Here is a 288,358-nt window from a genome sequence, read left to right as displayed (position 1 = left end):
CATCATAGGCACAGATGATGAAATGCGTCAAAATGTGTGTGCATCGGGAACCAAGGCGTCAGAAATGACACAGTGGCTCTGGTACCTAAACAGAACACACAAAAATCACTTTGGCAAGCTCCACTACGCCATGGAGGTGTTAATTTGTTTTACTTGGAGTTGCGAGGAGACCATGACCATCCCCACAACCACCACCATGTAGGCAGTACAGGAGAAGGGAGCGTGCCTACCGCCAGAGGATTTCCCTCATTGACCCCAGGGAGGATGAGGTTATCATTTATTGTAGACTCAGGAGGCAGTCCATCATACACCTGCTGGACCAGATTGTGCCAAGAATGTAGCAATGTTAAACTCACAAAGTCAAACACAATGCAAGCAAACATGTCATACGTCAGTCATCAACATAGATTAATATCTAACCAAGACATGGCACTACAGTGTACTCAGGATTACAAATCTCAACATTTATCTACAGCAATGTTAAAAGAAATCAAGCTATATAAATACACAATCCCCTACAAATTAGATACACACTCATAAGTGTGAAAAATTATTGTATTGTGTCTACTTTGTAGTACCTTGTAACAATCTCAGTGTGGCCCACATTTCAATACATACGTGTTAATCAAAATGCACAATTACAACTTTTCTGCCAAAAATGATAGTTTAAGTCTTACAATGAACAGCATAACAATCCATGTGACGTGTGAACTGTTCCACATGTATGTCCCTAAATCACATTGACAAGTAAGTGTACAATGAAACGTCTGTGCCAATGTCAACAACAACATCTGTGGTTTACTACAGATATACAGACTGTATGTGTCAGTGGAATACATGATGGCAATGTAGCTAGCTACATAGGGAGGACCAAAGAGTAAAATAGTAGATCACCAATCTGTCACTTCACATATGTAGTGAGTGTACAAAACATAGAGTGGTCAAGGAACATCTCCAAATAGCCATCACAGAACTACTGGATCACCATAAAAGGCAGGATGTAGAACTGTACAATGTATCAGGCCATGCTCAGCATTTGCTATTACACAGAGAAATTGAAGAAACACATATAAACCTATTGCCAACTGCATAAGTACCACATATTGTGAAATACTGTAAAAACGGTGTTATTTCAGTATATATAACACACATGGACAGGAATGTAGCTGTATCAGAGACCAAAGACATTGACAGTTGTCAATTCTTTTTCACTTTCAACTGACCAAGGATATGGTCTCCAGCCATGAGTCATGACCCCATTACCACACCCCCAGGCTGAATCGGAGTTAAGCAACAATCAGGCACTGATCAAACCATGCATCATTGTTGAGAGAACTTTCGGAGTGTTCAAGTCTGGGTTGAGGTGTTTGGACATGTCAGGGGGTATAATCCATTACTATCCCCCTCCTGTCTGCAAGACAATACTTGTCTGTACCATTCTTCACAATATCTGTGTCTGGACAAATGTCATAGGGGACCATGAAGAGCATCACCCAGTGGAGGATGAGGATCGGGACAATGGTAAAATCAAGAATACAGTGGCTGGGAATAGGCAACACACACACATTGTGCAACATTTCTTCTCCTAAAGCACATGTACTGTGATGGAGCATGTCCAGGCATAAGTGGAAGGTTCAACATGCATATACTAGTTTGAATCCTTTATTTGTGTTTGCGTGTATGTTACAGTCCCAGGAAACATCAACTTATGCACATCTCTACTATTAGAAGTAGGTCTCAAAAATTAATAATTATGTCATCAGACCTGTTAAGTAACTTGAGTAACATTTGGCTATGCCTCACATGTATCAATTGCACATATACATAAATTCTATGTGAAGCAGTGTACTGTTTTAAGGGACAGGCCAGCCATGCAACATTACACATTCAAAATTGAATGAATGTCACTCTCACAACTATCAGTCTTGTCTTGCTGAGTTTTGCAGCAGCAAAGTGTACAACAGATGGCACTCAGTGAAGTGTTTAACACAACCCAACAACTTCCATACCAGAGAATAACCTTACAATGCAGTGTCACACAAATGTGTGAGCAAGCAGAATGACAGCCTCTTGCTAATGTTGGTGCAGATACCATCAGAGATAAATAATGACAGTTGTCATGGACTAAGGCCTAGTGTCATGCAAACATGAAAAAGCTGTCACTTGCAACGAACGCATTTATGCATGTGTGGCTTTCCACAAAACACAGTACATCTAACCCTTTTTCTGGCTATATTCTCACATTCACAACATCATGCTACAGTAGATAATGGCCACACTTCTCATACATTGCACAGCAATGCAATGAGGATCTAAGCTATTTAAAAATATAATAATATGAGCAGATCACATTGTGCAGTCAGTAAATGAGGCAGAGCAGTATGACTTTGGATAGCTAACATGCTAACATCTAAACACATAAATAATACTGGGATTACACTTAGATCAAAAGGCAGACAAAACTGTGTGTGCATACCTGGTTAGATGGTTAGATGGAGGGAATTTGATGTGAACTTTGCTTTGCATGGCAAGAGTTGGGCACCTCTGACCTGAGTGAACAAGTGCATAGTAGAGTGGCTCATAAATCTTGTATCCAGCCAAAGGTGAAATGTAAGTTGAGTGTGTCCCATTACATATGCCTGTGTCAGGGATTGCAGTCTCCTTAGACCAGGAGGCACACACAAAGCCCTGCCCTCAGCGTCTGTAGTGTTACTAACATTGACAGGAGTAAGATACAGATCATGTGTTGATGACAGCATCTTGTTAATTGAACATCTCAAGTACAATGTACTATTTAAACATGTCTCTGCAGGGGTGGCTGATGGCTATCTCACCTCTTCTAAAGGTCTGGTCCTGTGTGACACACTCACCACAGATCTAAGTCATGTTTCATGATATATGTTGTTATGAGAACAACATGTGCGACGTATGTGGGCCTGGCCACGACATTCACAATCAAAATATTGCAATCTATAACTGTCTGCACATGCAGAGATTGTGTGTGCTGCTACAGTGTGTACTTTAAAAACCCCTTTCCCACAGTCCAAAGTGAGTGTAGTACCAAATAGTGTGCACTGACCGATTGTGTATCCTGCACTTCATGATGTAAGTAATGCTTACCTAGGTCATTCACAGTATAGCTTACATGTTGTGAGTGTAAACAGAGTGACATATAATGTGCATAGTCTCCTTATGACACATCAATGTTTGCAAGGACATAGCAGGATAAGTACGGTATCTTACCTAACACTTATAAATGTTGACAATGGAGCCGTGTCTGTGCTGGATTGGCTACCTATGCCCAATGCAGCCACACTTAACCCATGGGGCAAGAATGCAACTGTTTCATGTAGGAACGGATGTGACTGTGATGATGTGTCTTACTGTTAATCAAATCCTGTGAGTCCTAGTGCTCCATCTATGTGTGCTGCTGAAAAAAGGACACAAAGGAAATCAAAGTAAAGAAAAAACGTCAAGGTCTAACCACATGGAGTATCACTCCTTCAAGGTATTACTCACTGACGTGTTGCAGGTTTGTGGTGTTATCTGTCAGTAAATGCACATATGACCATGCGGTGTGAATGGCTAGCAACATTCAAAGTTCAAGGAACCCCTCTCTGGTGCAGAATAATGTGATGCAAGGAATTGCGAAACATAGTGGCACTTCATCACACTTGTCTGGCTTACCCAAGCTGGCCTTATGATGATCGAACTATAGGCAAAAAGATTTAGCTAACATTTTTCTCAGGTGTATTGTGCATGTGCCACACATATTGTTCCAGACACAAAGCCAAGACAGCAGCTGTGTCTGTACCAAAACATTCCATGGTGGTTGTCGGCTATTTTAGTCTGGTAAATGAAATCTGCTTCACAATCACAGGCCTAACATTGGCCCAACACAATACCTTTCATATCTAACCAGTCAATTTGTGAGCTGGATGCAACATACACTGTGGACTAGCTGAAGCAGCCAGTGTATGTTCTTCCCTGAGTGTGTATTGCATTCATAACACATCCCAAGGCAGGAGTGCAGACAGATAGAATGAATTTGTGCATATTCCTGTGAAAAATTGTGCAATTCATTTGCATAGCATCAAATGAAAAGATGCCTATCCCGCAGCTACCTATGTTCACCCAAGCATACTACAAACTGTAAGACAGAAAAATATTTTTAATGTCTCTACACATCATAATATGTATGTGTTTTTCACATTTATATATAATCACGGTTAGACCTGGCATTTTTGGCATGTTTCCCCTGTCTTTTTGCCTTCTGACCTCCTGTTTTTTATGGTATGCTGGACTTTGTTTTTGTTGATTTATTGTCTCTGCACATGTTAGCACTGCAGATCTGTGGTAAATTGAAAGTACTCCCTGTGTAAGTTGTATTGGTGATTGGTTTATCCATGGTTGGCATATCTGATTTACTAGTAAGTCCCTAGTAAAGTGCACTATGTGTGCCCAGGGCCTGTAAATCAAATGAAAATCGCTGTAAACATGTTGCAGACCTGCCAGTGCAGTGTCTGTCTGTGCAGTCTGGCACTGTCAATTCGACCTGGCAAGTGTACCCACTTGTCAGGCCCCAAACCTTCCTTTTTGGTACATGTAAGGCACCCCTGAAGGTAGGCCCTAGGTAGCCCCATGGGCAGGGTGAAGTGCATTTAAAAGGTAGGACATGTACTGGAGTGTTTTACAAGCCCTAATAGTGCCAAATTCATTTTTCACTATTGCAAGGCCTATTTCTCTCATAGGTTAACATTGGGGTTGCGGTTAAATTCCTCTTGAGGGTAATTTCCCATTGGGAGTAGATAGAGATATGGAGTTTGAGGTTTCTGAACTCACAACTTAAAAATACATCTTTTGGTAGAGTTGGTTTTTAGATTGTCTGTTTGCAAATTCCACTTTTAGAGAATGGACATTTTCTTGCTTAACCATTCTGTGCCTTTGCCTGCCTGTGGAATCAACGTCTGGGTCAGACTGACAGTTGGGCTCTTTGTGAATTCCCTCTAGACAGTGACTCAAAGGGAGCTGGGGTGTAGCCTGCATATCATGATGATTCTTCTGGGCTAGAGTGGGGAGGGAGGAGCTGACACCTGCACCTGAAAGGTCTGTGCCTGCCCTCACACAATTCATTCTCCAACCCCCTGGTGTGTGTCTGGGGCCAGGCCTGAGCAAGGCAGGATTTTGTGAACAAAAGAGACTTTTTTTAAAGTTTGCATACTTCAAAGGCAATAAGAGGGATAAGTAGTTGACCCAAAACCCCAGATTTTCAGATTACTTCTGGACTCAAGAGAAACTTTGCCAAGGAGAAGAGCTGAAGAGCTGTAGGAGGAGTACTTCCCCTTTGCCCGTGACTGTGCTTTGGTGCTTTGGTGCTTTGTGCTTTGGTAGGTTGGCCTGCAGTTGCTGCTTCTGCCTGAAAGATTACAAAGACTAGACGTTGTGGTATATTCCTGCTTGTGAAGTGTCCCCAAGGCCTTGGACTGAGCTTGTCTCGTGTTTTGAAGTTTGAGGGCCATCAAAGACATTGTCTGCCAGCACCTGGACTCTCTGCTGAAACTCCTACCCTGCCAAGTGCTGCCCATTCCAGTCTCTGGGCCCAAGAAAGGTGAATCTGGTGGAACAAACACTGAAATTATGACACACCACCTGCAATGTGGTTGTAAAAATGCTGCACCACCTGCCTCGTGACTTGGAAATGGATGCACCACCTGCATCGTGGCTGGGAAATAGACGCATCACCTGCTTCGCGGCTGGAGAAATGACGCAACACCCACTTGCAGCTGTTGAAAATTACACAAACCCCATGTAGAACAGTTTTCCATCACCGTGTGGCTGGATTTCACACACATCATCACTAGGCGTCAAGAATCAACGTGAGCCTGCGTGGACCCGAGGTGCCCCGTCCGGAAATCGATGCATCGCTTCCTTGCGGGAGAGAAAATAATGCATTGCTGACTTTTTCGACACGCACTCGCCTGTGTGGCTCTATTTTTGATGGAAACCAGGTACTTTGTATAACAACAACGTTTCCATTGTTTTCTCTGGATTAAGAATCAATTTGTTTAAGAATTCATAACTTTACTTTTGTATGTTGGATATTATTTGTTTTGGTCTTCTTTGATTTAGATACATGTTGGCTATTTGTCAAAACTGGTGTGGTGTCCATTTTGTAATGTTTTCACTGTATTACTGAGTTTTGGTACAAATACTTTACACATTGCCTTTGAGATAAAACCCGAGTGCTTATGCCAAGCTACCAAGGGGGTGAGCAGGGGTTGTCTTAGGGGTGTTACTCCCTTACCCTAACTAGAGTGAGGTTCCCTGCTTAGACAGAGTGCAAACTGACTGCCAGCCAGAGACCCCGTTACTAACAAATATGATAGAGATGTACCAGTGCCAGGCACTGAACAAACCCTCAGTATTTTAATTGTCTCACAACCACGCTGACACAGTGTCTGTAGAAGACAATGGGATCTACAGAAGGTCAGTCAGCACTTATTATTGTCATCATTTCTTACCATGGACGAAACAAATGCAATTTGAGTTGATTGTTGTTTCCCTTAGTTATTTTAAATAATTTAATAGTCTGGTAAGTTTAGAATGCTTTTGTATGCATTGTATCTAGAGCTGAAATAAACGTGTGTTTATGAAAAGATGTAACAGCTTAATAAAATGAGAAAGTATGATCTATGGTCCGAAATACAAAGTAACTGTAGTAGAATGTTTCTACAGGTCAGAGTTATACTGGCATTCCAGTTGACCCGTAATGGTTTCTGGACCAGCGTGAACATATCATTTTTAAAACATGTAGCTAGCACATTTCTGGCAGAAATATTTTGTTTCTCGGTAGACCGGAATGACCAATTTCTCATCTGTTTTAATGTACATCTCTACAGTTACTTTTCTTTTTACAGGGTTTAATCAACTGTTCCCCATTTAGATGTTAGTGTGACATCCTATCTGAACTCTGCATGATTTAATCTGCCAACCTGCTACACTTCTGTGTGCAGACACATGCAGAGTTTGAAATGTACGGCAAGACAGTATGCCATTACTCCAAATGCACCCCAATTAGTTAATTGCAAATACATTAGTGATATATTGGCTCATCTTCATTCCAGATAGAGTACTTGCACCATGCACTGCATTTGATGACTCTAAACAATACCCCAGCAAGAGGAGCACTGCGTACGCTTTCAGTGATTGGCTTTGTGTTTGATTTAGCTTAACCTATTTATGCTATTGTTTCCAGTCCAATACATCCTTTTTGACTGTCGAATGTTGTAGGAGGTGTTTCCATGTACTGCGTAAAAAAGCATTGCACTGTTTTGGCGGAAGGATACTTAAATGTTAGTGGCAGTCTCTTTTCGGGGCAGCATAGGCACTTCTTTAAACTACCTGCCTGCTTTGGTGATAATGAAGAAACACTGAGTTGCCCAATCCAAATATTGATGATTGGGCTTTTCCGGCCTTCGATTTTTCAGTCAAACCCTGTCAGCTGGGCCATACTTGTGGCCATAATTAAACTTTTTTGGCGCCGCATTTGCGTAATTTTTTTACTCAAAAGCGGCATAAACTTACAAAACATAATTGTATTTTGTAAGTTTCCGCCGCTTTTGTGTAAAAAAATTATGCAAATGCAGCACTAAAAAAGTATAAATATGAGCCTTGGGCCCTGATTTATACTTTTTGGTGCAAAACTATACTAACGCAGTTTTGCAACAAAAAGCTTAGCACCGGCTTGCACCATTTCTGTGCACCAGACGGGCACCATATTTATGGGATGGTGCAAACTGGTGCAAAGGGTAGGCTAGTGTAAAAACAAATGACGTTATTCGGGGGGGGGGGCTGGCGGTATGGAAGAATGGGATTTTGCAGCAAAAAATGACATTAGGCAGGTTAGAGTAAAAACAAATGACTCTAACCTGCCTAGAGTCATTTTCTGATGCAAAACCATCCATACCACATGACTCCTGTCTTAGAAAAGACAGGAGTCATGCCCACCACCATAATGGCCAGCACAGGGGATCACGGTCCCCTGGGTATGGCCATTCCACCCAGTGCCATGTAGGGGGGCACATTTCAGGGCCCCAAATGGCACTTTAGAAAATAAGTGAAATACTTACCTGTAATTACCTATACTTACCCGGGATAGGGTCCCCTATCCTCTGCTGTCCCTCTGGTGTGGGTGGGGGTGTCCCTGGTGTCTGGGGAGGGCACCTGTGGGCTTATTCCATGGTGTTCCACTGCAGAAATAGGCCAACAGATCCCCTAACGCCTGCCCTGACCCATGAGTTAAAAAATTGTGCAAAGCAAGCTTTGCACCATTTTTTGACCCCTCCTTTCCCTGTGCATGATTTTTGCATGGGAGGATAAATAAGGTGCGAGGGCCTTAGAGTCATTTTTTGCCCGGGAACGCCTACTTTGCATCTCATTGATACAAGGTAGTTTTCCGCAGGCAAAAAATGACTTTAACTCCAAAATTTTGGTGCTATTCTTTAAAAAATCATATCTTGACTTTTACTTATTGGATTTTTGTTGTTTTGCTCTTATTTTGTTCATTAAATTAATGTCTAATTTCCTACCCATGTATGGTATCTTTCTGTGTGGTGTTTCATTGTTTTACTGTTTTCGTTGTTGAACAAATATTTTACAAATTGACTTTAAGGTTAAGCCTGCCTGCTCTGTGCCATGCTAGCAGAGGGTACGCACAAGTTAATTTAGGGTGTATATCTGACTTACTCTGACTAGGACTGTGGTTCTGCCAACCAGAAACACAATTTTACAGTAAGCAAAATCAGACTCCTTGCCTATTATTGTAGGCTATGATATTCCATGTAATGCAATACCTTTCTAAAAGCTTTAACACAGCAGACTACCAATCGATACCCAAATGCCTACAAGCATTAATGCATGTGTTTTCACAATACTACTTCTACTACTACTTCAAAACTAATTCTAATACCCACACTAATAATTCTAATACTTCAATGCTACTTCTAATACTACTTCAATACTACTTCTACTTCTAACTTTTAATACTACTGTGTTTTCAAAAGTACTTCCTTTGTCATAACCTTTCATAATAAACAAATACGACCTATGGCTTCTGAAATATAACAAAGTATCTTTCCAGCTTTTAACATGACAATTCACACTTTAAAGCATTATGGGGGTCATTATGACCCTGGCGGAAGGCGGAGAACCGGCGGTAAGACCGCCAACAGGCTGGCGGTCTTACTTCATGGAATTATGACCATAGCGGAGACGACGGCCGGGCTGGAGACCTGGGTCTCCAGCCCGGCGGCCGTCACTATACCGCCGGCGGAATTATGACCCGGATTACCGCCGTGGATTTCCAGCGGTTTGAACTGCCATGAAATCCATGGCGGTAAGCACTATCAGTGCCAGGGAATTGCTTCCCTGGCACTGATAGGGGTCTCCCCCACCCCTCAACCCCAACCCGACTCCCTCCCCTAACCCCCCACCACCCCTGCCACCCCCCAAAGGTGGCAGGGCCCCCCACCCCACCCCGACCCGCAACATCACATCACCCATACCCACACGACATGCACGCAGGCACCATCTACACACTTACACGCACACACGCCGACATACATGCCTACATACACACACACAGGCAGACACGCACACCCACATACAAACATACACGCACACATCCATACAGACATACCCACAGACATACACGTACTCATTCCCATACACACAACACCCCAGCAAAGCATACACGCACTCACACACCCCCTCTACATACACACACGCACACCCCCATGCACCCACACAACACCCCCCATGCCCCCCTCCCCTCAGGGACGATCGACTTACCTGGTCCGACGATCCTCCGGGAGGGGACGGGAGCCATGGGGGAAGCTCCGCCGACACCACACTGCCAACAGAACACTGCCACAGTGAATCACAGGACATGATTCGCTGGGCGGTGTTCTGTTGGCGTGGCGGTGGAGGTGGAGCAACCTCCACTTCCCCGCCTCCCGCCAGTATGGCTGTTGGCGGCTCTCCATCCGTAAAAGGACGGAGAGCTGCCAACGGTCCTAATAGGCCGAGCGGCAAACCGCCACCACTGGCGGTCTTCCGCACGGCGGTCCCTCGCCATTGTCTTTACAAACCCATTTCACAAAAAGTTCTTCTAACTTATGATATAACAACTCTTCTCAAAGGGCAAATCTTCTACAGCGAGGGTTTGTTTCAGGAGTTAATCAACACTAAAATGTTTGGCTACTATGGTAATCTGTACAAAAAATCCTGCCTACAAGCTTTCACATAGTGTAATGATAATCCACCCTTAAATTACTATGCAATACATCATATGCTTCTTACAATAACTAGGTCATTCCTATTGCCTTTTCCACAACTTTTCATAATAAGCAGACCAGGCTTGTTGCCTAGACCAATTGCTTTTCACCATACCAACTCAGTCCTGCTGGGCTGAGCATAAGCCTTACAAGAAGTCAAAAAGTGTATTACAAGTGCTCTTTTCATGTCGATAACAGGCCTAAGTGAAATTACCATTATGCAGGCATACACTTGCATAACTTCAATAATTTGCATTGTGTAATTAAGCAGCATTCACAAAAAATTTGGTTAGAGTGCATGAAAACAACACGAATACCCAGAACGTGAGAGACTGCTGTTTGCTATATTTTTAACACTAAAAGAGTCTTTGCATGTGAAAATGGTGACAAAGGTGCTTAAATATAGTACAGTTTTGCATCCCGCACAATTACGTGTAGCAGGTGCTGCATTCATTACGTTTAGCCTTGTGTAATTTTTCTGAAATTTTACATAATGCATATTATATGAATTTCACACACCCTTATTCAATAGCACTCAAGGGGGTAGAGTTGCCACGTGCCATCATGAGAACATGGAGGCCCCTCCCCCAAAACACTCAGGGGTGCTCAGGCCAGGGTGCTGTGCTGAGGGGGCCCCCTGGAGCTCAGAGGCCCCCCTGGCACCACATGGACTGCGGGGGCCCTTTGTTAAGCCACTGCATGTGTGATAAAACTGGGCTGATTGCAGAAGGCCCTTAACTTTTTGCCCCCATTTTTCACTTTTTGCAGGTGTTTTCCTGCCTCTGATGGTGCCCTGGGTACTGCTAACCAGTCCCAGGGCCTGTGTTCTGTGTAAAATGTATATACAAATTAGGCTTATTATAATTGGCTATGTGAACCTACCTAAAATTCCCTAGTCCATGGTAGGGTATGTAGTTTTAGGGATCCCAGCATTGGTGGTGCACCAATAGGTGCACTGCTGAGGTGCCCTTTGTCATTTTAAAGGCAGGCCTGCCTTGCTGGCTGCCTTTAAAAAAAGTTATATGCAAATTCAACTTTGGAATTAAAAGTACTTCCAAAGTCTTAAAACAACCTTATTTTTTACATATGTCAACCCTAAGGTGTGCCCTAGGTGCTTCCAGGGTGGGTGCAGTGTAACTATAAGCAGGGACATTATAAAATATGTTTTATAAGCCATGGTGAGGAAAAATAGCCAAATTCGTTTTTCCCACATTGTAGTGTATAGACTTTATTGGCTAAAATGGGGAGACTTTATTTTAATTAATAAAGTCCCCAAAGGAGCTAGATATGGCAAATGTGGTCTCAAACTGATTGTTATAATATATGAAACACCTTGCCATTGTTGAATTTAATATAACTAGTTCAGGGGAAATGTTTTAGAGCTCTTCTTAAAAGTTACCAGTTTCAGCTCTGTGGTGCCCTTCTATGATTGGCCAGGCTGCCTTGATGAGATGTGAAGTGGCCTGGGCCGAACACAAAGGGGGAGGAGATCTGCCTCAGCAGATGGTGAAACAGGATGGGGGAGAACAGCCAAACAGGTCTTCAAAGGAGAGAAGGACATTTAGAGCAGCTCATGACCTAACCTATTTCCTGCAAACCCAGACAACCAGGTGCCCTATTGATTAGATTGGGAGAGGTCAGGAGAGTGGTGTGTTACAGATTTTTAGCCACACCAGTGGGTGGTCTCAGCCAGACCTAACCTCCAGAATTCAGTTTCTACCATTCTGGATTATTAAAATATGTTGCTCCCTGGGACTGATTTTTCCCACTCTTCCCAGGAAGTGGTCATCCAAGGGGATAGTGGCCTGTTTGTGATTGGACAGTTGTCCTCCCACCCCTGTTTTTCACCCCATGAGCAAGGGTATATTTGGCAGAGCTGCACCCACACCTCAGATCCCTACACAAAACAATGTCAGAACAATAAGGAATGCCCTGCAGGACCCCTGACCCGCACCTGGACACTTCACTCTGAAGGACTGCCCCAGCTGTGCACTTGGGCTTCAGCACTAAAAGGATTCAACAGGTTCAAGAAGGGACTCCCTGCTTGGTACAGGTGAAAAATAGCTAACTAGAGTCCCCTGCATCAAAACCTGAAGGAACTAACCAGGTCATTCTGGGAGTTGGAGTCCTAACCCTAAAGAAGCAACTCAAGCTGCTGGAAACTTGGTGTGAGTTGCGGACTCCTAAAGACCTTCTGGAATAATATCCAGAAGTTTGGAGAACTTTTGGAATAAAGCTCCATTAAGGGACCAACCTGCCTTGGTGAGTCAGGCCGGCTTTCCTGAACCGCGACCCGGCCTGGCTTGCTGGTTCATCCTTATCAAAAGCCCCAGAGCCCCAAACGTCCAGGCTTTCACAGGATGTAAAAGTTGACCGGGACTTCCCGAACAGCGTTTCTGAGGAGGGCTCTAGGGAAGTTAGATCCAGATTCAGCTTTGGCCCGGATGAAGATTTCCATCCCGAAAAATCGTCTAAGTCAAAAGGTAGAATTTTTCACTGAGGTCTCCTGTGATGCATATCCAAAGAGGGCTTCAGGGAGGTCAGGTCGGATTGGTGACTTCGTCATGCTGAAGAAAATCTTCAAGAAAAAGACTAAGGGGCAGATTGAACAGCCCCTATTGCCACTGGAGTGTCACTTTTTGTGATGCTCCGGTGGCGCTAACCACTGCTCCATATTTACAAGGAGGTGTAATGCCACTTTTTGTGGCATTACACCTCAGGCCCCTACAGCACAGTTTTCTGTGTCAGAGGTGCATGCAATTGGTGCTGCAGTGGGAGCTCCACCGCAACACCTATTGCTTTTGACTCTGCCTCAGATTTACGATCTGTCGTAAACCTGACGCAGTGCCAAAACTAACGCCACCCCAGGGGTGGCGTTAGCATGAAAAAATGAGGGGGAATGCTTTCATTTCTCCTTCTTTGTTTGGTTTTTCTATGTGTGCTGCATTTTGCAGCACACATAGAAGAAGCAAAATGCCATGGATGATTGTATATGTGCAGGAAGGTGTCCCTTCCTGCACATAAACAATCTATCCCCTCAACTCAGACAGCCTTGCACTATGGTGCAAGCATACCTGCGTTGGCGCAGGCAGCTTACTTTTGCGCCTGCACAGGGGGAAACTCAAGGTTGCACCATATTCCAAACAATACGGCTAACCCCTGAATTTCAAAAATGGGGTAGCGCTGCGCAATTTTTGGCACAGCACCGTGCTGTGCTACTTTGTCTTAAATCAGGGTCTAAGTCCAAAGGTAAACTTTTGATGGAGGCAGTAGCCGAACAGGGCTCCTTTGCGGTCGGCCTCAACCTTTGACTTTGCCCGGGTATAGTGCGACAGATGACCAGATAGGCGCTTTTAGTTTCTATGCTCTACAAAACATTAATTCTTTAAAAAGTCATGTCTCCAGTCCCCCTTATCCGATTTTAATTGTTTTGGTGCCATTATAAAGATAAAAATATACTCTATTTCTATAAATTGGTGTTGGATTTTTATTGTGTTTTATGTTTACTTATTTACTGTTTTGTGATTCTTAAATGCTTTACACACCTGTCTCCTAAATTAAGCCTTGCCGCTTGTTGCCAAGCTACCAAGGGTTGAGCTGGGATTAATTTATTGAGACCTAACTGCGTGTAATGGGGGTTAGTGGCACATTGCTAAGTGTAGGTACTTACCTGCCCTTACCAACAATCCACTTTCCAACAGCATGGAATTTGTTTCCATATTTCGTGGGTTCCTAAAAAATATGGGTTTTTATGACACTGCATTGTATATAAAGAATACATAACCGGTAACACTTTAATATGGTCTAAAATCAGGGGTTTGTAATACAATATAAATCTGATGGCCAAAGGAAAAGTCATTTGTAAATATGACAAGAACCCTAAATTGGCCAAATAGGACCACATTGCACGTTTTTTCACATTATAGGTTTATGTTGCAGAAGGTATCTAGAAAAATCTATTATCTTTGAGCAGGTAACAAAAAGCACAATTGTAATAAGAATGTGTTTTCTTCATATTTCATGATCACTTTCACCACTAAATTATGTATTCATCATATTTGTGACATAATTTGTCAATAAAAAATAATTTTCAGAACTCACAAGCATTCATTTTTATAGCTTAAACAAATAAAAGTGAATGTTGCTTAATTTTAATTTTTGCAGCGTAATATAGATGACCTTGCCATATAATTTGGTCCTCCATGCTGCATGTTCCTGGTGACGGTGATAAAGTTCTGATCAATGGTTTGGAGGGAGAGAGAGAGTGAGTACATGTGTGAGCACGCAGGTATGTGCGTGCATGCGTGCATGCAAGTGTGTCTATAATATGAGTGGCGAGAAGGGCAATGACTCAAGAGAGTGCAGTCTTGAGTCAGTCCTTATCCCTCTACAGTGGTTATGAATCATTGACAGTAATCTGTGATTGCTCAAGTTGTGGCACTAACATCAAATACGGATGATGTTCTTCACGGCTGCCTGCGTGAATGCATGTGTATTAACACCAGTTGCGGCTCCCTGCGCTAACAAGAGGTGGGGTGGGTGTGGTGCGGGGGGAGAGGGGAGCTGAGGAGGAAGGAGGGAGCAGGGGGTACATTTAATAAATAAGAAAAATAAAAACTTACCTGATCCGCCAACCCGCGCCGCTCCCCTTTCCATCATTGCTACTGGCACAGGCTCCCAGCTAATCCTAACGCTGCTCACAGCAGCTTCAGGATTGGCTGGGAGCACCCAGACAGGGCGCTCCCAGGCATACTGGGAGCCTGTGCATACTCTCTCCAGCATGGCAACTGTGTTGCTGGGCTGGAGAGAGCCTACTGCGCATGTGTGTTTGGCCGGCCGGAGACGGCCCGCCAACCACACATGCGCTCTGAGGGAGAGCGCTGTGCACGCCTCCTCACTGCTCGTCACCCCTGTGGCCCTCCTCTTTCACAACGAAAGCATAATAAACATAGTTTGTTATCCTTTGTTCTGAAAGGTTTCCAGCCTGTGCTGCTGGTGAGGGGGGTGACGCTCCTCTGCCTTAACGGAAGAGCCGCCCCTGATTTACACTCTTCCTCTAAGCAGCAGCTTTTCTTGGCCAACAGTTACTTTCACAGGCATGGAATTACTGTGTGCTGTGTATTTGTGAGCGCTTTTTGCATCAAAGTCAAAGACACGCCGAAGCAAACTTTGAAAAGTACAGCATTCTTTTCAATAAAATAGACAAACTTGTTTTTCTTGGCCTTCTCAAATTATTTTTTGAAGCACTTTATTGCAGACAGCACTGGCTGCGTTTCCTGAAGCTGCATGCCCTTTCATTAGTGAGTGTCACAGATGTACAGGAAGAATCTATTGATTTTGCCCGGGATTAAAATTAAAGGCGAGCATTGAGGACTTATCAAACTGATCAAGTACAAACAGTGTGAGCCCAGCACAGAAGGGCACCTCATAACGAAAGGTCCTTTTGGATAAACCTAGGATATACCTAAGAACAGGGACAAATGAAGTGAGGACAGAGGGGAGTGAAAACCTCCTGATATTTTGAGAGACAACATCCCACCGGGCATTGACATGCTGGGATTTATTTTTCTGTGTTTAAAATATGTTATGTATTCTAAAACAGACACTTTGAGTCCCATTAGGAGTTTACCGGACAGCAGGGTTGGACTGGGACAGAAAACAGTTTTAGGCACCAAAGTAAAAGCCCCGCCAACACACACTTGTGAATTAGATAGCTGAAAAAGTGGGCCATGTTTGCAAATGGGGCCATTTTGAACTTGTAAAGACTCTGTGTAGGTGTTTTGCAAGGTATAGAAGACTCCATGGATTTGTGACATGTTTGTAGTAATGTCAGATAACTCGGCTGTAAAAATAGGCCCAGCAGGATATAAAACAGGTAAACAAACAGCCAAAAGAAGTCCCACACACCTGACGTCAGAATGAGTCAGACGCTGATCTAGATACAGAGGCAAGGTGAGACCTTTGACTCCGAGCGTACACTAAAGACTTCAGGAACCGTGCAGTATGGGCACAATTATTCTGACAGGAGCATACTATTGGTTATTGTATATTTGCATGCTGGTAATTGAATGAATGTTCACTGTTTTCCTGACTAGGAAAATAGAGGTACTGGTCAAGATGAAAGCCAGGAACACCATTCTGGAACCAATTAAAAAGCTGAAACATGCTGACCAATGATATGTTGGGATCATAATCACTTCATACATCCCATATGTTTTTGATGATCTCATTGCCCTTCCTCGAATAAAAGGAAAATACCTTTCAAAGGCAATTGAGATGTTTGTCCTTTCACACTGGATCCCACTCCTCACTCCTTCCCAAAAGTACTCACAGTACATTGCAAGATTTTCTCGTGAAGTAGGCTGGTCAATGATAAAGCATGGTGCCCAGGGTGCTGTGTTCGACCACCACTTAAAATTCTTTGCAATTTCCTGGTCCTGTCTTTATCTGAGACACATATTGACATCAGGGCCCCCTAACATAAGGGTAATTTCCTAGGTGAGAACCCTGTAATATTCTTGAGAGATTGGCCACATTTGCTGCTCTTTGATTAAAAAAGTCAGACAAGCACATTGCTCCTAAAGCATGAAACAACCTGAAGCTACACATAAGAGCCTTCTTGCTCACTTATTGAATTCTGCATGAAACTGGTGACCAGGCTTTTTGAGCAGTCCCACTGGTCCTTAGGTGTGCCAAAGCTCACACCTGCTCAATGCAAGGAAACCATCCTGGGTGATAGTGTGCTGTACAACTCTGTATGTCATAATATAACAATTGGTTCCTGCCAACATCTTAGCAGATTAGGGATGGGCCCATCTCAGCCTATATGCCAGAACAACACATACACACGCCATATACTGTAGTTGGCCATAGCAAAGTCTTGCTTTATGTACAAAATAAATCCAAATACTTGTAGCAAAATGGTAGCAAAAAGTGTGAGAAATTCATATCTTTTTTGCCGTAATCACTCCCATTTGTTTGACTGATACTAGTGGTTACTGACCCTAACTGTGCCCTGGGCTCTGCTAACCAGACGCAAGGCCAGTGCTCTATTTAAAAGGTATAAGGTAATTAGTTGTAATTACAATTGGTTCTTACAACCTACATTTAAATTCCTAGTATATGGTGGGGTGTGGAGGTTTAGAGATCCCAGTGGACTGCATGCACTGGTGTTGCTTCTGCTGTCATTTGAAATCCAGCCCTGCTTTGCTGGCTGTGTTTAAAATTATGCCGTAGAATTAAAAGCACTTCCAAAGCCCTAGACTATCTTTTTATTTCACACAAGGCACCCCTAAGGTCTGTACAAAGAGCCCCTTATATTATAGTATATAGTATATATTATAGTATATTATAAATTGTTTTATATGCTCTGGTGCAGGAAAAACTGTCTTTGTCATTTTTCCCATAGTAGTGTGCTAGCCCCATAGGCTAACATGGGAAGGATTTATTAAACTTTAATGAAGCCTAACTTTTGACAGGAATGGGATAGCAACATTGTTCAAAGTCGCTAATTCCAGTTACAATAAATCCAACAGCTTGCCAAGGTTGCATTTATTATAACTATTGCGGAAATATAGTTTTAAAACATGTTTTCCTAAAGTTGCCTAAAACACACCTGTGGCAGCCTCTTCTGATTGGTTAGCCTTTGTTGCAGCTGAGCTGAGCTACTCTGATGAGGTATGAAGTGGCCTGGGCTGAAACAAAGAGACCATCTGTTGGGAGGAGATCTGCTGCTGCAGATGCCAGGACAGGAAGGGGGCTGGGTAGCCAGACTGGTCTTCAAAGGGAGAAAGACAGATAGTATAGGAACCAGGCCCACCCCCTCGTCGTGCACCCACAGCAAGGTGAGAGACCCTGTAATTGAATTAGGAGATGGGCTGAAAGGAGAGTGTATTGAAACTTTAGCCACATATGTGGGTTGGGTTAGCCAGTCCTGAACTCCCAGGAGAGATTTTCTCCATTTTGATTTGGACTGACATGTGCATTCGTGGACAAACATATGCCACGTTTCAAAGAAAGTGGTCATCACAGAGGGTGGCAACTTGAACGCCATTGATTAGGAGTGCCCTCTCTTGCCAGCCCAGAAAGCTCCAATAAATATATGAGAACTGCACAGCACCTGAGGTCCCGGTTTAAAGAAATCTGAAGAAGTACTGCCCTGCTGAACCCCTGGTCTGCATCAAGAGAGGACTACACTCACAAGGTCTGCACCTGCTACACACTCTGGGCTTCACAAAATAGGATTTTCCTTGCTCCCAAGACAAAGGAGTGTACTCCATAAAAGCAACAGGTAGAAAAGAGCTACAAGAAGTCCTCTGCATCAACGCCTGCAAGGACGAGCCCAGCTGACCATCTCACTTGGACTTTAAAGGGTTTGACCAGGTGCAATGTGAGAATTGTAGTCCCAAACCTTCAAGAGGCAACCCAGAGCTTCTGGACCCTTGGCTCGTGTTGTTGAGCCTCAAAGACTCACAGGAGGTCTTCTGAAAGAAGATCCAAAGGTTTGAGAACATTTGGACAACTTCTGTAAAAAAGCTCCATCATTTCACAGACCTTGACAACGAGAGTCAAGCTGGCCACGTCAAACTGCGACTCTGCCTGACTTCAAGGTTTTCCCCACTGAAAGCTCTGGAGGTCTCAGGTCATCACACTGAAGCAAGCACCATTGTTGACCCAAAAGCCAGATTGTTGAGGATGAATGCTTAATGTCGAGACTAAGGCCCTGATTTATACTTTTTGACGCAAACCTCCGTCAGTGCAGGTTTGCATAAAAAAGTATATCGCGGGCAAGTGCCATTCCTCGACGCCAGCTTGGCATCATATTTAAGCTATGGAGCTAGCTGGCGGTAAGGTCCAGTTAGCGTCAAAATTATTGACGCTAACCGGGTGGTGGAGGTGGAGGGAAAACTGGAGGTTGTGCGTGAAAGAATGGCACTAGTCAGGCTAGAGTAAAAAAAATGACTCTAACCTGATTAACATCATTATTTCCACACACAACCCCCATGGACATGACTCCTGTCTAAGTAAAGACAGAAGTCATGCCCCCAACCCAATGGCTATGCCCAGGGGGCTCTGTGCCATTGGACACAGTGCCATGTTGGGGGCGGGGGAGTTAGGACCCCCTATGGCACTTTGCAAAAAAAAAGAAATACTTTCCTGGACTTACCTGGAATGGGTCCCCCATCCTTAGATGTCCTCCAGGTGTGGGTGCGGGTGAGTGGGGGTGTCCGTGGGGCAGGGAAGGGCACCTATGGGCTGTTTCCATGGTCTCTGACTATGGGAAAAGGTCCACAGGTCCCCTAACGCCTGCCCTGACCCGGGCGTTAAATAATGGTGCTAAGCAGGATTAGCACCATTAGTTAAGGCCCTCCTCCTCCCGTGCGTGATTTTTGCACTGGAGGATAATTAACACCTACCTTGCATCCCATTGACACAAGGTCATTTTCCACAGGCAAAAAATGACTTTCCCTCCAATATTTTGGCGAAAGACAGGTCTAGTGTCAAAATATAAATATGGAGTTAAGTTTGTGCTGGATTTGCATAAAATAAATGACGCAAATCCAGCGCAAACAGTGTATAAATATGCCCCTAAGTGTGAAGGTAAAAACTTGACTGGCCCCAACCCCTGAACATATCTGACCCACACTTCAATGCGGTTGGCCCATAACTTTGACTTGGTCCGGGTCAAGTCGATTAGATAGATGCAGTTGCCGGTTTTCACTTTTTAGAGCTAGACAGCACATTTTTACATTCAATCATTATAAATTCATATCTCTGGTTCCCAACATTGGATTTTTTTTTGTTTTGGTGTCATTTGAAAGAAAAATATTGTCAATTTTTATAAATTGATGTTGGATTTTTCTTGTGTTTAGTGTCTTACTTGTTTAATGTTTTGGTGATATTAAATGTTTTACACACCTGTCTCCTAAATTAAGCCTGACTGCTCATTAGCCAAGTTACCCAGGGTAGAGCAAGGACTCATGTTTTGAGACTTGAATGGACCTTATGTGTCATTGTTGTTTTATTACTGCTATTACTAATTTTAGGTACCACCTTCCAACAAAAATTGGTCATTACATGAATTGCATTTATTCTCTACATTAAGTAGCCATAATTAGTACTAGCTTATGATCTATAATAATGAAAATTGAGAAACCTCAATTATGGCTGAATAATATATATGTATTTTGTATGTATTGATATTTCTAAAGAGTGACCCTAGGTAACTAGCAACAAAGCAATATGCTGAGTGTAAGTGTAATGCATGACAGTGGAAGGGGGCAGAGATAGGATGTCGAACTAGTGGAAGGGTATGAGGTCAGCTTATATGTTCCTTGAAGAGGTGAGCTTTTAGATTATCCAGTGAATATAGAAGGGTTGGTTCTAATTTCAGAGCTGATGTAGTTCCAGAGCCTGGGTGTTATAGTCTAAAAGGCATATATTTGCAGGTTCTCTTCTTCCTGCAGTTATCTGGCAATGTAGGAACTCCTCATCTTGCGTGGACCTCCACATATTGTTAGTAGGGTTGTGAATAACTGATGTACTGCTGTCTAGCGTAATTACTCATAGTTACCCCAAAATTACTTGTAATTATGTAAGAAGCATAATCCAGCCTTTAGTGCTATTTTCTCACATTCAAAATCAGCTAGAGGATGCATTTGGAAAATACCACTAAATGCTACAGGACATGAGCAGCAGTAGCCAGCAGCTGCTCGCTCTCTCTTGTTTCATTGCTCCTGTGCTGTTGGAGTAGGATAATTACTCTTAATTACTCAAGCAGGTGTAATCACGTAAATTCAGTGGCTTCACATCAGAAGAGTAATGCAAAATTACAGAAATTACTCTGATTATTCTGGTGTAATTTAAAATTTGCCTAGGCCTAGTTGTTAGTTTGTAGTTAAGGATTCTTAGTGTAGAGAGTCTTGTAAGTGATGCAGTAGAGCTAGAAGAGTTTTGAGGTGGAACTAGTGTAGATCTTTTAGCACAAGGGTGCCCTTTTATCAGCTGTTTGGGTGCATGAAGTACACTTTTCAGGGAAGCAAGGTTGGTTTATGGAATGTTGTTGAGCAGGATATTGCTCTCATCTATGAAAGAGAGAACTAGAGCTTGAATTGACTTTCTGAATTCTTCTCTTCTGAGAAAAGGGTTCATGTCTTTAAGGAAATAAGAGTTGGAACCAAGCTGTTTTGTTTTGAAATGTGTTCTTCAAGTGAAGGGTTTGAGTCAATGAATGATTTGTGTAGTTTGGGAAAAATATGTGATATTATTTGTAATTATGCAAAATGCAAAACCAGCTGTTGGAATGGTAAAAAATTGGGTTCTCCGTTGTTGTGGGTGTAAACCCTTCTCAAGGAACAACCACAATCCTTGTCAGGGTGAACCACAAAAGTCACTAAGTTAATCTGTCCGTAGCCCTTTACTAGGTAGGCACAAAAGCAGTTAGGCCTAACTTAGGAGGCATTCTTAAGTATTTATGCAACACACAAACTCTAACAAAGTGAAAACACAAGAAAAAACTCACATTGGCTTAGAAAAATAGAGAAAAAATTATAAAGATTTTTGACACTGAAACAAATAATTACATCTGATCAGTAGAACCAACATTATGAATTTCTAAAGTTTTAAGTGAAAAATAGCTTCTAAACAATCAAAGTGGCAACCATTGTCATGTTGTCTTGGTAGAGCAGTTCAGATACACAAGATGGGGTGGGCCTGGTCTCAGCTTACTTTCAGACTTAGAAGAAATCACAAAGAGTTCCTGAGAATGTAAAATCCAGCATGGCAAGGCAGCTGACAGTGTCCATGGAGGAGGTGTCATTGTCAGGTAGTCGCTGGACAAAGTTGCAATGAAGATTTCTATGTTCAGACTTTGCCACTATTTTGGAAGTCAAAAATCTCTGGTGGGGTGAAGCTACAGGATGTAGTGGACAAGAGCTCCAAAAAAACAGATACCTCTTTTAAGAGGTCTCGCTGAACAGGATTTGCAGAGGAGAGCATAGATGAAGCTACCTTGAAGTCAGGCTGACCCGCAATACACCTTGAGCAGATCGGTGAGCAGGTAGGTCCTGATCTTCTGTCAGTTCTCAGGCCACTATTTGGTGAAAATTTTCCCAAGTCCCAAGTTTTATATTTCAGCTGAAGGAAACTCTGAGCATCTCTTCCAAGGATCCAGGACTAGTTAGGTACTACTTGAGTGCTCGGGCTCAGGTACAGAATTCATGGTCTCTGGGCTATGTATGCTTGGTATGTCTATGTAGCTCACACACGAGGTTGGCCAGCCAGCCCTTGGAGTCACTCTGGTAGTCCTGGGATCAAGCAGCAAGGCAAGTCTCAAGTGTCAGGTCAGTCCTCTGAAGTACAAGGTACACTTCAAGCACAAAAACAGTCCTCTGGTAGAAGCAGGGCAGTCCTCTGAGGTCCAAAGCAGGCCTCAAGCAGGAGGGTAGTCCTCTGAGGTACAAGGCAGTCATTCAGGGGCTTTTCTGCAGGTCGAGGAATGTACTGAAAAGTTGGCTTGAGACTCCCATATTTATAACTGGCTCCAGCCTTTGAAGAAAGGAACTGTCTAGACCACCAGCACATCTGGTTCTGGAAATGTCACTCCTTCTCCTGTGTACACTGCAAGTGGTCTAGGTTTACAATAGGCTGGTTGTACGTTCCTTTGTGACTGTGCACGGGGCAGCCATTTGAAAAGCAAGTGGGCAAATAACAGCTCTGCCTCACTCATCCTGGCAGGATGGCCCATCCTGCCTACATCTAGTCCCCCTTTGTCTCACTGTCTGAAAGGAAAACACAAAGGCCAACTACCAACTATTCCCAGACATGTGACCCAGTACACAGGCACCAAATGGTTACAAGAAGAAAATGCCAATGTTCTTAAAGTGGTATTTTCAGAATAGTGATTTCAAATCCAACATTACTATTAAAGAGGATATGAAATTACTTTTCTTGTTGTCCAAACATGACATTTCCACCTGTTCCCAATCAAAGTTAGCAATTATTAAACACAATAAGGTAACCCAATGTTATCTCATGGGAGATATAGGCCTCACAGTGGTGAAAAACACATTTGGGAGTTTTTTTCATTGCCAGGACATGTAAAACTTACATACACCAGCTCTGCCTTTTAAATAGAATGCACCCTACCCTGTGGGGTGTTTGGGGTAACATTAGGGATAACCTATATATATAAAAAAGTGTGAGTGAGGTCTGGTGAGAGTTTTTTTTGCCGGGTCAAACCGCCAGTTTAAAATTGCACACAAGCTGCAATGACAGGCCTGAGACATGTTTTAAAGGGCTACATAAATGGACGGCACAATAAGTGCGGCAGGCCCACAAGTGGCATTTAACTTGCAGGAACTGTCAGGTCTAACATGTGCTATATGTGAGACTGAAATGCATTCTTGCATCCATTGTGGATGCAAGGATGCATTTTGTACAAATATAGCGCAAAAAAACACCCACAAGCAGTGAAAACAGCAACCACTCATGCTCTGGTTGTTCGTGTTGTTTCAATGTGTCTGCACTAAATGTTTCCAGGAACAGTGGTAATTATGCAATGCAGGGTGATATTGTAATTTCAGAAATTTTGCATCACAAATTCACAAACTATATAAACAATGCAAGCTTGCACATGCCTAATTTAAATTTTGCCCTGGTCTACTTGTATCAGCTTTCATGCTTGGTAAAATTAGCAGAATTTGGTTGAACATTTGTCAAATGATAATTGAGTATGAAGCGTGCTTTATGGAAAACATGACAAATCCTCAACCTTTTCTTTCAGTGACTGTCGTTAACAGATATCCTAGTTAAATAATGCACCCTCTACAATTCTATACATGTATTTAGTCATTCTATAGCACAAGCCTAGCCAGACGTCAACTGTATGCCTGAATAATATGCAGTTTCATTTGTTCCGAGAATTATTTCTTGTTTTGCAAAAAAACAAATTAATTCATGAAGAAACTATTTTTACAACTACAAACTGATTGAGGTAAATGTAAGGAAGAACCGAAGATCTGCAAATTTAAATTTTGAGGACAAAAAGTTTTAACATGCTTCCCTATTTGTTGAAAACCACAAACCCTTGCAGTTTTTCAGTTGAATTCATTCATCTCTGCTAATTGACATTGTTTTTTTTTTTTACCAGATCAAAGCGGTTCATTAACACCTTTTAGAAATTTGTTTAAATATCGCTCAAGCAAGCATTTTGGAAGACAATAGGTCTGGTCTAATGTGTTAATGCTTGCAACATACAGTGAGACGCACAGGAGGTAGCCATGAGTGAGGATAGAGAGGGCTATAGTTGGAAAGTACTCCCTCCCATAGTTTGATGAAAGCATTAGTGTTGAGACGGATACACCTAAAGAGCCAATAGCCTTAGCAGAGAGGAGGAGCCCACTGGCCTAAGTCAAGACACAGGGCTGGCTTTAGGGTGGGGCGACTAGTGTAGCTGCACTGGGCGCTGACCTGGATGGAGCACTGACCTTAGGTGGGGCACTCTGTTAAGCATAAAAGAGTTCCTTGTGCATCCAGCTTTCACGCAGCAACACAAATGAGAAATGAGAACTCTTGTGATTAATGTTCCTGCTACAGAGAGAGATATAATTTTGTTAGTGGAAGTTTCACCTCCACATAAAGTAGAGCTGAGGGTTAATAAGCCTACTGCAAAGAACAGATCTGTATTTTATGTGGATAGCTGAGTAGAGATTAGTAAAGCCAGCTTTTACCAGTGTTTTAAAGCAAATGAAATGTATGTGAAAGAAGGGCTATGGAGAGAGGGCTAGATGCTAGTGAGAAACCCCTAGGGGGAGGTCAATGGAGTGTGGGGTGACAGGTGTCAAAAAGATTGCTGCACCAAATGCCACAAGCTTTAAAGCTGGCCCTAAGACGGCATCCACAAAGTTGTTAGCTAAGGGCTGTAAGAAGCTGGTTGAAGGAAGACAAAGGTTGAAAATAGTTCACCCAAATCCCATTCTATGGCCCTGATTGTACAGTGACCGAAATGTAGCCCTGCAAAGAATGAACACAAGTTTGCACAGGGATCGGCATTACGAGATATGTGATAATTAACACACTCTTGCAGTTTTCACCCAATAAATTACAACAGGTCAAACCTGTTGACATTTATCAGAGGGAAAAGACCCGTAGAAGGCAAAACATTCGGAATTTGGTATGATTATGACTTATTCTGTCTATTATGCCTCATTTGCAAGTCAAATAGTCAGAACATAAGGTATTTACCACAGTGGTAAGTACCTCACTCTTGGGTAATTGCATTTACCGCATGTAGTAAATTCTTCATCTATTCCGCGTTAAGTGTAATGAGTGGTTATTTATATTAATAGCAGTAGGATCTGTTGGACTGATTTGCTGTCAAAACCATGTCCTAAAATATATTGTGGATAAATAAGGTGAATGAATACCACTTAATAACAAAAATACTGTTTATTTTACTTTTATTTTAGTGAAAGAAAGTTTTTCTAAAGGTACCATGCTCTTTTTTGTAGGCTGCCATCAGCTTTTTAGAGATGCTATAAATAATATTTTCAAATGCTGGTTGACCACTTATGTTTATGGCATGCTTCACATTGTTCCTGCTGAATGATCTAACTAATACCCCCATACCTGATACTTTATAGGTATTTTTGCTCTTTTCCCTCGATATGGCTCCTCACATCTGTGTTTAATGATTTTGGCATTGCTCGCGCTCCTGGAGAATGCATTTGTTTTTCCAACAGTTTGAATATTATAAGCACCGCAGAACACTGTTCCACACTCGAGACTCATTAAAATAAATAATTCCTTTCACACACCGTGACAGGAACGTGATTAAATGCAACTATGAACTGCCTAATATATCATGCGTGCTGCCAGTGCTAAGTTAGTCCCAGCACTGATGAACAGAGCAAGAGTCTGTTCATATTCATAACAGTGACAGGTTGTGAAGTACAGAACTTTAATGGGTGCAAACCAAGCTGTGCAATGGGTTATAACCCATTGAAGTGTAAGCAAGTTATACTCATGAAAAACTAAAAAGAAAGTTTATTTCAGCGGCGGCTTGTGCCCTTTGAAGGTGGCGGGGCGAGTGAATGCCCCACCATTTGCAAAAAAAATAAACCCCAAAAAAACCTTCCTTCAAAACCCCAAAGTAAGCCACTCCTTCATCCAAAAGCCCAAATAACACTATGAAATAAACACAACCACTACACTTACATGCACTACACACTTACATGCATTACACACACATGCATTACACACACATGGATTACACATTAAAACAAAAGGCACTTACCCAGGGGATGATTGTTCTCCTCCATGTTCTTCTGATCTCCGATAGAGGAAGAGCACCCCTAATCAATCCAGATGCTGCTCTCATGCTGTTCAACAGCATGATAGCAGTGCCTGGATTGGATGGATAGGGCTTCTTCAGGCCCTAGAGGCATGTGCTTGGTCTTCACCCAGCTGTCTTAGGACAGCTGGGCGGAGAGCTTCAAAGTGCACGTCACTTTGGCCTGCACAAAGCAGCCCGCCAAAGTGACACGCGCTCTTTGGAGCGTCCAGTCCAGGCGCTTCTCCAGTCTTCTGCTACCGGAAGCAGAGGCAGCAAAGGACATGCCCAGCATGTCTCTGGGCTGGTGTAAGCTGCACCAGAAAGTGACATGCGCACTTTGGAGCATCCAGTCTGGGCACTTCTCCAGTGTTCTGCTGCCAGAAGCAGAAGCAGCAGAGGACACGCCCAGCATGTCTCTGGGGTGGTGCAGTCTGCGCCGGAAAACTTAAAATGGTAATGAAATCTTTTCATTCCATTTTATTTTTTCCTATGTGACTTTCAGCGGTGGGGGCAGCTCCCCCACCCTCATGAATAAACCGCCCCTGGTTTATTTTCTGATTACAGAGTATCTTACTCATGCCGATGGAGAAAGGCTTAAAACCTTTACGCGTTACCTTCAGTTACATGCCCACAAATTCTCATAATTTTCACAGGTAATTTTCATTACTATGAGCTCTAGAGGTACATTTTCTAAAATCTCATGCATTATAGGAGAAGACTGTCAACCTTTTCCAGCCATGTCAAACAGGACAAAGAGATGATAGGGACGTTACAAGAGTTGATTAACCTAACAGAGGAAGCAGCCCTCACCAGATAAATAGAAAGGCCCCTGTGACATCTAATGTTTGTATTCTTACCTCCTCGGATTAGGAAGAAGGAAAATGCACAGGCTGAACAAAATTCTGAGAGCAGTGACATTTGCAAGGAATTTTTAGAAGAAACCCTGAACCAGGTTGAGAAATAAGTTGTACAGGAAAAACCAAAGGTAGGGCTCACGACAAGCATTGTAACAACCAGCTGAAAAACTAGAGGAAATAGCCACCAAAAAAGTCACCTTGAAAGTAAAAGAATTAAATGTCACCGATTTCAAAGTTTCGTAACGACCGCCTTGGAAACCCTGAAGGACTAGTGGCAAGGCTCAGTAATGAACCATGGAATAAACCAACGGTCTCTGGCTAAAAAATCTTTGAAAATAATGATCTCATCAGCTGAACATCCACCGTCTAACAGTGAGGATGGCTGTTCTTTGACACCACATGATGAACTCAGGAGCCAAACACAAAAGGAAGCAATCTAAAAAAAGTAAATAAAAAATTTAAAAAATGCAGCAAACAGTCCAAGTCCCCTCCCAGAGCCACGGGCTTCAAAGTTTTCTTAATAAAATGCATAAACCCTGTAGGTGGCAAGTTGTATGGACTGTTGGATGCAAAAGGACATCTTTGTAGACCCGATGCCAAAACTTTTCAAGCTTCAGAGCCATACAGGTGGAGGCAAAAGAGGGGAATAACTCCAGGAGTTGGAGAGTCTTCAGTGGTGAGGGGAATCATTGGCAAAAGCCAGGTGGTTGTTTGGAAACACTGTGACAGGAGAAGAGCAAAATATGATCTTTGATCCAGTAGGGAGCTAACACACCGACTTCTAGCCTTTTGTCACTAACCTTACTGAGAACACTGAAACACTCACATATGGAAGTAAGGTATACAGGAGATACACGAACAAGGGGAAAAACAGAACAATGACCCACCCCCCAGACTTTTAATACAGAAGAAGGGAAAATAACTGAAGCAGAGGGGCATCCTGTTCTGAGATAAACAGATCTAAACACAGAGAGCTATACTTTGGTTGATATCGAATAAAAAGGCCTTGAGACCCCATGTTAGCCTTTAGTAGTTGCCATACACATGACCTACCTGTTTGTTGGTCCATTACAGAAATAACGTGACTCCACAGGGAATGTAGGGAATGGCATTAGAGGATGCTGAATTTAAACAAGTTTCCTCCACTAGGATTGCTTTCCTAATTTGCATGGAAACTAAAAAACCTTCAATGGCTGGCTCCCCCACAGTCACACCCAAACCTTTTTGGTAACATTCATCATGAAGCCTATGAAGGAGACAAAGAGAAGGAACCTGCTTTAAGTGCTCTGGATACCCTTCAGCTACCCATCACAGCAATAGTAATCAGGTCTTCTTAGTCCTCCTTAAGAAGGGCACCAGTGTCTCATAAACTAATGGTTCAGAGGAGGAGGTAGAGGTGACCCATGGAACCAACAGGATGGAAGCATCTATTTCACCATGATCTAATACCCACTACTGCACCAAAAGCAGCGATTTGCCCAGGAACCCCAGGTAGGATATCAGCTTCAACTGGCCTTGAAGAGGAAGGAATTCCCATTTCAAGTCAATCAGGAAAACAACTCCAGTGAACCTTTGCTGATGTAATTTCAGATTTTAGAGGAACCCCTGTGACACAGAAGATTTCTGACCTAAAGAAGAATACATTAATTATCGGTCATACAAATATGGAACTACCTGGATACCTTAGCAATGGAAATATTATGGTTGCCCAGACCATGCCAAACAGGTGTATACAAAACTGGTAATGGTGACTTAGAGTACACAGATGGGGAAAACATGAAAGGCTAGATGGATCAGGATTTGTAGATAGGCTTCCATGGTCTCCAGGGACACATGAAGTCTCATGTGTAGACTTTATAATCAGGTTCTGTAGCAGAGAGATGATAAGGTTGGCCCCTGCAAAATGAAAATGAAGCAGCAGATGCTTTCTGGATCTCAGAGCTGTCACTGAAGCACCTGTGTAAATTCTGCATAAATTTCAGGTAATTACAATGGCTGGGACCTGGCACTGCTCTTCATAGGAGCACTGCAGCAGGTCCAATTCTATAGACGAAAACAAATTCCTTGACGTAAAAAGGCACCTAATAAAACTGTGATGTTTTGTTTTTCTGCCCATGGAGCACTGAATCTAGTCCAATTCTATGGGTGGAAAAAAGGATTACATTCTGACATTTTGCATTCCACGTGGGAAATTAAGGTAACTGCATTGTCCGGCTCCTGATGGCACTCTTCAAAGAAACATTCCCAGCAATGGACTTTGAGTGTGGTGACTGCCGACCAGGAGGTCCCTGCAGATAGGTACTGCAAAACAATTGTCTCTGCTGGGATAGTTGCCTTGAAATGCACTTCTAGGGGCCAGGCAATGCATTTTTCTTAATCTAACTAGTATTAAGGTAACTACATTACCCAGAACCTAACCATTTTGAAATATGCTTTCCGTTTGATATGTTTGCCCTGTTTAAAAGCACTACAGTGTCCCACTGCAAGAAAATGTGCTTTACTACATAATAAAACCTACTTTTTTATAATAGCACTGTAACTCATTGCAGATAAATTTAGGTTTGTAAGCTCGGAGTGCCTGGTGTTTCATGTGTTAAAGAGGGACATGCAGGATATTAAAGAAAAATTTGTAGCCCCAGCAAACAGTTGCGGAAAGGTTTTGTCAGCATGTAGGTACAGCCATGTTTTCCATGAGCAGGCCTAGTCATGAATAATACCTATTTTACGTAACTTCAACAAAACAAATCCTAGAACTTTACATCAAAGTTAGGGCCTGATATTGAGCTTTGTGGACGGGGTTACTCCATCACAAACATGACGGATCTCCTGTCCTCCATATTACTATACCATAATATCCTATGGAAATCATAATACGAAGAGCTTGATATCTGTCACATTTGTAACGGAGTGACCCTGCTGCCAAACTCTAAATCAGACCGTTAGTATCCACTTATTAAAAAATGAACTTCAATGGTGAAAGTTAATTTTTAATACATTTAGCAGAAACTTTAAAAATGTGTACTTTTTACTTCTTGAAAGCAAACTTGTTTAGAATTGGGTTGCCCTGTATTTCTGAATATCCATCCCTGGCTTGCTGTTAACTATGCACCTCATGAAAAACAGTGAATTTTTCCCTGGGAGCAAGATGACTGGGTGGTGTCAACAGTGGCGATGAAGCAGGGACCATCCGTCTTGAGAGGGTAGTGTAACAGGGGCCAAACAAGGGCAATTTTCACAACCCTTGCTTTTGGAGGAGAAATCCCAAAGGAGTACCTTAGGATCTGGAATCGTTCATGCCCTGAGTCACACTAGACTTCCTGTCTTAGGAGAGCAAAAAAAAACAGTTCCAGAAGTGTCAAAGGGGAGGACATTCCATCTCCCTATCAGAGTGTCTAGAAGGAGGGACAAGGCTCCTGTAACTGGAGGAATGCTATAGCCATCTTAGATGAGAATCTCTGTGAAGATATTCATTAATCCAAGAGAGGAGGTTCTGTCAAAGGAGTTAGGGTTTGTGTGAGAAAGTTGCCAGGATTGAATACAGGATAATAGTGGCACCTTTTAGAAAAATCTGAAAGAAAGAAGGCTCTGCCGTACTGCTGTGAAAAGGAGAGCAGACGATTTCTGACTCTGCTCACATCTAGAGACTGGAACTGCTCTCCAGGGGTCAAATAGTTGCCCTTCTGTTGCTGCTACATGTACAGAAAGGCAGAAGGCCTGCCTACTCTGAAGAGGGTCCACCTAACCTGCTTTGAGTGGGCCTGGAGAAAGTGTTGACTCGTAACAATGGTGGTCATTGTCTTGAAGTCAAGAGGGCTGTACGAGGGACTTGGAGTGGCTTTCCTTGTTTAAAGACATTTTGGGACTCTTGGTTGTAACAGGAAACAGGAGAAAAGCGATCTGACTCTCCTTTAGGGCTATGACTGGAGTCCTCCAGAATAACACCTAGAAGATTACGGACACTACTTCTGACTTCCCAGCCTCATTGAGGCAGAAGCAGCATGCTGTTAACTTTTCCTTGTTTTTTAATTATGTTACAAGAGACACCTGATGACTGCTTTTTGGGCAAAACACATAGGCCCTCATTCTGACCTTGGCGGGCGGCGGAGGCCGCCCGCCAAAGTCCCGCCGTCAGGTTACCGTTCCGCGGTCGAAAGACCGCGGCGGTAATTCTGACTTTCCCGCTGGGCTGGCGGGCGGTCGCCTTCAGACCGCCAGCCAGCCCAGCGGGAAAGAGGCTTCCACGATGAAGCCGGCTCGGAATCGAGCCGGCGGAGTGGAAGCTGTGCGACGGGTGCAGTTGCACCCGTCGCGTATTTCACTGTCTGCGCAGCAGACAGTGAAATACATGTAGGGGCCCTCTTACGGGGGCCCCTGCAATGCCCATGCCAGTGGCATGGGCACTGCAGGGGCCCCCAGGGGCCCCGCGACCCCCCCTACCGCCATCCGGATCTCGGCGGTCCGACCGCCGGGATCTGGATGGCGGTAGGGGGGGTCGGAATCCCCGCGGCGGTGCAGCAAGCTGCGCCGCCGCGGAGGATTCAATGGGGCCGCGGTACACTGGCGGGACCCCGCCAGTGGTGCCGGTCCGACCGCGGCTTTACCGCCGCGGTCGGAATCCCCATTGGAGCACCGCCGGCCTGTCGGCGGTGCTCCCGCGGTCCTCCGCCCTGGCGGTCAAAGACCGCCAGGGTCAGAATGACCACCATAGACTGAAACTGACCTTTAGATGTGCATCGCTTATATTTTGTTTTTGCATATTTCCCCCATATCCCTCAATCTTAAAAAAAAATGTGTATTTTTGCTTATTACAGATTTCGTGTTTTTTTCTAAATTGGCTTAGGAAAATTATTGAGAAATTCCTTGATTTTCATGTTTCTGTTATTAAATGAAATTAACATGCATTTCTCTGGAGTTGCCTTCTGAATGGACGGCAAATACCAGACGTTAAGCAATGATTCTCTTTTAAATGTGTTCTGACGTAACCAGACAGAGTTTATGAAGTTGGTGGAGGTACCTCTTCCAAAATAACAATCTAATTCATGATTATAGGGGAATAATGTCTGCTGACTGAGACAATCTTCGTTTAGCTTGGATTATTTTAAAGTGTTGAAAGGCAAAGACCTAACTATATTCCCCACTAACATAAACATAAACAGGAAAAACACATACAAATAACATGTTATTTAAATTATATAGCACAGTACAACTATGATACAATATTAGCGGCATAACTCCAACAAAAGAGTGAAGTGTTCACGACTGAGCATTTGCTCGTTCTTGCAAAACAATTAGCCTATGCTAGATTGCAGTAGCAACAATGTCAGTCTTCCTTTCAAGGATGTAAGGTCCTGCTTCAACATAAGGCTTTTTGAGAGTTTGTTCCATAATTGTGTACTCACAACCTTCAACGATGTGTCCTCCATATTTAATTATTTTGGATTTCGGATTGAACACTTTTTGGTGATGTAAAAAACAGGTAACGCAGGTGTTTTGAAAATATAATGTTTAGTGCCTTCCAAACTGGGTCTAATGCTTTGTGTTGGATATGTTGGACTAACAACAGTCTAGGCAGTTTCGGTCATTTTTATTCAGTCATTATTTGTCTGCATAGGTCTGTTTGTGCTTTTCGTACGATCTTACTTTCTACTATAACCTGAATGTCACTACTGCTTGAACCAGGAGTTTACGATGTTCAACAGAGAACAAAGGGGGGAGTTTTGTCCAGGCATACAGAGGAAAAAAGCTTTACCTATAGCCTGGATCTTCTGAGAGTATTACAACTTTCAATAAACTCAAATGTCAACATTTGCCTCTTTCAGTAACAGGAACAGGTGCTGGGTCAAGTAGGAAGGCAATTTTAGTGATGGAACATCTACATAATGTTCTTAGTAAGTAATAGGTCTATTGTCCCAGTATTTAAGAATATGTTGCAGTGAGGAAGTTCGCTAACGTAGCATTGGCATTGTCTTTCATGTTACTTTTGAGATCAGTTAAAAGCTGAGTGTCCTTTGCATTATTTCATAGGTGAGGACTATATCCTTTACCAATTCTGCTTTGAGTAAATGTGCAGGTTGAAAAGAAAGGCTGATAAGGCTGAGCTCTGTAGTACATATTTCTCAAAGGCAGTTATTTGCGGAAAAAGAATCCTGGTTTTACATATTGCAGATGTTCTGGTAAGACTAATTTTGCCAAGCTGTGATGTTGCACCAGCTTCCCATGTGCTGTAGAAGAGTTAGTTGCCACTGTGGAGATACAGCTTACGGCTAGAGTTGCCGACTTTGGAAATTGAGAACCAGGTTAGAGTCTTTGCATCAGCTCAACATCCTGTGAGTCAAGGCAACTCACTTTCTATCTCAGTGCCTTAAAGAAAGACAATATGATCCTGTGCTCATGTAAAGTGCTGTATTGTGCTTGGACCAAGCTTGTGCTACATAAAACATGAACACAAAAATAAAATAAAATAGGTCAGAGTTTCAATGGGCAAAGCCTTTTTTGTCCTGCTAATAACTTTGGTGCAGTTTGATGAATCGTCATGCCACGTTCTGTAAAAAAAAAGATAATCCTTCTCCACTCCTTCATGGAAAGTGTCTTAATGGTTGGTTATGTGGGGGCCCACAAAATGATGGGGGGGGGGCAAACATTGATTTCTCATGTTAATTCCCATAAGAATATTTGCTCTTTGATACATAAACTACTAACCACTGACATCCACATTAAATATGGAACTAGTTCTTTGTGGCGGTCAATCCTTATATTCCGCTCATCATGGCAGTCACAGGCCCCCTCTTCTCTGCACGGACAACACAGAATTTTAGTCTTTTTCTCAATCCTATCTTTTCTGGATTAATACGCTGTTGAATTTACAACTGCCAAACAGCAGTAAGGTACCTGTGCTTCCTTTTATATGTACTATACATTGAAGTTCTCTAACTTGCCTATCTAACTTACATATGGGTCCATTGTAAATGGTGCCTGCTGTACCCAACAGACTCATATCTACTACTTAGGAAGACATCTGTTAAGAACATTTCTCACACACATCAAAAACCCATCTTCTGAATCTGCCACTGAGAAACATCATGTTTTATTAACTAATTAGTGGCATAGAAGTAGCATATGGCAGCTAATAAACCTGCGTTTTGAAGGTTTAACAGAGAAAAAAAACATAGAAATGAAAATATGCAAGTTTAAATTATGACAGACATTTTGTGCCTACTAGTCATATTTCTAACCTCACACTTAACCTGAAAACATTTTGTATTCATAAATGTGTGAATTATTAATAAATATTAACATGAGAGTATTATTTTCAAGTAGAAATAGAAGAAATTAAATGTATTTTTTAGTACTAAATGAATTCGGATTAAATGCATTAATGATGTTTAGAAAATAGAAAAACATTTAAAATTGCTTCCCAAACCTTGAGTAATGTTTAATAAAATAGTTTGCATATATGATTTAAAATGTAAGGTGTGAAAAAGGTCTCATTGATGTATTAATTGTATTAATGAACATTAGGCATTCTTAACATGACTAGGCCTGGAAGGTTTGTTTTGCAAGCAGTCATGGAAAATGTTATTCGTTTTCATTTCTCCCTTTAACCTGAAATCTTTTCTTTAGGCAGCAAATGTGCAGTTGAATGTTCTATTGTATTCCAGTAAAAGAGTATTTTATAAGTTTAGCTAATGTAACAATATTTGTTCTAGCTGTTGAGTTGCATAGGAAGATTCATGAAACTTATGTGAAAGAATATTAGCTTAGTTTATTGTGTGTCCTGGGAAAGGATGCTAGGTGTAAAATATTAGTAAATGTAATATTTTGGTGGAACCCTGTGACAAAGAAAGATGACAACGTACGTTTTCCTAAGAAGATGTTGAGAAGTTGCAACTTGGTGGTGTAATCTAGAACACCAAGAGTGTGGCCACTGGAAGGACCAATGAATACATTTTGGGTATTTTAATTAGTGAAGAACTTTGGAATCATGAGCAGTTTGTCCTAAACCAGCTATTATGTTTGCTTAGTCTGCTCTTCCAAATATCTTTCTCTGAGTCCCCTGATGAGTTTTCTCATCTTAGTGTTAACTGCCCTATTCTGTTATGTGGTTCAGTACTAATAAGGCCAATTAAGTGCTGGTTTGTCCTATGTGCAGCTCGTGTTCTGCACTGTCCAGATGCTGGTGCCAACCGACATTAGAAGATAATGAATGCTTTGCTTCCTGTCTGCTGTCCCAAGAGGAGACGTACAACTAAATGTGGTTTCTTGTTTCCTTTTTAAGCTTAGCCTCTTACAACAGCATAATTTTATAGTTAGCTACTCTAATTAGATTGTGGCGGAGGTTCTCATTATCCTAATGAGGCTACTGGATTTAGGCAGCAGGATCACCTGAATTATGGGGTACTGAGTACAATTCCACACCATGTGACACCTGTTGGCCTAACCCACGTTTTCCGGCTAACTAGAAGCACCTCATCTCTGCCCAAGAGAAGGGATGATTGTCACAATTGAGCTCATGACAGGAGAGACTCCTCAGGGGAATTGTGGTCAAATAGATCTCGTCCCTTTCTCTCATTACATTAGTCTCACACAGGCAAAGACAAACAGAGGCAGAGTATAGTTCAGTAAGGATTTATTGAAGTAACTGCATCTTGGACAAAATTGCATGTATTGCAACAACTAGGATTATAAAACACACTAAAAGTAAAAAGGTAACAAGGAGTGTGAAACACAAAAACAGTTCTATCATACTGTCACTAGAAGTGATATATATTTTTCCTACCTAGGATATATTACAGCATAGCGTGATAAGCCCTAATCCACCCTTCAGGTTCCCCCCTGGGAAGGCATCATTCCCCATACCTGAGCAAGGAAGCCTGTCGTCTATTGAGACCTCGTCTTGATGTAGGCCAGGGATTTGGCAGTCTGAGCAATCAGCTGCAGCAAATGTGTTCTGCAATCAGCATGCAGTTGTGGTCATCTTGCTGGATTCTCCCTCTAATGTGTATGGGACAAAGAGGTGTTTTTATAATAAAACAGTTGGTATTCTAAGAAACGGTACCCATGTAAGAATGTGTATGTATTAGAAATGGGGTCTTTGGTTGGCAGTCAGGTTACCCCCTGTCCAAGCAAGGACCCTCACTCTAGTCAGGGTAAGTCACACACAATCCAAATTATCCTGTGCCCACCCTCTGGTAGCCTGGCACTGAGCAGTCAGGCCTAACTTAGAAAGCAATGAGTAAAGTATTTGTGCAATAAATCATGCAATACCACAGTATAACACACATTAAAATAACACTTTAGAGAATGATAAAAGGAGTCTTTAGTCTTTGAAAAGCAACAAGTGTCTCTTGCAAGCACAAAGTATCTGGTTTGCGTTCAAATTCCCCACAAGGGACCTCAGAGGAGGAGATGCATGAAAAACGGGGAGGTGTGTGTCGGTTTTTCCTGGCGCACACAGACAATGTGCCGATGATTTTCCACGCAGGGAAGGCTTTGCGTCAATTTCCGGTGCGCTGACTTTGATCCTCTTCGGGTTGCGGGGTTTTCCAACGTACCGGGGACAATGAGGAGAAATCTTGGGCATGCAGGATGATGTCACAGGAGCTGTGTCGATCCGGTGGATGATGCAGGGAAATTTCTGTTGCACGACAGGCACTGTGTTGATTCTTCTCGCAGGAAGTCGGGCTGTGTTGCTCCGGCTAAGCATCAATCCTGTGGGCCATGCGTCAAAATTCCGGTCACAAAGCTGGCGCTACGTCGATCTCCTCTCAGGGAGTTGGGTTGCGTTGTTCTGGTTCGGCGTGCAGTGATTTTCTCACCGTGATGCAGGCTGTGCGTCGTTTGTGGCAGGCTGCGCATCAAATCTTCACAGCACGGGGAGTTCTTTGCAGGAGGAAGTCTTTTTGGTCCTGAGAATTAAGGAACAGGAGGCAAGCTCTATCCAAGTTTGTGAAGAGCACTTCTCAGCAGAGCCAGAGGGCAGCAAGGCAGCAGGGCAACAGCAGGGCAGCAGTCCTTTGCAGAAAAGCAGTCAGGGGAGTCCTTCGGGCAGCCAGGCAGTTCCTTTTGGCAAGGTGCAGGGTCTGGTTCAGAGTTTCTTCACCAGTGGTATCTTGTCCAGACGTGTCTGAGTTGGAAGGGTCAGAGGCCCTGTTTAAATACCCAAATGTGCCTTTGAAGTGGGAGAGAATCCAAAGAGTACCTTAGAAGTACACCAAGTCCCCTTTCAGTTCCATCCTTTCTGCCAGGATCCAGGTAGGGGGTAATGCAGTCCATTGTGTCAGGGCAGGACACTGTCATTTCAAATTTAAGTGTCAGGCCCTCCACCCTCCCAGCCCAGGAAGACCCTTTCAGTATGCAGATGTTTGCAAGTGTGACTGAGCATCCTGTGTTTGGTGTTGTCTGAGTGAAATGCACAAGGGAGCTGTCAACTAACCTAGCCAGATGTGGATTGTAAGGATTTAAGTGCAGAGAAATACTCACTTCTAAAAGTGGCATTTCTAAAATATTAATATTAAATCAAACTTCACCTGTAGTGAATCCTAGTTTGTTTTAATGGGATAACAGGAGTTAGCTCAGCCTTTGGCTTGCAGATTCGTGTCCCCGTCACCTAGTAACTTTTAACCTACTTAGCTTGCTCTGTCTTAGCCAATTTATTAAATTAATTCTTCTAAGATGGCTGCCTTGTTTATAATTAGGCCATTTTGTTTAGCTTTATGTTATCAGTGCCCCCGCGCTAAGGCGTCAACTCATGCGACAAAGACAAACAAACTGTAGGTGTTCACATTAGGTACTTTCCCTCTTCACGTTTTTGAGGGAATGTTTATATTAATTAACGTCCCAAGCATGCTGTGTTATCTATAGTTTGGGAACAACCTACGTCAGGGGTCCAATTAGATCTGTAAAAATACATCACACTTTAGACAGATAATCAGAGGGATTCCCACCAGATACTATCACTGCTATCGATGCTGCACGTCACCTTGACGCTGACCCGGATTTTGTGTTCCTCCGGAGTCTGAGCACAAGACCTCATTCCAAGGTAACAGGGTTGAGGGATCCTTCTAGGGACATGGCATTGGCAGATTAGGTTTAACATACCCAGCTTTCCTCTAGGTAGAAGGTTAGGCCTATTATGATAGGGTACTAGGACATATTATACACTTTGGCCCTCATTACAAGCCTAGTGGATGGTGTTAAAGCAGCGGTAATACCGCCACCAGGCCAGCGGAAAAAAAAATGGAATCACGACCAAGGCGAAAACCGCCAACATAGACAGCCACTTTAACACTCTGACCGCCACGGCGGTAGAAACAAACACAGCAGCGGTAACCGCCAACAGACAGGCGGAGAACAAAGTACCGCCCACTGTATTTCAACACGCCTATCCACCACCTTTTCCGCGGCGGAACCAACGCTATCAAAAGCACAGCGGAAACAGTACACAGAAGGGAAACCACTCACCTCTTGACACCCAATGAGGAACCAGGATGCCATGGAGCCCGAGTTACACGTCCTGCCCATGCTGGTCTTCCTCCTGCTGTATCAGGAGCAGGACAGACGCCGTCGACGACCACGGTGAGTACTGCACCTACAACACAGGGGAGGGAAAAGAGAGTGACATACACACGCAACACGCAATACCCCCACCCCCACCCTCACCCACAACACAATACACACAAATATATGCAGCAACATTACATATACACCCCCTCACCCCTGGAAGAACGCAAGGACAAAATTAAATGATTGTAACGAGTGTAATCATGAAAAATCAGATAGTGAAAGTTCAAAAATCAGTATATACAAATATGTACACCAACAACACAAGTTCGGATAGTGTACCAATCATTGTCCGTGGACCAGTGGTCCCAAAATGCATGGGCGAAGCCCACACAAGATACCTGACTCAAAACGGAGAGAACACTGCTGGGGCATCAGATTGAAATTAAACAGGCACCTCAGGGGGAAGGGGAGGGGGGCACCTCAGCCGGATGAACGCACAATGCCACTGCTGCACGAGGGGCTCCATGCCCACTGCTTTATCCTGGGGAGTGCAAAGCCACAGTCTCTCAAGTATTTCCATTGGGTGGTTTGCCCACTCCTCCATCCTGGGGAGTGCAAAGCCACAGTCCCTCAAGTCTTTCCAGTGGGTGGTTTGCCCACTGCTTTATCCTGGGGAGTGCAAAGCCACAGTCTCTCAAGTCTTTCCAGTGGGTGGTTTGCCCACTGCTCCATCCTGGGGAGTGCAAGGCCACAGTCTCTCAAGTCTTTCCAGTGGGTGGTTTGCCCACTGCTCTATCCTGGGGAGTGAAAAGCCACAGTCTCTCAAGTGGATAACAGTCTCCACTGGTTCTGGATGGGGCTTGGTGGCCAGGGTGCTTCATCCTGCCAAGGACAGAGGTAGTGGATGTGATTCACCGCTGGTTCTGGAGGAGGCTTGGTGCCCAGAGTACTTCAGGATGGAGCTTGGTGCCCAGAGTGCTTCATCCTGCCAAGGACAGAGGTAGTGGATGTGATTCTCCACTGGTTCTGGGGGGGTCTTGGTGCCCAGAGTGCTCCACATGGAGTGTGGCTGGTCCCATTACCTCACATAGGTGTGTGTGCCACAAGATTGCCTAAGAACAGGTAGCACTATACGCCATGGAGGCAGACACATACCCCACCCTGCTTCGGCTTCCCCTTCCACCTGCAGGTGCAAACAGTGATGAGAGTCATGCCTCATGGAAGCTGGGCAGGGTCCAGGAAGTCTCCTCCAGCCTCAGACGGCTGCCCACTGGGGATGGTAGCCATGTCAGCTGTGGTGCCACTGTCCGAGCACATTGCGGGGCTGGTGGCAGTGCTTGCGGCGGTGTCTGTGGCGGAGGTGCTGGCGGTGGTGCATGTGTCAGCACCTGTTGAGGGACACAGCAGGACGTCTCCTGCAGCCTTGGATGGCTGCCCACTGGGGAAGATGCTGGGGACTGTTGCTGAGGCTGCAGACATGCAGGTGGCAGTGCAGGTGGCTGTGCAGGTGGCGGTGCTGGTGGCGGTGCAGGTGGTGGTGTTCGCTGCCATACAGGTTGGTGTAGTGGTTGACAAAAGGGGTGACTCTAGCCCCTCAGTCGGAGCCACCGTGCCCTGTCCTGAACTGCTCTTCGGCTTGTGTCCCTTCTCCACCTTTGATGGTGCCGCAGGTGTCTTGACACTTTCCCCTTTTGTTTTGGAGGAGCCCTTGGTGGCTGGTACGTGCAGCTTCTACCTCCGGGATGTGGGGACCTTCTTCACCTTGGCAGGTGGCGGAATGTCCTTGGCCTCGCTAGGTTGCACACTGGCAGCCCTGATGGGTGGCGCACTCGATGACCCCGCTGTTGCTGGCACCACTGTGGCTGAGGTGCTGGGCTGGGACCTGGAAAGCCTGGCCCTAGAGGAAGGATTGGGGGGAGGTGTAGGGAAGAGGTCAATGTTAGCCAGGAAAAGCTTCTTAGACACACTGGGATGGGAAGATGGAGGGGGTTTGGGAGTGGAGGAAGATGTAGTGGTTGTAAGAGGTGTACGTTTGGGTGAATGTGCATGGGCCGGAGGCTGTTGTGAGGTGGATGGGTGTTGGTTGGGTGTGTGCCTGTGTTTGTGTACTTTGGGAGGAGGGCTCACAGACACACTGGGAGAGGACACTGGGGATGTGTGAATGGCAGTGGGGGAGGTGATTGCATGTGATGGGCGTGCTGGTGATGGAGGTAGTGGCTGAGGATGTAGTGCATGCAGGTGTGAATAGAGATGAAACCGGGAGGGAGGAGGAGGACGTGGAGGAGGGGGACACAGTGGAGGCAGTGGATGTTGCAGTGTCTGCATGGGGAGGGTGCTTGTGTGAGTGCTTGTGGGATGTGTGGTGCTTATGTTTGCCATGTCCACTCTTGTGTGTTGAAGAGTGGGCATTCTGGTCATATGGTGTGCTTGGAATGGGCTGAGGTACAGGGGATTGGGTCGGGGTGGAGGAAGTTGGAGGGGGGAGGCCGGAGACAGGGACAATGGCTGCCATCAGTGCTGAGGCCAGAGCCTGAAATGCTCTCTGTTGGGCCGCCTGCCCAGAATGAATGCCCTCCAGGTATGCATTTGTTTGTTGCAAATGCCTCCCAACACCCTGGATGGCATTCGAAATGGTAGATTGCCCAACATTGAGGGATCTGAGGAGGTCAATAGCCTTCTCACTGAGGGCAGCAGGGCTGACTGGGGCAGGGCCTGAGGTGCCTGGGGCGAAGGAGATGCCCACCCTCCTGAGTGAGCGGGCACGGGACACATGCTGAGGGGCTGCTGGTAGGGCGGTGCTGGTAGGGGGGGTGGTGGCTGTACCTGTTGATGCAGTGGGCACAGAGGTGCCCGTCACCGCAAAGGAGCTCCCATCAGAGGAGGAGTTGCTGTCGCTGGTGTATGCTCCTGTCCCCGTTGTGGAGCTCCCCTCGCCCTCCGTCCCACTGGTGGCTTCAGACCCTGTTGCTTCACCCTCCAGGGCCATGTGGGTTGCAGCTCCCTCCTGCTCCGGTGCCACTGCTCCTCCGCCAGATGATGCTAATGCATGCAAGAACAGGGAGGTAAACAGAAAGGGGGGGGAAGACAGAAGAAACTAATGTTCAGTGCATGCAACACCACTACGTTGGCAGACACGACACACAGGGAGCAGCTCTATGCACTAAGCCATGCACTAACAGTTCCTAGCAACCTCACATGCCCATGGGGGACGAGCCCTATGCCCAATTGCTGCACACCTGGAAGCCACAGGAGCCTGACTGGGTGTAGATGGCTATTACCAGTAGTGGGGTTGGTGTGCCACAGAGCCTGCCTAACAAGGGTCCTAGCCTACCAAGCTCGCCCTGGCCTAGGGGAACCCACAGCCCACTTCGACCACCCAGACACCTCGTAAAGCATGCAGAATCAGCTGAATTAGAGTGTACTCACCCCCTTGTGGCTGCTGTGATGCCCTCAAGTGCCCATCCAACTCCTGATAGGCCACCGCAAAGATCTGGTACATCAGGGGGGTCATGGTGCGACGGGCACCCGTTCCACATTGGGAGGTCATCCTCAGTTGGGCCTTCGCCGTCTTCTTGCTCTAGCGGCGCAGGTCCTCCTAGTTTTTACAGCAGTGGGTGCTCCGTCTATGGTAGACCCCCAAGGTCCGGACATCCTTGGCGATGGCACGCCAAATACCCTTCTTCTGGTGGGCGCTGACCTAGAGGAAAAGTGAAGTAAAAATGGATGTTTTTAGCCCGTACATTTCATCTCACGCATTGCCAAACACCTCCCACCCTGGCCCAGACATCCATACACACACAATCCTGACATGCTGGCCTGTTCCCCTCCCCACCCTCTTCCATCCACGACACTCCATACACTCATGTGCCATCCACCATGCTCACAGTGTACTCACCTGTTTGTCTGGAGGACCATACAGTTGCGTGTACTGGGGGAGGACCCCATCCACCAGTTTCTCCAACTCCTCCGAAGTGAAGGCAGGGGCCCTTACCCCAGACACTGTAGCCATCGTCACTTCCAGACACAGGTCACAGCAGCACTTGCAGTGTAGGTCCTCTCCTGTTGAAGGTCAGGTATCAAGTGAGGTAACAGTAAGAAAAGGGCGGCCACGTACGCGGCAGTGCATACCGTCACCACCGGCGTAGATCGTCATTGGCTCCTGGGACCCATGGGCCCAATGTTAACCAATGCTGAATTGCACCGCAGTCTTCGACCGCCCACCGCGACAGTGTACAACGCCAGCGCTGTTACCTCATTTCCCCTTCTCCCACCTTACAGGTCAGGCAGCCACCATTTCAGTGGGCCACATGGCATGGAAAAAAACTGCGTCACACCTATTTAGGCCTGGAATACGGACAGATACAGGCACATTGCGATTTTCCAATGTTTTACCAAATAACACATTGTGATACCTACGTGTTGGATGACCCTCTGCTTGCTGTTCTCCTCCATAGGGCACGTCTGCTGGGACAGGTGATGAGATGGTGGCATCCTCTGGTGTACAGACCCCTGGTGGACCTGTCGACAATGGAAGAGAGACACATCATTATCACATACAGACTTGATGGTGCAACAATCCTGGAACTGTGTGCCCAGTTAGATCCAGCCCTGATTTCAGCTATCCGCCATCCCACAGGAATCCCCCCTTTAGTGCAGGTTCTGTTTGTCCTCTATTTCCTGGCCAGTGGGTCTTTTCAAACAACAGTGGCCATGGCATCAGGGATGTCCCAGCCAATGTTCTCTAACCTGTTGTCCAGAGTGTTATCTGCCCTGATGAAACACATGCGCAGCTAAATCGTTTCCCCTCAGGTGGAGGATTTGCCCACAGTGAAAGGTGACTTTTGTGCCCTGGGACATATCCCCAACATAATTGGTGCCACTGATGGTACAGATGTGGCATTTGTCCCCCACAGCAGGAATGAACAGGTGTACAGAAACCGGAAAAGCTACCATTCACTGAATGTGCAGATGGTGTATTTGGCAAACCAGTACATCTCCCATGTGAATGCCAAGTATCCTGGCTCTGTGCATGATGCTTACATTTTGATGAATAGCAGCATCCTTTATGTGATGGGGCAACTCCTGAGGCACCGTGTGTGGCTAATAGGTGAGCTCAAGGTCCCATCACAGTTGACATAGGTGTCTGGGTGTGGGGTTGTCCCTAAGGGTTAGTGTCTGTCTAACAGTTGTCCCTCGACATTTGCAGGTGACTCTGGTTACCCCAACCTGTCATGGCTACTGACCCCAGTGAGGAATCCCAGGACAAGGACAGAGGAACGCTACAATGAGGCACATGGGCGAACTAGGAGGATTATAGAATGCACCTTCGGCCTCCTGGAGGCCAGATTCTGGTGCCTCCATCTTACAGGTGGCTCCCTATGCTACTCATTGAAGAAGGTGTGCCAGGTAATCGTCGCCTGCTATATGTTGCACAACCTGGCTTTGCGACACCAGGTGCCTTTTCTGCAGGAGGATGGGCCAGATGGTGGTCTAGTGGCAGCTGTGGAGCCTGTGGACAGTGAAGAAGAAGTCAGAAGAAGAAGATGTCGACAACTGAAACAACATCATCATGCAATACTTCCTTTGAAACACAGGTAAGAAGATGTAACTGCTTCCCACATCTCATACTATTGTTGGAGCTAGCCTAAGACTGTCATTTTCATTCATTGTATGGACTCTGACTTGTTACTTTGCCTTTCCATTTCACAGATCTGGGTCCCACTTTGTGCCCTCTGCTATGTTTACTGCTGGCCTACAGCTGTGTTACATTGGTATGTGAACAAGTACATTGACATTGCTATATTCCAGAGGTTTTGCAATTACACATTAGTGAAAGCATAGACAGACTCCAGATTGTTTTGTGATTCAAGTGTATTTATTTCTGTGCAAATAACTGGAGGGGTGTGTGAAATGGGCTGGGGTGATGGTGGAGGAATGTCCATGGCAGAGTCCAGTCTATTTGTTTCACAGGTGCATTGTCCAATGGGGCATAGGAAGTGGAGCAATGGCAGTTTAAGGTGGACAGGATGTCAAAGTGGGACAGAAGGGTGACATTCAGGGGGGTCTTATTTCCTGGCAGGGGTCTTGGCAATGTTCTCTGTCTTGTTCCTGGATCTCAGGGACCGTTTGCAGGGTGGTTCTCCTTCTGCAGGGGGTGGAGTGCTGGTGACCTGTTGTTCCTGTGGTGGTGCCTCCTAGTCCACTAGTGCCGGCGGAGGTGGAGGGCCGTTCATCGTCCAGGCTAGTATCAGGGGCCCGTTGGTGTGCCACTGTGTCCCTCCTGGTGTTGACAAGGTCTGCCAGCACCCCTGCAATGGTGACCACAGTAGTGTTCATGGAGTTCAAGTCCTCCCTGATCCCCAGGTAGTGTTCCTCCTGCAGCCGCTGGGTCTCCTGAAACTTGGCCAGTACCATGCCCATGGTCTCCTGGCAATGGTGGTAAGCTCCCATGATGTTGGAGAGTGCCTCATGGAGAGTGGGTTCCCTGGGCCTGTCCTCCCCTGTCGCACAGCAGTCCTCCCAGCTTCCCTGTTATCCTGTGCCTCTGTCCCCTGAACCATCTGCCCACTGCCACTGCCCCCAGGTCCCTGATCGTCCTGTGTTAGTGGGTTTGCCTGGGTTACCTGCAGTGGTGGACACACTGCTGATTGACATGTCCTGGGGACAGAGGGATGGGCCCGCTGGGTGGGTGCTGTGGCGGTGTTTCCTGAGGGGGGAGGTTCAGTGGTGGTTTGTGACTGTGTCAGGGGAACCGACTGTCCTGAGGTCCCTGATGGGCCGGGCTGGTCATCTTGATCCAGGTGTGCAGAGCTGCTGTCGTCACTGTGGGCCTCTTCTGTGGGGGGACTGGATATGTCTGGCACCTCCTGTCCGGTGACATTGGGTATGGGTCCTGTTGGGGTGTGAATGCACAATCCTAGTATCTGTGTCTGCCATCTTGTGCAATGGGTGAGTTAACCTCTACTCCTGTGCTTTCATTATTGCTGTGGCCTTGTGTGATTGGTGATTTTGGGGCATGGGTGAGTCTCTCTACTGGACATGCTTTGGTGATGGGTGTCCATGCATTGGTGTTACATGCAAGGCTTGATTTTTAGATGTGTGGGTTGTGGTAGTGGGGTATCTGTGGGGTGTTGGGGTGATGGTTGTGAGGGTGAGCGTTGGAGTATGTGATGGCATGCAGGTGGGGTGGGGGGATAAAGTAGTAAAGATTTGACTTACCAGAGTCCAGTCCTCCTGCTACTCCTGCAAGGCCCTCAGGATGCAGTATTGCCAAGACTTGCTCCTCCCATGTTGGGAGGAGGTGGGGGTCCACTGCCAGTCCTTTGTACAGCAACCTGGTGTCTGGGTACCACGGTATATACCTTCCCCCGTAGGTCGTTCCACCTCTTTCTGATGCCATCCCGTCTTCTTGGATGCTTTCCCACTGCGTTGACCCTCTCGACGATTCTCCGCCATAGCTCCATCTTCCTAGCAATGGATGCCTGCTGCACCTGTGATCCGAATAGCTGTGGCTCTGCCCGGATTATTTCCTCCACCATGACCCTGAGCTCCTTCTCCGAAAACCTGGGGTGTCTTTAAGGGGCCATGATGTGGTGTGGGTGATGTGTGAGGTGCTGTCTGTTGTGATGTGTGAGGGGATGTGTAGCTGTGTGTTGTTTGATGTGCGTGGATGTTGTATAAGTGATGGTCTTGTGGGTCTGTGGGTGCTGGTGTGGTGTTCGCTAATCTCTAGCCTTCTTTAAAAAATGTGGTTGTAAGGGTTTGTGGGTGATGTGGGTGTGTGCGTTATATTGGATTGGGTGTGTGGGTGTGGTGCGTGTATGTGTGTCAGGTGTGTGTATTTCAATTTGTCCAATGTGGTTGTGTTTTGTAAATGTGTGTGTATTTTGAGCGCGGCGGTGTGTACCGGCAATGGATTACCGTGGTTGAAAGACCGCCGCGTTGATTCGTGGGTCGTGATACTGTGGACATATTCCTGTTGGCGTGACGGTGTGGGTTTTGGTATCGCCAGTTTATCACTGACCTTTGGTGTGGCGGACTTGTGTGGGTGTCTGTATTGTTGCGGATTCCGAGCTGTGAGTCGTAATACCTGTAGCGGAGTTCCTGCAGCCTATACGGTATGTTGGCAGTCTTCTACACGCCGGAAGGAGGGATTGAAATGAAGGCCTATATGTCTTTCCATGCTATCGTAAGATGGTGGGGGACTCCATAATCATGACTCTTGTCTTAACAATTTTATCTCTTGCACTGTTCATTATCCTAATCATTGTAGCCCATGTGATTTACCGCAGATTGCAGATTGTATTAAATAAAAACTATTGAAACATTACTGCATCTTCATTAGTGCCTGTGTTTGGTTGAGACATATTGGGTCATTACAACATTGACGGGCGGCAAGCGCCGCCCGCCAAGTTGTAACCGCCGTGGCGGCCGCACTCCTGCGGTGCCCATTATGACATCCGGCTGGGCCGGCGGGCGGTCAAAATGGAGCCGGTGGTGTTGCGGCTGTGCAACGGGTGCAGTTGCACCCGTCACGCTTTTCACTGTCTGCTATACAGACAGTGAAAAGCTGCACGGGGCCCTGTCAGGGGGCCCCTGCACTGCCCATGCCAGTGGCATGGGCAGTGCAGGAGCCCCAAGGGGCCCCACGACTCCCCGTACCACCAACCTTTTCCTGGCAGTTCAAACCGCCAGGAAAAGGCTGGCGGTAGGGGGACTCGTAAGCAGCGCTGCCCTGGCGGATTATCACTGCCGGGGCAAATGTGGTGGAAAACCGCCGGCCCCGGCGGTGCAACCGCGGCGCTACCGCCGTAGTCGTAATCCCCTCTGAAGCACCACCAGCCTGTTGGCGGTGCTTCAGCCACAACGGCAGGACCGCCAGGGTTGTAATGAGGGCCATAATGTATCTGGGATAAACTGATAATCTCCATTCAACCACGATCCTCCCTGAGATGTCATTCTTCTGAGTCTATGCATAAAGGCTGCCACAAATCACCTTTAACTGTTCGGGTTATTGGTGAGGTACTGCTAGTGAGCCAGAAGGGTTGGGACTACAGTTGCAACTTGTTGTAGGATAGGCATAGTCACCTACAAACATAAGTATTTGAACCAGCTGTCTTGCCCATAGCAAGAGTCCAAACTACGACACAGCAGTCAACAAGATTTTGTATTACCATTCTGGCATGCTAAATATGACCTTGTTACTCCTTTCAGATCAGAATCTACCACTCCCATAGTATATGAGGGTAGCCCTAATGTTAGCTTTTGAAAGGAGCATGCCTCACAGCAGTGTAAAACAATTGTAGGAGTTCTACACTACCAGGACATATAAACTACACAGGTGTATGTCCTGCCTTTTACTTACATAGAACCCTGCCCTATGGGTTACCTAGGGCCTACCTTAGAGATGGCCTATATGTAGCAGAAAGGGAAGTTTAAGGCTTGGCAAGTACTGTTAAATACCAAGTTGAAGTGGCAGTGAAACTGCACACAGGCCCTGCAATGGCAGGCCTGAGGCATGGTTAAGGGACTACTTATGTGGGTGGCACAAACAGTGCTGCAGGCCCACTAGTAGCATTTAATCTACAGGCCCGGGACACATGTTGAGCACTTTACCTGGGACTTACAAGTAGATTAAATAAGCAGTTGGGTATGAACCAATATCACCGTGTTTTAAGGGAGAGAGCATATGCACTTTAGCACTGTTTAGCAGTTGTAAAGTGTGCAGAGTCCTAAAACCAGCAAAAGTAGTGTCCAAAAAGTGGAAGGAGGCAGGCAAACAGTAGGGGTGACCACCCTAAGGCTGTCAGGTCTAACAGTATGTTTCTGTGAATGTTGAAGACTCAGCGTATCACTTTTGTTGGCAACCCTATCTGACTGCAGCCTTGAAGAAAGCACAGAGTGCAATGCGAAGAACGTAATGCTTCCGTAGGCAAAGGAACAAATAGATAGAGAAAATAAAACAACACGGCAAATGTCGCTAATGCTAGTAAAATAAAGCAATGCTGAGTAAAACGTAACTTAGCTAAAGTGCACAAAGGCAGGCCTAGTTTGCTAAACTAATGTGTCTAAAATATGGCTAAAGTAGCTATACAAAAAGATGTTTTCCAAATTATATTTGCCTTCTTTTGTTTTTGCTTTTGCCTGCATGTGTTACCCCTTCCCCACACATGAAAGTCACAATTCTGGTTAGTGTTAGGTATGGCTCACCCTTGAAATTGTTTGTTAAAACTGTATTTTGATTATTTACTAATGTCACCATCATCTGCTTTGAATTGTAATAATTATGTTCATATTGTATTGTTGCCAATCTACATAATGTTTTTGGAGTGTTGATGTTTAGCAGGTTGAATTTTTGCAGACATCTTGATCAGCCTATGGTTTTCAGGAATGTTTATAACTTAGTTCTGCGCACCATTTGTGTGCTTTTGATTTTGGGATTGTAATGAAGCTTTGAAACGTTATTCAGTTTGGAGTTTTGTTTAATGTTGTGTTATTCCTGGAGTTTAATATTGTTTATTGGGTTGTATGTTATTGATTTGTGGTTGTTTGATCCTAACTACTGACTTCATCATCAAGTCCAAAGGTTCAGTTGACCTCTGAGAGTTAATATTTATAATGATATCTCACATGTGAACTCTCCAACACCACCTTCCCTGAAGACTAGAAACACACAGCAGTCATAGCTAACCTCAAGAAACCTGTAATGTTATACAGGAACATTCTGTAACACCCAGTCTCAGAACCTGGGTACCATATATCAATAAGCAAAAATAATTGTGTGGGTTGTTTTTGTGAATATACACACAACCTAACTCACTCTCTAAGTATAAAAATTATTTTGCTCTATATATATTTTCAGGTTTACATATAAATGTCAGCTAAATCAGTGAAAGTTCAGGCGGTGCAGTTCTCCAAAAGTGCATTAAATTGCAGCACTTATAGTGATGCATATATACAGTGGGATGTCCATAAAATTCCTGGTGAGCAAGGAATAGTCCAAAGTACCTTCGTAAGTTCTCTAATATTACAGACAATCCCACTAAAGTTGTCGACATCTTTACTCTCTTGGTAATTCATAAGGGTCTCCTTGGGACCAACATGCCATTAGGCATTTCACCTACCGAGGCAAATGTGTAGAGAGAGGTTGGTATAATAAACGTATTAGTCTAAATTGTAATAACAGATTCGCTGAATGAGTTATAACGTACCTCCAAGCCGTGTGCATTTCTCCCATGCTGGAGTATTATCATGTACAATTTCTGCTTCAATGCTGGAAAAATATAATAAAATGTGTAAGAGAAGCATCCCAGTCACAGTGTTTATTTTCACATCTCTGCAATCCCTCGAGTGTGCACCTAACCTAGGTGCTCGCATATCGCCAAAGGATACTGTCATGCAACATAACATGTTGGTATGATCCTGCCCTTGAACACTATCGTACTCCACGCCGGAGTCTCCAACCAACTCCTCCACTGACTGCAGAACATCCAAAACACCACACCAAGACTAGACCTACCACACTGTACCCACATCACACCATACCTTATAGAATTACACTGTCTGCTGATACCCATATACTGCCAATTCAAAGTCCTCACACATGCATACGAGCAGGACCACTGCAATTATACAATTGTGCACCTGTCATGCTTTTTCACATAATTATAGATATATGACATTTGCCACATAATCCATCATCTGCTGTATAATCTGCAAATGTTAACCCAAAAAATGATTGTTTCTAGCTCAAATGGTTAAAAAGTTACTAAAGGTTTAGTGACACATGTTGCTGCGCAGTGGAAGGCCCTTTGCGAAAGTTTACTTGTCACCTTTCTGTTGATTATTTCTATCTTTGGATACTACATTGGTACTAATGAGGTGCAGCCAAGTGTAAAAAAGAGAGAGTAATGAGTAATTCTATTACAAAATGTGCCACATTACGCAGCATAAAGTGCTTTTTCGTGCTGCACAATTTGATCAACCATGCCTCATAATTTGTCCCTTCCCTGCTGCATAATTCCAGTGGCCCTGCATGTAGGGCACTGCACATCCTAGGACCAGCGTACTTTAACATCTGCCTTCAGTTCCACCCAATGACCAGACACAAGCGATCAGCCTCACTCTCTCTTCCACACTCCCCTTGTATCCTCAAAAGCTGAACGGGAGCCATAGCCTTCTACTTAGCTTCCAAAACATAGAATGACCTCCCTGTACACATTAGGACCTCCTATTTGCATATTGAATTTATCAAGAGGCTGAAGACCTGGCTCGTTAACTAACCCCTGCACAACTCTTGCATCTACACACATGCTTCAGTGCCTGGATGTCCTATTGGTGTACTCTACAAATCCAGTTAACATATATAACATAACATAGCATAACACAACAGAAGCCACACAGACACTCACTTCACCAACCTATCTCGTACCAATTGCATCAATCACCAACATGCAAAAATCACACTCCAAGGCACAGAAGATGAGCCTCAAAAACCTGATCTCAGTACCAATTATTGCTGACCAAGACAACAAGTCTCATGAGTCTCAGACAACACCAAAGTGTATCTTACACAATTGCAGATCGCCGGCTAATCATGCAACTGAAATAGCTCAATCTACCTTGCTTCATGAGATTTAATGTGATAATCGTAACTGAGACTCGATTAAGTCAGTCGTCCACTCCCTTGAGGATATTCTTGCATCCCTAAGTTTATCATTAAACGCCTCGATTGGCCTGCAACATCAGGTAGGAGGCATTGTAGTAATACACCATACCTCCCTGCATATTAAGCAGGAGTGTGGCTGTGGCAGGGGAAGTGGAGTGGTGCAGAATTAATAAAAAAAAATCACTTACCTGCTTTGCTCCCATGCCGCTCCTCTCCTGTCGCTGCTGCAGGCACAGGCTCACAGCTTGCCCTGCGCCAATCCTGACGCTGCTAAGAAGAGCATGAGGATTGGCTTGGAGCACAATGATATCAAAGAAAAGTGCCATTACCATCTCTACACCCAGGAGATGGTACGTTGACCATTTCATCTGTATGAATATTAAGGAGCATACACTTGTCTATTTTTTTATTTTTTTTATTTGTGTAATGCATATGCGGTCCGCAACTTTCCATGATTTATAATCATTCAGTGCATGGCAATTGCTACATGCCACACCTCACTTTTGTGAGTCACTATGTTCAGTACTGGTATGCTATGCTTTACAGTGACGGTCTGGTAACAGCAAGCCTGTTCCATTCTAAACCATATTCCTGCAAACCATCATATTCAATACTGGTGTGCTGGCTTCTGAAGAATGTGTAGCCTGACAGTGCAGTGGTGTAACAACGGCTCCTACACCCCGGCAGTGCGAGAGGAAGCTGACCTCCAGGGGCCTCCCTCAGCACAGTATCGTGGCCTGAGAGTTTCTGGGTGAGTTCGGAGGGTGCCTGTCTATGTACTTTTCAGGCTTGAAAGTTTTGTTATGCCACTGTGACAGTGTGGTGCTCTGCTGCCACACTGAATTATCTCTGATTGAGAGACTGTATCGTGGGCAGACTGCTGAAGTTACTTGGTCCCCCATTATATTTACCCGGGTAAGAATACAATACATTTATATGTCTGGCTTGAGCTATTGTTTCTCCTCTCTTATAATGGCTCCCTCTTTTCTTCCCAAACCAGTGACACGTACCCACACCTATAAGTAACTGTGTTTCTTTTACACAGTGGTGATTCTTCCATTTATTACATACTGTAAACCACAGCCTTCTCAAGGGTTCCTTCTTTATATGTAGTCCATATTTGTAATGGTTCCCTCCCGAAAAGTTCTGATTCTTACCTTGTGCTCTGCAGTTTATAGATCATCCAGGCATTTGCTAGTCATAATAATACCCTGGGATTATTTTAACCCTGTGGGTGCCCAGGATGAGCGTGTCTCGCCCTCAGCAACGGTTGCCCGGTGCCGAGGACGAGACCAGCTCATCCTGCTATGGGCCCTTGGGAGGAGCGCTAGCGCTTCCCCCGAGAGCCAAGCACCCCCCTCCCCTCGGCAGGGAGAGAAGGGGAATCGCACACTCAGAGGCCTACCCCTCCGCGCTGAAAGCTCAGCTTCTAGCGTGGATTGGAGGAGAAATGCATAAGCATATCTCCTCCGATCACGTGGAGGGGCCGATAGAGGCATCAAGGGAAAGGAAAGGCCCTTTCTTTCCTTTGATGTCTTTCACAGCATATGCGATGCGAATGGCCAGCAGAAATGCCCACTAGACACCAGGGAAATAGTTTTGTTGTTTGTTTATGCATAATGGGAGTGGCCCCTTGGGCAAGAGCCGCTCCCCAGGGGGGCAAATTATTTTACGGCTGATTAAACTCTTAGATGCCAGGGATCTTTTTTTAATTTTATTTATATTTGGGGAGCGACCCCTTCGGCATGGGTCACTCCCCTGGGGGCTAAATTAATTCTAGGCCATGTCTGCCCCCCATGGGGGCCGATCAGCTTATTTTTATTAGGTTAATCTGCCCCCAAGGGGGGCAGAAACCACTAGACACCAGGGATTTTTTTGTTGTTGTCAGTTTCACATGAGAGGAGCGACTCCTTAGGCAAGGGTCGCTCCCCTGAGGGGGGGGGGGCAGATTTGTTTTAGGCCATTTCTCCCCCCTTTGGGCAGATCAGCCTATTGTAATTAGGCTGATCTGCCCCCAGGGGAGCAGAAACCTCTAGGCACCAGGGATTTTTTTTTTGTTTGGTTAAATTTTTTATATGTGGAGAGTAACCCCTTAGGCAAGAGTCGCTCCCCCGGGGGCAAAATTATCTTAAGGCCATTTCTGCCCCCCTTGGGGGCAGATCGGTCTATTTTTATTAGGACAATCTGCCCCCAAGAGTGCAGAAACCACTAGACACCAGGGACTTTTTTTTTTTTTTGTGTCAATTTCACAAGGGGAGCGACCCCTTAGACAAGGGTCACTCCCCCGGGGGAAAAATTATCTTTAGGGTATTTCTCCCCCCCCCCTTGGGGCCGGATCATTCTATTTTTATTAGGCCAATCTGCCCCCAAGGGGACAGAAACCACTAGACACAAGGGATTTTTATTTTTTTTGTGTCAATTTTACGCAAGGGGAGCGATCCTCTAGGCAAGGGTCGTTCCCCTTGGGGGCAAATTTATTTTAGGCCATTTCTGCCCCAGAGACCAGGGAAGATTTTTTTTCAAAATAAGAGGGTGAGGGTATGACTATTATCCCCACCCCAAATAAATAGGGCCAAAGTTGTTCTACCCACCAGTGGGCAGATGGGGCAATTACCCGGATCCACTTTCTGGGGGCGGGAGGCAGAAAGCCTACTAGATTCCAGGGAATTAAAAAAAGAAAAAAAAAAATAGTGTGGTGGTGGCTACCAACCAGTATGGGCATGGTTATGCCCCCACCCCAACTTAAAGGTGTAACAGTATTTCAGCTCTCCACCTGCACACTAAAACATCTTATCCCATGACAAGCAAGAGGACCTTTGATTATTCTGGGTTTTGGTTTTACATTTGGGCCATGAGAGCTTGGCTAACTCAAAATTGTCCAACTTGGAATGGTGAGGGCTGCACTTTTTGGACTTTGGGATGCTACCATGTAATTAAATCCACAAGACCTAGACACATCTGAAAACTAAACATCTGGGGGAGTCCTGGGTGGTGTGCTTCACATACACCCGCACCATTTTCTTACCCGCAAAGCCCTGCAACCCTCCAACTTTGCTGGAAATCATATGTTTTTCCCACGTTTTTGTGATGGAGCCTTCCAAATCTGCAGGAATCCCTACCACCCAGTATTGACTCATCTATACCGATAAAAATTCTACCCCACTTGTCAGCCTAAATTCTTTTTTTTTTCTAACTGCCCTTTTGGACCTGCTTTGGTTCCCCCTCAATTTCGACACGTTTTTTTGGCTCTTCCTTGTCACAGGCACTTAGCCCACCTACACAAGTGAGGTATCATTTTTACCAGGAGACTGAGGGGAATGTTGGTTGGTTGGCAATTTGTCCCGTGGAGTGATCCCACACAGAAATGTGGGAGAACTTGATTTTTTAGCTAAATTTGAGCTTTGCTGAGGATTCTGAGTAAGAAAACACTGGGGGGTCCTGGCAAGTCACACCTCCCTGGACTCCCTTGGGTGTCTGGTTTTCAGAAATGTAGGTTTTCCTGTATGGCTGCTGAGCCCAGGACCAAAAATGCAGGCCCCCCACAAAAACAGGTAGTTTTGTATTTGATAATTGTGATGTGACCAGATAGTGTTTTGGGGCTTTTCCTTTCGCGGGAACTAGGCCTATCCACACAAGTGAGGTACCATTTTTATCGGAAGACTTGGGGGAACGCTGGGTGGAAGGAAATGTGTGGCTCCTCTCATATTCCAGAACTTTCCGTCACCAACATTTGAGGAAAAAGTGTTTTTTGGGCCAAATGCTGAGGTTTGCAAAGGATTCTGGGTAACAGAACCTGCTGAGAGCTCCACAAGTCATCCAATTCTGGGTTCCCCTTGGTGTCTAGCTTTATAAAATGGGAAGGTTTGGTAGGTTTCTTTATGTGCAGGCTGAGCTAGAGGCCAAAAGCCACAGCTTGACACTTTGCAAAAAACAGCTCTGTTTTTTTTTGGGGAGAATGTGATGTGGCCATGTTGTGTTTTGGTGCATTTCCTGTTGAGAATACTAGTCCTACCCAAAAAAGTGAGGTACCATTTTTACCGGAAGACTTGGGGAAATGCTGGGAAGAAGGCGGTTTGTGGCTCCTCTCAGGTTCCAGAACTTTCTGTCACCAAAATGTGAGGAGAAGGTGTTTTTGTGCCCAGATTCTGAGGTTTGCAAAGGATTCTGTGTAACAGAACCTGGTGAGAGCCCCACAATTCACCCCTTCTTGGATTCTTGTAGGGGTCTAGTTTTAAAAAATGCACGGGTTTGGTAGGTTTCCCTAGGTTCCGGCTGATCTAGAGATCAAAAGCCACAGCTAGGCACGTTCCAAAAAACACGTCAGTATTCAATGTAAAAATGTGATGTGTCCATGTTGCTTTTCCTGTTGCGGGTGTTAGGCCTACCCACGCAAGTGAGGTACCATTTTTATCGGGAGACTTGGGTTGGGGGAACACAGAATAGCAGAACAAGTGTTATTTCCCATTGTCTTTCTCTACATTTTCTCCTTCTAAATGTAAGACAGTGTGTAAAAAGGACATCTATTTGAGAAATGCCCTGTAATTTACATGCTAGTATGGGGACCCCAGAATTCAGAGATGTGCGAATAACCACTGCTTTTCAACACCTTATCTTATGCCCATTTTGGAAATACAAAGGTTTTCTTGATACCTATTTTTCAGTCTTTATATTTTACCAAATGAATTGCTGTATACCTGGTGTAGAATGAAAACCCATTGCAAGGTGCAGCTCATTTATTGGCTCTCGGTACCTAGGGTTCTTGATAAACCTACAAGCCCTATATATCTCCGCAACCAGAAGGATCCAGCAGATGTAACAGTATATTTCTTTCATAAATCTGACATCGCAGGAAAAAGTTACAGAGTAAAACATGGAGAAAAATTGCAGTTTTTTTCAGCTCATTTTCAATATTGTTTTATTTCAGCTGTTATTTTCTGTAGGAAAACCTTGGAGGGTCTACACAAATGACTCCATGCTGAATTCAGAATTTTGTCTACTTTCCAGAAATGGTTTGCTTTCTTGGATCCAGCATTGGTTTCACACCCATTTGTGTCACTAACTGGAAGGAGGCTAAAAAGCACAAACAATTGTTAAAATGGGGTATGTCCCAGTAAACTGCCAACATTTTGTTGAAAAATGTGGATTTCTGATTCAAGTCTGCCTGTTCCTGAAAGCTGGGAGATGGTGATTGTAGTACCACAAACCCTTTGTTGATGCCATTTTTAGTGAGAAAACCACAAGCCTTCTTCTGCAGGCCTTTTTTCCATTTTGTTTTAAAGAAAAAGAAATTGTCGCTGCATTTTGGCTAATTTCTTGGTCTCCTTCAGAGAAACCACCAAACTCTGGGTACCACTAGAATCCCTAGGATGTAGGAAAAAAGTATGCACATTTGTCGTTGGTTAGCTTATGTGGACAAAACGTTGAGAGGGCCTAAGCGCGAACTGCCCCAAATAGCCAAAAAAGGGCATGGCATCTGAGGGGGAAAAGGCCTGCAGGAAAGGGGTTAAAGGTCAAAACATCATTGTCACCTGTCACAAACTGTTTGCCATCTCATAGTTTCCATAAATACAGGCAACAGTGGGCTGTTCCAAGGGACTAATGAATTTATTTTAGTAACTTGAGCTTGCTGGACGCAATTTGATTGTTTTTTTTAATATAATTTTTATCAACTACTGTAATCCTGGTGTCGTGTACCCATTACTTTGCTGTGAATTAGATCTGTGTGAATCATTGGGAATCATTCTGGGTTTATTCAAATCACCACGGACTCCATCATCCCAACTGACCGGTCAGACCATCACCAAATCATATTTTGCAATATTACATGCACACAGAAATAAAAGGGTCAAGTGATGCCGAAGACATGAACAGGAATGACTTGGCTTCCCTATGCCAGCAAAACCTTTCACTACCAAGTGAGCTTAGAAGCCTACAAGAACTTACTGAGCACTGCAAACAAAAATCTCAGATAAATTCAAGGTGTTCGACTCATTACTCCTCAAAAGATGCTAAGGCAAATTCTCTCATCCTTTGTGCCACAAACATTTAAATGAAAAAATGATAAAATTGAGAATAGTGGACAGATTATACCATCAGCTATAGGCCCTAAGAAACACTTACAAAAAACGAAATGGAATGGAAATGCATCCTTTTTGAGATCCAACTAAACGAAAAATAGTCCTGGAAAACTCTTCAAACTTGTCAAACAACAAGCAGGGTCCTGCAATCCTACAGTGATCAAGAACCCACACCAGGAAAACTGTGAAACAATCAAGACGCTCTTTGAGGAGAAAAAAACAAAAATTGAAAAAGCGATCTATGTGGCCAATGGAAGATTACGAGGCCAGACCATCAGCTTACTCCTCAATCAACAGGAAATCAGAAACATGGGTGTAAGAAATTGAGTTTTTGGTTGAGGGGTGAAGCACTTCTCAAGCAGCAGCCACAGTTCTTCTCAGGGTGATGTCACAAGCAAACCCTAAATAAACCTGGGCTCAAACCTCAGGTAGCTTGGGGCAGAGCAGTCAGGCTAATCTCAGGGGCAACATGTGTAAAAGATTTGTGCAACACTTCCAATAGTTACACAGTGAAAACACACCACACGTATCCCACACAAGGTTCAGGAAAATAGAATAATTTGTAATAAATGAAACTTAGCCACAGTGGCAAAAATCTAATCAGTAGAATTGGAGAAATGCAGTTTTAAAGATTTTGGTGAAAATAGCTCAAAAAGGTATAAAGCACCTACTGCAGTTATCTGGTCTGCCTGGACCGGGACAAAGTACAGGTCGACCGCCATAGAGCATAGTATGGCTATTGAGACCCAGTAGTTTAAATTCTGGTTTGTGGAGGGTTGCGATCATCCTCATCGAAGCGATGCATCAATTTTGAGATGCAGCAAGGCTGCTGAGAAAGGTCCTGCTTCATTGTTGTGTATCCCATCAATGAGGGCTTGCAATGCAATGTCTAGGATTGAGGATGCGTTCTGCAGTCAGGGTGATGCGTTGGTTCCGGGGAGCTGTGAGGCTCTAAAGAGGAGGCTGGTATCGTCATCAAGGCTGCCTTTTATAAGAGATGTGTGTGCCTGTGTGGAGGATATCTCATGCAACTGTGTTTCCAATGTGACAACAGGCTGCAATGCAATGCACGATTTTGTAGTGGTTCTGATCCACACAGCAGCAAAGTTGCATTGGTTCTGCTTGGGATTGTGCTGTGCAGCAGAGGAAATACATCAGTTCTGCTGGATCCACAGAGGAAGGCAGAGCACCTAATGCCCACTTCCAAGGGTCCAGGACTGTGGTGGCACCACATAAAACGGTAGACTCACAGATGGCAGAGTCCAGATGCTGGGTCTAAGTTGTTGGAGCCTTCTGTCCCTGAGGCTTAATTTAGGAGGCCAGAAAACTAGCCCTTGAAGTCACTCTGAGGACCAGTCCTTCTCACCCAGGTAAAACTGCTGCAGCAGACACAACATTGCAGGTCAGCACAGCAAAGCAGCAGTCCAGCAAGGCAGTACTTTAGCACAGAAGTTATTCTGCCTCGCAGAGTATCCACAGGTTAAGAAGTGTCCTGAAGAGTTGGTTTCTGAAGTCCAGTATTCATACCCAGTTGTGCCTTTGAAGTAGGGGAAGAGCTCCTAGAGGTTTCCCTTCAAAGTCCACCGGCATCCTGCCTTCCCTTTCCTGGCTCTAGACTAATTACAGGGGGTAGGCAGGGGAGGCAGGACACAGCCTGTTCAAGTGGAAGGAGGGTTGTGCTCACCTCTGACCTCCCATCCTGCCAGTAATAGCACAACCAGGCACACCTAAGCTCTCTACTGTGTGTGGCTGTGTTGGAGAAATACACAAAGCCCAAATTTTAGCTACACTAGGTTATGTGACCCAGAGATGGTCTACAGGCTCTAAATGGCTAAGGCAGGAAAATACCCACTATTTAAAAGTGTGATTCTCAAAACTATAATTTAATATCTGACTTAACCTTATTTTTTTTTCATTTTTTGTTACCATTTCAAAGACACCAAACATGAACAACGTACCTTTTCCCATTTATTTGAAAATATAGCCTATTACATGTAATAAGGTAATTCCAGTGTTATCCTATGGGGAGGTAAAACTTGGAGCTCTGAAAAATGAATTTAAGAGTTTTTCACTTCCAGGACATGTCATTGTTTTATATATATTGCATCCTGCCCTCAGGGCTGTCCGATTCTACCCTATGGATGACACAAAGGACTAAAAGGAAGGCTTGGGCCTGGAAAAAGGCTAATATTGCCAGGTCCAAAATGGCAGTTTAGAAACATGCACATACACAGTGCAATGGCAGGCCTGAGATAGGTTTAAAGGACTACTTAAGTGTGTGGCACAATAAGCGTTGCAGGCCCACTTGTATTTAATTTACAGGCCCTGGGTACATATAGTTCTACTTTACTAGGGACTTAAAAGAAAATTAAATATTTCAATTGGGAATAAGCCAATGCTATTGTGTTGAATGGAGTGAGCACATACACTTCAGCACTGGTTAGTGCTGCTAAAGTGTTCAGAGCCCTAAGACTATGAGATCAGGAGGAGAAAGGAAAAATGTTTGGGGGAAGACCATCCTAAGCTGACAGATCTAACACTGGGCAATCCCCAGATCCACATCCAGTCCAGTGCAATGAGACCAAGAATGGAGGCACATGGACCAAGTTCAAAATTCTCACTGGAGGTGAGATCAGTAAGATCCTAGCATACATATATATATATAATTCAAAACCAAGTGTGAAGTAAAATCACCGGATGGCTGCATAGTGTCCCAAGGATCCCATTTAGCTGAGGAATAGATCTTCCAGAGAATCTCAGACAGGAATCATTTGTCCGCTGTTTATTGTAATATGAAAAGATATTCGGAACACAATCACAATCTCGCTGTCCCGACCAAATGTCTCAGAGTTTCAGCAAACGCCTTCAGCTGGACATTGACAGACATTTTTGCACACATCCATTCATCCAACACAGTCCTTCTTTAGTTTCAATGACACCATGTGTATGTTGAACAACGGCGGCCATCTTTAAACATAATAACTTTCTATCACAATAAATAAGTAAATAAATATATATGAGAAAAACATCATCATATTCATACATAGCTGTTGATGGTAAATATGATTCTCAAGTATATGAATTTAGATTATTGGACAGGATATATTAGACACATATAATATATAATAAATATATATAAATATCAATAAATAAATAAATATATAAATAAGAATACAATATTGAGAATACTTCATATCTTGATCTCAACAACAACCCCAGTTTACATTTACAGTTGAAAATCATTAAATGTCCATCATCTGTGGACAGAGACAAATTGTTATATCAAGTGCAAAAGATCACTGTAGTCCATCTAAAATCAAAATCATAGCCTTAATAGGCTCATATAGACTACAGGAGATCAAATCAATAACCTTAGCAAAGTGTCTCTCAAATGTTAAACAATCTGATGAGAATTTTAGTAAATTGGAAGACGAGATAAAATTAACCTCATACATAAATATTATAAATATTGTATAAAAAATATATATAAATATCCATGTAAAAGAAAAAAAAATGGGTAATCAATCCACCTATGTTCATAAAGTGCTCAGTGTCAAAAGTGCAATCATATCTAATCTATAAAGTGATAGACAAAATGTGCAAAAATAGACAATTAAAAATAATATTCTTCAATAATAAATCTGGCTATACTGATGCCAGCCTTAATCGGGAGCAAATTATCATTAAAACGGATCTTCATTTTCAATGCGCATGCCACTATGTCTAAGAGGTCTCCTGAAGATTCATTTAACAGAGGAGGAAAATAGAAAAATCACAGATGGACATAAAGCTCCGCATCTAAATTTTGACCCATGGGTTTTCTGAGCCAAGTTATAATATAATTTTTGATTCCATCTGTCTTAGCTCTGCCATTCTATCTCCTCCTCTCAAATTTGTTTTAATAGTTTTAATCCCATAAAATATTAAAGAACTACAGTCACCATCATGGACTTCCCAGGAAATGTTAGGCTAGTGGATATGATTTATCATGATTTTTTATCGCTCTGAGATGTTGTAGAAATGTAACTTTAAGTTTATGAATAGTGCTGCCAACATACTTTTTGTGGCAGCCACATTCTATAACATAAACAACATATTCAGTCTCACATGTTATGCGATCAGTCATTTCACAGATCTTGCCATCAAAAGTAGTGTAATTATGAGTATTATAAGCAAATTTGCAAGATTTACATCGACCACATTTCCAAAAGCCCAAACTTTTCTTGGATAGATATGACTGATTGTCCTTAGAACAGAACAAACCCCTGGTTAGATGATCTCCCAGCGAGTGTGTTTTGCGATATGTAATCTGGGGATGTAGCCCAATATTATCTTTGATATGAGGATCATGTTGTAAAACATGGCAATTTTTTTGTATAATATTTTTGAGTTCTGTATGTTGTTGATTGAATTAAAAAAATAATCTTGGTGGAGATTTGTGTTCTTGACTTTTCTTCTCTAACTTCAGGTTTAAAGAGTAATTTTTCTCTAGATATATTAATCACTCTATTCTGAGCATCATTTAAAATCTTCAAAGAATATCCTCTGTTCAAAAATCTTTGAGTCATAGTGGCAATTTCTGTTTTAAAACTTACATTATCTGAACATATTCTGCGAACACCCAGAAATTGACTGTAAGGAATGCTCCATTTCAAAGCTTTCGGGTGGCCACCATGTCATATAGAATTACAAGCAGTAGGTTTGCGATAGATGGTTGTTAGACCTGACAGCCTTAGGGTAGTCACCCCTAACTTTTTGCCTGCCTCCCTCCTCGTTTTGGATACTGTTTTGCTGGTTTTTAGACTCTGCGCACTTTACCACTGCTAACCAGTGATAAAGTGTATATGCTCTCTCTCTGTAAACATGGTAACTTTGGATCATACCTGATTGAACTATTTAATCTACTTATAAGTCCCCAGTCATGTGCACTCCAGGTGCCTAGGGCATATAGATTAAATGCTACTAGTGGACCTGCAGCACGGATTGTGCCACCCACTTAAGTAGCCCCTTTTCCTTGTCTCAGGCCTACCATTGCTAGGCCTGGGTGTGCAGTTTCACTGCCACCTCGACTTGGCATTTAAAAGTACTTGCCAAGCCTAGAACTCCCCTTTTTCTGCATATAAGTCACCCTTAATGTGTGCCCTGGGTATCCCCTAGAGCAGGGTGCTGTGGAGGTAAAAGGCAGGACATGTACCTGTGTAGTTATATGTCCTGGTAGTGTAAAACTCCTAAATTCGTTTTTGCACTACTGGGAGACCTGCTCCCTTCATAGGCTAACATTGGGGCTGCCCTCATACACTGTTGAAGTGGCAGCTGCTGATCTGAAAGGAGCAGGGAGGTCATATTTAGTATAGCCAGAATGGTAGTACAAAATCCTACTGACTGGTGAAGTCGGATTTAATATTACTATTCTAGAAATGCCACTTTTAGAAAGTGAGCATTTCTTTGCACTTAAATCCTTCTGTGCCTTACAATCCACGTCTGGCTAGGTTTAGTTGACAGCTCCTTGTGCATTCACTCAGACACACCCCAAACACAGGGTACTCAGCCTCACTTGCATACATCTGCATTTTGAATGGGTCTTCCTGGGCTGGGAGGGTGGAGGGCCTGCCCTCACACAAAGGACTGCCACACCCCCTACTGGGACCCTGGCAGACAGGATTGAACTGAAAGGGGACCTGGTGCACTTCTTAGCCTCTCTTTGAAGTCTCCCCCACTTCAAAGGCACATTTGGGTATAAAACAGGGCCTCTGCCCTACCTCATCAGACACTTGCTGGAGAAGAAACCGGAACCAGAAACTACATCCTGCCAAGAAGAACTGCCTGGCTGCTCAAAGGACTCACCTGTCTGCTTTCTACAAAGGACTGCAGTCTTGCTGTTGCCCTGCTGCCTTGCTGAACTCTTGTCTGGCTGTGAAAGTGCTCTCCAAGGGCTTGGATAGAGCTTGCCTCCTGTTCATTGAAGTCTCAGGACCAAAAAGACTTCTTCCTTTCACTTGGACGCTCCGTGCGCCGAAAATTTCGACGCACAGCTTGTTTCGCGGCGAGAAAAACGCCGCACACCGACGCTGATTGACGCGACGCCCTCGGGACGATCGAGACTTCGACGCACAACCTCGCAAGGACAAAGCCGCTCGACTTTCCAGGAGAAATCGACGCGACGCCCACCGTGAGTGCGAAACTTTGACGCACGGCCTCGCAAGGACAACGCCGCCCGACTTCCAAGGAGAAATCGACGCGACGCCTGCCGTGAGACCAAACTTTCGACGCACGGCCTCGCAAGGACAACGCCGCCCGACTTCCAAGGAGAAATCGACGCGACGCCTACCGTGAGATCGAAACTTCGACGCGCAGCCCCGCAGAACGACGCGCAGCCGGAAAACAAGCAGGAGAATCCACGCACAGACCCGGGACATCTGGTAATCCCCGCGATCCACAAAAAGAGACTGTCTGCGCGCCGGAAAACGACGCCCGACTTCCCCGCGTGGAAAAGACCGACGCAAGTCTATGTGTGCTGAGGAGAAATCGACTCACACACCCCTTTTTCCACGCATCTCTTCTCCTGTGGCCCTCTGAGGAGATTTTCCACCAGAAACCAGGTACTTTGTGCTTGAAAGACACTGTATTGCATTCTAAAGACTTAAGACACTCTATATCACTTCCCTGTGATATTTCTACAATTTTCCATTGCAACTTTATTCTTTTTGACCTACAATTATCCTGATAAATATTATATATTTTTCTAAACACTGTGTGGTGTAGTTTTGTGGTGCTATATGGTGGTATTGTATGATTTATTGCACAAATACTTTACACATTGCCTTCTAAGTTAAGCCTGACTGCTCGTGCCAAGCTACCAGAGGGTGGGCACAGGATAATCTTGGATAGTGTGTGACTTACCCCGACTAGAGTGAGGGCTTTTGCTTGGACAGGAGGTAACCTGACTGCCAACCAAAAACCCAATTTCTAACAATGGTCATCTGCAAAGTCTCATTTTTAACAGTTAAGAAAACATCAAAAATTCAATAGTATGTGTGCTGTATTTCAAATCTAAATGAATGTTAAACTTGTTGTTATTAAGTGCACTGATATATTGCAAAAGGGACTGTTCACCACCATCCCAAATAAGGAAAAGGTCATCGATGTATCTGACCCACAGTATGACTCGTTCCTACATTTATATATAAACCCAACATTTTATTTTAATGACCCAATCCCCTCAACAACCATAAAAAACATCATTCATTTGGACTCCCTTCTCTGGATGAAAATAGTAAACTCATCACTAACTAAAAGAACCACACCCAAATGTTTGGCTATAGGACAAGTGACGCCTCCTGGCAGCCACCAACGACAGCCAATTACTCCTAGACCGTGGCCACACCACAGCACTCATACTTCTCCACCTCTCAGCAGCCTTCGACATAGTCTTCCACAGCACTCTACGCACCAGACTCCACGAAATAGGAACCCGTGAAGACCCCTGGACTAGATCCACTCCTTCCTCTCCAGGCGGACGCAGAGGGTCAGACTCCCACCCTACACATCCGAACCCACATGAGTCAAATGTGGAGTCCCCCAAGGATCCTCACTGAGTCCCACACTGTTCAACGTATACATGGTCCCTCTTGCAGAAATCATCAGAAGCCACTGTATGAACATCTTGCCACATGCCGATGACACATATCTCATCATTTCCCTCACCGAAGACCTGGACATGGCCAAATACAACTTCCCCTCAGGAATGGAAGCTGTTGCCATCTGGATGTGAGAAAGGTCTCTCAAGCTCAACTCCTACAAGATTGAGCTCATCATCTTCGGAAATACCACCTCAGCTTGGTACGACTCCTGATGGACCAAATCCCTCAGCACCCTCCCTTGCACCGACTGAGCTCATCCGCAACCTAGACATCATCCTTGACTCCTCCCTATCCATGACTCCTCAGATAAACTCAGTCACCTCCTCCTGCTGGCACACACTCCACAAACTTCGGAAGATCTTCAGATGGATCCCAGCAGACTGTCGCAGGAAGTCACCCACACCTTAGTCACAAGTAAGCTCAACTATGGCAACGCCCTCTATACCGGCACCTCGACTAGACACATCAAAAAACTACAACACATCCAGAATGCCGCTGCCAGACTCATCTTGGACCTCCCACACCGAGAACACATCTCCCAGCACCTGAGGACCCTCCACTGGCTCCCGGTCGAGAAACAAGTCACCTTCAAGCTACTCATCCACACGTACAAGGCCATACACAACGCAGGATCAGCCTACCTGAACCACCGTGTCTCCTTCCACACCCCACCAGATCCTTCCACTCCACGAAATGGCCCTGGCAACCATCCCTCTCATTCGTAAAACCACTGCTGGAGGATGATCCTTCACCTACATCACAGCAAAGAGCTGGAACAACCTTCCCCTACACCTCAGACAAAACCCATTGCTCACCATTTTCAGGAAGAACCTCAAGATGTGGCTCTTCGGATGAGACTCCTCCCAGCACCTTGAGATCCTCGTGGGTGAGTAGCCACGCTTTACAAAAACTGCTGATGCTGATTGATTGACCTCACCTGAAAATACAAGAAACCCAAACAACAGATCTAAATAATTTCTGTCCATGTTGAACATCTCCTTCCTTGCAAAATTGTTGGAGGAATGTATATATAACCAGCTATGTCAACACATTGAAGCTTTCAATTTATTAGAAAACTTCCAGTCAGGTTTCGGACGGGGTCACAGTACTGAATCATCAATTTTTCACATCATGGATAATGCTTTTAATGTACTGAACCCAGACTACTCCTGAATCCTCATTCTACAAAGCCTATAATCGGAGTTCCACACTGTCAGGCCTGCTCTAAAGTCTCTCAACTGGCTATCAGTCAAAGCAAGTATCCAGATGAAAATAGCGTGCTTGAAGTATAAAGCTCTGCAACATAATATAACAAAGCACCTCAAATGCAAGCTCAGGATATCAGTGGATAGCTGCTCCCTATAATGTCAACTCACTCTTTATGGAACCACTGAGATTCAGACCTACACCCATTCTTTCTCTGGAGTGTTTCCAGAATGTGGAACTCTCTCCCACCGGATGTTCAGTCTAACTCATTGACGAACGATTTCAAAAAAGAGAATCAAAAGATTCTACCAAAAGGATGCTTAACATAACTGTTAGAAATGGGGTCTTTGGTTGACAGTCAGGTTACCCCCTGTTCAAGCAAAGACCCTCACTCTAGTCAGGGTAAAAGAGAATCACCCTCAGCTAACCCCTGCTTACCCCCTTGGTAGCTTGGCAGAGCAGTAGGCTTAACTTCAGAGTGCTAGGTGTAAAGTATTTGTACCAACACACACAGTAACTCAATAAAAACACTACAAAATGACACAACACCAGTTTAGAAAAATAGGAAATATTTATCCAAACAAAACAAGAAAAAAAAAAAAAATCCTACACACACAAGTCAAGTTAAGATTTCTTAAAGATTAAACTCAAAAATAGTGCTTAGAAACAAAAAAATGCTTCGATGAGGTGTTAACACAGCATCGTAACAGAGACGTTCCCACCAATCTGACGCCAGCGGCACCGGACACGGAGTTGCGCAGACCCCCAGGTAAAGCACCTTGGTAAAGAAATTAAAACAAGCCGATGTGTGAAGTCGGAGATCGCGGCATCTGTGCGAAACGATGAATCCGCGCACTTCGAGCAGCGTCGGTCACGACATGGTGCAAGGACTTCCACGGAGTCGCAAACTTCAGAGGGGCTGCAGCGATGTCAGTCCTGCAAAGGTCGTCGCATTCCAGCGAAGATCACGGAGTCGGGTGCAGGCGGCTTCACCGGATTCAGCAGCGGCGTTGGCCCGAAGCCGTCCGAAGTCGATTTCCTTGGATTTTCACCAGCTTTCCTTTCAAGGTGCCAGGGACTGGGCAGGGCACCACTTGTCAGAGCAGGAGTCTCTTCAGAGAATCCAGGTGCTGGTAGAGAGACGTCTTTGCTGTCCCTGAGACTTCAAACAACAGGAAGCAAGCTCTACATCAAGCCCTTGGAGATTTCTTCACAAGATGGAAGGCACACAGCGTCCAGTCTTTGTCCTCTTACTCTGGCTGAAGCAGCAACTGCAGGATAGCTCCACAAAGCACAGTCACAGGCAGGGCAGCTCTTCTTTCTCAGCTCTACAGCTCTCCTCCAGGCAGAGGTTCCTATTGTTTCCAGAAGTGTTCTAAAGTCTGTGGTTTTGGGTGCCCTTCTTATACCCAATTTCTCCTTTGAAGTAGGCCTACTTCAAAGTAAAGTCTCTTTTGAATGTGAAATCCTGCCTTGCCCAGGTCAGGCCCAAGACACTCACCAGGGGGTCAGAGACTGCATTGTGTGAGGACAGGCACAGCCCTTTCAGGTGTGAGTGACCACTCCTCCCCAACCTCCTAGCACATATGGCTCATCAGGATATGCAGGCTACACCCCAGCTCCCTTTTGTGTCACTGTCTAGTGTGAGGTGCAACCAGCCCAACTGTCAAACTGACCCAGACAGGGAATCCACAAACAGGCAGAGTCACAGAAATGGTATAAGAAAGCAAATGCTCCCTTTCTAAAAGTGGCATTTTCAAACACACAATCTTAAAATCAACTTTACTAAAAAATGCATTTTTAAATTGTGAGCTCAGAGACCCCAAACTCCATATGTCCATCCCCTCCCAAAGGGAATCTGCACTTTAATCAGATTTAAAGGTAGTCCCCATGTTAACCTATGAGAGGGACAGGCCTTGCAACAGTGAAAAACAAATATAGCAATATTTCACTGTCAGGACTTATAAAACACATTACTATATGTCCTACCTTAACCATACACTGCACCCTGCCCTTGGGGCTACCTAGGACCTACCTTAGGTGTGTCTGCCATGTAAGAAAAGGGAAGGTTTAGGCCTGGCAAGTAGGCACACTTGCCAAGTCGAATTTACAGTTAAACTGCACACACAGACACTGCAGTGGCAGGTCTGAGACATGATTACAGAGCTACTTATGTGGGTGGCACAACCAGTGCTGCAGGCCCACTAGTAGCATTTGATTTACAGGCCCTGGGCACCTCTAGTGCACTTTACTAGGGACTTACTAGTAAATCAAATATGCCAATCATGGATAAACCAATCAACAATACTATTTACACAGAGAGCAAATGCACTTTAGCAGTGGTTAGTAGTGGTAAAGTGCTCAGAGTTCAAAAGGCAACAGCAACAGGTCAGAAAAAATAGGACTAAGGTAACAAGGGGGGGAGGGACCGGGAGTTTATATGGTCCAGTGTACAGTTTCCCAATAATAGTGAATAAGTAAGAAATACACTGTTCCAATGAGGCTGTCAAAGTAGGAGACCAGTAGTCTCAGGAGCAAGGGCCCTCAAGCGTCACAATGGATGACTAGCATCATCATCGGAAAATGCTCCTCACCAGGCCCCCTCTGCAATGCCTGGTGAGCACCCCGATGTGGGGGCTCTAAACCATACTACTCTGATAGTGACTGGTAGGTTCAACTATACAAACCGTGATGCTTATAATTCGGCACCAGTACACAATAGAGAGGGAAAAAGAGGTTAAAATTGATTATTCATCCAACAAGCACCATCATATTTTTAATTAGTTAAACAGGGATGAAGACAAGGTTAAAAGCAAAAATTGAAAGTGACAGATTGAGATGTAATGCTCAATAACTTAAAAAAAAAAATCTACAGAGGACTCTAAATATTATAGGACCTCTGGGCTAGGGTCGACATTTTACGCGTCTGGTGGTCCGACCGGATCCATTGACACTTCATTAGCACCAAACATAAACAAAAAAAGTTTTTAATCACCTCTTCATCGAAAAGAAAATCTCAAATTAGGGTAAATAACACCGGTCGCTTACATTTAAGTAAACTGGTTAGAACAGGTCACCCATCCCCAAATAGAGAACGGCTTCCTTGGGAAGCACGTTTCAAGGACTCAAAGTGACAATATTAATCACAGGTCCATGGTTTGGACCTACCCTCTGAAACGAGTGACCCAAAATGATTGGACCTGTGATTAATATTGTCACTTTGACTCCTTGAAACGTGCTTCCCAAGGAACCCGTTCTCTAAGTCCCCTTCAAACATGATTAGATTGGCTAATCCGTGATGGACATTTTTAACTTGCCTAAGTATCCTGGGTCTGGAACATAAATTTCATCTATGGACTGCAGCAGCTATTGTGCCATCCACAGTTTGGGCCTGTAAAAAGTGGCCTTAGGTCTACCATGTGTAGCCTGACTAAAGCAGTCTAAACCTGCTATTAAACTTGTCAAACTAACCTTTTTTTGACAGGCCAATATCAATAGATCACCCATAGGTACACCTTTTTGACCAAAAGGTAGGGCATATTTAAATTTGACATTTAAATGCAGTAGATGTATTAAACCTAAGTTGGCATGATCGTCCAGTGACTAGCCTCCGAAAGCTATTTGCACAGACAGGGCTGTAGCTGAATCCTATAAATTCAAATATAGAGATTATAAACTTTAATATGTAACCTTTGACAGGAAATGGCTACAAAAGTCTTTCAAAGATTATTTTAGCATTTATTAAAATCCAAGTGAATGGTAAAGTGTGATTTTTAACCGCTTCTATGCCTTGGACGAGATGACCAAGGCGGGGATGGAAGGGGAAGACCTTCCCCTTCCACCCCCGCCCCCCCCGGCAATCCGATGACGTCAGCGCGCACACAGCGCGCTGACGTCATCTAGTGTTGCCGGGCGCGCTGAAAGCCATTTGCTTCCAGCGTGTCGAGGGGAGAGGACCGAAAAGGTAAGTCCTTTCCGTTTTTGGGGGGCGGGAGTGGTGAAAACAGACACAGGGGGAAAGGAAAGGGTTTTTTCTTTCCCCCTGTGCCTGTTTTCACAAGATTCCTGCTCCACGATCGCGGGCCGAGCAGGAATCTCCACTAGACCACAGGGATTTTTTGTAATAGGTTTATTTTGGGGGCGACCCCTTGGGCAAGGGTGGCCCCCCTGGGGGGCAATTTTTTCAGTATTTCGCCCCCAGGGGGGGGGGGGGGGCGAAAACCACTAGACACCAGGGATTTTATTATTTGTGTGTATTTTGGGGGCGACCCCTTGGCAAGGGTCGCCCCCCCCGGGGGGCAATTTTTTTTTGTATTTCGCCCCCCCTGGGGGCAGATCCGCCGATTTTTCGGTGGATCTGCCCCCGGGGGGGGGGGGGCAAAAACCACTAGACACCAGGGATGTTATTTTTTGTGTGTATTTTGGGGGCGATCCCTTGGGCAAGGGTCGCCCCCCCGGGGGCAATTTTATTTTGCATTTCGCCCCCCCCCTGGGGGCAGATCCGCGGATTTTTCGGCGGATCTGCCCCCAGGGGGTGGGCGAAAACCACTAGACACCAGGGATGTTGTTTTTTGTGTGTATTTTGGGGGCGACCCCTAGGGCAAGGGTCGCCCCCACCCCAGGGGCAATTTTTTTTTGCATTTCACCCCCCACCTGGGGGCAGATCCGCCGATTTTCCGGCAGATCTGCCACCGGGGGGGGCGAAAACCACTAGACACCAGGGATTTTATTTTTGGTGTGTATTTTGGGGGCGACCCCTTGGGCAAGGGTTGCCCCCCCGGGGGGATTTTTTTTTTGTATTTCGCCCCCCCTCCCGAGGGCAGATTGCCAATTTTTTTTTTTTGTATTTCGCCCCCCCTGGGGGCAGATCCGCCGATTTTTCAGCGGATCTGCCCCCGGGGGGGGGGGGGGGCGAAAACCACTAGACACCAGGGATTTATTTTTATTGTAAAGTTTTTTTGGGGGGGCGACCCCTTGAGCAAGGGGAGCCCCACTGGGGTGCTATTTTTTTAGTATTTCTCCCCCCCTCCCGAGGGCAGATTGCCAATTTTTGAGCTGATCTGCCGCCAAGGGGGGGGGGGGGCGAAATCCACTAGACACCAGGGATTTTGTTTTTATTGTTTATTTTGGGGGCAACCCCTTGGGCAAGGGTCGGTCCCCTGGGGAGCTAATTTTTTTTTCTGTTTCGGCCCCCCCGATGGCAGACCAACCATTTTTTGGACGATCTGGCCCCCGGGGGGGGTGGAAGCACACTAGGCGCCAGGGATTGTGTGATGTGTGTGTGTGTGTGGTGTGTGATTGGGGGCACCCCTTGGGCAACGGTCGCCCCCATAAGGTGGGGAAAGTTCGTATTGGCCATCTCTGCCCATATTTTTGTAGGCCCATCTGCCCCCAAGGAGGGCAGAAACCACCAATACGGCAGGGATTTTTTTGTTTTGTTTTGTGTTGTGCTGGGGGTGCCCCCTTTGGGAAGGGTTGCCCCCTAAAAGGGGGCACAGAGGTGTTGCCCATTTCTGCCCCCCAGATTGGCCAATTTTTTTACGCCCATCTACCCCCGAGGGGGTCAGGATCCACTTAGGTACCAGGGACAACTTCTAAGTTCTTGGTGGTGTCTTGGTGGTGGGGTGTTTGTCAACTGGCAAAGTATTTGTATTTGTGATTATAAAAATGTATTTCTTCTTTTTCTTCTAGTTCAACTCTTTTGCTTCCTTTGCTGTGGATCTTTGCGGTTTTGGCAGTAGTTGTCCTGCGGTTTGCATAGTTGCATGTTTTAGGTAAGTGAAAGCAATTTACTCCAAAGGAGTATTGTTGACATGCATGAATGACATGTTTGTAGGTGGTGTACTAAATGCAGTATTGTGTGTTTGACATTGTCCTTAGATTTGAGCACAGTGATGTTTGTGTTGTCATATGTCTAAATTGCTTTTTTCTTTTTTCTTTTTAGTGGGATATCATTGGTGATTGCTGTGTCTGTGCAGAGTAGTTGCTTGGTGAGTAGCTTTTTCAGGCAAGTGAGTGGTATAGTTTTTTGTAGTACATAACTCTTTGTTATAAAGCTACACTTTGTTTATTACTTATTTTAGTGCTAGTTGTTGTTGGCAATCCATTTGTTGTTAGGATCATGGCTAGCCGCAAAGTGACCGCTCAGCAGGTTGTTCGCATGCTCTTTGAGTTGTCTTCAGACCATGATTACAACACTGACTCTGCATCTGAGGCAGAGGAGGAAGCAGGAGATTCTGGAAGTGAGTTTTCTGTCTGAGAGTATTCTTCTGATGAGGAAGCTACTCTCAGTGCAGATGAAGGGCCTGTGTTAGAGGAGGACATTGATGTGCCAAGAGTGCAGCAGCCTGGGGCTGAAGGGTTTCCCATTAGAAGACCTGACACCTGGATTGCCCCAAACATGGAGCAGCCACAGTTACCTGCATTTACTGGTCTCCCAGGGTGTAGAGTTAATACGGAAAACTTTTTGCCTGTCCATTTCTTTCACTTGTTTCTGAACGATGTATTTTTGGAAGAGATTGTGGAGCAGACAAATGTGTATGCAGAGCAATATTTGCGGGACAACGCTGCCAGACTTAAGCCTCAGTCTAGAGCTACTCAGTGGGTTCCCACATATCTCGAAGAGATTAAAAGGTTTTTAGGTTTGTCTTTTTTGATGGGGTTGATCAGGAAGCCGTCACTGGCTTCTTATTGGTCTACTAGTCCCTTGATGGCAACTGCTATATTTCCTGCAACTATGACACGTAATCAGTATTTGCTTCTTCTTCGTATGCTGCATTTTGTAGACAATGCTTTAGCCTTGCCACGAGATCACCCTGATTGTGACTGCCTTTTTAAGATTAGGCCTGTCCTTGATCATTTTGTGGATCGGTTTTCAGAGGTCTATGTTCCAGGCAAAGAGATAAGTGTGGACGAGTCTTTGGTCCTTTTCAAGGGGCATTTAGTTTTTAAGCAGTACATTCCTAGTAAGAGGGCACGGTATGGGATTAAATTGTATCTGCTGTCAGAAAGCAGTACAGGATATGTGTATAATTTCCGGGTCTCCACTGGTAGGGATTCCAGTATTGACCCTCCTGGTTGTCCGGCCACTTTTGGAGTTAGCGAAAAAATTGTGTGGGAACTTGCTAGACGGCTGTTCAACAAAGGTCACCATTTGTACGTAGATAATTTCTACACTGGAGTGCAGTTGTTCAAGGAGTTGTTTAGGGTGGACACTGTTGCTTGTGGCACAATCCGTTCTAACCGGAAAGGCTATCCAAGGGAGCTTGTCTGTATAAAACTTGAGAGAGGACAGTGCAGTGCCATGCGGAATAATGAGCTGCTAGCTCTGAAATTTTCAGACAGGAGGGATGTGTACATGCTATCGACCATCCATGATGAGAGTACTTCCCCTGTGGCTGTTTGGGGTCAGGTTGCGGAAGTGCGCAAACCTGCGTGCATTTTGGACTACAATAGGCACATGGGTGGTGTTGATAGAGTAGATCAGAGGTTGGAACCTTACACTGCTCTTCGTAAGTCTTATGTGTGGTATAAAAAGTTGGCCCTACATTTATTTCATTTGGCAACTTTTAATGCCTTTATTGTATACAAGGATTGTTCACCTGAGTCAAGGATGACATTTGTTAAATTTCAGGAGTCGGTGATAGAAAGCCTTATTGTGGTGGAACCGGCAAGAGTTCCTAGAGTAGAAGTGGGGGAGGATGTGGCTAGATTGAAAGATCGGCACTTTCCAGATCACATTCCTCCCACTCCCAAAAAAGACATGCCCACAAAGAAATGTAGAGTATGTGCCCGGAGATCAATCCGGAGGGAGAGCCGGATGTACTGCCCCGAATGCCCTTCAAAGCCTGGGCTGTGTGTGCCCAGCTGTTTTAGAAGTTACCACACAAGGAAAAACTTTTGGGAAATACCGTGAGCGTAAGCTGTCTGTTTCATATTTTCATATGTTTCACGGTTGGCATCTCTGTTGTGTATTTAGTTAGAGCTTTTGTGTTTGTAGTTTTGTGCTTATTTTCTAATTAGTGGTTTCTTTGTTGTTTATAAATTAAAAAAGTGATTGCGGTGTGCGTGGGGTGGCGCTTGGCTGGCGGTGTGCGTGGGGTGGCGCTTGGCTGGCTGTGTGCTTGGGGTGGCGCTTGGCTGGCTGTGTGCTTGGGGTGGCGCTTGGCTGGCGGTGTGCGTGGGGTGGCGCTTGGCTGGCGGTGTGCTTGGGGTGGCGCTTGGCTGGCGGTGTGCGTGGGGTGGCGTTTGGCTGGCGGTGTGCTTGGGGTGGTGCTTGGCTGGCGGTGTGCGTGGGGTGGCGCTTGGCTGGCGGTGTGCGTGGGGTGGCGCTTGGCTGGCGGTGCCAGCCAAACGGCAGTCCACACTCCCATCAGCTGGTGTGATTCTTGTATCAGGCATGTGGGCGTATGTAAGTGATGGGCCCTTGAGTGGCGCGGTATGTCGATGTGAGTGTTGTAATGTGCTGGGCCCGTGGCTGGCGGTGTGAATGGTCTTGTGCGTGTCATGTATGAAAGGTGTGTAATTGGACTGTAAAGCGGTTGGTGCCTTGTCGCAGCTTTACAGCTCACGAGCTGTGAGTCATTGGTTCACTTTTTGCCTTTCAGTTATTAGCAGTGCATTTCATTTTTGTGAAATCTCTTGTTAATAAAATTTGATCCACTAAACCATCACTCACCCTCGTGCCAAATCCAACCAGTATGTGTGCTAAAAAATGACAAAACCTGCTCCGCTGTAATCAGGCGTCGCAGCACACCTGTGACACGCTAGGTGCCTCGGGTGGGACCCCGATGATGAAGCATGCCACCAACTTGGTTGGTGGATGAGGGATCTTCTTCACATAACCTAAGTGTGTTTCTTTTCACAATTTTAGTGTTTGGCACATCACGGACGTATGTGCACACATCAAAATGATATATTACAAAAATACCTGTGTTTGGGGGGGAGGGCCCACCTATGTTTTTGGTCCTGGGTGCGGCCTTCATCTAGGGAAACCTACAAAACCCAGAAACTTTTTAAAACTAGACACCCCAAGGAGTCCAGGGAGGTGTGGCTTGCGTGGCTCCCCGACATTTTCTTACCCAGAATCCTCTGTAAACCTCAAAATTTGCATAAAAAAGCATATTTTCCTGACTTTTCTTAGTAGGATCACCGCTCCAGCACAAAATTCCTACTCCCCAGTTTTCCCCTCAGTCTCCCAAGTAAAATGACACCTCACTTATGTGGGTCCCCAAAGCAGAGTCCGTCTAAAGATGTATAAAAGAATATGCCCTTATAAACTCGCTGTGCTATCCCTTCTATCTCTTCAAGTTTTGGGCCTTATTCTGTTGCAGGCACCTGGCCCACCCACACAAGTGAGGTATCATTTTTATCGGGAGACTTGGGGGAATGCTGGGTGGAAGGAAATTTGTAGCTCCTCTCAGATTCCAGAACTTTCTGTCACCGAAATGAGAGGAAAGGGTGTTTTTTTACCCACATTTTTAGGTTTGCAAAGGATTCTGGGTAACAGAACCTGGTCCGAGCCCCACAAGTCACCCCATCTTGGATTCCCCAAGGTCTTTAGTTTTCAAAAATGCACAGGGTTGGTAGGTTTCCCTAGGTGCCGACTGAGCTACAGGCCAAAATCCACAGGTAGGCACTGTTTTCTTTCAAAAAATGGGATGTGTCCACGTTGCGCTTTGGGGCGTTTCCTGTCGCGGGCGCTAGGCCTACCCACACAAGTGAGGTATCATTTTTATCGGGAGACTTGGGGGAACGCTGGGTGGAAGGAAATTTGTGGCTCCTCTCAGATTCCAGAACTTTCTGCCACAGAAATGTGAGGAACATGTGTTTTTTTAGCCAAATTTTGAGGTTTGCAAAGGATTCTGGGTAACAGAACCTGGTCCGAGCCCCGCAAGTCACCCCATCTTGGATTCCCCTAGGTCTCTAGTTTTCAGAAATGCACAGGTTTGGTAGGTTTCCCTAGGTGCCGGCTGAGCTATAGGCCAAAATCTACAGGTAGGCACTTCGCAAAAAACACCTCTGTTTTCTTTAAAAAATGTAGATGTGTCCACATTGCGCTTTGGGGCGTTTCCTGTCACGGGCGCTAGGCCTACCCACACAGGTGAGGTATCATTTTTATCGGGAGACTTGGGGGAACGCTGGGTGGAAGGAAATTTGTGGCTCCTCTCAGATTCCAGAACTTTCTGCCACAGAAATGTGAGGAACATGTGTTTTTTAGCCAAATTTTGAGGTTTGCACAGGATTCTGGGTAACAGAACCTGGTCCGAGCCCCGCAAGTCACCCCATCTTGGATTCCCCTAGGTCTCTATTTTTCAGAAATGCACAGGTTTGGTAGGTTTCCCTAGGTGCCGGCTGAGCTAGAGGCCAAAATCCACAGGTAGGCACTTCGCAAAAAACACCTCTGTTTTCTTTCAAAAATTTGGATGTGTCCACGTTGCGCTTTGGGGCATTTCCTGACGCGGGCGCTAGGCCTACCCACACAAGTGAGGTATCATTTTTATCGGGAGACTTGGGGGAACGCTGGGTGGAAGGAAATTTGTGGCTCCTCTCAGATTCCAGAACTTTCTGCCACAGAAATGTGAGGAACATGTGTTTTTTTGGGCAACATTTTGAGGTTTGCAAAGGATTCTGGGTAACAGAACCTGGTCCGAGCCCCGCAAGTCACCCCATCTTGGATTCCCCTAGGTCTCTAGTTTTCAGAAATGCACAGGTTTGGTAGGTTTCCCTAGGTGCCGGCTGAGCTATAGGCCAAAATCTACAGGTAGGCACTTCGCAAAAAACACCTCTGTTTTCTTTCAAAAATTTGGATGTGTCCACGTTGCGCTTTGGGGCGTTTCCTGTCACGGGCGCTAGGCCTACCCACACAAGTGAGGTATCATTTTTATCGGGAGACTTGGGGGAGCGCTGGGTGAATGGAAATTTTTGGCTCCTCTCAGATTCCAGAACTTTCTGCCACAGAAATGTGAGGAACATGTGTTTTTTTAGCCAAATTGTGAGGTTTGCAAAGGATTCTGGGTAACAGAACCTGGTCCGAGCCCCGCAAGTCACCCCATCTTGGATTCCTCTAGGTCTTTAGTTTTCAGAAATGCACAGGTTTGGTAGGTTTCCCTAGGTGCCGGCTGAGCTAGAGGCCAAAATCTACAGGTAGGCACTTCGCAAAAAACACCTCTGTTTTCTTTCAAAAATTTAGATGTGTTAACGTTGCGCTTTGGGGCGTTTCCTGTCGCGGGCGCTAGGCCTACCCACACAAGTGAGGTATAATTTTTATCGGGAGACTTGGGGGAACGCTGGGTGGAAGGAAATTTGTGGCTCCTCTCAGATTCCAGAACTTTCTGCCACAGAAATGTGAGGAACATGTGTTTATTTAGCCAAATTTTGAGGTTTGCAAAGGATTCTGTGTAACAGAACCTGGTCCGAGCCCCGCAAGTCACCCCATCTTGGATTCCCCTAGGTCTCTAGTTTTCAGAAATGCACAGGTTTGGTAGGTTTCCCTAGGTGCCGGCTGAGCTAGAGGCCAAAATCTACAGGTAGGCACTTCGCAAAAAACACCTCTGTTTTCTTTCAAAAATTTAGATGTGTCCACGTTGCGCTTTGGGGCGTTTCCTGTCGCGGGCGCTAGGCCTACCCACACAAGTGAGGTATCATTTTTATCGGGAGACTTGGGGGAACACTGGGTGGAAGGAAATTTGTGGCTCCTCTCAGATTCCAGAACTTTCTGCCACAGAAATGTGAGGAACATGTGTTTTTTTAGCCAAATTTTGAGGTTTGCAAAGGATTCTGGGTAACAGAACCTTGTCCGAGCCCCACAAGTCACCTCATCTTGGATTCCCCTAGGTCTCTAGTTTTCAGAAATGCACAGGTTTAGTAGGTTTCCCTAGGTGCCGGCTGAGCTAGAGGCCAAAATCTACAGGTAGGCACTTCGCAAAAAACACCTCTGTTTTCTTTCAAAAATGTAGATGTGTCCACGTTGCGCTTTGGCGCGATTCCTGTCGCGGGCGCTAGGCCTACCCACACAAGTGAGGTATCATTTTTATCGGGAGACTTGGGGGAACGCTGGGTGGAAGGAAATTTGAGGGTCCTCTCATATTCCAGAACTTTCTGCCACAGAAATGTGAGGAACATGTGTTTTTTTAGTCAAATTTTGAGGTTTGCAAAGGATTCTGGGTAACAGAACCTGGTCCGAGCCCCGCAAGTCACCCCAGCTTGGATTCCACTAGGTCTCTAGTTTTCAGAAATGCACAGGTTTGGTAGGTTTCCCTAGGTGCCGGCTGAGCTAGAGGCCAAAATCTACAGATAGGCACTTCGCAAAAAACACCTCTGTTTTCTTTCAAAAATTTAGATGTGTCCACGTTGCGCTTTGGCGCGTTTCCTGTCGCGGGCGCTAGGCCTACCCACACAAGTGAGGTATCATTTTTATCGGGAGACTTGGGGGAACGCTGGGTGGAAGGAAATTTGTGGCTCCTCTCAGATTCCAGAACTTTCTGCCACAGAAATGTGAGGAACATGTGTTTTTTTAGCCAAATTTTGAGGTTTGCAGAGGATTCTGGGTAACAGAACCTGGTCCGAGCGCCGCAAGTCACCCCATCTTGGATTCCCCTTGGTCTCTAGTTTTCAGAAATGCACAGGCTTGGTAGGTTTCCCTAGGTGCTGGCTGAGCTAGAGGCCAAAATCTACACGTAGGCACTTCGCAAAAAACACCTCTGTTTTCTTTCAAAAATTTAGATGTGTCCACGTTGCGCTTTGGGGCGTTTCCTGTCGCGGGCGCTAGGCCTACCAACACAAGTGAGGTATCATTTTTATCGGGGGACTTGGGGAAACGCTGGGTGGAAGGAAATTTGTGGCTCCTCTCAGATTCCAGAACTTTCTGCCACAGAAATGTGAGGAACATGTGTTTTTTTAGCCAAATTTTGAGGTTTGCACAGGATTCTGGGTAACAGAACCTGGTCCGAGCCCCGCAAGTCACCCCATCTTGGATTCCCCTAGGTCTCTAGTTTTCAGAAATACACAGGTTTGGTAGGTTTCCCTAGGTGCCGGCTGAGCTAGAGGCCAAAATCCACAGGTAGGCACTTCGCAAAAAACACCTCTGTTTTCTTTCAAAAATTTGGATGTGTCCCCGTTGCGCTTTGGGGCGTTTCCTGACGTGGGCGCTAGGCCTACCCACACAAGTGAGGTATCATTTTTATCGGGAGACTTGGGGGAATGCTGGTTGGAAGGAAATTTGTGGCTCCTCTCAGATTGTAGAACTTTCTGCCACAGAAATGTGAGGAACATGTGTTTCTTTGGCAAAATTTTGAGGTTTGCAAAGGATTCTCGGTAACAGAACCTGGTCCGAGCCCCACAAGTCAACCCTCCTTAGATTCCCCTAGGTCTCTAGTTTTCAGAAATGCACAGGTTTGGTAGGTTTCCCTAGGTGCCGGCTGAGCTATAGGCCAAAATCTACAGGTAGGCACTTCGCAAAAAACACCTCTGTTTTCTTTCAAAAATTTGGATGTGTCCACGTTGCGCTTTGGGGCGTTTCCTGTCGCGGGCGCTAGGCCTACCCACACAAGTGAGGTATCATTTTTATCGGGAGACTTGGGGGAGCGCTGGGTGGATGGAAATTTGTGGCTCCTCTCAGATTCCAGAACTTTCTGCCACAGAAATCTGAGGAACATGTGTTTTTTTGGCCAAATTGTGAGGTTTGCAAAGGATTCTGGGTAACAGAACCTGGTCCGAGCCCCGCAAGTCACCCCATCTTGGATTCCCCTAGGTCTCTAGTTTTCAGAAATGCACAGGTTTGGTAGGTTTCCCTAGGTGCCGGCTGAGCTAGAGGCCAAAATCTACAGGTAGGCACTTCGCAAAAAACACCTCTGTTTTCTTTCAAAAATTTAGATGTGTCCACGTTGCGCTTTGGGGCGTTTCCTGTCGCGGGCGCTAGGCCTACCCACACAAGTGAGGTATCATTTTTATCGGGAGACTTGGGGGAGCGCTGGGTGGATGGAAATTTGTGGCTCCTCTCAGATTCCAGAACTTTCTGCCACAGAAATCTGTGGAACATGTGTTTTTTTAGCCAAATTGTGAGGTTTGCAAAGGATTCTGGGTAACAGAATCTGGTCCAAGCCCCGCAAGTCACCCCATCTTGGATTCCCCTAGGTCTCTAGTTTTCAGAAATGCACAGGTTTGGTAGGTTTCCCTAGGTGCCGGCTGAGCTAGAGGCCAAAATCTACAGGTAGGCACTTCGCAAAAAACACCTCTGTTTTCTTTCAAAAATGTTGATGTGTTAACGTTGCGCTTTTGGGCGTTTCCTGTCGCGGGTGCTAGGCCTACCCACACAAGTGAGGTATAATTTTTACCGGGAGACTTGGGGGAACGCTGGGTGGAAGGAAATTTGTGGCTCCTCTCAGATTCCAGAACTTTCTGCCACAGAAATGTGAGGAACATGTGTTTATTTAGCCAAATTTTGAGGTTTGCAAAGGATTCTGGGTAACAGAACCTGGTCCGAGCCCCGCAAGTCACCCCATCTTGGATTCCCCTAGGTCTCTAGTTTTCAGAAATGCACAGGTTTGGTAGGTTTCCCTAGGTGCCGGCTGAGCTAGAGGCCAAAATCTACAGGTAGGCACTTCGCAAAAAACACCCCTTTTTAAAAAAAAAATATTAGATGTGTCCACGTTGCGCTTTGGGGCGTTTCCTGTCACGGGCGCTAGGCCTACCCACACAAGTGAGGTATCATTTTTATCGGGAGACTTGGGGGAACGCTGGGTGGAAGGAAATTTGTGGCTCCTCTCAGATTCCAGAACTTTCTGCCACAGAAATGTGAGGAACATGTGTTTTTTTAGCCAAATTGTGAGGTTTGCAAAGGATTCTGGGTAACAGAACCTGGTCCGAGCCCCGCAAGTCACCTCATCTTGGATTCCCCTAGGTCTCTAGTTTTCAGAAATGCACAGGTTTAATAGGTTTCCCTCGGTGCCGGCTGAGCTAGAGGCCAAAATCTACAGGTAGGCACTTCGCAAAAAACACCTCTGTTTTCTTTCAAAAATTTAGATGTGTCCACGTTGCGCTTTGGCGCGTTTCCTGTCGCGGGCGCTAGGCCTACCCACACAAGTGAGGTATCATTTTTATCGGGAGACTTGGGGGAACGCTGGGTGGAAGGAAATTTGTGGGTCCTCTCATATTCCAGAACTTTCTGCCACAGAAATGTGAGGAACATGTGTTTTTTTAGCCAAATTTTGAGGTTTGCAAAGGATTCTGGGTAACAGAACCTGGTCCGAGCCCCGCAAGTCACCCCAGCTTGGATTCCCCTAGGTCTCTAGTTTTCGGAAATGCACAGGTTTGGTAGGTTTCCCTAGGTGCCGGCTGAGCTAGAGGCCAAAATCTACAGATAGGCACTTCGCAAAAAACACCTCTCTTTTCTTTCAAAAATTTAGATGTGTCCACGTTGCACTTTGGCGCATTTCCTGTCGCGGGCGCTAGGCCTACCCACACAAGTGAGGTATCATTTTTATCGGGAGACTTGGGGGAACGCTGGGTGGAAGGAAATTTGTGGCTCCTCTCAGATTCCAGAACTTTCTGCCACAGAAATGTGAGGAACATGTGTTTTTTTGGCAAAATTTTGAGATTTGCAAAGGATTCTCGGTAACAGAACCTGGTCCGAGCCCCGCAAGTCAACCCTCCTTAGATTCCCCTAGGTCTCTAGTTTTCAGAAATGCACAGGTTTGGTAGGTTTCCCTAGGTGCCGGCTGAGCTATAGGCCAAAATCTACAGGTAGGCACTTCGCAAAAAAACACCTCTGTTTTCTTTCAAAAATTTGGATGTGTCCACGTTGCGCTTTGGGGCGTTTCCTGTCGCGGGTGCTGGGCCTACCCACACAAGTGAGGTATCATTTTTATCGGGAGACTTGGGGGAGCGCTGGGTGGATGGAAATTTGTGGCTCCTCTCAGATTCCAGAACTTTCTGCCACAGAAATCTGAGGAACATGTGTTTTTTTAGCCAAATTGTGAGGTTTGCAAAGGATTCTGGGTAACAGAACCTGGTCCAAGCCCCGCAAGTCACCCCATCTTGGATTCCCCTAGGTCTCTAGTTTTCAGAAATGCACAGGTTTGGTAGGTTTCCCTAGGTGCCGGCTGAGGTAGAGGCCAAAATCTACAGGTAGGCACTTCGCAAAAAACACCTCTGTTTTCTTTCAAAAATTTAGATGTGTTAACGTTGCGCTTTGGGGCGTTTCCTGTCGAGGGCGCTAGGCCTACCCACACAAGTGAGGTATAATTTTTATCGGGAGACTTGGGGGAACGCTGGGTGGAAGGAAATTTGTGGCTCCTCTCAGATTCCAGAACTTTCTGCCACAGAAATGTGAGGAACATGTATTTATTTAGCCACATTTTGAGGTTTGCAAAGGATTCTGGGTAACAGAACCTGGTCCGAGCCCCGCAAGTCACCCCATCTTGGATTCCCCTAGGTCTCTAGTTTTCAGAAATGCACAGGTTTGGTAGGTTTCCCTAGGTGCCGGCTGAGCTAGAGGCCAAAATCTACAGGTAGGCACTTCGCAAAAAACACCTCTGTTTTCTTTCAAAAATTTAGATGTGTCCACGTTGCGCTTTGGGGCGTTTCCTGTCACGGGCGCTAGGCCTACCCACACAAGTGAGGTATCATTTTTATCGGGAGACTTGGGGGAACGCTGGGTGGAAGGAAATTTGTGGCTCCTCTCAGATTCCAGAACTTTCTGCCACAGAAATGTGAGGAACATGTGTTTTTTTAGCCAAATTGTGAGGTTTGCAAAGGATTATGGGTAACAGAACCTGGTCCGAGCCCCGCAAGTCACCTCATCTTGGATTCCCCTAGGTCTCTAGTTTTCAGAAATGCACAGGTTTAGTAGGTTTCCCTCGGTGCCGGCTGAGCTAGAGGCCAAAATCTACAGGTAGGCACTTCGCAAAAAACACCTCTGTTTTCTTTCAAAAATGTATATGTGTCCACGTTGCGCTTTGGCGCGTTTCCTGTCGCGGGGGCTAGGCCTACCCACACAAGTGAGGTATCATTTTTATCGGGAGACTTGGGGGAACGCTGGGTGGAAGGAAATTTGTGGGTCCTCTCATATTCCAGAACTTTCTGCCACAGAAATGTGAGGAACATGTGTTTTTTTAGCCAAATTTTGAGGTTTGCAAAGGATTCTGGGTAACAGAACCTGGTCCGAGCCCCGCAAGTCACCCCAGCTTGGATTCCCCTAGGTCTCTAGTTTTCAGAAATGCACAGGATTGGTAGGTTTCCCTAGGTGCCGGCTGAGCTAGAGGCCAAAATCTACAGATAGGCACTTCGCAAAAAACACCTCTCTTTTCTTTCAAAAATTTAGATGTGTCCACGTTGTGCTTTGGCGCGTTTCCTGTCGCGGGTGCTATGCCTACCCACACAAGTGAGGTATCATTTTTATCGGGAGACTTGGGGGAACGCTGGGTGGAAGGAAATTTGTGGCTCCTCTCAGATTCCAGAACTTTCTGCCACAGAAATGTGAGGGACATGTGTTTTTTTAGCCAAATTTTGAGGTTTGCAGAGGACTCTGGGTAACAGAACCTGGTCCGAGCCCCGCAAATCACCCCAGCTTGGATTCCCCTAGGTCTCTAGTTTTCAGAAATGCACAGGTTTGGTAGGTTTCCCTAGGTGCCGGCTGAGGTAGAGGCCAAAATCTACAGGTAGGCACTTCGCAAAAAATACCTCTGTTTTCTTTCAAAAATGTAGATGTGTCCACGTTGCGCTTTGGGGCGTTTCCTGTCGCGGGCGCTAGGCCTACCCACACAAGTGAGGTATCATTTTTATCGGGGGACTTGGGGGAACGCTGGGTGGAAGGAAATTTGTGGCTCCTCTCAGATTCCAGAACTTTCTGCCACAGAAATGTGAGGAACATGTGTTTTTTTAGCCAAATTTTGAGGTTTGCAAAGGATTCTGGGTAACAGAACCTGGTCCGAGCCCCGCAAGTCACCCCATCTTGGATTCCCCTAGGTCTCTAATTTTCAGAAATGCACAGGTTTGGTAGGTTTCCCTAGGTGCCGGCTGAGCTAGAGGCCAAAATCTACAGGTAGGCACTTTGCAAAAAACACCTCTGTTTTCTTTAACAAAAAATGGGATGTGTCCCCGTTGCGTTTTGGGGCGTTTCCTGACGCGGACGCTAGGCCTACCCACACAAGTGAGGTATCATTTTTATCGGGAGACTTGGGGGAACATAGATTAGCAAAACAAGTGCTATTGCCCTTTGTCTTTCTCTACATTTTTTCCTTACAAATATAGGAGAGTGTGTAAAAAATACATCTATTTGAGAAATGCCCTGTAATTCACATGCTAGTATGGTCCCCCCGGAATTCAGAGATGTGCAAATAACCACTGCTCCTCAACACCTTTTCTTGTGCCCTTTTTGGAAATACAAAGGTTTTCTTGAAAGCAATTTTTTACTCTTTATATTTCAGCAAATGAATTGCTGTATACCCGGCATAGAATGAAAACGCACTGCAGGTTGCAGCTCATTTATTGGCTCTGGGTTCCTCGGGTTCTTGATGAACCTACAAGCCCAATATATCCCCGCAACCAGAGGAGTCCAGCAGACGTAACGGTATATTGCTTTCGATAATCTGACATTGCAGGGAAAAGTTACAGAGTAAAACGTAGAGAAAAATTGATGTTTTTTTCACCTCAATTTCAATATTTTTCTTTTTCAGCTGTTATTTTCTGTAGGAAACCCTTGTAGGATCTACACAAATGACCCCTTGCTGAATTCAGAATTTTGTCTACTTTTCAGAAATGTTTAGCTTTCTGGGATCCAGCATTGGTTTCATGCCCATTTCTGTCACTGACTGGAAGGAGGCTGAAAGCACAAAAAATTGCAAAAATGGGGTATGTCCCAGTAAAATGCCAAAATTGTGTTGAAAAATTGGGTTTTCTGATTCAAGTCTGCCTGTTCCTGAAAGCTGGGAAGCTGCTGAGTCTAGCACCGCAAACCCTTTGTTGATGACATTTTCAGGGGAAAAACCACAAGCCTTCTTCTGCAGCCACTTTTTCAATTTTTTAAAAAAAAAACCGAATTTTCACTCTATTTTGGCCTATTTCTTGGCCTCCTTCAGGGGAACCCACAAAGTCTGGGTACCTCTAGAATCACTTGGATGTTGGAAAAAAAGCACGCAAATTGGCTTGGTTAGCTTATGTGGACAAAAAGTTATGAGCGCCTAAGCGCGAACTGCCCCAAATAGGCAAAAAAAGGCCTGGCACAGGAGGGGGGAAAGGCCTGGCAGCGAAGGGGTTAATATATATTTCTATATAAAGTAAAATTCGAAAGGTATGCTTGACCTGACTGAACCTCTAGTAGGCTTATGAACATTAACCTTCAGACAACTGGTCTGGCAGTGTTTGACCTCAATGAGGTGTGAAAACTGCTACCAGAGCAGAACTACTCATCTGGGATTTGGGAGATGTTTTTTCCCATTGCAGGGAAACCAGTTAAAGTGGACCCAGGATGTACATGACCTTAGTATAAGTATATGTAAGAGGGGACGTGGGAAAAACTAAGGGACGTATTTATACTTTTTTTAGCACCCCATTTGCGCCGCTTTTTGACGCAAAACGGCGCAAACCTACAAAATACAATGGCATTTTGCAAGTTTGCGCCGTTTTTGCGTCAAAAAACAACGCAAATGCGGCGCAAAAAAAGTATAAATACGGGCCTAAACCTTTGTTCAACCAAGTAGGCGTGCTCCAAACCCTTTGGGAGGGAAGCTAACCCTATTACCAGTTTTGAATAACTCTAAAGGAAGCAACTCTGGGTGTGCACATAGGCTCTGCATAAGAGAGAATGGGTTCCCCCATATTGGATTATATGAATAAGGTGCTCTGTGGGGTTGTTTTCAGTAGGACAGACAGAAACAGCTGCGAAAATGCATAGGGTTGCCTCTGGGAACCTTTGTCCCTACGGTTAGGTTGGAGCCAGAGCCCCACTCACCCACTAGCTAATGCCAGCCATAAATATGGCATCCCAAGGCTCCCTCCTCTGAACACTTTCTGGGCCTTCAGAAGATCAGAAGAGGGCTGAACCCTGCTTGCAGTAACTTGTGAGAAGCTCTGGACTCGCTCCCTCCTGTACCCCGGACAAATAGGTAAACTTCAAGGGTCAGTGAGCTGACTTCCTGTGTGTCTGTAGGGACACAGCAAGGTAAAGAACCATTTTTTCTGGATGATCATTTACCCAGTCCCAACATGACATATGCTGGACCATGCGCAATGCCTTTGCTGAACGAAGTCCTGAAGACCTAAGGACCACCCAAAGCCTAGAAGCCTTAGGTCAAGAGCTGATTAAAAAAGGGGCTTAACACTGCAAAGTTTTGGTAGTTGGATAATTTCTTACTTCCAGCTGCTGGAGTACCGGGACCAAACACTAGCACTGATCCAGCAAAGGTGCAAATTCTAAGGGCTGAGGAAACAGGTTTGTCCCACTTAGAACTTTTTTACAGGAGAAAATCTGTTTCAATGGGCCCTCAGCTAGATGGTGTAGTTGGAGCTCCCTATGGATACAACCTGACACCTCATCCTTCTTGAGGAATCAGAGCTCTCTTTTTGAGACTAAGGCCTGATTTCCCTTTTTGAGACTAAGGCATGATTTATGAAAAATTAATGCTGCCTTTGAGTAATTTTTTGATGCAAAATTTGTGTAAACGTATAAATTATAATAATATTTTTTTTAAGTTTACACCGATTTTGCGTAAAAAAATTACCCAAAACTGGCGCTAACTTTTCATAAATCAGACCCTAAGTCCCAAGGTAGAATTTTATTTCTATCTAAATCAACAGCTTCAGAGGGACCTCTCTCAGTGCCTATTAGGGGATGGGCAGAACTCACGGAATTTGACTCCACAAAATTCTGGAGCTACATGAAAGCTCTGCAAAATTCTGCAGAGTCACCAAGGAAAGAAACAGACATGTTGCACTGGGTAGCATTCTGTGCTGCCAAATCAGCATGAACAACAGCACATGGCATGCCAGAGGATGCAGCCATTCAAGTTGATTTTGTTGCCGCTCATGAAGATTTTCTACTTGAGTGGCAACCTTCTGATTGAGAATAGTCTCGACTGCCTGTGAGCACCTGCTTTGGAAAAATTTCATCAAACGTCTCTCTGACCACAAATTGCAATAGAAGACACCAAATTTCAACTTAACATTTTGGAGCGATGCACAAGAATTTTTTTTGGCAAGTGGCAATTAGTGGAATTTAACTGGAACTTTTCATACAAGAGTAACTTGGAGTCGGCAAAATGTTGCCACTTCCTCTGGCAGAACAGAATATTTCACTCAACTCTAACACCAATCTGACTTTTGAGAGATCTTCCTAGATACAGCCTGCTTCTTTGCAATGCTGAGAGATTCGGGCTTCCATTTTTCATACTAGGTAAAATCCTTAATTGGGCCATCCCACTTAGTCTATCAGACCACAGGATTCATCGTGGTCTGTCTCAAAGTGTGTCTACATCCCATTCTTGTGTGAATACAGACTAAAATTAGTGGCTGACCTTTTTTGGCACTAGTTTTACATAAAAGTTGAAAAACTCATATCTGGTGTCATTTTGCTTGCTAAAATGTACTCAATTTTTCTATTTCTGTTTGGTATTTTTACTGGTTTAGTGCTTTGACTGTATTACTATTTTAGTAGTGCATAAATACTTCACACATTGCACAGAGTTATGCCTCTCTGCTCTATTTACAGCCCCTGGGTATTTGTAGTGCTACTTTACTAGGGACTTAAAAGTAATATAAATATGTCAATTGGGTAGAAGCCAATTCTACCTTCATGTTTTAAGATGAGAACACAATCACTTTAGCACTGGTGGGCAGTGGTAAAGTGCAGTGTCCTATCAGCCAACAAAAACAGGGTTAGCAAACAGGAGGCAAAATGTTTTGGAATGACCATGCAGAGAGGGCTAAGTCCAACAGCTTTCCTCTCTTACAGACATAAATATTGTGGGCAGCACTGATGCAAGCTTCTCTACAGTGCACGTTTTTTGTTCCTCACAGAAAAGGTATTACTTCACAGCAACAAACATTCTTCCACTGTAGTAGGAAACATCAGTGTAAGCTCAATCTCCATCTAAAACAGACACAACATTGCAGCTACAGTGAAGCTTTTACTCACCCGTAGAACATGCACAGCCAAGGATGCAGGCTACAAAGAGTTCTTTGGAGCAGGTGCTAAGTCCAAAGAGATGAATGCATGGGTTAAAGAGTGGGTGCTGCTGCCACTCACTCTCAGGTGGCATTTTGACATTACATGTGGAGTTGCACTCTCTTACTTAAGAGGTTGTTAGTGCCTAGTATATGGTACTACATGTAGATTAAGTGTTGCTAGTGGGGCTGCATCACTCATTGTGCAACTCGCGTATGTAGCCCTTTAAAACATGTGTCAGGCCAGCTATTGTAGCCTGTTGTGTAAATTTAAACTGCCAATTTGACTAGGCAATATAAACCTTTTGCCAGGCCTAAACCTTCCTTTTAAAACATATAAGTCACTCTTAAGGTAGGCTTTAACCAGCCCATAGGGTAGAGTGAATTGTATTTGAAATGCTGGACAAGAACATTTAGGTTTTAGATGCCCCTGTAGTGAAAAAAAAATCCTATATTAATTTTTCAATATTGCAAGTCCTATCTCTTCCATTGGATAGCATTGGGCTACCTTATTACCTTTAAAAAGTGCTAACTTGTCATTGTAAACAGATAGGAAGGTCAAGTTTGGGCTCAAATCAATTATAATTTCAAGTCCTCTTTAATAAGATGTCACAATACTAAAACTGCCACTTTTTTTAAAGTTGCCAATTTTCTGGGTCCCGAGTCCTGGGTCACATGATTGTGAATAGCTTTACAGGTTCCTCCTTCCAGACAGTTAGACAAAGATGTAGTAGGTGTTGGCAGGATGGGCCATCCTGCCAGGATGGATGGGGCAGAGGATGGATGGGCCAGAACATTTCAAAGGGCTGCCTACAGGACACACACACACTTACACACACACACAGACACAAAAGGACCTGATACCATTTGCTACCCAGGACTACTCTGAACCTTGGTAGGAGAAGGAAAGAACTTTCCATAATCAAATATGGGGTTTGTCAGGATGTCACCCACACTTCACAGGGTGGCTCCAGTTATAAATATTATACCTGCTTATCACCATTACAGTATACTCCTGGAACGCAGGACTACAGAAGCAGGACCATCTTGTACCCCAGAAGACTGTCCTTCTGTTTGAGGGCTGCCATGTTCTCCAGGGGACTGCCCTGCTACTTGAAACCTGCCCTGCTCTCTGTGAAGGAAAACTGGACCTGCTCCCTTCATCCCAGGCTAACTTTAGTGACTCCAAGGGTCAGTTGGCTGACCTTTTATTATGTGCTACAGGGACACAACAAGCTCACCTCTTTCAACTGGTTCTGCTTTGACCTGTAACTGGACCTGCCTGAGCCCTGCTGGCCTCTGCAAGAGTGAGTACCTGATCCGCAAGAGGTGCCTTCCCAGGTTCTGAACCATTTGTTAGAATCAGAGTGCAGCCCTCTGGAAGAAAAGGAGAAATCCTCAAGCTTTGTGCTGTTTGTGAGCATGAACGGTTTCATTCTCACCGAGTCTCTGCCATCTGTGAAGACCACCAACACAAAGCTAAGATGAAACCTGGCTCTCTGTGCTACAGCAACTACCACCTTTGACAGGCAACTCGAGATCTGCACTTCACACTACAACAATGACAATCAACAGAGACCACCAATGTAAAACTCCAGCAATGACAGTCGTGATGCCGGACCAGATTTTCATGCTTCAGCGACAACCATGCCTGACACTCTTCCCGCTCTTTGCATCCTTCTCCACCATGGGCTGAACTCTTCGAGCTGGACCTTGAGAAGGTAACATTTTCAGCAAAATCAACCTGTTCATGTATTTAGTTCCATCGCTGTCGGCCTGAACTTGTGACTTTTCCACAGTCCAGCACGGCCAGATGATTGGTGTTTTTAGGTGCTACGTATACCTAAAATGTTGAAATTGCATATCTCTGGTACTACTGACTGGATTTGTGTTGTTTTCTAAAGTTGTGTGAGATTTTCTTGCATTGTGTTTTCACTGTATTACTGTTGGTATTCTGCATAAGTACTTTACACAGTGTATCTAAATTAATTTTGACTGTGTTTGTGCCAAGCTACCTAAGAGTTAAGCACAGGTTAACTTAGTGACTTTTATGGTTCATCCTGGCAAGATTGTAGTTGTTCTTTGAGCCAGATATCCATTCCCCACAACCAATAACCAAATTCCTTACACCAGTCATGCTGCTTTTTCAGCCATTACACATATTGCTGTTAATCCCTAGAATGTATAATGGTGTTAATCCCTAGAATGTATAAAGCTCCGTTGCTGCCCAGCTGTGTCCGTGCTATTTAATAAACATAATCACATTTTACATTGTGAATAGGTATCCAGTTTATTCCACTCTGTGAATACATCTACCTTTTGAGCTTTTGGTGAAAACCTCCTCATTTTGTGACAGCCAGATAGATGCCTCAAACAATGTTCTTGATGCCACTAAATATTTCACACTTTTAATGGGGGTTCATATAAGTCTACTTCTTAATGTCTTTGGTAGCACATTCCTTTTGTTCCCTGGAAGCATTTGATTATTAGGTGACTTATGTTGGCTTAAGTACTCTGCTCCTTGTGCCTCCTACTCACACACATCCTATGCACACACAACAAGATGAGAAGGATGAGCATTCTCTTACATCACTCCTAAAGCAAGGAATGAGCTTGCACTCCACATAATAGCCTCTTCCCCTCTTCGTCAAGAAGCAGCAGACCTGTTTTTTTCAATTAACCAAACTGCAATAGGCAGTGCTCCTCACACACCTTCTCAGCGCCAAGGTACCCTTGCAGGTGGTAATGTGATTTACAAATACACATAATAATACGTACTAACAAACATAACATACTAATAAAACTTCTATGATTTATTTTTCTGTATGTCAGACATGCACACTGGGTACAAGACTTGATTGGTACTGACCATCTTGCAGGCATCCAATGCTAGCAGGTGTGGTGGACACTCTTAAGGTTTCACCAATGAATGGAAAGCACTGGCAAAACCAGAATGGATTTAATGTGCTAAATCATGAAAATACAAGCATGCACAAATACTGCTCACATGTTAATCACACATACTGGCTTTGTCAAAGTGTTTTCTCACACTGATACTAAGGATATCTCTGCACCTCTACAGCTTCTTGAAATCCTAGACCCCTGATGTTAGGGTCTTGTTGAGCCCTGGCTCAATTTGTTGATGTTCTGTTAGCTGCTATCACTGAAGCACCAACAGACCAGAGTTTGATTACCCTCCCACCCAATGTGATACTCCACTCCTGTACAAGGAAAACTGCATAAAATGTTGAAGTGTGAAGAGTTTTGTTATGTTGAAAGACATGTAGAGTGTATAGTTGCTCCATCAGCAGGGCTTCCCAACGCTGAACCATATCCACAGGATGTTCGCACAATACTACCCTGGGAGGAGGGGTGTACCTAAAAATATAGACAAAACAGACTGTGAATAACCAGGTTTTAAGTAGTTTTACTAAGCCAAGATGATGTTGAGTTTTCCTTAGATAGAGAGGCAGTTTGTTTCATGGCTCTGAAAGAGCACCCGACTTGTGCTTCCAAAAGTCCCTAGACTGATGTCGACTCAACTGAAACTTTTTCCAGTACACTCTGAAACCTCATCACTAATAAATGTAAAAAAAATCCCACATGTCAGCAGAAACATTGAGGTAGTTCCCTTCTGGTGCATGGTCATGCTAAACAGAACCCATGGACATCACTTGCCTGGATGTTTTGGTCTGCAGCTTCACGGATATGCAGTCTCTGTACATTGACAAGTAGGTTAGGTACATGCTGCTGTGCACAACCCGAGTTTGACCTTTGAGGCCACCATACCTGATCAGCAGACCTGTATGTGTGTTGCATTCTTCTGCTGTTCTGCTGAATACAAAAGTTGTAGCATAGCGCCAACATCACTTTGCAAGCTAGTTCCAGGGTCATCAGGAAGCATGCCTGTGAAGTCCAAAACTGAGTTACCAGAACAAGGGAGCTTCTCTCTTCCCTCACTTTCAGAAGGACCCTGTATTATTGCAAAAGGAGAGAACGCGTATGCATTCACCCCTTTCCAACTGTGGAGAAAAGCATTCACTGCTAAACGTCTCAGGTCTGGCATCCAACTGTAATACTTCTTCAGTTGAAACGTCAGTCTCCTGGCAAATAAATCTATTTCCAGTGGACCCCAAGTTCAGACTACTCTCCTAAAGCACTCCACATTTAACTTCCAATCATTGTAGTCCCTCAAAAATCATGAATTCCTGTCTGCAGAAATGCTTGCCTTCCCAAGCAAATACTCTGCCCTCAAGCATATTTTGTGTTCTAAACAATAAAGCCAAAGCTCATTGGCTAAATCAGCCATATCCTGTGAACTTGAACCTCCCAAACTATTTATATATGCTATTGCAGAAACATTGTCCATTTTCAAAAGAACTGCTTGCCTTGTAAGCAATGCCTGAAACTCATAAGGGCATTAAGACCTGCTGTCAAGTCCCCAAAATTTATATGATGCAATCTCTCTGTGTTTAACCACAATCCACCAGTTTCCTGTACACCCACACGTGTACTCCAACCAGTTAGGCTTGCATCCGACTCCAAAATGAAGTCTGGGGAACAACCAAAGATTGCTCACCCATTCCAGCCATCCAAGATCTCCAAATACGAAGTCAGTTCTATCCCTGCCTCATGATCTAAAGATACTCTGTTTTCATATCATAAACTTCCTTGAAGAGCTCTCGCTTTTATCCTCTGCAGGGAATGATAAAGGAAAGGGCCTTGAAATATTGCCTGACTAGAATGAGACAAGTGATCTAAAAGTCTCACTAGTTCCCTCAGGGTAAGACAGTCTTGTATGAGGATGTGTCTTATCTCCCTCCAAAACTTGGTTATCTTCTTTGGAGGAAGGAGTAGAACCATACTCATCATACATTTTGTGAAACCTAGGAATTCTAGTGAGCAAGAGGGGGTACAAATGAACTTTTCTTGTTTACTATGTAACCCAAACTTTCCAAAAGGGGCACAACTATGTTCAAGTCTTTCAGAATTTGTGATTGGCAATAAGACATGATTAGGATGTCGTCTAGATAAACAATGATTCAAACCCCCCTTTTTCTGAAGTAGGAAGATACTACTCTCATTATCTTAGTGAAACACTAAGGTGCTGAGGAAAGGCCAAAGAGGAGTGAATGGAACTGGTAAAGATGACCCCGCTAAAATAATTGAAAGTGAGGTTGATGTTCCTTGGCCATGGGGATAGTAAAGTAGGCGTCCCCGAGATCCAACTTCACTAGCCAGTCCTTCAACACCAAATCGCTTAACAGATGGATCTCTTCCATCTTGAAGGGCCTGTACACCAAGAACCAGTTTAACTCCCTTAGGATTATCACCGGTCTCCAACCTTTTTCTTTTTTCTCTGCTAGGAAAAGGGAACTTAAAAAGACTTTCTTGTCTTTCTTTACTTCTGTGATTGCCTCTTGTGCTAACATAGATTCCACTTCTTTTTCTACAATTTCTTGTTGATCCAACTTGAGGTTTAATTGTCTTGGAATGGCAGATTGAAAGAGTTTTTCTAAAACAATCGATTTGAAACCCTGAAACGTTTGTGGGACCCAGTTATTTTCGGAAGCAGGCACCTGGCAAGAATGCCTGTTTTTTTTATCTATCTGCCCCTTGTGAGAAAGTAGCCTCTTTTTGTAGCCTTGTTACCCCCACTTTTGGCCTATTTGTGAGTATGTCACTGTTTCACTGGGATCCTGCTAGCCAAGGCCCAGTGCTCATAGTGAAAACCCTATGTTGTCAGTATGTTTGTTATGTGTCACTGGGACCCTGCTAGCCAGGCCCCCAGTGCTCATAGGTTTGTGGCCTATATCTATGTGTTCCCTGTGTGATGCCTAACTGTCTCACTGAGGCTCTGCTAACCAGATCCTCAGTGGTTATGCTCTCTCTGCTTTACAAATTGTCACTAACAGGCTAGTGACCAATTTTACCAATTCACATTGGCATACTGGAACACCCTTATAATTCCCTAGTGTATATGGTACTGAGGTACCCAGGGTATTGGGATTCAAGGAGATCCCTATGGGCTGCAGCATTTCTTTTGCCACCCATAGGGAGATCTGACAATTCTTACACAGGCCTGCTAGTGCAGCCTGAGTGAAATAACGTCCACGTTATTTCACAGCCATTTACCACTGCACTTAAGTAACTTATAAGTCACCTACATATCTAACCTTCACCTGGTGAAGGTTGGGTGCAAAGTTACTTAGTGTGTGGGCACCCTGGCACTAGCCAGGGTGCCCCCACATCGTTCAGGGCAAATTCCCCGGCAAATTCCCCGGACTCTGTGAGTGCGGGGACACCATTACACGCTTGCACTATACATAGGTCACTACCTATGTATAGCGTCACAATGGTAACTCCGAACATGGCCATGTAACATGTCTAAGATCATGGAATTGTCACCCCAATGCCATTCTGGCATTGAGGAGACAATTCCATGATCCCCGGGTCTCTAGCACAGAACCCGGGTACTGCCAAGCTGCCTTTTCAGTGTTTTCAGTGTTTGCACTGCAGCTGCTGCCAACCCCTCAGACAGGTTTCTGCCCCCCTGGGTCCAGGCAGCTCTGAGAGAGGGTGTGACACCCTCTCCCTTTGGAAATAGGTGTGATGGCTGGGGAGGGGTAGCCTCCCCCACCCTCTGGAAATGCTTTGATGGGCACAGATGCTGCCCATCTCTGCATAAGCCAGTCTACACCAGTTTAGGGATCCCCCAGCCCTGCTGTGGCGCGAAACTGGACAAAAGAAAGGGGAGTGACCAGAGGTCCTCCAGTGTGCCCCACACCTCTGCCATCTTGGAAACAGAGGTGTTGCTGGCACACTGGACTGCTCTGAGTGGCAAGTGCCAGCAGGTGATGTCAGAGACTCCTTCTGATAGGCTCTTACCTTTCTTACTAGCCTATCCTCCTTCCTAGGTAGCCAAACCTCCTTTTCTGGCTCTTTAGGGTCTCTGCTTTGGGGAATTCTTCAGATACTGAATGCAAGAGCTCACCAGAGTTCCTCTGCATCTCCCTCTTCACCTTCTGCCAAAGGATCGACCGCTGACTGCTCAGGACGCCTGCAAAACTGCAACAAAGTATCAAAGACAACTACTGCAACCTTGTATCGCTTCATCCTGCCGGCTTTCTCAACTGTTTCCTGGTGGTGCATGCTCTGGGGGTAGCCTGCCTCCTTCTTGCACCAGGAGCTCTGAAGAAATCTCCCGTGGGTCGATGGAATCTTCCCCCTGCAACCGCAGGCAACAAAAGACTGCATCACTGGTCCTCTGGGTCCCCTCTCAGCACGACGAGCATGGTCCCTGGAACTCAGCAACTCTGTCCAAGTGACTCCCGCAGTCCAGTGACTCTTCAGTCCAAGTTTGGTGGAGGTAAGTCCTTGCCTCCCCACGCTAGACTGCATTGCTGAGTACCACGTGATTTGCAGCTGCTCCGGCTCCTGTGCACTCTTCCAGGATTTCCTTTGTGCACAGCCAAGGCTGGGTCACTGACACTCTAACCTGCAGTGCACAACCTTCTGAGTTGTCCTCCGGCGTCGTGGGACTCCCTTTTCTGACTTCGGGTGGACTCTGGTTCACTCCTCTTCTAAGTGCCTGTTCTGGTACTTCTGCAGGTGCTGCCTGCTTCTGTGAGGGCTCCCTGACTTGCTGGGTGCCCCCTCTGTCTCCTCATCCAAGAGGTGACATCCTGGTCCCTCCTGGGCCACAGCAGCATCCAAAAACCCTAACTGCAACCCTTGCAGCTAGCAAGGCTTGTTTGTGGTCTTTCTGCACGGGAACACCTCTGAAAGCTTCTGCACGACGTGGGACATCCATCCTCCAAAGGGGAAGTTCCTAGTCCTCTTCGTTCTTGCAGAACACCAAGCTTCTTCCATCTGGTGGCAGCTTCCTTGCACCCTCAGCTGGCATTTCCTGGGCATCTGCCCACTCTCGACACTGTTGCGACTCTTGGACTTGGTCCCCTTGTCTTACAGGTACTCAGGTCCGGAAATCCACTGTTGTTGCTTTGCTGGTGTTGGTTTTCCTTGCAGAATCCCCCTATCACGACTTCTGTGCTCTCTTGGGGTTATAGGTGCACGCTACCTTACAGGGTCTTGGGGTGCGCTATTTTTCTAACCCTCACTGTTTTCTTACAGTCCCAGCAACCATCTACAAGCTCACATAGGTTTGGGGTCCATTCATGGTTTGCATTCCACTTTTGGAGTATATGGTTTGTGTTGCCCCTATACCTATGTGCTCCTATTGCAATCTATTGTAACTTTACACTGCTTGCATTATTTCCTTTTGCTATTATTGCATAGTTTTGGTATTGTGTACATATATCTTGTGTATATTTGTCATCCTCATACTGAGGGTACTCACTGAGATACTTTTGGCATATTCTCATAAAAATAAAGTACCTTTATTTTTAGTATATCTGTGTATTGTGTTTTCTTATGATATTGTGCATATGACACCAGTGGTATAGTAGGAGCTTTGCATGTCTCCTAGTTCAGCCTAAGCTGCTCTTTTATAGCTACCTTCTATCAGCCTAAGCTGCTAGAAACACCTCTTCTACACTAATAAGGGATAACTGGACCTGGTACAGAGTGTAAGTACCCCTTGGAACCCACTACAAGCTAGGCCAGCCTCCTATACCCCTCCCATGTGATCAGAGCACAGGAGACTCCCCTGTCTTTCACTCCAGCTGGGAAAACTGAATGGTCCTTATTACCTTTTGTCTTTAGCTGAAAGGCTAAAATTACAACAAATGCAGTCAGTTAATGCATGCATCATGGACAACGGATGGTAGTGCTAAATTATGGACAGTCCATGAAAATTATGGACGGATGGTCACCCTATTTGTGACTCCTGGCCTCAGAGGAGGCAATATTAGTGCAGCCTCCTGTCTTGCCATAAAATCGTATTCTCCACCAGTTTCTCAATTACAGTGCATTTAAAATATTAATCTATTTCTCTTTTCTGAATATTTGAAGAACACTACAATAACAGTCCATAAAGTTTTTTTTAATTATTTGTTTTATCTAACATGTTTATGTCATGGGTGTAGTGGCGCGTTATCCACTTCCTATGAAAATGATTATATTTCATAAGAGAAACAATAATAAGAGCTGCACAGTGGATGGAAAAAAGGTTGTGATATAATTTAGCTATAAATCATGACTTAATCTGAGTGATATTAAAGTTGCCCGTCTGAAGATGAGTGTGCCTCATTGTACAAGAAGACACCTTTATACATTGTGGTATAATTTTTTTATTGCTGATAAAGCAAGCCTCTAAAACAACCTATGAATGGATGTATTTCTGATATTTTACAGAAATGTCAAAAACAACAGGGCATATTTACAAGAAAGTGGCATATCATGGATGATGTGCACTTTTCTTGCACTTTGGGGCAAATTTACAAGCCCCTTGCACCACATTAGCGTCATTTTTTTTAACACAAATGTGGCATTAAGGAGGCCATTTCATTGAGCTATGTTTACAAAGTGGCACAATAGTACTGTGCCACTTTGTAACGCCTTGTGCCACATTATGCCTGTGCCAGGCATAATTTATGCCATTAGGAGGCCCAGAAAAATGGTGCTGTGAAATTCAATAGATTTCACTGCGCCATTTTTAGCGTCATTTTAGCACCTACCTTAGGCAGGTGTTAAAGTGACTCTCCCATTGTGTTCAATGGGCCTCCCTTGACTTTGGTGGATTAGCGCCATCATTTTTGGCACTAATCTACCAAAGTGCCAAAATAGCGCAAACATTTTTGACGTTATTGGCCTAACATGCACCATGCTGCGCCGTATTGTAAATATGGCGCACACATGGTATTGTTAGGTGGGTGCAATGGGGTGCAAGAAAAGTGGAGCATCATTTATGATGCACCACTTTCTTGTAAATGTGCCCCAAATTTGGTACTAAGAAGTTATACATCTGTTTTAGGCATCTAATTATCGACATACGCAAGGATGTTAGGTTGGTTGGACAATCATTTATTACTTCATTGTGCTTGTAGAATTACGTAAAAAAATGAATTTTACAATTTTCGCCACAAGAGGGCAGCAAACCATTTCCTTCCAAACTCCTCAAAGAAACCGTTCAAAACAAAAACTGCTTTGTTTACAGCATATCGCAGTAAAAAGCAAAAAAAAAGTACGCAGCTATGCAACTGTTAATGTTTCCTGTCATTCTGAAAATGAAACAGTTCCAGTTTCTTTTATGGTTTGTTCAGATCTCCAAGTGTGTGTCTTTGTCAACTGCATAACCTTGAAACAATGTGTGTTGAAAGAAAGCAACATTCATATTCAAAAAAGGAACTGTGTAGTTCACAAGAAAACGGAGCAAAGTTGGATGTGCGCAGTGTTTCACAACATAGGGCCGAATGAATGAAAGCCTTATCCAGGTCGCAAATGGACCATCGGGCCGAGATACAGAATAGGGCCCAAATTTATACTTTTTTTGGCACCGCTAAAATAGTATAAATATGGGCATAGATTTGCAAGCCACTGTTAGAAAGGAGCATGCCAAGGGCGTCCTTTCCTCATAGCGAGTCGCAGGGGGATTTAAGATTGTGATTGCAGTTACCACCAACTTCAAGTTGGTGGCAACCCACTCGCAAGCAGGAAGGGGCCCCAACGAGAACCCTTCCCCTCCGTGAATGGAATCGAAAATATTTTTTCAGAGCAGGTAGTGGTCCCACGGGCCACTGCCTACTCTGAAAAAATGAAAAGAATACTTTTAATTTCCTTGTTTGAGATGCATCCCGTTTTCCCTCAAGGAAAACAGACCACATTTTAGTAAAAAAAATGCTTTATTTAAAAAGCAGTCACAGACATGTCATGTTGGTCTGCTGTCCCCAGCAGGCCACCATCCCTGTGAGTGTGGCCATTTCCAATGGGGTCGCAAATTGCGACCTACCTCATGAATTTTGAAGAGGTAGGTCTTTCCGACCCCATTGGAAATCCCTAAACTGTCTCTAATTGCGACTCGCAAAAAGGCGTAATTAGAGACTTGAAAAATGAAATGGTCATACATCTGGCCCATAGTGTTCTCCCCCGAAGAGTGAAAGAATCATTTTACAAAAAGGTAATAATAGGTTCGTTCGTGAGAGATACATACAAGTGTAATACACAGTAGGGGCGCATGCCATAGGAGCACCAGACCCTCGGGCATGTCTGCCTTACTATTTCTGTATATATTTTGCCAGTTCTGCATAGCGGGAACCAGGTTCACTAAAGACGTATCATCAACGTGTTCACTCGGAATCTCTCTCTGAGTTATGTTGTCTGCAGCAACATACACCACCGAGGAGAAATTCCGAGTAAAATGCATTAAGTAGGTAAAGAGGTATGTGGTGAGTAAAAAAACTCCTTCATGATACAGCCCTATGGCAGCAGAAAACTTTACATAATAGCATGTGGTCTAATATACTTTCTATTAAACAAAGAAAAGACTAGAAAAAACAATAAAATGCATAGGTGATTATTAAGGGGGTACACATTTCAACCGTGCCTCTGACTATTGTGTAATTTAGTACATATAAAAGAGATGGTGAGTAAAGAGAAATAGGTGCTCCTGCCCTCAAATCAAACTAGCCTTATTATAACACACTGCACGGTGTAAAACACTAGGGTTTCACCCTCCAAACACCCCACACGATAACACAAATGGTTACCCTAAAATTAACAATAGGTAATTGTGCACATGTATAAATTACAGTGAAACAGTACATCAATCACCAATTAATAATTTAAAAATAGTATTGAATCCAAAATAATGTCCTTCCTTGAGTTCAGAAGCACAGTTTATTCCAAATGAAATTTAACAGTCCAAAGATCCATATGTATATATCATGAAAATAAATTCCAAATTGAAACAATCTCTGATCCAAGAATTTCTAATCATTTCAAGTTCCACTTGGTAATCCGAACGGATTCTCATATACAATATCCAAAATTGTTTCATTCAAAATTTTTCACTTGCTTGTCCGTCAACACATGTTTCATCCGGGGAGTGCCCCTGGATTTCTTCAGGACCTCCTACAATAATATGCCCATAGTTAATTTGTCAGTATACAAACTGTCTGTCACAGGGATGTATGTATATCACCAACAATGAGATTAGTATTGTAATTAATAAGCTGTATACATGTTTCACTGTAATTTATACACGTGTGCAATTACCTATTGTTAATATTGTGTAGTTTAGGTAGGTTCAGACAGACTGTAAAGTAGACTTCAAAGTGTAAGCATACTAATTAACCCCTTCACTGCGGGCATCGGCCACTGGCTGACGCCAGCACTACCTCCCTGGTGCGGGTCACGACCAGTGGCCGACACCAGGGAGGGGGTTACCCGAGGATTTTTTTTTTTTTTTATATCCCAGGGAGACATGGAAGCTTCAGTGTCCCACCCCACCCCCCACCCGCCCCTTTGTGGCGTCAGCGCACCGCGAGGCGCGCTGACGTAACAAAGTTGATTTCCCCATCGGAGCAGGAAGCAGCCTTGCGGCTACTTCCTGCTCTGATGGGGAAAACGGCCTTCCCCACGTTCGGGAAGGCCTCGTAAGAAAGGGGAGAGTCTCCCCTTTCTTACGAGGCCTTCTGAAAGTGTTTCCTGGCCCCCGATCGCAGCTGCGATCGGGGGCCAGGAAACACCACTAGACGCCAGGGATTTCACTTGGGTGGGTCGGCCCCCTCGGAAAACACCCTCCCCCCCCCCGGGCATATTTGAAAAAAAAAAAAAAAAGTAGGTGCCCCCTGGGAAACGTTTTTCTTTTTTTCTTCCAAAAATAAATAAATAAATAACTGGACAGGGGGTCGCCCGTGGGCAGGGCGACCCCCTGTGGGTGCAATATTTTTTTTAGTTGTTGTAGGGTTTCCCTGGGGGCCATTTTGGCCCCCAAGGAAACCATACAACAACTAAAAAAAAAATATATATATATATATATATATATATAGATATGGATATATCTATAGATAGATCTATAGATATATATAGATATACATATCTATATATATCTATAGATCTATCTATAGATATATCTATGTAGATAGATATATATATAGAGATAGATCAAATATATATATATATATATATATATATATATATATATCACTTTTGTCATAATGTGTGTGGTTTCCCTGAGGGCTGCGATCGGCCCCCAGGAAAACCAGACCCACATATAAAAGTGATATATATATATAGAGAGAGATTTGCTGCCAGTTGTCTTGCAGTTGCAGCTTGGGTCTTCAAAGCAATGCACATACTTCAACTGACACTTTTCAACTGTAGCTTTTAGGCAGCAAAAAAAAAAAGTCAAGTAAGTATTGTGACTATGTTTCTGCTACAAAAGGGTAAGACTTGTCTAGTGGCAGTTTTAGTGCCATAAAGAAGCGCAGAAAGTTTATATGCCTACTACAAAGAGCAAATCTGTATTTTATGTAAATAGCTGAGTACATTAGTAAAGTCAGCCATTACTTGTGCTATAATACCAATGAAATGTATGTGCGGGTGGAGGGCGGCTATGGAGAGATGAAGGGCACTTTTGCTGGGTGGTAATGAAGGAATCTGAGGAGGAGGGAGTGGGAGCACCAATAATGATTGTTGGACTGGGCGCAGGAGGTGCTAAAGACTGTGACGAATGGTGTGTGACAAGGTGTTTTTTGAGTGTCTTGAAAGAACATGCTGATTGAGTGAAGAAGCGCAGGTAAGGTGGCCTCTACTGTTGCACGTATCTCACACACACCATCGATTTTGTGACTGTCTACGTAGGCTAGTGTTTTAGAGCAACAGTTTAGCCAATAGCAGAGTTGGCATCTTGATGGATGACTGCTGCCGGCACTCGGGTTATAGAGGACAGCTCTGACATAGGATCAGAGACTGAGACATCAGATACTGAGACAGCATCTGAGGGATAGGACAATGGCGCAGACTCTGGAAGTGATTTTTCAGTTGGAGGAGTCCCATTTGACAACTCCTCTTCCAGTACATTATGAGGGAGGTGATGAGGACAGTCCTGCTATCCCTTCGCAAGCAGTTTGTGCAACTGGGTAATAGTGGGTTAGCCCAACCCAGAGAGCAGGTGAATGTGGCGGCAAGCAGAGAGAGAGAAAGAGTGCTCTCTTGGGAGCTCCCCAATTTAGTTCAGCCCCAAATTCCACCGCCCAAATCGTATTGTGGAGACATCAAAATTATCTATGGCAAAACAAACTGGTTTTGTAAGGCAGGCACCTGTGTTTTTGGTCCTGGGTGCGGCAGCCATATAGAGAAACACACTAAACCCAAACATTTCTGGAAACTAGACATTTGGGGGAGTCCACAGAGGTGTGACTTGTGTGGATTCCCCAAAGTTTTCTTACCCAGAATACCCTGCAAAGCTGAAATGTTGAATAAAAAATCTATTTTTCTCGCATTTCTGTCACACAAACTACAGGAATATGCTGGGATCCACAAAATTCCTACCACCCAGTGACTCCTCACCTGTCCTGATAAAAACACTACCCCACTTGAGTGCCTACACCAAGTGCCTGCGTCAGGAATGGATCACCCCAGGGTCAACAGCTGCCTCATGTAAGGACCAACATTGACCGTTGTGTGATCTATTCCTGTCGCAGGCACCAGGCCTACCCACACAAGTGAGGTACCGTTGAAATGAGAGGGAAAAGTGTTTATTTGGCCATATTTTGATGTTTGCAAAGGATTCTGGGTAACAGAACCTGGTCAGATCCCCACAAGTCACCCCATCTTGGATTCCCCTGGGTTTCTAGTTTTCGAAAATGCGCTGGTTTGCTAGGTTTCCCCAGGTGCTGGCTGAGCTAGAGGCCAAAATCCACAGGTAGGCACTGTTTTCTATGAAAAAATGTGATGTGTCCACGTTGTGTTTTGGGGCACTTCCTGTCGCGGGCACGAGGCCTACCCACACAAGTGAGGTATCATTTTTATCGGGAGACTTGGGGGAATGCTGGGTGGAAGGAAATTTGTGGCTCCTCTCAGATTTCAGAACTTTCTGTCACTGAAATGTGAGGAAAACGTGTTTTTTTAGCCACGTTTTGAGGTTTGCAAAGGATTCTGGGTAAAAGAACCTGGTCAGAGCCCCACAAGTCACACCATCTTGGATTTCCCTAGGTCTCTAGTTTTCAAAAATGCACAGGTTTCATAGATTTCCCTATGTGCCAGCTGAGCTAGAGGCCAAAATCTACAGGTAGGCACTTTGCAAAAAAACAGCTCTGTTTTCTGTCAAAAAATGTTATGTGTCCACGTTGTGTTTTGGGGCATTTCCTGTTGCGGGTGCTAGGCCTACCCACATAAGTGAGGTACCATTTTTATTGGGAGACTTTGGAGGACACAGAATAGCAAAACAAGTGTTATTGCCCCTTGTCTTTCTCTAAATTTTTTCCTTCCAAATGTAAGACAGTGTGTAAAAAAAGACGTCTATTTGAGAAATGCCCTGTAATTCACATGCTAGTATGGGCACCCCGGAATTCAGAGATGTGCAAACAACCACTGCCTCTCAGCACCTTCTCTTGTGCCCATTTTGGAAATACAAAGGTTTTCTTGATACCTATTTCTCACTTTTTATATTTCACCAAATTAATTGTTGTGTGCCCGGTATACAATGAAAACCCGTTGCAAGGTGCAACTTATTTATTGGCTCTGGGTATCTACAGTTCTTGATGAACCTTCAAGCCCTATATATCCCTGCAACCACAAGAGTCTAACAGACGTAACAGTACATTGCTTTTGAAAATATGACATTGCAGGAAAAAGTTGGTGAAAAATTGCTGTTTTTTCACCTCAATTTCAATATTGTTTTATTTTAGCTGTTATTTTCTGTAGGAAACCCTTGTAGGATCTACACAAATGACCCCTTGCTGAATTCAGGATTTTGCCTACTTTTCAGAAATGTTTAGCTTTCTGGGATCCAGCATTGGTTTCACACCCATTTCTGTCACTAACTGGAAGGAGGCTGAAAGCACACAAAAAAAAGTAAAAATGGGGCATGTCCCAGTAAAATGCCAAAATTGTGTTGAAAAACGGGGTTTTGTGATTCAAGTCTGCCTGTTCGTGAATGCTGGGAAGATGGTGATTTTAGCATCACAAACCCTTTGTTGATGCCATGTTTAGGGAAAAAAACACAAGCCTTCTTCTGCAACCTTTTTTTCCCATTTATTTGAAAAACAAACTAAATTTTTGCTGTATTTTGGCTAATTTCTTGGTCTCCTTCAGGGGAACCCACAAAGTCTGGGTACCTCTAGAATCCCTAGGATGTTGGAAAAAAAGGAAACAAATTTGGCATGGGTAGCTTATGTGGAGAAAAAGTTATGAGGGCCTAAGCGCAAACTGCCCCAAATAGCCAAAAAAAGGCTTGGCACAGGAGGGGAAAAGGCCTGGCAGCGAAGGGGTTAAGTCAGCACTTTAGAATGAGCTACAACCTCTTGAGATATCTAAATTGTGAGGGAGGTACTTGGATGGCCCCTCATTCAAGGTGTTCTTAACTTTATGGTACCCCTTAAATAATCTTCTTCATAGGCATTTTAAGGCATGTGCAAAATGAGCAATTCCACAGGGACCCTGGGCAAGTTAACTATCACTTTACCTAGCGCAGTGGTGGCTGGTGACATTTGAAAGCTGTGGGCTATAAAACTTTGGGATAAGTGCTCTGTGGTGAGCAAGAGACAAGTCTGCAAGTGTTTCACAGACAACAGTGTGCATCATAAAAGGCAATGATCTGATTCAACGTTTTAGAAAATATATATATAATATCATATAAATATTGGAGCTTAAATACAGTGTTCGCCATGCATGCTTTAATAACTTTTCCTCCAGGCATTGCTTTCTATTGAGACCTTCCTCTCACTCTCAGTGTCCCCATTGCACATTCTCTCCCTCTTTGGTATTGTAAAATTTTTAGAGCAAGGGCTATGAATTTGGCAAGTGTTCTTTCCTTTACAGCAACCAGCTAGTAGTTTACAGGCTATCTTATAAACATTTTGGAAACCTCTGCTTTAAAATTAAAGGGATTAGCATGTGGATGTGAACAATGGATATGAATGATGCTCAGTCACACAGTAAGTAAGGACCATCACATCGCCTTCCCTGGCATCTAAGGTTTGCAGCTTTGTTAATGGGTGTTTAAGCTTCATTTGCTGAAATTTCACTTTTAAGCTGCTCGTAGGATCTACCTCAACTATGCCTCCCTCATCTTGAATATATGTCCTTATGAAACAAACCTTTCCAACAGTGGGTTAACAAAAGCCCCCACAGCAGCCATGGTGTGGTGGAGCCCCTGAGCTCCAGGTGGGGTCCCTCAACACAGTACCCGTGCCTGGGGGCTCATGAGTGGGTCCGGAGATCATGGGGGTCTATGTAGTCTATGTAGTTTGCAGGAGGTCCCTCGAGGTTTGTTATGCCACTGAGTCGGTCAGGCATCATGGGTGGGCAGACTGGAGCCTCGCGGTCAAGAGATGAGCTTGAGGTGGCTTGCACTGATTATCCACATGAGCAGCGTGGTTCCATGCAAGCTAACCTGTTAGCAATCGCAAAGAGACATAAAGCTTCATTTCAGAAGCAACAAAACCACTTTTAGGGGCCCATGACAGGAAGTGTGCCTCGTGAGGTTCAGGGGCTGGTTGAAGACAGGTCCAGGAGATGTAGCAAATGTATTGGAAGTCTTTTGTGTCCCTGAGACTTCAGAAGTACAGGAGGCAAGCTAACAAGCCCTTGGACACATTTTAGTTTCAAGTGAGATAGGCCTAGTCCTTCCTCAGAAGGGGGTGGGCAGCAGGCAGCAGGGCAGCACAGCAATAAAGCAGTTATTCCAGAGCACTAGTCTAGAGTGGCAGTTGTTGTAGCAGCACAGGAGTCCTTCTTCCTGGCAGAGTTCTTTACAGGTCCAGAAGTGTACTGATTTAGTGGGGTAAGAATTCCAGTACTTATACCCTGTTGTGCCTTTGAAGTGGGGGTGACTTTAAAGAAGGATCTTTGAAATGCACAGAGGTCCTTTGTTCCTGCCCTGGCTCCAGACTCACTTCAAGGGGGTCTGCAGCCATTTTTGTTAGAGCAGGACACTGCCCGTTCAGGCGCAGGTGTCAGCTCATTCCACCCATCCTGCTCAGGATGGGCCTTCAGGATGCTGAAGGCCTATCAGTCACACCTAAACGCACTTGGTCCATGGCTGTCTGGAGAGAATTCACACAGCCTAACAGTCACCCCAACCTAGATGTGTATTTGCAGACAGGCAGCAGTCACACAGGTGCAGGAAAATTACAACTTTCTAAGAGTGGCATTTTCAAGATTGCAAGGAAAAATCTGACTTTACTATTAAAGAAGATTTATCGTAAAAATTCCATAAGTACTAAATATGACAGATCTGCCTCTTCCCAATCAGGAATTACAGCTTATTAAATGTAATAAGGAATCCCCAATGTTATCCTGTGGGAGGAGTCATCCTCACAGTAGGGAAAAACGAATTAGGGAGTTTTTCACTACGGGAACTTGTCAAACGTAAAGAAATATGTTCTACCTTTTAATTACATAGCACTCTGCCTTATAGGCTATCTGAGGTCTACCTTATGGGTGACTTATTTTTAATAAAAAGGTATTTTAAGGCGTTAAATGCAAGGTTGACATGAAAATGTAACTGCACATGCAGGCTGACGCTGCAATGGCAGGCCTAGGACATTTAATGGCTACTAAAGTACTTGGCACAAGCAGTGCTGCAGTCCCCTTAGTAGCATTCAATTTACAGGGCCTGGGAACATGTATTGTACTTTTCTAGGGACTTATAAGTAAATTAAATTTGCCAATTGTGGATGTATCAATCAAACCATGTTTTAGGACAGAGCGCATACACTTTAGCACTGGTCAGCAGTGGTAAAGTGCTCAGAGTCCTAAGGCCCCCCCCAAAAAAAAAAACAGCAAAAAATGTGGGGCAATCAGGCAAAACATTTGGTATAACACCACTCTAAGGATGTCAGGCCTAGCAACAGAAACAGTTGTTTTATATACCCAATACCTAGTACTGGCTGCATGGCCCATAGACAGATTAGACCACATGGTAAAGTAAATAAAACATGCAAAAAACAGGTATTGGTGGCTGGGGATGAGAGTGTGCACACTACAGTAATATCATAGTTCCAATTGCCAATATTAAAAGATGTTCTCTAGTATCAGGTGCTCAAGGAGGAGGAAAAGCCACCTGATCTTCCCCTGCTGGAACAAGTCCAAGTGAAGCAAAATGAGATATCAAAGCACTACAAATGAATACATGTTGAGAATGTTTTATCAGCAATCTTTATTTCGGCAATGATAACTCAAATTTGCCCATCCCAACACTTTTTTTGTCTTGTGGTGCAGACACTACAGCAGAATTCTTCAGGGCAATAATCAAAATATACATGAACTTAGGGAGGAGTCCCTAATGGGAAGTTATAAAAGAACTATCACCCAGGTCTAGGTAACCCCAATCACCCAATGCACAAGACATTTGAGTCATCTATCTTAAATAATATTGTAGTACTATTAATCACAACAGGAAATCTCTAAGTGCAAGTTATTTAATTCATGTATAGGCACCTACAATCCATCAATAACACAATAGTCACCCAAACTTACAAAATTCTGTCCATGTGTGGTTGTTATTCTGAAAAGGCACCCTAGTTCAGGTGTCGTAAAGGAAACAGGGCTCAATTGGTCTGGTGTCGTTCTGCCATATAATTCTCGATGTGTACATAACTGTATATCCTAAGGTTGAACAGGATCTCCATTTAGTGGTGTCGTAGTACTAGATCTAGTATATTAGGTTCCATGTAAATGCTTAACCTTACCTTGCTGCTTCTGATTATCAATAATGCATTAGGTCGCTCTTCTGTAAAAGTTAGTCTGAGCTCTAAAAATTAATATATGTCCTAGTAAGTGATTGTAATTGGTCACAAAATATTATGCTCCTAAACTAACATCACCTAATACTATGTACTCAAAGTTTATTCATTTGGAGTGCTCAGAGATTTCATGGAAAAACATACTTTACTATGCAACCTGTTCCCTTTTTAAAAAGCTGAAAAAGTTAATGCAAAAAATATATTCCTCTACTGCAACTTTAGGCACCCATAGTCAGATGTAAAAATTGAATAAAAAGGAAAATATTATAAATACATTCTGGTGCATGCCCTTTATCATAAAACACCCTTATCTAAAAGTTTTTTAACTTAGTTGATTGTGATGTCACAAAACCAAACTCCTTAAAATCCAATGGTTTATCCAGCAGGAATTCCAGACAAAGAGAGTGATACTTTCACCTTGAAATCCAAATTAAAATGAACCAGGAGATGGACAAAGCTCTGGGAGAAGCCTTCTGGGCAGGAAGAGGAAGTTGTAGTCTTCCTTCCCGTTAAAATTACCAGTAAAATTAAAAAGTGCACTTCCAGCTAATAAAACTACCCGAACCATCCATTTGGTTAGAACGTTCACTTAAAAAAGTATTATTGAGTTGATTTAGCTTTTTCTCGAGTAGAAAATCTACGCAAGAAGCAGCCCTGACTGCTTGTGAACCAGATATTAAAAAGTAGTGCCAGAAAACTCCTTGGGTACCAGAAATCGTGCCAGGGACTGGTAAATTTTGCTCACGCTCGCAAGCATACTTAATGGAGCTACACGTTGTTCCACTGAACATTGTGCTGCTCGAAACGGAAGAATAATTCCACTGCGTGCGGGGGAGGTGGCAGGAACTCCATGTTACAAGAATACCACAGTTACCAAATTACGCCAGTTCCTCAAGCAAAATTATAATCCTCTCTGGGCCTAGACAGCACAGCAGGGCAGTAGTCCTTCAGAGCACCAGTCCAGCAGAGTGCCAGTCCCTTCAGCAGCACAGCAGCCCTTCTTCCTGGCAGAGAATCCACAGGTCCAGAAGTGTACCGATATGTTGGTGTATTAGGCCCAACATTCATACCCAGTTGTGCCTTTGAAGGGGGAGACAAACTTCTAGAAGTTTCTCATTTAAGTCTGCAGGCACCCTGCCTTCCATATCCTTGCTCCAGACTAACAAAGGAGGTATGCAGCCCTTTGTATGGAAGCAGGACGCAGCCTATTCAAGTATAAGTAGTGCTGTGCCCAGCTACATCCTCCGATTGACAGTGATCGTCCAACCAGGCACCCCTAAACTCTCTATTGTGTATGGCTGTCTAGAAGAAACACACAAAGCACAAATGTCAGCTACATGTGACCCAGAGGCAGGCTACAGGTACTAAATGGCTAAGGCAAGTAAATGCCAGCTTTATAAAAGTGGAACTTTTTTAAATTGCAATTTAAAATCCGACTTTACCATGAGAGAGGATTTTTCATTACAAATCCAAAGACATCAAATAATTAAGTGAATGCCTGCTCTCATTTAAAAATTACAGCTCACTAAATAAATAAGGAAACCCCAATTTCATCCCATGGGAGAGGTAGGCTGTGCGGTTGTGAAAAATGTATTTAAATGTTTTAACTCCAAGGACATGTAAAACTTAAACACACTTTTTAAACATTCTACAGCCCGCCCTCTGGGCTGTCTAGGGCCTGCATTAGAGGTGATGTATATTTATTAGTAAAGAAGGTTTGGACCTGGGAAAAGATTTGTTTTGACAGGTTGAAATGGTAGTTAAAAACTGCACAAACAGGCTGCAATGGCAGGCCCCAGGCATGTTTTAAAGGGCTATATGGGTGAGGGGTACAATAAGTGCTGCCGGCCCACTTGCAGCATTTAGTTTACAGGAACTGGGTACATGTACTACCACTTTATTAAGGATTTATAAGTAAATTAAATATGCCAATTAGGATCAGCCAGTGTTACCATGTCTTATCGAGAGAGCACATGCACTTTAGCACAGGTTAGAAGTGGTAAAGTGCACAGAGTCCTAAGTCCAGCAAAACAAGGTCATCAAAAATGGAGGAGAAAGGCAAAATGTTTGGGGGAAGACCACCCTATGGCTGACAGATCCAACATCATGTTTCATGTAAGTAATATTGTTAGACCTGACAGGCTTAGGGTGGTCACCCCTAACTATTTGCCTGCCTCCCTCCATTTTTTGGATACTGCTTTTGCTGGTTTTAGGACTCTGTGCACTTTACCACTGCTAACCAATGCTAACGTGCATATGCTCTCTCCCTTTAAACATGATGACTTTAGACCATACCCAATTGGATTATTTAATTTACTTATAGGTCACTAGTAAAGTGCCCTATCTGTGCTCAGGCCTGTAGATTAAATTCTACTACTGGGCCTGCAGCACTGATTGTGCCACCCACTTAAGTAGCCCCTTAACCATGTCTCAAGTCTGCCATTGCAAGGCCTGTGTGTGCAGTTTCACTGTGAATTCGTATTGGCATTTAAAAGTACTTACCAAGCCTAGAACTCCCCTTTTTCTACATATAAGTCACCTCTAAGGTAGGCCCTAGGTAACCCATAGGGCAGGGTGCTGTGTAGACAAAAGGCAGGACATGTACATGTGTAGTTTACATGTCCTGGTAGTGTAAAACTCCTAAATTCATTTTTGCACTGCTGTGAGGCCTGCTCCCTTCATAGGCTAACATTAAGGCTACCCTCATATACTGTATGAGTGGTAGCTGCTGATCTGAAAGGAGCAGGAAGGTCATATTTAGTATGGCCAGAATGGTAATATAAAATCCTGCTGACTGGTAAAGTTAGATTTATTATTACTATTTTAGAAAAGCCACTTTTAGAAAGTGAGCGTTTCTTCGTACTTAAATCCTTCTGTGCCTTATAATCCACGACTGGCTAGGTTGAGTTCCCATCTCCCTTGTGCATTCACTCAGACAAACCCCAAACACAGGATGCTCAACCTCACTGACATACATCTGCATTTTGAATGAGTCTTCCTGGGCTGGGAGGGTGGAGGGCCTGACATATGTCAAAGGACAGTAGCCTGCCTTCACACAAAGGACTGCCACACCCCCTACTGGGACCCTGGCAGACAGGATTGAAGTGAAAGGGGACCTTGTGCACTTCTAAGCCACTCTTTGAAGTCTCCCCCACTTCAAAGGCACATTTGGGTAATTAAACAGGGCCTCTGCCCCTACTAACTCAGACACTTCCTGGAGAAGAGAACCTGAATCAGAACCTGCAACCTGCCAAGAAGAACTGCCTGGCTGTCTAAAGGACTCACCTGACTGCTTTCTGTGAAGGACTGCTGCCTTGCTGTTGCCCTGCTGCCTTGCTGCTCTTTGGCTGCGATGAGAACTGCTCTCCAAGGGCTTATATAGAGCTTGCCTCCAGTTCCTTGAAGTCTCAGGATCAAAAAGACTTAATTCCAGCAAGAAGCACTCCCTGGGTGTGGTCTGGCCATGGCTGAAGATGCAAAAACAACAGAAGATGGACGGAATGCAGAACAAATCAAACATTCACCCCCAGTCACATATCTGGGTTTAATCTATCAATTTTTTTGCTTGTCATGCCATTCCAGCTCAGACCCAGCCATATACAAATCAGTCTTGACCCTGTTCCCCATGGGAACAGTCCAGCCCGAACTGCCAGGCTGGTCCTCCCTGGACCAGAAACAAGCATCATGGGACTGGTTTTAGGGTCTCACCCTTCATCAGCCAGGCTATCTTGAATCTGGTGGCATGGCAAGCACAGGACCCACGTCTGGGCATACCCTTCCCACTCGGGGTGACAAATGCAAAAACAACAGAAGATGGACGGAATGCAGAACAAATCAAACATTCACCCCCAGTCACAGATCTGGGTTTAATCCATCAGTTTTTTTGCTTGCCATGCCATTCCAGCTCAGACCCAGCCATATGCAAATCAGTTTTGACCCTGTTCCCCATGGGAACAGTCCAGCCCGAACTGTCAGGCCAGGTCCTCCTTGGATCAGAAACACGCTTCCTGGGACCGGTTTCAGGGTATCACCCTTCATCAGCCAGGCTAGATTGAATCTGGTGGCATGGCAAGCACGGGACCCATGTCTGGGCATACCCTTCCCACTTGGTGCGACAAATGCAAAAACAACAGAAGATGGACAGAATGCAGAACAAATCAAACATTCACCCCCAGTCACAGATCTGGCTGAAGATGGCAGCCTAGTTCGGAATCTCCACGAGGTGGTGGGCTTTAGCCGGGGGCAGGGGTGTTACAGCCGCCGTATACCTTACCCCGTGAGCCTTGGAGGCTCCCTACCATTGGCCGGCCTCCGGCCACAGATTGCAGAGCCGAGGTAAGAGGACGCTGTGAGCTGTGCGACATCGAGAAGGCAAGGGCCTAGGGGGCAGGGTGGAGCCGCAACCTCTAGTCACTGGAGACAGTGAAACGGCGATAGCACGTCGCATCGCCAGTAAGCGATCGCCAGAGCTGCTCCCCCCCTTCCTCCACCCGTCCCTCCTCCCATTGAGAGATCCTCATGGAGAGGCGAGCTATGACCACAACAGATGCAGAAATAACCTGTGCCTCATGACTCTTCTCGCCTGAGCCCCGGGACGACTCCCGAAGCTGATCATCATCATCATTGCCTGGAGGCCATAGAGAGAGCTGTGCTGCATGGGGATGGGGGTCGGATGCGGAGGAGAGTTAATTCGAGTGGTGGGAGATGCAGCTTCACGGCGCTGGTGACCCACGCCGGTGGAGGCGAGTCACATGAAGGTACAGCGTCGCTGCATTGGTGCCCCCCCATGCTGAGAACGTACCAACACGCAACCAGGTCTGGATGGGAACTTAGCCCCTGCCTCTATTTTAGGGGACCCTCGGACCTTTGGTCCTTTCACCCAACTGACTACTGCCTGCCGTTGGGGACAGTAACCCTGGGGTGGGGCCACTGGCCCTCCTTCTTCTACATACTACCCCAAGCTGAGGCTCAAGCAAAGGGGGACTCCTAGCATAATTGCATCTACATCTGAACGAGGTTGTCACAGTTACCAAACTACCACGGAAGACACAAACGGGTCAATCTTCTCCTGTACTTTTGGTGGCCTTGATACACCCACCCTGCGCAGCACTACAGGCAAGGAGTGGAAGCCGTGTGTGGACACTGGGGTCAGGTATTCAGCTGCCCAGTACTGCTTTCCCTTACCGTGCCCTCTGTCTCACTAGGCCTTGGACGTCAGAGATACTTCCTTTCACTCAGCCAGCACAGGATTCTTTATTGGTGTAGTTCGGAGGTCACAACGCACTATTGATAGTGACAGATTTACCTTTGATGGCGACGTGAGGGCCAACCACTGCCTGGCCTGCACACGGCTAACCCTTGTCACCACCATTACAAGGAGAGGACCTGCCGGGCGACTTCCTCCACCTCTCCCTTCTCACCTCCTCCCCTTTCTCACCCCCTTCACCCCACTCGGACCTCGGATCTTGAAGGCTGCACCCACATAATAGTCCTGAGATGCCCGGTGGCAAAGCAACAGGCAAATCCTCAGGCAAACTGGCACTACAGCTACTCTTTTCTGAGGCCCTACAACTCACACGGCCTGCATCCCCCGCCGCAGGACCAAACCCGCCTGCACAGCCACCTACCATGTCTGACATGGAACAGACCACGACCATGGACCGTATACTCCAGGAGATTACTGCAGTAAGCCGCAGCCTTGAGGGAATGGATACCGCCATAACTTCCTTGACAATGGAGACAAAATCCATGCGCTTAGATATAGCAGGTTTCCAGTCTCCAATAACAGGGTTGGAACACCATATGGTGACCTTGGTGACCCACGTACCCACTGTCCAAGACAGAGATCAGGACCTTACGTACCTTCGCAGTAAACTAACAGACCTGGAAGACAGAAGCCGCAGGTATAACATCTGTGTTAGAAATGGGGTTTTTGGTTGGCAGTCAGGTTACCCTCTGTCCAAGCAAGAACCCTCACTCTAGTCACACACAATCCAAAATTAGCCTGTGCCCACCCTCTGGTAGCTTGGCACGAGCAGTCAGGCTTAACTTAGAAGGCAATTTGTAAAGCATTTGTGCAATAAATCATACAATACCATAATATAACACCACAAAAATACACCACACAGTGTTTAGAAAAATATATAATATTTATCTGGGTATTTGCAGGTCAAAACGATCAAAGATGCAATATGATTTTGTAAAGATATCTCTGAAAAGTGATATAAAGGTGGTCATTCTGACCCTGGCGGTCTTTGACCGCCAGGGCGGAGGACCGCGGGAGCACCGCCGACAGGCCGGCGGTGCTCCAATGGGGATTCCGACCGCGGCGGTAAAGCCGCGGTCGGACCGGCACCACTGGCGGGGTCCCGCCAGTGTACCGCGGCCCCATTGAATCCTCCGCGGCGGCGCAGCTTGCTGCACCGCCGCGGGGATTCCGACCCCCCCTACCGCCATCCAGATCCCGGCGGTCGGACCGCCGAGATCCGGATGGCGGTAGGGGGGGTCGCGGGGCCCCTGGGGGCCCCTGCAGTGCCCATGCCACTGGCATGGGCATTGCAGGGGCCCCCGTAAGAGGGCCCCTACATGTATTTCACTGTCTGCTGCGCAGACAGTGAAATACGCGACGGGTGCAACTGCACCCGTCGCACAGCTTCCACTCCGCCGGCTCGATTCCGAGCCGGCTTCATCGTGGAAGCCTCTTTCCCGCTGGGCTGGCTGGCGGTCTGAAGGAGACCGCCCGCCAGCCCAGCGGGAAAGTCAGAATTACCGCCGCGGTCTTTCGACCGCGGAACGGTAACCTGACGGCGGGACTTTCGCGGGCGGCCTCCGCCGCCCGCCAAGGTCAGAATGAGGGCCAAAGTGTCTTAAGTCTTTAAAAAGCAAACAAAGGGGGTTATTACAACTTTGGAGGAGGTGTTAATCCGTCCCAAAAGTGACGGTAAAGTGACAGATATACCACCAGCCGTATTATTAGTCCATTACATCCTATGGAACTCGTACTACGGCTGGTGGTATATCTGTCACATTTGGGACGGATTAACACCTCCTCCAAAGTTGTAATAACCCCCAAAGTCTCTTTCAAGCACAAAGTACCTGGTTTCTGGTGGAAAATCTCCACAAAGGGCCGCAGAAGAAGAGATACGTGGAAAAATGGTGTGTGTGTTGATTTATCCCCAGCACACACGGACTTGCGTCGTTATTTTTTGCGCTGGGAAGTCGTGCGTCGTTTTCCGGTGAACAGACAGCCTCTTTCTATCGGTCGCGGGGATTACCAGATGTCCCGGGTCTGTGCATGGATTCTCCTGCTTGTTTTCCGGCTGCTCGTTGTTCCGCGGGGCTGTGCGTCGAAGTTTTTATCTCACTGCGGACGTTGCGTCGATTTCTCCTCTGGAAGTCGGGCGGCGTTGTCCTTGCGAAGCCGTGCGTGGAAGTTCCGGTCGTCCTGAAGGCGTCGCGTCGATCAGCGTCTGTGTGCGGCATATTTCTCGCCGCGGAACAAGGTGTGCGTCGAAAATTTCGGCGCACGAAGAGTCCAAGTGAAAGAGAGAAGTTTTTTTGGTCCTGAGACTTCAGGGAACAGGAGGCAAGCTCTATCCAAGCCCTTGGAGAGCACTTTTACAGCCAGACAAGAGTTCAGCAAGGCAGCAGGCCAACAGCAAGGCAGCAGTCCTTTGTAGAAAAGCAGACAGGTGAGTCCTTTGAGCATCCAGGCAGTTCTTCTTGGCAGGATGTAGTTTCTGGTTCAGGTTTCTTCTCCAGCAAGTGTCTGATGAGGCAGGGCAGAGGCCCTATTTTATACTAAGTTGTGCCTTTGAAGTGGGGGTGACTTCAAAGAGTGTCTAAGAAATGCACCAAGCCCCCTTTCAGTTCAATCCTGTCTGGCAGAGTCCCAGTAGGGGGTGTGGCAGTCCTTTGTGTGAGGGCAGGCCCTCCACCCTCCCAGCCCAGGAAGACCCATTCAAAATGCAGATGTATGCAAGTGAGGCTGAGTACCCTGTGTTTGGGGTGTGTCTGAGTGAATGCACAAGGAGCTGTCAACTAAACCTAGCCAGACGTGGATTGAAGGGCCCAGAAAGATTTAAGTGCAAAGAAAAGCTCACTTTCTAAAAGTGGCATTTCTAGAATAGTAATATTAAATCCGACATCATCAGTCAGCAGGATTTTGTATTACCATGCTGGCCATACTAAATATGACCTTCCTGCTCCTTTCAGATCAGCAGCTGCCACTTCAGCAGTGTATGAGGGCAGCCCCAATGTTAGCCTATGAAGGGAGCAGGCCTTACATTAGTTTAAAAACAAATTTAGGAGTTTTACACTGCCAGGACATATAACTACACAGGTACATGTCCTGCCTTTTACCCACACCGCACCCTGCTCTAGGGGTTACCTAGGGCAAACATTAGGGGTGACTTACATGTAGAAAAAGGGGAGTTCTAGACTTGGCAAGTACTTTTAAATGCCAAGTCGAAGTGGCAGTGAAACTGCACACACAGGCCTTGCAATGGCAGGCCTGAGACAAGGTTAAGGGGCTACTGAAGTGGGTGGCACAACCAGTGCTGCAGGCCCACTAGTAGTATTTAATCTACAGGCCCTAGGCACATATAGTGCACTCTACTAGGGACGTATAAGTAAATTAAATAGCCAACCATGGATATACCAATCAATAGTACAATTTATACAGAGAGCATATGCCCTTTAGCACTGGTTAGCAGTGGTAAAGTGCCCAGAGTTCAAAAGCCAACAACAACAGGTCAGAAAAATATAGGAGGAAGGAGGCAAAACGTTTGGGGATGACCCCATCAAAAAGCCAGGTCCAACATGACCCCCTACCAGCCTAAAGCCAGGGGAGAACAATCACTATCCTGATGTACTTCCCTGTTTGAGGCAACAGAACAAGGACCCAGGCCCACAACAGCAGGGGCATGCTCCAGTTCTTTGCCTTCCTGACTCCAATTGGATCCCTCTGTTCCTACTCTCAGGGCCCACTAAGCCAACCCATTGGGAACCTTTCTCCTTACCTGCGGATCCCATCTGTGCAGCACCTAACCTTACTTTGCTCACAGATGTATCCCAGGAGCAGGATAGTACCACCAGGACCAACACAGTGGTGTTGCCCACTCTACCCGCGGGGTGTGACACTTGTCCCCTCCCCAGGGATAACTCTGTCCACCCGGGCAGCAAGCCACAGTGGGTACTGACAGCTGTCAGGGATAAGAGCCAGGCCCCAGGCCTCTCAAAGCTCTCCCACCACTGTGGCTGAGGAGAGTGGGGGGCGGTAGCCCCAGGTGCTAGGCACGCTTTAACCACTCTCCCTTCCACCAGGTCAGGGATGACAGCCTGAACCTGGTCTTCCCCTCTGGAGCTCTGTACCCTCCCTCCTGGAGCGGTACCCCCAGAGTCCAACATGGTCGGGTGCTTATAGACGTCGCCCTGTACCCTTCCTCCACCAGTGCAGGGCTGTTAACCTGCAACTGGCCCTCCAACCTGGGGTCTGTACCTTCAGGTTGGACTAGGGCCCGGGGTGAGGCTTCCCTCCCCCTGCCCTCCCTTCTGGGGTCCAGCACCCTCCAACTAGGAGTGGCCTCCTCAGAAGACAACATGGTAGGGGCACTGTTATCAGTAGCCCCTCCCTCCAGGTCCGGGGGGACACCCTGAACCTGGTCTTCCAGCCCAGGGTCTGTACCCTCAGACTGGATCACTGCCTGGCAAACCAGGACTTTCTAGGGGGCACGTCTACCCCCCACCAGGTCAGAGTTTAACCTCTGAACTTGGCCATCCAACTCAGAGTCACCACCCTGAAGTTGAACAATTGCCTGGCATGCCAGGACTTCCTGGAGGGCACACTGACCCTCCACCAGGTCAGAGTTTAACTTCTGAACCTGGCCATCCAACCCAGAATCACCACCCTGAGGTTGAATAATTGCCTGGCACGCCAGGACTTTCTGGGAGGCACATCTACCTCCCACCAGGTCAGAGTTTAACCTCTGAACCTGGTTCTCCAACCCAGGGTCACCACCCTGAGTTTGGGCAATTGCCTGGCACACCAGGACTTTCTGGGAGGCACACCTACCTCCCACCAGGTCAGAGTTTAACCTCTGAACCTGGTTCTCCAACCCAGGGTCACCATCCTGAGGTTGGGCAGTTGCCTGGCACATCAGGGCTTTCTGGGGGGCACACCTACCCCCCACCAGGTCAGAGTTTAACCTCTGAACCTGGCCATTCAACCCAGAGTCAACACCCTGAGGTTGGACAATTGCCTGGCACAGCAGGACTTCCTGGGAGGCACTCCTACCTCCCACCAGGTCAGAGTTTAACCTCTGAACCTGGGTATCCAACCCAGAGTCACCACCCTGAGGTTGAACCATTGCCTGGCATGCCAGGCCTTCCTGGGAGGCGCACCTACCTCCCACCAGGTCAGAGTTTAACCTCTGATCCTGGTTCTCCAACCCAGGGTCACCACCCTGAGGTTGGGCAATTGCCTGGCACACCAGGACTTTTTGGGGGGCACACCTACCCCCCACCAGGTCGGAGTTTAACCTCTGAACCTGGCTATCCAACCCAGGGTCACCACCCTGAGGTTGGGCAATTGCCTGGCACACCAGGACTTTCTGGGAGGCACACCTACCCCCCACCTGGTCAGAGTTTAACCCCTGATCCTGGCTATCCAACCCAGAGTCACCGCCCTGAGGTTGAATCTTTGCCTGGCATGCCAGGACTTCCTGGGGGGCACTCTCACCCCCCACAAGGGACACACCGTCCCCAAGGCCACACAAGAGTCTGGTTGGCACAGGTCTCCTGACCTCTACCCATCCGGCAGAGTCTGGGTCTCCCCCAAACCAGAAACGGTTTCACCTGGGTCATTCCTGGGGGGCTCTGCTCTCAGAGCTGACCCCTGACTCTCCAGGTCATCCACTGGGGTCCGCAACCCTCTCTTAACCCTATGTCTGGACTTCTGCACCCCCACACTAGGAGTGGTACTGCCAGACACCAGAACTGTTGGGATGCTGGCTACAGTCACCTTCCCAAGTTCTTCTGACTCTGCGGGCTTCCCTCAACAGGTGACCCTACGGTACAGGCTATGCTTCCCTCCTGGTGTTCCATCATGGAACCCTCTAGGACCTGGGACCTACCTGGGACACTACAATCCTCTCCCACCTCACTTGGTTGGGAACCACCTAGACCACTCCCTTCCGGAGCATCCCCAAATGCCTCTTCAGACTCTCTGGTACTCACCCAGAAGTCTGCCTCCATTGTAAGTTCCCTGGGGTCAGAGAACTCACACTCCACCTGGTGTTGGCGTAGCTCTGGAAAAGACTTCAAAGAGTGTCTAAGAAATGCACCAAGCCCCCTTTCAGTTCAATCCTGTCTGCCAGAGTCCCGGTAGGGGGTGTGGCAGTCCTTTGTGTGAGGGCAGGCCCTCCACCCTGCCAGCCCAGGAAGACCCATTCAAAATGCTGATGTATGCAAGTGAGGCTGAGTACCCTGTGTTTGGGGTGTGTCTGAGTGAATGCACAAGGAGCTGTCAACTAAACCTAGCCAGACATGGATTGAAGGGCACAGAAAGATTTAAGTGCAAAGAAATGTTCACTTTCTAAAAGTGGCATTTCTAGAATAGTAATATTAAATCCAACTTCACCAGTCAGCAGGATTTTGTATTTCCATTCTGGCCCTACTAAATATGACCTTCCTGCTCCTTTCAGATCAGCAGCTGCAATTTCAACAGTGTGTGAGGGCAGCCCCAATGTTAGCCTATGAAGGGCGCAGTCCCAGCCCAGCACCTCAGCCACCAAATTCTCCAGCATAGTGGTCTCAGCAAGTCTGGTCACATCGCGGGCCCACCCATCAGAGCTGCCAGTGCTCCACCTAGCGAGGCCAAGGAGCAGGCCATTCCGCCACCTGCCAAGGTGAAGAAGGTGCCCACATGACGGAGGGAGAAGCCGCACCTACCAGCAAGCAAGGGCTCCTCCAAGCCAAAAGGGGGCAGTGGCAAGGCACCAGCAGCGACATCAAAGGTGGGGAAGGGACACAAGCCAGAGAGCTGGTCAGGACAGAGCACTGAGGCTCCAGCTGAGGGACCAGAGTCACCCCTTCTGTCAACCAGAACAGCAACCTGTACGGCCGTGGACACCGCCATCTGCACCGCCACCAGAACCACCACCAGCACCGCCACCTGCACGTCTGATGCCTCACCAACAGTCCCCAGCATCATCCCCAGTGGGCAGCCATCCAAGGCTGCAGGAGACATACTGCTGTGTCCCTCAACAGGTGCAGACACATGCACCACCACCAGCACCTCCGCCACAGACACCGCCACAACCACCGCCACCAGCCCCGCAACGTGCTCAGACAGTGCCACCACAGCTGACATGGCAATCATCCCCAGTGGGCAGCCATCCGAGGCTGCAGGAGACGTCCTGGACCCTGTCCAGCGTACATGAGGCATGACTCCCAGCACTGTTTGTACCAGCAGGTGCCAGGCAAAGTCACAGCAAGGTGGAATGTGTCTCTGCCTCCATGGAGTATCATGCTACCTGTTGCCAGACAATCTTGTGGCACATACACCCAGATGAGGGAATGGGACCTGCCACACTGCATTTGAAGCACTGTGGGCACAAAGCCTCCTCCAGAACCAGTGGAGATTCACATCCACTACCCCAGTCCTTGGCAGGATGAAGCACTCTGGGCACTAAGCCCCCTCCAGAACCAGTGGAGAAGGGCATCCACTACCTCAGTCCTTGGCTGGATGAAGTACTCTGGGCACAAAGCCCCCTCCAGAACCAGTGGAGATTCACATCCACTACCCCAGTCCTTGGCAGGATGTAGCACTCTGGGCACCAAGCCCCCTCCAGAACCAGTGGAGAAAGGCATCCACTACCTCAGTCCTTGGCAGGATGAAGCACTCTAGGCAAAAAGCCCCCTCCAGAACTAGTGGAGATTCACATCCACTACCCCAGCCCTTGGCAGGATGAAGCACTCTGGGCACAAAGGCCCCTCCAGAACCAGTGGAGAAAGGCATCCAATACCTCAGTCCTTGGCGGGATAAAGCACTCTGGGCACAAAGCCCCCCCCAGAACCAGTGGGGATTCACATCCACTACCCCAGTCCTTGGCAGGATGAAGCACTCTGGGCACAAACTCCCCCTCCACAACAAGTGGAGAAAGGCATCCACTACCTCAGACCTTGGCAGGATGAAGCACTCTGGGCACAAAGTCCCCTCCAGAACCAGTGGAGATTCATATCCACTACCCCAGTCCTTGGCAGGATGAAGCACTCTGGGCACAAAGCCCCCTCCAGAACCAGTGGAGAAAGGCATCCACTACCTCAGTCCTTGGCAGGATGAAGCACTCTGGGCACAAAGCCCCCTCCAGAATCAGTGGAGATTCACATCCACTGCCCAAGTCCTTGGCAGGATGAAGCACTCTGGGCACAAAGCCCCCTCCAGAACCAGTGGATATTCACATCTACTACCCCAGTCCTTGGCAGGATGGAGCGCTCTGGGCACAAAGCACCTTCCAGAACCAGTGGAGAAAGGCATCCACTTGAGAGACTGTGGCTTTCAACTCCCCAGGATAAAGCAGTGGGCAACCCACCCACTGGAGAATTCAGAGACTGTGGCTTTGCACTCTTCAGGATAAAGCAGTGGGCAAACCACCCACTGGAGAGACTTGAGAGACTGTGGCTTTGCACTCCCCAGGATAAAACAGTGGGCAACCCACCCACTGGAGAGACTCGAGAGACTGTGGCTTTGCACTCCCCAGGATAAAGCAGTGGGCAAACCATCCACTGGAGAGACTTGAGAGACTGTGGCTTTGCACTCCCCAGGATATAGCAATGGGCAAACCACCCACTTGAGAGACTTGAGAGACTGTGGCTTTGCAGTCCCCAGGACTAATCAGTGGGCATGGAGCCCCCTCGTGGAGCAGTGGCGTCGTCCATTCATCCGGCTGAGGTGCCCCCCTCCCCCTGAGGTGCCTGTTTATTTTCCATCTGATGCCCCTGCAGTCTTCTCTCCGTTTCGAGTCAGGTATCTTGTGTGGGCTTCGTCCATGCATTTTAGGACACTGATCCATGGACAATGATTTAATTAATATCCGGATTTGTGCAGTTGGTGTACATATTTGTATATACAGATTTGATTACACTCGTTACAATAATTTCCTTTTGTCCTTGCGTTCTTCCAGGGGGTGACGGGGTGTATATGTAATGTTGCTGCATGTATTTGTGTGTATGGTGTTGTGGGTGAGGGTGGGAGTGGGGGTATTGCGTGTTGGGTGTGTGCGTCACTCTCTTTTCCCTCCCCTGTGTGCTAGGTGCAGTACTCACCGTGGTCATTGCCGGTGTCTTTGCTGCTTCTGATACAAGAGGAGGTAGAAGAGTATGGGCAGGACCTGTAGTTCGGGGTCCATGGTGTTCTGGTTGTTCGTAAAGTGTCGAAAGGTGAGTGGTTTCTGTTCCAAGACCTGTTTCTGCTGTGCTTTTGATGTCGTTGGTACCGCCCCGGAAAAGGTGGTGGATAGGCATGTTGTAATACAGTGGGCGGAACCTTGTGTTCCGCCTGTCTGTTACCAGTTACCGCCAGGGTGTTTGTTTCTACCGTCGGAGTGTTAAAGTGGCTGTCTCTGTTGGCGGTTTCCGCCATGGTCGTGATTCCCTTTTTTTTTCCCGCCAGCCTGTTGCTTTAACACTGACCTCCAGGGTTATAAAGAGGGCCTTAGTTTTTTTTTGGGAGATTTTCTTCACCGGGACGAACCTGCAAGTCAGGCCGGGTCGCGGTTGAGGCAAGCCGGCTAGAGTTGCCGCAGCGGGTCGGTCCGTCTATGGAGCTTTTTTCCAAAAGTTCTCTTAAGTTCTCCAAACCTCTGGATCTTCTTCCAGATGTTCTTTTAAGGTTCTTTTTGGGGTCCACAGCTCATCCCAAGGTTCCAGAAGCTCTGAGATGCTCGTTGGGGTGTGTGAACTACAACTCCCAGAATGCATCTGGCACAAACTCCTTTTTGGCCATTGGACAGTGGTCAGCTGGTTGGTTTCTTCAAGAGTTGGTGCAAGGGGCTCAGGTTAGCAAGTTTTCACCTGTAGCAAACAGGGAGTCCCTCCTTGAACCAGTTGAAGCCAGGCAAAGTCGTTCTTGTGGTGAAGCCAAAGTGAGAGGTTACATCTGGCTGAGCCCACCCACTGATGTGGCTAAAAATCTAATCAAGGGGGCACCTAATTGTCTGGGTTTGAAGGATGTGAGGGTGTTCTGGATTGCTCCAAATGTCCTTCCCTGCCTTTGAAGGCCAGTTTGGCAGCCCTCCCCCTTCCTGTTTCACCATCTGCTGAGGGGAGATCTCCTACCCCAGGCACATCTCTTTGTGTCGTACCAGACCACTTCACACCTCATCAAGGCAGCCTGGCCAGGCTGCCAGAGGCTGGCCAATCAGAGCACCGCAACAAAAACACTGCAGGGCTGAAGTTGGCAACTTTTCGGATAAAGTTTAAAACTCTTTACCTGAACAAGTTATATTAAATCCAACAACTGGAAGTTGTGGGATTTATTATAACAATCAATTTGATACCACACTTCTTGTATCAGTTACTTAATGGGACTATAAAAATTAAAATAAAGTCTCCCCATTCTAACCTATGTCCGCCAAGGTACCGCCGTGAAATGATCGCACCGCGGTCAAAAGACCGTGGCGGCCATTTAAACATTTCCGCTGGGCCGGCGGGCGCTCTCCGAAAGAGCGCCCGCCGGCCCAGCTGAAATGCCCCTGCAACGAGGACGCCGGCTCAGAATTGAGCCGGCGTAGTTGCAGGGGTGCGACGGGTGCAGTTGCACCCGTCGCGTATTTCAGTGTCTGCAAAGCCAGGGGCCCCGCGGCACCCCCTACCGCCATCCTGTTCATGGCGGGTTTCCCGCCATGAACAGGATGGCGGTAGGGGGTGTCAGAATCCCCATGGCGGCGGAGCGCGCTCCGCCGCCATGGAGGATTCCCCCGAGCAGCGGAAAGTCGGCGGGAGACCGCCGACTTTCCGCTTCTGAGCGCGGCTGAACCGCCGCGGTCAGAATGCTCGTGGGAGAACCGCCAGCCTGTTGGCGGTGCTCCCGTGGTCGGTGGCCCTGGCGGCCACCGGCCGCCAGGGTCAGAATGACCCCCTATGTTTATAAGGTCCCTGCTTATAGTTACATGGCACCCAGCCCTAGGGGAACATAGGGCACACCTTAGGGGTGACTTATATGTAAAAGTAAGGTAGTTTAAGACTTTGGAACTACTTTTAATTCCAAAGTCGAATTTGCATGCAACTTTAATTTAAAAGCAGCCAGCAAGGCAGGCCTGCCTTTAAAATGACACTGGGCACCTCAGCAGTGCACCTATGGGTGCACTACCCATGCTGGAGTCCCTAAACCTACATGCCCGACCATATACTAGGGACTTATAGGTAGGTTGAGTTAGCCAATTATCATTAGCCTAATTTGCATACTGAGTTTACACAGAGCACAGGCCCTGGGACTGGTTAGAAGTACCGAGGGCACCATCAGAATCAGGAAAACACCAGCAAAAAGTGGAAAATGGGGGCAAAACGTTAGGGGGCCTCTGCAATTAGCCCTGTTCTCTGACACGTATCCTCACATGTTAGCCCCCCTCCGACTACTCTGACTACCATACCATACTGTCACACTGCTATCACTTCCCACTCCCCTCTCTCCCCCCTTTTTCTCTTTCTTTTTCCAAGCATTGTGTTTTTCCCCAACGGTTTTAAAAGGTATAAGCCTTCATATGTCCTCAACACAGCTACAACCATTGTTTATCCCCAAATGCTTAGAGTGCTACCAGCATGGATCCTCTAAGGTCGACTCCCAGTGTCCCAAGAGAGCACAGCTCACCACTGGAGGGCAGACACCCGGGTTGGGTAGTGTAGCGCTTGGGGGGGGGACACTCCCAGTTGGTTCTGGGGAGCAGATAGAGGCATCCCTAGTATCCCTGGGAGATAAGGAAATGGTGCCAAAAGCCCACATGCCTGTCAATACTTTCAAGTGTAGGCAGTGGGTCACCATTGATGGGCAACGAGTAGAGGCTCTGCATGACACAGGAGCCAGTATGACTACTGTCAAGAGTCAGCTGGCGTGAGCAGAGCAGATAATACCTAATACATTCCACCAGGTCATAGTCACTGACAATCGCAAGAGTCACCTACCGGTGGCTCTGGTTCCCTTTGAGTGGGGGGGTCTCTCGTACCCTAAAGGTAGCTGTGAGTCCTGTCATGCCTGTAGATTGTCTGTTAGGCAATGATCTTGAGCATACTGCCTGGAAATAGTAAGAGCTCAAATCCCACCTGGAGATGTTAGGTTCGCCTGAGTGGGTCTGCAATACCACAAGGTCCATGGCTGCCCAGGAAGGGAGTCAAGGGTGTCTGGAGCCTGGAACAATGGCCCAGATAGCTGCACAGAGGAAGGGCAAGAAACCTGCCTCAGACATTCCCACGGTGGTGGGCGGGGTCCCAGAGGAGGAGGCCCCTGAGCCAACTGGAGATGAGTTTGCTGACCTGGGTAACCTGCCTGAACTTGCTGGCTGGCAAGGAGAGGGTGGGCCAACTAGGAAAGAATTCTGCAAGGCGCAGAAAGAGTGCCCCACTCTTGAGAGTCTGAGGCAACAGGCCGCAGCCCAAGCAGCAGGTGAAGCCTCTGGCGATCAACATATCTACTGGGAGAATGATCTCCTTTACAGTGAGCCAAAGGCTCCGGACATTGGGGCAGCATGTGTGCTGGTGGTCGCCCAGTGTTACCTGGCCTTCCTACTGAGCCTGTCTCACAACATCCCCCTGGCAGGACATTTGGACCAAGACAAGACCTTTACCAGGCTTGTCACCCACTTTCATTGGCCTAAAAAGGAGGTAGCCTCAGATAGTTTCTGCAGGGCCTGCCCCACCTGCCAGGCTAGTGGGAAGACAGGGAAAAGGCTTAAAGCCCCCCTAATCCTACTCCCCGTCATGGGCACACCCTTTGAAAGGGTGGGCATCAACGTCCTTGGTCCCTTACACCCCAAAACGACCCTAGGCAACAGGTTTATCCTGGTTTTGGTGGACCATGCCACCCGCTACCCAGAGGCAATCCCTCTGAGAACAGTGACTGCACCTGTGGTGACCAGAGCCCTGATGGGAGTATTTACTCGTCTGTGGTTCCCAAAGGAGGTTGTTTCTGACAGAGGCATAAACTTCATGTCTGCGCACATGAAGTCCATGTGGGATGAGTATGGGGTAACCTACCGGTTTACCACCCCTTACCAACCTCAAACCAATGGGCTGGTTGAAAGGTTCAACAAGACCCTGAAAGGCAGGCATGATCACTGTCCTGCCTGAGGCCATAAGGTATAAGTGGGAAGTCCTCTTGCCAGGCCTTCTCTTTGCTTATAGGGAGGTGCCCCAGATAGGGGTGGGGTTCAGCCCTTTTGAACTTCTCTATAGTCACCCTGTCAAGGGACCACTAAACATAGTGAAAGAGGACTGAGAGAAATCTCCCAACACACCTCCCCACGATGTGGTCAGTTACATGCTAGCCCTCCGCAACCAGACACAACGCTTCTGGAAGCAGGCCAAGAGTAACCTCGAGGCCAGTCAAGAAGTGATGAAGGAGTGGTATGACCGGAAGGCCACTCTGGTTGAATTCCCACCTGGCGACAAAGTTTGAGTAATGGAGCCAGTAGAGCCTAGAGCTCTCCAGGACCGCTGGACTGGCCCATTTTAAATTAAGGAGCAGAAGGGGGAGGCCACCTACCTTGGGGACCTCAAGACCCCTAGATACCTCCTGATGGTTTTCCATCATAACAGGCTGAAGCCTCGTTTTGAGAGGTCTGAGGTCAGTATGCTCCTTGTGACAGATGAGGGCATGGAAGAAGAGAGTGATCCTCTCCCCGACCTACTCTTTGCCAAAGAAATGATGGGTCAGTGGAGGGGGTTTATCTCTCTGACTCCCTGACTACAGAAGAGAGAGGAGACTGCTGTGAATTATTGGAGCAGTTCTCTTCCCAGCTATCCCTCACTCCTGGACTCACACTCTTGTGTGTCCATGATATCAACACAGGAGACAGTCCACCTGTGAAGAACAAAATTTACAGGTTGTCGGACAAGGTGAAGGCCAGCATCAAGGAGGAAGACGCCAAGATGCCGGCCCTAGGGTTTATTGAGAAGTCCAGTAGTCCCTGGGCCAGCCCTGTAGTGCTGGTACCCAAGGCTGCTGCACCCAGTGCCAAGACAGAACTCTGGTTCTGCGTGGGCTACTGGGGTCTAAACTCAGTCACATGGACTGGCACTCACCCCATCCCCCGAGCTGATGAGCTTGTAGACAGACTAGGTGCTGCCAAATTCCTCAGAACTTTTGATCTCACATCAGGGTACGGGCAGAGCGCCTTGACTGAAGGGGCAAAAGAGAGATATTCATTTTCCATACCTGAGGGCCATTACTGATTCCGGGTGATGCCCTTTGGGTTGAAAAATGCCCCCGCTACCTTCCAACGGTTGGTTAACCGGATCCTAGCTGGCAAAGATGCCTTTTGTACAGCCTACCTAGAAGACATAGCCATCTATAGTTCCAGATGGGAGGAACACCTGCTCTACCTCAAAGAGGTGCTTCAGACTCTGCAACAGACAGGCCTGACCATCAATGCTAGTAAGTGCCAGATTGGGCAGGGTTCTGTGGTGTATTTGGGACACCTAGTAGATCGTAGCAAGGTGCAGCCACTCCAGGCCAAGATTGAAACTTTCAAGGCCTGGCAACCACATAGGACACAGACAGAGGTGAGAGCCTTCTTAGGCCTCACCGGATACTACTGGATATTTGTCAAGAGCTATGGATCCATTGTGTCACCCTTGACCGAACTTACTTCCAAAAGCAACCTAGGTTGGTGAATTAGACAGAGCCTTGTCAGAAAGCCTTTGACTCCCTGAAGGAAGCCATGTGCACGGCCCCGTGTTCATGGCCCCTGACTACTCCCAGGAATTTAGTGTGCAGACAAATGCTTCAGAGCATGGCATAGGGGCTGTTCTAGCACACCTAAATGAGGAGGGCCTAGACCAACCAGTAGTCTTTATTAGCAGAAGACTATTACCATGGAAACAGAGGTGGAGTCCTATTGAGAGAGACGCATTCGCTGTGGTCTGGGCACTGAAGAAGCTGAGACCATACCTGTTTGGGACTCACTTCCGGGTTCAGACAGACCACAGGCCCCTCAGATGGCTCATGCAGATGAGGGGTGAAAATCCTAATCTCTTGGAGTAGTCCCCAACAGGGGATGGACTTTACGGTGGAGCATTGCCTGGGGATTGACCACGCCAACACTGATCGTCTCTCCAGATACTTCCACCTTAGCGATGAGAGCTCCCAGGAGGTTGGGTAGCTCTCCCCACTTTCAGCTGGGGGGACACATGTTAGACCTGACAGCCTTAGGGTGGTCACCCCTAACATTTTGCCTGCCTCCCTCCACTTTTGCGACACTGTTTTTGCTGGTTTTAGGACTCTGCGCTCTTTACCACTGCTAACCAGTGCTAAAGTGCATATGCTCTCTCCCATTAAACAAGATGACATTGGATCATACTCAATTGGATTATTTAATTTACTTATAAGTCCCTAGTAAAGTGCACTATATGTGTGCCCATGGCCTGTAGATTAAATGCTACTAGTGGGCCTGCAGCACTGATTATGCCACCCACTTAAGTAGCCATTTAACCATGTCTCAGGTCTGCCATTGCAAGGCCTGTGGGTGCAGTTTCACTGCCAATTAGACTTGGCATTTAAAAGTACTTGCTAAGCCTAAAACTCCCCTTTTTCTACAAATAGGTCACCCCTAAGGTAGGCCGTAGGTAACCCATAGTGCATGGTGCTGTGTGGGTAAAAGGCAGGACATGTACCTGTGTAGTTTACTTGTCCTGGTAGTGTAAAACTCCTACATTCGTTTTGCACTGCTGCAAGGCCCGCTCCTTTCACAGTCTAACATTAAGGCTACCCTCATATACTGTTTGAGTGGTAGCTGCTGATCTGAAAGGAGTAGGAGTGTCATATTTAGGATGGCCAGAATGGTGATACAAAATCCTGGGCTGAGAGGGTGGAGGCCCTGACACTTACATGTCAAAGGACAGTGGCCTGCTCTCACACAAAGGACTGCCACACCCCCTACTGGGACCCTGGCAGACAAGATTGAAGTGAAAGGGGACCTTGTGCATTCCTAAGCCACTCTTTGAAGTCTCCCCCACTTCAAAGGCACATTTGGGTATTTAAACAGGACCTCCGCCCCTACCAACTCAGACATGTCCTGGAGAAGAGAACCTGAACCAGAACCTGCATCCTACACACAGCCGGCAAAAAATGATGCACAGCCTGCATCATGGTGAAAAATTTACCGCACGAGAAACTGGAATTACGCAGCCTGACTTTGCAAGGAGAAGATCAACGCAGCACCAGCGTAGCAACCAGAAATTCGATGCACGGCCCACTGGACTGACGCACAGCCGAGCCAGAACAACGCAGCCTGACTTTCTGGGATGAATTTAGGCAGTACCTGACGTGCAGTACAAAATTCCATGCAACGCCCACCAGATCAACGCAACCCCTGTGACTTCCTCCTGCTAGCGCTGGATTTCAACGCATCGCCCCGGGGTTTCCGAAAATCCCGCAACCTGAGAGGATCCAAGACCGAGCACTGGAAATCGACGCAAAGCCTTCCCTGCGTGAAAAACAAACAACAGATCGCCATGTGCGGCCCAATAAATCGATGCACACCTACCTGTTTTCCACGCATCTCCTCCTCTGTAGTTCCTTGCAGAGATTTTGAACGCAAACCAGTTACTTTGTGCTTTCAAGAGATATTTGTTGTTTTTAAGAGACTGAAGTCACTTCTTATAATTTTTACAGTGATATTTCAACGTGTAATTATTACATCTTGATCGTTTTGACCTACATTTTACTGGATATATATTATATATTTTTCTAAATACTGTGTGGTGAATTTTTGTGGTGTTCTACTGTGTTATTGCATGATTTATTGCTCAAATACTTTACACATTGCCTTCTAAGTTAAGCCTGACTGCACAGTGCTAAGCTACCAGATGGTGGGCGCAGGGTAATTTGGATTGTGTGTGACTTACCCTGACTAGAGTGAGGGTCCTTGCTTGGACAGGGGGTAACGATTTTTTGACTTTGGCAAAAAAAAAAAACTTAAAGCAAACAATTGGGAGCGACAAAAGAGCATTTTTTTCTGATTTGGATTAGTCTGTCTGTTTTTTGTTGATAGACAGTTCAATTTGTATTTTTATCAACACTTCAATACATTTTTTAACCAATCATTATTTCTACTACAAAAGCATATGGCATGTAAAATACACTTAAATAAAATAGGTAATACACACCTCACAAAATACAAAATTAGCAATAAAGTAGAGGAGAGAAACGCTCCCAGGTAAAAGCAGGATTCCTTTTCTAGATTAAAATTAAGATTATAATTCACAATATTACATGTCCTTCTAAATACTACCAGAATACCTGGTCTTAAATATTGTCTACAAAATTACAGTTGTAAGAATATTGAGAACAAAAATATTGTTAATTTAAGTATATATAAGAACGTATAGAAATACTATGCACAACTACACATACATTTACCTGGATGATATATATTTCTTCAAGATAGGACGATGTGGAATCAACAATAGTAAATATAGACTTACCTATTTATACTTACTTTCACAATATTTTTGTTCCCCATATTTCTTGTGACAAGGGCTATGTGAAGCTGCTCTCTCTGTGTGATATCCCTGTAGTGCAGGATGCCTCAATGTGTGGGATTGGAATATACCCACCTGATTGGGTATTTTCTGATTTTGCACACCAAGATTAGTGGCCTGTGCTCCAATTACTCGGAGACAGGGAACAGGTGGCTGAACTGGGGGAGGTGCCCGAGCTGACTCATTGGCAGAAGAAAGAGGGTCCCACCAGGGAAACATTCTGTGACAGAAGTCATGCCCTACTATGGAGGGTTTGCGGTAGCAGGCAGCAGACCAGTCATTTGGCAAGGTCTCTGAATCACACTTGATGTATTGGGAGGATGGCCTCTTGTATTGCGAGCCTAAGGTTGCTATGCCTGGGGCAGCCCATGTGCTGGTGGCACCCCAGTGTTCAGAGACTTCCTACTCGGTTTGGCTCATGATATGCTTTTAGCTGGATATAAAGGGCAGGACAAGACCTTTGAAAGGCTTGTCACTGACTTTTACTGGCCCCAAATGTGCAGGCACTCTGATGCACATTGTAGGTCTTGCCAGGCATGGCAAGAGTGAGGGGAAATGTAAGTCTCCACTCCAACCTTTTCCTGTAGTCAGCACCCCCATTGAAAGGGTGGTAATTGACATTGTGGGGCCTCTGGATCCCAAGATAGCCAATGGCAACAGGTTTATCCTGGTCTTGGTAGACCACACCACCCGGTACCCCAAACATATACCTCTTAGAACAATCACAGCCCCTGTGGTAGGCCAGGCATTGATGGGAGTTTTAACCCACATCGGGGTCCCCAAGGAGGTGGTACCTGACAGGGCTACCAATTCCATATCTACTTATATGAAGTCTCTGTGGAAGGATTGTGGGGTAACATACAATTTCATCACTCCTTACCACCCCCAAGGAAATGATTTGGTTGAGAGATTCAACCGATCCTTGAAGGGAATGATTATGGGCATGTCAGAGTTAATAAAGCGTAAGTGGGATGTCCTCTTGCCATGCCTTCTGTTTGATTACAGGAAGTTGCCACAAAAGGCCTTGGTCTTAACCCCATTGAGGTGTTGTATGGCCACCCTGTGAGGGGACCTCTGAGTCTGGTGAAGGAGGGCTTGAAGAATGCCTCCAGTAAGCCCCCCAGGATGTGTTTAGTTACATGTGTGGCTTCCAAAAACCAGACAGCACGCTTAAGGAAACTTGCTCAGGAGAACCTGGAAGAAAGTCAGGAAGACATGAAAGGCTGGTACAACCAGAATGCCACTCTGGTCGAGTTTTAGCCTGGCCAGAAGGTTTGAGTCGTGGCCCCAGTGGAGCCTCATTCTCTCCAAGATAAGGGTACTGGGCCTTTTGAGGTGGTGGAGCGCAAGAGTGATGTCACCCATCTGGTGAACTTGCGGACTCCAAGAAACCCTTCGAGGGTCCTGAGATGAATCGTCTCAAACTTCACTTTGAGATGTCTCAATTGACAATGCTCCTAGAAACAGATGATGGGGTGGAGGAAGAGAGAGAGACCCTTCCGGACCTCCTGTCTGCTCAGGAGAAAGATAGGTTTCTGGAGGGTGTAAACCTCTCCCCTCACTTACCCCTGAGCAACAGATGGACTGTCACCAGGTGTTTGCCTCCAGTTTGCCTCCTTCTTGTCCTTGACCCCAGGGGTCACTCAATTGTGTACACATGATGTGGACACTGGGGACAGTCCACCTGAAAAACATAAGATTTACATGGTGACTGACAAGGTCAGGGCTAGCATTAAGGATGAGGTGTCCAAAGTGTTACATTTAGGGATTATTGAGTTTGCCAGTACCCTTTGAGACAGTTCAGTGGTCTTGGTCCTAAAGGCTGCTGCACCTGGTGCCAATTCAGAACTCAGGTTCTGTGTTGACTACTGTGGACTCAACGCCAACACAAAGACTGATGCGCACCCCATTCCCCGAGCTGATGAGCTCATTGATAGGTTGGGAGCTGCCAAGTTTCTCATCACGTTTGATCTTACGTCTGGATATTGGCAGATTGCTCTAACTGAGGGAACCAAGGCGAGGTCTGAATTTTTCTCCCCAGATGGGCATAACCAGTATAGGGTGATGCCATTTGGGATGAAAAATGCCCCTGCTACCTTTCAGAGGTTGGTTAACCTGGTTTTGGCCAGGTTGGAGGACTTCAGTGCAGCCTACTTGGATGACATTGCTGTGTTCAGCTCCACCTGGGAGGAACACTTGTATCAGCTCTGCAAAGTGTTGGAGGCTCTGTACAAGGCAGGCCTCATTATTAAGGCAAGTAAGTGCCAAATAGGGCAAGGTTCTGTGGCGTACTTGGGACAGCAGGTGGGGAGTGGCCAGGTGACACCCCTGCAGGCAAAGATTGACACCATTCTGGCTTGGGAACTTCCCAAGACCCAGGCAGAGTTGAGAGCCTTTTCAGGTATCACATGATACTTTAGGAGGTTTGTCAAGGGGTATGGCACTGTTGTTGCTCCCTTGACTGAGTTAACCTCCAAAAAGCAACACAAAAAGGTGATCTGGACTGAGGCTTGCCAGACAGCTTTTGATACCCTGAAAGCAGCCAGGTGCACGCCACCCGTGCTGAAGGTGCCTGACTACTCCAGGGAGTTTGTCATACAGACTTATGATTCAGAGCATGGTGTAGGGGCAGTACTAGCATAGCTAAACGAAGAGGGCCTAGACCAGCCAGAAGCCTTCATTAGTAGGAGTTTACTTTCCAGGGAACGTAGGTGGAGTGCAATTGAGCATGAAGCTTTTGCTGTTCTCTGCTGACCGGTACTAAAGTGTAAGTGTTCCCTGTGTAAATTGTATATGCAATTGGGCTTTCTGTTTTGCATATTTAATTTACTATTGAGTTCCTAGTGAAGTGCGCTAGAGGTGCCCAGGGCCTGTGAATCACATGCTACTAGTAGGCCTGCAGCACTGATTGTGCCACCCACATGAGTAGCCTTGTAAACATTGCTCAGACCTGCCACTGCAGTGTTTGTGTGTGCAGGTTGTAAACTGCCAATGCGAACTACCAAGAACACCCACTTGCCAGGCCCAAACCTTCCCTTTTTATACATGTAAGGCACCCCTACGGTAGGCCCTAGGTAGCCCCATGGGCAGGGTACAGCGTGTGTCAAAGGTAAGACATGTAGTGATGTTTTTTTCATGTCCGAACGATGATATACCGCCAAATTCAGTTTTCACCATTGCAAGGAATATCTCTCTTAAAGGTTAACATGGCGGCTGCCTTTAAATAACTTTAAAGTACAATTTCCCTTTGGGAGCAGATAGAGATATGAAGTTTGGGTCTCTGAACTCATAATGCAAAACTACATATTTTGGAAAAGTTGTTTTTTAAACTGTCAGTTTGAAATTGCCACTTTTAGAAAGTGGGCATTTTCTTGCTTAAACCATTTTGTGACTATCTGCTTGTGTATTCCCTGTCTGGGTCATACTGACATTTGGGCTGTTTGTAAATTCCCATTAGACAGTGACACAAAAGAAGATGGGGTGTAGCCTGTATATCTTGATCGGCCATCTGGGCAGAGGGTAGGGAGGAGTGGTCACTTACACCTGAAAGGTCTGTGCCTGCCCTCACACAACGCAGTCTGCAACCCCTTGGTGTGAGTCTGGAGCCAGGCCTGGGCAAGGCAGGATATTGTGAGAAACAGAGACTTTCCTTAGAAGTTTGCCTACTTCAAAGACAGAAAGAGGTATAAGTAGTGTACCCAAACCCCTACATTTTTAGATTACTTCTGGATTCAAGAGGAACCTCTTCCAAGGAGAAGGGCTGAAGAAGTGGAGGAGGAATTCTGCCCTTTTGCCTGTGACTGTGCTTTGCTGGGTTGGCCTGCAGTTGCTGTTTCTGCCTGAAAGAGGACAAAGACTGTACTCTGTGGAATATTCCTGCTTGTGGCTCCAAGGGCTTGGACTGAGCTTGCCTACTATTTTGAAGTCTCACGGCCATCAAAGACTTCCTCTGCCAGCACCTGGACTCTCTGCTGAAACTCCTACCCTGCCAAGTCGTGCCCTATCGAGTCCCTGTGCCCTTGAAAGGTGAAGCTGGTGGAAGAAATACCAAAATCTAATCATAGGAGCCGTGCAGGGAAATTTCAACAGACCACCTGCAACGCGGCTGTCAAAACGATGCACCTCCTCCATCACAGCTGAGGAATTGACGCATCACCTGCAGCACAGCTGGGAAATGAACTCATCACCTGCATCGCGGCTGGAAACAAAACGTAACACACGCTTGCGGCTGCTGAAAACGAAGCAAACCCCACAGAGCGTGGATTCTCGTCATTGTGCGTCCAGATTTTGCAGACATCATTGCTAGGCATCAAAATCACCATGAACCTGCCCAGATCCGATGTGCTTGCCCAGAAATCAACGTGTCGCTCTCTTGCAGGAGAGAAAAACAACACATCTTCTACCCGACCGGAGAAGAAATAACACTCGGCCTCACTTGCGAGTAAGGAATCAACGCATCGCTGACTTTTCTGATGCACGCTTACCCGTGCTGCTTTATTTCTGAAGCAAACCAAGTATTTTGTGTTTCCATTGTTTTCTATGAAGTAAGACTCTTTGGCCCTCATTACAACCCTGGCGGTCCGTGCTAAAGTGGCAGTAATACCGCCAACAGGCTGGTGGTAAGTACCGCCAAATTATGACCATGGTGGTGAGAACTCAGAAAGACAGCCATTTTACCACACCAACCGCCAGGGCTGAAACAACAGCCACCTTGGCGGTAGCCGCCTACAGCCAGACAGAAGCCAATGCTACACCCACATGATTAAGACCCAGGGAACCGCCACCTTTTCTGGGGCGGTACCAATGACAACAAACGCCTGGCGGAAACACTGCACAGAAGGGAAAGGAATAACCTTTAGAGACACAGGGAACAACCATGCCGCCATGGAGTCCAAGCTGCAGATATTTCCAATGAGCTTCCACGAACAACAACAATGGTGAAGATGACCACGGTGAGCACAGCGGCCTAGCACACAGTGGATGGGGGAGGAAAAAGAGAGTGACACACACACGCAACAGACATACCCCCAAGCCCAACACCATACATACAATCAGATGCAGTAATAAAACATATTTACCCCGTACCCCGTAAGAATAATGCAAGGACAACAGGAATGTGATAAAGTGAGTGTAATAAGGTCAACACAGTAGAAAAATGAAAATGCTATGCAACTCGTTTATACATTTGTACAGTTCAAGGGACACTGCCAAGTCCTCATTGTGCATGGGCCACAGGGCCACAGGACAAAGTCCGAGGCCCCACTTGTCACCTGCAACAACACGGAGAGAACACTGCAGGGTCATCAGTTGGAAAATAGGCAGGCACCTCAGGGGCACAGGGGGCACCTCAGCCAGCAGATGGAACAAGAGCACTGGTTCTGGAGGGGGCAGCATGCCCCGTGCTTGATCCTGGTGAGTGCAAGGTCACAGTCTCTCAAGTGGGTGATTTGCCCACTGCTTGGTCCAGGGGAGTGCCAGGCCACAGTTTCACAAGTGGATGATTTGCCCTCTGCTTAGTCTTGGGGAGTGCAAGGCCACAGTCTCTCAAGTGGGTGACTTGCCCACTGCTTGGTCCTGGGGAGTGCAAGGCCACAGTCCCTCAAGTGGGTGATTTGCCCACTGCTTGGTCCTGGGGAGTGCAAGGCCACAGTCTCTCAAGTGGGTGACTTGCCCACTGGCTCTGGAGGGGGCATCGTGCCCTGTGTTTTTGATTATGGGGAGGCTGGGGTTGGTGGGTGTCTGATCCACTGGTCCTGGAGGGGGCATCGTTCCCTGTGCTCTTGATCCTGGGAAGGCTGGGGTTGGTGGGTGTCTGACCCACTGGTTCTGGAGGGGGCATCATGCCCTGTGGTCCTGGGGAGTGCAAGGTCACAGTCTCACAGGTGGGTGTCATACCCACTGGATTTGGTGGGGGGGGGCTCCAGCTCATCCCCTGCAGCCTCGGGTGGCTGCCCAGTGGTGGTGGTGGTGTTGATGCTGCTGCTGATGCTGGTGGTGGGGGGAGGCTCCAGCCCATCCCCTGCAGCCTTGGATGGCTGCCCACTGGTGGTGGTACTGCTGCTGCTTCTGCTGGTGGTGGGGGGGCTCCAGCCCATCCCCTGCAACCTCAGACGGCTGCACAACCATGGTTGGTGGGTGGGGCTCTGTTTGAGTCTCTGCACCAGACCTCTTATCCTTCCTGCCAGCTGGTGCGGGCTCCTTGCCCTTCCTGGCAGAAGCTGAGGTTGGCTCCTTGCTCTTCCTAGTAGCAGCTGGAGCTGGCTCCTTGGTCTTCTGGCTGGCAGCTGGGACAGGCACCCTTTCCTTGAGGCTGCCTGGTGCAGGCTCCTTCAACCTCTGCACAGGTGCCCTGGATCCTCTCCCACCACAAGTGGGTGTGGAGACTACTGAGCCCGTGGACTGGGTGGCTGAGGTGCTTGCCTGGGTTATTGCCACCCTGGCCAGACGTGAAGGACTGGGTAGAGGGGTAGGGAAGAGGTCATTGGTGGAGAGGAAAAGCATCTTAGGGACATTGGGGTGGGAAGAATGAGAAGGTTTGGGAGTGGAGGAAGAGGGAGTGGTTGTAGGTGGTGTCTGTCTGCTGTGTTTGGGTGCAGGTGCATGGGCTGGATGCTGTTGTGAGATGGATGGATGTTAGGTGTCTGAGTGCTTGTGTTTGTGTACCTTGAGAGGAGGAGGAACAGACACAGTGGGAGAGGACACCGGGGACGTGTACATGGCTGTTGTGGAGGTGTCTGCCAGTGAGGTGTGTGTTCTGCTAGGTGTGGTGGTGATGCTGGTAGTGGATGAGGATGTAGTGGATGCAGGTGTGATTGTAGACGGAACTGGGAGGGATGTGGAGGAGGAGGAGGGGGAGACAATGGAAATTGTGGATGTTGGTAGGTCTGCATCTGGATGGTGCTTGTGTGAGTGCCTCTGGGATGATGTGTGGTGCTTGTGTTTGCCTGTGCCACTCTTGTGTGTGGTCTTGTGTGCATGCTCGTTTGCCTGTGTGCTTAGGATAGGTAGGGGTTGAGGGGAATGGGATTGGGAAGAGGAAGTTGGAGGGGAGAGGGTGGAAACAGGGACAATGGCTGCCATCAGAGAAGAGGCCAGAGCCTGAATCTATCTCTGTTGGGCCGCCAAGCCTATGTGAATGCCCTCCAGGAATGCATTAGTCTGTTGCATCTGGGCTGCCAGCTCCTGGATGACATTCACAATGGTTGACTGCCCTACAGAGATGGATCTCAGGAGGTCAATAGCCTCCTCACTCAGGGCAGCAGGGCTCACTGGGGCAGCGCCTGAGATGCCCACCTTCCTGAGGGGCTGCTTGGAGGGCACTGCTGGTATGGGGGTGGTGGCTGTACCGTTAGCTGGGGTGGGCACAGAGGTGTCTGCCACGATAAGGAAGCTTCCAGCGGAGGAGGTATTTGTGTCCGAACTGTCCCCTCCAGTCTCCGATGTGGTGCTCCCCTCGCCCTCTGTCCCTCTGGTGCCCTAACCATCAGTAGACTCTGCCTCCTGGGTCCTGTGGGATACAGCTCCCTCTGTTGCTGGTGCCTCTGCTCCTCTGCCAAATGATGCTAATTCACATAAGGACAGGGTGACAAAACAAAAAAGGGGGGAAGAGACAAATGATACACTGGGTCACTGGCCGTACCAACACAGTACACAGCACCCTCACACACAGGCAACAGCCCTATGCACTATGCATTGCACTACCAGTTATAATGCTAGCCACCAAGGCATGCAGAGGGGCATACAGTGCCAAATGCAGCACACCTGAGACCCAGACAGCCCTGACCAGTTGTGGATACCTATGAGCTAGGTAGCAGAATTATCACTTCAGAACACTGGCCAACATGGGGTCTATTCTGCAATGTCAGGTCTGGGCTGGGGCACCCACTGACACGCATCCCTGACAGGCAGGGATACCACCCTACCATGCATAAGTTGTGATGATGGGCACTGTACTAACCCCCTTGTGGCTGCTGTGATGGCCCCAAGTGCCCATCCAGCTCCGGATAGGCCACCGCCAGTATGCGGAGCATGAGGGGGGGCAGGGTTCAACGGGCACCCCTTCCTCGTTGGGAGTCCATCCCCAGCTGGGCCTCCACTGTCTTCCGTGCCCAGCATCTCAGGATCCCCAACCGTTTACGACAGTGGGCCTGCTGTAGACCCCCATGGTCCGCACCTCCTTGGCGATGGCACGCCATATACCCTTCTTTTGATGTGCGCTGACCTGCAGAGGAAATACACACATGAAATGGTATCAATCAGACCATCCGGCCTGTTACACTTATGGCCCACCATACCCGTTTCCCTCATCATTTACACACATTTGGCCCAGAACACAAGCTGTATGCCACCCAGGGGACATCCACCTAACCCCCCTACATGAGGGCTTCACACACACCACTCCATGCATTCATGCCACATGCATCGTGCCCATAGTGTACTCACCTGTTGGTCTGGAGGCCCATACAGCAGTCCGCACTGGGGTAGGACCCCATCCACCAGTCTTTCCAACTCTGCCGAGGTGAAGGGCGGGGCCCTTTCCCCAGTCACACGGGCCATTGTAGGTTCCAGACACAGGTCACAGCAGCGCATGCAGTGTAGGTCCTCTCCTGTTGAAGGTCAGGTAGCAAGTGAGGAATCAGATAGAAAATGGTGGTCACATCCGCGGCGGTGCATACAATGCTAGCCAACGAGGAGTTGCACAGTGGTTCCTGACCGCCTAAAGCAATGGCGCACAACGTCAGAGGAATTACCTCACTTACACCTGTCCCTCCACACAGGACAGGTGGACGCCATTTGGGGGGGGCAGTCCCTGGATAATAACTGCATCACAGTTAAAAATTGGACATACAGTTTAAGACTGGCTCCTCACTCTTTTGAATATTAGACTACAACCGTTGTGGATGAATAGGAGATGGAGACATACCCCCGTGTACAGACCCCTGGTGGACTTGGCAACACTTGAGGACAGGTACATTATCCTCACCTATAGACTTGACAAGGCCACAATTACAGAGCGTGTGTCCAACTGGAGCCTGACCTGATATCTGCTATCCGTCACCCCACTGGGATCCCCTCTCTGTGCTCCATTTCTTGGCAACAGGTTCTTTCCAAGTGACAGTGTGCTTGGCAGCAGGAATGTCACAGCCAATGTTTTCAATAGTGCTGACAAGAGTGTTGTCTGCCCTGATGAAACCCATGTGCAGCTACATTGCTTTCCCTCAAGTGGAAGATTTGGCCACAGTGACAGCTGACTTCTATGCAATGGGACATATCCCCAATATAATTGGGGCGATTGATGGAACTCATATTGCATTTGTTCCCCCCCCCCGGCGAAATGAACAGGTGTACAGAAACCGTAAGAGTTTTCACTCCATCAATGTACAGACGGTGTGCTTGGTTGACTAGTACATCTCCCATGTCAATGCTAAGTATTCTGGGTCGGTGCATGATGCCTTTATCCTGAGGAATAGCAGCATCCCAAATGTGATGGCCCAACTACAGATGCACCTAGTGTGGCTAATAGGTGAGCCTTGGTTCCCACCCAGCATATGTTGATGTATGGGTATGGTGTGGGCCATATAGGATAGTGCGTGGCTAAATGTTGTCCCCAGATATTTGCAGGTGACTCAGGTTACCCAAACCTATCATGGCTACTGACCCCTGTGAGGAATTCCAGGGCAAGGCAGAAGAACATTGCAATGAGGCACATAGGCGAACAAGAAGGATAATCAAACGTACCTTTGGCCTCCTGAAGGACAAGTTTTGGTGCCTCCATCTATCTGGTGGTTTCCTGTGCTACTCACCCAAGAAGGTCTGCCAGATAATCGTGGAATGCTGCATGTTGCACAACCTTGCCTTGAGACGCCATGTGCCTTTTCTGCAGGAGGAGGAGGCTGGAGATGGCCATGTAGCAGCAGTGGACCCTGTGGACAGTGAGGATGAGGAGGCAGAGGATGAGGATGAGGACAACAGAACATCAGTGATAAGACAGTGTTACTTCACATTTCATTCTCATTATTTAGATTATCTTTGGCACTGGCATACTTTTATTTCCCACTTATGTGCCCACTCACTGTATCCTTTGACAATTCATTTTGCAGATGTTGGTGCCCCACTATCACTCCTGGTGTGATCACTGCAGGACACTACAGGTCTTTCCTATGTGAACATTACCGTACAGTTGAATTGCAATGTTTGAACCTGGTTAAACAAATACATACTTGAGAAATCTTACATACTCCCTACTTGTATTTTTTCCAGAGGTATTTACTGAGGTGCTTAGAAGAAGAGGGGCAAGTGCAAGGGGATGGGTTGACGTTGGAGGAAAGTCTAGGGTATTGTTCCAGCCTGTTTGTAGCACAGGTGCATTGTCCAAGGGGACATAGGAAGGGAATCAATGGCAGTTCAAGGTGGACAGGGTGACAGAGTGGGGCACAACAGTGAAAATCAGGAGAGTCTCATTTCCTGGTGGGGGTCTTGGCAATAGTCTCTGACTTTTGCCTGGATCACAGGGAGCTTTGCGTGGTGGTTCTCCTTCTCCAGGGGTAGGGGTGCTGGTGGCGTGTGAGCCCTGTGGGGGGGCCTCCTGTCCACTAGCGGCAGCAGAGGTAGAAGGCAGTTCAGGTGTCTGACTAGTGGCAGGGGCCCGATGTAGTGAGACTGCCTCCCTTATAATGTTGACAGTGCCTGCCAGCCCCCTGCTATGGAGACCAGTGTGGTGTTGATGGCCTGCAAGTCCTCCCTGGTCCCCAGGTACTGTTCCTCCTGCAGTTGCCTGTTCTCCTGCACGTTGTCCAGGATCTGGCCCAGCGTATCCTGGGAATGTTGGTAGTCTCCCAGGATCTCGGTGAGTGCCTCCTGGAGAGTTGGTTCCCTGGACCTGTCCTCCCCCTGGCACACAGCAGTCCTCCAAGTGTCCCTGGTGGCCTGTGCCTCTGTCCCCTGAACGGTGTGCCCACTGCCACTGACCCCAGGTCCCTGATTGTCTTGGGTATGAGGTGCGCCCTGGGGTCCCTGTAGTGGTGGACACACAGCTGACTGATGTGTCCTGGGAACAGAGGTATGGGTACACTGGGTGGGTGCTGTGGTAGTGTTTCCAGATAGGAGAGGCTCTGTGGTGGTGTGTGACTGGGCCTGGGTAACCGACTGTCCAGAGGACCCTGATGGGCCAGGTTGGTCATCCAGATCCATGCGACCAGAGTTGTTGACATCACTATGGGCCTCCTCAGTTGTGGGACTTGATAGTGCTGGCACCTCTTCTCCTCTGACATTGGCTGAGATACATGTGCGGATGTAAATGCTATGTTATTGTTTCTGTGTGTGACATATTGTGCATCGGTGGCTGCCCTATTTGGTTGTATTTGCCCTGGCAGCTTTAACTTGTGTAAGTGGCATATGGTGGGTTAGCTGGTTCTCTCTAGTGTGCATGCTTTGTTGATAGGTGTCCATGCAGTGCTGTGAGTGATGTCCATGCATTGGTGATGGTTGGGTGGGTGCAGGAAAGTCCTCCTTTTTGCCCTGGTCACCCCCAAACATTTTGGACAGGCACTTGTGTTTACTGACTCTTGGCTGTGCCCTGGGTACTGCTTACCAGTCCCAGGGCCAGTGCTCTGTGTAAAGTGGATATGCAAATTAGGCTAATTATAATTGGCAACGTTAACCTACCTATAAGTCCCCATAGGTGCACTGCTGAGGTGCCCAGTGTCATTTTAAAGGCAGGCCTACCTTGCTGGCTGCTTTTAAATTAAAGTTATATGCAAATTCGACTTTGGAATTAAAAGTAGTTCCAAAGTCTTAAATTACCTTATTTTTACCTATGTCACTCCTAAGGTGTGCCCTATGTGCCCCTAGGGCTGCGTGCCATGTAACTATAAGCAGGGACCTTACTAAAATAGTTTTATAAGCCCTGGTGAGGTAAAACAGCCAAATTTGTTTTTCCCCCATTGTAGTGAATGGCCTCCATAGGCTAGAATGGGGAGACTTTATTTTAATTTTAAAAAGTCCCCTTAAGTAACAGATACCAGACGTTTGGTATCAAATTAATTGTTATAATAAATCCCGCAACTTCCAGTTGTTGGATTTAATATAACTTGTTCAGGTAAAGAGTTTTAAACTTTACCTGAAAAGTTGCCAACTTCAGCCCTGCGGTGTTTTTGCTGCTGTGCTCTGATTGGCAAGCCTTTGGCAGCCTGGCCAGGCTGCCTTGATGAGGTGTGAAGTGGCCTGGCTCCACACAAAGAGATGTGCCTGTGGGATGAGATCTCCCCTCAGCAGATGATAAAGCAGGAAGAGGGAGGGCTGGCAAACTGGTCTTCAAAGGCAGAGAAGGACATTTGGAGCAACCCAGCAACACCCTCACATCCTGCAAACCCAGACAAGTAGGTGCCCCCTTGATTAGATTAGGAGAGGGCAGGAGAGAGGTTTGTTTAAGATTTTTAGCCATACCAGTGGGTGGGCTCAGCCAGATGTAACCTCCAAAACTCACTTTCAGCCATGATGGATTTTTGAGGAATGTTTCTCCCTGGGATTGATTTTTGCAACGCTTCCCAGGAAGTGGTCATCACAGGGGGAAAGACTCTGCACCTGATTGGAGAACCAGGACCCCCCTGTTTTTCACCCAGGAGCAGGGATAAAACTGGCAGACCTGTACCCACACCTCTGATCCCCATCAGATTCCAACAAGGAAGAACTACAGGAGAAGAAGGACTGCCCTGCTGGATCCCTGGCCTGCACCTGGACCCTGCACTCTGAAGGACTGCACCAGCTGCACACTTGGGCTTCACCACAAGAAGGACTTTGCCTGGCTTCAACTGGTTCAAGGAGGGACTCCCTGTTTGCTACAGGTGAAAACTTGCTATCCAGAGTCCCCTGCACCAACTCCTGAAGAAACCAACCAGCTGATCACTGACCAGTGCCCAAAAAGGAGTTTGCACCAGGTGCATCCTGGGAGTTCTAGTCCACACACCCCAAGGAGCATCTCAGAGCTTCTGGAAACTTGGGGTGAGCTGTTGACCCCAAAAGAACCTTTAAAGAACATCTGGAAGAAGATCCAGATGTTTGGAGAACTTTGGAGAACTTTTGAATAAAAAGCTTCATAGAGGGACCTACCCGACATGGCAACTCTAGCCGGCTTGCCTCAACTGTGTCCCGGCCTGACTTGCAGGTTCGTCCCGGTGAAGACAATCTCCAAAAATGAGACTAAGGTGGTCATTTCAACCCTGGTGGTCGGTGTTAAAGCGCAACAGGCCGGCAGTAAAAAAAATTGAATTACGACCGTGGCGGAAACCGCCAACATAAATAGCCACTTTAACACTCCGACCGCCACGGCGGTACAAACAAACAGGGCAAGCAGTCACCGCCAACAGACAGGTGTAGGACAATGTACCACCCACAGAATTACAACCTACCAATCCACCACCTTTTCCGGGGCGGATTCACCGCAAACAAAAACACAGCGGAAACAGGACTTCGAAGGGAAAACGCTCACCTCTGCACACCCCACGAGGAACCAGGATGCCATGGAACCAGAGCTCCACATTTTTCCAGCCTTTATCTTCTTGCTCCTCTACCAGGAGCACGAACGCCGGCGGCGAAGACCACAGTGAGTACTGCACCTACGACACAGGGGAGGGGGAGGGAAAAAACAATGACACACACACGCAGCACGCAACACCCCCACCCCCACCCTCACCCACGACAACACTCACACTAATACAGCATGATACATTACAGTTACATCCCCCATCCCCCCGGAAGAATGCAAAGACAAAAGGAAATGAGGTGAACGATTGTAATATAATCAAATTCAGTATTAAAAAAATATACATACACTATTTACAAATATATACACCAATAATATTAGTCCAAGGTATTCCACCATTAAAGTCCCTGGACCACTGGGCCCCAAATGCATGGGCGAGGCCCACACAAGACACCGGAACAAGATGGAGAGAACACTTCAGGGGCATCAGATAGAAATAAAACAGGCACCTCAGGGGGAAGGGAAAGGGGGGCACCAAAGCCGGTTGGGTGGACGACTACAAACCCAGGAGGGGGCCTGTGCCCACTGTTCAATCCTGGGGAGTGCAAAGCCACAGTCTCTCAAGTCTCTACAGTGGGTGGGTTGCCCACTGTTCAATCCTGGGGAGTGCAAAGCCATAGTCTCTCAAGTCTCTATAGTAGGTAGGTTGCCCACTGTTCAATCCTGGGGAGTGCAAAGCCACAGTCTCTCACGTCTCTACAGTGGGTGGGTTGCCCACTGCTTCATCCTGGGGAGTGCAAGGCCACAGTCTCTCAAGTGGATAATATTCTCCACTGATTATGGAGGGGGCCTTGTGCCCAGAGTGCTTCATCCTGCCAAGGACTGAGGTAGTGGATGTCTTTCTCCACGGGTTCTGGAGGGGGCATTGTGCCCAGAGTGCTTCATCCTGCCAAGGACTGAGGTAGTGGATGTAACTCTCCACTGGTTCTGGAGGGGGCCTTGTGCCCAAAGTGCTTCATCCTGCCAAGGACTGAGGTAGTGGATGTAACTCTCCACTGGTTCCGGAGGGGGCCTTGTGCCAAGAGTGCTTCATCCTGCCAAGGTCTGAGGTAGTGGATGTCTTTCTCCACGGCTTCTGGAGGGGACCTTGTTCCCAGAGTGCTTCATCCTGCTCGTGGCGGCCTCAGTAGCGTCAGAGCTTTTGGCGCTCATGGGCCTGTGGTGCTTGTTGTGGTGGTGTCCTTGGCAGCAGTGCTTGTTGCTGCGGTGTCCTTGTCAGTGGTGCTTGTGGCGGCGATGTCCTTGGCAGCAATGCTTGTGGCAGCGGTGTCCTTGGCAGCACTGCTTGTTGCGGCGGTGTCCTTGGCAGCGCTGCTTGTGGCGGCGGTATCCTTGGCAGCGGTGCTTGAGGCGGCGGTGTCTTTGGCAGCGGTGCTTGTGGCGGCAGTGTCCTTGGCAGCAGTGCTTGTGGCGGCGGTGTCCTTGGCAGTGGTGCTTGTGGCGGCGGTATCTTTGGCAGCGGTATCTTTGGCAGCGGTTCAGCTGCTGGTGGTCCTGTCTGGGGCAGCAGGGCTGCTGCTGGCCGGCTCCTTGGCAGCGGGACTGCTGCTGGCGGTCCTGTCTGGGCTGGTGTGACTGATGGCAGTCAGCTCCTTGGCAGCGCGGCTGCTGCTGGCGGTCCTGTCTGGGCCAGTGGGGCTGATGGCAGTCAGCTCCTTGGCAGTGGGGCTGTTGCTGGCGGTCCTGTCTGGGCCAGTGGGGCTGATGGCGGTCGGCTCCTTGGCAGCGGGGCTGCTGCTGGCGGTCCTGTCTGGGCCAGTGGGGCTGATGGCAGTCGGCTCCTTGGCAGTGGGGCTGCTGCTGGCGGTCCTGTCTGGGCCAGTAGGGCTGATGGCAGTCAGTCCTTTGCCAGCGGGACTACTGCTGGCGGTCCTGCCTTGGGCAGTGGGGCTGCTGGGGGTCGGCTCCTGGGCAGCGGGGCTGATGGCGGTCTTCTCCGCCATGCTGATCTTCTCAGACTTGCCGTTTTTCTTGTGCCCCTTCCCCACCTTGGAAGGTGGCGCAGCTAACTCCACACTCCCACCTATACCCCTGGGAGCGGCTTTGGTGGCTGGTGTCTTCCCCCTCTCCCGCCAGGCACTGGCCAACTTTTGATGCTTGACAGGTGGGTGACTGTCCGTGCTGTGGCTCCTTGCCACACTGCCTGCCCTGCTGCTTGGTGCACTCAATAATCCGGTGACTACTGGCACCACTGGTCCAGCCGATGTTGTGGCTGAGGTGCTAGGTTGGGACCTGGAGAGTCGGCCCTAGGAGACTGACGGGGTGGGGGAGGTGAGGGAAAGAGGTCAAGGCTGGCCAGGAAAAGTTTCTTAGGAACACTGGGATGGGTAGATGGAGGGGGTTTGAGAGTGGAGGAAGAGGTAGTGGTCGTAGGAGGTGTAAGTTTGGTGACTTTGGGTGAAGGTGCATGGGCTGGAGGCCATCGTGAGGTGGATGGCTGTTGGGTGTGTGTGTGGCTGCGTTTGTGTACCTTGGGAGGTGGGTTCACAGACACACTGGGAGAGGACACAGGGGATGTGTGAATGGGAGTGGGGTGGTGACTGCACATGAGCGGGGTGTGGTGGTGGGTGTGCTGGTGATGGACGTAGTGGCTTAAGATGTAGTGCATGCAGGTGTGAGTGGTGACGAGACTGAGAGGGATGAGGGAGACGAGGAGAAGGGGGGCACAGTGGAGGCAGTGGATGTTGGTATGTCTGCATGTGTGTGATGCTTGCGTAAGTGCCTGTGGGATGTGTGGTGCTTATGTTTGCCTGAGCTTCCTTTGTGTGTTGAGGTGTGTGCATGCTGGTCTGATGGTGTGCTTGGGATATGCTGAGGTACAGGGGTGTGGGTCTGGGTGGAGGAAGTTGGAAGGGGGAGGCTAGAGACAGGGACAATGGCTGCCATCAGTGCTGAGGCCAGAGTCGGAAAAGCTCGCTGAAGGGCTGCCTGACCAGAATGAATGCCCTCCAGGAATGCATCGGTTTGTTGCAACTGCCTCTCTACACCCTGGATGGCATTCAAAATGGTAGACTGCCCAACAGTGAGGGACCTGAGGAGGTCAATGGCCTCCTCACTGAGGGCAGCAGGGGTGACTGGGGCAGGTCCTGAGGTGCCTGGGGCAAAGGTGATGCCCACCCTCCTGGGTGAGCGGGCACAGGGCAAAGGTTGAGGGGCTGCTGGGAGGGCGGTGCTGGTAGGGGTGGTGGCGGCTGTACCTGTAGATGCGGGGGGCACAGATGGGCCCGCCACCGCTGGGGATCTCCCATCAGAGGACAAGTCCGTATCACTGGTGTCAGCTCCTGTCCCCGCCATGGAGCTCCCCTCACCCTCCGTCCCACTGGGGAAATCGGAGTCCGTAGTCTCACCCTCCAGGGTCATGTGGGATGCAGCTCCCTCCTGCTCCGGTGCCTCTGCTCCTCTGCCTGATGATGCTAATGCACAAAAGTACAGGGACACCACAAAAAGGAGGGGGGGACAGAAGAAAGACATGTTGAGTGCATGCATTACCGCTACCGTTGGTGGACACGACAGACACAGAAGCCCCCTGCGCTATGCCGCGCACTTGGGGCCCACTAGTCAATCCCTGGGACATGGCCTACAAGGCTATGGCCGATATCTGCACACATGGATGTGTCAGGAGCCTGACTAGGTGTAGTTGGCACTGTACCCAGTTGGGGTGCCACAGAGTCTGCCTGAAAAAGGGGACTTAACTAGCACACTTGCCTGGCCTAGGGGAACCCACAGCCCACCTCCCCCACCCAGACACCTCCACTGTGCGCTGAATCAGCAGAATGGGAGTGTACTCACCCCCTTGTTGCTGCTGTGATGCCCACAAGTGCCCATCCAACTCTGGATACGCCACCGCCAGGATCCTGAACATTAGGGGGGTCATGGTGCGACGAGCACCCCTCCCACGTTGAGAGGCCATCCCCAGCTTGGCCTCCGCCATCTTCTTGCTCCAGCGGTGAATGCCATCCCATCTTTTCCGGCAGTGGGTGCTCCGTCTGTGGTAGACCCCCAGGGTCCGGACGTCCTTGGCAATGGCACACCAAACATCCTTCTTCTGGTGGTCGCTGACCTACAGGAATTGTACAGGGGAAAAAGAAAAGTTATTACCAACTGCACCGTCACCGTCATTGGCCCGCATCCCTACCCTTGCCATGTGGCACATACACTCACTGTTGTTTCATGCACACCTCACTCTCCCCCCGTATCTTTCATCCACCCCACTCCACACAGGCATTGCCCATACAGCATGCTCCCAGTGTACTTAACTGTTTGTCTGGAGGACCGTAGAGTAGTGTGTACTGGGGGAGGACCCCATCCACAAGTTTCTCCAACTCCTCTGTGCTGAAGGCAGGGGCCTTTTCCCAGACGCACGAGCCATTGTCTCTTCCAGACTGAGGTCACAGCAGCACTTGCAGTGTAGTTCCTCTCCTGTCGAAGATCAGGTATTGAGTGATTGAACAGATAGAAAATGGCGGTCACGTCCACGGCAATGCGTACCGTCACCGCCGGCATACATCGTCATTGGCTTGTGGGACCCATAGGGTCCAATGCTAACCAATGCAGAATTGAGCCGCGGTCTTCGACTGTCTACCGCGACGGTGTACAACGCCAGCGAAGTTACCTCATTTCCCATGGTCTCACTTTACAGGTCAGGCAGCCGCCATTTCAGGGACCCACATGGCTTTATTTTTAACTGTGTCACACATACGTAGGCCTTGTCTCAACACTCATACAGACAAATTTCGGGTTATGAATAGTTTTCTGAGTAAGCTGTGTTTACGTACCTCTGAGTTGGTTGACTCTGTGCTCACTGTTGTCCTCCATAGGCACCGTCCGCTGGGACATGTGAGGAGATGGCGGCATCCTCCGGTGTACCGACCGCTGGTGGACCTGTCGACAATGGAGGCTTGATTGTGCCACAATCCTGGAACTGTGTGCCCAGTTGGAGCCAGACCTGATGTCAGCTATCCGCCATCCCACAGGGATCCCCCCTCAAGTGCAGGTGCTGTCGGTACTCCATTTCCTTGCAAGTGGGTCATTTCAAACAACAGTAGCCATAGCATCAGGGATGTCCCAGCCTCTGTTTTCCAACCTGTTGTCCAGAGTATTGTCTGCCCTGCTGAAACACATGCAGAGCTACATCGATTTCCCTCAGGTGGAGGATATGCCTACAGTGAAAGGTGACTTCTATGCCCTGGGACATATCCCCATCATCATAGGTGCCATTGATGGGACACATGTGGCCTTGGTCCCCCCCACAGGAGTGAAAGGTGTACAGAAACCGGAAGAGTTACCATTCGATGAATGTGCAGATGGTGTGTTTGGCAGACCTGTACATCTCCCATGTTAATGCCAAATTCCCTGGCTCAGTGCATGACGCCTACATCCTACGTAATAGCAGCATCCCTTATGTGATGGGCCAACTCCAGAGGCACCATGTGTGGCTACTAGGTGAGCACCAGGAACCAATTCAGTGGGAATAGTTGTCTGGGGATATCCCTAAGAGTTAGTGTGTGTCTAACAGTTGTCCCTCGCCATATGCAGGTGACTCTGGTTACCCCAACCTGTAATGGCTACTGACCCCAGTGAGGAATCCCAGGACAAGGGCAGAGGAACGATACAATGAGGCCCATGGGCGAACTAGGAGAATTATAGAGCAGACCTTCGGCCTCCTGAATGCCAGGTTCCGGTGCCTCCATATGAAGGGTGGTTCCCTATTCTACTCACCAAAGAAGATGTGCCAGATCATCGTGGCCTGCTGTATGCTTCACAACTTGGCTTTGCAACGACAGGTGCCTTTTCTGCAGGAGGATGGTCCAGATGGAGGTGTTGTGGTGGCTGTGGAGCCTGTGGACAATGAAGACAAGGAAGCAAAAGAAGAGGACATCGACAACAGGAACTCTGTGATCCTGCAATACTTCCAGTGAGACACAGGTAAAAAGAGAAACCTGCCTACTACATGTACTTTAACACTACCACCTCTCTACTGTCTGTACCTTTCTCCCAGTGTATGGTACATGAGTTGTCACTTTCTCTTACGATTTCACAGATGTGGGTCCCACTGTGTGACATCTGCTTTGTTTCCTCAGGGACTAGAGCTGTGTGACATAGGTATGTTGCCATTACCATTGAAAGAGCATTTTGTAACTGTAATTGCTAGTACACTAATTCGAAATCACAGACAGACTCCAGATTGTTTTGTGCTTTGAGGGTGTTTATTTAAGTGCTCAATATTGGAGGGGGTTGTTAAATGGTGAGGGGTGATGGTGGAAGAATGTCCATGACAGAGTCCAATCTATTAGTCTCACAGGTGCATTGTCCAAAGGGGCATAGGAAGTGGAGCTGGGGCAGTTTAAGTATGGACAGGGTGACAAAGTGGGACAGCAGGATGACAATCAGGGTGGTCTCATTTCTTGGCGGGGGTCTTGGCATCGTTCTCTGTCTTTGTCCTGGGTCTCAGGGAACGTTTGCAGGGTGGTTCTCCATCTGCAGGGGGTGGGGTGCTGGTGTGGTGGTCCTGTGGTGGTGCCACCTGTCCACTAGCGCCGGCGGAGGTGGTGGGCAGTTCCTCATCCAGGCTAGTGTCAGGGGCCCCTTGTTGTGCCACAGTGTCCCTCCTGGCATTGAGGACTTTCTTCAGCACCCCTACCATGGTGCCCAGGGTGAAATTGATGGATCTGAGTTCCTCCCTGAAGCCGAAATGCTTTTCCTCCTGCAGCAGCTGGGTCTCCTGAAACTTGGCCAGTACCATTGCCATCGTCTCCTGGGAATGGTGGTAGGCTCCCATGATGTTGTAGAGGGCCTCGTGGAGAGTGGGTTCCCTGGGCCTGTCCTCCCTTGTCGCACAGCAGCCCTCCAAGTGCCCCTGTTTCCCTGGGCCTCTGTCCCCTGAACCATGTGCCCACTGCCACTGCCCCCAGGTCCCTGTTGTTGTTGAGGTGGTGGGTTAGCCTGGGTTCCCTGTAGTGGTGGACACACTGCTGATTGACGTGTCCTGGGGACAGAGGTATGGGCCCGCTGGGTGGATGCTCTGCTGGTGTTTCCAGAGGGAGGAAGCTCTGTAGTGGCCTGCGACTGAGTGAGGGGAACCGACTGTCCCGAGGTCCCAGATGGGCCGGGCTGGTCGTCTAGATCCAGTTTGACAGAGCTGCTTTCATCACTGTGGGCCTCATCTGTTGGTGGAGTGGACATGTCTGGACCCTCCTGTCTGGTGACGTTGGGTAGGGGTCCTGCATGGGTGTAAAAGCATGATTATTGCATCTGTGTGTGCCATGGTGTGCAATGGGTGGGTGACCGTGTACCCTAGTGCTTGCATTCCTGTGTAGGACCTTGTGCGGTAATGGTTTAGGAGGGTGTATGGGTATGTGCAGTGGCCATGCATTGGTGATGCATGCAGGACTTGGTGTTGGGATGGGTGGTTTGTGATATTGGGACATTTGTGGGGAGTTGGAGCGATGGGGGTGAGGGTGAGGGTTGGGGTATGTGATAGCATGCAGGTAGGGTGGGGGATGTAATAGTTAAGATTTGACCTCTTCCTGATGTCATCTCTATTTCTTGGGTGTTGTCCCACTGCATTGACCCTGTCCACTATTCTTCGCCATAGCTCCATCTTCCTAGCTATGGAGGTGTGCTGCACCTGTGATCCAAATAGCTGTGGCTCTACCCGGATGATTTTCTCCACCATGACCCTGAGCTCCTCCTCAGAGAACCTGGGGTGTCTTTGCCGTGTATGGGGTGGTGTGGGTGATGTGTGGGGTGGTGTGTGTTGTGATGTGTGGGGTGATATTTAGTGTTGTGTTGTGTGAGGTGCGTGGATGTTGTGTGAGTGATGGTGTTGTGTGCCTGTGGATGCTCGTTTGTAAATGGTGGTGTCTCTCTCCGGCCTTCTTTCAGAATTTTAGGTAATAGGGGATTGTGGGTGATGTGGGGGTGTGTTTTATATTGTATTGGGTGTGTGGGAGTGGTGTGTGTATGTGTATCAGGTGTGTGTATTTGGATTTGTCCAATGTGTTTGTGTTTTGTAAATATATGTGTATTTTGAGCGGGCGGTGTGTACCGCCAATGGAATAACGCGGTTGAAAGACCACCGTGTGGATTTGTGGGTCGTGATAGTGTGGGCGTATTCCAATTGGCGTGACGGTGTCGGTTTTGTTTTCACCAGTTTATCACTGACCTTTGGTGTGGCGGACTTGTGTGGGTGTCTCAATTTTGGCAGATTCCAAGTAGTAGGTCATAATGACCTTGGCGGAATTCCGCTGCCGCCGGGTGTGTTGGCAGTCTTCTGCACGGCGGTAAGCAGCTTTTACCACCAATGTTGTAATGACCCCCTCAGTCTGAACATAGAAAGTTGACTGGGACCTCCCAGCCAGCGTATCCGAGGAGGGCTCGAAGGACGTCGGATCAAGATCCAGGTTTGCCCCAGTCGACGGATTTTCACCTCGAAAAAACAACTGAGTCCGAAGGTAAAAATCTCCACTGAGCGCTCCCGCGACACGTATCCGAGGAAGAGTTCCAGGTCGGATTCGACTGGCAGGTTCGTCCCGCTGAAGAAAATCTTCAGAAAAACGACTAAGTCCTAAGGTAAACTTTTGACTGAGGCCTCCTGCGGTCTGTAGCCGAGCCGGGCTCCATCGCGGTCAGCGTTAAACTTTTACTTTGCCCCGGTCGAGGTGCGACCAGATGACTAGATTGGTGCTTTTTGTTTCTAGGTGCTATAAAACAATAATTCTTTAAAAATTCATATGTCCCATTATCCGATTTTATTTGTTTTTGTGTCATTTTAAAGATACAAATAGAATCTATTTTTATAAATTAATTGATTTTGGATTTTTAAACTGTTTCCTGTGTTTTATTTCATTACTGTTTTGTGATATTTGAATGCTTTACTCTCTGTCTCCTAAGTTAAGCCTTGTCGCTTGTTGCCAAGCTACCAAGGGTTGAGCTGGGTTTAATTTACTGAGACCTAACTGGTCCTAAGTGAGGTTAGTGGCCTATTGCTAAGTGTAGGTTCTTACCTGTCCTTACCAATAACCCATTTTCCAACATTTTTGATGCGCAGCGGTGGGATCCTGTACTTGTGTCCAGTATCACATTACAGTTTTAGGTAAAACAAATTAAAAATCCTCTAAATTGTCCTAGTGCAAAAACAGTTTTTAATTTTTAATTTGGATTAATTTCAATTATAGAATTTTTGTGATTTTTCTAAATTCGTGTTTCCAACTTTTGCAAAACTTTTTTGTTGACACAGAGCTAGGGAACCATGGAGCTTGATCTGGCTTTCCTACCCACACTGACAGTAGTCCAGCTTAGGGGGTTGTGTACTGCAAGGGGGTTGCCTGCAACCACTGACCTCAGGAAGAATGTCCTGATTAAATCCCTGACAGCATGGGCTGTGGTCCAAGAGGTAGGCTCAGAGGAAGCTCCAGAGGAGAAAGAAGCAGGGGAGGATGCTAGCTCCAACCACTCAGGGGAGGGAGGGCATCTGAGCCTAAGTGAGGAGGAGGAAAACCAGTCCCCACTGCACACAGTCACTAGGGGCATACCCAAAGCTCGTTGGGGGAAGGAGGTCCCTTCAGGAGGAGAGAACCTGTCCCTCAGGGTAAGAGAGCTGGAGGCCCATCTAGCATTTATAGCTTTGTAGGCAGAGAAGCTGGCCCTAGAAAAGAAAAAGTGGGCAAGGGAAGAGAAAGGGGATGGTGGCAGCGACAGAGAAGCTGAGGTGTCCATGGGTGGGGGGTTTTACCCCAGATTACCCATGGGGGTGGTTCCTACCTATGTACAGTAGAAGGTGATGACATAGATAACTGGCTGGGGGCCTTTGAGAGGGCCCTCCAGATGAGGAGAGTTAAGCCTCAGTACTGGGGTTCACTTCTTTGGGAGTTGATCCCCAACTCTGTGGGAGGGATAGGCTCCGAACCTTGAGGGGGTAGGAGGCAGATTCATACCCCAGTATGAAGAGATGCTTAACTAAAACATTTGGTCTGACCCCAGAGCAGTATGGGCTCAAGTTTAGGGACACCCAAAAGACAAGTACCCAGTCCTGGGTGGACTTTGTAGACATCTCAGTTAAAGCACTAGAGGGCTGGACACAGGGCAACAAGGTAAGTACCTTTGAGGGGCTGTACAGTTTGATTATGAGGGAACAACTTCTAACCAATTGTGTCCAAGAGAAGCTCTGCCAGTATCTAGTTGATTCTAAGTTGACCAACCCCAGAGAGCTGGGGGAGGCAGCAGATGACTGGTTAAGAACTAAGGATAACCAGAAACCCCAGGGGGTGATCATAAAAAGGGAGGACATGGTTCTTCTCAGGGGAAGAACCAAGGGAAAGATGATAAAAAGCCCAAGGAGTCCTCATAAGAGTCCCCAAAAACCTCTGAGGGTGGGGGAGCCCTGAGCCATTCCACTGCTAAGGGGAAAGGGTATCAGGGGAAGCATTATGATCCTGTTAAAGCAGGAACATTTCTGGAGCTTGCTAAGGCCTGAAAGTGCTTTGAGTGTCATCAACGTGGACACAAAAGAGGAGATGCTATCTGCTCCAAGAAGCCCCCCACTGGTAGGCAATCCCAGGGGATTGCTAGTGTAGGAATGGGGGTAGAGGTTGGCCCAGGGCTGGGATCAGGTTACACAGAGGTCACCTTAGTATCCGTGGGGGGGGGGGGTGGACATTGCAACTATGGCCACCTTACCTCCCAGCATGGAGAGGTATAGGAAGAAGCATAAAGTCAATGGGACTGAGGTGGAAGCTCTGAGAGATACAGGAGCCAGTGTGACAATGGTCAATGAGAAGCTGGTTTCTCCAGAACAGGTCTTACCTGGTGTCTTCCACCAAGTGACTTATGTAGATAGCAGAACCAAACTCCATCCCATGGCTATGGTGAGCCTGGAATGTGTAGTTGTAACTGGCCCTAAGAAGATAGCTGTAGCTCCTGCCCTCCCAGTATAGTATCTTCTGGGAAATGATCTTGAAGCGTCTGAATGGTCAGAGTTGGAGAGAAGGGTCCATGCACAGATGCTGGACCTTCCTGAATGGGTGTGTGCTGTGACCAGGTCACAGGCAGCACAACAGGTAAGTGCTGGACACTTGGACCCTGGAACAATGGGCCAAGCCTCCAAGGAGAAGAGAAAGTGCACAGGGTCTGGCTTGCCAGCCCCGACAAGTACAGAGGGATCAGGAGGAATCCAAACCTGAGGGGGAGGATCTGACCTCTGAGGGAGGGCCACTTCCCCTGCAAGCTCCGCCTGACTTGGCAGAACTGCAAGGGGCAGGTGGGCCCATCAGAGAAGAGTTGTGCCAGGGACAAAGAGAGTGTCCCACTCTTGAGGGCCTAAGGCAGACTGCTGCCAGGCAAGAACAAGGGGATACCAGTGGGACCCACAGGGTTTACTGGGAGGATACAATTATCTACACCGAGGCAAGGGGCCCCAAACCAGGGGAAACCAGGAGAGTGGTGTTCCCCCAGAAGTATAGATAATGATAATTCCTTCTCACTTTAAGCCATGATATTCCCCTAGCTGGACATTTGGGACAGACCAAGACCTGGAACAGGCTGGTCAACCATTTTATTGGCCCCAAATGTCAGAAAAAGTCAGGGAGTTTTGCAGCTCTTGTGTTACCTGCCAATCCAGTGGCAAGGCAGGGGGCAAGCCAAAGGCTCCCTTGATACCACTGCCAGTGGTTGGGACTCCCTTTGAGAGGGTGGTGATTGACATTGTTGGTCCCCTAGATCCACCAACTGCCTCAGGCAACAGGTACATTTTGGTGGTTGTGGACCATGCCACCAGGTACCCTGAGGCAATACCCCTCCGGACAGTCACTGCTCCCACAGTTGCTAGGGCCCTACTTGGTGTGTTCACCAGAGTGGGATTCCCAAAGGAGGTGGTCTCAGATAGGGGCACAAATGTGTCTGCCTATCTGAAAGCCATGTGGGATGAGTGTGGTGTGACTTATAAGTTCACCACGCCCTTTCGTTCACAGACCAATGGTCTGGTGGAAAGATTTAATAAGACCCTGAAGGGCATGATCATGGGTTTGTCTGACAAACTCAGGAGGAGATGGGATGTTCTCCTCCCATGCCTGTTGTTTGCCTACAGAGAGGTACCACAGAAGGGGGTTGGATTCAGCCCATTTGAATTACTGTTTGGCACCCTGTAAGAGGCCCATTGTGCTTGGTGAGAGAGTCTTGGGTGAAGCCTCTCAAAGAGTCCAAGGAGAATGTGCTGGATTACGTGCTGGACCTGTGGTCACGCATGGCTGAGTACATGAAGAAGGCAAGCAGAAACCCGGAGGCCAGCCAAGAGCTCATGAAGCTCTGGCATGACAAGAAGGCTACCATGCCTGAGCATCACCCAGGACAGCTGGTGTGGGGTGTCGAGCCTATGGCTCCTAGGGCACTTCAGGGCAAATGGACTGGGCCCTATCCAATTGTGGAGAAAAAGGGTGAGGTCACCTACTTGGTGGACCTTGCACCCCCAGGAATCCTCATAGGATCCTGCATGTCAACAGATTGAAACCCCACCAGAACAGGGCAGACATGACCATGCTGATGGTCACTGATGAAAAGAAGGAATGAGGAGGAGAGTGAACTTCTGCCAGACCTCCTGTCCTCAAACGAACAATGTGGGTCAGTGGAGGGAGTGGTACTCTCTCCCAAGTTGACAGACCAGCAACAAAAAGACTGCAGAAAAGTTTTGGAGCAGTTTGCATCCACAAATGCTTACATACTGATGGATGGACAAGGTCATATTTAATGGGTAGGGTGATACACAAGCTCACATCCATTGAAAAGGCAGGATGGAGTTACACATGTGGCATTGCCATTTGACCACCTCCACATGCAGACATGGAGATGTCTTGATGAAGGAGATGTAAAATAACTGAGAGCAAACCATGAAGCCACATCTGTTACTCAGGCAATGTGGGAACTACACATGTCCACTAGTCTACATAGAAGTTGCATTTACCACATTGTCACAGTGGGGCAGCAAACATCATACAACCAGAGCCAAGTACTCACTCCCTTGGGACTGCTGTTCTGCCCTCAAACGCCCATCCACCTAAGGGTAGGCCACTGCCTAAATGAGGGCCATTAGGGGGGTCAGGGTCCAACGGGCACCACTCCATTGTTGAGAGGACATCCCCCGATGGGCCTTCATGTTCTTCAAGGCCCAGCGTCTCAGGTCCTCCCACTGCTTGCAACAATGGGTGCTCCACCAGCTGTGGACCCCCAGGGTCCACACTTGCTTGGTGATGGCATCCCTGATTCCTTTCTTCTGATGGGCATTCACCTGCATGGATGAAACAGACAAAGGGGGACAGTAATGTACACATGCACCATACCAACAGGAGTCGACACTAAACATCTGTCACAGCAAGTGCCCACACATACCCATCCTCTCTGCTCACACGCCTTCACTATATGGTTTTTGCATGCATGTACTTCCTCACCAGTACAAATGCCTCCATCAACGTCACACGCAACCCTATCACACATGGCTGGTCTATTTGGCTCACCTGCTCCATTGGTTCCACATATAGCTGTCCACACAGGGGTAGGACCTCCTCCACCAGCTTTTCCAGTTCTTCCGGGGTAAAGGCAGGGGTCCTATCACCTGCAGGACATGGCAAGATGACTACCAGAGGCAGTACACAGCAGCTCACATCGTGGAGGTCTTGCTTGCAACAGTATCAGGAGTCAAGTGAGCAAGGCTGCAGAAAATGGTGGTCACGGCCACCACATATATGACCGTCACTGACGGTGGTCACCGCCATTGACCCCAGTCCATCACAGGTAGCAATGTTAACCAATGACAAGATGCACAATGGTTGCGACCACCTACTGCCATGATGACTTCTTCTAGCAGACTTAGGTCACTTGTAATTGTCCACTACAGCAGGACAGGTGACTGCCATTTTGTGCACATCTAAGCGATGGAGAGCCTAACACATACTTGCCCAAATGTCGGTGTAACCCCATGTTGTATCATCATGGTAGTGCTTCAAATTGTGACATTCTTGTCACAATGATGTGTTGAGGCTGTAGAATTGTTGGTAGCTATGTTTAGATACTCAGAGGCACATAGGTGAGGGCTATATATTGGTAGATTCCAATAATAAAAGTGTGATCAGTGCAGCACAGCTCAGTCAGCCACACATGTTCAATTACACGTGACATATGTCCTATTCGACTTCCATGTCCACCACTGTGCAGCAATGAGGGTGTAACATGCGCATAACCATGATCGTTATTGTATATGTCAGCAGTCCAATGCATCCCCTATAGTATTTGTGTGAGCTAATATACCATGTTGTGCTTACATGTGCCTACTGCTTTACTCATTGCATATTCTCTCCTCTCATCATAGATATTCTATCATGAGGAGATTAAGACAAATACCAGTGTACCATCCACTAGTTGACCTTGCAACCATGGAGGACAGACATGTAATCCAGACATATCGTTAGAATCGTCAGACCATCATGGATCTATGTACACACTTAGATCCAGATTTCTTGCCATCCATTCACAATCCTTATTGCATCCCTCCCATTGTACAGGTCTTATGAAAGGGGACTCATTCCTCATGTGATAGGGCCTTTGATGGCACCCATGTAGCTCTGTTCCCTCCCAGTGCCAAAGAACAGGTGTATATTCACAGAAAGAACTACCACTCCATAAATCTTCAGGTGGTGTGCCTTGAGGATCAGTACATTTGACCAAGTGACAGCCAAGTTTCCAAGATCAGTGCATTGCTCCTACATTTTGTGGAATACCAATGCCCCACACATGATGGTAGGATTATACACAGAGAGGGCCTGGCTCCTTGGTATGCATGCATATGAAGGTGTTTCACTGTATTGTCATCACATTCTGCACAGTCGCTGTACCTATTATTTAACAAGTCCTACATTTATGCACACAGGTGAGTCTGACTATCCAACGTTCCTTGGCTGTTGACACCAGTGAGGTACCCTGTCACGGAGGAAAGTGAACTCCATTTCAATGAGGCCCACAAGAGGAAAAGGAGTGTAATCGAGAGCACTTTCGGCCTCCTGAAGGCAAGATTCAGGTCCCTGGATCTATCTGGAGGTGCCCTCCTCTACTAGACCCAAAAGGTATACCAAATTATCATTGCCTGCTGCATACACTACAGTCTATCCCTGAGACGTCAGATACCATTGCTAGCTGATGAGGGTAAGGCATCTGGACCAGTAGCTGGAGATGCTGAAATGGCAAGTGATGAGGAGCCAGAGGAAGAATGTGCAGCAGACTCTAGGATAGAGCACATCAATCAGTACTTCCAGTGGCATACAGGTAAGTAGAGAGGTGTATTTCAAGTTTTGAATGTCCACATTCAGAGGAGGATTGTTGACAATAATCCTCTTGATGTGATTCATCAGTGAGGGTGTAATGTGATCCTATCCATATATGTGAGTTGTGGAAGCTGACTGATAGAATGTAAGGTGCACTGTAACAGTGGTTCAGCTCTAACATGTATGTCCACTACAGTTACCAACATTCACTTCTCAAAAGGACAGACCAGGCAATGGGCCTCATTATAACAATGGCGGTAAATTCCACCTACCGCCACTGCACGGCCTCCAAAAGACCGTCGCTGTGGCTACCTACCGTCCACCATAATATGACCATAGCAGAAATTCCACCAGAAGGCTTGTAGAATTCCAGCTACGGTCATGGCAGTGGACGGTGGTAAGGCGGCGCTGCTGCCAGCAGCAGCTCCACACCAGTAGAACGCCGCCGACCGTATCATGACACATGATATGGCCTGGCAGTGTTCCCCTGGCGGACGCTGCTGCTGACAGCAGCGCCGGCTCCCATCTCCTGCCGGAGGACCCCTTGCAAGCAGGTAAATTGGGTTCTTCAACAGGGGAGGGGGGTTATTGTGTGTGTGTTGGGGTGTGTTTGTGTCTGTGTGCATGCATGCGGGTGTGGCATGTGTAATGCATGTGCACATTAATGAATGTGAGTGTGCATGTATGTTGTGATGTGTGAATGCGTGTGTGCTTGTATGTATGTCAGTGTGTGTGGATGTGTGTGTGCATGGATGTATGCATGCATGGGTGAATAAGGGTATACGTGTGTGTATGCACATGTATATCTGTGTGTGTATGTGTGTTTATGTTGGGGGGACGGAAGGGGGAGGGGAGGGTGGAGGAGGACTCTGGGCAGGGGGGCGGGAAGATCCCCATCAGTGCCAGTGAAGGAATTCCCTGGCACTTATAGTGCCTACCGCCATGGTTTTTCGTGGCGGTAAAAAAGCCACGGAAACCATGGCGGTGGGCGGGGTCATATTACTGTGGATGGCCTAGTGATGGCCTTCGGGCTGGAGACTGCAGTCTCCAGCCCTGCGGACGTTACTGCTGTGGCTGTCAGTGTGTTACATTGGCAGTTTGGCTTTTGCCAAACCGCCAATGTCATAATATGACGGTATGTACCTCCAGCCTGTTGGCGGTATTACCACCACTATAGCACTGACCGCCAAGGTCCTAATGAGGGCCTATGTTTGCTGCTGCATTCTCATGTTCTCACATCATTCCACCCACTGACTGGTTTTTAATCTGTGCCTCTGCTACCCAAGGCTTGAGGCATTCATAGTCATTAGCCATTGCTAAATAATTACAGACATGAGGGTTGTGCATGTCAGATGGCAGGTAAATGTGTGATTAGTCTGTGCCTGGTGATGTGTGGTAATATCTGGGGGCCCCTGTTTAGGAGGTATTCTACACTGGGACGACATCTTTGACCTGCATATGTGCTTTGTGTGGCACCGTACCTTCCATCCTGATGGTACTCTCTGTCATTGTATTTTTCCAGATTAGAATACTGGCTATCCTCTTGTGTGTCCCTGGATTAGTACCTCTCTGACATCTGTCCTGGGACATATGAGGTTTTTTTTGTCTCCTGCTGAGGATGCTTCCCTCTGCTGTCCTTTACACTGCCTGTTCGATGTGGTTGGGCATCACCAGACCACAGTTGGCAAGCATGACAATTGTTGATGCTGTGTTCAATGGTGATTTATTGTGCACATCATAATATTGAAAGTCAAAATAAAGGTGCATAAATTGACATAAAGGTGATGTGTGAGGTCATGCTAGATGGAATCTTCAAAGTAGCTGCTACAGCAGTTGGTTGCCCAGGTCCAGTATTCAAGTGCCATGGGAAAATGAAGTCATATATCTGAACAGTCAATAGGGTATCTCAGTGGCACACAAGGGAGACAAATCAGGTGAGGTTCACTTCCTGGCAGTGTGTTTGGTCTTGGCATCCGCTCCAGCTAGATGCCTGGGTGGACGTCCACGTTTGAGGTGGGGTTCCTCTGCTACAGAGGGAGAGGTGTCTGAGGCCTGTCATTCCTCTGGCAGGTCCTCCATCCCACTAGCTGCCACTGATGTAGACAGTGTAAATGTAAGGTTGCTAGCGTAAGGGGCCTGATGGTGGGTCGAGAAACCATGCACGGTAGTGTTGATGTCCCTCAGCACCCCTGCAATGGAGGCCATGGTAGCATTCTAGGCCTGCCACTGCTGCATGATCTCCTGTTGGTACTCCCTCTGCAGCCTTTGGTTTTCCCCCAACATGGTGATAATCTGGCCCATCCTGTCCTTGGAATTTTGATATGCTCCCAGGATTTGAGAGATGGTTTCCTGGTCAGTCGAGTCCCTGGGGGCCCCCCTCCTCTGCGCCACCACTTTCTTCTCACCCTTCCTGCCCCCAGGTGCCTGTGCCCCTGGCACAGTGTGCCCACTCCCAGTGTTAACAGGACCTTCATTGTCTGGGGTGTCATGGATCGACTCAGGTAGCTGTACTGTGGGGTACCCAATAGATGAACAGTTCTTGGGACACAGGTTTGGGGACAATGGGTTGGCTGTGATGTTGTAGCAACGGAGGGGATTGATGTGGGCAGGGTGAGGCAGGGAGTCGTAGACTGAACAGGTGTCCAAGATGGGTCAGGTAGTTAGTCACTGTCCAGATATCCAGGCGTGTTGTCCTCACTGGGACCTAAATCCTGAGGAAGGCTGTCAGTCTCTGATATCCTCTCCATTGTGGCACTGGCAGGGGTACCTGTGGATGGAGTGAGATACTGAGTTAAATATAGACATTGTGTTTATTTATCTTTTTGTCAGATGCATACAGTGTCTGAACATGACCAGCTATCCCAATGACAGATGCTGCACTTTGGTGGTACATACCAGTCTGCGACATGTGTTCCATACTCCATGTTGGGTGCTGTCATTCAGGTTTGGTACATATGGCACTGAGGATGGGTTCAGGTACTGTCTGAAACTTCTCATGACTGTTTAGCACTGTTACCTAGTAAATGGTCAGGATTGCTAGATGTCACACCAAATGCCTGGACATTTCACCATGGTGTCCCAGTGTGAGGGCATATGAGACTATGCAAAGTTAAATATCTTGTCTCTGCATTTTGTGCATGTGCATGGAGTCTGCCATCTTACTTTCTATACCACGGTCAGTACATTTCACGGTTGGAGATCTAGAAAAGTGGCCATTTGGATTTGTCACAGAGCTGTAGTTGTGTGCAGCCTCGGTTGCCATTCCGGTGTGCATGTGAACATTCCAGGTTTTCACGTAGATGGGCTAGTGCTTTGGGGAGTCATAGTGATTGTATTAGCCAATGCTATCCGTGCCTTTGCCAAGGCCTGTGTGGGTAGTTGAGTTGGGTAGAGGTGTGGCATGCAGGAAATGGGCATTAGGTGAATAGGTGGGAAGTGTATTGAGACATACAGTGAATTGTGGAGTAGTTGAGTGGTGAGGAAGCATGCAGGACACAACAACTGTGTGACATGAAAGTTGTGGGTACTTACCAAAGTCCAGTCCACCAGGATTTTCAGTCAGGCCCTCAGGATGCAGTATTTCCTAGACCTTTTCCTCCCAAGATGTGAACTGTGGGGGAGGAGATTGGGGCCCGCCACCAGTCTTGTGCACTGCGATCTGATGGTTTGATGCCATGGAACATACCTTCCTCCACAGGTCGTTCCACCTCTTCCTGATGTTGTCCCTTGTGCGTGGATGGTTGCCTACTGAGTTGACCCTGTCGACGATTTTTTGCTACAACTCCATTTTCCTGGCAATGAACGGTTGTTGGGCCTGTGCTCCAAACAGTTGTGGCTTTACCCTGACAATTTTATCCACCATGACCCTCAACTCGTTGTCTGTGAACTGTGGGTGCTTTTGTTCAGACATGGTTGTGGTTGTATTGAGGGGTGTGTGGAATGTTGTGTGTTTAAGGGTACAGTGTTAGGTGATTGATGGGGTGTTGGTGGTTTGTTGTGTGCGATGGATGCTTGTCATGATTTGTGTGTGCTCTTTCTATGTGTTAGTTGTGCTGGAGTGTGGTGTGCGATGCATGTGGTGTATGTGGGTGGCAGAGTCAGACTTGCCCAGGCTGCAGAATGTCTGGCTAGGAGTCCACCAGACAATCTCACATAAGTCCTGGTCCAGACCACTTAATTCATCCTCAAACCAGGTCTTATGTGATAGGGAAAATGGGCGTTGTGGTGGTATTGAGACAACCCTAAGGTAAGCATGCCCCTCCACTCCTAGTTACTTGGGTGAAGGGACAGAATATACACATAAGCAGCCAGGTTCTGTATGAGTGGCCATCAATTTTGAGCGGTTATCATAAGCAGCGTGGATGTGACAAGCATTTGATGTGTCTGTGAGAGTTTGGTCACTTGGTGGTTAGAATCCCAAGGGGCTCTGCAAGGCACCACCTGGGCTTGAGCACACATCAAGAGGTTTCCAAACCAGTTGAGGCCTAGACCCACAACGTAGCCTCACCATTCTTCCAACAGAAGAGAAGTCAAGATAAAAATTGAAATACAAAGCAGGAAATGTGCCTCTTGTCCAGTTCACCAAAGGGTGTAGGTGAACCTATAGGCTTACAGTGCATTAGGAGTGGCCCATGGTTCAGGTCTCTTAGGCAGAAGTCTGCCCCCAACTGTCCATAAAAAAATAACCATCTTTCTTGCCTAGGCTCATTGGCCCGAAGACCATGGCATCCTATTTTCCAGCTGTCCAAGATGGGAATGAAGGCGCGGGTGGGTTCTGTCAAAGGGTCGCTCATACCACTCACTTTCTCAAAGCTGTGTCTAGGTAAGTGAGGATGTGGGTCCATCACTGAAATGGTGAGTATGTTGATCTTTCACTCAGGCTGAGGGAGAATGCCCTCTAAATGTGTATGGAGCCCTAGTGCAAACTAGAAAAGGCTGAGCATGCATGTGTGAGCTCAGTGTGCATAACTCATATGTTAAGGAGAGTGAAGCAATGCTATCATCCAGTTTATGCTCCCAGGTTCACCCACAGTAGGTATGCAGACTGAGGGCACTCACCTGTGAACTACCATGTTTGGAGTAAGATATCAGTTCTGAGAAAATATTCTGGTACTTTAGCCACCCCAAGTTGGAGAGTAAGTGTATGCTTCTCTGTTGTTGCCTGCTCTTGGTGCATGTGAATGTCGTTTTTGTTGCAGAGAAATGTGGGTTGTGTTGGGGTGTGTTATATGGTGCTGTGAGTAGGTGAGTCTGGTGTGTGGATGTGTATCAGGTGTGGGGCATTCAAACTGTCCAAGGTGGTGTTATGTTCTGAAAGCAGTGGGTTCTGGCCGCGGCGGTTCGCATCGCCAATGGTTTTCCGCCATGGAAATCATATTTTAGTGATTTGTGGCTCGTAATCTGGTGGGTGGATTTGTGTCGCCCTGGCAGTGCTGGTGGTGAAACCAATACTTTCCAGCACTCCAGTGCCCTGGCAGTCTTGGATTTTTGGATGGTTTTTGGTGGTCTTGAGTGTGTGACTCTTAATATGGTGGTCAGATGACCACCAATAGGGCGGTGTTTTGGTGGCCACCGGGTAGTCTTCTAATAAGAACGTCAAGGTCATAATGAGGCCCTGAGAGCAGAATGAGAATGTACTCACGTCATAACTTTCATGCCCTAAGTTCTGGCAGATAAAACTGTTGGAATTATCCAAGGTTGTTTTATATTTCTTACTCACTATGTTGATAATTAGTGCAGTGCTGTGTGAATTTTGTATCACGTATGTGTGTGTGCAGTTGTTTAAATTTCTATAATTAAAGACTATTCTTTATGCATGGTCTGGTTTTGCAACGGGGAATAACAGGTTATTCATTGTAGAGACACAGAGCTCTATTAGTCCCTGGTACTCTAGTGAGGATTTCCCTCACTGGGCTTTATCCTCAAGTTTGACTGGCTATTGAGGTTGAGACTGTGGTGTAGACATAATAGGTATTACCTGGTAGGAAGGAATCCTTATCCCACCCTATGTGGTTGTGGTACAGCGCCGGTGCCTGCACCAAAAGCCCAGTCAACAGCATAGACTTCCTTTACAGCATCCAGAACCAAAACTGAGAAAGAAGGCAAAATTACATCTTACCCATGTGGGAGCTTGAGGACGTACTTGGGTGGCCAGTCTGTTTCTGTCAATAGGATATCATAATTAAGTTCTTCCCAAAATATTACACTAAGATTATACTCTATGTTTTGCTCAGTCTGGATATTTAAATTATAAACCCTGTTGTGTGGGAGGGCGTGCCATTCCACAGTCCTGACTACAAGAAAGTTGTTAGTTGCTGTCACTTCCAGATGATCCTTGAGACACTGGTGACAAATAGTGACCTCTGCTGTGCTGTCAAGCAGAGTCTCTGCCCATATCATGTTCCTCAACAACATCCTCAATGTTGCTGGCATGTTTGCTGTTATTGAAGCCACCTTTTTCTTGTTAAATTGGGGCTTCTGTTGGGGTGTTTTGTCCTTCTTCTTGTCTGAGGAATGCTGTGAGTCTTTTTTTCTGCTTCACATAGTCAGTTTGTTGCTCTGACCAACCCACTCTCTCACTCCATTTATCTGGTGTGTCCTGAAAGGAACAAGAGGGACGTGTGTCAGCATACCTATCAGGAGTCTTTAAAGTTTCTCTACTTCTGATATTAGATCTCCTTTTGGAGCTCTCCAGATGTGGAGAGTCTGCTCTCTGATTTCTTATGTCTTTATTTTGTTTTTGTTTATCCCAGCATTTTTTAGAACCCTCTTGTGCTTGTTTAGTAGTATCTTAATGGGTGATACTCTGAATTTCACATTTTTTTGGCTTGACTCGCAAACTATCCCATTCTATCCTACTGTAGGTTTTGGAAATAATTTTCAGTAATTAATGCTCCTATTCGAACTGTGCAATGTCCCGGAGCCGCTGGTCTATACCTAATGCTACCGCTTCCCCTTTAATGTTACTGAGTATTATTAAGGAGACTGTGTCGAAGTTACACATCAGTTTCATCCCCAAATCCAGGGCTGGAGCAGCCCTGTGTTCATTTTGAAATTATTTTAACACTTCTGGTAAGTTGGCGAGTGTCGGGGTACCATGCGTGGTAGTGTAAATTGTAGGGAAGACTGTACCTCATGTGGTGCAGTTGTCTACTGAGGGAACCATTCCAATGGCAAGCACATTGTAAGAATTATGTGTTTATCTTGGGCTTGCCACAGCGAAACACTGCTTCCAGCTGGTTTGTTTTTTATGTCTTTTCTCGAACAGAATTTCCTCACCTTCTGTGGGCACCTTGCCCATGATAGAATGTACTGTTTGTGTGTTAATCCCAGTAATGGCCAATTGGTGTCTAGCTGGTGCCACATGTGCTGGAGTAGTGTTCAAAGTTTGCAATACAAACGTAACAAGCCACCTGCATAGTACTACTAGCTCACTGTAAAATGTGCGTGTGTATGCCAGGATGTGGTGTGTATGTGGTGAACATGGGCCTCTTTCTTCTGTCATTACTTAACGGAGCCAATTTTTTGTGTTGTATTATATGTGGTAGGGTGCCATTGAACCGTTTTTGATGTTCTTGATAAGAAAGCAGTATCTCTAGATACTGATAACTTTGATACCGTTGTGGTATGTTCGCTTTTTCATATGTGTGAATTGTGTATGTTGTATTGTCTTTGTCAGGAAAAGTAATCCAGGAATAGAATGTTTCTGTTTGGCAAGCCTTGTGAGCTTCCAGTATAAATGTGACATTGCTGCCCTCATCTCTTAAACCTTGTTGTGTTAATGTGTGTATGACATTTTCTGGATTGTCTACGGTATTAGCCATGTTGAACAATGGGTACAGAGAGGAACACCAGATGGAGAAAATCCTTCAAACTTCAAAACTTCAAAACTTCAAGCTTGAACAACCTACAGCTCAGATAAGTGCTCCCTAGTCAGCTGAGGAGGATTATCCCTAAGACCATGGAGATCTCGGTATTATGGTGCTTAGGGTACCTGCTATGTGGAAGACAGAGACTCAGGATATCCGTAAATTAGCCAAAACACCATTGTTGGAGGCGCCATGTCGTAGTTGGACTCCTGCTCCTCAGCAAGACTGCTGGCCTAGGGGTGGCAGCACTTCTGTGTGCAGGCGACTGAGTCCCTCGTTCAACAAGTCACAACTGTCTGTCCAACCCTCCGGCTCACAACAGTACCCCACCAAAACTCAGACAGTAAAGGTGATTGCTGGCAGCTTTACACATGACCTCTAGATGAGACTTCTCAGGGAAGCCATGGCATAATGGAAATTACCCTTTTCTCTTGTTGGCAATAAGTCCCATGTACACATAGGCAATGAAGGAGATGCAAGTGAGTTTTCAATATATTTATTGAAAAAAACTATAATCTACGGCAAAATGCATGAATTTCAATGATTAAGATAATGAGCAATAATAAAAGCAAAATTGTGAAGATGAGAGTTGTGAATATAAGACCCCCAACATATTGCAATAAACACAAGATATGAAATTCCTAACAAAGAACGCCTACTCTATACCCAAAGAGAGCTAGCTATGATAAACCTGCCAATACCATGTCCATGAGAAGTGCCTCTAGCCCTCGTTACCTTGAAATGAGGTCTCTAGATCAGACTCCGTGAAGACACACAGACTGAGTTATGCATCAAGGTGACATGCAGCATAGATGGCATCTGGAAGGAATCCCTCTAATGACCTTGTCCATGTGAGGTGTATTTATACAGCTCATGTAGGATCCCTGACGCAGGTGTGCACGCAAAGAACTGATACTGTAGCAGATTATATAAGCAATCCCTAACAAGTACGCACAATGCTCCTGTCAAACATAAGAGTGAAAGGGACTTGATGACAATACCTATGTACATTATTGATAATGATGTCTTCTCAGAATGCATTGATAACAAAAAGCAAAACATTTCTTATAAAATGTAAGCAACCACAGAAGGGCTAAAAGAAAAAATGAAATAAATAGGACAAAACAGAGCATGTTCAGTAGGTAAAAGGTTACTAAGTAAAAAGGGCAACAGGCCTGCAAGCCAATGGCTAAGCTGGCTAATGTGCCCCATAGGGAACTAAAATGGATTCACCACAACAGTGCCAGAAAATGCCATAGTCAAATCAACCCTCGATAGAGCTTTCATTCTTCCATATGAGTTAGAAGCAAATACAGTGCAAGTATAAAATTATGTAAAATCTCACAAAGCCAGATACTTTAGATTACTCAAATTGGCTGAGGGTAAAGCCAAGGTCCCATCTAATGAATCCTAAACTGACCCTTGTTAATAATACTCTGCCCTAGATGCTAGCAATCCATTTCAAATACGGTTCCGGGGTTGGTGAACTATGCAGCTCCACATTTCCCTTACCGTCTAGTTTTAAAAATTCATTCTTCTCCCTAGGTGCTCTAGTCCTTAACATAAATGTAGTTTTCACACATGGAAGGTCAGTTTTAGATATATCAATCGGGTTTGAAAAAAGAGTTGCCCTTACAAAGGTTCTCAGTTCAGACATAATGGGTGTTTACGAGTTTGGCAGTCTTTTGGGAAGACCTCTGCGATGGCGGCTACCAAAAGACTGCCATGTTGGTGGTAATAGGACCACCGTATTACGACTCACAATGTGAAGTCTGCCAAAAAACAGCCACATTTTTGAAACCGTCAGGACAAAAGAGGATGGGAAAGAGGTGGTCCATCACCAGCACCGCCAGTCTGATATTATTCCACCCATCAGATTACAATCCACAAATCATGACAGCAGTTCTTCCATGGTGGAAAACCATTGGCGGTGTGAACCGTGGTGGGCTGAACTCATAACACACAGACAACCACACCACCTTGGATAGTTTGAATATCCCACACCTGACACATAACCACACACCGACACACCTACACACTGCACTATAAAACACACCCCTACACAAAACCACAATCCTGTGCAAACAGAATGCCACACACAGCCAGAGACAAGCAATATCTTTCACAGATATAGAAAGACAAACAATAGGCATCAATATACATTTCACCACGCATACAGCTCACACTTGCACAACATATACAACAAACATTTTACTACTACACACAATCCACAACAAGTGTCACCTACTCACATCACAGCACCTATACCTCACCATTTACCTTTTTCTGTAGCCTTTTCCTTTGAATACTTCCACACGTTCTTCACCACCACTACCATGTCCCCACAAAAACACCCAAGTTTCATGGATGATGACTTGAGGGTCATGGTGGATGAAATTGTCAGGGTGGAGCCACACCTATTCGTACCACAGGTCCAGCAGCCATCAATAGCCAGGAAACTGGAGCTGTGGCAAAGAATAGTCAACAGGGTCAATTCTGTAGGCAGCTATCCACGCACAAGGGAGGACATCAGGAAGATGCGGAATGACCTCAGGGGAAGGTACGGTTCATAGCATCCAGGCACCAGCTGGCAGTAATGAAGACTAGTGGTGGGCCCCTACTTCCTCCTCCTACTTTTACATCTTCGGAGGAGAATGTCTTAGACATACTATATCCTGAGGGCCTGACAGGAATACCTGGGGGAGTAGAGTCGGGTAAGTCCCCACAAAATCCCTGTCACTAAATTGTCATGTCCCTCATGGTCCTGCACCACCTTACCCCACCCCAATTAACATACCACCTACTGCACCTCTGTCCAAATGACCTAATACCCCTCTCTGGCGTGCCACATGTCCACTAAACTCACCTAACTCCACAGCCCTTGGACGTGGCACGTGAAGTAATGGCAATTCATAGCACTAGTACTCCCAGAACGCAATATCCCACCAATGTGAAAACCTAAACAATGTACCAAATGGGAGATGTAAGACATGTGAAACTAACTACTAATCTACCCCATCTTGAATGTTCAAGTGTGAAACAGTTAATGCCAATGACAGCAACTCAGTGGCCTGCTCCCACTATCATTACAAGCAAAACACAGCCATAGCTGAGTGCCCAATCATAATGCCCTTAAAATAAAGATTCCTAAGATTGAAATGTACTCATCAGGGGTGGAAATCTAGATGGAAAAGAGGATGCACATGCAGTACATACAGATACAGGTCAATGTCTATTGTTTACTCCCATAATGTGTCCCCTTTTTTGTGCCAGGTATCGGCCAGACACTTCACTAGGCAAATAAAGATGAACACCCATGTAAAAAATCAGGCAACATAAAATGCTATCAGCAGTCCAATCACTGCCAATATAGTTTAACAGCTTTAAGCATGGTGTATGTCTCATGTTGTACTAAGTAAGATTGAGCAGTCGATGTCATTGTCATTTCTAGGGCTCAAATTAATGCTTCTCACACAACATCAATAATACCATAAATGTAACAGCAACTTTGTGTTCCAGTTCTCCCACAGATAACCTTGCCATTTTCACAATGGACAGGATACCACCCTCTGAATGAAGGCCCCAGTGAGGACAACACCTCTGAATGTGTGGACACTGATAATGAAGCTGACCCATCACGGTCATCTGGTCAGTCAATAACTGTTAGCCTCACCCTGTCCACATCCACTCCTCCCTTCCCTGTTGCATCTACACCACAGGCAACCATTCACCCCCAAACATGTGTCCCAAGGACTGTCACATCCATTGTGTGCCCCAACGTACAGGTACCTGAGTCTCCTCTAGCCACCCCTGACATTGATGGTCCTGACACCACTGAGAGTGGGCACACTGTTCCAGGGGCAGAGCCATGTGGGGGTAGGGTGCATGGCAGGGATGCTGTGGGCCAGAGGATGGGGGATCCAAGGGACAATACTGACCAGGAAACCATCTCCCAAGTCTTAGGACTCACCAATATTCCCAAGACATGATGGGCCAGGTAATCACCATGATGGGGGAAATCAAAAAACTGCATAGGGACAACCACCAGGAAGTCATGCAGCAGTGGCAGGCACAAAATGCCATTCTGGCTTCCATTGCGGGGGTGCTGAGGGACATCAACACTGCCCTAAAGTAGGTCTGGCACACAACATGAGGCCTCTTTCACTAGTAATGACTCTTCAGGCTCTTCAACATCTGCAGCTGCTAGCATAATAGAGGCCCTGCCAGGGAAAGGACATGCCTCAGACACCCCACCCTCTGTAGCAGAAGAAACCCCCACAAACGTGGACATCCAGGAGCAGCAAATATCAAGGCCAAACCCACTGCCAGGAAGTGAACCTCTCTTTACTGGTTACCCTTGTGTGCAACAGATACACCCTGTTGATTGATCTGCAACCTATCTCTATTTTCCTATGATGCAAGGACACTGGACTTGTGTATCCTAATGGTGTAGCAGCTACCCTCATAATTTCAGCCACCATGACTGAACCCTCCACTGTCTACTCTGTGTTGTTTAAGTTGCTAATCACACATATTGCTTTACTGTCCACAATAAATTACACTTAAAAACAAGTCCAGTGTAAGTGTCATTCATCAACCATGTACAACTGTTATGCATGCCAACTCTAGTATCAGTATGTCCCTCTATATTGTACAACCTTTGTTACGGACATCATATGTGGACTCAATCAGCAGGAGACTCATTACAATTTGATTGTAACATGGGCAGATTCCAATATAGGTTTATACTATATCAACACACATATACTGCTAGATATGCAAACAGCACATAGAGTATAACTGATAGTAACATCAGGATGTTTGCTAATGTGTCATACACTACTAAACCACAGGATAGAATTCATCAATGTCCCCACCCACAGAGCTCGATGCATTTTCGACCCTGTCTTCTTAGCAGGTGACAACATCACAATCTCCCACACCTCCGAACACCATTGGACCAACCACAAGTGCATCCACTTTATCTCCACAAAGGACACCACATGCCACCACACCCCCAGCTCCCCCAGCAGGCACTGGGGCAAAGTCACTAAAGTACAGCTCACCAATGCTCTTAATCACTCCCTCCCACCAGATACAACAGATGCTAACAAAGCCGCAGCTAACCTACACTGATGGCTCTCAAAATGTGCCAACTTCGTAGCCCCCCTACTCAGCAGGGAATTGACAGACCAAAACACCCAAGTGGTTTATGCCAGACCTACAGAAATCCAAGCGCGCCTACAGATGACTGGAACATAAACGGAGGCTCAGCAAATCCACGGAAGACCTACAGCCTATAAAATAGCAGTCTCCACGCACCACCAGAACATCAGAACTGTCAAAAAAGCTACCTTTCAAGCATGCCTCAACAACAGCATGATCAACAGCAAAGAGCTCTTTGCCATCGTCGAAGAGTTCACAAATCCCAGGGCAGACACCTCATCCATCCCTCCATCCCAAGACCTCTGCGACGACCTTGCACCTTCTTTCACTGTAAGATCCAGGGCATCTACAAAGGTTTCAGGAACCAAAGCCCACCAGCACCGCTCACCACACCGGACCTTGCAACCCACCAGTTACTGAATGCCTGTACCCCTATCACCATAGAGGACACCCAAAGACTGATGAACTCCTTCCACTCAGGAGCACCCTCGGATTCATGCCCTCATCACATCCTCAACTTGATCAGCACTTCCATAGCACCGGAGCTCTGCCGAACCATCTGTTGTGTAGCCATTTTAGTTATAGCTTCATGCACATTATTTTAACATACTAGGCCTGCCTCAGTGCACTTTAACCTAGATATATTTTAATCGGCTATGCTTTATTATTGTTACAGTAGCCACTTTTACAGTCTTGCTTTATTTTCTCTCTATCTGACTGTTTTGCCTAGGCCAGCACTTTGTTCTCAAACAAGACATTCTTGCTCACTCTGTGCTTCTCCCAAGGCTGCAGTAAGATAGGTTGCCAGTGAAGTGGTATATAGTTTAGTTTCTCACATTCATAGAAAAACACATCCGTACGTAGGGACGTGTTCTTAGAACACCAGTTGTTTTATTATAAAAACACTTCCCTGCCCCCTACATGTTAGAGGGAGATTCCAGCCAGAGAACCACAACTGTATGCTGAATGCCGAATGCTTCGCTACAGCTTTATTACAGACCTCAGCATTTGCTCAGGTATGGGGGATGATGTCTTCCCGGGGGAATTAGAGCTTAACACGCTGTGCTCTATCATAGCCATGGTAGAAATTAGTCAATTGACTCTAGTGACAATATGGTAGCATTATTTTTATGTTTTACTCTCCTTGTCACAATTTTAATCTTGTAATGCTGTATCGTCCTGGGTATTGCAGTCCACGTTTGCTATCTAAGATGCAGTTGCCTTATTAAAGCATTATTGAAATATATACTGCCTCTGTTTGTCATTGTGTATGTGAGACTAATGTAACCGAGAGAAACGGATGAGACCTGAGTGCCACGGCTTCCCTGAGAAGCCAGTTATGTCATGCGCTCAGCTGCTCAATCATCCCTTCCCTTAGGTAGAGATGAGGCACTGCTGGTTAGCTGGAGCAGAACCTGGATTGGAGCGACAGGTGTCACCTTTAGTGGGTACGACTCAGTCTCCCACCCCGCAGGTGATTCTGCCACTCAAAATCCAGTAGTCTCATTAGAATAATGAGAGCCTTTGTGACACATCAATCTGTTCTTCAAAACCACCACATTCCCATCAGAATGGAAACATTTTGAAATCATCCCACTACTCAAGAAACCCACCACTGACCCTAAGGAGCTGAAGAACTACAGACCCATCTATTCGCTCCTTTTCCCATCCAAGGTAACATCGAAGGCCGTCAACCAGCAACGCACTGAGTTCCTCGAGACACACTGTCTCCTGGACCCTTATCGGTTCAGATTCAGAAGCAACCACTGCACTGAAACGGCACTCTTAGCACCCACTGACGACATATGCATCATATTGGACCATGGAGACACTGCTGCACTCTCTGCTGCATTTGACACCATCTCCCACTCAACCCTCTGAGACTGACTGTATGACGTCCTCATCTCAGACAAAGCCCTGAACTGGATCAGGTCCTTCCTCACTGGAAGAACACAGACGATCAGACTATCACCATTCACATAAGACTCTCAAGACACTTGCTGCGGAGTGCCCCAAGGAGTCTTACTCAACCCGACGATTTTCAACATCTACATGGCTCCATTCGCCATGATCACCAGAGAATATGAGCTAAACATAGTCTCCTACACTGTCAACACCCAACTGATCCTCTCCCTGTCTGAGGACTCTGCGCAAGCCAAGAGGAACTTCCACAATGGGATGAGGATGAGAGCAGTCGCCACCTGAATGGAGGTCAGCTGCCTCAAGCTCAACTCAACAAGACAGAGATTCTTGTGATTGGCTCCACCCCTTCTGTCTGGAAAAACTCCTGGTGGCCCACTACACTGGATAATGCCTCTGTCCCCACAGACAAACTGGGCATCATCCTGGACTCCGCTCTATCGATGACCTACCAAGTTAACGCCATCTCCTCATCAAGCTTCCACACCCTCTATCTCCTGTGGAAGAACTTCAAATGGATTCCCCCCGACACAAGGAAGACAGTCACCCACACACTCATCACCAGCAAACTGGTCTACGGCAACACACTTTATGCAGGCATTACCAAGAGACTTCAATCAAGACTACGAGTCCAGAATACAACAGCCAGACTCATCCTGGACATCCCCGACACAGTTGCATCTCCTCTCACCTCAGAGACCTACACTGGCTCCCAGTCATCAAGCCCATCACATACAAACTCCTGATCCACACCTTCAAGGCACTGCACAACATAGGACCAGCATACCTTAACCACTGCCTCACCTTCTACGTACCCAACAGACGTCTCTGTTCCTTGTAGCTTGCCCTTGCAGCCATCCCCGGAACAGTGCAGCAGGAGGAAAATCCTTCTCCTACCTAGCAGCCCAGCATGAAACACACTTCCCCTCAAGCTCAGGCAGACCGCATTACTGAAGCAGTGCAGGAAGGACCTAAAGACCTGGTGCTTTACAAGTACTTATTGATTGGATACAGAAGTTAGGAACATGTCAGTCTTCCTACAAGGCATTCAGATTGGTCCTTTGTATCACCTGGGAAAGCCTAATCACATAACCTTACCTTAGCATTCTAATAATCATACCCCATGGTACAGACAGAGATCAGTACTCATGTCCCCAGAGCAGGGAACTTTTATTTACATTGGTCACATACCTGTAGACTTGCCACTAACCTATGTCAGTCCACAGAGAAGTGGACATTGGTCTGCAAAGTAGGAACACACTAACAGCTAGGTACAAGGTTGATTACATACAACAGAAACAAATGTGATGGTAGAGGCTATGGTTCTACACTTTCCATGGGTGTCAGGCACATATGGACACACAAATGACACCATTGGACCACCTCCATACCCTACAGGTTATCTTGATGGGAATACACAATTCGACCCCAGTGTCCAGACAGTCTGGCCATTTTAGTTACACTCCACATACTTGTGGCAATTGGTGGCTGGTTTTAGCCATGCACACTTCTCCTGTTTGCCAGGAATTCCCATCTGCTTCTGACACTTTCTTTGACTTGTCAAGGATGAGGAGCTAAATTGGAACTGAGATAAGGGATTGGACATAGCAGAAAAAATTCCTCAATTCAGATAAGTCATGTTCACAAGTGCGACTTTCCATGTGTATTAACAAACATGATACTGTAGACCACTCTGTTCTGTGCACAATACCAAATTACAGTCTGCATGCACAACTCACTCGTTGGCATTGGAGCTACCTAAAACCTCATGGATGATGGGAAAAAGGAAGTGGCATGCTACCCATCAACTCTAGATTACAAAATGAAATCTCAGCATTAAGAAGACATCACATACCTTGAGTCAGTTGAAGTACTGACTGATAAGATTTGCCCTGAAGTTTCCAGCTTCATCTTCATTTGGCTCATCATCACTTGGCAAATCTAATGGCCCGCATTTTTGTGGTGGCCTACCCTGAGTTGCATGGGCATTTGAGGGCGTCACAGCATCCACAAGGGGGTAAGGACTGACTACACCCATGTACATGCCTCTGCCAGTTAAATGTATGCTGAGACAATGTGGTAAGTGCTACAGGTAGAGGGTCTCCTAGGAAGACATAGCACCACAGTTGTCAATACTGATACACAGATGTGGACATTGTATTGTGTACAGGGATATATTACTCACCTATTTTAACTAAATAGTATGACAGCAAGTGGTGATGCACAAGTGACAGTGCCATGTGTGTACCTCTACACTGCTATACATATGTGTAACCTGCTGTGTCATACTTCCCACCTACAGATCCACAGTCCATATACCCAATTGGTAAGTTATCTAGTTCTTTGGTCTCTGACCAGTCCTATTTCCCTGGATCTAGCTCTATGTGCAACATAGGGTCTGAGAGATGAGTAATTGCTGAATTCAGAAATAGATGGAAATTTCATGTGAGGCTGTTATCTCAATCAGGAGTCTGACATGGCACACTTATTACACTCTCTCTGAGGTATGAGGAGGTATCCCTATTGTTATGTCTGAACTGTACATTGGCAAATGTGATGTTTGATCAGGGTTGGGCATCCTACATAGTTAAAGGTATGGTGGTAATAATACATTAACAGTATAAGACATATCATTAACATGTGTTTTCAGACAATTTGTACCATGTACATGTTGGTGAGAAGGTAAGCGGCTAGCCTGCTGTTCCCTTAGGCCATGTATTTTGTCAATGCTACATAGGGTAGTACTGTACCTATATGGTAAAAACGTACACTGTTCTGTGCCCACATCAAGGAACAATTGATACTTCATGCCTTTTTTTATGTTGAGGGCTCTACTTTGCTGTACTTGCCTTTGCTTATCTAAGGCTGTTTAGACAGGTTATGTAATGGATCAACTCATTTCAACCTAACTTATAGTGTAGCAGTTGCTCTTTTTGACATACACATGTTGGTGGAATGGGATATGTTGTCAGTCAATTTGCTGGACTCTAGGTGTATGTGTCAATCATGGTTACATTAGAAGTGGTTTATGTCAGTGTTACTTTAGTCCTAGGATGTTAGGTTATACTTGTCTGGAAAGTTGGTAGCAATGTATGATTTTGATGTAGATACGTAGAGGTTTCTAGTCATCACGAATAGTGGAATTGTATGTGGTTTTTATGCACATCTTTAGTGTCCATTGTATTGAAGGTGTTGGTATGATCTCTGTGGTTGTCTGTGGGTATATGTTGTTTTTGTTGTGTATGTAGTAATGACTAAGATGAGTAGGACAAGAATGTTTGCCTAAACCTTTGCTCAACACATATAATACATGTTTTGCTGACATGGATTAGGAGTCCATTATACTCAAAATTTGATTACGGCAAATTGAGTAGATGCATCTGAGGTATTTGCCATTGTGAATGTCATAGACACAGTTACATGTTAGGTATGTTATTGTAAAGCAAAATGCTGTGTTGTAGTTGAAGTGAGATTAATTTAGTTTCATGGAACATGACTACTGGCGATGAACAGGGCATGTGTGGATTAGGAGTAGACATGATATTGTGATGTCAGTTAACAGTATTTGCTAAGAATGAGTTGTTGATACACAGTGATGATCTGTATAGGTAGAGACTTTTTATGTTGCCAGGTCACATTGTGCATGAATAGCTAGTATTACAGATGAATTAATAGGATGGTGATGTAGTGGTCAGATGTTTGCCTTTTGTTGTGGGTGAGACTGTTTTCATATAGGATTGTTGGAGTTGTGACATGATGTATGCTTGAAATGGTTCCTACCTGGGGCTTTCTTAGACATAGATGTGATGTTACTGTTGTGTATGGTGTAAAGTATGCGCATGTTAAGAAAGTGAAGATCCTACCTCTTTCTCTGTTTCTCAGAATCAGCATCGGCAGGCGAAGGAGACGTGGCACAGCCCAGTGGGGAATCTGCTGGCCATGGGACCCCAGGTCAAGATACCACAGAAACTGAGGGACTCAGTGGCCGGGATGGCGAGGTGAGTGCCACGAGAGACACAGGATCCAGTTCATCAACTTCTCCTCCAGAAGACACTCCCTGGTGGTGGCGGACACATCTGGGACCCCCCCAGTACCATCTAAGTCAGCCACCCCCTCTTACTACCACTGCCCTCCCTGTAGCTCCCCACCCAGTTGGCCGTGTATGCTCATCCAAGAGAGTGGGCATCTCCTTTGCCATAGAAACCTCTGCCCCGGCCCCTGTCAGCCCTGATGCCCTTAGTTAGGAGGCTATTGACCTCCTGAGGTCCATCTTTGTGGGTCAGTTGATCATCATGAATGCTATCCAGGGACTAGCAACTAGATTCAACAGACCAATGGGTTCTTGGAGGTCATTCACGGTGCACTAGCAGGCCTACAGAGATCCTTTCAGGCTCTGGCCTCCACACTGATGGCAGCCAGTCATTGTTGGTTTCCTATCCCCCCTCCACCTTCCTCTTCCCTATCTCAAAAACCTCTTCTCTGACCCAGCCAAACCACACAGACAGACAAGCATGCATCCACCTCGATATTCACGGGTAGCTCAGACAAACGTAAACACCACAAGACACACCACCGGCATGCACACAAGCAACATACATCTGAACACACAGCAACAGTCACAACCTACCCTGGCACCCCCACCACCCAAAGCATCACAGACAGCACACCTGGCATACCTGCAGACACCACACCAACATTCACAGATCCGGCCACTACACCTACCCTACCCACAAACAGCACCACAGCAGACCCTCAGACATCCACCCCAGTCACCACATCCGCAGAAACTACAACCACTGACATGCCTACTTGCAGCACATCCACAGCCACATCCACCATACCTGCAGTCACTACTGCAACAGTCATCCACCCACCATGGCATCCCGCAGCACCACTTCCCAACATACATAAACACCCTAATTCACCCACCCAACAGATACCCACCACCCACAAACATACCTCACACAAACATGCACCCAAGACATCCACACCTACACCTCAGACAACCACCCCTTCTCCGTCCATACCCAAACCCTTTTGCTATGACCTTCCCTGTGTGTCTAGGAAGTCTTTCCTTTTGGAGTTTGCCCTTTTCCCTACTTCTCTCCCACCCCATGATACACCTCAACTGTCTGATGACAAGTCTGGCCATTCCACCTCCAAGACCTCCCATGCCCCCCCTGCAAGTACCCATGCCCCTCCTCCTGCCAAAAAGTCAACCCCTCCACCAAAAAGCCAACCCTCCCCTAAACCTAAGATGAAGCTCAACCCCAATCCCAAGCCAGATCCCAAATACCCCCCAAAAAACCTAAACCCAAACCCCTTCCTCCACTCCCCCAGCAGATAACCCCTGAGATGCCTGTCTGCCCCATAGGTGCCACTACCCGTGGAGTTAAATTGGGGCACATATCTGTGCACTGTGTCCATACAGACTTTTTCAAGAAGGACTGGCCTATGGCATTTGTTGTTTAAAAGACTTTTTCTAAAAATAGTAACTCAAACCAACATGTAGTTGGCTTCCTGTTTACATCTTTGTCATGCATTTCTTTCCTTAGTATGGAGGTGTTTCTGGCTGACATTAGTTGTGTATCTGTATGTGTGTGTGTGTTTTACTTGGGCTACGTGTGTTGTTTAGACAGTATATGAGGTTATGTGCAGTGCTTTTGTCTGAAAGTGGTAAGGTGTGTGTTGCGTGAAGGACATTCATATATTTGAGAGCTTTTGTTGTGTTGGGATAGTGTGTTGTTTGTGTTGAGATGTGTTTGCTGGTGTGTTGTGTGGCTTTGTGTGCTTTGACTGTGTGTGTGTTACGTGCATGGAATGTTAGATACAATGTTTTGTGAAAGTCTATTGATAAGTAGTATGATTGTGTATTTGTATGTATTTTTAGCCTGTGGGTGTTACTTTGTGATGTATGTATGATGTGTCCCTGGGTAGTGTTCCCTGTGGGTCCCTGCCAGGAGATTGGACATGGTGTGGTTGTGTTGTGGTTGTGACATGTTGTGGTGCTGTGTGGTACTGTGTGTGTGTGGGCCTATGTAGTGTTTCTGCGCATAACTGTGTGTGTTTGTGATGTATGTATGTGTGTGTGGGTGGTGGCCGTGGTGTGTTTGTTGAGTATATGCAAGTGTGTATGTGGCTGTTTGTGAGTGTGCATATTAGATTGCTGTTACGTGTGAGGTTACCCTCTCCCTCCCTTCCCGAATGTATGTTGTGTGAGTGTACACAAACTGACAATCTACAACAGTAACAGATAAGAGTGTGTACTTATGGCTGCTGTCGTTGTCACAGGTTCCGAAGACATTGGGCGAGCACAAGCAGCGGGAAGACATGTAGTTCAGGTTCCATGATGGCTCCGGACGAGTATGACTTCCAGGAGGTGGGTGTCTCCTTTTATGCAATTGGTTTCCCCCTGGGTTTCCGTGGTGGTTAGCCAGCGGCACAAACCTTGACGGTGTGCAACCTCATAGTCTGTCTGGCAGAAACATGGTCTCGGCTGACCTGCAGGTGGCTACCATTGTCTGTGGCGGCCAGACTGCAGTAGCGGTGCCGGCAGTGCTTTGACTGTATTCTGTTGGCAATACAGCCATGGTCACAATTTGTAGTCTTCTCTACCAGCCTGTTGTCGATACAACCACCACCAACAACTTGGCGGCCCTGAGACCGCCAAACTCGTAATGAGGCCCTCAGGGCCTCATTAAGAGGTTGGTGGACAGGAAAACCCGTCCACCAAACTCCTGAGAGGGTGGCTGCCACCTTTGTGGCGACCACCCCACTGGAGTTAATAAGAGGTTCTGCTAGGTCTGCGGGCAGACACCTTTGTTTCCACCCGTCAGCCTAGAGGGAAACAGGCTACAGCATTGTCTCTGGCTCATAATCAAGCCATTGGCAATTCTGTAGCCCATAGCATGCGCCATCACCCTCGCAATGTTCACTGTCTGCAAAGTAGACAGTGAATATTGCGACGGTGCTGGTCAGGGGGCCCCTGCACCTGTTCTCTGCCAGCCTTTTCACTGTGTAACCACTGTGAACATGCTGGTGCAGAACAAGATTGTAATCTGCAGAGCAGCACTGCATGCAGCTCTGCCCTGGCAGATTACGATCTCCGCCACTGCCAGGCCACCGGGATCATGGATCCTGGCAGTGGTGGTGGAACTATGGCAGTCTGACCACCAGAGTCTTAGGTGGTAGTTGAACTGCCGCAACAGCGTCGGTCCTGACAGCCACTGCAAGTGTGGCAGTCTGAAGATCGCCACAGTCCTGCCATACTCCCAATGAGACATGTGTGTTTTGCCCAAACGAACACCACCTAGATTGATTAGGATCTCCCATGACCTATACCTAACCACACTGTCGAAGGCACAGGTAAGGTCCATGAAGGCCAGGAAGATGGAGCCCTGCTTAGCAACAGTATACTTACTGATCAGCGGATGTATACTTAGGCATTGCTCCATTGTGCCAAGCCCCTCACAAAACCCATACTGTACCTCCAACAGTGTGTCTCTACCTAACCCAGGTTAGAAGATGCTCCAGGAACACTCTCCCCATCAACTTCACAGCTGAGTCCAGCAGGGATATCGTCTGGTAGCACCCTGGTGAGTGAGAGTTACCCTTCTTAAAAATCGGAACAGCGGTGTGCCATGACTGTGGTAAACCCACCTTAGAAATAGGGTCCACAGTTTCGGAGATACAAGTACATGAGCACACCATCCAGGCCTGGAGCTGTATTTAAAGGACTCTTTTAGATTTTTACCATTACCTCATCAAGAGAAACTTCCTGGGCTAATGCATGGCCACCTCTTCCTCAACATCACCATTAAAAATACTAGACCCTTAGACTTTCTTGAAGTGGTTAACCCAGGCTAATGTTCTAGTGATGGTAATATGGTGCTAGATTTAACATTGACAATTTTAGTGTTGTTTGCCTCCAACCAAAAGGCCCTACCATACATGCCCTTGCTTGATAGCCCTTGTGTTACTGGGGGAAACACATTTGTCTCCTGGGCCCCTACCCACACAATGCGGGCAGAAGAAGCAGATGAGGTATCTCACTCACAAGGCAGAGATGCTATTGATGCTATAGGTAGCTGTCTTTTGGCTAACAAAAGTACTTTATCTAAAGCATCTACAGCCTTTTCAATGTGCTCATCCACTGTGCCAGTTTTTTTGCATCAGTCCCCTCCATGTTCGGACCTTGCTTTCTCTTAGCCTTACTATATGCACCCAGAACAAACAGCAGACAGCTTAGGCATGGATAGTTGTTCTGGGGAAAATTGAAATGATAATTCTGGCAGTCATTAAGAGTTCATTAATATAAGTCAAGGTGTTTGCTGGGAAGAACCCTAATCAGCAAGACACAGTACCTTTGAAAATGTCAATCAATAGGGGTGGCCCAGCCATGATTTGTCCAGGATCTCGTGATTCTGGGCTTAGCATCAAGGCAGAAATTCGAACCCCAGGTTCCAATGTGAGCATCTCTAACCAATCAGCCACATCTCCCCTATACAAAAAGAGGCTTATGGTTTCAATGGATGATTTGGGAAGATTGATTTGCTAAAACATCTTTCATCATATAGCTTCATTCAAATTATGCCTTTAATTAGCAAAAGCATGCATTTTGTGACCTTTATGTAATTATTTTTAAACCTTATAGGATACTGTGTGATCTCTGTGTGAACCCGTAAGTAAGTCCCAAACAAGTAGGGTCTTAGCTTTTTCAGTGCCCAGACCACAGCAAAAGCTTCCCTTACTATCGAGCTCCACCTCTGTTCCCTGGGAAGTAACTTCCTACTGATGAAGGCTACAGGTTGGTCTAGGCCCTCTTTGTTTAGCTGTGAGATCACAGCTCCCACACCATGCTCTGGAACATCTGTCTGCACCACACACTCTTTGCAAAAGTCAGGAGACTCGAGTATGCATGCTGTGCACATAGCCTCCTTCAGGGTGTCAAGAGCAGTCTGGCACACCTCTGTCCACTTCACCTGACGGGGCTGCTTCTTAGAAATTAGCTCTATCAAGGGAGCAACAATGGTGCCAAATCCCTTGACAAATATCCTGTAATATCCTGTGAGTCCCAAGAAGGCCCTCAACTCAGTATGGGTCTTGGGGGTTGCCCAAGCCAGAATGGTGTCAGTTTTTGCCTATAGGGGTGCTGCTTGGCCTCTCCCTACCTGGAGTCATAAGTACACCACAGATACCTGCCCTATTTGGTACTTACTGGCTTTAAGAGTGAGACCTGCACTTTGCAGGGCCTTCAACACTTCTTGGAGGTGGTGCTAGTTCTCCTCCCAGGTGGAGCTGATGACAGCAATGTCATCTAGGTAGGCAGCACTGAAGTTTTCCGTCCCCATCAGGACCTGGTTGTTCAGTCTTTGGAAGGTGGCAGGGGCGTTCTTCAACTCAAAGGGCATAACACATAACTGGTAGTGCCCCTCTGGTGTTGAGAAATGCTGACCTCTCATTTACCCCCACATTTAAGGCAATCTGCCAGTATCCAGACGTCAGATCAAATGTGCTAAGGAACTGGGCAGATCCCAACCGGTCAATGAGCTCTTCAGCTTGGGGGATGAGGTGTGTGTCAGTTCAGGTGACAGCACTGAACCCTGTGTGGTCAACACAGAAACTAAGTTTAAGTGTGACACCAGGTGGAGCAGCCTTGCAACCAGAATAACAGCACTGGATTAAGGGCTGTTGGAGTGCTCCATCACCCCTAACTCCAGCATCTGAGAGACCTCCTTCTGATGCTGCCTCTCACTCTGTCAGTCACCCTGTAAGACTTGTGCTTGACAGGTAGCCTATCCCCAGTGTCAATATCATGGGTGCACCAATGGGTGACCCCAAGGGAGAGTGAAAACAGTGAGGTGAACTGACACAGTAACTGGCAACAGTCCCACTGCTGTACCAGGGTCAGAGTAGAGGATAGGTTCACACCCTCTACTGACCCATCCTGCTTTTTAGCAGACAGGAGGTTGGGGAAAGGTTCACTCTCCTCTTCCAACCCATCAGATGCATGGTCAACTCGGACCTCTCAAAGTGCAGTTTGAGGCGGTACACGTGTAATAGCATCAAAGGCTTCCTACAAGTCTGCATGTCCACCAAGTAGGTGACACTACGTTTGAGCTCCTTCATCTCAAATAGCCTGGACCAATGTTCTCGGAGAGCACAGGGCTCTACTGGGACCATCACCCACACTTTCTGGCCAGCCTGAAACTCAACCAGAGTGGTATTCTTGGCATACCAGAATTTCAAGTCTTCCTGGCTAGCTTCCAGATTCTCTAGGGTGAGTTGCCGGCAGTGGGCTGTCTGGTTTCTGAAGGCCAGCATGTAACGGAACTTGCTCCCAACCCTCCTTCACCAAACATAGAGGCCCTCTCGCAGGTAGCCCAATACAAAAGTTCAAAGGGACTGAAGCCAATCCCCTTCTGTGGTACTTCCCTGTAGGCAAACAACAGGCAAGATGTCCCACTTACGCCTCATGGGTTCAGAAAGACCCATAATCAAGCCCTTCAGTGTATGGTTGTACCTCTCAAATAACCCTTTGCTTTGGGGGTGGTAAGGCGCAATGAACTTGTATGTTATACCACGCGCCTTCCACATAGCCTTCATGTACAGTGACATGAAATTGGTACGGTCAGGTATCACCTCGTTGGGGAAACCCACATGGGTAAAGATTCCCATCAGTGCCCTGGCCACTGTTGGCACAGCCACAGTCCTCAAGGGTATAGCTTCCGGGTACCAGGTGGCACGGTCAACCAAAACCAGGATAAACCATAGCTGTCTTAGGATCCAGAGGCCCCACAATGTCAATGCCCACCTGCTCAAAAAGGGTGCTCATGACATGAAAGAATTGAAGAGCTGCCTTGAACCTCTTCCCAGATTTGCCACTTGCCTTGCAGGTCTGACAAGTCCTGCAGAACGCATCTGACTGCTTTCTCATTTGAGGCCAATAAAAGTGGGTGACAAGCCTGTCAAAGTTTTTGCCCTGCCCCAAATGACTTGCCAGTGGCACATCATGAGCCAGACCCAGTAGGAAGGCTCTAAAACACTGGGCTACCACCAGCACACAGTCTGCCCCAGGCTCAGCAAGCTTAGGCTCACTTTACAAGAGATAATTTTCCCAGTAAAGTAGGTGAGTTCCAGAGGTGTCACTAGCTGCCTGGGCCTCAGCCTGTTTCTGAAGGCCCTCTAGGGTGGGGCATGTTTTCAGCGCAGTGCATAACTCTTCTCTGGTGGGGTCTCCTTTCTGCTGCCAATCGCTAAACGCAGGCAGGTCACCCATTTCAGCTACCTCTTAGGTTCCAGGGAATCCCTCACTGGTTCATCCTCCTCTTGGACTGTGGGAATTTCAGGAGCAGGTTTCTGCCCCCTTGCTTTCTTGGCAGGCACCTGGGCCACTATTTCAGGCTCCAGGCCCTGTTGACTACCCACTCTGGCGGCTATGGACCATGTGGTTAAGCATGCCCACTCTGGCAATCCCAACATTTCAAAATGGGACCTGAGCTCCACCTCCTTCCAGGCAGTATGCTCTGGGTCATTTCCTAGCAGACAGTCAATAGGCATGGGTGGACTCACAGCCACCCTCAAGGAACCTGAGACCCCCCACAACCTGAGAGACCAAGCATTGGCACTCACTGTTGTCTACTGCTACATCCTGGTGGACCACATTTGGGACTACTTGTTCTTGAGACACCAGATGACAGCATACTGTTGTCATACTGGCTCCTGTGTCTCTAAGAGCCTCCACGCGCCTCCCATTGATGGTCACTGACTGCCTGTACTTCTTTGTATTATCAGGCATGTGGGTTCTCTGGACCACCTCACCCTCACCCAGGGAGACTAGGGTTATCTCAGCTGGCTCCCCAGCACTAACTGGTGCCAACTCCTCCCCAATTGCTACACTGGCCACCCCATGTGTCTGCCCACCGGTGGGGGTCTCTGCCGTCTTAAGACACTTGGGACTCCCTCTAAGGTGCCCTTTCTGACCACAGGCATGGCACTTGAGAAGTCCCTTCCCTTCAGGCTTACCTGAAGGGAACCAACTCTTCTTCTCAACAGGGGGCTGGGAATCCTTTCCCTGGAAACTAGTTTGGGGCCTGTTAGAAATGGGGTCTTTGGTTGACAGTCAGGTTACCCCCTGTTCAAGCAAGGACCCTCACTCTAGTTAGGATAAAAGAGAATCACCCTCAGCTAACCCCTGCTTACCCCCTTGGTAGCTTGGCAGAGCAGTAGGCTTAACCTCAGAGTGCTGGGCGTAAAGTATTTGTACCAACACACACAGTAACTTAATGAAAACACTACAAAATGACACAACACCAGTTTAGAAAAATAGGAAATATTTATCTAGACAAAACAAGACCAAAACGACAAAAATCCAACATACACAAGTCAAGTTATGATTTTTTAAAGGTTTAAAATAAAAAGAGTCTTTAGGTAGTTGTAACAACACACTAGCGCTGCTAGCGTGTAAATGTACCTGGTTTGCGTCAAAAATAACCCCGCACGGGCGGTGTGCGTCGAAAGTAACCCTGCACGGCTGTGTGCGTCGAAAACAACTCGGCACGGCGGTGCGCGTTGAAAAAGCCAGCCACACGACGATCCGAAAGTCCCGCGGCGCAGGGTGCGATCTCTCAGCCTCCGTCAGCGATGCTGCGCGTCGTTTCTCCTGCTCCGGGCGTCGGTTTTTCGGTCGCGTTTCCTGCGGCGTCGTTTCTCAGCTGCGGAACCGGCGTCGCGTCGTTTTCTCAGCCGCGATCGGATTCGCGTCGATCTTTTCTCCGCACGGTGCTCGGTGCGTGTATTTTTGTCCTTAGGCTGCCAGCCTCTCCTTTCAGGGTCCCAGGAACTGGAAGGGCACCACAGAGCAGAGTAGGGGTCTCTCCAGAGACTCCAGGTGCTGGCAGGAAGAAGTCTTTGCTATCCCTGAGACTTCAACAACAGGAGGCAAGCTCTACATCAAGCCCTTGGAGATTTCTTCTTCAAGATGGAAGGCACACAAAGTCCAGTCTTTGCCCTCTTACTCTGGCAGAAGCAGCACTGCAGGAAAGCTCCACAAAGCACAGTCACAGGCAGGGCAGCACTTGTTCCTCAGCGATCAGCTCTTCTCCAGGCAGAGGTTCCCCTTGATTCCAGAAGTGTTTCTGAAGTTTGTAAGTTTGGGTGCCCTTCTTATACCCATTTTAGTCTTTGAAGTCACCTTTCTTCAAAGGGGACTCACACCTTCTTGTGAAATCCTGCCTTGCCCAGGCAAGGCCTCAGACACACACCAGGGGGTTGGAGACAGCATTGTCAGAGGCAGGCACAGTCCTTTCAGATGAGAGTGACCACTCCACCCCTCCCTCCTAGCAGAGATGGCTAATCAGGAAATGCAGATTACACCCCAGCTCCCTTTGTGTCACTGTCTGGTGTGAGGTGAAAAACAACCCAACTGTCAAACTGACCCAGACAGGGAATCCACAAACAAGGCAGAGTCACAGAATGGTTTAAGCAAGAAAATGCTCACTTTCTAAAAGTGGCATTTCCAAACTCACAATCTTAAAATCAACTTTACTAAAAGATGTATTTTTAAATTGTGAGTTCAGGGATCCCAAACTCCACATGTCCATCTACTCTCTAGGGGAATCTACACTTTAATCATATTTAAAGGTAGCCCCCATATTATCCTATGAGAGAGACAGACCTTGCAACAGTGAAAACGAAATTGGCAGTATTTCACTGTTAGGACATATAAACCACCTTACTATATGTCCTACCTTATCCATACACTGCACCCTGCCCTTGGGGCTACCTAGGGCCTACCTTAGGGGTGCCTTACATGTAAGGAAAGGGAAGGTTTAGACCTGGCAAGTGGGTACACTTGCCAAGTCGAATTTACAGTGTAAAATTACACATACAGACACTGCAGTGGCAGGTCTGAGACATGATTACAGAGCTACTTATGTGGGTGGCACAACCAGTGCTGCAGGCCCACTAGTAGCATTTGATTTACAGGCCCTGGCACCTCTAGTGCACCTTACTAGGGACTTACTAGTAAATCAAATATGCCAATCATGGATAAACCACTTACATACAATTTAAACAGGAGAGCATATGCACTTTAGCACTGGTTAGCAGTGGTAAAGTGCTCAGAGTTGAAAAGCCAACAGCAACATGTCAGAAAAAAATAGGAGGCAGGAGGCAAAAAAGACTGGGGATGACCCTGCATAAGCAAAAGTCCAACACGACCCCCCACCAGCCTAAAGCCAGGGGAGAACAATCAATACCTTGATGTACTTCCCTGATTGGGGCGATAGAACAGGGACCCAGGCCCACAACAGCAGGGGCATGTTCCAGTTCTACGCCTTCCTGACTCCAGTTGGATCCCTCTGTCCATACTCTCAGGGCCCACTAAGCTAACCCATGGGGAACCCTTCTCCACATCTACAGACACCATCTGTGCAACACTTAACTTTACTTTGCTCACAGATGTATTGCAATGGGCAGATAGTACCACCAGGGCCAACACAGTGGTGTTGCCCACTCCACCCCCGGGGTGTGACTCTCGTCCTCCCCCCCCCAGGGGCAACTCTGTCCACCAGGACAGCAAGCCACAGTGGCCCCAGACAACTGTCAGGGATGAGAGCCCGACCTCAGGCCTCTCTAACCACTGTGACTGTGGAGAGTGGGGGGTGGTAGCCCCAGGTGCCTGGCACCCTTTGACCACTCTCTCTTCCACCAGGTCAGGGATGTTAACCTGACCCTGGTCCTCCCCTCTGGGGCTCTGTAACCTCCCTGCAGAAGCGGCACCCCCAGAGTCAAAAACTGTCAGGGTGCTTGTAGAAGCAGTCCTGCACAATTCTTCCACCAGTGCAGGGATGTTAACCTGCAACTGATCCTCCAACCTGGGGTCTGTACCTTCAGGGTGGACCAGGGCCAGGGGTGAGGCTTCCCTCCCCCTGCCCTCTCTTCTGGGGTCCTGAACCACCCAACTAGGAGTGGCCCCCCCAGAAGACAACATGGTAGGGGCACTGTTAGCAGTAGCCCCTTCCTCCAGGTCAGGGGGGACACCCTTAACCTGGCCTCCCAATCCAGGGTCTGTACCCACAGACTGGATCACTGCCTGGCAAACCAGGACTTCCTGGGGGGCATACCTACCCCCTACCAGGTCAGAGTTTACCCTCTGAACCTGGTCATCCAACCCAGGGTCACCACCCTGCGGTTGAACCATTGCCTGGCACACCAGGACTTCCTTGGGAGCACACTTACCCCCCATCAGGTCAGAGTTTACCCCCTGAACCTGATCATTCAACCCAGAGTCACCACCCTGCGGTTGAACCATTGCCTGGCACACCAGGACTTCCAGGGGGGCACACTTACCCCCCTCAAGGGACACACTGTCCCGAAGGGCCACACAAGAGTCTGGCTGGCGCAGGTCTCCTGACCTCTGCCCATCTGACAGAGTCTGGATTCCCCCCAACCCAGAAATGGTCTCACCAAGGTCATTCATGGGGGGCTCTGCTCTCAGAGCTGACCCCTGACCCTCCAGGTTCTCCACTGGGGTCCGCAACCCCCTCTCAACCCTCTGTCTGGACTTCTGCACCCCCTCACTAGGAGTGGTACTGCCAGACACCAGAACTGGTGGGACGCTGGCTACAGCGGCCCCCCCAAGTTCTCCTGACACTGTGGGGTCTCCCTCAATAGATGGCCCTATGGTACAGGCTAGGCTCCCCTCCTGGTGTTCCCGCAGGGAACCCTCCAGGACCTGGGACCGGATCTCGGGCACCTTGGGCCTCAACCCATCCCCATTCCCTCTCCTCTGAGACTGGACATGGGGTCCCTCACCCATCCCACTACACTGGGACCTACCTGGGACACTACAATCCTTCCCTACCTCACCTGGTTGGGAACTACCTAGACCACTCCTCTCAGGAGCACCCCCAAATGCCTCTTCAGACTCTCTGGTACTCACCCAGAAGTCTGCCTCCATTGTAAGCTCCCTGGGGTCAGAGAACTCACACTCCACCTGGTGTTGGCATAGCTCTGGAAAATAAGGACTAGACATATGCTCTCCAGCAATTACATCACTCAGCCCCTCACATGAATTAACCAAAGTACCCTTCACCCAACCATCCAGTGACTCTGCTTTGAAAAAGCACCCCACATCCCCCTCCTGAGACTGGTGAGACAGTACCTGACTGTCCCTGACACTCAACCCACACTCTTCTGGGATGTTTTCACACTCCATAACCAGGACTTCTACCTGGGGGGAACCCCTCTCCCTGTCACTCTCACCTAGAGTCAGTAGAGTGTCCCTCCCACCAGTAGGAATATGACTCCCCATGCCAGTTCCCCAATCCACCTCAGGGACCCTGTGCATCACTGGAGCTACCTCATACCCCTGAACCTCCTGGCGTGTGTTAACTCCCTCCTTCAAGTAGGGCACCACCTCTCTGGGCATGTGCACTTCTGCAGCATCACTGGATATACAATTGTTGCTGCCACCATTCCAGCTGGACTCAGCCCTCATGACTTCCAGCTCTTTCAATTTAAGCTCGTAAGCATAAATCATTTTTTTAATCTCTAAGTTCCTCCTCCTTTCTTCCAACTCTTCCCACTTGTCATACTCCCTTTGCATCCTCAACTTTTCTGCCTCCAACCGGCGAACCCTTTCTGCCTGTCTGTCCTGTAACTCTTCAGGAGTCAGACCCTTGGGTGACACCCTGCCATCCCTCCTGGGGACCCTCCCCCCAGGCGTAACAGGTTCCTCCACTACACCACTGTGTATCCTCTGCACTTCCCCCCCCATATTCTCCTCCTCTGTGTGCCTTCCAGCCTTCTTGATTGTCACCCAGGCCCTCTGTGCCTGTTGCAGCTCCCCCTCCCTGGTGGAGCTCTCAGTGGGACAGTCAAGATCTTTAAGGAACTGTTTCAATTGAGCAACTGAGTACTCCTTCAGTTTCTCCATTTCAAACACAGCTCCAGCTGTTGCATCTCCAGATTGAGACATGATGGTCACAAGTGCAAAGTTCCAAAAGGCAGAAAAAAATAATTTCCCAATGAAGTAAAAAGAATCAGTCAAGGGATCAGCAAAATCATGGAAGTAGAATAAAAAGAGTCCTTAAGAGAAAAATCAAAAGATCACCAAACAAGTAGTATGTGGTCACGTAGTGGTCTGAGATCAAAACAGTAGTGTACACTTAATTACTGTATGTCAAGTACAAATACAAGTCCAATCCCGACCGCTGGTCACCAATGTTAGAAATGGGGTCTTTGGTTGACAGTCAGGTTACCCCCTGTTCAAGCAAGGACCCTCACTCTAGTTAGGATAAAAGAGAATCACCCTCAGCTAACCCCTGCTTACCCCCTTGGTAGCTTGGCAGAGCAGTAGGCTTAACCTCAGAGTGCTGGGCGTAAAGTATTTGTACCAACACACACAGTAACTTAATGAAAACACTACAAAATGACACAACACCAGTTTAGAAAAATAGGAAATATTTATCTAGACAAAACAAGACCAAAACGACAAAAATCCAACATACACAAGTCAAGTTATGATTTTTTAAAGGTTTAAAATAAAAAGAGTCTTTAGGTAGTTGTAACAACACACTAGCGCTGCTAGCGTGTAAATGTACCTGGTTTGCGTCAAAAATAACCCCGCACGGGCGGTGTGCGTCGAAAGTAACCCTGCACGGCTGTGTGCGTCGAAAACAACTCGGCACGGCGGTGCGCGTTGAAAAAGCCAGCCACACGACGATCCGAAAGTCCCGCGGCGCAGGGTGCGATCTCTCAGCCTCCGTCAGCGATGCTGCGCGTCATTTCTCCTGCTCCGGGCGTCGGTTTTTCGGTCGCGTTTCCTGCGGCGTCGTTTCTCAGCTGCGGAACCGGCGTCGCGTCGTTTTCTCAGCCGCGATCGGATTCGCGTCGATCTTTTCTCCGCACGGTGCTCGGTGCGTGTATTTTTGTCCTTAGGCTGCCAGCCTCTCCTTTCAGGGTCCCAGGAACTGGAAGGGCACCACAGAGCAGAGTAGGGGTCTCTCCAGAGACTCCAGGTGCTGGCAGGAAGAAGTCTTTGCTATCCCTGAGACTTCAACAACAGGAGGCAAGCTCTACATCAAGCCCTTGGAGATTTCTTCTTCAAGATGGAAGGCACACAAAGTCCAGTCTTTGCCCTCTTACTCTGGCAGAAGCAGCACTGCAGGAAAGCTCCACAAAGCACAGTCACAGGCAGGGCAGCACTTGTTCCTCAGCGATCAGCTCTTCTCCAGGCAGAGGTTCCCCTTGATTCCAGAAGTGTTTCTGAAGTTTGTAAGTTTGGGTGCCCTTCTTATACCCATTTTAGTCTTTGAAGTCACCTTTCTTCAAAGGGGACTCACACCTTCTTGTGAAATCCTGCCTTGCCCAGGCAAGGCCTCAGACACACACCAGGGGGTTGGAGACAGCATTGTCAGAGGCAGGCACAGTCCTTTCAGATGAGAGTGACCACTCCACCCCTCCCTCCTAGCAGAGATGGCTAATCAGGAAATGCAGATTACACCCCAGCTCCCTTTGTGTCACTGTCTGGTGTGAGGTGAAAAACAACCCAACTGTCAAACTGACCCAGACAGGGAATCCACAAACAAGGCAGAGTCACAGAATGGTTTAAGCAAGAAAATGCTCACTTTCTAAAAGTGGCATTTCCAAACTCACAATCTTAAAATCAACTTTACTAAAAGATGTATTTTTAAATTGTGAGTTCAGGGATCCCAAACTCCACATGTCCATCTACTCTCTAGGGGAATCTACACTTTAATCATATTTAAAGGTAGCCCCCATATTATCCTATGAGAGAGACAGACCTTGCAACAGTGAAAACGAAATTGGCAGTATTTCACTGTTAGGACATATAAACCACCTTACTATATGTCCTACCTTATCCATACACTGCACCCTGCCCTTGGGGCTACCTAGGGCCTACCTTAGGGGTGCCTTACATGTAAGGAAAGGGAAGGTTTAGACCTGGCAAGTGGGTACACTTGCCAAGTCGAATTTACAGTGTAAAATTACACATACAGACACTGCAGTGGCAGGTCTGAGACATGATTACAGAGCTACTTATGTGGGTGGCACAACCAGTGCTGCAGGCCCACTAGTAGCATTTGATTTACAGGCCCTGGCACCTCTAGTGCACCTTACTAGGGACTTACTAGTAAATCAAATATGCCAATCATGGATAAACCACTTACATACAATTTAAACAGGAGAGCATATGCACTTTAGCACTGGTTAGCAGTGGTAAAGTGCTCAGAGTTGAAAAGCCAACAGCAACATGTCAGAAAAAAATAGGAGGCAGGAGGCAAAAAAGACTGGGGATGACCCTGCATAAGCAAAAGTCCAACAGGGCCCTTTAGAGAACTCCTTACTTTTATCTTTGTCCCCCCCTTTCTTTTGCTGGGGACCCTGCTCACCCTTGACAGAATCTCCCCCATACAACTTCTTGTGGACCAGGTAATCACCCAATGGTCCGCCTCCTGAGCAAGCTTCATGGGTTCAGTAAGCCTGCTGTCAATCAAGTGCTGGCATAGCTCTAAGAAAACACAGACTAGACAAGTGCTCCCATACAAAGCCCCTGGTAAACCTCATTGCCCTTCACCCAACCATCCAGTGCTCTGCAAAATGAATCCACACACTCAAGCCAGGTCTGGGAATCAAGTTTTACTTTCCATGAACTTCTTTCTCTGGTGTCGGCCCATACCTGGTTATGAGAGCATCCTTCATTTTAGAGCAGATGAGCTCCCTAACTGCCCCTAGTGCTAACAAACTCCCCTCTGCCTCGTCACAAGCCGCTTGGACTACGGCAACACCCTATACGCAGGAACCACCGCTAAACTCCAGAAACGTCTGCAACGAATTCAAAACGCCTCTGCACGCCTCATCCTCGACATACCCCCCCAACAGCCACATCTCCGCCCACCTGAGACACCTGCACTGGCTTCCCGTCAACGAAAGGATCACCTTCCGACTCCTCACCCACGCACACAAAGCCCTCCACAACAAGGGACCCGAATACCTCAACCGCCGCCTCAGTTTCTACACACCCACCCGTCAACTTCGCTCCGCCAACCTCGCTCTCGCCGCCGTCCCTCGCATCTGCCGCACCACGGCGGGTGGGAGGTCCTTCTCCTACCTGGCGGCCAAGACATGGAATTCCCTCCCCACCAACCTTAGGACCACCCAGGACCACTCCGCATTCCAGAAGCAACTCAAGACCTGGCTCTTCGAGCAGCAGTGACCCCATCTCCCTAGCGCCTTAAGACCTGCACTGCTGAGTAGCGCGCTTTATAAATGTTTATGATTTGAGTTGATGATTTGAAGTAGCTTTACTGGCCTGCCCCCACAATCTCTCTCAGGGCCCCTATGCATGTGGAGAGCTGCCTCATAGCCCTAAAGCACTTGTGAATGTCATCCTTCTTAGTGTACTCCTTCCCTACACTTTAGGGAAGGTACACTTTCCTCTCAGACTGCACTGAAGAAATGCTGCCACCACATGTGCTGGTTATGTGCCTGCCATCCAGCTCCTTTAAGTTAAGCTCCTGAGCTAATGATCCATGGCAAATCTCTTTTTTTTCCATAGCAACTCTTTCTTTCTCCTCCTCCCTCCTTATCCTAGCCATCTTCAGCTCCCTTTCATGCTGCAGCTTGAGCTTTTCCATTTCCAGCTGATACCTCCTAGTTTCCCCCGTCCTCCAGTTCCTCCTGGGGCATTCCTTTGGAAGAAACAGATCAGCCTGCCCTGGAGGACCTCCCTCCAGGCAGGCATTGATTGTCCAACAAACCATCATGGACACTTTGCACCTCCACATCCACAGTGAGACTCTACTCCTCTGTGGGCTCCTCAGCTTCCGTTGCTGCCAGCCAGGCCCTCAGCGTCTTTTGTAGCTCCTCCTTTTTAGTGAGGTTTTTAATGCAACACTTAAAATCTCTGCACATCTTTTTTGAGCTGAGGTACCATATAAGTCTCCAGCCTCTCCTGCTCAAACACTACTTCTGTAGCTCCAACCGATGGCTCACCAGATTGAGATACAATTGTGAGAAGGTTCAAGAAAGGTGCAAAGTTCAGAAGGCAGGGAAAATCCGGAAAAAAAAACACAAAAAAAGCCATGGAAAAAAATCAGCGTGTTGTTGTGTTATGGTCTGCAATAAAAACAGTAGTTTCCACCAATCACTGTATATCAAGTACAAATACAAGTCCTATCCTCACCGCTGAGCACCAATGTTAGAAACAGGGTCTCTGCTTGGCAGTCAGTTTGCACTCTTTTCAAGCAATGACCCTCACTCTAGTCAGGGTAAGGGAGATACACAGCTCAGAAAACCCCTGTTCACCCCCTTGGTAGCTTGGCACAAGCAGTCAGGCTTATCTCAGATGCAGTATGTAAAGAATTTGTAAAAACTCAGAGCAGAAAACAGTAAACAGAAAACACCACAAAGGGACTCAACAGCAGTGTGGAAAAATGGCCAATATTTATCTAAATCAAACAAGCCCAAAGCGACAAAAATCAGATATACACAAGCATAGTTATGAATTTTTAAAGATTAGGCATCGTGACTGAGTCGTTCCCAACAATCTGACGCCAATGGCGCCAGTCAGGGAGTCGCATGGACCCCCAGGTACAGTACCTTTGGTAAACGAAGAAAGAAGCCGGTGCACGTAGTTGGGGAGGAGAAGCGTCGCTGGTTTATAAGGCATTGGTTCCTAAATGCACAGCAGGGGAGGTGACACGGTGTCGATGCAAAGCGTGAGTTCCTTAAGCTCCAGCAGGGTCGATGTCCGGAAGGTCAAGATGCAGTGAGGTGACCTCACAGGTTCACGGTCTCACCATGGGGCTGTGGGTGCTGTGGAGCAGCTTGATGTCATTGACATCTGTGACACACATTCAGGACTCACAAAGTCATGGGACGTCAGCAGGGCTTCAGTGGTGTCAGGCCTGCAATGTTACAGGGTCGTCGCACTCCAGTGGGGACCCCAGCTTTGGTGGCAGGCGATGTCGCGGGCTCAAGCAGCGGTGTCGGTCCGGGCATCATCTGGATTCAGTGCACTGGTTTCTCTTGTGTTTCAACCAGCTTTCACTCCCAGGGGCCAGGAACTGGAGTAGGCACCATCCGGTGAGCTAGCATCCACAGCAGGTAGGCCCAGAGGCTGGTAAGTGAAGACTTTGCTGTTCCTGAGACTTCTTAACAGGAGGCAAGGTCAATGCAAGCCCTTGGAGATACTTCACCAGCAGGATTTCAGAAAGCAGAATCCAGTCCTTTCCCTCTGAGGCAGAAGCAGCAGCAGCAGGCCAGCACAGCAATGCAACAGGCAGAGTGGCTGATCCTCCTCAAGCTTCAAGCTCTTCTCCTTGGCAAAGATTCCTCTTGGTCCAGAAGTAATCTAAAAGTCTGAGGTTTTGGGTGCACTACTTATAACCATTTCTACCTTTTGAAGTAGGCAAACTTCAAAGGAAAGTCTCTTGTTTACAAGATGCTGCCTTGCCCAAGCCTGGCCCCAGACTGCATTGGGTGAGGACAGCACAGCCTCTCAGATACAGGTGTCATCCTCCCTTCCCACTCTAGCCTGTCGGAATAGTAGAATTTTTGTTACAAATCAACAGTCGTTTTTTTCACCGATTAATTGTGCCATAAACCTGGCAAAATGTTTTCGGTAAACACCGCATCAATCAGATTTCGACGAGGTAAGCAAGAACTTGTGCATGTAATGCTCAAATAACGCCACAAATCTTAAAAGTACAATTTACTGCATTTAATAAAGAACCCCGGGCTATCGTTATTCCTTGAGAGCAATAAATACCTTGGAATTACTGATGCATCGTAATCAAGACTAGAGTGGGCAGAATAGCAGAACGGGTGGGCTAGTTGTCTTACACCGTCATTCGTTCTCTGAGAGCATAATAAGCAAAAATAAGGTTTTGTTGGTGGTAACTCCACTGCCAAAACTTCTTGCTCCAAATGCACTATGTTTGACCTCAGAACACCAAATCCTATGTGTCATACTAATTAAAGAAATCATTGTACTACACTTATGAATCTGAGTTAGTGCTATTTCCAGTTTCGATACTCAATGCGACGTTGGGCAAGTTGTGTTATGCTTTGGCCATTCACATGTAGTTCTGCAACATCCATGGGCTCGATCTGTGTTTAATTCTTTCATGCTGCAGAAGCTAACTGTTCATAGAACATACTACTAATCTGCTGCTCCAGAACATTGTTTCTTTATACTACTCATGAGAACTTTAGGAATACTGTAACTTTTTTAAAGCTGTTTTGGTTATTACATTGCTCAATAGGAAATCATTTCTTAGCATAGTCTCCTTACATGGACATTACTGCAACATAACTGATCCTGAAGAACATAATTAAAGTGTTCAATGACAGTAACCTAGCATAACTAGGGAAACGAAAATCCTACAAGCTGGCTTGCCCTATTTAAGTATGGATACAAAAAGCGTTTGCTGACTGCATTGCGTCATGTCAGTGCTACACACCTTATTTATTTCAGTTGCCTTCTGTATCAGCTTGCAGGTTTGTTCGTCACATTTAGTATTATCCCACAGCACTACGGGGATGTGTACCTTTTAGATCTTGCATGCAAGCTCTTTGACCTGTTGTAAGAATCGTGGGCTTTTAACGACGCCCATCTCATGCACAGCACTTTCACCCGTTTGCGTGCTTGCCTTTCAAAAATCACTTGTTATCATTGGTAAATGCTTTACGTTTGTCCCTCCTTGGGGTGGTTTTGTAACTGCCGTGCAGACTGACTCTGTTACATGGAGTGATTTTCTTTTTCCTTTTGTTTCTCTCCTTCCTGCTCATGATCATGGCGGCCATGTGCTTTGAATCAGCTCACTAATATCAACTAGTATTTTACACTTCATTTTCAATTTATGTGGCAAGAAAGGTCTAGTTAGGAATGTGCAATGCCAATAGCTCTAACTCGAGCAAATGCGAGACCCATTGCATTGCAAAGGCTTGTGTTAAATTGATATTTTTTGGAAAAAAAAGCTAAAAGAATGTTCAGCCATGCTTGGCATCAATCGCATTTGGTCTTTTAGGAACCTTAGCACGGTAACTGTGAAAGCTGAATAATTCCAAGAAAAAGCTCTGAAAGGCGTGAAAAGTCCAGGGTGGCAATGTCTGAAAATGGAACCAATTAGGCGGTTGGATACCAGGCGTATCAATCTGTGCAGTGCGAGAGCTGCATTTAAAAATATCCCTTTGTGCAGAGAGAACTTTGAAGGGTAGGTCAGGAAGGAGCAGACAAAGTATTACTTGTAATTGAATAGATATTCTCCCGGTTTTCTCAGAGGTACTTGCATTACCATGGTTCAGTAGATCACTGCTTTTATTTCAAAAAGTTTTATGCTTCACATCTGCTGTCAGTTCTAGAGTTTCTAGGTCAAACGAACATCCCACTATTACATAAGATGTGGAAAGTATTGTACATGTTCCAGATTAATTTTCCAGGCTATGTGTAACATTAACCATGACCTGTTTTATTAAAGATATATTTATCCCTGCTGGTCTTAGCAAAAATAGATGTTTTTGTATATTTGTGAAAAGCCCCCTTGCATCACTGTGTTGATACTAATTGCCAGAAGCGTTTTGAAAAAATACTGTTCGGTTTCCTTTGATTTAAAACCAAAGAAATAAACTTGAAAGATGTTTGGGCTTATACTTACTTTTATTTCACACCATGCTGTGAAAGGGAACTTGAGTATTGTGAGAAAGGGAAAAAGAAGAAATGCTCAAGATGTACAAATATATGGGGCATTTCTGCTCTCTCCTTGCACCAGCGGCGCAGTGTGAGCTGCCTAGTGCCTGAGTTACAGGCAGGATTGTTTCTGTGCAGGAAAAGATGCCTTTATGCACAAAAACAATCCAAAGAAGCTTTTTGCTCTATGTGTGATGCAGAATGCGTAAATAACAAAGAGAAAAAAAAGATTGTCCTCCTTGTTATGCCATCCTCTGGGAGGCGTACCGAGTTGATGTAATTCCAGGTTTACAAACCGTTGTAAATCAGGAATTGCATCAATGCCATGGCTGGATGCACAGGAACGCCAATACTCCCCCATGGAACACCTAGCAGCTTGAAATGTAATGTGAGGCAACTCAGCAGCTTGTGCTATGCTACAGGTCCTTACAAAGCCATGGATGGCACAAGTCTTACTGAAGCCTTTGTGTTGTCCTTGCATCTCCATGCACGACGCAAGGACAAAAACAAAGGCTTAGTAATTCTGGTCGTTTGTTCATAGCAAACTCTTATTTAACCTGATGATGTTCTTTTACATTAGCTGGCAATAAATGCATTAGGATATTGTAAATATCTGGTTGTTATGTAAGATGACAAGAAAAGATAATTTTAAGGCTTTTGCAAACTTTTTGTTATTCTGGCTCAATGTCCTATAATTCCCGAATTTTATTCTATGCGAAATGGGTCACCATTTCATTTAATACAATCTTTCTCATAACAATTGTTTTGGCAGAACATATGAATATGTTGTTATTAAACACTGTACTCAAATGAGTGTGCAGTATGAAAGTGGAATATTTATTTATTGGCCATAATACCTTTCAACAAAGCAGAGAGTGGAATTGGCCGGTGCAATACATAGCACCGTTCACAAATTATTTCTAAAAACGGAGACATAACGTCAAATGTTGTTACCTTTGCACAAAAATCCTCATGTTCTGTTATTTACTTGGCTTTTTCCTATCGCATATTTCTGACCTCTAAATTATCCATAGGGAAAAATAAGGAGGAGCGGTGTTGCCACACATCTCACAATTCTTCTATATTTGGTGTTAAGCACACATCCAAATGTACCAAGGCATTCCCAAAGTGCCCATTTTCTCCTCGAACAAGACATTTTCTGCTCAAACGTGTGCCCTGTGAGATTTGTTTGTGTGAGATATACCCTCAGTTGGAAAAAGCTGCATCATTTTACAAATGCTCATAGTTTGGCTATGCTAAAATAATTTCCTGCCGTTGGTAGATCTCCCACCTCTGCCACTGAAGAGGTCAAATATCTGGAAATATTTGCAGTTCACTGCATAAGGAATAATGCTGGTCTATCAAAAGCCAAGATTATCCCAATCACATTACCCATTTAGCTGGACTGTACTTTTAATGTGAGGTAAACTGCAAATACCCACAGACCACATTCTGTAGTCAAGCTGGACTTCCTTGGCATAGTGTGACATCATAGTTACCTATTCCTGCCATTTATACGTAGAGCTCCCGGTTTTATGGCATTTAGTTGTTTTTTTTAAACATTTCAATCTGTTTTCATCCATATTATGTTTTTTGGCCACATTCATCCAATTTAATTTTTGGCCACATTATCGGTATTTATCGGTATTTATTTTGTGTTTCGAGAATAAATTGGACATTTCCGCATTTATTTAACTGCTGAACAGGCACTTACTCCTGTCGCGTTTTACAAAATTAAGCAGTCAAATTTAACAAAACATTACTCCAACAGGTAAATGTCACCATTATATTTCATACATACATTAACATCTGCTGGTATTTATGGAAATCTTTTTAACTCCCCATGCTATCTGCTCAGCTGTTAGCCTGGATTTCACAAAAGACAACATCTTAATTCACTCACAAGAAGCACAATTTTCAGTATTTTTCCACATTTAAAAATAAATAAAGAGAGGAAACACATTTTCTTCCCGTCTATATTTATTTGTAAAAAGCAGTAAAAATGGAAAACTGTAAGCCTTATTTATATCATCATTCATAGCTGAGATGTGTGCAGAATGCTCATATCAAAAACCATTTTGCAATCCAGATTTGGCCAGGATTATCTTTGTATTTTTTTATATATTTATCACTGATTCATGCTGCGATTGTGGCTGTTCCTCATGACTTATGTGTATCATCCACCCCAACTCTAACTGATCTGACTGCTGATCACCAGATGATAAGTATGATCGTACCAATCTCCAATCATCAAGATCAGCAGGTGTGGGTCCATCTATATTGTATAGCCGTAATCTACAGTATACATATTTTGTGTCTTGAATGTGGATTCACTTATTGATACTTTTAGTGAACATTTTTTTCTCTTGCATTGTCGAATGATCGGAGTAGCACATTCTCAGCACATCAGTTATTGTATGCCCTCACATAGTGTTGTGCTCATGGAATGTTAAAAAAGAAGCATCCTTTTGAGGGAAAGTTGGACCAAGATATGTAAGGCTTTACAAGAAATTAGCAGCCCTCCACCTGTCACCACAGATAATAGGTGAGCATGCACTTTAGGCCAGAAAAATGGGTGATATGTCATAATGTCAAAAAAAGCTTCTTTAATGTTTACTTTAACAGGAAACCTAGAAGGTACCTAGCCAGCAAAAGCATGCAGACCAAGGATAGACATGATATGAAGATATTTTACCGAGGTAACCTTGCCAGAGATAAAAATAAAAAGAAAGTATAATGATGTCTAGTTGCACAAGAACTGCTCTGAAGTCAGGCTGACCAACAATGTATCTTGGGTGGATAGATGAGCAGGTTGGCCTAGGTCTTCTCTGAGTTTTCAGTGGAGTTTTTAGCTACAAATGCTTGGGGTTCCGATAAGGAGGCCACCCAAATAGCCCTTAGAGTCAGTCTGGTAGTCCAGGGTTCATGTGATGAAATAGGTCTCAAGTAGCAAGGCAGGCCTCTGAGGGTTCAAGGCTGTCTCCAGGCAGCAACACATTTTGGTGGAGTACACAGCTGGCCACAGAATCAGGCAATACTCTGAGACATTTTCTGGAGGTCCAGAAAGTGAACTAAAGGATGGGTCTGAGAGTCCTATATTTATGCCTGGTGCCTTCTTTGAAGTAGGAGGGGTTTCTGGAGAATTTCCTTGGAAGTTGTCTGACACCCCTGCCTTGCTCCAAGCTGGATACATGAACAGTGAAGGGGTGACAAGTCCTCAGTGTGAAGTCAGAGCAAAGCTTATTCAGTTGCAATTAGGGCTGTGCCCAGCTTCCCCTCCCTATCCCGCCAGTTGATGGATCATCCAGGAACACCTAATCCCTCTATTATGTGCCGGTCTAGTAGGAATAAACAAAGCCCACCTGCCAGCTCCACCCAGCCATATGACCCTGGAACAGGCTGCAGACGACAAATGGTTACAGCAGGAAAATGTCAACTTTCTAAAGGTGGCATTTTTAACACTGTAACATAATATCTGACTTTACCATTAAATGGGATTTGTAATTACAATTTCACAGACACCAAACATGAAATGTTTACCTTTTGACAATGAACTCTATAATGTATTACAGCAACCCAACGTTATCCTATGGAGAGGTAGGACACCAAGTAAGGAAAATGATTTCAGCAGTTTTTCAAAATGTTTGGGGGAAGACTACCATAAGACTGATAGGTCTAAAGGGGGGTCTAACACACACCACTAAACTACTTTAGAGGAGGAAATATATGCTGCTTTGATGGGCCACAGGATAATTATAGTGCTTTAACTATGGAGTGAGACCTCAGAAAGAGTCAGTTAGTGGTGGGCAACTACTTATTAACCCACTGATTGGGTAGACAATGAAATTACGCCAGAAAAACAAACGATGAGAAGGATTTTAGAAATATAAGTTAAGTTTAAAACTGTTACTGTTGCAAGGTTTCTTGAGACTACCAATGAATCATACACGTTTTTCACAGCTAAGCTGACCTTATAATTCACAAATATAAAATTATTGAATCAGGGTGAGCTGTGTATTGTTGGAACGAGTATGTAATTAGTATTGCTTTGAGCCTCGAAGGTAATTTTTGTTGGATCATTTTGATTGCATTATAATATTTAATTTAATATTCAACATCATACTTCTCCTATTATATACTGCGGTTCTACAAGAGCAGTACATTTATCTATTTGAAGAACACATGTTAGCTCAATTAGTCTGCTCCGAAACGGGTGTGGCCTCCTATAATAAGCGCCACTCGTCATGATTGGCTTAGTTGGCAAATATCCATGAAGCATCAATTGTTCATATTATGACAGCTTTACAGCATGCTACAGAGGACTACAACAGTTATTAAAGGACTTCTTCACAAGTGAGGCTCATTTCAATATTGACAGGGACTTTAACAATTTGCATAGCCCGAGGAGGAAGGGCTATACCTAAAAGAGCATTTGATGCTCTCAGGTAACATATTTTAGAATAAAAAAGTAGAAACAGAAAAGCAAGCGCTGGAAAGTTGAAACAGAAGGTCTATGCGATCCAGCACTGGCCCGGAGGCGCTTCATTGTCCTCAGTGGAGATCCCAACTTTCCAATGTTTTTATATTCGTTATTTTCCTGGCATTCCTTTCATTTACTCTTAGGAATGATTCCATGTCCATGGGTTTCCCTTTTGGACTTTTTAAGACCAAATTTGCCATGCATCCAGGGGTGTAACGCAGAGCCCTGCAGCCTCTGCGGTGCGGGGAGGATCCCATGCTTCACCATCAGGGGGGCCACCGTCATGCCCCCCTGCACGTGCGATTGCTTCAAAAAGATCAGCTCGGGTAGCTTGTTTTCCATGGAGCTGACATTACATATACCCTCGGAACCCTATTTCTGTCTTTACTGTGAGGCCTCTCGGGAGATAAACGGGGTCAAATTGGGTCACAAAGGGCCACGGATTGGGAGCAAGATTTCAGCCTGGGGACAGTTGTAGTTCTGGATGCCTCTGTCCCTTCATTGCAAAATGCCTCCTTGGGCAAGAAGCATGGGCCTTGTCGGAGGTGAGGTCTCTGACAGCAACATAGTTGCTGTGCTTTATTCCTGTTTTGGTACTTGGATGCTGGAAGCATGTAGGTAAAGTCTACTGGCATCCCAAAACAGGGCACAGAGTGGAGGGCACCGCTCATACCTATCACTGCTTCAGTTCTCTCCTTTATTCGGATGTGCAGGAACCTCTGCGAGGCATTCCTTGGTCTAATGCAAAGGGACTGGTAAGAGTCTAATGCAGTACAGTGCTAGTGAAAGATGTCCTGCATTTTGAGATTACAACGAATTCTGTAAGTGTTTTCGCAACTTAAAGGACACTATAATAACAATTTTGCATGACTACCGTATTCATAGATTAGCCCCGCTCACATTATGATGCTAATGTAAATGTTCTTTAGAATACACACATTAGATCCCTCACAATTCCCTAAACCTACTAAGAACTATTCACAGAGAACCACTGTCAGACATTCATTTTAAGCATTTGTTTTAAAATCCATAATCTGATGCCATTTTGATTATAACCGTGGAGGGTGTTGCAGTTTAATTATCCAATTTGAGTATTAGCACCTGGCATAGGACAGTACTATATGTACACACACACAGCTGTCAGTAGACCTCCCACGCCAAAAGGAGCCAGTGCTCACTTTTTTAGCCATCATTATTATGCATTGTGGGACTTGTAGTTTTGTTTTTACTTTCTAAGAGTGGGCCTCTGGGATTAGAAATCATTGTTTTCACTGTGCTTTTTGGATGTAGTGTGGGCTACAAAGATGCCAAATAATGTACAAATACTGAACTGGCTGGAGATCTCACACACACTTGATGGATACCACTTTGCACACGTGGACACAGTCTGGTGTACTATTGCTGATGTCAATCACCTGTTTTCATGAGAGGGACTTACATAGCCATAGGTGGACTGGAAAGCCTCAATGTCCCTAAAATGCTCTTGGCTTACTGCCACTTGCACACCCTACACCCTAAACAATTGTACCCACCTGCTGGCCACACTATCCATTATGTAAGAGCTTGCACGAATACTTGCTTCCCGTGCTACATCTAATTTACGTGCAGCTGTTGATTATGAAACTGTGTTTTGATTGGAAGATTTTTCACTGCTTCCGCATCCCATACTACATCTCCTTAGTGATGGGTGGTTCCCCTACACTTTGCTTCCCATGTTACAGCTATGTTGTGTCAGAGGCTTGAATTGCTCCTTCCATCCCTCGCTGTATTTTTCTTTGTGAGGAAGGCTTGCATTGCTCCTTTCTTTTCGTACTGCATCCGTTTTTTTAGTGGAGGCTTGTCATTCTCTTTGCTTCCTGTGCAATGTCTGTTGGGTGTGGGAGGCTTGTGCTGAACCATTATGAATTATTGTCCTTGTTAATGAGGTGTGCCTTTTTCTTTCTCGCATTTCTCAGTTTTCAGCCTCTTGAAGTCCTGGCTTACCAAGTGGCGCTGTGTGCCAGTTTTTTTTTTTTTAAGATGATGTGGAGTCGGAAGGGGGGATGGCGACCTTTGAATGTAGAGGAGTGTAATACATGTGGATGGCAATGGGAAGTTTAGATACTCTTTGTAGCTGTGCTGTGTGTTTGGATATAAGTAATTCAAATGTATTCCTCTGCCATTGCTTACATAATGTGCACACTGTAACAATATGGTAGTATGTATGGGTGTCTCAAATGCACTCCGAATCCCCTCTCAGTACTATTCATTTTGTCAGATAGGGGAACCAAAGTACTAAGTGTAATACTGTGCAGTGTGGTGAATGGAGAAGTTGAGTTTTTAACAAAGGTCTCCTGGGCATTGTTGCTACTAGGCAACTCCAGATGCATAGAGCAGTATTCCTTTACCAGTTGCGCATGGGGGACACCGTTGTTCCATGTAAAACTGTAATGTAGAACTGCAAGTGAAAAATAAGGAATAGGCATTGTTTATCATGGGGTGATGGTAGTGAGGGTAACACTTTGGTCTTATTTTCTTTTTTAATGGATTTCACTTGTATCCACACAACTCTCACAAAATAAACTCATTGTAGACCCTTTTCTTAAGAGCTGCATTGATTATTTTTGTGAGTTCAGGGAAAGCTATCACCTCAACCCATGTTGTGTAAATAACATTTTAGTATGTCCTGCTGTCATCATGAAAGTGTACAAAAATGTGATGGATGAAATGCTTGAATTAATCTTGGCCACTAGTAATTACTCAGTCCGCATCCTTGTCCATCATTATTGTGCACACCATGCCACCTCAGTTTGGACCCAGGCATATGGAAATAGCCTTGATCCTGCTCCACCAGCCTGAACTTCCAGGCCAGGTGTTCCCTGAACCGGAACACAAGCAACCAGGACCAGTTTCACCCTAGTTAGGGTTCATCAGCCAGGTATAGCTTGATTCCAGTGACAGTGAGCATGGGACCCACATATGGCCATACTTGTCCCACTTAGAGCAACATACTAAAATATACAAAAAAGTGATGAATGGAATGCTTGAATTAATCTCAGCCATTAGTGATTACTAGGGCTACATCCCAGAACATCATTATTCTTAACACCATGCAGCTATATGTAAATCAGTCTTGACCTTGCTCCAAAGGGAACCGTCAAGCCAGTACTGCCAGGTCAGGTCCTCCCTGAATAAGACCAAAAGCAATCCAGGACCAGTTTTGCCCTGGATGGGGCTCATCAGCCAGGTATAGATTGGTCTCATGGGAATGTGTACTAAGACTCCTAGTGACAACTCTGTATGGGTTGCATGTCTTGAGATGCTTGAACATAATGGTTTGCAGGTTGATTGTATGAGGAGGCCTCTTCACTGTACCTCCCTAAATGTTTTGTTATGCCACTGCATGCATCTCACTTATATTATGTATATGAATATCTCCTAATTCCGAATTCACCCATGATAAAAATCTACCAGGATAAACTGGGTTACAAAATAAAATGTAGCAAGTGTCAATACTTTCCTAAAGCTTAGATGGAGAAAATTACATTCAAAATTTCAATATCTTGGTTTCGAGGATTCCTGCATTTAACAAACTATATTAGTGTCTTTTAAATCAAACCAACATCACAAAACAAAATAAAATGATGTGCAGCGAGCAAGGGACCCACGTCTGGGCATACCCCTGCCACTTAGGGCGCACAAAGCAACATCACAAAACAAAATAAAACGATGGATGGAGTGTTGAAACTATTCAAACACTCACCCCCAGTCACAGATCTGGGTTTAATCCATCATTATTTTGCTTGCCACGTGACCCCAGTTTGGACCCAGCCATGTGCAAATCAGTCTTGACCCTGTTCCCCATGGGAACAGTCCAGCCCGAACTGCTCAGCCAGGTCCTCCCTGGATAGGAAACAAGCATCCTGGGACCGGTTTCAGGGTCTCACCCTTCATCAGCCAGGCTAGCTTGAATCCAGTGGTGCAGCGAGCAAGGGACCCACGTCTGGGCATACCCCTGCCACTTAGGGCACACAAAGCAACATCACAAAACAAAATAAAACGATGGACGGAGTGTTGAAACTATTCAAACACTCACCCATCTTTTTGTGTTTTTGAATCAAACCTCCACATTTCAGCACATTGCTAGACATGGAAAAAGGCAGAATTCATCCATTGAAGAGGTTTTCTTTTGCTTTATCCTGTCCTATGGAAGTTTTAATCACCCCTTGTGAAGAAGGCACATAAAATATTGATTGAATTCATTGTTGACAACTATTTACTAAGTTGCAAAGCTATACTTGACAAAAAGCAGTAGCCCCAGTAAACATGAAAATTATAGTAGTGTCTTGCATGATGTAGAACATAACCTTTATGGCTCCCGAGGACTCCGTATCAGTGGGTGAGGTAATCTCTAGAATAGAATGCATGACACAGTATAATATTCTAGCTCAGAAAGCATAGAATGAACAATTTTGACATACCAGTCATAAGAAACAACCCCAAGTGTAATAATATAATTCATAGAGATTTTGAACACATATGGTATTTGTATCATTTCAGTAGGTCCAAATATATCATAAGGTGCTTTAGCCCAAACAGTCCCATCAGGAAGTCAAACAGCAGAAATGTTCACAAGGGACAAGTCTCTTCTCACTTTATGGAAAGACAAGTAGGGCTTTAAAACCTCATCCAACAGTTCAGAAGCAGAGAGGTCAGGAAGATAATGGCCATGTATGAGCAGACAAAGATGATAACAAATCCAATCCATAAAAGGAAAGCAAGCAATCCTTATATAATTCGCTAATAGTATCATAGATGAATTGAATCAAGTAGTTGCATATTCTATGTGTGGGTGCAATAGCTGATACTGAAGAAGTTGAAGAAAACTTATCAATGTTGGCATAATAACAAGAAGCAGTCTGTGCAAAACTGGAGCTGGTACAGTTGAAAGAGAATTGGTAGATGTATCCATAGGGGGTCCGTCACAGACAATCCCATCTGTTTGAGTTGAATGTGTAAACTGCAGATTAACATTTTGGACATTTCTGGTCAGTGTGTCGGTAACTGGAGTCAACAAAAGTTAATTGTCTGCCCTCCTCAAACTCGGAAATAATTTCAGCATAGTTTAATGCTTGAAGAGGGTACCTCCTGCATGGTAGTGAGAGAGGCAAGGGAACTATGTGATTATTTGCTGAAAGCAACACGTTGCCAAGTTATGTATGCTCCTAGTCCTAAGGGGGACTTCTAGTTTTGCTCTGTTGTTTGTTGTGTTCTATAAGCAAACTCAATAAACAAAAGTAAAAAAAAAGCAGTGGCTTATTTGATCTGGCTTACAGACTATCCCAACCTATACTAGTATAAATCTTGGTGATAATCTTTGTCAGCTCACATCCCTGGTCTATTTGTGGAATTGCTCTGAGCTGCTGGCATATTTTCAATGCTGCTGCTTTCCCTTTGAAACCAATTATGATGTTCTTGATATGTTAGTGGTATTTCTAGGTATTGATACGCTGTGCATTGTGCAGTAGGGTTTGCCACAGTGTATGTATGAAAGGTATTTGTATTTGCATGGCCTGCAGGAAAAGTGGCCAATAAATAGAACATTTCTGTTCTATACACATAGTGTGCCTCCACCATGAACATAATATCCTCATCCTATTAGCAAGTTCATTTGCAAGTAAATATTGAGTCGACTGGTTGCCTCAGTTCACTGGGATTACCATTGGTTGTGGCTGTGCCATAGTTTAAAGAGAAAAATTCAGAGATAGAAACACCAAATGGGGAATCCTTTTAAGGTTCAAGCTTGAACAACCTACAGACTAGGATAGGTACTATCTATTCAGCTGAGGAAACTGTTTCCCTAATACCAAGGATGTCTGTAGCGTGGGTGATGTGCAGAGTACACAAAAACAAAAAGAACACTTTACATCCAAATTGTAGATTCTTCTTTATTCTAAGGTAAAGATCCACAACAGCAAAAGAAGTCCTGACAAGTCCAGAGCCATAGTCCAACTCACCTTGATTCTGGAATCTCACCAGCACTCCGATGCTATGTGGAATAGAGAACATAGAATATAGAACACAGACAAAGAAAATATGACACAAACCAAGTAACATATTCCATCATTTCCCCCCTTTAAACTAAACAAAACTGACAACAAAAATAAAGCTATAATCTTTTCCTAATCAAAACAATGTAACACAAAATCATTAAACTTGGATGGTATTTTAACCACTCTGTTACTACGGGTACACTTCTCATTAGAACAGTCACGTACAATAGCATTGCCTGTAATATTAGGAGAAACATCCTTCTCAAAAGAGATGGGTAATTTGTCAGAATCAGCAGGATCACTTGCTTCACCAGTTTGCACTGTAATTTCCTCACCTCTTGAACAAGAAGATGTACTAGGGTAAGCAGGGCCAACATGATGAAACAGAACTCCTGAACCATCACTGTTTCTTTCTGAGTAAACAGTCTTAAAGATCTGAGCCTGTCTGTCAGTGATGGGAACCACACTATTTCTATTCCACCAACCCTTTCCCTCTAACAAAACAGAGGCTTTGGTCACTTTTAACACTTTAACTGGAAGGGAGTATCTGGATTCTCCTTTGGCAACTCTTTGAGGTTTCTTGATAAGGACCCAATCGTGTACATTCAACTCTGTGACCTTGACATTGTTTCTCTTGTCATAATAATTTTTTTGAATTATTTGTTTCCCTCTGACACGATCTCTCATCACACTCATGGCAAGATCAGACCTATCTGCCTTTTCGCTAATGGAGTTGGCTAACCATGCCGGCACAAGCTTGGACCTTGATTCCCTACCTCTTAGTAGTGTAAAAGGGGAAATACCCGTAGTGGAATGTGGTGTGTTTAGATAAGCCCATATTTTTTCTCTTAAAAAATCTCTAACATTACAATTACTAGCCAAAGCAGTCTGAATACCTTCTTTCAATATTCTATTAGCCCTCTCTACCAATCCATTAGAGGCAGGACTATAAAAAGCAACTTGTAAATGTTGAATACTGAACCTTTCAAGGAAAACTGCCATTTTCCTTGAAGTAAAATGTACTCCATTATCAGAAACAATCACTGATGGAGACCCTTCCAAAACAAATAAATCTGTCAAAAATCGAATTGCAGAATCTGTATCTGTACTATCCACAAAAGAATAATATATCCACTTAGAATGATAATCAATAGCCACAATCATATACTTCATATCTTTAGGTAATGGATCAAAAGGACCAGAGAAATCCAAAGCAATCTTCTCCCATGGTTTGTTTGGTAGAGCAACAGTATGCAAGGGCTTCACACTGTTTCTCCAATGTTTATCAGACACAAGACACGATGGACATAGATTGATGAATTCTGCGACTTGTTTATCCATATTGGGCCACCAATATTTTTCCTTCAAAATTTTACATGTGGCAGAAATACCCGTATGACCCTGATGTGCTACTTCAATTAATCTAGGTCTCAATCCTTTAGGAGGCACACACACAGATCCCCTCATGCAAAAACCATTCTCGCAAGACAATTCCATTTCAAGTTGTTTAAAAGTGCTTAACCCTCCAGAATATGACTTTTTGTTGGGCCAACCATGCTTGATATAATATAGTACTTGAGACAATAAAGTATCATTGACCATGGCAGACTCCCACTCTTTTTGTGAAAAAATTCCAGAAAAAGAAATTAAATCTAAAACTCCTATCACACATTCTGTGTCTTGATCATCTTCAACCTCTGTGGTGTAAGGCAGTGGTAGTCTGGATAAACAGTCCGCTCTCACATTTCTACCACCATTAATATATTTGACCTCAACATTGTACTCTTGCAGTTTAGATAAAAGACGCACCAGTCGGGCAGACGCTTTACCTAGACCATTGCCATTCAATAAAAATACCAAAGGTTTATGGTCCGTGAAAATTTCAAAATGAGTTCCTCAAATATACGTTTTAAACTTTTGAACAGCCCAAACACACGCTAAGGCCTCCCTTTCAATAGTGCTGTAATTACATTCAGCACTAGAAAGAGCTCTAGATGCAAACGCAACAGTATGTTCCTGCCCTTCTTGCCACTGTCCAAAAACTGCCCCCAACCCCTTAAGACTGGCATCCACTGTTATGAAAGACTTAGCAGATGAAATGAACGATTTTAAAGTAGGAGTAGATAAAACAACATGTTTGACATGCTCAAAAGCATCATTAGTTTGCCTATCCCAAACAAATTTGCTACCTTTTTTAAGTAGAGAACGGAGAGGTTGTACAATCATTGCAAAGCCCTTAACAAACCTAGAATAATACTCGCACAGCCCTAAAAAGGAACGCAATTCATCTTTGTTAGACGGAACCGGAGCTTTTCTCACAGCTTCCAGATTACACATTTTGGGCTCAATGCCCTCAGCAGAAATGGAGTGACCAAGATAATCCACACTCTGAACTAAGAAATTACATTTTTCAGTCTTAATAGTTAACCCACACTTTTGAAGAATGGTAAAAACTTTATCTAACACTTGCTCATGTTCCTCCAAGGTTGCTGTGTGAATTAAAATATCATCTTGGAAAGCACAAACTTCCTTAAGATGCCCAAACAAAGTATCCATCATTTTCTGAAAAACACTCGCCGCAGAGGCAAGCCCAAAAGGTAATCTGAGAAATTTGAAAGCACCAAAGGGTGTAACAAAAGTTGTTAGCTCCTGAGATTCTTTGCTAAGAGGAATCTGGTGATAAGCTGAATGTAAGTCTAGAGTAGAGAAAAATTTTGAATTCCCCACTGTGGTGATCAATTCTTGTATGTGTGGTAGAGGGTGACAATCTACTAAAATATTCTTATTAAGGGATCTTAAATCAACACACAATCGGAGGTCTCCATATTTTTTCTTTGTAATAACTACTGGAGAAACCCATTCTGATGCATTTGTTGCCGTAATAATCTTGTCCAACACTAATTTGTCAAGCAACAATTTTAGCTGATCTCTAATGGAGAGTGGAACTGGCCTGACTTTGTGAGCAACAGGGATAGCTCCTTTTTTGAGTCTAATAGTGTGCTCGAACCCCTTCACATACCCAACTTTATCGACAAAGATATCAGGAAACTTTTGTGTGTATTGCTCAGGAACAATATTATTAGGAGCCTCATGCAAAACAGATTCTCTATCAACAATGTGTGGTCTCTCACCTAATCTAATGGGATTTTCCTGACCTGGGTATAATACAATACCCAAGCGTGCTAAATCCTTCCACCCAACTATGTTCCTGCCTTTGAAAGCGACATAAATTTTAGTAAAAATGGATCTGCCTAGTATCTCCAAAGTAGCATAGAAAAAACCCAAAAGATCAATGTCCTGATCACCAAAAGCTTTTGGAGCAACATCAGCTTCACTTAGTTTTTTAGAGTCAGGCCACAATTGATAATAAGTACTGTCTGCCAATATAGTGATTGGAGCCCCAGAGTCTGCCAAAACGACTACTCCTCTAGAGTCTATAGTTGCTTCACACACAGGACCCTTAAACTGAATTTTAGAACACCCCCCTTTACTTTGATTAACCATATCAACAGTGAGAACTAGAGTAGAAACTCTCCCAGAACACTGATCCAGCTCCTCTACCTCTTCAGCATTCACATTGCTGATTCTCATTTTGGATCCAGAATTTGTTTGTCTGCAAACTACCTGGAAATGGCCAAACTTACCACACTTCATGCACCTTTTCCCTGCAGCAGGACAATTTGGATTGTTCCCTAAGTGACTGTTGGAACCACAACGATAACAGGCCTTGCCTGTTTGTTTTTGCGCCTTCCTCATTTTAATAGATTTCTCCCTTACAAAATTCACTTCGGTTCCCTCCACTAAATGATTGACACTACGCTCGCTATGATCGCATAACGCATGCGCAACACTTTGTCCACATACAACTCTAGAAGTGACAATTGACCTTTCAATAGCCTTGGCTAAATCAATAACCTCATCCAAAGAGGGATTGCGACAAGCTAGGAGACGCTCTTGAATTTTCTTAGAATAGCAATGAAAAACAAATTGGTCTCTAATATACGTGTCAACCATGTTGCCAAAGTCACATTTAGATGCAAGCACCCGTAAATTAGCCAAATATTCATCTACGGATTCATCTTAAGACTGCTTGCACATAGCAAAGTTGAATCTTTCTAATAAAACATTTGAGTCATCCGAATACTGTTTTTTGATCCTCTCCTTTCCTTCGATGTAAACATCCCAAGTTGCATTGTCTCCTTGCGGCGGTTGAATTACTGGTAAATTGTCAAAAACACGCTGACCCGCTATTCCTAGGTGGTTAAAAAGAAGGGCCAATTTCCTGGATGGTGAATAACTAATAGCATCTATTGCCGATAAATAATTTTCAAAAATTCTCAGCCATTCATTCCATCTTATCTCAGGCTTACCTCCTTTTTGCAAAAAAGGAGGAGGCTGCATGACCAGATGATTTGATGCCATGTCAACTCAGTGATATTTGAGTCCAAGAAATACCCAAAACAGATTGTCCTGAGTTGTAAAACTAGCAAATATAAGTCCCTAAAATGAAAATATATATATAAATATGCATATATATAAATATATTTTTTTTAAATTTACAAATCCACAAATTAGAAAACTTGCTTGAAGATGTCAGAATTCACATTTAAACAATGTCTAAACGATGAGCAATACTGTGCTTCCCAGTTTTTTATTTTTATTTTTCCTTTATAAAACGGTGGCGTTAGCACGTCGTCCTAGCAACTAACGCATGAAACAGGAAGTAGAGCGCTGTTGTAGGACACCATTTCCATCGCTTTCATTGGCGTAAATGCGTTGCCCCGGCAACTGACGCGCAAAACAAGAGACGCGCGTTGCCCAGCAACAATCAGCGCACTGGACGTACCCACGCATGCGCGCAGGACAGCTGTGCACGCGAGTTTCCACACACAGCACTGTGCGCTCGAGCGCTTAACGGCACGGGCGCTCCAAAACCTGGAAACAAACTTCACCAGGGCTTACCTGGCTGTAGAAAATCGCGGTAAGAAGGCGTTTTTTTTTTTCTTTCCTTTAATCTCTTTAATCTCTGGCAAAACGGCACCATTAAATCTCCGCTTCTGGTCAGGCCGTGCAGTCTCACCTCAAATAGCGGTCGGTGGATCAAAAACTATTCGCCCCACTCCTGGTACCAAATTGTAGCGTGGGTGATGTGCAGAGTACACGAAAACGAAAAGAACACTTTACATCCAAATTGTAGATTCTTCTTTATTCTAAGGTACAGATCCACGACAGCAAAAGAAGTCCTGACAAGTCCAGAGCCATAGTCCAACTCACCTTGATTCTGGAATCTCACCAGCACTCTGATGCTATGTGGAATAGAGAACATAGAATATAGAACACAGACAAAGTAAATGTGACACAAACCAAGTAAAATATTACAATGTTTCTGTATAAGAGGTGATTAGGGTACCTTTGGCTAGTGAGAGAAAGTTACACAGGAGATCTGTTAAATTCTTACTTGACCAACATTGGTAGCGCCATGTCGTGCGGTTCCTATTACAGTAATACCACTGCCTGTTTAGGGTGGCAACACTATTCAGTGTGGGAGACTAAGTCAACTCCACACTTTATGGAAGCTGTCGGCCTGACTCCTGGCTAGTCCGCACTACCTCACTCAACCCTAGAAAGGAGATTTGTGACAACCTAAACCTGACACTCAGATTCTTCAGGGAAGTTGTGTTGAATGAATCATACCCTTACAGAGTTACCCAGTGACTCCCACACACCTAGGCAGAATATGAGGGGCAAACTGGATTTTAATGCATTTATTGAAGCAATTGCATCCTAGTATAAAAAGCATGCGCTGCAATGATAAGGCAGATGAAACAAAGTACGTTAGTCATCATTAAAATCAGTGTAAAGAGAATAAACAACCCAATCATTTTGTATGCTTCTAGATAGTCTAGAGATTCCTTCCTACTTCCTGTGTCTAGAACTGAAGCATACTGGTGGGATCCCTTCCCTCGGTCCTGATCTAAAGGAATAACCCGACCCCATATCTGGATGTGATAGCAAGGTTCTGCCTGTTGTCTGGATGGCAATCCTCTTGGAATGCTGAAGAGTCAGCATCAGGATCAGCGAAGGTGTCAGTGGAGTGATGTGTGTTCCCGGACTGCCATGACTGGAATGCCCTCTGTCCCCCCTTAGGGGTGTATGTTGTTTATATAATACCTTTTACAGGCCTGACATGCTGATGGTCTTCTATATGAGTGACTACTGAGCTCCTGGAATGGCAATACGAATGAATGTACCATGTACCATACATAACAGCCTTCAGCAAGGCACAAAGTGTTTTCTGTACAAATGGCTGATAAAAATGTGCTCCTCGAGCAACTATGTCTTCTTAGAAAAGAGCAGCTGATTTAAACATAAAAACATTGAACTAAAATCTGGCTGCACTTAAACCATGAAATGAATAAAATGTGTCTGAATATAAAAGGCACAGGCTACGGGCCTAATGCTAAAATAAGGGTGCCCAATCTAGGTGCTACAGGTGACCCACAACAGATGCACTGGGGTTGTGCTGACTGAACTGTCCAATACTTGAAGTGGCAACCATCCAAGCTGCCAGGTAGTGGCTAACAACAACTCCAAAGGTCTCCATGAGTGACAGGGTTACAATGGAGACCAAGAAGAAGGTCAAACCTCCAAAGGCTGTCCTGAATGAGCCAGAGGCTGAAACATCATTGGGCCTCTGGTTGCTGCAGATTCCCAGGGATAGTTGACAATGTTTGCTAGAGGGCCTCCATCGACATCAGCCACTCCCATGAACACTTACAATGCTGCTGCCTTCCTCAAAACACCACCACCATTCAACACTGCCAAAAAGCAAACTATTGGTGATAGATGAACTGCATGAATAGAGAAATCTGAAGATGTCATAGATGCACTTGAAGAGGCTGATAACAGGAAGATGATCAAATATCTAAAAAATCCTGCTGGTGATGGTGTGAAAGAAGTCATAAAGAAAATGCAGAGAACTAGCAAAGAACTCACAAACAATCAGATTAAGAATGTGTATAAACTCAAATTCAATCCAGTACCAACGTCGATTATGAACAATGTTTTCAGTGAAGAGTGTCAAAGAGTTGGTAAAACAGTTGATGAATTCATGGAAAGACTTGACACATTCATCAAACACTGTAAATTCAATGAATTTAATAATGAAAAAAACTGTGCTGCTTAGAGTGATTGATGGATGCTTGTCTGATTAATTCAGACAACAACGAATGCTAAGAGAAAGTCTTACTCCTGAGTGCTGATGGCTGCCAGAGCTGAGGAACATGCTGAGAGACAAGCTGCCAACATGGAGGTTGGAAGTGCCCAGAGCAAGTCAGTCATGAGTGTGAGAAGTAGTCCGAAACAAAAGTATGAAGGACACAAAGTGATGATGACACGCAAAAAATGTTGTTTCAGATGTGGAAAGTCATTTCCACATGAAGGCAAATGTCCCACCATTGGTCAGATATGCAAAGGTTGTGGTAAAGAGTACCATTTTGTGACAGTGTGTAGAGCAAAGTAAAAAAACAAGTGTGTCACATCACAAAGAGAAAATGGCTGTCAGAACGTTCCAGAAGCAACTTTCAACGCACACCCGCAAAGCCAAGCGGTGACTTCAGTTGAGGCAAATAGATACTAAAAAGTTCTTGAGTTTCAATAATAAGTTAAAGCAAAGAAAGTGACTGTGCCATGTCAAGGCTTAGCTCAGAAAAACATGCCCATGTCGGACTGGTTGCCTGTGAGGAGAAATGACAGTCAATGAAAAGTCAACTGATCATCAAGCCTTGCTGACCATTTTCAAAGGACAAGATGCCTCCTTGAATTAAATGATGGGAACTTTGGAACAAACATGATCAACCTCTCAGTAATGATGGCAAATATCAAAAGCATAAGAATGTCAAGGAAGAAATATCCATAACTCAAGAAGGAATTATTCTGCAAGGATCTAGGATCCTGATTCGAGAGAGTCTATGACGAAAGTAGATGTGGCTCACAAAGGACATTGTGATATTGTTGCTAAAAAGAACTCTCTCAGACAGGTTTTGATTTCTATACCTAGATGAAAGAATTGCAAAGGGATTCAAGGACCCCCACACATACAATTGCCTGTCAACCGAAGTCATTCAACATACGCTAAACATGTCAGAACTCCCTAAACATACCTGGGAGAAAGTAGTCATTGATTTCTTTGGTCCAGTTTCCAATGAACATCATTTAGAGGTGATAATAAATGAATATTCATGTTTGCCAGTGATTGAAGATCTATAATCCATGACACATGAACCATTAATCGAAAAACCTCATGGCATATTTGCAACATGGGGTTTGCCAGCCATTGTGAAGTCTGACAATGACCTACCCTCTAACAGCAAAGAATTTAAGGAATTTCTGGAGCATCCGAACATAAACCATCGAAGATCACACCCTTGTGGCCACAGGGCAATGGACTTGTTGAGTTTCTTATGGGTATACTAAAGAAAGCAGTGCAGAGTGCAACTCTTGAGAAGCTCAGTTTAAAAACAGTGCTGAACTCTAATCTACAAGTTTATCGTTCAACTCCCCACTTGACCACAGGTGAAAGTCATGTGACTTTGGTGTTCAAGAGAGCAATGGCAACCAGGATTTCCCAAAGGACCACAAAGAGAGATATCAATACCCTTGAGTTGTACAAGGGGCTTGGTTCAAAAACAGAAAATGAAAAGGTATTCAGACAAGAGGCGACATGTGAAAGACTTTTCTTTAAGAACATTTTGTGATCGCCCAACAGCTACGGAAAAGAAAATCTGATGCTCTGCCAAAGGACACATGATGACTGCCTGCCGACCAGGGAAAACCCTTACAAGAGACTCTTCTCTTTTCAGACCTGTGTTTGATAAAAGAAGGACTATTTGTGAAAACTCAATGACTGTTGCAGATTCCTTTGCATGATTGGTAATTTCTGACATTGAAGACAACCATTTACAGTTTTCAGGAACCAGATCGGGTCGACAGATCAAAACGCCAAGAAAATTAATTGCAGAGCTATAGTTGTACATGTTTCTGTATGTACCGTCTTTCTATGGGCCTTTCATCCCCAGTCCCTGCGGCAGCAGTGCAGGTGTGGGCGAGGCAGCCCAATAACACAAAGGTGCATATTTAAGAGCCCCTAGTGCCATTCTAATGCCAGATTAGCATAATTTTTTAATGCTAATGTGGCGTTAGAAGGCCAAAAACTCCACTACATTTTTACAAAGTGGTGCGATGCATGTATTGCGCCACTTTGTAACCCTTTGCACTACATTATGCCTGCGCCAGGAATAATGTTTGCAAAGGGGGCATTACCTCATTAGTGTGGGGTAACAAAAAATAGTGCAGTCTAACAGATTTCCTTGCGTAATGTTTTTCGGCAGCAATGGGCCCCTATATACTCCGCAGGATTAGCGCCAAAACTTTTCCGCTAGCCCTGCAGAGTCCATCAATAGCATAAAAAAACTGACGTTATTGCCCTCTACCCTGTGCCATTGTGCATCGTGTTTTAAATACGGTGTACATATGGTGGCGGTAGGGGGGCTCTATGGGGTGCAAGAAAACTCTCTTCTCTTACACAAATTCTACACAGGATCACGCACACTCCGAACAGAGTTGCCAAAGCACAGTTTATTTAACAAACTTATCTTAATTCAGTGTCAGCAAAAGAGAACCACCCTTCACATTTCAGCACACTCCGTGCATTGATCACAGGTGAAGGTCCCTCTTCTTTCTCCACCTCTATAAAGTGCACAATCCACTATTCAATAGTGAATAGTGAAAAAGGACTACTAATTAGAGTGCAAAGGAATTCCAAAGTGGTGGCCATTTTGTACGATCTCTTAAAAACTATCAATACATAACTTTTACACTACAGTCCTTATTTCCATGAATCGAATGACACGTTTTTCCTATAAAAATCATATCCAAAAACCATTATTGATCAATAAATCTTAAAGAATTCAAAAATACTATTCACAATTTTAACATTGTATGATTGATGGAAACAATGGGACAAGGGTCTAATCAAAATATTGCTTGATTCATATCTCCTGAGGACAGAAGAAATTACTAGTTAATTAAATATAGGTTCACATTTTACAATAAATCATGTATTATTTTTTATTTTTCATCATGAAAACCACACCTCTCCCTGCATTAAACTGGATATATTGCTAAAACATTATGCCCAGGTAGGCAATATATCGACATTCTCAAATTATTCCAATCATGACAGTAAATTGTAAAGAAAATTCACAATTAGCCATACAAAGCCCTGCACAAAGAAGAACCAGCATATAACAACAAACACATGACCTTCCACCGACCGACCAGACACTTCCCTTTTCCTTACAGTCACCCCCCACCAGATCTGCTGAAGCAACATTGGTAGATGCTCATTCTCACACCTAGCGGCCAATACTTGGAACGACCTACCCCTGCACCTCAAGACTGCTTCATCACTCCAGCAATTCAGGAAAGGACTCAAGACTTGGCTGTTTGAATGAACGGACCACCAAGAAGCTCCTTGAGACCCTCCCAGGTGATTTGCTGTGCTCTCAAACCCTTGAAAAGTCCATTCTTCACTAGTTTGCAAGAAAGCAAACCCCACCGGATGTGCTGCAAAAATCGTTAGGGTTGCCCCTTGTTAGACTCTGTCTAAGGATCATACCCACCTAGCGGTTATTCAGCTGTATAAATGTTACCACTGGCTCTTCTGAGCACTTTCGGGCCTACGGAAGAACAGAAGGAGGACTGCACCTGCTATTTGACACCTGTGAGGAGACCAGAATGGCTGGACTTGCTCACAATGGTACTCAGGATATTAAAGTGGTTTCCAAGGTTCCGTTGGCTGACCACCAGTGTACAAGTACAAGTACAAAAAACTTTATTCGACGTTCAGCAAGTCATAAAAGTAACAAATATTTTACATTTTATTATACGATAAATACAATAAATAAGCTAAAATCTTAATGATTTACAATAATAAAAGATCCATACATGAAAAAAAATGTTAAAAGTTCTTTAAAAAAAGTTTCTAGATACAAACCGTTAGATAAAACAATTCAAGTTATATTGCTACCCCCATGCGCTTTCTTGTGTTTAATACGGAGCATAAAAAATTGGCCAAGGTTCCGCACATCTCAATGGATGATAGCACCTGGAGGCTGGCATACGCGGTACGACACTGAGGGAGATTGATTAGCCTTAGAAGAGGGGCTACTAAGCGCTTTCTTTGCTTGGCGTAAAATTTGCTAAATAAAACCACATGGATTGTGGTTTGTGGTGCCTTTGCATCACATGGGCAGGCCTTCAAGGTGGTGCTCCAGTCATTCATAGTTGGGAAGGTCACTAGACGGTGGAATATATCTAGCCTCAGTCTGGTGAGAACAAAACAATGGCGGGGATTTATCACATTTGTCAGATAAGGCTGAATGGCCTCCGTCGACAAGATTATTTGATTGTGAATGACGGTGGGCTTTTTTGATTCGACCTCCCATCGTAAATCTTCTAGATATTTTAATGCCAGAGCACTCAGATCCTTCCTAGAGATTGTTGCCAGCAAAGCTGGATTTGTGTAATAAGCTTTGTTGCCCATGTTTTCAAAAAAAGTCATAATGTATCTTAGCCAAGGCACCCTTATTGCATATATAGACTCCATGCAGTCGGTCAAAATGGCCTTATTTAGTTCAGTATGTTCCGAGGTCCAAATTTTGTGCCATAGCAGTAAGGGTTGAATCTTTATCAAGTCGGTAATAAAGGGGAACCCCAGTTCTGAATGAATTATGTATGATGAAGTACCTTTTGGTACCATCAATAGATATCTTCTAAAATCATTTTCAACCGTCTGCACCAGATTACAATCGGTGTATCCCCAAATATGGGACCCATACGTGGCGGTTGGGATGCACTTAGCTTTGTACATTTTTATCATATTTGGCGGGGCAATCCCCACTATCCTTTTGGAAAAAAGCCTTAGAGCCATCGTTGTTTTTATAAGCTGGGCTTTTTTTGTCTTCCTACAATTAGCCCAGGAGCCCTGATTGTCAAACATTATGCCCAGATAGGAAAAGGTACACGCAGTTTCTACTCTCCCATCCGCGGTTGTAATGTTATAGGATTTGCCGCGTTTCCCACCACAGTTCATAATGAACGTTTTTGAGCGATTGACAGTAAGACCCAATTGTGACATAAATGTAATACAAGTAGTTAAAAGTTTTTGTAAGGCTAACGGGGTCTTGGCCATTAAAACTGCATCATCTGCATAAAGTAAGACCGGGACAGCGCGATTGCCTATTTGGGGTAGATCTTTGCAGTTACTAGCCAACACATTTTCTAAGTTATTTATATACATCGAGAACAGGAGCAGGGCAAGAACACAGCCTTGGCACACGCCTCTAAATATGCCAAAAGGGCGAGTACTTTCCCCCTTTAGGATGTACCTCACTCTTGCTCTGCACCCTGTGTACATGTCTCGTATAAACTGAATTATGGCTGGTTCTACCCCCATGCTGCTTAAGGTATCCCATAACTTGTCATGTAGTACACAGTCAAATGCTGATGATAGGTCAATGAAAGCCAGGTGCAGATTACCTTCTCTAATCCTTGTATACTTTCCTATGATAATACTTAGATTCAGGCTTTGTTTCACTGTCCCAATACCTTTCCGGAATCCGTATTGGACAGAAGATAAAGCTCTCTTTTCTTCTGCCCATGTTTGCAATCTGTTCAGGATGATTCTCCCTGCTAATTTAGCCGTTGAGTCCAGCAGGGAGATTGGTCTATAACAGGCTGGGTTAAGACGGTCACCTTTTTTATATATAGGAATTATATTAGAATCTCGCCAAGATGGTAGGGGACCTTGTATGCAAATGGCCCTTAATGACTGTGTTAATACAGGGCCCCATAAATGGATATTGGCCTTGTATATGTCAATCGGGACGCCATCGGGGCCCGGAGCTTTCCCTGATTTGCTTAGAGATATGGCTTCCTCTACCCCCTCAAGGCTAAATTGTGGGGTTATTAACAAGCGTGTGCCTTCCTGGAGGGCTTGATCATGTACAGGAAATGTAGGGTTCTCTTCGCTGTCCCGCGCATATATTTTGGAAAAGTGTGCGATCCAGTCATTCTTCGGAGATCGCTATTTCCATCCTGGGGGAGTCTCTATCCCCGAGCATAGGTGAGTTAATTGTTTTCCAAAAAAGAGTATTATCTTTTGTTCGGCTAGCTGTGTGTAGAGTTTCCCACAGAGTTCTTTTTAGAGTCAATTTCCTTCCCTTCATTGCTGCTTTATATTCTTGTCTACACTTACGTATCTCAATTAAGGATCTTTTTGGGGCTTTTAAAGCCTTTTTCAATTTCCTATGTGCTTGTGAGCAGTTATAATCAAACCATCCAGTGGCCCTTTTTTTCCCAGGTTACCCCTTCTGGTAGTAAGGGCTTTCTTTATGAATTGCATGATCCAGTGTAGCGATAAGGACACACGAAGCTGCAAGAGGGCTTTTTTCTGAAGTTCCCAAATGACCAGTATCAGCTTTCCTGGACTGGACTCTGTTGGAGTAAGTAATTATTTGGACTTCCAAGATCTCTGAAGCATCAACAGAACCTCACAGCAAAGGTGTTTTATTTCATATGACATTGTCAGACACAACATTAGGCTTAGCATGCTAGAAGATTTTGCACTCTATGAAAAATTCTCTAAAGGGAAAAATCCTGGCCAGGTCAAAATGTACCCAGCAACAGAATGGTGTGAGGACAGTGTCAGCAACAAAATGTGAATTTCTCCTAGTTAGAACTTTCCCTGCTAAAACCAGCGGCTTCAGCTGGACCTTGTCCAGTGACTATCTGGCTTTGGTGGCAACAGTCTGCAGCTTTGCTCTTCTGAAAGATTTTGACTTTCATTTTAGAGACTTAGGGGCATATTTACAAGGCCCTTGCACCCCTTAGCGCCACTATAACATAATTTCTTTTACACTGCAGTGGTGCTAAACAGACCCTCACCCTGGGCCATATTTACATAGTGGAGCAAAGCTAGCATTGCACCACTTTGTAAACCCCTGTGCACATTATACCTGCACCAGGTGTAATGTATGCAAGGGGCGTTCCCCTGCAGGGAGGCCTAAAAAAATGGCACAGTGAAATTTACAAGATTTCACTGAGCCATTCTCGTGCCAAGTTTTAATGCCTGCCCAGGGCACGCATTGAAGTGGCGCTAGGCTATTTCCTATGAGCCTCCCTGAGCTTTGCTGGACTTGAGTCAACATTGTTGGTGCTAGTCCAGCAAATATCCACAATAGCATAAAAAATGATGATGCTATTGTGCTAACATGCGCCATGGTGCTCTGTATTGTACCTTGGGGTTGTTAGGGGAGGTGCAGGGGGACATGAGGAAACTAGCGTATCGGAGCCAGTCCCTTGTAAATATGCCCTTAATTTTAACCAGGATGAAGGTACCTGGCATTTCCAGCCCACACTCCATGGCAGTTGGTCTGAGATCATGCCCAAGTCTTGAACACATGGAAACAGTACTTCTCAGTGGCACTTTACTTTTTCACAGTGCTTTTTTCTTTCGAATCTCCAAAAATTCATATTTCTACTTTCATTGGTTAGATTTTTGTCACTTTGGTTTCATTTGATAAAATGTTTTCTTTTTTATAAATTACAGTGGTGATTTATTGTGTTGTGTTTTGATTTTTTTAACTGGTTTGGCACTTCTAGATTCTTTGCACATTTTTACTCATATAACCCGTCTGCTTTGTGCCATAGCTACATAGCTACCGGGGTTAAGCTCACTTTCTTTAAAGTAGTTTGACCTATCGAAGAGATCGGGTCCTGATTCACAAAGTTAAACTTCACTTTGTGTGTCATTTACTATGTTTCTTGGTATTTACAAGCTATGAGTTAAATAGTAACTTTAATACTTTAAACTCTATATCAAGAAAATCTATTTTTTTATATATTTGGAGGATGTGTGTGTGAACAATATATTTTTTATATATTGATACTTACCATTTAAAGTCAAGTGGTCAAAGTGTATTTTTATTTTATATTCCACAAAAATGTTTTTTTTTCATAAGCTATGTTATACTTACATTTATATAAATCACTTTAAGCTTGCGTATGCAAGCCTGATGGCTGTGCTTCCATTGTTCCCTTGCCCTGGCTAATTCTCTGTAGCTCAGCAGTAATGATTTTCTATCACACATTGCCTCACTATCTGAGAAGTATGAATGTACTACAGATCTGAAGCTTTCCTGAAAACAGACTCTGAAGCTCAGTCCCAGTTTAGTCTGATAGCCTTTAGTTAAAGGCAGCAGCCCCTGCCTGCATGTCAGTAGCCTCTATTTCAATAACATCTGTCGAAGTAGGTTGTCTTTCTTCAAAAGTCAATTTTGCAATGGTAATTTGACGTACAGAGACGTTTGTCTAGATGGATGTCTTTGGGTAGAGCTACTTTAGAGAGAACTGGGGGACAGGACATTTTAGGATTGGATTTGTCAAAGATAGGACACAGGATCCTGCTGAAAAGTAAGGGAGGAGATAACATTGGAATTAGGCCAGTGACAGTGCCTAATTTGTAAATAAAAATTTGATGCCCAAAGATCTCCTATGAAACACGCGGCTGCTGCCATTAAATTTGCGAGCAAGAAATACTGAGGCAGCGTAATCCTGAAACAATCTCGGGCCTCTTTAATCCATTTACAGCCACTCCCTGATCCCATCAGCTCACTCTTACAGCGTTCAGCTTTTTCCCTTTGTGATGCTTTTTGGTTTTTCTCTCCCCCATCCTTCCCATATGTGTTCTTTGCGCACAGTAAATGCTTGAGGCAGAAAAAATAAGTGCAGGTGCCCCGCACCACAAACCACTGGCTCACATTAACCACTGGAAAGTGAAGGGATGCGGAATGCTGTATTTTGGAGAATTCCATAAGAATCAACTTTTCTGCATAAACTTTCAAACAAGGGGGCAGATTTACAACACTAGCATCATTTTTTTTTACACTAAAGTGGCATTAAGAAGGCCATTTTCCTTCATCATATTTACAAAGTGTGCAAAGCTAGCATTGTGCCACTTTGCAACCCTGCGGCAGGTATAATTTATGCAAGGGGAGGTTCTCACGCAGGAAGGCCGCACAAAAATGGTGTAGTGAAATCTACAAGATTTCACTGCAACATTTATAGCATAGTTTTTGATGCATGCTTGGAGGAGGTATTAAAGTGACAGGCCCATAGTAGCCTATAGGCCTCCCTAGTGCTCGTAGACAGAAGAAGCCTCCCTTGACTTTATGGCAAAGAAAGACATGGAATCCCCATCCATGAGAAGTGACAACTGCCTAATGATATGGAAGTTAAAGAAATAAATGGTATCTGTACCAAAGCTAGACTATGTACTACAAAATGTCGAAACAAGGAGGGTTCAGTTGAAACTTGCAACTACAGAAGGCTCACCCAAAAGAGACAAACAGACTGTATGGACATTGGACAGAAGAGGTAAACATAAAATTTTATGAATTAGAGGTGTCCCAGACATAATCCTGAAGTAAAAACTGGAAGTGGTCATTTATGATCTGTTCCACACTTTCCTTCAAGACCAGGAATGCTCAATCAGCAACCTTGACCACACTGATAGAGTCGACACTAAACAACAAATAAAAATAATATGATGTTGGATTTGTTAACCTAAGTCGATTTTTTCCAACACAAACAAGAGATCATGCAGGTTACATGAAAAGTGGAACCTATAACATTAAAGGATGTTTTTATCTTATTGTTTACTAAATAAACAGAACTCTTGTAGATGGGGGTACCCTTTTTTCCTGTACTTCTGAATACATGACAAAGTACATTCAGTAATAAACAGAAAGGCAATGGTCACATTGCTGAACCTTGATCCCTATTAGGAGAGAAGAGAGGACTCACTAGAGGGCCAGTGACCTGAGTTAAAATCGCAAAGGTTGAAAGGGGCAAAGAAGTAAGTCGTATAGTAGCTGAAAGTTCGGGGAAAAAGATTACTCAATACGCTGTAAGTACCACTCTATTACCAAAGCAAGGGAGTTCCCTGGTTTAAAGGAGAGCGGGGAGGAGAGCGAGAGAGCCAAAAACACAGCACCTGACTTTCCAACAATAATCATTCACAGAGAAAATGTTGTACTGAATCATAAATTGTGCACAACATATTCATACTTCATCATTTATTTAATAAAACTAAAGAGTGATATTAATATTAAGTTCATATAGTGTACAAAACATCATAGGTAGTACACATCACCTCAATTTTCTTTATTTCATTATTTCCTACCTGGTGATCACTCCCATAAAATCAAATACACATGTGTCACACATACTCATTTAACCAGCACTTAAAATCAGAAACCACTTCAGTATATAAATTTCAACAAGCAGTGTTCAACAAAATCTTTTCTATTTATTCCTACAGTTATCAGAGGTACATCATCTAAACATCAATCATATGTCTATGGGAATTGTCATCAAATATAGAATTTCACACTCTTTGTCTGATTAGAACCTATTGCTTCCACTGATTATTATATCTTCTTCACTTAATGATATGCTTACTTTATTATACGTCTGTTTTAGCCACAGTTGTCGTCCTTCAGTCATCTGTTTATATTGAGTCTATGCCGCTTTCCCTAAACATGTTGTATGAGACTGTTTTTTTTTCACCTTGTACAATATTTGTTATGCTTTCTGAAGTTTCAGCAGGGAGGCCCTTTGTTGAGAATATTGTTACATGCTTATGTTGGTTTTTATTCTACAATGTTTTATGTTCAGACCACAAACACTACATATTATAGGTAATTTCAATATGCACATTTAGTGTTGGATTGAGGAATCATTGAGGACTGTCCGAAGTTGGCAAGGGAAAGCTGTACTAGTTTGTATATAAGTTAGAGAAACTTGATTGAAAAACACTGCAACTTTAGTGGTTACATTAGTAAAAGAGAATGCTAAAGGTCGAAAACCCCTTTAAAAAGAAGAACCCTTCTGACATGGCTGCACACTAAGGAGCTAGAAATGGTACTTCTCCTAAACATGTAACTGTTGGTCGAAGACATTCAGATATTTAGATCGAAGCTTTTTTACGTACAATATACAAGTTAAGGGGAGTGGTGATCCTAGTCAAAGATGGGACCATGTTTTGATTGGAGTCATCCACCAGGAATAAAAAAAATGGGGTGATGACCTGCCTGCAGGCTCACCTCAGGATAAACTCTACCTATCTGTTTTATATTTCTGGCCCGAATGAAGAAAAAGAAACTGTACATTCAAAACATTTCCCCACACTGTTAGTATTTTCTGCAGAGGGTTTGGTGGTTAAGGTGACTGATGAACGAGTCGGATTTCAATGTCACATTGAACCCAATCCAGTGTGGAATCGCATTTTACAGTTCTTAGGTATGCTATGCCTAGTGGCCCCTGTGATACACAATGACAATCTCTGCACAGGCCTATCATTAAGTAAAGAGGCCTACAAATGTAATTCGCTACTGCTAGGAACGCATTATGTTGCAAGGCTTGCCCTCTGAACAGACATCATGAAATATCATCGTCATTGCATGCTAGCCGAAGCAATCTCCCTTCTGGAAAGTGCCAGTCTGCGTACGTGATTTTCCCAAGTTCAGTCATAAGATGGACCATGTGATATTAGGCACGTAGGCCACCTTGTGTAAAATCCTTTTCTATGCTTTTTGTTACTATATATGGTATGATAGGGAAAACGACCTCAGCCATAATGGAGAAGTAGTCATACGTCAAAGCCAAAGAACCAATAAGACGTTGAATTATGTTTGTGGTTTAATACTATAAAAGATCGTGTATTACTTCCTTGTATTAGGCTGCTCGAGTGTACACTAGTACATAGCATCCTCCATGTACATGTCTTTCTATTCTATCCCTAATAAATTCATTATGTTTATCTAGAAGAGCTGGCTAACGGTCGTTTGTATCCTGAATGGGTGCTGAATAATTAGGCTTCTACATTTGGTGGAGAATGCGGTCTCGTTCAGCGAATAGCTTCCTTCAGCCCGGCTCCTGTTTCGGTAGGGGCAACAGCTGACCCATTGGACAGGGCCCCTCCTGCAACGGAGTCTGAAGCTGTCGTGAGTATCTATTGCTGCTTCGTGGTCCTGCTCTCGCTGTTTGCTCTACTGTGTTTTCGGTGTAAATATTGCGAAACAGGGAGGTAACTGGGGTGTTTCGTTAATATGTTTCCTGCATAGAGTGGTTATGCATTTATGGTTAATATTTCTATTTGCCGTACCCCTTAGCCAGCTTTTTGTAATGACATTTTTTTATTTCTCTGTCTCCGGTGGCATGCCAAGGGCATTTCTTCCTCTGTTGTCCTCTGTTGCGGGCTCCGATAATGCACCTCGCGAAAACATTCAGATAGTTAACTATAGCCGTACGCAGGCTGCTAGCATTCTGTGTTAATTTGGTTCTTCCATTGTATTACACCATTTCCTTCCTCCCTGCACTGCAGCTGTATACTTAGAATAGCTTCCTGTATTTCATGTAGCTTGTTACTGTTAAAAAAAGAAGTCTGAGGAATAGAGGCAACTAGTGGTGTTGCTTCAGAACACAGCGCGAGTCGCTGTTTGCAGTCCCCAGCCGGAGGGGCTGGGGCGGATAACTCTGGCCAGAGAGGGTGTGGTAAAAGGGCGTTGCCCAGATGTGAAATGGGATGGTAGTGGTCCGTTCCAGCCCAGCGGGAAACACAGAATGGCCGCTGCAGTCTTTTGACCGCGGTGCGGTCATTCGGCGGTTCCCGCCAGGTGGGCGGCTCCCGCCGCCCGCCGGGGTCTGAATGACCCCCTTAGTCTGGAGGGAACAGAGGATTAATTTGCAGCAACAATATGTTGTCAGGAGTGTGGAATTTTATAAAAGGTCTAAATTGTCCATGGGACAGTTTGTGTCATCAGTCTACTTGTCCTGTAAAAACACATGCATATTTTCCTCCTGCTAAAATGGTGTTTACAAATATTGTCTAGGAGTTCGATTTCCTGGTCTGCCTCATTAAATGCTAGCTCATGTATAAAAGCTGTAAATCTGCACTAATGCAGGAACAGATACCATGGGTGCACTTTGTGATTTTCTTTGAGAATTCTGCCACAAACTGGTTATCACAGATCTTTTGTTATTTGAATTCTGTCTCTCTGTTTATTGACTGGCTTCAGTGGTAGTGACACAATTCTGCTCTTCCATACGAAGAATATTGGCACAAAGTAGTTTTGGCACAAAGTAGTTTTGTTCATGCCAGGAACTACTATGGCAATGTGTAACTTCGATGAAAAGGTTACATTGATTTTTCCTGTTATGAATATAAATGTTGGAAATACCACCATGCATCCGCACATGTTACTAAATGATGCTTCAAAGAAATGACACCTAAAATATCATGGTAGTTTAGCAGAATGTTTCTTTCCTAGTTACATTGTTTGTGAAGGTATTTTGAAAGCAAGGAAAAACAAAATTTTGCTTTCGAGCTTCTGCAGATATTTGCATCTGATGAGAGAGCATTCTGGAAGAATTGTGCTGGGCATTTGTTTACGGTAGTTCCATACCCCTGGTTGTGTATTTCTTCATAGCTCTATAGAGTACATACTAATAATTTAGTCATGTTCAATGAAAGAAGAGATATAGAAATTAAAAGAAGTGTTAAATGTGATGAATTGTAAATAATATAAGGAAATAACAGATATATAAAAATGTGGGTTGTTGTTGGGGTGTAGAGTGAGTTAATGATGTAATAGCAAATTTCTACTAAGGTGTATTGATATTTAAAATAAACACATTAGTGCAGTAATAATGATTACACATGACGTGTTAGTGAATGATCGATTTCACTTAATGAGAGGTTAAAAGAAAATAACACAAGTGGATGTTTAAACATCTGCAGTACATGTAGTATGTTGAAGTTATGTGAGTGCAACCAGGGTGTCAAAAGGGCAATGAATAAAAAAAAAAAAATGCAGAACATTTGTCACAAATGTGTTTTATTTTTATGGTATTTTATTTTATGCATTTATCTGCAAGGTCCCGTCCCTATATTAAATTGTAGCAGTTAAGATTATCTTCCCCATTTCTGAAAACCACAGACTCTGGGCATGACTCCAAGGGCAAAGCCACGGATTGTTGCGATATGTTACCATGCCGTTCCAAGTAGAAATGTAAAATAAATGTACAGCTGAATGTTACAATTAATTTTAATATAATATATATGTGCATATAATTGGCGGCAGGAGGAGTATTTTTCTATCCATGTTTTTTCCTAGGTTTCAGAACATGGACGAGAAGATGTGGTTTCTGTATCCGTCTGTCTATGTTACGTTTTATGTTTTCATAATTAATGGGAGTCTTCCGTGGTACATCTTAATGAGCGCAGTCACATGGATTGCCTTCATGTGTTGGTAGATTTCAACTAAATATTCTCCAAACTGGTTTTTGGTATTGAAAATACCTATATTAGGATAGAGTTATTACTACCTTAGGATGTGCTATGTAGTACTGCAATACAGCTATGAGTAATATACCTCTGATGATGAGGGTGCCAAATATAAATAAATAAAATAAATATAATATCTTAAAGGAACATCAGCATTTCAGAACATCACACTTGTACGAGAAAGGGGAAGTGACTTCTGATGGCGGTGATGCCTGCAAAGTCCCAACCATTCCAGCATTGATGCAGATATTCTGGATGTTGAAATAGAATAATAGGATAAAATGCTATGTTAACATTTTTTTAATGGCTGTATACCAGTGTAACATGTGTTTTCGCCTGACCTTTGGATCACCATTTGTTTGGTGAAATAGTTTGTGTGAATATTCCACTGTTACTGAGTGTAATTGTTATTTATTTTTTTTAGTGTTTTTTTAGTTTAAGAGTGTGATAGTTACCCCATAAACAAGTCAGATATGTCCCTTTATAAGATTTTGTGCATCTGCTGAGCGGTTCTAGATTGATGCACTACCGCTTGCTTCATTGGTCAAGAGAGGCACCCTTGACAAAGTTGTCAAAGTGAGCACCGACTGAGATACTGTTTGACTGGCCTATGAACATGTCTGGTGCTGAGAAGTTATTGTCTGATAAGACATTTTGACAGCAGTTTGCCTTACCTTCAGCATTAGGTGCTGCAGGTCCTTCCTGGCTGGACAACACTACCTGTACATGATCTCCAACAGGGAGATTGGGCTTGGGTCTCCTGAAAAGTAGGAGGGACCGACCTCCTGGATCCACTGCTATTACACCAAGAAGGTACACCACCGGAACACAATTGCATCCTGGAGACTGGGTGTGGGTAAAGGCCACACCAGACGTCACTGCCTTCAACAACGGTGGAAGGGACCACACCAAGTCTTATTGACAACAGCCACAGCAGTCAAGTGTGAGGGCATCACATCCTGGGTCCATACCTCACACACCAAGAAGGCCGCTGGACCAAAGGACGACCAGCCGCCAACAAAGTTGCCGATGAGAGTAATGCCACCTTCACCACAGCGGTACAACCTTCGTTCAACAAGCGCCACCAGCCAACACTGACGGAACTGCTCGTGCTACACTCCCACAGGAGTCGGAGAATGTAAGCGGGTTCCCCAGTACACCAGAGCATTGTTCTTGGACTGCTCGTGCTGCAACCCCACAGGAGTCGGAGGATGTAAGCGGGTCCTCAAGACACCAGGGTATTCTTTCAGAACTGCTCGTGCTACTCTCCACAGGAGTCGGAGAGTCAAGCAAGGCCACTTAAGTATTAAAGACATCAGGATATAAATGAACAGAATACTAAAAGTCCGCTAGAAAAATTTGCGCCAAGAGGTACAGATCCCAGTCCTACGGAAGCGGCTGGTCACTAGGATCAGTGCGGTTTGTAGCCCCATTGGGAGGTGCCTCTTCCAATTAGGAATATAGTAAAAATAGGACAAAAGGGCCATCCCTCAGGACTATCGCACCCAACTCCCTTAGAACTGGACACTGGGATTCATCCCTTTATACTCTGCATAACTACAAGTGTCAAATAGCATTCAACGTCGCCCCGAAAATATACAGAAGGAATAGACTACTCGTGTGGCACTCCTACAGGAATAAGGAGGTACCAAAGGTTACATACCAATAGAACTGGTTTCAAGTGCTAGCCACATCCGACCACACCCTATAAGGTGACATGGATTTAAGATTACAACGTAAGAAAAAGGAGCAGAAGAAGTGGCCCGTGGTGGACACAGCATTACTCACCCCAGTAGCAGCTATAGTACTAACAACAATCATGATAGTATATAAAGACGACATACATATTCCATGGCTCGACCAGGAACACTACATCTCCAAAAATGGCCAAGGTGAAAGAACAACAGGTGGTGAGAACAACAATATCTCAAAATAACATGAGAGGGTGGAGGATAAAACAAAATGGGTGAAATATACAAAATGGAAAGAAGATTGAGAAGATTATAAGGACAATACATTTGTGCAAATGGTATCAATGTACAAAGAACTAGCAAATGTGTCTGATTGTTATATATGTACCCACCTACCGACCACTAGCCAGGAGAAAAGAAATTACACTTAAATGCCCCTCACAGAATTTGTGGCATGTAACATATTAGATAATATGTTAGGGGGAAATTTAAAAGGAATGAGAACAGGGAAAAGAAAAAAAGGAGAGAATAAGAGAAAATATAAACAAAGGAGAAATGAGGAGAAAAAGGGATGAGTATGGTTTGGAAGATGAACCTTATGTAGGTGATATGCAAGGAAAATTGGTAGAAAGAGTGTCAAATAAATTGAAGGAAGAAGATAGAAGGAGAAGAAAGAAGTGTAGGAGATTAGAACCCGAAGAAAGAAGAAGAGAATTTATTGAATGCATTTACAACAGAAAGAGGGAAGGGTTACACTGAAAGGGATCATGGCTCAGAACAACGAATACCATGCCTGGCCATAGATACAGAAATAAAGGCACCATGGTGTTTCAAATGCTCAAGAGGTAACGCAGACACTAGCAAAAACGGAATTGATGTGGGACATAGTATTTGCAATACAACATTGAGCCTGGACTACAAAAGAAATGACACAACAGGCTTGTCCATAGGCCTGACACCTCCCAAAGGAATATTTATTATATGTGGGACATCTGCATTTTTTTAAATTGCCAGCAGGTTGGCAAGGTACCTGCTACCTAGCATTCATGCTACCAAAAATGGCGCATAGAACAGAATTACAGAAGGGGGAAAAGAGAACACTTGGCGGGGTGCGCAGGAAGAGGACACCAACGTGGGGAATATTAGAAAGGAAATAGAGGATATAAAAAAAGGTAGAAGAAGGAGCTGGGAAAGTGGCAGATGGGACAGACGTCAGAGGAATGCTGGATCGAATAGCTGCATGGTTCAGGGGCTGGGGTACCTGGTTGGTAGAGGTACTAGCGATAGGGATCGTGGCACTGATAACGATATGTGTGCTCATACCAGTTTGTCCAGTTTGTCCATCCTTCCTGGCCCTACTCTTAAAACTATCACCAGAAACACACACATTATCAAAGAAAAAGATATAAGGATGACAACAGGGACGAGCAAGAGGTATAAATGAGAGCAATACACTATGACCCTTAGATTTGTCATTGAGTATCAGAGGGCGGAATGTGGAATCGCATTTTACAGTTCTTAGGTATGCTATGCCTAGTGGCCCCTGTGATACACAATGACAATCTCTGCACAGGCCTATCATTAAGTAAAGAGGCCTACAAATGTAATTCGCTACTGCTAGGAACGCATTATGTTGCAAGGCTTGCCCTCTGAACAGACATCATGAAATATCATCGTCATTGCATGCTAGCTGAAGCAATCTCCCTTCTGGAAAGTGCCAGTCTGCGTACGTGATTTTCTCAAGTTCAGTCACAAGATGGACCATGTGATATTAGGCACGTAGGCCACCTTGTGTAAAATCCTTTTCTATGCTTTTTGTTACTATATATGGTATGATAAGGAAAACGACCTCAGCCATAATGGAGAAGTAGTCATACGTCAAAGCCAAAGAACCAATAAGACGTTGAATTATGTTTGTGGTTTAATACTATAAAAGATCGTGTATTACTTCCTTGTATTAGGCTGCTCGAGTGTACACTAGTACATAGCATCCTCCATGTACATGTCTTTCTATTCTATCCCTAATAAATTCATTATGTTTATCTAGAAGAGCTGGCTAACGGTCGTTTGTATCCTGAATGGGTGCTGAATAATTAGGCTTCTACATCAGTACAGGACTTCTAGTCATCAGACAAATCAATTATTCCTCCTTCACCTGGAGTGAGCATAGTGGATCTAAATCTCACTGATAATGATATACTCACCCAGGGACCAAGAAACATACATTATGTTCCAGTGTTCAGCTATCTCATTCAGTATAGACTGCTTACTAATCATGTAAACCTTAAGTGAATTGATTACAAGGATAAATATCAGACCCCAGGCACTTTCTGATAATGCACTGGTCATGATGTAGTTTGAACTCTCTCCCTCTGACTGTAGTGATAGTGGAGAATGAATAAAATTGCCACAGTGATGCTGAAGAATGAATAACATTGCAATTTGCAATCCTCTTCTTAGTACTAATATCTGTTAAGCTTTGATGAACTATTTAGCTAAAAATGACAGTGATGGGGCGTTCTGGGCATCAATATGGGATTTAGTGAAGGCGGTAATGAGTGGTGAGGTTTTTGCTCATGTTCCTACCTACATGACTGCCTTTGTGAGGCTGGAGAAGAACAAACGGTTAGAATTATGTGGTGATCGCATCGTGTTGTGAATGTCTGTCTGCCAGAGGCACAGAATATCATGACATCATTGTAATGATGTCATAGTGTTCCGTGTTCCACAATGACAGTTATTGCTCTGTGCCACTTTTATGAGAAGACGTGTTTTCTACATCTTCGTGTTCAAATAAATGAAGAAATTTAACTCAATTACCGTGTGCGACTCACTTAAGTAGCGTCGCGGATAAACTTGAAAGCTGATGACCTAAAGTGGATCAGCCAAGGCGCTCCCTCACGCACAGGAGGTACCTTTGTTTGAAGAAATCGACCTGACTTCCTCAACGGATAAACTGATCTATTTATATCACCATACGTGAGTGTTTATGTACAACAGTGCTTTATCACTGTTTTACTTCGTACAAAAGTGAACGCGGGGCACAGAGGCACAGAGATTTTAGTGCTGTGCGAGCACTCGCTGGCTAACAGCAAAGAAACTGTACCAGTTCCTGTTCTTTCGACTCCTTGTAAGGAGCGGTTCGTGTCGGGAGTTTTTTCTTCGGTGGAACCGCTGCATCTGCTACCACCACAGCCTCCGCTGCGGGAATCAAACCGGCTGTTGCCGTGGTTATCACCGCCATGCGTTTTGGCCATGAATCAAATTGGCTGATGCCGTGGTTGTCACCGCCATGGTCTATGCACACCTGATACAAGTGCATTATCGCGCGCTGCCACTCGGATTTAAGGAAGAATATCTTTTACCTGACGTCGACTCTGATATTTGTTCTTGCTCTCTCTCGACTGCTCTTCATGCCAGTCCTCTGCCTAGAGGGCTCTCCGGAATTGAAACTTTGGGAATAAAAATAGAAGATGGACTTTAATCTCCAGGATCTATGATAAAATTAGAAACTGGACTTGAAATTGTGATTATTTTTTTTCCTAGTTCGGCCATCTCGTGAATTGAATATTGGAATTGGAGTTTGGCATTCTTATTTAATCTGATTTAATTTTAAAAAATACCAAAATAAAAGAAATAAAATTATTTATAATATATGCAAACATATTAAATATGCAAAACGTAGTACCTCCAGCACCTTTCTTACAAGATCCTGGAGATCCACCCCTTGAATGGAAACTGTGGCTACGGTCGTTCAAAGCATAGCTTGGTGCCATTGATGGTCATAAATTCAAACTGGAAAGAAAAAAAAGCTTAATGTATTATCATTTGGGAATTGAGGGCCAGAACATATTTGATCATCTCCCGGCTTATGAACTGGCTGAAGAGGAAGAACTAGATGAGTTTGAAATGGCCATTGCACAATTGGATAAATATTTTATCAAAACAAAGAACATTGTGGTACATCGCTACAAATTTTGTACAAGGTCACAAGGCTCTAGCGAGAGCATTGACACCTTTATAACTGCATTGAAGGTTTTAGTGGCTAAATGTGAATTTGAGAACTTTACATCTCAACTTATTAGAGATCAACTAGTTGACAGGTGTTATTCGAAAAGAATCCAAGAGAAATTACTGACATGTAAGGATCCTTTGCTGGACAAAGCCATTGACATTGCTAAGAGCATTGAATGTTCTCTGGAGGATGCCAAACAACTAGAAGCATTTTTGGCCAATACAACCATTTCTGAAGCAGTCATAAGTACGCGAAATAGCAACAACAAAAAACAAGAGCGTTCTGAGAAATAACAGGACAACACATCTTTCAGAAGCAAGTTCAAACAGAAACCCATATGTTACAGATGTGGTTCTTCGGCTCATGTCTCTTCTTTCAAAAACTGTCCAGCGATTCATCAACAATGTAGAAACTGTAACAAAATGGGACATTTTGCAAGAGTGTGTAGAAGTACCAGAAAGAGTAATGTCCGTTGTGTGTTGAATGATGACACTGAGAATATTTCGGAAGAACAAATGAATGAATATGTATTAGTGGTTAAGGATACTTCAAATACTAAGAAAGTTGTTGTTGATCCAGATATTAATGTGACAATTGATGGGATAAAAATTAGACTATTGGTAGACAAAGGGGCTCGTATAACTATAGTAGCTCAAGAAAAATATAAAGAAAATTGGGTCTCCAAAATTCTTTATCCCCCAGATGTTTCCACTGTCGCGTTTGAAGGAAGCAAGATTGATTTGATGGGTTATTTTTGGGCCTCAACAACCATCTCAGATAAGACTTTACATGGAAAAGTCTATGTTGCCAAGAAAGGAATCAATGTTCTAGGGCTACTTCATCAGGCAGCATTTAATCTGGCCATCAAGCCTGGTCGAGACAAACCTGTAGTTATAGAAAAAGAAAGTTTAAGCCCGGTTAACATTGCTTCCAATCTTGTATGTGATTGGCAACAGAAATTTAAGAAATTGTTTCAAGAACAATTAGGAAAAATTACTAATTACACTCACACAATAAAACTTAAACGTGTTGCCATCACCGTCAAGCACAAGTTAAGAAATTTACCCTTGAGTGTGAGGTCTGAATTGTCTAAACTGTTAGGAGAAATGTGTGAGCAGGGTGTCATTGAAAAGGTTGAAGCAACATTGTGGTTGTCTCCCATAGTTTTAGCCAAGAAAAAAACAGGTGACCTGAGACTGTGTGTAGATTTGAGAAGTTTAAATGAGGCAAATTGGGTAGACAGTTTCCCACTTCTGAGAATTGATGATTTATTTGCAAAAATTGGTTCATCCAGGGGGTTGACTAAGCTAGATTTAAAATCTGCATATCATCAAGTGGAGTTAGATGTAGATTCAAGACATTTAACTGCGTTTATTACTCCTGATAGAACCTTTCAATTCTGTAGGTTACCTTTCGGCTTAGCCTCAGCAGCCGCAGCTTTCCAGAGATTAATGTCAGACATGTTCCCAGATAATCCCAACGTGGTGATTTTTCAGGATGATATCCTAGTCTTTTCCAATGATGAATCAACGCATGAAAAAGTCTTAGCAAAGGTGTTGTGTACACTGGAAAGCAGAGGTGTGACATTGAGAAAAGACAAATGTATTTTCAAAGCTAGAGAAATTAAATATCTCAGTCATGTTTTTTCAAAAGATGGCATTAAGCCTAAACCAAGCTTAGTTAAAAGCATATTAGAAGCTCCTGCCCCGAAATCCAGAGATCCGTTATTGTCATTCCTTGGATTATGCGAGTTCTATGCCAAATTCTTAACAAATTTTGCGAAAAACACAGAGGGGGTCATTCCTACATTGGCGGGCGGCAGTCGCCGCCCGCCAAGCGGGAACCGCCGAATGACCGCACCGCGGTCAAAAGACCGCGGCGGCCATTCTGGCTTTCCCGCTGGGCCGGCGGGCGACCGCCAGAAGGCCGCCCGCCGGCCCAGCGGGAAACCCCCTTCTACGAGGATGCCGGCTCCGAATGGAGCCGGCGGAGGCGAAGGGGTGCGACGGGTGCAGTGGCACCCGTCGCGATTTTCAGTGTCTGTTTAGCAGACACTGAAAATCTTAGTGGGGCCCTGTTAGGGGGCCCCTGCAGTGCCCATGCCAGTGGCATGGGCACTGCAGGGGCCCCCAGGGGCCCCACGACACACGTTACCGCCATCCTGTTCCTGGCGGTGAAAACCGCCAGGAACAGGATGGCGGTAAGGGGGTCGGAATCCCCATGGCGGCGCTGCAAGGAGGATGGAGGATTCCCTGGGCCAGGGGTAAACCGGCGGGAAACCGCCAGTTGCCCTTTTCTGACCGCGGCTTTACCGCCGCGGTCAGAATGGCCAAGGAAGCACCGCCAGCCTGTTGGTGGTGCTTCCGTCATTTTAGAATGACCCCCAGAATGTTTTAGAGCTACATTGAAGAATCCCACATTCCTGTGGTCGGATGATTGTAATAGAAGGTTTGAACAAATCAAACAGGAGATTGTTAATGTCCCAGGCTTACAGACATTCTCAGAAGCGAAGAGCACCATAGTAACTGTTGATGCGTGTGAGTACGGTCTTGGTGCTGTCATTTCACAATTGTCGGATGATAGGAATGAGAGTACAGTGGGGTTTACATGAAGAACCTTAAGGCAGGTTGAACGTAAATATTCTGTGATCGAAAAGGAACTTCTAGCTTGTGTATGGAGTATTGAAAAATGTAAGCAATATTTATGGGGTAGACCTTTTATTTTGAAGACTGATCATAGACCTCTTGTAGATATTCTGTCTGGCAAGAAAATTAAACGTTTGACGGTTCCTATTGCAAGAGTGTCTGCCAAGTTACTGGAGTTCAATTATACGGTTGAGTACATTCCTGGTGGAAAAAATAGAAGGGCAGATTGTTTGTCAAGGTTACCCGTTGAAGATAGTGATGAACAGGAATGAGAAACAGAAATTGAGGAATGCTTTGTTGCTTGTGTGACCGAAAGTGACATGCCTTTGGAGGAAAAAGAATGGGTAAATGCTGTATTTAAAGATAAAACACTGTGTGAAGTGATGTGCATGGTCAGGTCAGGTTGGCCCAAGGAGAAAAGTTTACAGTCAGAATTACAATAGTTTTGGAAAATATCTGATGAATTATCCATTGAGGGAGATAAATTATTCAGAGGCAGGATCACTGAAGGTGTGACTGATACATTTGTTCCTTCTCCAGCGAGAGCTTGGCAAAAACTTGGTCTTGATTTTCTTGGTCCTTACCACATTTTGCCTCCCAACATGAGATATTTCGTAGTTATAATTGATCATCTATCCAGATGGGTAGAGGTTGAGCCAGTGAGGTGTCCCACTACTCAATTTGTGATTGATTGCTTCAAAAAGATCTTTAGTCGTGAAGGTTTCCCGGAACAGATTTTAACTGACAACGGAGTTTAATTTGTATCAATGGAGATGCTTCAATTTCTGAGCAAATGTGGTATCAAACACATCAGAACACCTCTTTACCATCCACAAAGTAATGGCATGGTCGAGCGATTTAATCGTGTGTTGGTAGATTGCATTCAAGCTTCATACAGAAATCATTTGTCGGTAGATCAGGCTATCAAGGAGTTAGTGTTGTCTTATCGCACTGCACCTCATATCGCTACAGGTAAAACACCTTTTGAGCTTATGAGTGGGAGATTGGCATCAACTGAAATGTGTCATTTTTGGATTGTAAAGTTGTTCTATGAAGATAGTGACTTAAAAGAAATCTGGCAAGTTGCAGAACAAAACTCTAACCTTATGGGACTGAAGAGGTTAACGGATGTAAATAACAGAAATGGGAAGTTGCAGGTAGGTGACTGGGTGAGAGAAAAAAATCCTGTGTTATTTAGAAAAGGTTTATCAAAATTCAAAGATTCCCAACAAATACGTGAATTGCGCAAGAATGCTGTGAAATTGTCAGATGGGAGCTGGTGGAATACCTGACACATAGCTTTGGATCCAGCTGCACAGAGTCAATCTGATGTCACTCAATCTAGTAATGTTAATAAACCTGATGTTAATGATAAACACAGATGTAGAACAAGCACAAGAGTATGTCAAAAGCCAAAGAAGTTTCAAGTGTTTGGGGGTCATTACAACATTGGAGGTAAAAGCTGCTTACCGTTGTGCAGAAGACCGCCAACACACCGCCGCGGCTGCTGAATTCCGCCACGGTCATTATGACCCACAGCTCGGAATCCGCCAAAATTTAGACACCTACTCAAGTCCGCCACACCAAAGGTCAGTGATAAACTGGCGAAAACAAAACCTCCACCGTCACGCCAACAGGAATACGCCCACACCATCACGACCCACGAATCCACGCGGCAGTCTTTCAACCGCGGTATTCCATTGGCGGTACACACCGCTGCGCTCAAAATACACACACATTTACAAAACACAAACACATTGGACAGTTCGAAATACACACACCTGATACACATAGACACACCACTCCCACACACCCAATACAATATAAAACACACACCCACATCACCCACAAACCCATGCTACCAAAAATTCCGAAAGAAAGCCAGAGAGAGACACCACAATCTACAAACAAGCATCCACAGGCACTCAACACCATCACCCACATAACATCCACGCACCTCACACAACACACCACTAAATATCACCCCACACATCACAACACACACCAACCCACACATCACCCACACCACCCCATGGCACGGCAAAGACACCCCAGGTTTTCTGAGGAGGAGCTCAGGGTCATGGTGGAGGAAATCATCCGGGTAGAGCCACAGCTATTCGGAGCACAGGTGCAGCACACCTCCATAGCTAGGAAGATGGAGCTATGGCGAAGAATAGTGGACAGGGTCAACGCAGTGGGACAGCACCCAAGAAATAGGGATGACATCAGGAAGAGGTGGAACGACCTAGGGGGGAAGGTGCGTTCCGTGGTCTCAAGACACCACCTTGCGGTTCAGAAGACTGGTGGCGGAACCCCACCTCCTCCCCCACAACTAACAACATGGGAGGAGCAAGTCTTGGCTATTCTGCATCCTGAGGGCCTCGCAGGAGTAGCTGGAGGAATGGACTCTGGTAAGTCAAATCTTTAATACTATATCCCCCACCCTACCTGCATGCCATCACATACCCCCGCCCTCACCCCCATCACTCCAACTCCTCACAAATGTCCCAATATCACAAACCACCCATCCCAACTCCAAGCCCTGCATGCAACAACAAAGCATGGACACCCATCACCAAAGCATGCCCACTGTACATACCCATACACCCACCTAAACCATCATCACACAAGGTCCCACACAGGAATGCAAACACTGGGGTACACGGTCACCCACCCATTGCACACCATGGCACACACAGATGCAATAATCATGCTTTTACATCCCTGCGGGACCCCTACCCAACGTCACCGGACAGGAGGGTCCAGACATGTCCACACCACCAACAGAAGAGGCCCACAGTGATGACAACAGCTCTGTCCAACTGGATCTAGGCGACCAGCCCGGCCCATCTGGGACCTTAGGACAGTCGGTTCCCCTGACACAGTCACAGGCCACAGGCCACCACAGAGCTTCCCCCCTCTGGAAACACCAGCACAGCACCCACCCAGCTGGCCCATACCACTGTCCCCAGGACACTTCAAGCAGCAGTGTGTCCACCACTACAGGGAACCAAGGCTAACCCACCCCTCCAACAACAACAGGGACCTGGGGGCAGTGGGCACACGGTTCAGGGGACAGAGGCCCAGGGAAACAGGGGAACTGGGAGGGCTGCTGTGCGACAGGGGCAGGACAGTCCCAGGGAACCCACTCTCCACGAGGCCCTCTCCAACATCATGGGAGCCTATCATCATTCCCAGGAGACGATGGCAACGGTACTGGCCAAGTTTCAGGAGACCCAGCGGCTGCAGGAGGAACAGTATTTGGGCTTAAGGGAGGAACTCAAATCCATCAATTCCACCTTTGGCGCCATAGTAGTGGTGCTGAAGGAAGTCCTCAACACCAGGAGGGACACTGTGGCACAACAAGGGGCCCCTGACACTAGCCTGGATGATGAACTGCCCACCACCTCCTCGTGTGCTAGCGGACAGGAGGCACCGCCACAGGACCACCACACCAGCACCCTACACCCTGCAGATGGAGAACCACCCCACAAACGGTCCCTGAGTTCCAGGACAGAGACAGAGAACGATGCCAAGACCCCCGCCAAGAAATAAGACTACCCTGATTGTTATCCTTTTGTCCCACCTTGTCACCCTGTCCATCCTCAAACTGTCCCAGCTCCACTTCTTATGCCCCTTTGGACAATGCACCTGTGAGACTAAAAGCTTGGACTCTGCCATGGACATTCCTCCACCATCACCCCTCACCATTTGACAACCCCCTCCAATATTGAGCACTTAAATAAACACCCTTAAAGCACAAAACAATCTGGAGTCTGTCTGTGATTTCGAATTAGTGTATTAGCAATTACAATGACAAAATGCTCTTTCAAATGTAATGTCAACATACCTTTGTCACACAGCTCTTGTCCATGAGGAAACAAAGCAGATGTCACACAGTGGGACCCACATCTGTGAAATCGTAAGGGAAAGTGAAAACTCAGTGACCATACACTGGGTGAAAAGGAGACACAGTAGAGAGGTAGTAGTGTTAAAGTACATGTAGCAGGCAGGTTTGTCTTCTTACCTGTGTCTCACTGGAAGTATTGAAGGATTACCGAGTTCCTGTTGTTGATGTCCTCTTCTTCTGCTTCCTCGTCTTCACTGTCCACAGGCTCCACAGAGGCCACAGCACCTCCATCTGGACCATCCTCCTGCAGAAAAGGCACCTCTCATCGCAAAGCCAAGTTGTGAAGCATACAGCAGGCCACGATGATCTGGCACACCTTCTTTGATGAGTAGAATAGGGAACCACCTTTCATATGTAGGCACTGGAACCTGGCCTTCAGGAGGCCGAAGGTCCGCTCTATAATCCTCCTAGTTCACCCATGGGCCTCATTGTAGCGTTCCTCTGCCCTTGTCCTGGGATTCCTCACTGGGGTCAGTACCCATGACAGGTTGGGGTAACCAGAGTCACCTGCAAATGGCGAGGGACAACTGTTAGACACACACTAACTCTTAGGGATATCCCCAGACAACTATTCCCACTGATTTGGTTTCAGCATCTCACCTAATAGCCACACACGGTACCTCTGGCGTTGCCCCATTACATAAGGGATGCTGCTATTCCGCAGGATGTAAGCGTCATGCACTGAGCCAGGGAATTTGGCATTAACATGGGAGATGTACTGGTATGCCAAACATACCATATGCACATTCATCGAATGGTAACTCTTCAGGTTTCTGTGCACCTGTTCACTCCTGCGGGGGGGACAAAGGCCACATGTGTCCCATCAATGGCACCTATGATGTTGGGGATATGTCCCAGGGCATAGAAGTCACCTTTCACTGTAGGCAAATCCTCCACCTGAGGGAAAACGATGTAGCTCTGCATGTGTTTCAGCAGGGCAGACAACACTCTGGACAACACGTTGGAAAACATAGGCTGGGACATCCCTGATGCTATGGCCACTGTTGTTTGAAATTACCCACTTGCAAGGAAATGGAGTACTGACAGCACCTGCACTTGAGGGTGGATTCCTGTGGGATGGCGGATAGCTGACATAAGGTCTTGCTCCAACTGGGCACACAGTTCCAAGATTGTAGCACAATCAAGCCTGTAGGTGATGATCACATGTCTTTCCTCCATTGTCGACAGGTCCACCACCGGTCTGTACACCGAGGATGCCACCATCTCCTCACATACCCCAGTGGACGGTGCCTATGGAGGAGAACAGAGAGCACAGAGTCAACCAACTTACTCAGAAAACTATTCATAAACCGAAATTTGCCTGTATGAGTGTTGAGCCAAGGCCTAGGTATGTGTGACGCAGTTAAAAATAAAGCCATGTGGACCCCTGAAATGGCGACTGCCTGACCTGTAAAGTGGGACAATGGGATATGAGGTAACTTTGCTGGCATTGTACACCGTCGCGGTATGCGGTCGAAGACCGCGGCGCAATTCTGCATTGGTTATCATTGGACCCTATGGGTCCCAGGAGCCAATGACGATGTACGCCGGCGGTGACGGTACGCACTGCCGCGGACGTGACTGCCATTTTCTATCTGTTCAATCACTTGATACCTGATCTTCGACAGGAGACGACCTACACTGCAAGTGCTGCTGTGACCTCAGTCTGCAAGAGACAATGGCTCATGCGTCTAGGGAAAGGGCCCCTGCCTTCAGCACAGAGGAGTTGGAGAAACTCGTGGATGGGGTCCTCCCCCAGTACACGCTACTCTACGGTCCTCCAGACAAACAGGTAAGTACACTGGGAGCACGCTGTATGGGCAATGCCTGTGTGGAGTGGTGTAGATGAAAGATAGGGGGGGAGAATGAGTCGTGCATGAAACGACGGTGAGTGCATGTGCCACATGGCAAGGATAGGGATGCGGGCCAATGACTGTGACGGTGCAGTTGGTAATAACTTCTCTTTTTCCCCTGTACAATTCTTGTAGGTCAGCGCCCACCAGAAGAAGGATATTTGGCGTGCCATCGCCAAGGATGTCCGGACCCTGGGGGTCTACCACAGACAGAGCACCCACTGCCGGAAAAGATGGGAGGACATTCGCCGCTGGAGCAAGAAGATGGTGGAGGCCCAGCTGGGGATGGCCTCCCAACGTGGGAGGGGTGCACGTCGCATCATGACCCCCCTGATGTTCAGGATCCTGAGGGTGGCGTACCCGGAGTCGGATGGGCGCTTGAGGGCATCACAGCAGCACAAGGGGGTGAGTACACTCTCATTCAGCTGATTCAGAACGCATTGTAGGTGCCTGGGTAGGGGAGGTGGGCTTTGGGTTCTCCGAAGCCAGGGTGAGTTTGCTTGTTAAGTCCCCTTTTTCAGGCAGACCCTGTGGCACCCCACCCCACCTGGGTACAGTCCCAACTACACCTAGTCAGGCTCCTGTGACATCCATGTGTGCAGAAATCGGCCGTAGCCTTGTAAGCCATGTCCCAGGGATTGAATAGTGGACCCCAAGTGCGCGGCGTAGTGCAGTGGACTTCTGAGTCTGTCGTGTCCGCCAACGGTAGCGGCATTGCATGCTCTCAACATGTCTTTCTTCTTTCTTCCCTCCCCCCCTTTTTGTGGTCTCCCTGTACTTGTGTGCATTAGCATCATCAGGCGGAGGCGCAGTGGCACTGGAGCAGGAGGGAGCTGCATCCCACATGGCCCAGGAGGGCGAGACTACGGACTCCGAATTCACCAGTGGGACGGAGGGCGATGGGAGCTCCACGGCGGGGACAGGAGCTGACACCAGCGATACGGATTCCTGCTCTGATGGGAGCTTCCTTGCGGTGGCGGGCTCATCTGCGCCCCCGCATCTACAGGTACAGCCGCCACCCCCCCTCCAGCACCACGCTCCCAGTGCCCGCTCACCCAGGAGGGTGGGCATCACCTTTGCCCCAGGCACCTCAGCCCCTGCCCCTGTCACCCCTGCTGCCCTCAGTGAGGAGGCCATTGACCTTCTCAGGTCCCTCACCGTTGGGCAGTCTACCATTTTCAATGCCATCCAGGGTGTAGAGAGGCAGTTGCAACAAACCAATGCCTTCCTGGAGGGCATTCATTCTGGTCAGGAAGCCCTTCAGCAAGCTTTTCAGACTCTGGCCTCAGCAGTGATGGCAGCCATTGTCCCTGTCTCTAGCCTCCCCTTCCAACTTCCTCTACCCAGACCCACACCCCTGTACCTCAACCTATCCCAAGCACACCATCAGACCAGCATGCACACACCTCAACACACAAAGGAAACTCAGGCAAACATATGCACCACACATCCCACAGGTACTCACGCAAGCATCAGACACATGCAGACATACCAACAACCACTGCCTCCACTGTGTCCCCCTCCTCCTCGTCTCCCTCATCCCTCCCTGTCTCGTCTCCACTCACACCTGCATGCACTACATCTTCAGCCACTACGTCCATCATCAGCACACCCACCACCACACCCCGCTGACGTGCAGTCACCACCCCCACTACCATTCACACATCCCCTGTGTCCTCTCCCAGTGTGTCTGTGAGGCCACCTCCCAAGGTACACAAACGCAGCCACACACCCACCCAACAGCCATCCACCTCACGACAGCCTCCAGCCCATGCAGCTTCACCCAAAGTCAGCAAACGTACACCTCCTACGACCACTACCTCTTCCTCCACTCCCAAACCCCCTCCATCTACCCATCCCAGTGTTCCTAAGAAACTTTTCCTGGCCACCCTTGACCTCTTTCCCTCACCTCCCCCACCCCGTCAGTCTCCTAGGGCCCGACTCTCCAGTTCCCAACCTAGCACCTCAGCCACAACATCGGCTGGACCAGTGGTGCCAGTAGTCACCGGATTATGGACTGCACCAGGCACCAGGGCAGGCAGTGTGGCAAGGAGCCATAGCACAGACAGTCCCGCATCTGTTAAGCATCAAAAGTTGGCCAGTGCCCGGCGGGAGAGGGGGAAGACACCAGCCACCAAAGCCGCTCCCAGGGGTACAGTTGGGATTGTGGAGGCAGCTGCGACACATTCCAAGGTGAGGAAGGGGCACAAGAAAACCGGCAAGTCTGGGAAGATCAGCACGGCGGAGAAGACCGCCATTAGCCCCGTTGCCCAGGAGGCACCCGTCAGCAGCCACACTGCCCCAGACAGGACCGCCAGCAGCAGCCCTGCTGCCCAGAAGGCACCCGCCAGCAGCCACACTGCCCCAGACAGGACTGTCAGCAGCAGCCCCGTTGCCCAGGAGGCGACCGCCAGCAGCAGCCCCGTTGCCCATGAGGTGACCGCCAGCAGCCCCACTGCCAAAGACAGGACCGCCAGGAGCAGCCCGCTGCCATGGAGGTGACCACCAGCAGCCCCACTGCCCCAGACAGGACCACCAGCAGCAGCCCCGCTTCCCAGGAGGCGACCGCCAGCAGCCCCACTGCCCCAGAGAGGACCATCAGCAACAGCCCCGTTGCCCAGGAGGCGACCGCCAGCAGCCCCACTGCCACAGACAGGACCGCCAGCAGCTGAACCGCTGCCAAGGACACCGCCGCCACAAGCACCGCTGCCAAGGACACCGCCGCAACAAGCACCGGTGCCAAAGATATCGCCGCCACAATCACCGCTGACAAGGACACCGCCGCCACAAGCACCACTGCCAAGGACACCGCCGCGACAAGCACCGCAGGCCTATGAGCGCCAAAAGCTCTGATGCTACTGAGGCCGCCACGAGCAGGATGAAGCACTCTGGGCACAAAGCCCCCTCCAGAACCAGTGGAGACTGTTATCACTACCTCTGTCCTGGGCAGGATGAAGCACTCTGGGCACAAGGCCCCCTCCAGAACCAGGGAGATTGACATCCACTACCTCAGTCCTTGGCAGGATGAAGCACTCTGGGCACAAAGCCCCCTCAGAACCAGTGGAGACTGTTATCCACTACCTCAGTCCTTGGCAGGATGAAGCACTCTGGGCACAAAGCCCCCTCCAGAACCAGTGGAGATTGACATCCACTACCTCAGCCCTTGGCAGGATGAAGCACTCTGGGCACAAAGCCCCCTCCAGAACCAGTGGAGACTGTTATCCACTACCTCAGTCCTTGGCAGGATGAAGCACTCTGGGCACAAGGCCCCCTCCAGAACCAGTGGAGATTGACATCACTTGAGAGACTGTGGCTTTGCACTCCCCAGGATATGGCAGTGGGCAACCCACCCACTGTAGAGACTTGAGAGACTGTGGCTTTGCACTCCCCAGGATTGCACAGTGGGTAAACCACCCACTGTAGAGACTTGAGAGACTTTGGCTTTGCACTCCCCAGGATTGAACAGTGGGCAAACCACCCACTGGAGAGACTTGAGAGACTGTGGCTTTGCACTCCCCAGGATTGTACAGTGGGCAACCCACCCACCGTAGAGACTTGAGAGACTGTGGCTTTGCACTCCCCAGGATTGTAAAGTGGGTGAGAGACTGTGGCTTTGCACTCCCCAGGATTGTACAGTGGGCAAACCACCCACTGTAGAGACTTGAGAGATTGTGGCTTTGCACTCCCCAGGATTGCACAGTGGGCAAACCACCCACTGTAGAGACTTGAGAGACTGTGGCTCTGCACTCCCCAGGATTGTACAGTGGGCAAACCACCCACTGTAGAGACTTGAGAGACTGTGGCTTTGCACTCCCCAGGATTGAACAGTGGGCAAACCACCCACTGTAGAGACTTGAGAGACTGTGGCTTTGCACTCCCCAGGATTGTACAGTGGGCAAACCACCCACTGTAGAGACTTGAGAGACTGTGGGACAGTGGGCAAACCACCCACTGGAGAGACTTGAGAGACTGTGGCTTTGCACTCCCCAGGATTGTACAGTGGGCAACCCACCCACTGTAGAGACTTGAGAGACTGTGGCTTTGCACTCCCCAGGATTGCACAGTGGGTAAACCACCCACTGTAGAGACTTGAGAGACTTTGGCTTTGCACTCCCCAGGATTGAACAGTGGGCAAACCACCCACTGGAGAGACTTGAGAGACTGTGGCTTTGCACTCCCCAGGATTGTACAGTGGGCAACCCACCCACCGTAGAGACTTGAGAGACTGTGGCTTTGCACTCCCCAGGATTGTAAAGTGGGTGAGAGACTGTGGCTTTGCACTCCCCAGGATTGTACAGTGGGCAAACCACCCACTGTAGAGACTTGAGAGACTGTGGCTTTGCACTCCTCAGGATTGCACAGTGGGCAAACCACCCACTGTAGAGACTTGAGAGACTGTGGCTCTGCACTCCCCAGGATTGTACAGTGGGCAAACCACCCACTGTAGAGACTTGAGAGACTGTGGCTTTGCACTCCCCAGGATTGAACAGTGGGCATGGGACCCCTCGTGGATTTGGCCTCGTGCACTCTACCGGCTGAGGTACCCACCCTTTCCCTTCTTCCTGAGGTACCTGTTTTATTTCTATCCGATGCCCCTGCAGTGTTCTCTCTGTCTTGTTCGGGTATCTTGTGTGGGCCTCTCCCATGCCTTTTGGGCCCAGTGATCCACGGACTATGATGGTGGACTCCCTTGGACTTGTGTTCTTGGTGTATTTAATTATATATAGTATAAATGTATATATTTGTAAATATTTTGGATGTATGTAATTGAATATATCACAATTTTTCAACTAATTTCCTTTTGTCCTTGCATTCTTCCAGGGGGGTTTGGGGGGTGTAACTGTGATGTATCATGATGTATTAGCGTGTGTGTTGTAGTGGGTGAGGGTGGGGGGGGGTTGTGTGTGTGTGTCACTGTTTTTTCCCTCCCCCCTCCCCTGTGTCGTAGGTGCAGTACTCACCATGGTCTTTGCCGCCGGCGTTCGTGCTCCTGGTAGAGGAGCAGGAAGATAAAGGCTGGAAAAATCTGGATCTCTGGTTCCATGGCGTCCTGGTTCCTCGTGGGGTGTGCAGAGGTGAGCATTTTCCCTTCGAAGTTCAGTTTCCGCCGTGTTTTTGTTCGCGATGAATCCACCCAGGAAAAGATTGCGGATTGGTGGGTTGTAATTCTGTGGGCGGTACATTGTCCTCCGCCTGTCTGTTGGCGGTGACCGCCGCTGTGTTTGTTTGTACTGCCGTGGTGGTCGGAGTGTTAAAGTGGCTGTCTATGTTGACGGTTTCCGCCACGGTCGTAATTCCATTTTTTTTACCGACGGCCTGTTGGCGGTCTTACCGCCGCTTTCACACCGACCGCCAGGTTGTAATGACCAACTTTGTCATGTCATGAATACATACATTTTTTTTTTAGTTTCTGTCTTTTAAGGTTCACTTTTAATCAGTCTAAAAAATAAATTAAAAAAAGAGGGAAAATAATGTGGTGATCGCATCGTGATGTGAATGTCTGTCTGCCAGAGGCACGGAATATCATGACATCATTGTAATGATGTCATGGTGTTCTGTGTTCCACAATGACAGTTATTGTTCTGTGCCCCTTTTATGAGAAGACGTGTTTTCTACATCTTGGTGTTCAAATAAATGAAGAAATTTAACTCAATTACCGTGTGCTACTCACTTCAAACTAGAAGCTCAGATAACCTGGTTAGAGCTTGAATATCCGACAAAATGCTCCAGGCATTGATATAAAGGACTACCTAGGGTAAGGGGAAAACAGAGGCCCTTTTAACGTAAGATGTAGCCAATAAACAATTGGACACAAAACAGGCTTATTTTGAGAAAGGTGATAAGGTCAAAAAAGCATTAATTTCATTAAAGATAATTCTGTAAATATTCAAACATCAGACTTGCCTGTTGAGAATGTCCTCCTTCAACTCACTCCATTATTTATCATGCTGAACTAAGCAATCACCACTACATGAAGATTATTTAGAAGGAGTACTTTCTCTCATGATGATTGATCTGATTTCCAATGCTGAAGTCTACCAGGCCACTAAAATGTTGTCAAATAATAAGATTATGTAAATTCAGGCTATGACAGGACTTAATACAAACTCCAGTTAGATAAAATTAGCATGATTATATGTTTTCAGATTAATTTGATTATGTCAGTCATTGCAGGGAGAATTATGAGCCTTCCATGCAGTCTTTGACGTTAAACTTTTGAAAAAATCTGCCACCGCGAAGACAGTAGGCAATCACTGGGGATGAATGAATTGAGTGGGCTCCTGCAATGGTAGAATGACTGTGTAACAATTCATTTTCCCTCTGTTGCTATATGTGAGTAGATCCCCTCCAGATCTTGTTCACAAATACAACTGTGCAGATGTTTCAAAGGAAATTGTGCAACTTTATCTATGCTGATAAGAACACTTGAGTTACTAAATCGGTGCTCTACAAAACTTCTCATGAGAGTGGGTTAGTTATGCTAGAGGTTGGTAGCAATATATTCTCAACAAAACTGATCCTGGCCCTCACATTGTTCTCCTCCATCCAACACAATCATTCGTGCAAGTTGGAGCAGGGTGTGTAAAGTATAAAGTGCCCTTTCAATACCAAATGTGGATGTCTCCCAGAACTCACAACTGCTGGGGCATTCCCCTGCTGCTTATGCTTTGGAAGAAAGTGGTCAGAACATGCCAAGATATGAGCTATCCACCCCCATTGACTCAGATAGTGGGCAATTCAGACCTCCTTCCGGTCATGACTGACAGAGGGTACTTTAGGTGGGTTAAAGGCTTTTAATTTGAAAATGGAATCCTAAAAAACAGGGAACAGTGTTTAAATGATTTTCAATTGGTATCTTTTGTATAACTGTTAAAGTAATTGCTCTTTGTGTGACTACATAATAACATGACAGTCATGGTTAAATCCTGTTATCATGTTAAAGAAAGTTGCTGGAGACAGGAAGCAATATTATAAAAGTTTCAATCACCCAATCCCACCATTCCCAGGTACCTTGTGAGCTTGGATTCCAAAAGTATTATCTTCTCAGCACAACCATACAAATGTTGCATTTTTCAAACATGATGTGCAGAAAAAGAAACTAGAGGTTTACATTAATCTTGGTGTATGAGAGAATAATGTAACACACTAAAGTCACTGTTAGAGACTTAAGACCTAATTTACAGTTCCGCGAAAGTGGGTGTTAGGATGCAAGGTGTCACCTTTTTTTTGCTGCAAAAAAGGATAAACCAAACAGCGGGTGTTTGGGAAAGTTCATATTTGGAGAAGCAGCAAACATTGGATGTTATGCTTTGGGAGAATATGTAAAGAAATCCCTGGTTACTGTGAGGATGATCCTAAAAAGGATAATGGTGAACCCTCTTGAGATCTTAAGTGAAGGAAATCTCGTTGGCTATACAAGAGCCATGCCCTGCTCGTACTGCTTCTTGTTGTTGTGCAGGGTATCACTGTGTGGTAGGGGGTAGCTGTTGCTGAAGAGAAGCTCCAGAGTGTTTAACAGGCAGCATTAAGTGTTGGCTTCACTGGAATTGTATTGTGGACTGAAATTTGCATGTGGAGACCAATGTTTCCCTGCAAGGGGATTGAAGGAAAATTAGAAGATATATTGAATCTGAAGATTGAATTAGGGAATTGATAAATCAGCAAATGAGTGATTATTTTATTTTACAATTATACACGGTATTCATCCACACTTCAAAGAATAATTCCTTAGAGAGCAATTTGGAATTAAGAAGAAAGGAAAAGATTAAAAACTACTGACAAACCCACCACCAGGAGGAAAAATGACATTTAAAACTGATTTAAAAGAGCTATGGAAAAAAGGAAACTATTTGTTTGAAAAGTCAACGACTAATTAGAAGCGATTAAAGATAAATATTTCAACTTTCTAATTGAGCATTTGTGGGACTTTACTTGATGGATGTCTTGATTGTCTAGTTCCAGATTTCCTTCACCACAGCGCCCTCCCGAATCCACTCCCCCTCATTTGGTCACTCAGATCTTCTGTCGTACATAAAGCAGTCCATGCTGCTGCTGAAAAGTGGAATTCCTGGAGCGTGCTTTTGTTGAGGAATGTGTATCTTGACTGAGGAACTGCAATACAAAAGCAGCGGAAGTACCAGTGGCTAAACTTGCAGGTCCCCTACAGCTCTATTTAGAGTCAGGGAATAATTTTGTTCCTGACAGCAGAGCCTCTGCTGACTCTACTGGAGAAAACCTTTGGCTTTACTTGCCGGTTGGTTCATATAAGACACAACATCTATCCTTTTAAGTCTGTTGTCCCATTGTTCATTTTTGGGTCTGGTGTTAGCCAAGACCTATTGATTTTGATAAAATATGAATAATATATGGATGTTTAGGGGTTTTCAGCCACCTCTCCTCATACATTGGTCTGTTGCTGTGTTGTTCACATTTTGCTTGCACCCAATACAGCATATAGCATGGGACAGGGGGTCAATCTACTTTAGTCACTTGTTAACTTCACTTTTGAGTGACTGCCTTTTGCTCTCACAAGGACCACATCCACACACAGGCTAGATCTCTTGAGTGCCGGTATTTTAGATTTTACTTTTTAAGTACTTTAGTGCTGTCTTTGTGTTTAGAGCCTGATGTGATGGGATGGCTCTTTTCATGCACACTCCATTCTTATTGGATCCCATTTCCTGCAATGCTGTTATAAGATCCTTAAGAGTTTTGCTTATCTGACTGCTGCTATTCAAATACAAAAAAGTTGATGGGAGGAATGCTTGCAATTTGTCTAACCACTGGCAATCCTGCTGGGTAGCATCACAACCCATTGTTCTTTTGTTCAACATGTGTCCGCAGTTCGGATCCAACCATATTCAAATCAGCCTTCACCTGCACCTCATGGGATCCCATTTCCTGCCAATGCTGTTATAAGATCCTTAAGAGTTTTGCTTATCTGACTGCTGCTATTCAAATACAAAATAGTTGATGGGAGGAATGCTTGCAATTTGTCTGACCACTGGCAATCCTGCTGGGTAGCATCGCAACCCATTGTTCTTTTGTTCAACATGTGTCCGCAGTTCGGATCCAACCATATTCAAATCAGCCTTCCCCTGCTCCTCATGGGAACAGTCTAGTCCAAACTGCCAATACTGATTTTACAACACGCTCCCACAGAACATATTGGAGTAAAGGACTAAAATAAAACAATGTAAAAATAATTTTAAATTAAATTAAACTATTTTGGGGCATGTATGCCATATTTTATACTTAGTCCTCCTGGTTCCTCTGACATTTACTAATAGGTAATACAATTTACATGTATGAGGATCTCCCCATAGAAAATATCAGAAATGGTAAATGGGAAGATTTACACTGTAGGTTTGTGAATTGCATTTTGTAGTATTTTAGTAGTACTATTATAGTACTGCTACATGTACACAAAAGTCACTTTGTGAATAGGCCCATATGAGAGCACATTTCTTCATTGTCTTCAATGCTTCACTCGTTCTCATTTTCCCCTAGTATAATCTTCTGACCTGGGTGAAAATTCAGACTTGCATATTGGAAGAGAGATTGACTGCTGCAGCACCATACATCCTGTCCGATGAAGGTAGGATATGGATAAACTTATGAGGATAGATTCATTTCTGGTAAAGTACCTTAGCTGGTAGATAGGGCACTGGTCTTAGAGGGAATGTCATGCACACTGCAATTAGTGCTGAAAAGAATGTTGATTGCAGAGTCTCTGTGCTGTCAAAAGTACAAGATACAGAGAGACATCACCAGCTTATTTATATGAGCAGGGACACTAGCAATCCTTGCTGAAAAGTGCAGATATGAGCAGGGAAAGGTGCAAATGACAGCACATCAGGTGCAGGGAATTAAATAGGCCCACAACAGGGTGAAGCTAGCTAGAGATACAGTCGTACATTGACGGGGTGATGAGTAGTCACAAACAAGTATCTATGGACTATGACTGACATGACCCAGTATTAGAGCACATGCAGCAGATATGGGTAATATGACATGAATTACAAGAGAGAATATAGAGCGAAATCACTAACTGAGAGGTGGCTGCACAAAATTGGTTACGGCAAGATATTGGTAGTTAAGTAAGGATATTTATTAGTGCTCATAAAAATATATGATACCTTTAGTGTACCAAATGTTTTACATGGAAAGTTGTGGTTCATGGAAATATGAATCGTTTGAATCATCAACAGTAATGTTCACTGTATATTGGCATTAAGAACATCAGTTCTGTTTCATGAGTTTCCTTTTGGATTAGTATTTACAAGCACATGTGGGGATGTGCATCATAAGTTGCAAGCTTTAGGAGATGCATCTATTGCAAATATCACCTCCATGCCTGTGGAAGCTACCAATGTGGCAGTTCTTGTATGCTAGAGTATCCCTTTCACCAACGCCTCTGCCATTTAGTCATCTCTTATCTCTTTGCAGGGTACACTTGGTGAGCCTAATGAGATTGGTGCTTTTACCGGAGCCTGTGGTAATCAATCAATCAATCAATCAGGGAGTTCTTGTAGAGCACAAGCTTATCACCCTGAAGGGTCTCCAGGCGCTGTTTAGGTGCTGTGCGATTCACTTGGCTGGCAGATGTCGAGGTTGAAGAGCCAGGTCTTGAGCTGTTTTCAGTCCTTCAGGGAGGGTGCCATGTGGAGGTGGATGGGAAGGTTGTTCCAGGACTTGGCAGCAAGGTGAGAGAAGGTGCATCCTTCAAAGGATGTGCAGTGGATGCATGGAGTGTGAGCCAGGGCCAGAGTAGCTGAGTGGAGCTCTTTGGTAGGTCGATGAAAATAGAGGCGGTTGTTGATGTAGGTAGGTCTGGTGTTGTGGAGGGCCTTGTATGCGCGCTTGAGCAGCTTAAAGAGGCATCCTTGCTGAATGGGGAGCCAGTGGAGGGCCCTGAGGTATGGAGAGATGCTGACCCTTCTGGGGAGGTCCAGAACGAGTCTTGCTGTGGAGTTCCGGATGATCTGTAGGTGATTCATGAGCTGTTTGGTGGTTCTGACGTAGATCAAGTTGCCGTAGGCGGCTGGAGATGACTGCTGGGGTGACCGTCTCCCTAGTGGAAATGGGTATCCAGTGAAATATCTTGTGGAGCACGTGAAGGCTCTTGAAGCAGGATGTGGAGAGAGAGCTGATTTGTTGCTTCATGGTTAGCTGGGTGTCCAGGATGATCCCAAATTTGCATGCATGGCTGGTGGGTGTGGGTGGAGGACTGAGAGTGGTGGGCCTGCATCAGGAGTCCTACAAAATCTGTATAAATACATCTAACGCAGACAAGGTTCTCAGAGGGATTCCTACCAGATGCCATTAACGCTATCTATGCTACACATCACCTTGATGCAGACCAATGCTTCATGTCCCCATGGAGTTTGATCTAGAGACCTCAATCCAAGGTAATGATGGTTGGGGGCCTCTTCTCATGGACATGGTACTGGCAGATTAGGTTTAAAATACCTAGCTCTCTTTAGGCCAACGATTAGGTTCTCCATGCTAGGGTGTTTGGGCCTATTTCACACTTCATGGTATTGCAAGATGGTGGGGATCTTTATATTCATGATAAATAAAAGGTATTGAAAACTTTACTGCATCTCCTTCATTGCCAGTGTGTGAATGAGGCTTATTGCTCATGTGAGAAAAGGGTAATCGCTGTTTAACCAAGACTTCCATGAGATGTAGCACTCTATAGTCCATGCATAAAGACTGCCATAAACCACCTTTTACTATTTGGGTTTTTGTTGAGGTACTGCTTGTGAGCCGGGAGGGTTGGGCCGACAGTTGCGACTTGTTGTAGGATTTGCCTACTCGCCTACAAATAAAAGTGCTGTCATCCCTAAACAAGCAGTCTTGCCTAGAGCAAGAGTCCAACTACCAACTGAAGAGCAGGCATTAAAAGGGGGCTTCCATTCTTTAGAATGGGCCCCTATGTACTCTGCAGGAGTAGCGCCAACAGTTTGGCACTACTTCTGCAAAGTACATCAATAGAGTCATTAAAAATGACTCTAATGCCCCCTACCCTGAGCCATGGTGCACCGTTTTTTAAATACCACACACACATGGTGGCAGGATGGGCATGCTAAGGGGCGCAGGGACAGTGGTGCTGCACTCTGTGCAGCGCTACTTTCCATAAATCTGCCCCTTGGTTTTGTTAGCATCATGACTCTGTGCACTTTACCAATGCTACCCAGAGGTAAAGGCCTTCCCCCTAAAGAAATTGCCAAATTGCCCTACACATGATTGACATAGTTAATTCATAAGTCCCTTTAAAGGCCTAAATATTTGTTAATATATATATACCCATGGCCTGTAAATTAAAAGCTACTATTGGGCCTGCGGCACTCATTGTGCCATCTTCTCAAGTAGCACTTTAAAGTGTTCAACTGCTTTTTTTGACCTTGCACAGTAAAAACTATACCAGGCCTAAACCTTTCTTTAAAAAAAATATATAGCACTACCTTAAGGTAGGCCCTACCGGCTCATAGGGCAGGATGCAATATATTTAGGACGTAGGACATGTGGGTTTATGTTTTACATGTCCTGGTAGTGAAAAGCTCCTATAGTAATTTTTAGTTCTCTAAGGCCTATCTCTCCCATTGACACTGGGTTACACTTTTAAATTTAGTAAGTGCTAACTTTGGATTAGGAGCAGGTAGAGAAGTCATGTTTAGACTCAAATTGTAAATTGAAATCCTCTTTAATGATCTAGTCAGATTTTAAGGAACAGTTTTGAAAAGGACAATTTTAGAAAGTTGGCATTTTTCTGTCCTTCACATTTTGCGCCACAGTAAGTATTATGGATCACATGACTATGCTATTGAGCTTTCTGTATTCCTCCCAGAATGTCACACAAAAGAGGACTAAGGCCCTCATTGTGACATTGGCGGTAAGTGCTGCTTACCACCATGCTGACTGCCACCAACATATCGCAGCGGTGTACCGCTATGTGTATTATGACCCACACATAGAAATCCACCACTATACAGACACACACACAAGTCCGCCAGCCCAAAGGTCAGTGATAAAATGGCAGCATCAAAACCCACACCGTTACGCCAACAGAAACATGCCCACAGCATTATGACGCACGAATAACCGCAGCGGACATTCAACCGTGGTAAACCATTGGCGGTACATACCGCTGCGCTCAAAATACACACATACATACAAAACAACACCACATTGGACAATTCAAAATACACACACCTGACACACATACACACACCACACACACACACCCACACTACCCACAACCCTTTACGAAAAACAAAATTGACTACTGAGAGAGAGACAAGCCAGGAGCACCCACTCAATCAGAGCCACAAAACACCATCACCCATACACCATCCACGTACCTCACAGCACTCACCCCAACACATCACCCCACACACCCTCACACACACCACTCACACTACACACATGGCACCACAAAGACACCCCAGGTTCTCAGAGGAGGAGCTAAGGGTCATGGTGGAGAAAATCATCCGGGTAGAGCCACAGTTATTCAGATCACAGGTGCAGCAGACGTCCACTGCTAGGAAGATGGTGCTATGGAGGAGAGACATGGACAGGGTCATCGCTGTGGGACAGCACCCAAGAACAAGGGATGACATCAGGAAGAGGTGGAACGACCTACGGGGGAAGGTGCGTTTCGTGGTTGCAAGACACCATATAGCTGTACAGAGGACTGGCGGTGGACCCCCACCTCCTCCCCCACAACTAACAACATGGGAGGAGCAAGTCTTGGTGATCATGCATCCTGAGGGCCTGGCAGGAGTAGCAGGAGGACTGGACTCTGGTAAGTCAAATCTTTTCTACTTTATTCCCCCACTACCTGCATGCCATCACAAACCCCACCCATACCCTCACTACCATCACTCCACCACCTCACATATACCCCACCATCTCAGCCCACCCATCCCAATACCAAGCCCTGCATGCTACATCAATGCATTGTCCCCCATCACAGACCTGCATGGACACCCATCACCGCAGCATGCACACTAGTGACAATCACTTAGCCAACTAAATCACAACTTACACAAGCCAAAGCTGCCTTGGTAATAACAACCATAGAGGGAAACATACCCATCACAAGATGTCACATGCAGAAACAATAACACTGCATTTACATACCCACAGGACCCCCACACAACGTCACTGGAGAGGAGGTGCCAGCAACATCCAGTCACCCCACAGAAGAGGCCCACAGTGATGACAGCAGCTCTGCACGCCTGGATCAGGATGATCAACCTGGCCCATCAGGGACCTCTGGACAGTCGGTGACCCAGCCACATTCCCAAAGCACCACAGAGCCCCCCCCCTCAGGAAACACCACCACAGCACCCACCCAGCGGGCCCATCCCTCTGTCCCCAGGACACGTCAATCAGTAGTGTGCCCATCACTACAGGGACCCGAGGCAACCCCACAAACACTGGACGATCAGGGACCTGGGATCAGTGGCAGTGCGCACATGGTTCAGGGGACAGAGGCACAGGACAACAGAGAATCTGGGAGGACAGCTGTGCGACAGGGGGAGGATAGGCACAGGAAACCGACTCTCCACAAGGCACTCACCAACATTCTGGGAGCATACCACCATTCCCAGGAGAACATGGGCCAGATACTGGCCAAGCTGCAGAAGATCCAGCGGCTGCAGGAGGGGCAGTACCTGGGGATCAGGGAGGACCTGAGAGACATCCACACCACCCTAGTCACCATTGCAGGGGTGCTGGCAGACATGGCGAACACCATGAGGGAGGCAGTGGCACACCAACAGGCCCCTGACACTACCTACACCGATGAACAGCCCTCCACCTCCGCTGACGCTAGTGGACAGGAGGCCCGCCAATGGAACAACAGGCCACCAGCACCCCACCCCATTCAGAAGGAGAACCACCACACAAAAGGTCCCTGCGATCCAGGCAGAAGCCAGATTACATTGCCAAGACCACCACCAGGAAATAAGACTCCCCAAAATGTCACCCTTGTTTCCCACTCTGTCACCATGTCCACCTAGAACTGCCATTGCTCCACTTCCTATGCCCCTTTGGACAATGCACCTGTGATACAAATAGATTGGACTCTATCCTGGACTTTCCTCCACCATCAACCCAGCCCATTGCAATACCTCCAAAACTTATTATCACAGAAATAAACACCCTTGGAACTAATACAAGTATGGAGTCTGTCAATTGATTGAAATATGTATTATTTTAACAAGCTGTAAACATTTCAATTCAAATGTGCAGTTACATATACATAGGTATGACCTATAGTGGGAGCAGTAAACACACCAGGAGCCAGAGTGGGGCACAGATATCTGAAAATGGAGATGCCAAAGAGCACAGTAAGTGGCCATAGAAACAGGAAAATCAGGCTGCTATGTACAATGTCCAACACAAAACTGCAATGGAAGGTGAAGTAACAGTGTCTTACCTGTGTGTCACTGGAAGTACTGTGAATTATAGTAGTTCTGTTGTCCACATCCTCTTTCTCTGCCTCCTCTTCGTCACTGTCCACAGGCTCCACCGCTGCCACACGACCATCTCCAGCCTCTTCCTACTGCAGAAAAGGCACCTGGTGTCTCAAGTCCAGGTTATGCAACATGCAATGATGATCTGGCACAACTTCTTGGGTGAGTAGCACAGGGATCCACCTGTCAGATGGAGGCACCTGAATTTGGCCTTCAGGAGGCCAAAGGTGCGCTCAATGATCCTCCTTGTTCGCCCATGTGCTTCATTGTAACGTTCCTCTGCCCTTGTCCTGGCATTCCTCACTGGGGTCAGTAGCCATGAAAGGATGGGGTAACCAGAGTCACCTGCAAATACTGAGGGATACCTGTTAGCCAGACACTTAGGGCCAATCCCACACCCATATACCTACATCAACTGTGTGGGGACCATGGGCTCACCTATTAGCCACACCGTGTGCCCCTGGAGTTGAGACATCACAATGGGATGCTGCTATTCCTCAAGCTAAAGGCATCATGCACAGAGCCAGGATACTTTGCATTGACATGGGAGATGTACTGGTATGCCAAACAAACCATCTGCACATTCAGAGAGTGAAAGCTCTTTCGATTTCTGAACACCTGTTTATTTCTCCAGGTGGGGGGGGGGGGGCACAAAGCCAATATGTGTACCATCAATAACACCAATGCTGTTCAGGATCTGTCCCATTGCATAGAATTCAACCTTCACTGTGGCCAAATCCTCCACCTGGGGGAATACAATGTACATGTGCATGTGTTTCATCAGGGCAGACAACACTCTGGTCAGCACAGTTGAGGACATAGGCTGTAACATCCCTGATGCCATGGCCACTGTCGCTTGGAAGGAACCACTTGCCAAGAAATGGAGCACTGATAGGACTTGCACAAGAGGGGGGATCCCAGTGGGGTGACGGATAGCTGAGATCAGGTCTGGCTACAATTGGGCACACAGCTCTTGGATTGTGGCCCTATCAAGTCTGTAGGTGAGGATAATGTGCCTGTCCTCCATTGTTGCTAGGTCCACCAGTTGTCTGTACACGGGGGATGTCTCCATCTCCTATGCACCCTCAGTAGTTGAACTCTAGGGTGAAAAACAATAAGCAGATGGTCATATTCAAACATATACTCAGATTAATATGCTTTTCTTTTTTTTACAGAAACAGTATGTGAACATGTTGGTCCGTTGATGTGCCTGTGTCTGCTGTGATGCAGTTAGGTGCCATGGCCTGTGTACCCCTGAAATGGCAGACGTCTGACCTGTGAGGAGGGACAAGTGGAAATGAGGTAATTCCGCTGGCGATGTGTGACGTTGCGGAATGCGGTCGATGACCACCATGCAACACCGCATTGGGGCCTACTGGTTCCAGGAGCCAATGGTGATATACACTGGCAGTGACGGACCGCCATTTTCTATCTGTTCACTCACTTGCTACCTGACCTTCAATAGGATAAGACCTACACTGCAAGGTGGGGGTGGTGACTGCCAGTGAGGGGCGTGTTGTGATAGGTGTGCTGGTGATGGAGGTAGTGAATGAGGATGTAGTGAATGCAGGTGTGAGTGGAGACGCTACTGGGAGGGAGGTAGACGAGGAGGAGGAGGGGGACACAGTGGAGGCAGTGGATGTTGGTGTGTCTACATCTGGATGGTGCTTGCGTGTGTGCCGGTGGGATGAAGTGTGGTGCTTGTGTTTGCCTGAGCCACTTCTGTGTATTGATTTGGGTGCATGCAGGTCTGAATGTATGCTTGGGATAGGCTGCGGTTGAGGGGATTGGAATTGGGTAGAGGAAGTTGGAGGGGCGGCTGGAGACAGGGACAATGGCTGCCATCCGTGAGTGGGCCAGAGCCTGGAATGCTCTCTGTTGGGCCGCCACACCAGAGTGAATGCCTTCCAGGTATGCATTTGTTTGTTGCAAATGCCCTGCTAGATCCTGGATGGCATTCAGTATGGTTGACTGCGCAACAGAGAGGGATCTCAGGAGGTCAATAGCCTCCTCACTGAGTACAGAAGGGCTGACTGGGGCAGGGCTTGAGGTGCCTGGGGCAAAGGAGATGCCCATCCTGCTGGGTGAGCGGGCACAGGAAACTCGCTGAGGGGCTGCTGGGAGGGCGGTGCTGGTATGGGTGTGGCGGCTATACCTGTAGTTTGGGTGGGCACAGAGGTGTCCAACACCAGCAGGAAGCTTCCATCGGAGGAGGTCACTGTCGCTACTGTCCCCTCCTGTCTCTGTCGTGGTGCTCCCCTCGCCCTCCATCCCACTGGTGCCCTCACTGTCAGAGGTACCACCAGCCAGCAAGGGGAGGAAGGGTACACCAGCTGCCAGAAGCAAGGAAGCACCACCATCTGCCAAGGGCAGGAAGGGGACAACAGCTGCCAAGGCCAATGTGAAAGGAAATGACGCCGCAGGCAGGATGGATCTGGTGCCTGGGGTTGGAGCGGCATCTGGTCTAACAACACCAGCCATGGCACTCCAGCCCTCCGAGGCTGAAGGGGAAGGGCTGGACCCTCCCCCCACCACTGACAGCACCGCAGCCAGCACCGCTACCTGCACCACCAGCAGCAGCCCCAGTGGGCAGCCGTCTGAGGCTGCAGGGGAAGGGCTGGAGCCTCCCCCCACCACTGACAGCACCACCGACAGACCCGCAACTGCCATCCACTGAGTAGCTGTCACCGCCGGCGAGCAGTGTGTAGTCGTGACTACATGGGCTGTAGTGCGTTCTGGCCCCGCAACACCTACTGGTGTGACAACCAGGTGAAAGACTGTGACCTTGCACCATCTAGGATGAAGCACTCTGGGCACAATGGCCCCTCCAGAACCAGTGGAAGAAGGCATCCACTCACCCCCTCCTTGCCTGGATGAAGCACACTGGGAACAAGTCCCCCTCCAGAACCAGTGGGCAAACCACCCAATTGAGACACTGTGGCCTTGCACTCCCCAGGACCAAGCAGTGGGCAAACCACCCACTTGAGAGACTGGCTTTGCACTCCCCAGGACCGGGCAGTGGGCAAACCACCCACTTGAGAGACTTTGGCCTTGCACCCCCCAGGACCAAGCAGTGGGCAAACCACCCACTTGAGAGACTGTGGCTTTGCACGCCCCAGGACCAAGCAATGGGCAAACTGTCAGAGTCACCAGATCCTCGGGGTCTGCGCACGTTCCCAACACGTCCACCACTGAACAGCTACAAGACTCTGATAGATAAATCACAGAGGCTAAGAGAGTTCAAGAGGGGAAGAGGGGATTAGGAAGGGAACAGCTGGGAAGGAGACCTGTAGTAAGAAAAAGGTTAGAACACACAATATGAAAATTATATCTCCTGAAATCAATACTAGACTATGATTCTAAGCATAGTTATTCTGAAAACATGAACAATCTAAGAATTAAGTTTAAAATGACTAAGTTTCAAGGTGGCCGGATACCTGTAAGGGAATCAAGATGGATTAAATAAAAACTTTCTTATTCAAGTACTTTCCTTTACATGAGAATCAGAAAAACATTCTAACTAAATTTTAAACCAGTCATATAAATCCTTTTTTGAGAATGCATACTAGGACCATACAATATTGCATCTAGAAACTCTGATCTTCTGTGTACTCTTAAAATGCTTCAACACAATTTGTGCATATTGTAGATTTATATATATATATATATAGTAAACACAATAAAAGGATTGTGCACCGTGAGTAACACAATATGGATTCAGGAAAACAAATCACATAACTTGTCAACTCGAATATTACATGATAAATATCTTAGAGTAGTGGCATACAATAAACAACATGAATTAAACTCGCCCATTCCAGTGTCACCATGTAAAATACCAAGAAATGGTAGTACGCAATGAATATCAAAGTCAAATCATCATTAAACGAATCGCGCGTCTTGCCGACGCGTAAACCATGATGTAAATGCCAAGAAATAAGAGCTCACAATGAATAACGAGATCAAAGTACAATTAAATGAATCGTGCGTCTTTTGCTGATTCTTAAACCACCATGTAAATGTCAAGAAATTGTAGCATGCAATGAACAACAAAGTTAAAACACCATAAAACGAATTGCGCATCTTGCCGATTCTTAAGCCACCATGCAATTGTCAAGAAATGGTAGAGTACAATGAACAACAAAGTTAAAACACCATAAAATGAATTGCGCGTCTTGCCGATTCGCAAATCACCCTGCAAATGTCACAAACACTCAAGCGCATATTTCACACGCTCAAAGTACTCTGTCAAATCATAAAAGAATTAGGCCCAAGAACATGAGAGTTCTAGATAACGGCGTCGGGAGGCCAGCCCAACCACCGTCTTACCGCCCAGAACAAGGATCTCCAAATGAAGAATGAAAGTCAGATGTCTGGAAGATCAAATAGGCCACCGGGACAGGAGCTCAGGAAGTAGCTGCTGCTCTGAACCGGGACCACTGAATAGTGAGCACTTGGAGCTGGGCTGGCTCCTTTTTATAGAGTCTTGGCCCAGCCCACAACCACACCCAGGGATATTGCAGGGAAAGTCTCTAGAAGTCCCTGGAAAGGGACCACACCCTAACACACTCTGAAAGCCTGCAGCAATACATTGCAAATGAACAGCATTTGTAAGCACATTAAAAATAAGTCTTCAGGATTAAACTCTGCAATGCAAAAGGTTAAACAACAACATATCAGCACTATGCATAAATTACGTTGTTTTGAGAGTGCTGGGTTTTTGCATTCTAGTCACCAATAGAGCGCGCACTGCCCAGGTGTTGACAGTACTCCCCTATCCCAGGTGCGCTCTAGGGCCTGGTTTGCCTGGATTACGATGATGAAAGCGTCTCACAAGTACTGAAGCATGAACATCAGATGCGGAAACCCATGAGTTACTTTCAGGACCATAACCTTTCCATGAGATTAAGTACAATCGATTACACCCTCGTAGTTTAGAATCCAACACTTTCTTAACTTCATATTCTTCTTCTCCCTGTACTAGAACAGGAGCTGGATGAGGGTGGACCTTTTGGACTGCCCTTTTCAATAGGGAAGTGTGGAACACTGGATGAATCCGTAAGGATCTGGGCAATTGTAGTTTATAGGTTACCGGATTGATTTGCTGAAGGACCGTGTAAGGACCTATAAATTTGGGATTAAACATGTGCTTCTTCTTGAAGTCTAAGGGGGTCATTCTGACCCCGGCGGTCAAGGACCGCCGGGGCCGGGGTCGGCGGTAGCACCGCCAACAGGCTGGCGGTGCTCCGCCGGGAAATCTGACCGCGGCGGTACAGCCGCGGCCAGAAGCGGAAAGTCGGCGGTGTTCCGCCGACTTTCCGCTGCCCACGCCATGGGGATTCCGACCCCCTCACCGCCATCCTGTTCCTGGCGGTTCCGCCCGCCAGGAACAGGATGGCGGTGAGGGGTGTCGTGGGGCCCCTGGGGGCCCCTGCAGTGCCCATGCCAATGGCATGGGCACTGCAGGGGCCCCCGTAAGAGGGCCCCACTTTGAATTTCAGTGTCTGCTCAGCAGACACTGAAATTCGCAACGGGTGCTACTGCATCCTCCACATCCTCCACTCCGCCGGCTCCATTCGGAGCCGGCATCCTCATGGAGGGGTGTTTCCCACTGGGCTGGCGGGCGGCCTTTTGGCGGTCGCCCGCCAGCCCAGTGGGAAACCCAGAATACTGCGGCGGTCTTTTGACCGCGCAGCGGTATTCTGCCGGTTCCCTCCACGCGGGCGGCTCCCGCCGCCCGCCGGGGTCAGAATGACCCCCTATATGTTTTGTGGAAAGCCACACTTTGTCACCTGGTTGATATTGCGGTCCCTCACAATGTTTCTTGTCATAATGCCTTTTGTATTTTTGTTTGGCTTTTTCTAAATGCTGTTCTTGGGAAATGGGTTATTGGTAAGGGCAGGTAGGTACCTACACTTAGCAATAGGCCACTAACCTCCACTAAGGTCCAGTTAGGTCTCAGTAAATTAACACCAGCTCAACCCTTGGTAGCTTGGCAACGAGCGTCAAGGCTTAACTTAGGAGACTTAGGCCCTCATTCTGACCCTGGCGGTCTTTGACCGCCAGGGCGGTGGACCGCGGGAGCACCGCCGACAAGCCGGCGGTGCTTCAATGGGGATTCCGACCGCGGCGGTAAAGCCGCGGTCGGACCGGCACCACTGGCGGGGTCCCGCCAGTGTACCGCGGCCCCATTGAATCCTCCGCGGCGGCGCAGCTTGCTGCACCGCCGCGGGGATTCTGACCCCCCCTACCGCCATCCAGATCCCGGCGGTCGGACCGCCGAGATCCGGATGGCGGTAGGGGGGGTCGCGGGGCCCCTGGGGGCCCCTGCAGTGCCCATGCCACTGGCATGGGCATTGCAGGGGCCCCCGTAAGAGGGCCCCTAAATGTATTTCACTGTCTGCTGCGCAGACAGTGAAATACGCGACGGGTGCAACTGCACCCGTCGCACAGCTTCCACTCCGCCGGCTCGATTCCGAGCCGGCTTCATCGTGGAAGCCTCTTTCCCGCTGGGCTGGCTGGCGGTCTGAAGGAGACCGCCCGCCAGCCCAGCGGGAAAGTCAGAATTACCGCCGCGGTCTTTCGACCGCGGAACGGTAACCTGATGGCGGGACTTTGGCGGGCGGCCTCCGCCGCCCGCCAAGGTCAGAATGAGGGCCTTAGTGTAAAGCATTCAAATATCACAAAACAGTAATTAAATAAAACACAGGAAACAGTTTAAAAATCCAAAACCAATTTATAAAAATAGATTATATTTTTATCTTTAAAATGACACCAGAATGAATAAAATCAGATAAGGGGAACCGGAGTTATGAATTTTTAAAGATTTTTTTTTTTTTTAAGGCCTAGAAACAAAAAGCGCCAATCGGGTCATCTGGTTGCACCTCGACCGGGGCAAAGTCAAAGTTTAAGGCCGTCCGCGATGGAGCCCTGCTTGGCTGCAGGCCGCAGGAGGCCTCGGTTAAAAGTTTACCTTCACACTTAGGGGGTGATTCCAACCATGGCGGTCGGTGATAAAGCGGCGGCCAACCCACCAACAGGCAGGCGGTCCAAAAAATGGAATTCTGACCCTGGCGGGAACCGCCAACACAGCCCGCCACCTTAACACTCCGACCGCCACGGCGGGTCACACAAACAGCGCGGCGGTCACCACCAACAGGCAGGCGGCAGACAATGTACCGCCCACACTATCACAACTCACCAATCCGCCACCTTTTCCGGGGCGGGAGCCCCGCCGATAAAAACACGGCGGAAACAGACTACGAACGGGAAAACGCTCACCTATACACACTCCACGAGGACGGAGAACAGCATGGAACCCGAATTAAACATCCTACCAGCTATTGTCTACCTGCTCATCTACCACGAGTACGAACGCCGGCGCAGACGACAACGGTGAGTACTGCACCTACGACACAGGGGAGGGGGGAGGAGGAAAGCTTACGGGCACATACATATGCGACCCCCCCCTCACCCCCCCCAACTATCTACACACCAATGCAGAGCACCAAGTCACAGTGACACCACCCAAACCCCCCGGAATAATGCAAAGACATAATTAAAGTGAGAAACAAAATTTATGTATAAAATAGGTTCTTTGAAGTCATGGTAAAATAGCAATATGAACTGTAAAAAATCAAGTAAGAACATTGCGAAACCGATAAACATAGGCAATAAGTCCTGCACAGTCACTTAAATTTCCACTGTCCGTGGGCCAAAGTGTATCAACACATGGGCAAAGCCCACACAGGAGACCTGAGTCCGTTGGAGAGAACACTGCTGGGGCATCAGATGACAAAACTACAGGCACCTCAGGGGAGGGGAAGGGGGGGCACCTCAGCCACATGAGTCCACGACGCCAGATCCACGAAGGGTCCACCATGCCCACTGTGCCATCCTGGGAGTGCAAAGCCACAGTCTCACAAGTCTCTACAGTGGGTGGTCTGCCCACTGTGCCATCCTGGGGAGTGCAAAGCCACAGTCTCACAAGTCTCTACAGTGGGTGGTCTGCCCACTGTGCCATCCTGGGGAGTGCAGAGACACAGGCCATCAGGTGGATTACAGACTCCACAGGTAATGGAGGAGGCAGGGTGCCCCGAGTGCAGCGTGAACACTAGCTCGACACAGAACCGGCACTGTCAATGGGCCAGCGGTGCTTGACAGGAAGGGCCCAGCGGAGCGGTGCTTGACAGGAAGGGCCCAGCGGAGCGGTGCTTGAGACGGCGGGGCCCAGCGGAGCGGTGCTTGAGACGGCGGGGCCCAGCGGAGCGGTGCTTGACAGGAAGGGCCCAGCGGAGCGGTGCTTGAGACGGCGGGGCCCAGCGGAGCGGTGCTTGAGACGGCGGGGCCCAGCGGAGCGGTGCTTGACAGGAAGGGCCCAGCGGAGCGGTGCTTGAGACGGCGGGGCCCAGCGGAGCGGTGCTTGACAGGAAGGGCCCAGCGGAGCGGTGCTTGAGACGGCGGGGCCCAGCGGAGCGGTGCTTGAGACGGCGGGGCCCAGCGGAGCGGTGCTTGACAGGAAGGGCCCAGCGGAGCGGTGCTTGACAGGAAGGGCCCAGCGGAGCGGTGCTTGAGACGGCGGGGCCCAGCGGAGCGGTGCTTGAGACAGCGGGGCCCAGCGGAGCGGTGCTTGAGACGGCGGGGCCCAGCGGAGCCGTGCTTGACAGGAAGGGCCCAGCGTAGCGGTGCTTGAGACGGCGGGGACCAGCGGAGCGGTGCTTGACAGGAAGGGCCCAGCGGAGCGGTGCTTGAGACGGCGGGGCCCAGCGGAGCAGTGCTTGAGACGGCGGGGCCCAGCAGAGCGGTGCTTGACAGGAAGGGCCCAGCGGAGCGGTGCCTTTCTGCACGCGGGGCCCTCTTCAGCGGTGCCTTTCTGCACGGCGGGGCCCTCTTCAGCGGTGCCTTTCTGCACGGCAGGGCCCTCTTCAGCGGTGCCTTTCTGCACGGCGGGGCCCTATTCAGCGGTGCCTTTCTGCACGGCGGGGCCCTATTCAGCGGTGCCTTTCTTCACGGCGGGGCCCTCTTCAGCGGTGCCTTTCTGCACGGCGGGGCCCTCTTCAGCGGTGCTTGTCCAGTCATTCAAGGGAGCCAGACCTGGCCAGGACTCCCTGCTCAGTCGCCCTCCGACTGTGCAGTTGCTGGACCCTTCTGTGACGGAGTCCTGGGCCAGTGGGTGTCCTCCCTCACACCCGGGATGGGGCTTGTGGGGCCCTCCTGGTCCGCGCCCCTGCTGGCTGACTTCTCCGCCCTGCTGCCCTTGCCCTCCTTCGATGAGGCTCTCTGGCCCTTGCCTCCCCTGGATGTTGTGGCAGGTGACGGCCCAGGACTTTGCTCCTTGGGGGCAGCCGTGTCAGTCTTCTCGCGGCGGCCCTTGATTTTACGGGTCCTCTTTCCAGGGGGGGGGCTGGCTGTCCCCATGCTGCTGGCCGATGTATCAGTGCTGGGAAAGGGTGGACTCCAAAACCCGTGCACAATGGTGACACTTGAAGCAGGGCTGGTGGTGGCTGAGGTGCTCATGGGACTCTTAGCAGATGGAGGGGGTGGGTCAGGTGGGGCAAAGAGGTTAAGTTTGGAGAGGTAAAGTTTTTTAGGACCAATGTAAAGGGTAGGTGTAGTGGGTATGGGAGTGGAGGAAGAGGATGTGGTTGTAGGAGAGTCAGGTGTGCTGTCTTTGGGTGCAGGTGCTTGTGACATAGGCTGTCGTGAGGTGGTTGGCTGTTGGGTGGGTGGCTGCCTGCGTTTGTGTGTCTTGGAAGAAGGGGTGACAGACACAGTCGGAGAGGACACAGGGGACGTGTAAATGGCAGTGGGGTTGGTGACTGCACATGTGCGGACTGTACTGGAGGGTGTGCTGGTGATGGAAGTACTGGCTGATGGTGGTGTGCATGCAGGTGTGAGTGGAGACGTCACAGGGAGGGAGGAGGGAGACGAGGAGGAGGGGGACACAGAGGTGGTAGTGACTGTTGGCATGTCTGCATCTGGGTGTTGCTTGGGTGAATGCTTGTGTGATCTGTGGTGCTTATGTCTGGATGAGCTGCCCTTGGGTGTTGAGGTGTGTGCAGGCTGGTCTGATGGTGTGGATGGGATAGGCTGAAGAACAGGAGACAGAGACAGGGTGGAGGCAGTTAGAAGAGGGAGGCTGGAAACAGGGACAATGGCTGCCGTCAGTGCTGAGGCCAGAGCATTGAACGATCGTTGATGGGCAGCCTGACCCGAATGAATGCCCTCCAGGTATGCATTGCTCCGATGCACCTCCCTCTCTACCCCCTGGATGGCATTCAAAAGGGTAGACTGCCCAACAATGATGGTCTGTAGGAGGTCAATGACCTCCTCACTGAGGGCAGCAGGGGTAACAGGGGCAGGGCCTGAGGTACCTGGGGCGAAGGAGATGCCTGCCTTCTTGGGCGAGCGGGCACGGAGCGAAGGCTGAGGGGCTGCTGAGAGGGCGGAGCTGGTGCGCTGGGTGGCGGCTGTACCTGTAGAGGCGGGGGCCCGGATGTTGCCGCCACCGCTAGGGAGCTCCCTTCCGAGGACGTGTCGGTGTCGGTGTCGCTGGTGTCACCACGGGTCCCCGTTGTGGTGCTCCCCTCGCCCTCCGTATCACTGGTGACCTCGGTGTCTGTACCATGGCCCACCGGGGCCTTGTGAGTTGCAGCTCCCTCGTGCTCCGATGCCAATTCTCCTCCGCCTGATGATGCTAATGCACACATGCACAAGAAGATAAAGAAAAAGGGTGGGGGGAGAAATAAAAACAGGTTGAGTGCATGCATTGTCAACACCGTTGGCGGAGAGGACAGACACAGGAGCCTCATGCACTACGCCGCGCAATCGGGGTACACTACTCAGTACTTGTGACTAGGCCAACAGGTCTATGGACAACAAATGCGCACATGGGTGATGCTGGACCATCGATTGCTGTACTTGGCACCCTACAGAGGTGGGGGGCGGGGGCACAGGGCCATGCCTAAAGGAGGGGACTACACTACAGAAAGCGCCCTGGCCTAATGTCACCCACAGCCCTTCTCCCCCACCCAGACGCCTCCACTGCGTGTAAAGATAGCAGAATGTGCTGGTACTCACCCCCTTGTGTCTGCTGTGATGTCCTCACGCGCCCATCCAAATCGGGGTAGGCCACCGCCAGGATCCGGGACATCAGGGGGGTCAAGGTACGACTGGCACCCCTCCTACGTTTGGAGGCCATCCCCAGCAGTGACTTGGCGGTCTTCCTGGTCCCACGGCATATGTCCTCCCACCTCTTTCGGCAGTGGGTGCCCCGTCTGTTGTGGACCCCCAGGGCCCGGACTTCCTTGGCGATGGCACGCCAAATGTCGACTTTCTGATGGGCGCTGACCTATTTGACATGTACAGGGTGGAATAGGAAATATCATCATTTTTCTGCATGTTAGATGTGATTGCCCCCCCCTCCCCAACCTTGCCATGTGGCACATGCTCTCATCTGTCGTGCCTTGCACTACTCATTCTCTCCCCACCCCACCATCTTACATCCACCATACACAACCCAGGCATAGCCCATTCAACGTGCACCCAGTGTACTTACCTGTTGGTCTGGAGGACCGTAGAGTAGCGCATACTGGGGGAGGACCCCATCCACAAGTTTCCCCAACTCTTCAGAAGTGAAGGCAGGGGCCCTTTCCCCAGTCGCAGCAGCCATTGTCTCTTCCAGACCGAGGTCACAGCAGCACTTGCAGTATAGGTCCTCTCCTGTGGATGATCAGGTCTCGAGTGATTAATCAGATAGAAAATGGTGGTCCTCGTCATTGGCTCCTGAAACCCATAGGGTTCAATGTTAACCAATGCGGCTTCGCACAGCGGTCTTCGACCGCCTACCGCCACGGTGTGCCACGCCAGCGCATTGACCTCACATCCCACTGTCACACTTCTCAGGTCAGGCAGCCGCCATTTCAAGGGCCCACATGGCTTAATTTCTACTGCGTCACACAGGCCTAGGCCTTGCATTGCCACTCATACAAGCCATTCAATGCATAGCGATTCGTGTACTGTGCAAGCTGTGGTTACGTACCTGTGGGTTGCTTGACTCTGTACTCCATGTTGTCCTTCCTAGGCACCGTCCGCTGGGACTTGTGAGGAGAAGGAGAAATCCTCCCGTGTACCGACCGCTGGTGGACCTGTCGACAATGGAAGAACGACATATTATACTTCGATACCGACTTGACCGAGCCACTATACATGAACTGTGTGCCCAGTTGGAGCCAGCCCTGATGTCCCCCATCCGCCAACCCACAGGAATTCCCCCTCTGGTGCAGGTTCTGTCAGTCCTCCATTTTTTGGCAAGTGGGTCTTTTCAGACAACAGTGGCCATGTCATCAGGGATGTCTCAGCCTATGTTTTCTAAGATTTTGTCCAGAGTCTGCCCTGATGCAATACATGCGTAGCTACATTGTTTTCCCTGAGGAGGGTGATTTGGCCACTGTGAAGGGTGATTTCTATGCCCTTGGACATATCCCCAACATCATTGGTGCCATTGATGGGACCCATGTGGCTTTAGTACCCCCAAAAGACAATGAGCAGGTGTACAGAAACAGAAAAAATTACCATTCGATGAATGTGCAGGTGGTCTGTTTGGCTGACCAGTACATCTCCCATGTAAATGCCAAGTTCCCTGGGTCAGTGCATGACGCGTATGTTATGCGAAATAGCAGCATCCCTTATGTGATGGAACAGCTACAGAGACAACGTGTGTGGCCAATAGTTGACTCTGGTTACCCCAACCTGCCTTGGCTATTGACCCCAGTGAGGAATCCCCGGACCAGGGCAGAGGAACGGCACAATGAGGCCCATGGGCGAACTAGGAGGATCATAGAAAGGACCTTCGGGGTCCTGAAGGCCAGGTTCAGGTGCCTGCATATGACAGGTGGATCCCTAATGTACTCACCAAAGAAGTTGTGCCATATCATCGTGGCCTGCTGTATGCTTCACAATCTTGCATTGCGACGCCAGGTGCCTTTCCTGCAGGAGGATGCTCCAGATGGTGGTGTTGTAGCAGCTGTGGAGCCTGTGGAGAGTGAAGAGGAGGAAGACGACGGGGACGACACGGACAACAGGGACACAGTTATACAACAGTACTTTCTGTAGCACACAGGTAAGAATCACCCACGCCATTTTACATTTACTTCAGGCCTCCTGCATCTCTACTTTCTGTGTTTCCCCCCAGTTCCTTTTAACAGATTTTTGACTTTCCCTTCCCTTTTCAGAGCTGTATGACCCACTGCGTGACTTCTGCTTTGTTTGCCCATGGACTAACGCTCATTGACATTGGTATGTTGTCATCATAATGTAACTGAACATTATTGAACCGTTATGTGTAATACATTTGTTAAGAATACAAGCAGACTCCAGATTTTTGAAGTGCAATTAGTGATTTATTTTTAGTGCTACATATAGGTCCATGATAGTAAAACGGTGATGGGTGGGGGTGGAGTAATGTCCATGGCAGAGTCCAGTTCTCAGTTTCACAGGTGCATTGTCCATATGCCTGTGGAAGGATGGAGCAGGGGCTGTTTAAGGTTGGACAGGGTGACAATGTGGGACAGTGGGATGACATCAGGGGGTATCTTAGGCTGGCGGGGGTCTTGGCATCCTACTATGTCTTCTTTTGTGATCTCAGGTTCCTCTTGCGGGGTGGTTGTTCTTCAGCAGGAGGTGGGGTTCTGGTGGCCTGTCGTTGTGTGGGGGCCTCCTGTCCACAAGCGCCGGTGGAGGTGGTAGGCTGTTCCTGGTCCAGGCTAGTGACAGGGGCCCTTTGGGGTGCCACATGGTCCCGCAATGTGGTGACTATCTGGTTGAGGGCCAGGACTATGGTCCCCATTGCGGAACCGATGTTCCTGAGTTCGTCTCTGAACCCCATGTACCGTTCCTCCTGCTGTGCCTGGATCTCCTGGAAGCTGGCCAGGACCGTCGCCATCGTCTCCTGGGAGTGGTGGTATGCTCCCATGATGGTGGTGAGGGCCTCTTGGAGAGTGGGTTCTCTGGGCCTGTCCTCCCCCCCCCTGTCGCACTGCAGCCCTCCCAGTTCCCCTGTTTCCCCGTGCCTCTGTCCCCTGGACGGTGTGCCCACTACCACTGCCCCCAGGTCCCTGTTGTTGTTGGGGTGGTGGGTCAGCCTGGGTGCCCTGTAGTGGCGGACACACCGCTGATTGACGTGTCCTGGAGACAGAGGCATGGGCCCGCTGGGTGGGAGCTGTGCTGATATTCCCAGAGGGGGTTAGGTCTGCTGTGGCCTGTGTCTGTGTGTGGGGAACCGACTGTCCAGAGGTCCCCGATGGTCCGGGCTGGTCATCAGGTTCTAGGTCGACAGAGCTGCTGTCATCACTGGGGGCCTGTTCTGGGGGTGGGATGGACAAATCTGGACCCTCCTGGCCGGTGTGTTGGCGTTCGGGCCCTGCAGGGGTAAAAGAGTATGGTTATTGCTTCTGTGTGTGCCATGGCGTGCGATTTGTGGGTGCCCTTGTCCCCCAGTGCTGGCATTCCCTTGTGGGAGGAGATGTGAGGGGGGTTTGTGGGGGGGGATGGGTATGTGCAGTGGTCATGCATAGGTGATGGGTGTCCATGGTTTGTGTTGGCATTCAGGGTTTGGTGTTGGGTTGGGTGGGTTGTGCTGGTGACACATTGGCAGGGAGGATGTGTGCTGGGGGTTGGGGGTGAGGGTGGGGGTGTGGGTTGGCATGCTGGTGGTTGGGGGAGGAGGGAAGTAGTTGAGATTAGACTTACCAGAGTCCATTCCTCCGGCTACTCCAGCGAGGCCGTCAGGATGCAGGATGTTAAAGACCTCTTGCTCCCATTTTGTGAATTCGGGTGGAGTGGGTGGGGGTCCGCCGCCAGTCTTCTGCACAGCGATGTTGTGTCTTGACACCATCGAGCGCACCTTCCCCCGTAGGTCGTTCCAGCGCTTTCGGATGTCTTCCCGATTTCTGGGATGCTGGGCACTGCAGGGGCCCCCGTAAGAGGGCCCCGCAAAGTATTTCAGTGTCTGCTAAGCAGACACTGAAATACGCGACGGGTGCAACTGCACCCGTCGCACCCCTGCAACTACGCCGGCTCAATTCTGAGCCGGCGTCCTCGTTGCAGGGGCATTTCCTCTGGGCCGGCGGGCGCTCTTTTGGAGAGCGCCCGCCGGCCCAGAGGAAATGTCTGAATGGCCGCCGCGGTCTTTTGACCGCGGTGCGGTCATTCAGCGGCGGTACCTTGGCGGACGGCCTCCGCCGTCCGCCAAGGTCAAAATGACCCCCTTAGTCTCTTTTTCTGAGATTTTTCTTTACCGGGACGAACCAGCAAATCAGGCCGGGTCGCGGTTGAGGCAAGCTGGCTAGAGTTGCTGCGGCGGGTCGGTCCCTCTATGGAGCTTTCTTACAAAAATTCTCCAAACTTCTCTAAACTTCTGGGGCTTCTCCCAGATGTCCTTTTAAGGTTCTTTTGGGGTCCATAGCTCACCCCAAGGGTCTAGAAGTTCTGAGATGGTCCTTGGGTGGTGCGGACTACAACTCCCAGAATGCACCTGGCGCAACCTCCTTTTTGGCCACTGGACAGTGGTCAGCTGGTCGCTTTCTTCAGGAGTTGCTGCAGGGGACTCTGGTTAGCAATTTTTCACCTGTATCAAACAGGGAGTCCCTCCTTGAACCAGTTGAAGCCAGGCAAAGTCCTTCTTGTGGTGAAGCCCAAGTGTGCAGCTGGTGCAGTCCTTCTGAGTGCAGGTTCCAGGTGCAGGCCAGGGGTCCAGCAGGGCAGTCCTTCTTCTTCTGTTGTTCTTCCTTGTTGGATGTGGTAGGGAACTGAGGTGTGGGTGCAGGTCTGCCTGTTTTATCCTTGCTCCTGGGTGAAAAGCAGGGGGGTCCTGGTTCTCCAATCAGGTGCAGGGTCCTTCCCCCTGTGATGACCACTTCCTGGGAAGTGTGGCAAAAATCAATCCCAGGAGGCAACATTCTCTAAAAATCCATCATGGCTGAATCTGATTTTTGGAGGTTACATCTGGCTGAGCCCACCCACTGGTGTGGCTAAAAATCATAAACACACCCCTCTCCTGCCCTCTCCTAATCTAATCAAGGGGGCACCTAGTTGTCTGGGGTTGCAGGATGTGGGGGCGTTGCTGGTTGCTCCAAATGTCCTTCTCTGCCTTTGAAGACCAGTTTGGCAGCCCTCCCCCTTCCTGCCTTACCATCTGCTGAGGGGAGATTCCTTTCCACAGGCACATTCCTTTGTGTGAAGCCAGGCCACTTCACACCTCATCAAGGCAGCTTGCCCAAACTGCTACAGGCTGGCCAATCAGAGCACAGCAGCAAAAACAATGCAGGGCTGAAATTGGCAACTTTTTAGGTAAAGTTTAAAACTCTTTACCTGAACAAGTTATATTAAATCCAACAACTGGAAGTTGTGGGATTTAATGCAACAATTAATTTTATACCAAACTCTTGGTATGCATCATTTAAGGAGACTTTAAAAATTAAAATAAAGTCTCCCCATTTTAGCCTATGAAGGCCATTTACTACAATGAGGGAAAAACGAATTTGGCTGTTTTTACCTCACCAGAGCTTATAAAACTATTTTTATAAGGTCCCTGCTTATAGTTACATGGCACCCAGCCCAGGGGCACATAGAGCACACCTTAGGGGTGACTTATATGTAAAAATAAGGTAGTTTAAAACTTTGGAACTACTTTTAATTCCAAAGTCGAATTTGCATATAACTTTAATTTAAAAGCAGCTAGCAAGGCAGGCCTGCCTTTAAAATGACACTGGGCACCTCAGCAGTGCACCTACGGGTGCACTACCTATGCTGTGGTCCCTAAACCTACATGCCCTACCATATACTAGGGACTTATAGTTAGGTTAACTTAGCCAAATATAATTAGCCTAATTTGCATATCCATTTTACACAGAGCTGGACTGGTTAGCAGTACCCAGGGCACCATCAGAGTCAGGAAAACACCAGTAAAAAGTGGGAAATGGGGGCAAAAAGTTAGGGGGCCTCTGCAATCAGCCCTGTTTTCTCACAGCTGTTGAATGAGTTTCTGGGTTTGATGCAAATGCTGAATGGTTTCTGACACAGCTGGAGTAAGAGAACTTTCTTGAGGAATTGTGATGGGCAGGGTGTCAGGATGATAGCCAACTAAACCAAAAAAGGGTGTAACGCCAATAGCAGTGTGGAATGAGTTATTGTAATCTAACTCAGCTAACCAGAGCATAGATGTCCAAGAATGAAGTGCCTTTTCAGCGTAGGCACGTAGGTATTGTTTCAAAGTTGATTTAGTATCTCCGTTTGACCATCTGTTTGAGGATAGTGACTAGTAGATAGCGTAGATGTCACTTGGAGTGTTTTACACCATGTCTTCCAGATATTGGAGGCAAATTGCGAACCCCGATCGGAGAGGATAACTTTTGGCACTCCATGATAACGCACCACTCTGTTCAGTAAAATAGTTTCCAGTTCACTAGAAGTGGGCAATTTTTTACAGGCAATATGACTTGTTTTAATGCAAGCACAAACTTCGCAGTTGTTTACCATTGCTTTTACATCTTTTGTTAGGGTAGACCACCAAAAATAGCGTTGGATCAGTTCAAGAGTTTTTGGAGTACCTGGGTGACCTGCCGTCGGTATAACATGCAACCAATGAAACACTATCTTGCGAAGTTTGGTAGTGGGTACGAACAAACGAGCATCATGAAAGGGTAGTCCTTGCTTGATGGACCTTTTGGGATCTGCTTGGGCCCATGCTTGCCATTTTTCAACAGTGAAAGAGTGGCAAATTTCTTCAAAGAAATCTTCAGTTTTTATGATACATAGAACCTTGGCAGGAGCAATGATAGCTCTGGAGGCTTGAAATGCAGGCAGTGTGGTAGACTCTTGACGGGACAAGGCGTCAGCTTTGCTATTATCTTTACCAGGCCGGAAGGTTACTACAAAATCAAATTCAGCAAAAAACAGCATCCAGCGTAATTGCCGAGGGGTCAAAAGTCTGGCGGAACTCATGAATTGAAGATTACGATGATCAGTATATACTGTGACAGTGTATTTAGCACCCAACAAATGATGTCTCCATTCTTTAAAGGTGTCACAAATCGCCAGAAGCTCTTTTTCAGCAATGACATAGTTCTGTTTGGCTTCGTTCAACTTCCGAGACATATAAGCTACAGGATGAAGTTGACCAGTGTCTTTATTTCGTTGTGATAAGACGGCTCCTATTGCTACATCTGAAGCATCAGCTTCCACTATGAAAGGTCGATTCGCATCAGGATGAATCAAGAGTGGGGCAGTGGAGAAAGCTTTCTTCAAAGTCGAGAAGGCTTGATCAGCTTCTGGGGACCATACGCACTTTTCTTTCTTTCTTAGTAGCTTAGTGATTGGAGCCGCAGTCTGGGAGAAATGATTTATGAATCTCCGGTAAAAATTTGCAAACCCCAGGAAACATTGTACATCACAAACAGTCTTTGGGGTGGGCCAATCAGATACGGCTTTTACTTTCTTTTCTGCCATCACCATACCTTGAGGGGTAAGAATAACCCCTAAAAACTCAACTGTGGTAACATGAAACTCACATTTGGTTAGTTTGCAATATAAATGGTGCTTTCGAAGGGCTGCAAGAATTTTCTTGACATGTTGGACATGTTCGTTTTCATTGTCAGAGTAGATCAAAATGTCATCGATGTGGACTATGGCTAATATGTCAAGGTACTCTCTAAGAACGTCATTCAAGAAAATTTGAAATGCTTCTGGAGCATTACACAGACCAAAAGGCATGACGGTGTATTCAAAAAGGCCATATCGTGTCTTGAATGCTGTTTTCCATTCGTCACCCTCTCTCATTCTGACCAAATGATAAGGACCTCAAAGGTCAAGCTTCATGTAGATTTTTGCTCTCTTTACTTGTTCCAATAATACCGGAATTAGGGGTAAAGGATATTTATTCTTGATGGTGACTTTGTTCAAACCCCTATAGTCGATGCAAGTTTGAAGTTCTCCATTAGCTTTAGCAACAAAAAACAAAGGCGAAGCTGCAGGAGACTTAGAGGGGCGAATGAAGCCATTCTCCAAAAATGTATCGAGGAATTTTCGTAAATGTTGATTTTCATGTTCTGACAGGGCATATACACGACAGTTGGGAAGTATCGCACCTGGGGCTAGATCAATTTGACAGTCATAAGATCTATGAGGAGATAGAGTCTCTGCTCCTTTCTCATCAAGTACATCTTTGTAAGATGAATACTGTTTGGGCAGCTGAATTTCTTTCTCCGTGGCAGTAGCTATGTAAGAGTTACAAACTTTTGGTACTTGAATCTTTTGGAGACATTGTTCGTTACATAGCGCAGATGAGGACACGATTTTTCGTTCTGCCCAATTGATCTCTGAATTGTGATGCGTTAACCATGGCAAGCCGAGGATAATCCCACATTGGGGAGCATGGATCACGTCAAGAATGATTTTCTCTTTATGTTTCTTTCTTTGATTCTTATCTTCACAAATCATCGATAAGGGGATAGTCTGAAGAGTTACTGGACCTCCAGTCAAGAGTTTTCCATCAACTGCCTGGATGATTTCTGGGGTCTTCTTTTCAATACATGGGATCCCCCATGCACGAACCAATTGGACATCAACAAAGTTCCCAGTAGCCCCAGAATCGACTAGAGCTTTTTTGAAATAGATCTTTTTCTTGACCTGAACTCTTATTTCCAGTTTAAGATGTCCAGATTGTGAAGGGTCCACGGTGACACCCAAGAGCAACCCTTCTCTGCATCTCGGGTGTTTTAGTTTTCCAACTCGACTGGTGCATTGGCTGCGATCTTCTGAACTGGACCTTGCTAGTTTTTTTGGTTTGATTGGACAATCTTTGGCAAAATTACCCTTCCGCCCACAATAAAGACATTGTCAATTTTTTCTGCGTAGGTCCTTTTCATCTTTGGTCAAAGGTCTTCTGATGGTTCCAATTTCCATTGGTTCCGGCGTTCTCTCTTTTGGAATTCTTGGGTCTCTGTTATCATGACCACAGCATGAATATTTTTCAATCTTGTTGTGAGTTCCTTTACGTTCTGCTAAATGATGATCAAGCCTCAAGACAAGGTTTATTAATTCTTGACAGTCTGTAGGTTGTGGGTCGATTTGCGCTAAGGTATCTTTTAGTTCCTCTTTGAGTCCCTTGTAAAACAAGACCGCTTGTTTTTCTTCAGGCCAGGATGTCTCGGCAACCAGCCGGTTAAAGTTGGCTAAATACGACACTAGGTCTTGATTCTCTTAGCGTAAATCTAATAATTCACGATCTGCTGACTATGTTACAGTTCTACGATCAAAAACTCTCTCAAACTCACGAACAAAATTTCTCCAGTTGCACAACAAGGGACTATTTTTACGCACAAGAGGAATTGCCCAAGCAGCTGCATCCCCAGCCAAATATGATAACAAGAAAGCAACTCTGGACTGGGCATCGGGGAAAGTATGTGGTCTGCAGGTGAAGTGTAGTCCCACTTGAACCAGGAAAGATTGCGCTTTCAAAGGGTCACCTGAGAAACGTTCTGGGGAGCTAAAGGAATTGCGGAAGGAACATTTAGGAAAATGTTTGTCGGATTACTTCCAGAAGCCTGAGAAGAAGTACCTGGCCAGGACACACCTGTGGGACTTTGTTCCTTCTTCTCTACCTTATCTTGCAACTGACTCACTTTCTCAGCTAAGCTAGTTGTCAATTCTTTGGATGATACCACCTCTGCCTGGAGCTGGGTGATAGCCTTGACTAACTTGTCCAGCATGGCCATGCTGAGAACATACACAAACCAGGAGGATAATAATTTGTGGGCTCACTATTCTGTCAGAGTCACCAGATCCTCGGGGTCTGCGCACGTTCCCAAAACGTCCACCACTGAACAGCTACAAGACTCTGATAGATAAATCACAGAGGCTAAGAGAGTTCAAGAGCGGAAGAGGGGATTAGGAAGGGAACAGCTGGGAAGGAGACCTGTAGTAAGAAAAAGGTTAGAACACACAATATGAAAATTATATCTCCTGAAATCAATACTAGACTATGATTCTAAGCATAGTTATTCTGAAAACATGAACAATCTAAGAATTAAGTTTAAAATGACTAAGTTTCAAGATGGCCGGATACCTGTAAGGGAATCAAGATGGATTAAATTAAAACTTTCTTATTCAAGTACTTTCCTTTACATGAGAATCAGAAAAACATTCTGACTAAATTTTAAACCAGTCATATAAATCCTTTTTTGAGAATGCATACTAGGATCATACAATATTGCATCTAGAAACTCTGATCTTCTGTGTACTCTTAAAATGTTTCAACACAAATTGTGCATATTGTAGATTTATATGTATCTATAGTAAACACCATAAAAGGATTGTGCACCGTGAACAACACAATATGGATTCAGGAAAACAAATCACATAACTTGTCAACTCGAATATTACATGATAAATATCTTAGAATAGTGGCATACAATAAACAACATGAATTAACCCCTTCGCTGCCAGGCCTTTTCCCCCTCTTGTGCCGAGCCTTTTTTTGACTATTTGGAGCAGTTCGCGCTTAGGCCCTCATAACTTTTTGTTCACATAAGCTACCCACGCCAAATTTGCGTCCTTTTTTTCCAACATCCTAGGGATTCTAGAGGTACCCAGACTTTGTGGGTTACCCAGAAGGAGGCCAAGAAATTAGCCAAAAAACAGTGAAAATTTTGTTTTTTTCAAAAAAATGGGAAAAATGGGCTGCAGAAAAAGGCTTGTGGTTTTTTCCCTGAAAAGGGCATCAACAAAGGGTTTGCGGTGATAAAATCACCAACTTCCCAGCTTTCGGGAACAGGCAGACTTGAATCAGAAAACCCAACTTTTCAACACAATTTTGGCATTTTACTGGAACATACCCCATTTTTACGATTGTTTGTGCTTTCAGCCTCCTTCCAGTCAGTGACAGAAATGGGCATGAAACCAACGCTGGATCCCAGAAACCGCAACATATTTGAAAAGTAGACAAAAATCTGAATTCAGCAAGGAGTAATTTGTGTAGATCCTACAAGGGTTTCCTACAGAAAATAACAACTGAAAAAGAAAAATATTGAAATTGAGGTGAAAAAAACATCAATTTTACTCTACGTTTTACTCTGTAACTTTTTCCAGCAATGTCAGATTTTCGAAAGCAATATACCGTTACGTCTGCTGGACTCTTCTGGTTGCGGGGATACATAGGGCTTATAGGTTCATAAAGAACTCTAGGTACCCAGAGCCAATAAATGACCTGCACCCTGCAGTGGGTTTTCAACCTATGCCGGGTATACAGCAATTCATTTGCTGAAATATAAAGAGTAAAAAATAGCTATCAAGAAAACCTTTGTATTTCCAAAATGGGCACAAGATAAGGTGTTGAGAAGCAGTTGTTATTTGCACATCTCTGAATTCCGGGGTGCCCATACTAGCATGTGAATTACAGGGCATTTCTCAAATAGATGTCTTTTTTACACACTGTCTTACATTTGGAAGGAACAAATGTAGAGAAAGACAAGGGGCAATAACACTTGTTTTGCTATTCTATGTTCCCCCAAGTCTCCCGATAAAAATGATACCTCAATTGTGTGGGTAGGCCTAGCGCCCGCAACAGGATATGCCCCAAAACACAACGTGGACACATCACAGAAAACAGAGCTGTTTTTAGCAAAGTGCCTACCTGTAGATTTTGGCCACTAGCTCAGCCGCCACCCAGGGAAACCTACCAAACCTGTGCATTTCTGAAAACTAGAGACCTAGGGGAATCCAAGATGGGGTCACTTGTGTGGCTCGGACCAGGTTCTGTTACCCAGAATCCTTTGCAAACCTCAAAATTTGGCTAAAAAAACACATGTTCCTCACATTTCTGTGGCAGAAAGTTCTGGAATCAGAGTGGAGCCACGAATTTCCTTCCACCCAGCGTTCCCCCACGTCTCCCGATAAAAATGATACCTCACTTGTGTGGGTAGGCCTAGCGCCCGCGACAAAAAACACCCCAAAGCGCAACGTGGACACATCCAAATTTGTGAAGGAAAACAGAGGTGTTTTTTGCAAAGTGCCTACCTGTAGATTTTGGCTTGTAGCTCAGCCGCCACCTAGGGAAACCTACCAAACCTGTGCATTTCTGAAAACTAGAGACCTAGGGGAATCCAAGATGGGGTGACTTGTCTGGCTCGGACCAGGTTCTGTTACCTAGAATCCTTTGCAAACCTCAAAATTTGGCTAAAAAAACACATGTCCCTCACATTTCTGTGGCAGAAAGTTCTGGATTCTGAGAGGAGCCACGAGTTTCCTTCCACCCAGCGTTCCCCCACGTCTCCCGATAAAAATGATACCTCACTTGTGTGGGTAGGCATAGCGCCCGTGACAGGAAGTGCCCCAAAGCGCAACGTGGACACAGCCAAATTGGTGAAGGAAAACAGAGGTGTTTTTTGCAAAGTGCCTACCTGTAGATTTTGGCCTGTAGCTCAGCCGCCACCTAGGGAAACCTACCAAACCTGTGCATTTCTGAAAACTAGAGACCTAGGGGAATCCAAGATGGGGTGACTTGTGTGGCTCGGACCAGGTTCTGTTACCCAGAATCCTTTGCAAACCTCAAAATTTGGCTAAAAAAACACATGTTCCTCACATTTCTGTGGCAGAAAGTTCTGGAATCTGAGAGGAGCCACGAATTTCCTTCCATCCAGCGTTCCCCCACGTCTCCCGATAAAAATGATACCTCACTTGTTTGGGTAGGCCTAGTGCCCGTGACAGGAAATGCCCCAAAGCGCAACGTGGACACAGCCAAATTGGTGAAGGAAAACAGAGGTGTTTTTTGCAAAGTGCCTACCTGTAGATTTTGGCCTGTAGCTCAGCCGCCACCTAGGAAAACCTACCAAACCTGTGCATTTCTGAAAACTAGAGACCTAGGGGAATCCAAGATGGGGTGACTTGTGTGGCTCGGACCAGGTTCTGTTACCCAGAATCCTTTGCAAACCTCAAAATTTGGCTAAAAAAACACATGTTCCTCACATTTCTGTGGCAGAAAGTTCTGGAATCTGAGTGGAGCCACGAATTTCCTTCCACCCAGCGTTCCCCCACGTCTCCCGATAAAAATGATACCTGACTTGTGTGGGTAGGCCTAGCGCCCGTGACAGGAAATGCCCCAAAGCGCAACGTGGACACTGCCAAATTGGTGAAGGAAAACAGAGGTGTTTTTTGCAAAGTGCCTACCTGTAGATTTTGGCCTGTAGCTCAGCCGCCACCTAGGGAAACCTACCAAACCTGTGCATTTCTGAAAACTAGAGACCTAGGGGAATCCAAGATGGGGTGACTTGTGTGGCTCGGACCAGGTTCTGTTACCCAGAATCCTTTGCAAACCTCAAAATTTGGCTAAAAAAACACATGTTCCTCACATTTCTGTGACAGAAAGTTCTGGAATCTGAGAGGAGCCACGAATTTCCTTCCACCCAGCGTTCCCCCACGTCTCACGATAAAAATAATACCTCACTTGTGTGGATAGGCCTAGCGCCCGTGACAGGAAATGCCCCAAAGCGCAACGTGGACACAGCCAAATTGGTGAAGGAAAACAGAGGTGTTTTTTGCAAAGTGCCTACCTGTAGATTTTGGCCTGTAGCTCAGCCGCCACCTAGGGAAACCTACCAAACCTGTGCATTTCTGAAAACTAGAGACCTAGGGGAATCCAAGATGGGGTGACTTGTTTGGCTCGGACCAGGTTCTGTTACCCAGAATCCTTTGCAAACCTCAAAATTTGGCTAAAAAAACACATGTTCCTCACATTTCTGTGGCAGAAAGTTCTGGAATCTGAGAGGAGCCACGAATTTCCTTCCACCCAGCGTTCCCCCATGTTTCCCGATAAAAATGATACCTCACTTGTGTGGGTAGGCCTAGAGCCCGTGACAGGAAATGCCCCAAAGCGCAACGTGGACACAGCCAAATTGGTGAAGGAAAACAGAGGTGTTTTTTGCAAAGTGCCTACCTGTAGATTTTGGCCTGTAGCTCAGCCGCCACCTAGGGAAACCTACCAAACCTGTGCATTTCTGAAAACTAGAGACCTAGGGGAATCCAAGATAGGGTGACTTGTGTGGCTCGGACCAGGTTCTGTTACCCAGAATCCTTTGCAAACCTCAAAATTTGGCTAAAAAAACACATGTTCCTCACATTTCTGTGGCAGAAAGTTCTGGAATCAGGGAGGAGCCACGAATTTCCTTCCACTCAGCGTTCCCCCACGTCTCCCGATAAAAATGATACCTCACTTGTGTGGGTAGGCCTAGTGCCCGTGACAGGAAATGCCCCAAAGCGCAACGTGGACACAGCCAAATTGGTGAAGGAAAACAGAGGTGTTTTTTGCAAAGTGCCTACCTGTAGATTTTGGCCTGTAGCTCAGCCGCCACCTAGGAAAACCTACCAAACCTGTGCATTTCTGAAAACTAGAGACCTAGGGGAATCCAAGATGGGGTGACTTGTGTGGCTCGGACCAGGTTCTGTTACCCAGAATCCTTTGCAAACCTCAAAATTTGGCTAAAAAAACACATCTTCCTCAAATTTCTGTGGCAGAAAGTTCTGGAATCTGAGAGGAGCCACGAATTTCCTTCCACCCAGCGTTCCCCCACGTCTCCCGATAAAAATGATACCTCACTTGTGTGGGTAGGCCTAGTGCCCGTGACAGGAAATGCCCCAAAGCGCAACGTGGACACAGCCAAATTGGTGAAGGAAAACAGAGGTGTTTTTTGCAAAGTGCCTACCTGTAGATTTTGGCCTGTAGCTCAGCCGCCACCTAGGAAAACCTACCAAACCTGTGCATTTCTGAAAACTAGAGACCTAGGGGAATCCAAGATGGGGTGACTTGTGTGGCTCGTACCAGGTTCTGTTACCCAGAATCCTTTGCAAACCTCAAAATTTGGCTAAAAAAACACATGTTCCTCACATTTCTGTGGCAGAAAGTTCTGGAATCTGAGAGGAGCCACGAATTTTCTTCCACCCAGTGTTCCCCCACGTCTCCTGATAAAAATGATACCTCACTTGTGTGGGTAGGCCTAGCGCCCGTGACAGGAAATGCCCCAAAGCGCCACGTGGACACAGCCAAATTGGTGAAGGAAAACAGAGATGTTTTTTGCAAAGTGCCTACCTGTAGATTTTGGCCTCTAGCTCAGCCGCCACCTAGGGAGACCTACCAAACCTGTGCATTTCTGAAAACTAGAGACCTAGGGGAATCCAAGATGGGGTGACTTGTGTGGCTCGGACCAGGTTCTGTTACCCAGAATCCTTTGCAAACCTCAAAATTTGGCTAAAAAAACACATGTTCCTCACATTTCTGTGGCAGAAAGTTCTGGAATCTGAGTGGAGCCACGAATTTCCTTCCACCCAGCGTTCCCCCATGTCTCCCGATAAAAATGATACCTCACTTGTGTGGGTAGGCCTAGCGCCCGTGACAGGAAATGCCCCAAAGCGCAACGTGGACACAGCCAAATTGGTGAAGGAAAACAGAGGTGGTTTTTGCAAAGTACCTACCTGTAGATTTTGGCCTGTAGCTCAGCCGCCACCTAGGGAAACCTACCAAACCTGTGCATTTCTGAAAACTAGAGACCTAGGGGAATCCAAGACGGGGTGACTTGTGTGGCTCGGACCAGGTTCTGTTACCCAGAATCCTTTGCAAACCTCAAAATTTGGCTAAAAAAACACATGTTCCTCACATTTCTGTGGCAGAAAGTTCTGGAATCTGAGAGGAGCCACGAATTTCCTTCCACCCAGCGTTCCCCCACGTCTCCCGATAAAAATGATACCTCACTTGTGTGTGTAGGCCTAGCGCCCGTGACAGGAAATGCCCCAAAGCGCAACGTGGACACAGCCAAATTGGT

The sequence above is a fragment of the Pleurodeles waltl genome, chromosome 3_1 (genome assembly GCF_031143425.1).
Source record: "Pleurodeles waltl isolate 20211129_DDA chromosome 3_1, aPleWal1.hap1.20221129, whole genome shotgun sequence".
NCBI classification, from domain to species: Eukaryota; Metazoa; Chordata; class Amphibia; order Caudata; family Salamandridae; genus Pleurodeles; species Pleurodeles waltl.
Note: the sequence above shows the minus strand (reverse complement) of the source record.